The sequence below is a fragment of the Falco biarmicus genome, chromosome 5, assembly GCF_023638135.1.
Source record: "Falco biarmicus isolate bFalBia1 chromosome 5, bFalBia1.pri, whole genome shotgun sequence".
NCBI classification, from domain to species: domain Eukaryota; kingdom Metazoa; phylum Chordata; class Aves; order Falconiformes; family Falconidae; genus Falco; species Falco biarmicus.
In genome coordinates this window covers 28,877,947-29,163,745 of record NC_079292.1, presented here as the reverse complement: position 1 = coordinate 29,163,745, position 285,799 = coordinate 28,877,947, and the positions used below count along the sequence as shown (strand labels likewise).

The 285,799-nt window shown below is 44.4% G+C and overlaps 3 protein-coding genes and 1 long non-coding RNA gene across 14 annotated transcripts in view; 3 read left to right on the top strand and 1 right to left on the bottom strand.

Moving 5' to 3' along the window:
* The first annotated feature begins 63,394 nt into the window (after positions 1-63,394).
* On the top strand, positions 63,395-193,969 carry LOC130149981 (uncharacterized). 5 transcript variants are annotated; one of them, XR_008822079.1, is made up of 13 exons: positions 63,395-63,583; positions 100,936-101,191; positions 122,747-122,806; positions 125,497-125,634; positions 126,039-126,088; positions 141,059-141,219; positions 160,205-160,386; positions 160,593-161,580; positions 183,955-184,149; positions 184,362-184,469; positions 185,711-185,795; positions 186,424-187,042; positions 192,577-193,969. It is a non-coding gene; the product is annotated as an uncharacterized LOC130149981 (long non-coding RNA). The 5 variants fall into 5 exon arrangements; XR_008822078.1 differs by lacking the exons at positions 122,747-122,806; positions 125,497-125,634; positions 183,955-184,149; positions 184,362-184,469 and adding an exon at positions 182,005-182,139 and having other exon boundaries at positions 63,399-63,583; positions 192,577-193,966; XR_008822077.1 differs by lacking the exons at positions 122,747-122,806; positions 125,497-125,634; positions 183,955-184,149; positions 184,362-184,469 and adding an exon at positions 165,274-165,395 and having other exon boundaries at positions 63,399-63,583; positions 192,577-193,966.
* A 31,489-nt stretch (positions 193,970-225,458) lies between these two features.
* Positions 225,459-232,350, top strand: LOC130150387 (endonuclease domain-containing 1 protein-like). Of its 2 annotated transcripts, XM_056341310.1 has the most exons (3): positions 225,459-225,677; positions 228,944-229,263; positions 231,443-232,350. In XM_056341310.1, the coding sequence occupies exons 2-3, from the start codon at positions 228,979-228,981 to the stop codon at positions 231,986-231,988; spliced, it is 831 nt and encodes a 276-aa protein (XP_056197285.1). In that variant the 5' UTR covers positions 225,459-225,677; positions 228,944-228,978; the 3' UTR covers positions 231,989-232,350. The 2 variants fall into 2 exon arrangements, with proteins under 2 accessions (XP_056197285.1, XP_056197286.1); XM_056341311.1 differs by lacking the exon at positions 225,459-225,677 and having other exon boundaries at positions 228,942-229,263.
* Positions 232,351-232,503: 153 nt separating this feature from the next.
* LOC130150388 (uncharacterized) lies at positions 232,504-257,855 on the bottom strand. Of its 3 annotated transcripts, none has more exons than XM_056341314.1 (8): positions 257,500-257,855; positions 247,323-247,508; positions 246,979-247,101; positions 246,447-246,674; positions 244,451-244,492; positions 243,408-243,455; positions 242,445-242,508; positions 232,504-235,889 (listed from the first exon to the last, which is right to left on the bottom strand). In XM_056341314.1, the coding sequence occupies exons 1-7, from the start codon at positions 257,558-257,560 to the stop codon at positions 242,465-242,467; spliced, it is 732 nt and encodes a 243-aa protein (XP_056197289.1). In that variant the 5' UTR covers positions 257,561-257,855; the 3' UTR covers positions 232,504-235,889; positions 242,445-242,464. The 3 variants fall into 3 exon arrangements, with proteins under 3 accessions (XP_056197289.1, XP_056197288.1, XP_056197287.1); XM_056341313.1 differs by lacking the exon at positions 232,504-235,889 and adding an exon at positions 239,147-240,527 and having other exon boundaries at positions 257,500-257,854; XM_056341312.1 differs by lacking the exon at positions 232,504-235,889 and having other exon boundaries at positions 239,147-242,508.
* Positions 257,856-281,221: 23,366 nt separating this feature from the next.
* RBM17 (RNA binding motif protein 17) overlaps positions 281,222-285,799 on the top strand; it is a 13,989-nt gene continuing 9,411 nt past the window's right edge. For 2 of the 4 annotated variants that reach the window (XM_056340771.1, XM_056340769.1), the window contains exons 1-4: positions 281,222-281,314; positions 283,060-283,200; positions 284,694-284,810; positions 285,724-285,799. The exon at positions 285,724-285,799 is cut by the window's right edge and continues 91 nt beyond it. In XM_056340771.1, the coding sequence (XP_056196746.1) occupies positions 283,078-283,200; positions 284,694-284,810; positions 285,724-285,799 (316 nt within the window). In that variant the 5' untranslated portion in view covers positions 281,222-281,314; positions 283,060-283,077. Of the gene's footprint in view, positions 281,315-281,798; positions 281,820-283,059; positions 283,201-284,693; positions 284,811-285,723 lie in introns of those variants that run through there. The other 2 variants (XM_056340768.1, XM_056340770.1) reach the window with 2 other exon arrangements.

Genomic DNA, 285,799 nt, shown 5'->3' with positions numbered 1-285,799 from the left:
CTAAGGGGTTGGGCAGCCAACAAAGAGAGAGCAGCCAAGGAAGAGAGAGGGGGAGGAAGAAGAAGAAGAAGGAGAGTGAGAGTGAGTGAGTGAGAGAGTGTGTGTGTCTGTGTGTGTCTGTGTGTGTCTGTGTGTGTCTGTGTGTGTCTGTGTGTCTGTGTCTGTGTCCTGGGTGAGGAGGGACAAGGAGAAGGCAGCAGAGGGACTGGCGTGAAGAGTATGTTGGTATGAGATGGTAAAAAGGCCTTGTTGCAGCTGGCTAGTTTGGAGAGTGCTGTGACACATATCCATACTGAAAAGGGATAAGAGCAAGCCTCAAAGGCAGGTTACCTTTTTTTTTTGGCCCCCATTTAAGGAGAGCTATCATCTGTGCCTCCTTACAACATACTGAAACAATACCTCCTTCAACGTAATAAGATACCTCCTCTGCTCTAGGCCATCATCCAAGCATCTGCTCCTAAGCTATGCACTTAAATACCTGCTTGAGTCCTCTTCACCACCTCTCGAAGCATCCGTCCTTTGGTTAAAGGCTGAAATCACTGAAAGGGTTCACTGGCAATCCAGTAGCTTGAAAAGGGCCTGAAATACCAGTGCCTCCATAAGCACGTTGGCATAACTCTTCACATAAAAGCCAGCTTTAAAAGACTTGTTGTACAAAGCACAAGTGTGCATTTTTTTCGAATCAAGGTCAGTAACTCAGCTTCATTCACCAGTCTCCAGCTGCAAAACAACATGCCCCAGACAATGGGGGAGAGTGTATCTGAGTCAGAAGATGCCTTTTAAGGGATGCAAGTGGCTCTGAGCCATGCTGAGGAAAGATGTCCTTGGTACCCTTGCGTGCTCAGCCCCGTCTGAACTGAAATGGGGCACCCAAGGGTAGGAAAAGCTGGTGAGATGGGAACAGCGACGCAAATTGTACTCAAACCCTCCATGCTGTGGTAAATTGCGCTTTTCCAATGTCAGCCCCATACCACCCTCTCTGTGCCCACCAGTGTGACATGCCCCCGTGCTAGGCTCCACTCCACAATTCAGCAAGCTCTCGTAGGAAGAAGATGAGATGCTTGCAGCTGTGCCACAGGCTAAAAATATTTGTTCATCGCTTCCCTCCAGGCAGGTGCATCCATCCTGGGCAGGGCTGCTCCCGTCTCAGGGGTGCGCTTGCACGCCAGGCACACGCTGCTCAGTACACACTGTGGTTCAGTGCTTCTCCCTTTTCTACGTGGAGCGCTTGGGTGTTGTGATTATTTCTCTGAATCACCCAAAGAGGATGCTCTGTCCTGTGTTTCAGATGTAAAATGTGCCTTGGAATTCAATAGTTGCTATAGTGCCATAATTACACTTTTTATGGAGTACTTAGTCACAATTGCTAGAGCTCTTGTTATTAGGTTTGGACTCCTTCTGTTGCTTTATTTTAAAGACCTTTCTGCTAAATGTGTTCACTTTGCATTGAAAATAGTTTATTTCAGCATTTGCTCCCTCCAAAGATAGCCCAAATTCATAGCTGCAATGGAGCACTAGTCACCAAATTGATAGTAGGAAGGGATGCGGTTTGCAACCTGCTTTCTGTTGCAGTGCTCCAAGATGCACATCAAAGGCACCAGCAAAACATTTCCCAGGATCCAGGAGTGCTTGGGCACAGATCCTGGCAACGTTGCTGTTTGCACTTTGGAGATGACTCGCACTGTCTGCCTGGGGCATCCGCACCTTCTCAGGTGCTTCCCTTCCCCTTGGCAGTATGGAGAAGGTGGACTCCTTGAGTGCTTGTCCTAGACAATGATTCAGCCCATTGCAATGGGACATGGCTTGGACAAGGCTGAGTCATGCTCCACAAGTGCTGGTCTTTTTATGCCTGCTCTAGGAGTTCAGCTTTAATGCAGACAGCTGAAGTGGGTAAAACAAGCCCCATGCCCAATGTTGCTCCTTCAAATGGCAGGGATGCTGTCTACCCTACACAGTAGCACTGGTCTTTCCCCTATTAACCTTTTTTGTGCCCAGGTTTCCCCATCAGGAGAATGGAGCTAAATACTTAATTGCCTACTTTCTAAGGAGTCAGGCAGGATAATGAGCTAATGTTTGGGTAATGCGTCATAGGGTAGGAGTGCTAAGTAGTATTGCTGTCAGCAGCACAGTGGGAAGTGAAGGACTCAATCTTGGTTTTCAATCAGGAATGTCACTGTCTCCCCCAAGTTCATTGTTCCCATTGACTAGTCTGCTGAGGGCAGCGGACTTGTGGGAAGTGTTTAAAGGAAGAGGATGCCAGGGACAGCAGAGAGCTGTTTGCGATCCAGGAGAAGAGCGGTGAGAATAACTGTGTGGATTATGGAAAGAGAAAACTGCCAATAAAGACAAAAGCAGGAAACATGCCTGGGACTGCACAGAAGGCACTTATGTCTGTAACTGTAGCATAGATATTCAATAGCAACATTCTCTGAGTACGAGAGTGCATCAGGTAAACTTTTCTGGCACTGCATTTATTGGTGTGCATGCAGCACAGCGGGAAGCACGATACAGAGACCCATCTAACTCACCCTGGGAACTGAAGTAGACTCAACCTAAAAGTGATTTCACATCTTCAATTTTTATTATTCTGCAAATTATGTTATGGATGAACTTCAAGCCTTTCTCATGTCCATTGATCATAATTGATGAGATTTCAATTGTACCTCCTTGAAGTTAAACATCTGAGAGACACTTTGGTTAATAATTTGCCTTTCAGAGCAGCGCATTAGCTCTCTTGTGCTCCTGTCTGCTTAATTTAGAGCGAGTGGCCAAGAGTGGTGCAATTAAGGAAGGAATCTTGGGCTGAAGCTCTCAACGCTTTCAAATGACCAGCAGACCCTTCAGCGCTGGCTTGTTTTTACAGTAGCTGGAACAACACTTTCCATGACTCACTACTAATTATGTTCTGGATTTGCAAACAAAGGTTTTTTAACCTCTTCTTGTTGTATATGAAAATTATTAAACTGTCAGTGCTGTCCCAGTCCCCCCTGGTAGCGTCGCTGCAATCTGCTGTCCCGCCTCTGCAAGCCTGGCTCTTTCACTTTCCTGCCCATCCAGGGAAGGACATTCTCCCTCTGCCTCTTTTCTAAATTATTTTTTCATCCTCGAGACAGTCTCGTGCTTTGATCTGGGCAAAAGATGACTTTTCCAGTGAGGCTGCTGGGCTCTCCATGTTTCCTGTTGAGTGTCCAGCCACAGGCCACGTGGAGATGATGCCAGCTCCCATCCCTTTTCCCCAGCAGTGGTTAGCCAACCGCAGAACATCTCAGCAGCTTCTGCCAACTGTTCTGCACCCTTTATGCCTGGGTGGACATCTCGCTTGGGATCTTCATGGCCAGGAGTAGGGAGGGGAGAAACCATGGATACCCTGGAACCGATCCTCTCTGCCACTTGCATTCCACAATCTTTGCAGAGAGGTCCGTAAGGAGGAGTAATACTTGACCTCTGGAAAAGGACAGCAGCCTTTCCCTTACCAGGCCTGACAAAATGCAAACCTGTGGACACGCTGTCGTGGTGCATTGCCCACCGTAAGGCAGCCATGTGCCAATCCCACTGCCCCATCCCAGTGCTCTCCAGGAGAGGTTTTGCCCAATCTCTGAAAGTCTCAGAAAGGCTGCTTTATTCTAGAGAATTGCTTCCTGTTGTGTCTATTCCTGGTTTTGTACTAAGTAGATGGAAATACTGGCAGCAGTTCTGGGAAGGGCAGGGCTTGGGGAAGGATATACCCATTCATCAAGATCACCCTCCAGGCCATGGCTAGGTGCTCCACTTAGGACTCTCTTCAGCACTCAGGCTCAAGTGGAAAATAAGGGGAACACACTGCTCCCATGAAGAGGGACAAATTTTCCTTCCACTAAAGAGAGAAAAAATATTATGTGAAGGAATAAGCACCATCTCTCAGTGCAAATCGTGCAGGGGGTATTTGCATTTTTTTCTCCAGAGGTTGTCCCAGCAGCAAATCCACCCAAATACCCTCCTCTGTACAGTCCAGAGCCCAGCTCTGAGGGCTACCCCCTTGGAGTAATTTTGAGGGGGGTAACACATGGGATGGGGCTGTTTTTTTCTGTAGATCCAGAAGTTTTCGGTCCATTGGAGGACAGACAATGTTTCCATCTTCTGGGGAGGCAGGAGAGCTGTGTACCCAGCAGGAGGCTTTGTTTCTTACCAAGATCAGCTTGTCTCACCCTGTAGGAAGCAATTTCCCAGGAGCCACAGATGGGCATGGAATGATGCCTGAGCCCATTCAGACACTGCTAGTCTCTGCGGTTACACAGTTTTGCAATCTGCTTCCTGGGAAGAGGGGGGAGATAATGGTCCTGTGACTGTTGAAGGCTTGGGATGGACTTGTGCTTAGGGGCAGTCATCTGTGTGAGCCTGGCAACTAGAGCTCAGAGGTTTGTGGGCTGCATGAGTACCATCAATGCTGCTTTCCCAACCTGCTCCTACATCCATGGATTGGCTGTGGGGCTCAGGGGCCTCCCCACATATCTGAGAGAGAGGACGCCCACTCCAGATGTTCCAGAGGAGGAGGATACCTTACCCAAAGCCAGAGGAGAAGAGAGGAAAACGACCCAAGTCACCATGTCCTTCAACATGGGCACCTGGAGAAGCATGGACCAGAGAATATCAGCCCAACACATGCTGGAATAAAACAAGCTCCCTCCTAACCCAATCCAGCACAGGTTATTCCCTTGCTACTTCAGACTGGGACACAGGACAACTTCCAGATTGTGTCCTGAAGTGGTGATGCATGCCACAAGCCAAGCAGATCCCAGTTTCTCCTGGTCCTGGGTGTAACAGGATGGACACCTGCAAAAGGCAGCTTGCCCTTCTCCAGTCTGGACACCTAGCAGGGGACTTGTGGTCCTGCACAGGTCATCCTGCATTACCTCCTGATGTATTCATGTTTGTCCAGACTTATGTGCAGGAAATTCAAGGTCCTTGGTCACTGCAGGGCAAGAAAGAGTTTGCTTTGCCTAAGCCCCAGGGTAAAAGCCTTTATGCCGGCACGTTGTTCCTGGGATTTGTCTCAACGGGGCCTAAGGCTGCTTGTGCCCTTCTGCAAGGTGAGGCTCTGAGCCCATGGGAGCCCTCCAGTTCACCCTATCTTTTCTGAGACCCTTATTTCTGCCCTTTGCCATGAATCCAGTCATCTTTGTCAAAGATAGGGAATCTGGCTCCATGCAAAACTGAAGAAGCTCCAATATATGCCTACATGTACCCCAAAGCTACAGATTTGCTCACAATTCCTAACTCCCTGCTTGCCCTGAATGTCTGGGGAGCACTCACCACCCATGCCTGCTGCAGAGCCCTAACAATGAGCCCAGGGATGGCAGAAGAGCTCTGCCTCCTCTGGCAGGACAGCAGCAGCAGGCATGGCTCCCCCTGGGAATACACAGCTCCAAGGATAAAAATAACTTGTTCTGGAAATGGAAAAGGGCAAAGAACAAAGCATGAGTCAAGCCAGGTTTGCACGGGAAAAGGGAAGGTGAGGGAAAGAGCAAAAACAAAATACCGAGCCAGGGAATCAATGCTACAGAGCAGTTAGAGGGGAGCGAAGGGTTTGCCAAAATGCCAGCCCAAGAAGTACCAGAGAGACAGGTCTGTCTTTGGGGGATAAGGGCTAGGAGATGCATACCTGCTCTGCCTGACATGGCCTGGGCAGTGCTGGAGGGGATGGCCACAAACAGCACATCTGCAGGGATGCTCTGGGCCCTGTGCGAGGCTTTCCCCTCACAGCACAGGCCCCACCAAGCTCCTCCACCCCAAGCACCTCCACCTTGGCTCCCTGTGCAGCTCCTTCGCTGCCAACCCCATGGCCATGAAGGAAAGGTTCCTCCTCCTAAGCCGGCTGAGTTGCCAAGATCCAGCCAACGGAGAAAGTGGCATTGGGTAATGTCATGACGGAGATCACGGCCACAGGCAGGATGGAGGTGCCAAACCTGCCCACGGCTGCTGGTGGGGTGGCTCATGTCAAGAGTGATTCAAGCCACCCACTGCTCCTGCCTGCTTAGACCTTGGCTTCTCCTGCTGCCAGCAAGAAGCAGTCACATCTCGCTGTGTAGGCATCTAGAGTACATGCCTGCCTGGAAAACCAGACAGCGATTAAGAAGAAGGTAATCCCAAGAAAACGCTTGCATGTATTAGGCAAGGACAGCACGTACTCCAGACTGCTGAGAGAGGAAAAGAAGCAACAGTGGTGACCTTTTTTAAGTGATGGAAAACCAGGGAGATAGCTGGGAACTTGGAAAGGAGGTCAGGAAAGAAGAGCAATCTCGGAAATTTTTACCTGGCAATTCTGACTTCAGTCCTGAATACAGCAAGGGGAAAAGCAGGGTGCAACATCAATCTCTGACCATCTAAAAGATGATGGAATAACGAAAGTTAAGCCGTGGGGCTATCAAGAACATGAAGATGGAAAGATTTCTTTTCATTCTGTAAAATGAGTGGATGTGGGAACACTGCAAGGCAATATATCAGCTCAGTTGTGACGAAGTTGATGTAGTGTCTAACAAAGTCCCTTTTTTAAAAATTACTTTCTCTTGAGTGGGATCTGAACATCACCACACCGGCTGAGCATTGCAATTTAAAGGTCCTCTTAGATGACCACGCAGTATCTTGATTCCTCCCAGATAAAGTTTAAGCGTTTCCATCAGCGACCCTATCCCTCTACTGAAGCTGTCGCTCTGCAGACATGAAACCACTGCATTCATCTACTTCCTTCAACCTCAGTGCAGATAAGACTTGACAAAACACTGCATCCTCCAGGGTGGAGGCGGGAAAGTGAGAAAGCCAGCAAATGAGTCATCCCAGCCTTACGGGTAAGATTTGCCTGGGATCTGTGCCATGCAGGAGGAGAAAAGCCATGAGAGGGGCTTGCAGGAAGCTGATGCTGGTCCTACAGGGACCCTGCACCCTGCACAAGGACCACCCTCTACTATCATCATCATCATCATCAAGACCTTAGTGAAAGTGTGCACCAACCCCTGACACGTCCTTGTCTCCCTCCTTGCAGGTCCAGGAGCCATCTCTGCTGGCTTTCCATCGGTGAAGAAGTGCCTTCTGAAAGGATGCAGCAGTGGTTTGTGGCCAAAATCTGAAGGAGTGTAAATGTAGGCCACAATGCAAGAGAAAATGGCTTTCCAACTGTGCATGGCAAGAATGGACCCTCATTAAGGAACCAAAATGCGATCCATCAAGGCTGTCTCTTGCAACATGCCGAAGACCTGATTATGGTCATTTTCCTCCCTGCTTCCACTGCATGCCTGGGAAAGGGACGCAGTAATTAAAGTTTGAATCTCATTAAAACCCAGAAAGTGCTTGGCTTTCTGAGAATCCAATTATCACAAATGCTACGTAATGCCAGTCAGGGCATGGCTTGTTTTTGGTGTTTGGAATTATTTTTGTTAAACATACAAATATGGTGTGAAATCAAATTTTCCAGAGGATGTTGAAGATCCAAAGAGGGCACAGATACAAAAAGCAAATCAAGGCCTGGAGAAAACATCTTGGAGAGGGAGGGAGAGCCTGCAAGGACTCTGCTCATCAGAGAGAGGAATGGGGGAAACACAGTGATGCTCCAAAAGATGGACAGAGCAGGGGTACCTGGGCAGCAAGGATGACTCGCATCCTGCCCAAAGCCCTCTGGGCCCAATCTGCCCAGGTGTGGACCAACATTCCATGGGTGTGGCAAATCCCAGCTGTTGGCTGGTGACCTTAGGCACAGAGCAGTGACCTTCTGTGGCTCAACCACATCTCAGCCTGTGCTGGCTCACTGCATGGCTCCTTGGGTGTCTCAGGTGGAAAGCCTTCAGGTTAATGATTATCTTGATCCAGTGCCTATCCATGGGATGGGCATGAGCTAGGGTATAATGTGAGCCCAGCAGCAAGAGATGAAGCTGCTCTTCCTCTGCCTCCTCAACATAGCAAGCCCTACAAAAATGCATGTCTGGAAGCAGAAGCCTGCCACCTTCAAAAGAAATTGATCTTTCTAACAACCAGTTGACTGTGGAGAGGGAAGAGGTGGGGTTTCCATCCTTTTCTAGGATAGGAACCTTTCTGAGGACACAAGCCACTCATCTCAGCACACTCACAACCAGCTCCCAGGCCGTGCACCAACCCAGTGGTCCTTCCTCAATGCACTGGTGAGCCGCAACATCTGCAGAGCCCATCTGAAACACCCTCCCCCTCTGCTCCCAGCTTGTCCCCGGGCTGTGACCCTAGGGTTTTGCTGGCAGTGAGCATGGCAGCATCCATGCAGCCAGGGGTTACTGAGCATCACCCCTAACAGCAGCCGGCAGCGGGACTCAAGATGCCCGACGCTGCTGTGACACTCAGCTGCTGACTCACCAGAGGAACGGGGACAAGGCACTTAACTGCTCTTTGCCTCACTTTTCTCAGCTGTAAACGCATATTAAAACAATAACCTAATTTTCCGGGGTGCTGACAGCCTCCAGCAGCGATGGTGAGGAGCTCTGCCAACCTGGGGTAAAAGGTGCTATAGTTAAGTGTGAAACAGTATTATGCTTTTTGTGGCACAGTGTGTCTGCCATACATTACACTTATGTAACATTACTTAGCACTTAGTCGGCACTTCACATCTTTAACTAATTACACACAATTGAGCCATTTACCAGCGTGAACAGAAAAACATCCAATAATGACTGATCTGGAAGTGTTGGACTCCTCTAAGAGTGAGAATTGCAGAAGATGGGAAAGAGGATTTTGAAAAAGAAAGGCCAAACAAACAAACAGATGTATTCAAAGGGAAAAAAAAAATCAAACCGTGTGTTTGTATTGAAGGACTTGCAGGGTGAGAAAGCCCACTGCATTTTTCTCACAGAAACAACCAGCCAGGGCTCAGACTGCAGCATCTCCAAAGTACATTTAAAATTCACCTCCTCCTCCTTTTTGCAATTAAACACATATTCTTATGCACCTCGACTTTTAAAATAAATAATGACAATTTTTAGTGCAAGCAATTAAAAGCGACGCTCTTTACATTTTAATTATCTCCTTCAGTGTGACTAGCTCAGCTTCTTTCAATCAGAAATGGATGTATTTAGAAACAAGGCATCTTTAAATGCTCTTCGGTTTTCTGTAAACAGTAGCCCAGCTCTGCTTTCAGGTTCTCAGGGTAGAGGGAACAGAGAGGCAATCTGCTGGATAGAAAACTGCACAGCTTTTCTTCCCGATGGCGATTCTCTGTGGGAGTGCAGAAAAGGAAGTTTATTTTGGAAGTGAGAAAAATAAAGCAAGGTTTTATTCCAGGAGAACACAAAGATAAGTAGCATCTGTGCAGCTGGAAGTACTGTATGTGGCTGTGAAGACCATATTTACAGCTGCAAAATGCCAGGTACATTTTCACATCCTGATAAGACTTCAGAAGGAATCAAAGTGCTACCAAGCCGGTTTCCAAGATGCATTTTCCACCCACCTTTGGCTTGCGCTTGCAAAATCATCAATCACATTTCGGCTCAGTGCCATCTGTAGGCCCTGATTCAGCGTAGTGAGAGTCGATGAAAACTTTACCACGGATTTCAGTACAAATAACAGTGTTGTTACAGCTTGGAGAATACAGGTGGGGTACATTGGGCCCTAGGGCTCTACATATCAAAACTGTTTCTCTGAACCTCCTTCGACAATTCAGCATCTGCAGGCAGCAGTTCGTAGCCGGCACATCTGCATCTCAGACGTGTACCTCTTGGAGAAGAGGCAGATGTCAAAACACCACTAGGAAAGCTTTTGCTGCTAAATAATTCTATCAAATAAACAGCAACTGCGAACATGTTGATAAAGCACGTGGGGGAGAAGCAGGTTCAGAAATCCACGGTTAACAGGAGCATGGTAGGGATTTAGCACTGCTAAGCAATATTCTCCTCTCCGCAGCCTCACGCTGCTGCGTGCAGAGGTATCATTATTCCTGATTCACAAATAAACTCGGTGGCTCGCCTGGGGCAGCGGAGGGTGGGGTGGGACGGGGGACAGCAGGTGGGGGCGGGGGGGGTGGGGTGGGGAAGCCTCTGCAGGTAGGATGAGGATTGTTTGGGGAAAGTTCTGCCCAAAAGTCATGCAGGTACGGTGCTTAGGGACATGGTTTAGTGGGGGACTTGGGAGTGCTGTGTTAATGGTTGGACTCGATGATCTTCAAGGTCTTTTCCAACCTAAATGATTCTAAATGATTCTTCTAATTCTATAAATATCTGTTTTCTGTTTCCCAGCAATTTCAGCCCTGGGAGGCTGGTAGAGAAGAAGGTCCAGAAGAGCCACAACTGAGAGCTGTATCACTGAAAATGTATTTACCTTGTCTCTGCTTGAGTTTCCCTCTGTATAAACCACTACAAACAGAGCTCCCTGGCATGGGATAAAGGTAGGGAAAATACCCTCTGAAGACCATCTATTGTTACAGAGTTAGAAGAGGAAAGGCAAATCTCTTTAATTTGAAAGATAATATTGCATCCCTGCCATGGCAGAGTTTGTAAGGAGAAGAAATGAGGTGTTTGGAGTTGGTCTGGGGTATTTCCATGGGAAATGACTTCTTTGTTCAGGAGCAAAAGGCTGTAGAGATCCTCTTGAGTGATTTCTCCCCAGTGATGGGTTCTGCAGAGCTGCAGCTAGGGTGGTGGTGAAAGAACATCGATGCTTGTCTCTGCCAGCCCCAGGATCCCCTAAGTCTATGGCCTTTCCTCACTGCTTAGTCTCCTCTAGCTATATAATAAGCAGATAAAATAGTAAGACCTTCAATAGCTTTGCATTAGCTCATACACGTCGTGAACCAGGATCTGCTGGGTGCACGCAGCCAAAATCACACCCAGTTTCTGAGTTGCTTTCAGAGAAATCCACTCAACAGCCTGGTGTGGGGGAAGAAGAAAGACCTGAAAGCTAAAATACACGAGAGCCATCCTATAGGGGAATGCATGCCCGCAGGCTGGCATCGCCACTCCTGTTTGTCCTGCGAGGCAATGACCACCGAGTCGGTGTGATTTAGTGACTATTCTTGATGGCAGGGCTGCGATCTGATACTAAATCACAGTGGGTTCTCAGTTTAATCATTATAGTGATTAAACTGGAATCGTTTTTCCATTTCTTGTGCTTTCTGTGTAGCAGGGGTGTGCTTTGCGCATGAGCCAAGGCCCCCCAAAATGCTTCTGCACTTGAAACACTCCTCCCTTCCCCCTCCCACAGATGCACATCTGGATGGTGAGCGCAGAAATGCCAGCACAAAGTGTGTCCCTCATACCAAGGCCAGTGCAGGAAGGGGACATCTGACCCAAAGCCAGGAGCCTCACTGCTATTTTGGGAGCAGCCCTCACCAGTGGCTTCTCAGGGCATGGAGCTACAGGCAGCCCAAGGTGACAAAGCTGTCAGCAAGGGCTGGTTCCTCGGGGTAGCATAGCAGAGTCTGGAGGCGGCCTGGCAAGCGCAGGTGAAATCAAAGCTATCACAGCTGGTGACGGCTGCATGGCGTGAGGTTGAGTCGCCAGCTCCTTGGAGCCAGGGAATGGCACAATGCTTTGAAAAGGAGCCCGTGGCTATCCAGCACCATCCATCGAAGCGACAGCGCAAGGCAGCTCCATCCTGCTGTGAGGCTGAAGGACCACCCCAGCCTCCCTAAAACTACTGGGCTGTGCTGCCTCGCTGCTTCAAGACTGCGCTGAGATTTTATATGTTTTCCAGCAAATCCTCCACCCCCGTCTCCTCTCCAACTCAACTGCTTATCCCAATGCAAGAGTCTGCCACACGCACTCATGCAACGAGTTACACTTTTGAAGACCTTCCTAAACTTGCTTCTTGCAGACTGGGAATGGATGGGAAGCCTTGGACATGAAGTTCGTGAATGGAGTTCATTCAGCAGGGCCATGGAGAGGATCGCATAGGGCTAGAAAGCAAAACAGGGATTTGGGGTGTTCTAAATCTATGCTTGCAGGGACAGTAAAAGCCGGTGGTGAAGGAGAAGGCTGGAAAATCCAAGCAAGGCTCAACTGAGGGCTGAAGGCCAGGAGATTGTCCAACATAAAAGTTCGCCAAGACTGAGTCTCAAGAGGCTCCTCAAGGATAAGGAGCCATGGACAGATGTGCACTTCTGGATCCAGCTGTGCCACTGGACATGCTCCCCCTCCAGCCACTCCTCCCCACCCACCAGCTGCTCTAGCCCATTTAATATGAAGCAGCATCGCTTGTTGGAGCAGACGCAATGGATTTGGGGTCAGAATGATACTTGCTGTTGACAGAGTGGTGCAGACTGTCCTTTCCAGCTGAGCACAGTAACAATTAGCTGGGGCACGGTGACATTTCCAGCTGGCACAGTCCTCTGTGGGGTGAACATCTGCCCGTGGCTGGAGAATAGAGGGAGGTAACCAAGCGGGAGCCTTTTGAGACAGTTAAGGATTACTGGGAGGAGGACAGTGAGCCAGGCAGCATAACTACTTGGACTTCATTGAAGGATTAAGAAGGGCTTTTACACCTGAAAATGTAGCAGGAAGGTAGGTGAGTGAGGAGAAAGACAACACTATTGACAAGCCAAAAGGGCCAGTACGCCAAGTGCTCCTTAAAATTTTGCCTTCTGAGTGCAGGGAGAAAGGAAAGAAGAATGATAAAAAAGAAAAAATAGGTTCTTGAGAAGTTTTATATTTAAGAAATCGGTCTGTACAGGTTGCAGACATCATCCCTGCAGACAGGTATTAATTCTCGGGTGCTTATAACAGGGTTAGTTAATGAACATACTGATCCTTGGGTGACTATATTTTAAAATCTTTGGACAATATGATCCTGAGAGGCAGAAGAAAGTAAATACGGTGGTGATTTAAAAAAAAAAAAAAAAAAAGGAGAGAATATAATTTTGGCAATCACCAGCCTATAAAAATAATAAAAACAAATATTTAAGAAAAAATCATGATGAAATATTTAGAGCTTTGTTCTGTCCACACATAGTGTCAATGGGGAGAAACTTTGCAGAGCCAGCTGCTGAATAAAATTACCATGAGACAAGAGTCAGACTCAAGGGATGATGGGCACAGAAAACTGCCAGGTTTTCTTCTTTTCCAACTCCTCTTGGTGCGAAGAGGAATGCTGTTAGAGAATGGCACAGTCAGAGGATAAAGGCAGCACAGCTTTTATGAACATGTGTTTTTATTTTGACTAATATATTTTGCTTCTTTGTCTTAGGAAATAAAAAAAATAGAAAAAAATGCACCGATCTGCAATGTGGTTTGTACAAACTGAAAACACATTGAAATGCAGTAAGTAGTCCTAAAGAAGAGTGTGCTACACTTAGCAAGGCACATTTATCAGGGTAGAACAAGAATCAGGGCTAAAGATCAAGTTCCATTAACATCTTTGCTAATGATCTGGAAGGACGATGCCTTCCAGTACAAAATGAGATACACAGAGGGTAGTAAATTTGAAGCAGTTTGGTAAACAAAGAAGAGTTTTCTCTGGTTTTGTTCCAAACACCTGGAAATTTCCATCCAATATAAAAGCGGTGTTGAATACACTGAAACATCTCATATTATTGAGTGACATCTTCATTACTCACCGCTTAGCCCACTCAGAGTCTCTTTTTAACCCTCTGAATAGACTTACAGGCGTCTTTCACAGGTCTTTCTGCAGATCCAGCCCTCCTCATCCTTAGCTGGTTTGATATTTAGGGATATGTTGGAGCCCCAGCGCACACAGCCGCCTTCTCCAGGTGTACTGCCTGCCTCCTTTCCCCACCTGCAACGAAAGGCTGGCAATGAGCATTGTGCCTTCAGACGTGTGGCCCGTCTCCGCATGGCCCTCAGTGCAAAACCTCCCAGGTCTGTGTTTGCCTACACGCTCCTCTGACCGCCTTCTCTTTACGCTACTTGGGCGATTCACGGCTGTTGCTCAAGACCTTTCCATCCGTGAGGTCTTGAGCAACAGCCGTGAATCGCTCAAGTAGCATAAGCCATGTCCCTGAAGCACCAAGCCGAACTCTCCTGGCTGTCAGGAGAGAGGGAGCGGCGGAGGGCGGAGACCTGGGAACATTCGTGTCTTCTCTAAGCAGGCTAAAAGGACACAGGCTGTTGCTGGGGCGGGTTTCATGACTTCTTGTCTTTTCTCGCAGATGCAGCTCAATGGTGCAAGGAGATCAGGCTGGTGATGGGAAAAACGCTACCCTCAGTGAGGGAACCAGGAGCCACGATGGGAGGGGACACCTTCATCTGTCAGCCTTCTCAGGATCTGCTGGGGATGGAGGGCGGAGGGAGAGGAGGAGGAGGTGGAGGTGGCAGGAGGTGTGCTGTTTTCAGCTGTGGTTTCTAGGGCAAGTCCCATCACACTATCCTCTCTCCTGACTGTGTCTGCCTGTAGCAGATGCCCTGGTCAGAGCATCACCAGTTGTCCTTGGGCCTGCAGCACTGTGATGCTGGTGTCTATGACACCAGCACCACACCAGGAACAGGAGGCCTGAGGAGGGGAGGTAAATAAAAGAGTGGTGACACACAAGAGGCCTGGAGATCTGGTGGGATCTTTTCCTCAAGCAACATATTTTGCAATTCTAGAGCTTTTCTAAAGCCTTAAATGAGGGGTGGGGTTTGGAAACTGTAGGACCCTCCATCATCACCCACTGGAAGTCCTTCCCAGGAGGTCTAGAGTGCCCCTGAGATGGAGCAGGAAGAAACCTGGAGGGATCAGAAATAATGAATACAGCAGCTAATGAGGGGACCAGGAGCAAATTACCAGGGATGGGGTCTGGGTGGGTCAGCCATGGAGGCCATACTCTGTGAGGGGCAGGAGCAGGAGGCGTGGGGTAAAGCCTTCAGGAAAGACAATATTTATCCGGTTTGGTTTGCGGCTGCTTGAAGCCTGCTGGAGAATTTTCTCCCAAACAACCAAACAAACAGAAGAAAAAGAAATGCATGTGAATGGATCCAAATGTCTCCTTATGGTGGGTTTTGCTGGGTGGTGTTTTTTTTTTTTTTTTTTTCCTTAATGAAATGTGTTGATTTTGCATTTGCAGCCTGTCAGAGCTAATTTTAGGAACATGCAATTATTTTCTGTAAAAAAAACCAAGGGGCTGCAAAAACCCTGCAGAAGATAATACGTGGTCTTCAGCTCCAAAGGCTGAACCTTTTTCTTTCCTGCCAGAGAAGCAGCAGTCCCTGGGGTGGAAGGGCAGGCTGCCTGCAAGGCATTTCAACCAAACCATGATCCTCGAGCAGGGCAGGAGACCAAAGAAAACGGCTGCCTCCCAGCACGGGAAGCAAACGCAGGGTGGCCTGCCCAGGGAAAGCAGCTCCAGGACCGACAGGAGCTGGCAGGACCTGCTGTCCGATACCTCCTCATCCCTCCTAGCCTCCAAGGGACCTCCCGGGTTAGGAGGGAACAGCACGAGCCACAGCTGACCCTGTCCCCTCCCTTTGAGCTGCTCTTCCAGGCCATGCTGGCATTGGCTGTGGTCGCCTTGTTCTCTGACTCAGCTGTTATATCTGGGGAATTTATGGCCTTTCCTTCCTGCCAGCCTTAGTAAATAACTCTGTCATCTGACTGGGTTTTGGGAACTGACCAGGAGCTGGAGCCTCACGGGCAGGCTGAGACAAGGACCTGCATCCAAGCAGCAAGCAGCATTGCCGGCGCAGGGGAGTCCCCACTGGGACCCTCGCCTGCAGCATTACCATCCCCAGCAAGACTCTTGTCCATGGCATCGTTGTCCCCAGCAAGACCCTTGCCCGAAGCATCACTTTCCCTGGCAGGAAGCTCACCTGCAGCATCACCACTCCAAGTGGGACCTGGAGCCAGGACCAGGGGGTCTAACCCGATGTGTGTCCCCACTCAGGAAAGTGAACACTGGGCGCAGCGGTGCTCCCAGACCTGCAGTGCCTGGCTGGGATCTGGCTTTTTTTATTGGAAGAGCACCCATGCAACTGGGAGGAGGGCAGGAGGGAGCAGGGAGACTGAGGCCACCAAAACCCCAGGTCTCCATCAGCAACGTGCTTCGGCACTGCCGGTACCTCCTTGACTTGCTTATTTCCCCAGCAGGAGGTGCCCAGGCAGAAAGATGCTTTCACCCAGGGCACCCCACAGAGCCGGGGGCTCCAGTGGGCTGAGCAGAGCAGGGAGACTCGGTCTCTGCCAGGGATACCTCACTGCTCCTGGACAGACTGAAGTCACCTGTACAGGTTCCCTATAGCTGATGTAGGCATCCTGGCTTGCCCCCTGGAGGCAGCCCCATGCACCGTTGATGGAGGTAATAAAACCGATGCTAGCAGCAAGAAGTGTGAGGACGAGTTGATGGAGAAGTTTAAGCTCGTCTGAAGGGCTGCAGGGAGAAATCTGACCTTCTGGGATGTTGAAGCAGATCTTTTGGGTAGATGGGACCGTGCTGGACTGGGAATGAGCTGAGGCAGAGCCTAAATCCAGTGTCTAAGCTAAGGCTTAGTCCCAGTCTTCCTGTGCTCATCGATCCTGTGAGCGCTTTCTCCGGTTAGGCACCACTTGGGTACCACAAGAATAATGGGCTTCACCAGCAGGTAGATTAGAAAGGTATTTTAGTTCCCCATGGTTAGGGAGGTCAGGCTGGGCCTCAATGACTGCCGTGGGAACTGCAACCTCCATGCCAGGAATTGTGTGCTGCATACTCCTGGCCTGGGCACAGGGAAGTGCCTCTTCCTTCTTGGCTTTCCTCTTCCCCATCATCACCTCTTCAGGCTTTGAGGACTGCTCCAAAACAGGGTCCTCACCCTTTGTGGTGTTTCTAGAGTCTGGATGCCCATGAAACACCATCAGGTTTCAAGTGCCATCTCTGTGGTGGAGAAGAGGCTCCAGGACCGTACCCTTATAGAGTATCTTCCAAGAAGCCCCTCCTCACAAGAAGACTTTTCCCTGATGCCTCCTGCATCAGCCAGTGACCCCAAGCCCCATCCTCACATTACCTGTTGCTAAGGCTGCCATTCCCTATTTAACAGCCCCATAGCCCCCAAATCCCTCACCTCACTGCTGTGGGACTGTGCATTGATCTGAGCTGGGGAACTGATCCAGCACAAAATAACTTTGCAGAGAAAAACTCTCCCCAGGCCATGCTTGGATGGTACAGCTGCCAGAGAAATGCTCCCAGAGCCATAACAAGTGGGGTCGGTTTGGTGACCAGGCACATCCCTGCATCCATGTGTTGCTCCTAGAAGGCTTCAGCATGCGATGAATTGGAGAAGCACTGAGGAATAGCATTAAACCTCACAAGAGCCAATCTCCAGACCATGGAGTACCTGCATGTACGTGTACTCTTGAGAGTTGGGCTGCAAAAGGTGTGAAGTATCCCCTGTCTCTTCCGAGCATTAATGTACCTCCTCGTGAATGAACGGCTGGCTGCAGATAGTATGTAATTAGTTTTGTGTCCAGCCTGCGCTTATCTTGTCCGTGTGTTCGGCGCAATTGGTGGCAAGTTCATAAATCAAAAGCTCTCAAGAAGTCTTCTGCCCCAAAGTGTTTTCATGGGCAAGCAACCCCCAAGCGGCCCCACAGCAGTGATTAATAACACCCATCTCTCCGTTTGGGCTGCTTTAGGGCAGCAAGAATTACCATCCTTTCTGGATCACCGAGAAATTTGTAGGTTGGCACAACTGCTCATCCTGAGAAAGTGCAAGGCGATAAATACAAACACTGTGAAACACCAGAGTAAAAAATAAATGAATAAGTAAAAAGGGCTGCTGGAAGCCTGGCAAAGACCCCACAAGACAAAAACCGTAAAGACAATCAGTAAATTGCCACTCCGGACAAAGATATGGAGGCAGTCTCTAATCACTGTCCTGATGTAGGGCTGCCTTAGTCATGCTTTATTGATTCCCTTTTCTGGGGACGTGAATCATCAGCTCCTCATGGGGAAGAGCTCTCCAGCTCCCCAGCTCGGAGAGACACAAATTACCAGTGTGCACGTAAGCAGGCACAGGAGAGCTGAGATGCTGAAGGAGACGCTTTTGATCATGTGCCCAGCCATTTGGAAAGGTGATTAGCGCTGCGAAATGATGAGACCAGAAAAAAATAATTGGTGGCAAAAGGAGCTGGCCAAGAGGCAGTGGGGACATGAAGGAGGCTAGTGGTCTTCTCCAGGAGATAGTCATCTCCTGTTCACTTTCAAGGGAGCAGTGGGGAAGGGGTTTCTCCCTCTGACCGAGCACCCTCCACTCTGATCTGATCAGGTGAGAGGCTCCTCCAGTCTTCACCCACACTGAAGCAGCCAGGAGCACATCACGAGCACTGATTTGAGGTCACCTACATTGCTCTGACCTGCTTTAAACCCTTTAAATCACCCATGCCCTTTCATACCTGACCCACATCTTTTCCTCCTCTCCCCCTGAGTGTCCATTCAGCCACAAGAACTGAATTTCCTCTCCTGGCCACGCAGCCAGCCCTGCTCTCCTGGGAGGTCTGTGCATGGAGCAAGGGGGGAAAAGCAGAGAAGGCAGCTAAGGAAGGGTTTGGACCTTCTGGAGAGGACCACTGTGAGACTGGTCCTTGAGGCACTCTTGCCAGGCTCCACTGGCAGCCAGCTCTGAGCACAACCGGCTTTGAGAGCGGCTGCAGAGCGTCCTTGTCGCTTTGCAAACACAAACTGCAGCAATAATAGAGGCGGTGGGTGGAAGAACGGGGGTGCCAGCCAAAAATCTGGGGGGCTTCCTAAACGGCCAGAGCTGCTGCTAACAATTTAACCCCTGGGGCACGAGAAGGCACGCACAGGCTGAAAGCCATCCCCGCTCCCCTCTGATTTTATTAGCGTGCCTTTGCTGCGGAGACAGATGCCGCTGCAAGAGCAATGCAGGCGGTTTCTCTGCAATCCAGAGCAGAGTGAAGGCAAGCAGGCGCTTCCGCTGCCAGGGAACGAGCTTGAAAGGGATCCAGCGGATAAAGAGATATTCAAAGTTCAGCTAATGAGTGAGATGACTCACAGGCTCAACTAGACAAAGGTTAGGCTGGAAAATAAAAATCCTCGCTGCAAGGAGCAGGGTTGGTGGGGTTGCAGAAGGCAGAGGATGAGGAGTAATGGAAGGCAGCCAGTGCTGTTAGGGGCAGAGGGGCCAAGCAGTGGCTGTGGCTTGGACGTGACCCCAGGTTTGCCCCAGATGTGTCCCAGGGTGGGTACATGGGGGTTGCGATGACAGCCATGGATGTTCGGGCACATGGCAGCCATACCTGCCTGCTCCCTCCAGCAGGCTGCCAGCCCTTCTGCTGCCCCAGCAGCCCCTCTCCTGGGTAAAGCACGTTTATCTGGAGGCCCAAGGAGATGCCGCTTGCAAACAAAGCACAGCAGCCCTTGCTTCACCTCCTTTGCCGACCAGCGCCGCTGAGAAGAGACAGAGGATGGTCAGACCTCAAAAAACATATTAATTAGTCAACAGGAAATATCAACCTACTTCCAGCGCTCTCGTTGTTAGCACTGTGCCCAAGGAAAAGAGTGATACTGTGGTAGACGAGGGTCCTGCTCCAAAGCATCCTGAAAATGAGGGCTGGAAAGCTGTCACCTTCCTGCTCTTTGGGGATGCTTGCTGGCTTGTGGGTACCCAAAACCTCTGTTAGAGCATCCCTGTGTCAATCCTGAGCAAAACAGGGAAAGACCTCTCCCCAGGTTCTTGTAGTCCAGAAAACAAGGAGCTGCAGCCTGGGAGCCTATAGACAGCACAGCATGGGCATGCATGGCATGGAGCAGGTGCAGTGCTGGTGGGGGCTTTACTAGTGATCTTGGGATTTCGTGTTTGGATGTGCTTTTATTTCCTTCACTACTGGGGTCAGCTGGGGCCAACCAAGGTGCCATCTGAACTGCTAAACTGAGAAAACCTTCCCCTCCTCCCTGAGAAGCTGAGAAAAAGAGACATGGGGAGGGATGAAGTGGCTTTCAGAGAAAGCAGGGCAGGAGGTCAAAAAGGAAAGTGGGGCATGGGTGGGGGAAAGGAGGGATGCAGCAGGGCATCGCTGCACACAGGGCTAAGGGAGCTCAGAAATACAGATGCAGGAGCCAGCCAGGTCTGCCTGGGTGACCAAGGTGGATGCTACCATCCCTCAGCGCCCCGTGGCAGCTGCCCATGCAGTTGCTGGGGATGCTATAGCAGAGCAGACGATGTCTCATCACCCACACTCAGCCCAGGGTTTTAGCAGCTTTGCTCCACACAGGTTGGAAATACTCTGCAGCACTGTATGCTTCTGGGTGATGGTGGGAACATGCAAAGCAGGGGCACTGAGACAAGGAAGAAGTGAGGTAGAGGTGGAGACGTGGGGCTGGAGGACAAAAACCACTTCCCCCTCTTTCATCGGCAGATATTTCCCCCCATCTTTGCAGCCTTCTCCATGCAGTTTTATAAGAAGTGAGGTCTGTCAGTGCTGGGAGACCTGCCAGGGAACTGGAGCTTCTCTTCTGAGCAAAGTGCAGGCAAGGAGGCAGCTCGGCTCAAGGGAGCAGCGGGCGGGATGCTCGCCCTCTCCCACAGCCTCCTTCTTCTCTCCAGCTGCCTTTAATTTCCACAGCTGAGGGTCGGCTCCCCAGGTGCAGGGATGAAAACCAAAGGCAGCACGATCAGCTGGAGATGCCGATAGAAGATCAAGAGACTATCCGTTTCTCCTTTCCTACGTCCACCTTTGCATCTCCATGTAGGGAAGCAGGCTTGATTATAGTCCCCAAAATCCTTGTGCTACACCTAAATGAATATTTTTTTTTTTAGAAGCTGCACTGGAAAATGAACAGCACAGGAAGGAAGAGAGAGGCATAGCAGATCCCAACCTGCTCCAGCTCCTCTCCTCCCAGGGGAACCATAGCACAGCCCAGGCTTTCCTGAGCTGGCTACACCAAACCCCTGGAGCTCAGGAGCTTGGGTACAGCACCCTAGAAAGGATATTTCTAGAGTGGGCAGGGTGTGCTGGGTCCCACGACTGCACCCTGTGTGCCTGCTCTTTATTTGGGTGCTAATGTCACCGTCCTCGTGGGGATGAGGCAACAAGCGCATTCCTAAAAGCGTGAGGTTGCTTGTAGCTTATTGCAGCATGAGATGGAGATTTATTCCAAAGGGAGCAGAATACCATGCACATGGTAAATTGGCCGCACTTACAGACTTTTATGGTCTTCAACATGCTTTGCAAGTCTTAATTAATCAAATACTAGTTTTGCACATTCACACCAGCTCTGCTGTTACAGGTAGCTCTGCCAGCCCACTGGCCATCTGCCCACTGAGACCTATAGGACAGGCTATAAACAGGGAGATGTACATACAAATCCTTCATCCTGGGAAGTGGTCAGCCAAGACCAGACTCAGGGGACAGGATGTGACCCAGAAAGATCTTGAGTGCTCATGGCAAGGGACGTTGCTTTGTCCTGCTTTTGTGCTGCCTCTTTACATAAACCAGAATAAAATGGCACACAGGATAGCAAGGGAGGCTTTGGATGACAGAGCAGATTGCCAAGCCTGTCTTCTTCATTGAGTTGGGCTTCTGTACTGCTAATTGCTGATGCTCGGAGCTGGAGCATTAGTGAGACTCCAGGATCCCTCCTGCCCTTTGCGTTCAGTGCTCAGGACAAATTGATACAAGAGCACATGCTCTTCAAAAGCAACTGACTGCAAAAATTATGCAGCAAAGAAACACAGCTCGGGTTTAATGAAGCAACCTTAAACAGCAGCAGCCACCATCAGCTCAACCGACAGACTGAACGTTGCTTCAGACAGAGGAACAGAGCAAACAGCCATGCCAGTCTGTGGAATGTCTTTCTACTTGGCTTGTGTGGCCGCAGACGAGGGCCAAAATCATTTTGGACTTGCAAAAGGGCAGCTTTTGGTGAAGGCAGGAGAAGTTGCATGGTTGAATTGAATGTAGCGCTTGGCCAAAGAGTGTAATTTCAGAGGTAAATGTGCAACTGGGGAATGAATGCCTGAGCTGGGCTTCCCAAAATGCAGTGCCTGCATTGGCAGTGTTAGAAAAGCCAGCTCAAAGAGGTCTGCAGCCTCATCGAGAGCCAGATGCTGTCATTGCCGGGAGCTGGACCTGCTGCTGTCACCAGAGGTGATGGAAATGCCTCACAAGATGTAAGGGAATGGGTGGGTTGAATAGAGGCAAATGGATCAAGTCATCGTTGAGTTCTAAGATAATGATGGCAAGTCAAATTGTTTTCAAAAATTGTTTCCATTTTAGCGGTCGAAGACTGCCACAGACTTATCTCACAAGCCCTACTGAAGAAGAGTGACTCAGAATAACGCTTTCTGTTATTAAAAGCACTGGCATTTCTACAGCTGCACAGAGAGGTCCAGCCTGCCATGAGAAGGTTTTGGTTAAAATAAAACAAACCCTATGACTGATTGATGTTTACAAAATAGAAACATGGCTAAAAGGGAGTGGCAGGAACAGAATTAGGCTCCTCACACCAAAAATCCTCGGAGCACCTTCACCCCTTCAAACATCACGGAGTGGCACACAGCAGAATCCAGCCTAGGGCATGGAGCAAGCCATGTCACACCAGGCTCAGATCCTGCCTCACCTCCAGCCCTGCTCCCCGTGAGTGCAATCAAAGCCCCTCTAACAGCTGCAGGCTGCAGTGGTTTGGCTGTTTTGGTAACAGACCTACCCAGGGCTTAAACAAAGTAGTAACTGGCAGAAACACGTGTGCAGGTGGGATTTGGAGAAGGGTTTCTTTGCAACAAAAAGTTTTTCCCGTGCATATATTCTTGTGCATCTTGAGCTAATGCTTTCCCAGGGTGGTGCTAAGGAGCTTATTAATTTTACAGGAGTGAAAAGCTACCGAAATATCCTATTTGCTTTCATCTATTGGTCTGAGATGCATGTCATTAAAGTGAAAATAAAAGATCTTCTGCATAAAAGCAATGCAGCAAAGTCCTCAGCAGCTCATGGTACTTGAACAGCATCATCTCAACTGTCGAAGCCAGAAGCCCCCCAGAGACACCATGAACAAAAAACACCTTATGAAAGCTTTGAATAAAACGCCACTTGTAAAGACGTGAAATACAAATGGGCTTGTGTCTGTACAGTCGGAGTAAAAATGAGACGAGAAGGCAAATGAGAATAAACAGATTGAGTTTAAGAGCAATTTATGCCCAAGGGACCTGGGCGCTGAGGTGAGGGCTTAACTGTGAGAGCACTGTGTTTTTGCCGTGGGCTTCTGGGCAGCAAGTGTTTCAGCAAACATTTACCCTTTGCACACATTTATCACACTTTTTCCACCTCTGAGCGTAACCCGGAGGAGATTGGCCTCATCCAATGATAGATGAAAACCCTACACACGTGCCCTGGCCAAGCAGAGAGGTGTGAAAAAGGAGGGGACCTTGCAAGGAATCCGCTCTGTATCAGCTCAGGCACCTGGGAACATGTAATTTACCCAGGCGATGCTCGCAGGGCAAACAGATGCATTAGCAGAGTCATCCCTTTAACATGACATTATCTCATTGCTGCTGTAACTCCCCGGTTAACTAGCTTGGAAACAAGCTTTATGATGGGTTACTGGTTTTGGCTGGGCTAGAGTTAATTTTCTTCTTATTAGCTGGTATGGGGCTCTGTTTTGGATGTGTGCTGGAAACAGCGTTGATAACAACAGGGATGTTTTCCTTATTGCTGAGCAGTGCTGGCACAGAGTCCAGGACTTTTCTGCCCCTCACCAGGGGATATCCCATGCCCTACGACATCATGATCATCATATAAAGCTGGGAGAAGAAGAAGGAAGGGGGGACGTTCGGAGTGATGGCGTTTGCCTTCCCAACTCGCCACCACACGTGATGGAGCCCTGCTCTCCTGGGGATGGCTGAGCACCTGCCTGCCCATGGGAAGTGGTGAATGAACTCCTTGCTTTGCTTTGCTTGTGTGTGTGGCTTGTGCTTTGCCTATTAAACTGCCTTCATCTCAACCCACGAGTTTTCTCACTTTTACCCTCCTGATTCTCTCTCCCATCCCACCGGAGGGAGCAAGTGGCTGCGTGGGGCTGAGCTGCCGGCTGGGGTTAAACCACCACAATTGCCAAGAGGGATAAATGGGAATAAAGGGGTGAAATGAGGAGAGCAAGTGTTTAGGTTAAATGCTGAATTTTCTCCTGGTGGGAGCACTGGAAGATGCTCACAGCAAGCACACTTTGACAAGGCTGAAGACTGGTAAATACACAAAGCAACCCTACGCTGGCAGGGATGAGGTCTGGGTGACCCATAGTATCTTTCCTATCTCAACATGCAGAGCAAAGATTTATCTTTAACTGGCTTTAAACCATCTATTTAAGCCACCTCTGTGGCTCTCAGTACTCTAGAACCTGAACAATTTCCAACCTTTTAATATACTTATTCTCATTCTGTTCTGCAGGGGTAGGAAAATACTGAGACCTCTTTTGCACATGGGAAATTGAGGCAAAGAGAGGCCAAGGGCCTTAGCCACAGCGTGCAAGATGGGACTGCTTTGCCATTGAGTGGGATACAGTGTCGCCTCCAGAGAAATGGCAAAAAAAGTTGTATATCCCTTGGGAGGTGGGGAAAGTGGGCTGGGAACAGCCACCGACTGTGGCCAACTTGAGAGAGGTGCTGGACCACCATGTAGCTGGCAGGAGAGGCACACAGAGGAGGGTGTTACATCCCCAACCATCCTTGGGATAGAAAACCAGGCAGCCTGGTGCGTTACAAAGGCAAGGCATGAAGGCACCTAACTCTGCAGGAGGGCTGGGCCTGTGAACATGGACTGAGCAAAGCCCTCCTTCAGCTTGGACCTTTCTAAGATACTTTGCTTTTCCCTGTTATGACAACGGGCTCTGAAGCGTATCTGTCAGGCTTGGAAGAACCACTGTGGGCCCAAGAGCTGTGACAAAGCTCAGCTTTGCAGGACTGCTTCCCAGAGGGCACCCAGGTGGCCTGAAGCAGAGGAGGGAACTGAACCTGCATATTCTCAAAGTATGGACACACGTACCAGCCACCCACCCAGCAGCCTCCCTCTGACCGTGACTTAGCCCTGAAACAACCCTCTGCTGGGGCTATGGGCATGTTGCTTAAGTGGTCTATACCTCAGGTTCTTTATGCACCAATGAAGCGTGCCATGTACGCCCTTGTTGCTGAGGTCTGGCTGTGGTGGCCAGATCCATGGTGCAACCTCCATATCGGCCTTGGCTCAGATCTCTGGCCAGGAGAGGTGACGTCTTGGTGACCTCCTTTTTTTCAAATCCAGCACACGCAAGGCTGAGAACAGTTCCTTGACTAAGTTGGGTCTGGCCTTACCAGATTTCAGTGGTGAATTTTAAGGTGTTGTCTTCACCCAAACATGCCACATATACAAAGGTGTGAATCATTGCTCCAGCATCTGCATAACGGTTCCTTCTTCCAAACCCTGAAAGGTACCTGACATCACACAGTTAGCTAATCATGTTCCAGCACAGCAGAAAAATAATGTTGGCAACTCCTATGAAATACCTTGAGCACCTGTGAGTCACTTCAGGAGCATCTCTCGCTTGGAGATATATAGTAGCACGGTTGGATACAGGTCTATTACTGCTGGATTTCATGTCAAGTTACAGTTTGTACTATCCCCGTACCCTCCTCAGCAAGCCCATCAAGGACATGGCTCTACGGCACAACCAGCAAACACCTGCCTGGAGAGCCCTGCTCCAAGCTGAGATAAATACATTCTTCAGCTCCCTCAACAGAACAGCTATTCACTGGGATGTTCTGCATGACTTGTCCAGCTGCCAGATTTTGAGCTTTGGTCTTCATCCAGGAAGAACAGAGACCAAGTTTGGCGGCTTTTGCCTCAAAGACTCCAAGCACAGATTCCAGGTGTTGTGCTGACTAACGGACGGGAGCCACATCATCCACAGAGCCAAGGTCAGCGAAGGTCACTCCGCTGCCGACGGCGACTCCTGAGTGATGCATCAGCTCTTCTTGAGCCAACGGCACAGCACAGTGGCGGGGGGGATGCCAGTTTTACAGGCGCCTGCTGTATTGCAGAGCCGCTGCCCCTTGTCCCCAGTGGCCTCTTCCCTTGTAGTCGCATGAAGGCAACTTCTCGGTGAGATCCCAAGGCGATGGAGTCACACCAAGGGGGTGGACCTTACTCCTGCCCTGTCTTTGCAACTAGTCCAGGACAAGGTTCAGTGTCCAGACGTGACTGATTGGCAACGAAACAGGATTGTTCTGGGCAGTCTTTACAAGTCAGCAGTAGCTGAGTTATGGCAAAGACACCAGGGGCGAAGCCTGGCGCAGGAGCAGCTGGTGATGCGGTTGGTCAGTATCTGCTGCAGCCCGACAGTTGACCTTTCCCTTTGCACAATGAGGAAGCAATATCCTTCCTCCATCCCAGGAAGACTACACAGACCCTAGGCAAAGGTTCAGCACTCGTCTCCCCTAACTTCAGGTGCCAACAGCTGGCATCTGCTGTGCTCATCACCCTCAGCTCCCTTTAGCCATCTGCTAATGGAGAGATGCAGGTGCATCTAGAGATCGGTCTGTCGTTTTTGACATCAACCTTAAAACGAAGCAAATCAAGCCCTGCTACTGCGATTGACATTTGCAATGCTATCATCTTTGTTTCTTGTGAATTATAAAGGTGCTTCAGTGAGACACTCCACAGCCCACCCATGAAACCTGACCTTTTCCATAAATGGTCCTACTTGTCCTATAAACACATCCAGGTCTTTTCATGTGTCAAAGCCTGACATCCATTTAAGGGGTACCATGTACCTGTCAAGCTCAAGGGATAGCACAAAGTTAGTCCCTACAACAGCTTTTAATTGGTGCGGAAAGTACCTCCACTTATATATTGTGGCAATGGCCCGTTCAAAACCTGTTGGTATGGTACCTTAAACCAGAAGGTCCATGAGCCAGTCCTGTCCTGGCTCGCCAGAGAGCTCTGTGCAAAGCAAAGCTCATGGCCTCACTTATGTTTCACCCCAAATGCTTCGTAGGGATCTTAAACACCTTTCAGGGCTTTGGTCTTTGCCTCTGGCACAGTGGACAAGGTGTTGATCAGCTTCCACTGTGCAATGGGGGATCACAAAAAGAGACGGTTTCGTTGGCAGATGTTCTACTGGCATCTCTTAATTTGGCCAAGGCACCTTCTGTTTTGCAGTGATGTGGGTCCTGCATTTCCACATAGCGTAGGGGAGGAACGAGGTTGTGTTGAACAAGGAAGCCCAAAAGGACTCTCATGGGCCACATCCCACGTGCTGGCAAGTGCACAAAGTTGATGGTTTGTATTATCAAGTTTTAGAGTCATGGTAGGATCTAACGGCTTTAGTCAGGTGAGATGTAATACATCAGTTGTCCTTTTCATCCATTTTTATTTTTCTTAGCTAATACATTGATGAAAGCCTCTTCCTCTGAACTAAGACCCTACACAGGTGGAATCGTAAGGGATATGGAAAGACACAAAGTGTTTCTGTGCTTGTAGTAGGTATTTCTGATATCAGTATTGCCTCATCCCTCATCTCAGCGGGCTGAGGTCATGATTTATTGATAATTTTGCAGTTATTTTTGTCTCCTGAACTCTTCAGAGACCCTAAAGAAACTAAATGCTATGATTTCCTAGTATCTTTGATGTCTTGTTTGTTTAAAAGAACTTTTGGGGAAGAACAAGGGAAACATTCCTGAGCCTAATCTGGAAATTGGATCTTTTGAAGTGTACCCCTCTGTTTGGCAGTGAGCTGAGCTGAGCTGCTCTCCCCTTTGGAGAAGTTAATACTATCGAGTGATGGAGATGGATGGGTTTTAACTTCTAGGTAGCACTTCAGGATGGGTTAGTAAATCACCCAAAACTTCCCACTAGAAGATGTATCGTCTTGCTTTTAACATTGTGAACTCTGAAATATGCAGGCAGAATTTTTCTACACTGAGTGTTTTGTACACTTAACCTTCAGCCAAAATCGTGCTGCCATTTCTAAGAACAGGGGTAGGGAAGCATAAGTTGTTTCTCCCTTTTAAGAAATTACCTGTGGATCTGAGCTCTGGGGTAGGATTGTCCTTTGGATTCCTTGTGAATATCTGCCTGAATGCAATCATTTTCAAAATTGGCCACTGGCAAGCATTCAGGTGAGATGTCTTCAATGACAGCAGCCAAACTCCCAGCAGACCCAAAGCACACCAGGTGCCCTCCTTCCACCTGGAGACAGAGCAGGACTAGCTCAGCACTGTCAGGACTGTCAGGTCCATCGGCCAGCTCTGGGGGTTGGCAGCAAGCAGCCAAAGAGCAACACTGATTAGCTGGTCATTAACTGAGCATGGCACATCCTGGGCACTGAACGAGGCAGCAGCTCAGTGCAAAAAATAACATGGGAGTGTGTAATTAAGGGCTATCAGCACTCATCCACACAGGATGGATCACTACAGGTTGCAAGGATATTTTCAAGTCAGGGTCTTCCCAGCTTGTGTTTGCTCATCTTTGCTTGGCTAGGGTGCTCCACTGCAAACATGCCTGTATGTGAGCTTGAGTTTATCAGCTGAGTTTTTCATATAATTTTGGAAAAAAGTACTGAAATGAAGGGAACATAGGTGTCTGTTATTAGTAAGTATCAACGGCAGCGATTTCTTCTTCCCTGTGCTCCAAAAGGACCTTGCATTACCCAAACACACCATGCAGAGCATGGCAAGGCAGAAGTTTCGTGCTGTCAACCCAAGAACAGCCACACTCCTTACTCCCAGTCTGCAGCAAGACAGAGCAGATGTCCCAGCAGCACATCCCACTCGCCTGCCCCATCCCACCAAATATTTGCCACAGGTTTATCCATGGTGGCAGGAGTAATGTGACCCTGCCCTCACTCCCCAGGGCCCCCTGTGTCACCTCATGCCAAGCCACCACTGCAGTTCTGGGGTGGCCACACTGTGCTTACTCAGAGGGGATGCGGTAACATGCCTGTCAGCAGTGACGCCATCACCTTCCCTGCAAAGCACCCGTCTTATCGCCCTCTCAGTCATGTTTTCCTGGCAGGCAGCCCAGCTGAGGGATATGGTAATCTCCCAAATGGTATCAGACAGGGCAATCAGCTGAGGCTGGAATATCTTACTGCAGCGTTTAGGGTGATAGCGTCCATCCACATGGAGAGATGAAAGCCAGCAAGACAAGATAAACATTTCTCTCTCCCTCTCCCCTCTCCCTCTCCCCTCCCCTCATTCCCTGCCTGCTGTCCTCATGGCTCTGTCCCTGGCCAGCGGGCTCTGTCCCTGCCTGGCTTTCAGTCCCTGCCTTAGGTACAGCCCTGCCAGGCAGCAAGCCCTTCCTGAGCCCTTCACTTCTGAGGACTTCAGGAATTCCTGAGTCTTTCTTTGGATGGCTTTTGGTCTTGTGGTATTTAGAAGCAATAAAATATTGGACAGCAAGAGGATAGTAGGAGAAAATTTTGGGGTTGCCTTGACCAAGCCTGGATCTGATGTGGCTGCTGATGCGGACCAACAGCACATGCTGGCTCCTTGCTCTTAGACCTTTTGGAGTTCATGGGATCAGCCTGGTGCTCTCTGCTGGCCCTTGCAGGGTGATACAGCATACAGTGGTCCCCATGGGGTCCTTCATCTGGAAAGGGACTGCGATCCTAGGTAGCAAGTGTGGACGCAACATGGGGACACTGGGAGAGCAAAAAATCAACCCAAAAGTCCTGACGAGAGACCAGAGGGATCAGCAGGCCTTGGTGGGCTCCTTGACTTTCTCTGGGCCCAGGCAGGAGACGGATCCTCTCTTGAAATGCAGAAGACACCAGCATTGTGCCAGTGCCTCTGCACCTGAGATCACTGCCCCATCGTGAAGACCTCTGTGGTGAAATCATGGTTTGGGTGAAATCAGCTCCCACAGAGCAGCCAGCTACAGGGAGGTAGCACCCACCCACGCCACCGGCAGATCAACCCCATCCTCCCAATGCAGCAGTGGGATGGAGAAGAGGATGTGGTCTGCAGCCCACTGGGCTGCCGTGGCAGAGACCCTCCTCGCCCAGGTGGGAAGGATGGTGAGAGCAGACGCCTTGCAGATGAACCCATTTCCTCCCAACACACAGCAGAACAGCACTGGGTTGTCCTAAGGTGCAGCCCAGCACGGCTTTTAAAAATCAAGCTTGTTTTCTTCTCTGGGTGGCATACTTATTTCTCATGGTAGGTTTCGGCATTGTTGACTTGTGTAATTTTATTATAATTCTTGTGATATTTCATGCCATCTTTGATGCAAGGGTGCCCAGAGTCACGTGGCTCTATGGCAAGGAGCTTTTATCAGAGGCAAAAAGAGACTGGTGTATTTGTGGTCCACACACTAGGAGGAAAGCAGGAAAATATGCCCCCTAAAGATTCAGAAAGCAGGCACAGAAAGAAAAAAAAACCAAAACACAACCCAAATCTGCATGATTGTTTTATAAAATCCCATGATTTTTAACCTGCTGTGATTTTTCCTGATGCTGGTTCACAGCTCCTGCTCTCCCAAGGGCAGCCGCTGCAGCAGCTTCCAAGCTGTTCCCTGAAACGTGGAAATCCCCCTTACACAAACAATGGCACTGTTAGTCTGGTTGATTTTCTGGAAGCACAAAACCGTGTTTGTTTTCAGCCATGATCCACTGAGGGAATTTCCTCGCTGATTTGGAGTTGGGGAATTTTTATATTCCTCTGAAAGCCATTTTGCCAGTTTCCAAGAACCTTAATAAACTACAATTACCAAGATTAAGAGCATTATGTGGTTGGCATCCAACACAGAAACAGACCCTGAATTGCGCTCACTTTGGTGGAAACTGGCAGAAATAGCTGAGTGAAATGACCCCTTTTCCTGCACAGTCTGGCAGTGTGAAACCAAGGCGCTCCTGTCTGGGGTAACAGGTTGCCTTTGGCATGAGCTTTGTGTCAATGGAAGCACCGGCAGCCACCCAGAGCGCTGTGTCGTGGCTGATGGGCAGGGAGACCTGCTCACACCATGAGAAGGTACTGCTGGGGGGTTAGCAGGTTCATGGGAAGGAGATTTAAGGGCATTTCCCAGTAGATCGATACACTGAGCCCTTGAGCACCAGCAGGTAGAATGGCTGAGCCTCCATTGGTCCAGCATCTCATTTATCAAGGGGGTAAGCATGTTGTCTCCACCCCATGTGCCCCAGATGTTGCTGCTGGCCATCACATCCGATGTGCCCTCTCCCCACTGCAACACTGTGCACTGCTCTCAGCATGAAGTTGATGGAGAGATGGGTGAAGAGGAGAGCAAAGGACTCAGGTCACCACCTGGGTGGATGATGGGGAGGAACACAATGGCCTCATGAGGAGCATGGGAGCGTCACTCCTGGAGCTGGTGCTGGGTTTAAGGGCATGGAGTTTGGGAGTCATCTGAAAAACCATCTATCCTGGCATGTGAGTGCTGGAGGAAGAGCTGCTCCATGGGAAGAGCATTCTCAACTGCATCGCTGGCAAATTGTCTTGTGGTTCCTGGAGCATCCTTGCTGTTCTTGCTCCAGCTGCTTATGTGCCCCTGTCCAGAGATGTATGGGCAATATCGACTCATGCCCAGACCTAGCGGGGATGGTGGTGTGCCACCAGGGGATAGCAAATACTGACCCATCTCACTGAGACTTCTTGGAGCCAGTGGAGCTGGAGCACTTGGAGCTCCCAGTGCCGCCCTTCCTTCCTTTCATGTTTCACTGACAACTGCAGCCACGCTCCCTCCCTGCGCCCGCAGTCTCGATGGCAGATTGAACTCTTTGTTCCCTGCCACATAACCGAACAGTGTCCGCATGCACAGCATGCCATCCAAGCCACGCAGGCACAAAGCAGGCAGCAAGTCAGTTTGGGGAGAGTGCTGGGTACCTCAGCAGAGGAATCTTTGCAGTGTGGAAGATCTGAGGTGAGGTCTGATCCTCCCAGGAGCTGCAGAGTACCACGAAGGCTTCACACTCATCTCTCCCATGGGAGGAAGAAGCTCCTCTGCCAGTTATACATACAGATCTTCCCAGCAGGGAAGACGGCAGCTATTCAAGAAGGAAGTCTTTGAAACCATACTCTGCTGCGAGTAACTCAGACATCCTCAGTGACCCCAGGATGAATACATGAGCTGGTTTTCTTTTCCTAGAACAGGTTGAAGGATATGTGGAAATTCCTAAAGCCCTCAGCAAGGAACACATTCATATTTATTTGTGTGACCACATGGCTTTGACACCTCAGCCACCAGGCATGCTAGCAGCTCAGCACACCCGCTGGAGGACAGCATTTGCTGTGGAGCACAATGGGACTTTCCACTCCAGATACTCAGCGGAGACCCAGAAGATGCCAAAAACTGAGCAGCATCCATTCTTGTTCAGGCACCCACAACGGGGCAGCTTTACAGCAACATCCACATGTGCCCTAAATATTGTCCCAAGCACAGTCTTCCCCTTTGGCTCCTGAGCTCCAGTCACACCTGCAGCTCGATGGTGGGACTGCAGCCAGCACAGGAAGACGAGGAGCCCTCACCCCCTTCCTGGCTGTCTGGGCTGACCCTAGGTGTCCAGCACCCAGCTACATCTAGATGGGCTCAAGAGAGCATCCCACAAACGGACACATTGCTTTTCCCACGGCGGATTTCCTGCAATGCTCCACCAGCCTGACAATTGCTTCACCTGCAAGGGAGGCAGGACTCAATTAGAGGAATCTGGAGAAAGACAGATTTTGTCATGTAAATGATTCCTGTCATAGGACATGTTCTAAATTTGGATTCTGAGGCTGGGGCTGAGCAGAAGAATATCTGCTGTAACACGGCAGCTGTCAAAGGTAGGGAGAAGCTTTGAATGCCTACAGGAGTGATGGCTGGTGCCTTTTGTTCCACTGCGGGGTACATTTCATCCTCTGAGCACATCAAGTGATTATATATTGCTGGACAAGAATGATTCTGTGACACAGGCTCTATTATCCCCACTTCTTTTAGCTAAGGTAGCCAAAACCCCAAGTGCTTGTAGGTAATAAAAGGAGTTGTTATCAGGGACATGATTCAATCCTGGGATTTCCAGCCCCCCAAGGCCTGTGCTCAGGCCATGAGCCAATATCACAGCCTGCCTCTGTTTAATATTTTCTTTCTCTGTTGCTCATTACTGCACAGCAACACAACAGGAGGCAGTGCTTTCTGCTCAGCTCCACCTGGTAATGGTGTCTCTCGCTCTGTTTTCCTTCTGATACTGCACCACAAGGTACCTATCCCTTTAAAATACCAATTTCTAAATAAATTTAAAAAATAAACCAAAACAGTAGTTCTGGTAGCCATAAATAAAGTCCTTGATAAGGATGCATTTTGTGTGTGGATTCTCTGGTGGCTCATATGGTGGAGGCTTAGGCCAGGCTTGCTTGCAGGTGAAGGTCTTAAAAGGCTTCATCTCTGTCTGGATTCCCAGGGGAGTTAGTTGCGGTCAGTCTGCAATCTTTCTCTTCCTTGCTGCTCCCCTTTGTCTGCTTGCTTTCATTAAACTTCCAGGAAGTTTGCGCTTCTGGGTTCTCCATCTCTGAAATTCAGCTGAAGATGCCCAACAGGCTCACCAGCTGTGAGAGGTGTTGGAGAGACAGGTACATAAGCGTGAACCCAAACGCACAGTGCTTGAATGCATAAGTCTTGCTTCCTTGGGAAGCCAGGCTAACAGGGAACAGTGAAAATTCACTTTGGAAAAGGTCTGGAACAAATCCTGTCGAATGTATAATGTGGCTAATCTTCCAGCAGCTGGGAGAAGTGCTAAGATAACCGGAGCGGAGCGATAAAGTGCATCATTCATAAGCACCGGCTTCCTTAACAAATGTGGCTCCTTATTATGTTCATGAAATATACATGGAGAAATCACAATTTCTGATGGTGTTCAGCATTTGCAGTTGCTCGAATCAGCTGTTTAACTCTGCACGGACCAGGCACCGGCACCGCACTGGAGCTGATCCCATTTGGATTTGTTTTGGGTTTATTTTGGCTGGCCAGAAAGTATGGCTGCTCCTTTACTGACTGATTATTTAAACAGCTTCAGCCTCGATGTAAATCCCTCAGCTGTGAATATTCCGGTTATAAATTTGACATACAGTTTCAATATGCCAGTAAAACTTTACCTAGACCAGTAAAACTCTTAATGAGCTAAAAAAATCCACCCACCCAAACACAAATCTAGCAAATCTCTTGGAATGTGGAAGGAAATATGGGCAAAATACTGTTGGCAGCATTTGCTGAAGGTCTTTCATCAGCTTTCACTTTTGTGACCCATATAGCACTTCCATGGCATATTAAATCAAACAGACCATCCTAATAAATCATTTTCGGGAATAAAACCAACTGAGGAAGAGGTCCAAAAGTCATACTGCTTGCTACACCATCACATATACCAGCGATCTGCCCTCCCTCTGCCCTCTCCATCTGCAGTGCGCAACAAGTAGTGACGGGCCAGCCTGTGGGAGTGCTCCCTGCTTGGGCTGAGCGACACCCCGAGCCCAAACAATTCAGGTGTGAGCCCCAGTTCATAGGAAACCTGGCTTGGCTTCAGCCAGCCAGCGGTGAATTGAACTCTGAGGTCAAATTGAGTTTGCAAAGCAGAGAAACCTGGCGAGCAGCAGCCTGAAACCATGTTCCCAGTGCCCTGATCTTGGAGTGGTGTCTGAGCCACACACTGGGCTCCAGGACACCAGGTCCTGGGCTTTGGCTCATCTCCCACTCAAAGACGTGGTCCTGATTTTGGAGACCTGATCCTGAGCTTGGCTCACCTCCAGGATGGAGGAAATTACTCAAGTGACTCTTTGGCAGCAGTGGTGGAGAGGAAATAATAAAGAAATCCTTGAAAATAAAAAAAGACACTATCGTTAGCAAAGGACAGTGAAAGCCCAGCAGAAGTTTATGGGGTTTGTATAAGGTCCCTATCCCGGCTGAACAATCAGGCTCAGAGGGAAGCAGCACATAGGCCATGTTCTCCCTGTACCTGGGGACTGTGCATATGGACCAGGACTCACTGTGCAAGGAGCTGTACAAATCCAGAGCAGAAGGACTGACCTTACCCCAACGATGGTTTTTACCTTCTGTGTTTAACACAAGAGACAGCAGATGGACTCAGATTTAAGGACAGATAAGTGAATATGAGATTTCAGTGACAAAGCCATCTGTCTAGCCAAAGTCACCCACTTCTGTAGTCTGTGAGGCTCGGATCCACTCACTTGTGTTGTAGAGCCAGACTCTAAGCTCAGTAATTTTACTTATGGTTGAGTGTGATGTCTGCTTTATAGGAAGATGAATTGTGCCCTAGGGGTATGTACTTCTCTGCATCAATTGCAAATGCAGAGCAGAATTTGTCATCTACAGTCAACCTTTCCCAGGCAGATGCTCAACAATTTAGCTCTTTCCCTGTTAGACATAACTCAGTTTGGTGTCTTGGTTCATTGGTATTTAGGGCTTAAGTGATGGACAGGCAAAGGGGATCTTCAGGATATTCTCAGGAGTTGACCAAACAGCAAAAGGGCTGGTGCCCAGAAGGACCAGTCCTACCTCTTCTTACCCTCTGCCACCTAACCAGTGTCTTGTCCTAGTTTAAAACGCCCTGTAGGAGCACAGTTAAATAAGGCCTTTGATATTTTGGCACAATGCGCTCTTCTAGCTGGAAGGTTCCTCACTGTGCCACAAGTTGGTTTTTTTTTTTGTGTGCTTGGACATGAAGAACGAACTGGTTCCCCACCTATTCATCCCAGTTCTGTGTCTCCTTTTTGCTCCTGCATGCTGGGAACTGGCTGGGACCCTGAATGCACTTGGGGCAGGTGGCCAAAGGGAGAAAATGCCTTTTGGGGCATTAGGAACCAGGCAGACAACAATCTCCCATTGCCTTTGGGTTAAGCTGGCTTTGTGGAGGTGCTTGTGTCTGTGCATTGACCCCACAAGCACACCGCGGACCAAAAACCGAGCCCCTGGTGTGGGTCAGGCTGTCTCACTTCCTCCCCATCCTTGCCACTCGCAAGGAGCTGGCTGACCAAATGAAGTTGCAATGGCTCCGCTTCCATGAGTCCCTAATTTACGCTTCTGTGAATAAATGCTCCAGTAGGTGATAAGACCAACCACTCCTACTGGCTTATCCCTCTGGCTGGAGGGAGCTTTGCACGCCGAGGGATCTTAGGTTTTGGTGAGGCTTTGTTTTCACACCGTTGTTTTGAAGTGTCAAGACCACCTTGCGTGTTGATGCTAGGTGTCGGCAGAGGCAGCTGCGCTGTCTGTATGTGACAGGATGTGGCACGTGCAAGGAGCTGGGTCCAGTTCTGGCAAAGCCTCAGAGCCTGCAGCCTGGGAGAGGTTTGCAGAAGCCAAGCAGGAGCCCGTGCAGTGTCTTGGTGTTACATTCAGGAAAGGCGGTAGCTCTGCTTCCAATGTGTTTCCTCTGCTGTCCTCCCACCCTCGCTCCTACGAGCTCCTCATCCTAATCTGTACAGCACAGCTGACAATTCCCTCCTGTGTTTTCTGTCCCTGAGAACTCCCTGCATAAAGCGCCAGCAAGGACTGCCAGGTATTTAGGCTGAAGGCTCACACAGGTACCTAAGAGCTGTTTTTTCCGCTATTTACTTGCTTTTTGTGTGGTCTGTGAAGTATTTGAATGGGCAAAGGCATATTCACCCTCTGGGCTCCTGGGCTTTTTATGGAAAGAGCATCAAAAGCTCCAACCTTTCAAAGCTGTGCTGCAGAGCTTCTTGCGGAGTCATCGCTGTCCTCTGCCACGTCGCTGGCAGCTATCATCTAGTTAAAATACAGGTTCCCATTATCTCTGACTTGGCCAGGAGTGTTACAGGTGCCTTGCTAGTCCTGCACGTGTTTCCCCTGCAAATGCATTACTTTCCTGTGGTCTGGCTGATTTTTTCAACCCTTGCCACAGTCACTCATTGATTCTTTTAAGCAAATTGCAAAGCAAACAAACAAACAGAAACAAACCGAACCACAACCCCCAAACACAACACAAAACACAAAATAAACACCCCAAGCCTCATCAACCTGAATACTTTAAAGCTGGAGAACATATTAAAAATTTCCATCATGGAAATTTCCTAGCTCAGCATGGAGATTTCCCAGTATATTAGACTCTTCTGTTTTTCAAGGCTGCAAGCAAAGAATGGAAATTTCCAATTACTGCATCAAAGGCTGCTGCTCTCCTGACAGTCTGCTTAGCAGGGGTCATCTGCTCCTGTAGGACATTAAATAATTTAAAGGGAGGGACAGGGAGGATTTGCTCAGCTGCACCGTTTCCTGCATGAGGCTTGAGCATTTCCTCCAGTCCTCGGTGGAAGGGAAGGAGCCCAGTGGCCTGAGCAGGAGCTTGGGGGTCAGGACTTGGAGGGGATGCTTCTCCCTCATCCCGGTAGACTTGGTGTGCAAAGGTGGGACCCAGGGGGTCCTGGGCACCTCTGCCTTCACCTGAGCTGTTCAGCCCTCAACCCATTGCACGGTTGACTTCCCACCACTGAGATCCACACGAACAAAGCTCCTCTCTAGCAATGGATCATCATTTTTTATTCCTTCCAGTGCACTAGACTGGGAGGAGAGGGGAGGAGTGGGTATGCCAAAGCAGGGAGGAATCATACCGCTCCCCTCATTTTGTAGTTGCCCCCCATTCAGTACGCTTAAACTGCAAAATGAGCTCTGCTGCCCACTTCTAGCCAGGTTGTGCAGGGAGGGAGTCAGAAAGGCAGGAGAACCAGTCCCTGCTTTCATCTCCTGACACCACCATGGGTTTGCAGCATGGGGTGAGCAAAGTGGGCCCAGCCTCTGCGTGGTGGATGGCAAAGGTAGGTGATAGCTGCTACCAGGCAGCGCTCTGTGGGGCTTAATCAATTTGTGCTTGTAGATGGCGTTGGAGTTCCCAGCTGAAAGGTGCTGTATAAAAGTGCAAAGTAATGCCATTACATGGTGATTTTCTTTAACAAGTCTCGGTGCTGCAACATGAGAAATGTTCAGGATGATGCCATTAACAGTAGCCAGCTCATCTACTTTGGCAAAAGCAATAGGGAAGGAGGAAAGGGAGAGAGGGAGGAGAAATGAATACATATGAGTCCTGGGAGAATTCAGATTTGGACTTGATGTCTGATTTTTTACAGGCCATGTCTTATCTGTATTTGTAAATCTGGCTCTCGGGCATTTATGGGAACTCTCTTGTACTGATACTTCTGAACTCTGGAAGTTACAGCATGGTTTTTGCGGGTCCCAGCTCATTACAGAGGTAATCATGTGAGCCAGTTTATTTAAAGGGGGAACTAGATCTGAATGTTTTCCAAGCTGAAAACATCTCTTCTGAGCATGAGTCTGCAGCGATTACTGTCTGTACTCTTGCAACTTCCAGCATCCAAGAAATTCAGAACTTTTTGCAAAGCAGAATGGATGCTGTTTCCCTTATACCGATGGGGAGGCTGAGAGAGAAAAAGTGGTTTGCCTCGCGATTTCTTTGTGAGTAATTGATGAAACATGATTAGAGGCTTGGTCTTGAGGTATGTTGGCCCATATACCTTCTATATCCTCTTGGTTTTGAAAACAAGTCAGGCTGATTGCAATCAAGCCCAGCAGCAAGTGTTTGTGGTACATGAGAATCAACATGGGGTACGCAGTAATAGAACAGAGTAAAGCGAGCTTTTCTGTGAGTCCATCTTCATAATACGCTTCAGAAAATACAGCTGTTGTTAAGGAGAATATCAGTGCGAGTCAGGTATCTGACAAGTTCCAGGCAACCAGCGGAAAAAACATCCACAAGCCTTCTAAAAATCAAAGGAGATAATTTCTGACATAAGTGGCCTTGCACCAAATATGATCCAACTGGTTCAGACCTCGTTATGACAGACAAAATTGTATTTATCACTGGAATGGAAGCTGGTGGCTGTTCACAGACTTGCGAGCATCACCTGTGACAGCATTTGGTATGAGCTAAGAGATAACAGACTCAGAGATACAGCAGCTGGCAGCACAGTAGGTTTCCCAAAGCTGTGGAGAGAAATGGGATAAAACATTGAGATTAAACCCCCTGGATGGAAATGGGAAAGTGCAAAGATGAGGTTTTTTTGGATGTCCAAAAAACTACAGCATTCAGCATGGTGCTTGCCTTGAGTGAAGAGCAAGATGAAAGCAGCAAGAAGAAAAAAAGCAGTATACAATGGGGAAAAAAAGCAGTATACAATTGGGGGGAAAAGCAGTATATAATGGGGGAAAAAAGCAGTATACAATGGGGGGAAAAAAGCAGGGGAAAGAGGGGATACGGATACCAGGTAGAATGTGTAATGTAGCAGATAATTAGGGAAACTGTAGCTGTGAAAGGCGACATGGTGGTGGTTGGGCTGAGGAGGATAAGAAAGATGAAGAGAAGTAGTTAATGTATCTAAGGAGCAAAAGGAGTCCTTGCAATGGAGATGTTAAATGATTATTAAAAGAGAAGAGGGCTATCAAGCTCTAGTGTCCGATCCAGCTAGCTGTTTTGCCTTTCTGAGCAGCTGATGGAGAAAGACAGCTCTTCTGGAGGGTGATTCAGTCGCTCCAGAGATGGGTGGGATGAGTCGCTTTCTAAAAGCACTTCCCTCCATTGACTGGAGAGGGGGAGGCTAGACACTCGGCTCACACCGAGGACCTCACTTTCGGCAGCTAAAATTAGGTGAAATGAATCTCATCTGGTGGTAGAACCAAGGAGAATATTGTACAGGGCATATATACAAGGCCTGTAGCGATAAGACAAGGGGCAATGGTTTTAAACTAAAAGAGGGTAGATTTATATTAAGTACAAGGAAGAAATTCTTCCCTGTGAGGGCAGTGAGGCGCTGGCAGAGGCTGCCCAGAGCAGCTGTGGCTGCCCCATCCCTGGCAGGGCTCAAGGCCAGGCTGGATGGGGCTGGGAGCAACCTGGGCTGGTGGGAGGTGTCCCTGCCCAGGGCAGAGGGCTGGAACTAGATGATCTTTAAGGTCCCTTCCAACCCAAACCATTCTGTGATTCTATGGTATCTACTACAGACACATATTTTTAGATCAGTCAGCTAGGAAATTTGCACCAAGGGGTCTTCCATAGGCTTGTGGACTGCTCATGTTAATATTACTGCAAGCGTTGGCGTATGGAGAAGCTCCTGAAGTCCAGGAGAAGGATAATTGGTTAATGGAAAGGCAAGCACGACAGCACAGGTAGCTATAGGCATAACAACAGTCCCATGCAAAACAGTGGAAACACTGACATACAACTCAATCCATATGGAATTAAAGATTATAATCAATGTCACTCAGGTTGGTTTGGATAGAAAAACAGTATTTTCAAATGAGGCTGGCTTATGGTTCTTGAATGAGATTACAGATTTGTTTGATAGAGGTATAATTACCTTTGTATTTACTGTGCAATAGTCAGACTTTTGTCCTCATACCCTATATTCCATACTTACTTGTTGGGGATACATTTCCATTTAAAAAACTGGCACTCTAAATTATCACAGGAACATTTGTAAAATGGATTAAAAACTGGCTGCCTGGCAGACCTCAAAGACCAGCCTCAGCTGGGAATTAGCACCAAATGTAATTTTGAAGGTGAAGTGTCACAGGGATCAGAAGGACATCAGACGGTAAATACAAAGTCACTGCCAGTGATGTGCTGCTTTCAGATGACACATGGTTGGATGAATAGTCTGACTCCGGCTCCCCATGCAAACTGTGCTCATTCAAACACTCACCAACAGCAAGTTCTCCACCTAGGGAGAAGGACAGCAGGTCATCCCTGTCTACTGAATGATTATACTCTAAAAAGATTAACTGTGAAAATCATTCAGGAGACAAGAAATTCAATATGATCTCCCAGTGTGAGGCTGGTTAAAATGGCTAATGCAAACCTTCTGTAGGAAGCCCATCCTCCTCTCTGCGTGTGGTGGGGAGCTCTGCCCAGCTCGTGGTTGTGAAAGGATGTTGCAAAAGGGCTAAAAAGAACAGAAGAGAAACATTGCATCCAGAGAAGAGCAATGCAGCTGAGGTCTGGAGCACAAGGCTGGTGGGGGGCGGTGGGGGGGAGCTGGGGGGTTTCAGCCTGGAGAGCAGGGGCTTAGGGGGGACCTTCTCAATCTCTAAAAGTACCTGAGAGGAGGTTGTAGCGAGGTGGGGGTTGGTCTCTTGTCCCAAGTAACAAGTGACAAGACAAGACGAAATAGCCTCAGGTTGCACCAGAGGAGGTTTAGATGGGATATTAGGGAAAATTTCTTCACAGAAAGGGTGGCCAAGCATTGGAACAGGCTGCCTGGGGAAGTGATAGAGTGACCATCCCTGGAGGTGTTTAAAAGATGTGTAGATGCAGTGCTTAGGGCCATGGTTTAGTGATGGGCTTGGCAGTACTGGGTTAATGGTTGAATTTGATGTTCTTAAAGGTCTTTTCCAACCTAAATGATTCTACAGTTCTGTGATCAGTGTTGCTCAGGGGCTGCAGACAAAGCTTTGGAGGGAGGGGTGTAGAAAGTTCTGGCTTTTTAGCTAGTTGGGAGCTAGGCAGAAGAAGATTGCTCTTCACATGTACTTCCACAGGATGTGGGATACTAGGCTCTCATGGGCTCTTTAAACATCAAAACAGTCATAGCAAGAACTGATGACTCAGAACAGAAGCCAGACAAACTCAAATCAGCGAAAAGCTTCAAGACCGTAGCGGGAAACCTGATCTACCACTGGAACGAGTGGCGAAGGGAATGGTGGCCCCTTCCCTGCGTGATGCTTTTCTGAGCTGGAGCACGTGCTTCTGCTGGGCATGCCTATGGGCCCCCATGCCGGGTGAACCAGGGAAATGCATCAGCTCATCAGCTCAGAAATGTCCAACCAGATGATCTCATGCACCATGCATGACTCCAAATTTGAACTCCTCAAATGCTTTCCCAGGCCAGGGCACTTGCCAAGCTGTCTCCCCTCAAAGGGGAGCTCTGTGTCAGCAGAATGAGCCACACAGAGCCAGCAATGCCTCCTGTAAGCCAACTGTGTGCCACTCGCTTTTGGGATTTGCTCCAGTACTTTGGGCTTTTTAGCATTTTCCTGCCCCCGGTCACGCGCTTCTGACAAGGACCTGACTCATGAAGGGATGCACCTCATGTGCATAACTCCATCTGCCTCCCTGACCCGTTCCTCATGTGTATCTAATGACTACTCAGTGATTTCAGGGTTTGGATGCTTTCCTTGCACCAGCTCTGGCGCCTATAACTTCAGCCGTCACATTTCCCTGAATCCCGCCGGCTCCTTTTGCCAGCGGCTGCTGCAGACACTTCAACACCAGCAGCTGTTTGGCAACGTGTTGCGCTGCTGCGGTTGCGATGAAGGATGCCGACAACACCGGCAGCACCCGAACTGGTGCTGCCAGCCCCTGTCTTGTTGCCAGCCAGATGACTCCTCATGACTGCTCAGCTCAGCAGGGAATGAGCTGTGCCACCCCCAGGCTGAGCACAGGCTGAGGAGGGAGGATGCTCTTCAAAGTGACCTGCCTCAAAAAGCACCTTCCCCCCAGGACTCTCTGGTGTGAAGAACTGGATAGCTCAGGAGCTGGTGGCATCACCAAGTCCATCTTACATCTTGGACAGGAGAAAGCAGGTGCTTTGGGAAGTGTTGTGTATAAACTAGTGGGTGATGCTTCTTGCCTGGTGTGCGAGGGATCTTTTGGAGCAGGGGAGGGAGATGGCATGAGGTGTCACAGCCAGGTGGAGGGAACATGCTCCGTTCTTGTTACGCCCAACTTGTTGGGTATAGCAAATCTGTCTGCTTGTCCCCTTGTGCATGCCTCAGTTTCCCTTCCTATAAAATCTGGTGCCATAATCTGAGCAGTACGGCGATCCCCAGGAAGCAACACTAGATATACTGCATCTTTCAGGTGGGGTAGGGAAGAAATATGCTGTCCATGGACTGCAGAAGGTCCTGTTCTTCCAAATCTTTTCTTGGCCAGACCTGCTCATCTCTTCAGGCATGCTTTGGATACATTGCCACCCGGGTGCAATGTGTCTGCAGCCTCCATGAGGAAAGTAAGGGGATTTTCTGCCTGCCCCATACAGGCAGGTTGTGTGTTGTCCCATTGGAGGCACGACCCAGCATAGTGGAGGGTGGAGGCATCACCCATCATTGTGAATCATCATCACATCATTATGCATCAATCTAATCCCATAATTAACCACTCTAAATAAAGAAAAGATAGTTGGATAGTTCACTCTAACCTTTCACACTGGAAGCATAATGTTTTATGGGCTGTAACACATTTTCTACCTGGGCCCTACTGCTCTCCTGGTACCACTTTGAACTTCCAGGGACTAATGTAATATAATGTGATATAATATAAAATGCCTTCATACCAGCCAGCTATACTTTTAAAACAAAGTAAGGGATGTGCCACTTCAGATGGCAAAAATTGCCCCAGTAGCACAGGAGATGCGTTGCACAAGGCTTTTTTCATGTGATGCCCAAACGACGATGCAATCTGATGCCTCTTGCAGCTTCACTATATCACATAGAGACAGCAAGAGAGCTGCACAGAATGCATCCAAAAGTCCTGGGCTGAAATCCCAGTAAAGCCAGTGGCAGGATTTCCATCCATTTCAGTAGAGCCAGGACATTTCCCCCGAGAATCCCTGCTGGCTCTGCTGGGTTGTGTGTCTGTCTCCAACTTCTTCTTCTGTGTTATTCATAAAAAGGACACGGGAACACCTGTTTTACTCATAGGGCTGTTTAACTTACCCACATTTGCATGGTGCATGGGAATTTGCTGTTGGAAGAGCCAAAATAACCTCGTTGTTGTCTTTGTTGCCTGAATATCTGCTCATGCTATAAAGGCTAGCAGCAGATTCACGCTCCCAGTCTGTGCTGTGCCATCAGATGTGACATTTGTTGATGGTGTCCTGTATGTCTCTCACCATCCTTGTGCCTCATCTGTCACTACAGTATCTAAACACCTTCTGTGGTCGATTAATAGCAGTAATGAAATTGGTGGTGGCTTTTCCTGGAGGCTCTGGTATTTCCTCTTTCCTGCCTGGGGCACAGGTGTAGCCTAGACCGGTGGGATGCCTGGGCTGGAAGGGATGTGATGTGCCGTTCTCACGCAGGGGTCCATCTGCCCACCCGTTAGACCTCTGGGCAACTCACAGGTTCTACTGCTCTACATTTTCTGGTCCAAAGAAAAGCAAAATATAAACACCTGGGGTTTGGTGGTTTTTTTAGACGCTTTCACCATGCAAGTCCCTATTGCTCTATGTTCCTCCAGGACCTTGGCTTTATACCCTTGAAGAAGCAACAAAACCAGGACTCAGACAGTGCTGGGGGTGGGTTTCTCTGGGAAAGCTTCACAGATCTTCACTGCCAACAGGCTGAGCTGAACTGTCTGGAAACATTTCCAGATGGTTCCCTATTGAAACGCAAGATGGTTGAAAATCCCCTCAAATCTAAGGATGCTGGGAGTCTCCTGCACTCTCTCAACCAGAGAAGCAAGGGAGACCCACTGTCCGAACAGCATGCCTATGTTTTCCTGAAAAGGCCGGAGACTTTTGTGTTTAAAGCCTGAAATAACTTTTCCCAAGAGAAAGAGAACTGCTGATGTAGTGTCCCTGTGACAGAGCCAGTGGGAGAGAGGTTGAAGTTCAGAGACAGAAGTGGGGGAGAGAATTTTGCCATCGTACGTGTCCTGGGCACCGAGCTGGGTGGTCAAAGCGAAGAAAAAGGTGGCATCACAGGTGCATCGCCCTGCAATACAAGCCATGGCTGGGAGGGGAAACAAAGGGATGAGTCACAGCCAGCTGCAGGAGGAGGAGAAAACACTAGTGTGCTTTGTGCTGGGTCTACATCTCTTCTGCTATCTAAAGCAGAGGATTCCCTTGCTTGGGTTTATAGCTAGCTCAGTGTAACCACCTACTGATGTCCTGAAATCCTCTTTCTGAGGGTATGGACTCGAGTATTTGGAGCAGGAGGCTGCAATTCAGCCCTGGTGGGATCTGTCCCAGCTTTAGCTCTGGCATCTGGTGTGTCCTCCTGGGTCCCACGTTCGACTCTCTGAGAGCTTCATTGCCCCGGTTGAAGCATGGGTGCTATTCCACATCCTCTGCTCGTGCCGGAGCAGCATCCCGGCGCTCACACTGCAAGCCTGGAGGCCGTGGCCAGGGGTCTGTATGGAAGCAGCAACAAAAGGCAACCCCGGAGAGCTTGTGCGCGGGTTCACTGCAAATATTACCTGGAGAGCATTTTAAAGGCTTCATTAATAGCCACGTGCCAGGCAAATCCTGGGCTGGAAAGTGCTCAGGTAAGATGCTGCAACTCTGCCTGCTGGCTTGTTGCATGTGGTAATTCAGATCCTGGTATTATTTTAGCCTGACCGCTCCATCTTTGTGCAGCGTGGAGGTAAATGCTGCCAGGAGTTTGTAAGTTTGAATATTACTATCTAACAGGAGCCAAGGGTTTAGACGTTCGGCATTCAGGAGTGTTAGAGGAGCCCTAAATGGCCGAATTGTTACTTGAGCTGAAAGAAGTAGGCATGGTGTTTCCAATTATTCTTCATTTCAGACAACAGCTAGCTGTTTTGGTTTATTGGAGCAGTAGCTGGGTAGGGAAACAATATTGAGTAAACGGTGCTGAAAAAGGCTCAGTGTAAGGCAACAAATTTTTCTGACATAGACCCAACCTTACTTTGGGATACTAGTGGCAAGTCAATAATAGGTACAGCAGAAATCAATCGGTAATAATGTTGCAAATGAGGCAGGGAGCACAAAAAGTCCTTTCAGCACCGTAAATAAATCTGTTTGTTCAAACAAGTAGCATTTATGACATGATATGGAGCTTCCGAAAGCAGACATTTAGGCAAACAGAGAAAGGCGTTGAGTTTATTAAGCAGAGTAACTGAAAAAAAAGAAATAGGCAACCTCTTCTTTCTTTTCCTCCCCAACAAGGTAGAGATAAGATACTGGAAACAAAATGCAAGCAAAGGATGTGAAGCTAAGGCATCTTGTGGAGAGATGCAGCTGGGGGGAGGCAGTCTCCTGCTCAGAGAAGATGCTCTCTTGGACATAAAATTATTTTTAGGATACAAACCTACAGTATGGTCCTGTAGAATTTAGCAGGAAATTATACCTTTCTGTTGAGGTCTTAGATGATATTAAATCAATGCAATAGAATTTTAGAGGTTATTAAAAACTCTGCAAAAATTAAGTTTTTCTCTGTTTAACTCTACAGTGTTTTAAAATAACTTCCATAAAGCTGAGCTAAATTTCTATTGACTCCCACTGCTTTCTTTCCTTACATAGTTCTACGAGATTTCTCCCATAAAGGTGTATTACATAACATTAAAATTGCAGCTGATTTTCATTTGTAAGTGGACTATCAGCTATTTTAGTCTTTATTAAAATATAAAACTCAATAGTACTAAAAGATTAGTAGCCCAACAGATGCAAATTGAAAGGAAGGCATCTTTAAAATCACTTACAATCTTTTGAAATTGTAGGGTTTGAGGGTCTGGTACAAGCTGTATATTGAAAAACCTAAGGGAGAATTCAAAGTGCAAACAGGAAAGGGCATTAGAACAAATAGGAAATTTTTTAATGTATGACACAGTAAAGTAACCTCCTAGGAAACTGACAACCTTACAGCCCATCAGAGAGTAAAAGGAGCAATTAGGATGTTGCAGAGAAGAGAAGTTATTTCTTTGTATCCATTTCCAATCCAGAGATTGTCCCTGAAATACTTGTTCTGTGCCTGCTCATTGCATGTAATAAATCTGGGAATATTGTCAAAGAATTAGGCTAAGCCAGCAAAAAGTCAGCATAATGCAAAAGAGAGCTTATTCTGCTAGAGGAAGCTTGTTTACCCAAAATTGACGAAAACTGAAGTGTCAACAAAAGATAAGTGTGTGTAATATCTCCATTAAGGCTGCACAGCCCCAGGCTTCCAGGATGGGTCACGGAAGACCTACAGGGCTGAGCAGCTCCTTCCCCACGGGTGGCTTTTGAGTCTGCCCTGCAGACAGGCTGGGGAGCTGACTGAGCTGGTGCGAGCCCTGAGGGATGTCCCTTGGTAGCCTTTGACTCAAGGGCACGTAAAGAGCGCGGAGCTAGCCTGGGAGTCACAGGAGGAGCCCATGGTGAGAGCACAGGTAAAGGTGTCCGTGCTGGTGCTGCCTGGTGGGGCTTGCTGTGGTATGCCTGGTCCTCTTGCTTCAGGGCTTCCTGGGGTATGGTCCTGGTCCTCTCCTAGCACACTGTGGCTTGGGTGTCCTTTGCACAGAGGACAGGCTGGTGCATATGTCGGTCTTTCTTGAATGCAGATTTAGGATATGGCCAGATCTTGATTGTCTTCTGGGAGTTGGGGAGCTGGTTTCTCAGTGTGGGCACTGCTACTGTCCGTTTTAGGCACCAGAGCATCCAGGGCTGAACTTCATTCCTTATGGTGGATGGAGAGAGGCAGGCATCAGTTCAGAGTGTACGCCCATAATGCCTAGCCTTGATACAGAAGGGATATTTTTGGATGTTCTCATGCAAACCACACCAACAATCCCCCCAAAACAGCAGGCAAATGCCCTTCACTACACCTGAGCCATGGCTTCTACATGCTGGCTGTGTTGCCGGGTGCTATGCTTTGGGACAACCCCAGCTACCGAGCATTTTCTAACACTTCTCTCTCAGTGCTGGCAACCCCTGCCTACCTAGAGAAGTCACATGAGAGCAGAGAAATAGATGCTAGAAAAAAGGATTAAAGAAATTAAAGAACAAGAGGTCTTTAGAACTCGTTAATGTACCTCCATGTATTTTGGGGGAAAATAAGTATGAAGCATTAAGCCACCCGGAAACACATGCCTTCTTCACATAAAGATCTGTGACGAGTCAAAGGACTGGAGTACACCTGGGTAATGCTTCTTGACAGCAACAATTGTGGAAGAACAACCAAGTTAACAGCCCTACTAGCTGTGCTCCCTGGCCCCGAGTCCAACGGGCAGCACCTGGCCACCAGGATCAACTCTTCTACTCTCCAAAACAGGGACCTTATAGCCAGACTGCCCCCATCAGAGTGCTCAGGACCATGCCCAGACATGGTCTTGGAGAGCATTTGTTAGCCTTGGCCAAAACTGCACAGGGAACACACTAAAAATTTAACAGTGTGGGCAACATGTGACCCTGTGCCCTGGTTCTTAGTCACTAGTGTGGACGTAGCTGTTGGATCAGACTGAGGTCCAACCGGCCCTGCAGACGACCTCCAGTGATGCTCCTATGCATGTCCCCACACCCAGGGGCTGTTTGCAATAAGCAGGTCTCCACCCGGGAGAAATTAGTGACTGTGGGATCTGTCTCACGTCCTCCAACATTGCGCAAACACAGGAAAGCCGTGCAGTCACTGTGGCTAAAAGTAAATTCACAATTAGCTAATATGTTTTGCTGTAATAGTAACGTAGTGATGTCTGGTGCTAGCTCAATAGCCAAAAATGTCTGATGATAGTTACACCCTGTGCTTTGCACAGAACAATAAATAAATGATCCAACAAAAATGCCTCACTGGGCTTGTCCCATTGCCTTGCTAAGGTGCAGGCAGAAGTGCCAGTCCCAAGCTCTTAGGGGCAGGAATTGTCATGTTTTAGGCTGAGACTTCCATCATCCTCCATTCATCACCATCCTCAGTGGCTTTCAAAAATCTCAGCCGTGAAGCAACTGTCCCAAGTGAGTGCAACACCAGTAGTTGTGCTGGTAAAGGTTCAGCTTGTGCCGCTGTCGACAGCAAAAGAAGCTGCAGGGGCATGCAAAGGAGACTTTTCCCAGGTGCATCATATGCCACATCTCATGCTAAGGACAGCTAATGTCCCCCAGCACTGCTGCCGAGTGGCCTGGTGGGGTAGAGACATGGCCTTGAACTCCTTCAAGGTGCACCATGTCCCTCCACCAAGAACAGCATGATGGGATCCCAACTCTCCACAAAGCAGAGTCTATAAAGGAGAAAAGCAGCAAGGACCCGCTAAACCTTTTCCCCTCCGGTTCCCAGACACAGAACACTTCCCAAAGGAGCCAGGCAGAATGTGGCCCAACATGAATGATGTGGCTTTTGGCTAGCCCTTCTCACCTGTGACTCTCAAAGCATTTGGCAGGGTGCTCTCTTCACTTTCCTGCAGTTGCAATAATTAAGCAATGTGCATAACGATTCAGAGTTTTTATGATTACATACCTTTGTCCAAAGGACATGGTACAAACCCATCTATCTGCAACACGAAGTAATTTCCCCTTGTTAAGGCTGCAGTCATCAGTTAATTGCGTGGAAAGAAAATGCAGAAGACTTCAGATGCTATCCCAAGAAATTGTTGCTGTCATTCATCCAGCTGGTCAGGATGTGATGATCGGTATCAGTTACTCAGCAATGATCTGGCATTGGTCTCCTTTGATTTAAGGTCCCATAGACTCACTTGAACTTGCACACAGAAATAAGTTCTCCTAAGGACAGACAATCTCCTCTTGGAAATGTAGTATTTCTTGTGAATCCTGGAATTCCTCTGAATTGGAGAGAGGAGAGGTTTTTTTTTCACTGGGGAGCTGGCTGCTCGTGAGTCAGCCTTCTGCAGAAAAATTAAATTTGGTGGTAATTTAAGGTTTATCTAATGCACAGGACGATCTTTTGGCAACACTGTGATGCAAGCTTGACGTTTTCAGGTTATAAACCTCAAGCAAATAAAAGGAGAAAGAAGAATGACTTCGGAAAAGTTCCGTCAGGCTATAAGTCAGAGGCTGTTCCACAACATTTTATCTCGGAAATGTCATGCTGTACTGGCCTCAAAGCAAGAGGAACAGACGGTTCATCTAATACAATTATTTTAGGATCCTTTCATCATAAACAGTGTGCATGCCAAAATGAAAACGTATCATGGGAAAGCATTTCTCATTGAAGCCTGAATCTCCTCCCTAATGTTTATTCTATGTCATGGAGAACACTAGGGGCCAAATACACTCTGGGTTAAAAACACTGGCACCAGTTCTTGCAACAGAAATCTGGCAGGGGTTCAGGATGGGACAGCCGAAGCAGGCTGCGATCTCCCTCATACCAACAAACCAGTTGATGCCTCGTGCCGGCAAGCAAGGAAAGGGGATGATGAAGAGGAATACGAAGCATGTCATGGAGGCTCGCTCCCTTCTGCAGCTGCTGGCTGGCATCCTGCATCCCAGCCACGGCACTGCTTCAGTGTCCCAAGCGCCTGCAAGGTGCAGAGTAGGTGGGTGCCAGCAATACCCTACTCTTGTATTGATACAAATCCCTGTGTAGTGGTGATTTGTACCCACTTGCAATGACTCTTTGAATGCCATTCTGGGTGGCAAATCAATCTCTTCGCCATCTTTAAGAACATCGTGATGTCTTCGTCCTGCAAAAAAAAAAAAAGCTTTCAGACTCTTTAGTTGAGATGGGGTTGCTGTAAAATTCTCTTTATTCTCAGCATGTTCCCATTTAGTGGATTATTTGGGCTGTTTCACTGCTCCCACATTCTGGGCCATTGTCTGCTGTCTTGCAAATGCAACCTATACTTTAAACAGTGACGCGGCAATTTTTGTATGTAAATTCATCTTATTTCCTTGCCATGGTAGGACTACCATGGGTCTGGTACAACTGACTTTCACGTCATCTGCAAGTTTATCAGTAATGATTTTTATCATTTCCTCTGGGTCAGTCCTAAAGACACTGAACAATCCAGGATCCAAAATAAATAAATGGAAGACTTCAATATCTCTAGTATAATTGAATTACAAATTACATTATAAGATCTCTTGCTGAAATAGTTTTTAATCCATTTAGTATACCAGATTAAGTTTTGTATCATTTTTCTTTAATTGGGACTGTGTTCAGGAACTGTTCAATAACTTGCAGAACTCTAAATAATTTACAACAGCCTTATCTTTATTAACCAAACTTACATTCTCATTAAAAAAACATTCATTTGTTTGACATGACAGGCTTTCCATAAAACTGCTCAGGCATATCAATCAGGTTAGCATCCTTTAATTCATTACTAATCATAGCCTATATCAGATTTTCTTTGATATTGTTTGGGATCAGTGTTAAACCAGTGAATTCACAATTACCTGGGATTTTCCTATTACGTGAAATACAGTCTTCTGGATTCTGCAGAAAGTATCCTTACCAATTGATGCACACAGGACCAACACACTTGGATGGTCCAGCAATTTTGTTGGCAACCAGCTGGCACGAGCAGGACAGCAATACAACCACGCCAGACCCATCTGCACAAGATCCCAGCATCACACAATAGTCTGGGGAAGGAAAGGCTTCCAGGGATCTCCAGGCTCCCCTCTCACAGCAGGGCTAACTTCACCCTTCACTCAGGCTTCTCAGAGCCTTGCCCAGTTGAGTTTTGCAAGGACAGAGATCCCAAAAGCTCTCTGGACTCCTGTTCTGAGGGTTGGCCACCTTCTCTGTATTTTTTTTCTCCTTAATATCTACTGTAACGCACTTTGCTGCTACTTGGGTTGATTGCCTCTTGTTCTATCACCATGCACCTTCAAGAAAAATCTGGTGCTGTCTTTTCAATAATCTCCTATGGGTGGTTCAAGACAGCAGTAAGCCTTATCATCCTAAGCCTCAATAACCTCTACCTTGCTGGGTCCCACCAAGTGCTCTCCATGGGCTCAGCGCTGTGGCCACATGCTGACTCCAATGTGGCAAAACACTCAGCTTCATCACTAGCCCCACCAATGAGGGGCAGACTGCCCAGATACTGAGAGCTACTAATGTATGGTTCTCTGCTGACACAGAAGTTGGCAGCTATACCTGTCTGGGTTAAATGCTACCTAAACCCTTGCACCTGCTCGGTGGGGAGTGCTATCAAGCCTGGGGAGCCTAATGAAAGCCTTGAGGAAGAGTCACCTGTGTCTGGTTAACGAGAAAGGCGAAGAAGGTGCAGGTCTGCTGTTTATGTGACCTTGCAGGTTTATGTTTTTCCTTGTTTAGAGACGTAATCATTTTACAAAGAACAGTGACCTGAAGAGCTGGGAACTTAATTTAATACATTTCATACGGGCCTGGGCTTGTTGTCTGATTTACTAAAAGATATCAATACAAGTTTTGGTGGGAAAAAAAATACCAGCTGTGTGCTGGATGCTATAAATCTCAAAGGGTAAAGGGATGTTTCAATGCCCGGTACGCTCAGACCTCTTAATTGGCTTTCCTAAATGCCTACTTGGTCTCCCACTGAGCTGGAGAGGGGTGCCTCAGCGTGCGGGTGACCTCTGTGATGCTTACAGGAAACACTGTATTATTCCATCACCCTAAAAAGAGTTTTAATAAAGCCTCCTAGCTGCTCTCTAAATCTAGGCACTAGGAAGAAGAGGGAAGGAGATGAGGGGATGAGAAATGTCCTCTTTCACCCTTCCGGCTGGAAGAAAAAGTCAGGGCAAGGACTGGCATATTGCACAGGTGAGGATGGGTTTAAGAGACAAATTGATTAATATTTAGATCTGCAATAATAGAACAAAATAAATAATGGTCTCCTGCCCGGCGAATGAGCCAAGGGTGCTCTGCAAAGAAGGGACTGCACAATAACTGCCCTGCAAGCCCAGCAGAAGGGCTTCGAACCGTGTTTGGAGGAGGCTGGCCACAGAAGTTGAAATGAGGGAGCGAAGTTCCTGTGGGATGGGGAAACTGTAGCTGTCTGAGATCAGGTTCTGACTAATGGGGAGGAGATCGCTGAGAATAGGAAGGTGGAGGTTAATTAAGTTGAAAGAGGTAACAAAATTATGGAGAGTCTTCCTCTGAAGAAAGGAAGGAGTGAAGGAAGCAGAAAAAGGAGAATGGACATTAAGCTGTACGAAGACTGGAAACACGACTAGGAAAATGATGTCTGTAAAGGAATAGCATGACTACAGAGGAGTAAAATGAGAAGTACCAGGGACAAAATCAGTTTCACTTAGGGAAGGATATAGAGTGTGATAGAAGAATGGTCTGTAAAGGTATCAGAAATAAGAGGAAGGCAATGGAAATTATACATAATTGAATTAACAGAAAATGAAAGAACAGAAATAACAACAGAGAAAAGGCTGGACCATTCATTATTTTTTATGCTTTATCCATGGAGGGGAAAGAAGAAAATAAAAAATAATAAAAGAGATGATGAACTGATATTTATCAGAACCACTTTTACCAAGGGCGTAAGACAATCCAAAACAGCAAAAGAAACACTTCAAATTATTCAGAGAAGTTAGACAAATTCAAGTCAGCAGAACTGGATGAAGTTCCCCCTAGAGCACTTCAGGCACTAGCCAGAGCAATCTCTGACTCATTAGTAATTATCTGGGAGAGCTCATGGAGAACGAGGGAGATCCCAGAGGAGGGGAGAAGGGCAAACACAGTGCCTGTCTTTAAAGCGGGGGAAGAAGGACTTAGGGAATTATACAGCAATCAGTTTAGCATGTAATGCAGAAAAATAATACAATAACCTGTTAAACAATCAGGCATTAAGCACTTGTCTGATAATAGAAAAACATACAATCAACCAGACTGGATTTGCCATAAATAAGCGATGTTAAAACCATCTAATTTCCACCTTCAAACCCGACAACTGTGTTGTAGAATAAAGCAGAGGGAGTATATGTCATCTATTTTGAGATAAGTGGGGTCTTTAACACCGTTTCACATGACATTCCCATAAGCTGACCCGGAGCTATGATCTCTGTGAAATTATCTTACGACATACTTGACAGAAAAGAACTGTGTCCACACAAGAATTACTAATGCGTTTCCTTCAAATTTAGAGGGCTTTCCAAATACACTCCTGCGGGGTTCACTCATGGACCTGAATCTAATATTTTCATTAGTTATTTGGATGATGAAATAGAGAATATAGAATTGCTCCAAAGGATGCGTTCCAAAACGTGTCTGGGAAATGGGAGTAATAGTGTAAAATCAACCGGATTTGGTTCAGTAAGGTCATAAGCAACAAAATGTGTCAATGCAAAGCCGTAAATCACTGGTCAAGCATCCCATTGAAACGAACAGGAGCCGTGAACGAGACACTGAACAGTACACAGCTGCTGCAGAAAAAGGCAGGTCTTATTTTGGAGTGTATGAACAAGAGTGTAATAGATGAAACATCAGAAGCAATTATTGCACTGTAATGAGGGCTTGGTTGGAATACCAGGTTTAGGTTTGGATGCTGTGCTAGGAGAGAGTAGGAGAAAGAAGCAGACAAATTGTAGAGAGGCTAGAGGAAAGCAACAAGGATTATAAATGGTTCAAAAACTTGTAGGTTTTTCTTTGCTTTTTGCGGAAGGGGAAAAAATGAATGAGAAGATAAAACTATCTTCTAAGACAGAGGAGACTAATAAAAAGGATATTGACAATTGTTTTGGGTACAACACAACTAAATTGGCTTGATTTCCTGCAAAGATTGTTGTTGCTGGATATTTGGGAAAGAAGAAAAACCCATGAATCAAACCCAAAAGCTTTCTGATTCAAAGCAACTTTCTTAGAATTAAAATAGAAATGTCTAAATTAATTCATAAGTCTTCCTCTCTGGAAGCCAATTAGCCTGTCTCAGGGATGGTTGGGTTCTGCTCAGAGCACCGAGGAGGATTCAGAGTCTCTCTCCATCTCTCCTTTCTTACGACTGTCTTTTCTAGGTGTGCCAATGCTTCCATCTTCCCTCTGCCCACCCAGAAAGCAAAATATTGATGCAAATCTCGTCTTTGCACTTTAGCATAGCTTCAATCACACTGTTGGTGTTAATTAATTATCCAACAACAGAAGGAAGCCAGCAATACCAAATGAAGCATGGCGCTTTCCCTGACCAATAACAAAATCAGTCCTTCCTCCCGTGTGTTGCATAGTTTCACCGATTTTCTTTCCTAATGCAGAAGGAAGAGCCTCCTTTACTGTATATCTCCCCTAGACAGTGTGTGGTTGGCAGGGGGGCGAATGGGGTGCTGCGGTCCTCATTTCCAAGGGCTAGATAAATTAGCGAGTGTACTGGAGTGCAAAGCAGTCGTGCAAAACCACACATTGCAAGGCATGGGAACAGAGTGTTTCTCACTTTTTCACTAATGAGGAACTCTTAATTTGCAAAATACAGGAATAACATATTGATGTTTGCCAGGACTGTTGTTCAAGAAGAGCAGGTGATAAGGAAAAAGAAGGAGGGAGTTCACAGACTATCTGGAAGGAATATACTTTCTCTGAACTCTAGGAAGATTATGAAACAATCTGCTGGATGTCTCTGGGTAGAGATAAAAGAAGAGAGAAATCAAAATCAGAAGCAGTCTCATGGTAGAGTATATTGTATATGAACTAATGAAAAAAAGAGATGGAGGAAGGCTTTTTTAAAAAAAAATAAAGGGGTCATGCAATGAACAAGTGCTGAAGGAAAGTGATACACCATGGTGAAGGACACTGTGAATTTTAAAGTGAGAAGGAAGAGGGAAAAAAAAGGAGAAGATGAAGGAATTTAGGGTTTTGACTGTTGCTCAGCATCGCCCTTAGGGTCTTTGGGAATTTTCTGGTAGTCTGAAGGTGTTACCTTCTCCCTTCTTAGAGTAGCACCAAGCTCTGAAAGATCAGACAGCGTGAACAGGTTTCTGTGGGCATCTTTATTCTTGTAAAACACTTTGTTTATTCCTTATACGTAATGTGACTGTAGATTGAAATTCTCAATGTAGATCTGCAGCATGGTTTTGAGGGGGAAACGACATCTGTCCGTGCTTTCGGAGAGGGAGCAACTGAGCACTAGTCAGGGCTAAATGATCTTGACGGGGAGCATGGAGGAGAGTCAGTAGTACCTATGAATTTGTTGCTGTATTTTAACTTGAATATCTATCAAAGGCATGATACCAAAGGTTTTCAACTTAAAAATCACTTCATGGACCTTGTATGGTGCTCATATCATCCCCATTCAGCAAATAATTCCCATTCTCCAAAGGATGAAACAGAGACAAGAGTTCAGTAATTTATATTTGGCAAACTTTGTTAAGTCTTAAAGGTGAGACCCCTTCGTTCACTGGAGAAATGGGGTGTGAAATCAATGTTCGTACGGTCTCTGCACCTCTCTGCTTGGTCGCCTGCGGGACGCTGGGGTGGCTGTAGCTAGCATACTTCATGTCTTGCTGAAAAGGTGCATGAGGAAATGATCAGAGAGGGTAGGATGTGGTTAAAGCCTCAGCTTGCTGACTGGAGCTAATGTGAGGGAAGCATATTATGTCTCACATCCATTAAAGCCTCCAGCACTCACCTCCCACTAAGATGAAGGAGCAGCAGAGAAGGAATTGTGACTTCCCGAGTCCCAGTAGCTCCTGGAGCTTTTCCTGTTAATATGCAATTATGTGCTGCCCTGAACTTGGAGCGCTGAACTCCAGCCCTGAGGCTCAGCTGCAACAAACACAGCTGCAGGAGGCCGAGCCACAGAGAGAAGCAAGCCCCAGAACAGGGTTATCACACCTCCAGCCACCTGTGCGGAACCAGCACGTAGGAGGAACCATGCTCTCCACCTCCTGCCTTCTCCCTCTCTCCTCTCCTGCCTGCATAGCTTTGGGGAAGTGGCTACAGGTAGGAGCGGTTATAATGTGAGGTGTGGGCAGGGTCACCAGACTCTTTCCCCGCCCCCCCTTCTTTTCACCCTGGATGTGACAATTGACCATATAATGCTCTGCATGGGCTTCCTCTCCATCTCATAACATAGCAGCTTCTGCTATGGCTTTTCCTTCATCTCACCCCCCCAACCCCAAGCATCTGCGGTCCCTGTTGACCCATCCACCCTCTGATAAACCCCTTCCACTTCCAGATCATGGTATTAACTTGACATTTGCAAAAGGTCACCGTGTTTGCTCTGCCTGAGGGTTATATTGCTCACTCTTTTGTCTTTTTGCTTTGTAAGCTCTTCAAGGCAGAGGTTATCTCCTAGGGTAGGACTATATGGTGTCCAGGAAAACGATGTCCCTGATCTCAGTTGGTGTTTAGCAGCTGTAACGTGGATAATAATGTGCTCCTCAATAGAGAGGCTGGCTCCAATTTTATAGATTAATCATGAGAGGTTAATGAATCTTAGCTTATATGTAGAAGTTTTCCTTCCAGAAGAGGTCCATATGCAGCATATCATGGTAGAACAACTAATGCCTTAGTTTCAAAGAGCACCAGTGCCAGATCACTCCTACCTTCCCAGGAGTCCATTCGGACTGTGCGGTATCGCTGGAGCATATGCCGTTCGTGACTGCTGCAGGAACAAATATGGGACATAAGGGAGGTGACACACAATACATATTTTGTGCATCCAGTTTATGCATATGAAGGCACGGCTTTTTTTAGCTTGCAGTTTGTCACGCTGAAACCGTTTGTTGCATCAAACTAATTGCAATTGAGATGAGAGCGTATGTTATGCATAGTGTTAGGATATCTGTCCTGCAGTGGCTGGTCCAAGCAAGGTGCAGCTGGTAAGAAAGGATGTATAAATTCAGCCTTTGCTCTTAGGTAGGAATGGGTTTGATCCTGTCCTTCTGTCCTGACTTGACCGTCATCCCTGTGTTTGCCTCCCTGAGGTGGAGGTGCAGGGCTAGAGCTCCGTCATGCCATAGTCTCAGTTAGGCAGCCGGGAGGGCTCCAGCCTGGGTAGGAACTCAGCGTGTTGCCTTTTTGCCCACGAGGAGACACCCCAGGCTTGGCTTTTCCCAAGCATAAGCTGTCTCCGAGCCTCAGCGGCAGCGAGGCTACACCAGAAAGGTGGCTAGAAAAGTGTGGCTGTAGGACTCAAGCCTGTGGTTGAGACTGCTGTTGGTGATGCGCATCTCAGTGGCAATGCATCTACTGACCACGTTTGGAAGAGGTGGGGATGAGGAATCTTTGCCTATAGCTTTAGTGCCACAACCAACAGAGCACTAGACTGACGAGCCATGCTAGCCCTAAGAACAGCCCGACCTGGCTCCTCTGCCATGGTTTGCTTTGGGAGTGACGCAAAAGCTAGATTGTTCCCCAAACCTACATAGAGGCATTCCGAGGTGCTAACTTTTCCCTTGCACATAGTGATATTCCTTACACTCCTCCGCTGTTTTGCTTTGAAAACAACTTATTCCCTGAACTATGCTGGTTCTTCTGCTTCTCCACGATACCTCTTGCCTGCCAGTGAAAACCTGACTAGGCAGGATACGGCAGCACGGCGGCTTGGCTTAGCTACATAGAGATTAACTGGCTGGTACTTATGGCTTGGGTGGCTGGAAGGTGGCTGCCAGTCCTGATGCATTATGGCTAAGTTCTGCTCCAGGTCTCTCTCTCCTGCCCGTGTGCAACTCGCAGGAATATAACTGTCTTTGAAATATCTGCTTTCTCCCAAATTCATCTGAAATTCATTAATGGGTTCAGAAGCTTTTGGGAGAGGGGGATAGACACATCCGTGAACAGAGAAGCAGCACAGCAGAACCTTTATTTCCTTAGGGAGGCAACTGAGGAGATATAAGCATTTATTCTCATCTGTTGCTGAGCTTACGACCCACACAAATAACGGGGAAAACCAAGCAAGCAGCCGACTGCAGAATGGGAACAGGGAAAATGACTCAGCAAGCTTGGCACCGATCTGGAGAAAATGCAGGTACATTATAACCTTGCTCGAGCATCAGTCCTGTCCCTGACATGATATAGAAACAGCAGCTAGTGTAGGTATTTGCATCCGATGGAAACATTCCTTCTGATAAATGATTTAGCCCTGCTCTTGCAAATAGTTGTATACAGGAGCAGAGCAGGTGAGGGGCTGCCTTTCCCTTTGCCAGCAAGGGAGAGAAAAAGTTCAATGAAAACCTCTCGCTGTTTTTTAAATATCCTTTTTTTTTTTCTATCAACAGTTGACAAATATCTGCTAAATTACAGTTTCATGCTTTGTTCATGTCATTTTTCCTAAGATCGGTATTTCCTGCTACATCACCTTAGAAACTTGATCAACAAACACTCTGCTCTACATGTAAACAAAGCTTTATTTTACCCTATTTTTGACAGCAGCCAGTATATTAGAAACCAGAACACTTCAGGTTCTCTGGGCTATTTGCCTCAATTTCACAATTTGGTTTTGGTTTTGAGGGCCTGTCAGCATTGTTTATACCTAGATCTGTTTGTGTAGTAAGGTTTTCATGTGAGTGGTAAAGAAAATATATTACTGCAAATCGCTTTCTGGAATCAGGCTTTCTTCCGTCAAGAGTCTAAATGAAACTGTACTTTCTAACACATGGGAACTAAAGAGTGAAAAGAATTAGAAAGAGAAGTGAAACGAGAAGGTTCAGTTTCAGTGACAAAAACGAACAAAAAAGAAGCAAAGACAACGTTGACAAGTAAGCAGGACCATCTCCAAAGCTCAAGCTCTAGTGAGACCCATGAGCATTACCTCTAATGGAGGAACTGAAGAACTCTGCCGGGCCCTTTAACCATTACCCTGCAGACCAGCATTGAACCTTGTCCTGACCCCATGACAAGTGTCTTTTTATATTATTATTATTTTTTATTGTGGGAAGCTAGGACTGGAGCCCTATAAAGTTTTTTTCTTACTTGCTTTCACAAGGCAAGCATTTCGCAGGTAGCTGCTGTGAAAACACAAATTTAATCCAACAGCAAAGGGGGAATTTTATTTGGCAGTTTTAAAAGCCTGCACGGGAACCCCAGCTATCGAGCCTCCTGTGATCTGCCACAACACGAAGACAGACTCCATCGGTTAGGGATTAATTTTAAGGCAGATATTAAAGCCTACCACATGATGAAGGATTTTCCTATATGTGCACTCATATGGGATGCTTTAAATCCTTCGTGTGTGCATGTATATGCATATGTGTGTGAATGCTGGTGTTTATTCAAACCTTTTTCATTCACAGGCAGACATAGCCTTAGGCTTCTTCAGGCCTTTCCAAAGAACATAAACTTGGGAGGGGGGAGAGAGAGAGGGAGAGAGAGGAGTCATCTTTAAACCTCACATTTGTGAAAGTAAGTTTTTGAAGGAAGCAGGCTCAGGTGGAAGGAGCCAAGACTGTAAAGATTTTATAACAACATTTTTTAAGAGGAGGTAGAATCCCTGCTCTTTCTTAGAGCAAGACCTCCTTGCAAGAATGTAAAGTAAATTTGGGAAAAAAGCAGCCTTTTTACAGAAATGCATCATTTTGCTTTTCTGCCCAGCTGTAACCTAAAGCGTCTTGGCTTGACAAAACAAAATAAAGCTGCATGAGGATGCGCTGTCACTGCTGCTGCTGCCACTGCCTCCTGCAAACGTCCCAACGCTGTGCACCGATCTCCCTGTCAGAGCCCAGAACAGGAGTGATGCCTTCTCCTTCCAGCCTAAATCCTGCGCCAGACAAACTTACCCTTCAGCTTTGTGAAACACGGCTCGGTTTGCAGCAAGCAGCTCTGCCTGAGGTGCCGTTTCCGAGCTGGCGTGCCTAGGTAACTCTCTTCCCATGACACAGCAGAACAGCAACGGCAGCAGCGGCAGCAGAGTAAAACAGATCAGTTCTGGCAGTACTCCTAGAAGACTACTTTATATCCCAGCTCCAGCCTTTTTTCTCCTTTAAGGATGATCTGAGGAAGGAAATATGGAATAAAAAGAGCCTTAGTAAGGTAGGGAAATAAGGCCCGGGGAGATGGAAAGTGAGGCACACTGGAGCTAGACTCCACGGCTGTGGAGCAACCTGGATAAAATGGCAGGAAGGAATTCAGAGGTAGAAATCCCCCCAAAATTGGATGGGAAAGGACAGATAAACAGAGATGAAAAGTGGGGTGGATAGAGGAAAGACTCTGAGAAGGAGGATGAACTGTTGCTCACTCGATTAACTCTTTTCAGCTAAAATCATTAATAAATTCTACAGAAGTCCCAAAAAATGTGAAAGTGGGGGTATCGGAAGCACAGATCTGTTACCTATACAAAACAAAAAATCAAAACATTTGAAAGTAGAGGTATCTGAAACACGGATCTGTTACATGTAAGGCTCGTTGCACGTGCCCTCTGGAATGAGTGGGGCAGAGCACAGGTACTTCAAAAGCATTAGTGGGAGGGCAAAAGGAGGTGACCTGCCATCAGTGCCAGGACTGGGCCCGCGCCGTTCAGCGGGGGGATCCGGTCCCCTGCCATGGCTGCCAGTACCTGCAACGGGCATCGGCCTCAACCCCACAGACGGTAAAAAAGTCATTTATATGATTGCCTTCTAGAAAGCTCGGTGGGACGCTGAAGAAATTAAATTCCAAACTTAAAACTCATTGCATCCGTAGGTCGTGCTTTCACCTGCTGAGGGGCTGAGATTTCCAGTGGAAGCCGTAAGGAATACGGCAGGCTTTTCCTCCTCCCGTTTTTCATGGCAAATCCATCCCCTGCTACGAGCTAGCCCCTTGGATCTTGCACTTGGCCGCCAATACCTATGTGATGCCACCAGTTTGGGAGCAAAACTTGGGGAGCTCCCATGGGAACTGTGTGCTGCCCTCCATGCAGAAAACCCCGGGAGCCCCCTGTGCACCCCCGGCCTGGCGGAGGTTTGCACCGTGGTGCAGGTGGGTTTTAGCTCTTTCATCCCAAATCCTGGGGGCAGGAGGAAAGCTGGGAGAGAGAGGGAAAAAAAAAAAAATAATTCCAAGCAAAACCCGCTTCAGCACCGCGGGCAGAACAGCAGCCGGAGGAGCGGCGCGCTGCCGCCCGGCCTGCCCGCACCCCCGGCGGCGGGAGGGCGGCGGGACGGGGGTGCCGGGGGGCCCGGCGCTTCGGGGCGATGGAAAACATCTTGGCCGGTGCTTTTCCCTTCTCCAGGGGGTGGCTGTTTGGATAGGCGGCTGGTGTTACCGCACTGGGAAGCAGGAACGGCTCCTTCCAGCGCCTCGGTGCTGCGACCCGCTGCAGGAGACCGGCGGCATCCCAGGTGGGAGCGGGGGATGGTTCCCTTCCCGGCTTGGCAGGGTGAAAAGCGGCGTTCGCGACCACCGCACCGACCCCGCACAGCCGCACCGACAGCACCGCTCATATCTCCAGCCTCCTCAGTCTGTCACAAACAAGTCTGGGTTTTTTTTCCTCCTTTGTGGTTTCTTTTTTTGTTTGGGTTTTGTTGTTGTTGTTGTTTGTTTTTGTTTTGGGGGGTTTTTTGCTGCCGCTCCCAGCACCGGAGACCCACCGTGGCCGCGGCCGAGCCGCGCACCCTCCCGCAGCGGCTCCGTCCCGGCTCTGCACCGTGCGCGGCCGGTCGGGGAGTGCAGGCACCGGCAGCGCAGGCGGTGCGAAGGAGGGAGGGGAAAAGGACTGAACAAACCTACCACACAACAAACCCCAAACCACCAACCCTAATTAATAATAATAATAGAAGGAAGCGCAGCGACTTGCTGCGACCGGCGGAGCGGAGGGCGGTAGGTGCGAGGCGGGCGGCCCCCGGGAGGGCCGGCGGGGCGGCGGGTGGCGGCAGCGGGGCTCGCAGCCCCCCGGGGCGGCCGGGGGTACCGGCGGGTCCGGCGTCGTCGTCGTGTGAAAGTCCCCTTTAAGTTTCCATAGAGAGGCCCTCCGGCTGTCACATGATGGACATGATATAATGAAACAACATCGTGGGGAGGGAAGCACTCGGGGAGCCCGGGGCGGCGGGAGGCGGCGGTGCCCCCCGCCCCGGGCCCGCCCTGCCCCGTGCCTGCACCTGTCTCCGCGCCCGGGAGCGCGGCAGCGCCGGCAGCCCCGCCGGTGGGCTGCGTGTGGCACCCTCCCGCGGGGAGGGCAGGGGGAGGGGAGCCGGCGGAGCGGCCGCTCGGAGGTAAGTTACCGGCGGGACGTGGCCGGGGGCTGCCCGCCCGCCCGGGGGGCGCGGGGTGCCGGCGGGGCAGGCGGTCGCGGCGGTCGCGCCATGTTTGCGCGGCGGCGGAGTGAGGGGGGGGCGCGCGGTGGGGGGGGCCGGGGGCGCCGCGTGTCCCCGCGGAGCGGCGGGCGTGTGCGCGCCCTCCCGCCCTCCATGTCCGCATTCCAGCTCATGTTGCGCAGATAAAATTCAAACTTGAGGTAAACACAAGCGGCGGGGGGAGGGGGGGGGGCGGCTGGGGGGGGGATAGGCGAGGGAGGGAGGCTCGCTCCATCCCGGCTCGCAGCGCCCGCCGCCCGCCCCCGCGCAGCCCACCCGCGGATCCCCCGCACCTGGCCGCCAGCGGCGAGCCCGGCCGGCCGCTTCGCAAGGGGCTGCGGGCGCAGCGCTGCTCCTGTCCCCCCGCTGCGGGGGAGGCAGCGGCGGGCGTGCCCCCCCCCACCCGCACCGCGCACCCCGGGAGGAAACGGCAAGTGGGGGGCACGGTGCGCGGCAGGTGCGCGGGCCGCTGTCGCGACATTGGGGGGAGTTTGCCTCTCGCGACGTGGGGGAAGGAGCCAAGTGACAGCCGAGCTGCGGCGGGGGGGGGGGGAGGGGGGGGGGAAGGACGGGACTGCGCCGTGTTGTTTTCATCGCTGCGTGGGTATCCCGAATCGAGCAGAAATAACAACAATCCCCCCCCCAAATCACCCACCCCCAGCGCCGGCCGGGGGGGCCGGGCCGCATTTCCAAGTGCGTATGGAGAAAACAAGATGCGTCCGCGGGGGGGGGGGGGGGGGGGGCGGGGAGGGCCGGGCCGCGCCGCCGCTCGCCAGCCCGGGTCCGTGACACAGGCGGTGCCGCCGGCAGCGGGTATATTTAGCAGTTCCCCCCCCCCCCCCCCCCAGCCCTCCGCATGCTCCGCGCCCGGTGCGAGCGGGCGAGCGAGCTGAGCGCCGGTTGATGAGGCGGGCCGGCGAGCGGCCGAGGCACGGCCTGCTGCCCCACAGGTGGGTGCCTGAGGAGAGGGAGGCCCGCGGCCAGGCGCCTGCCCTGCGGGGAGCGTTGGAGTGGTCTGCCGCCCCCCACCCGGGAAGGCGGCGGGAGGCTGCTGAGGGGGCGCGGCGAGGCGAGGCGGGTTGGGGGGCCGAGGGGCGGGCGGGGGGGGAAGCGGGGTCCGGGGCAGAGCGGCCGTGCGGGGAGCGGAGTCGGCTGCTGCGGGCGAGGCGCTTCCTGCGTGGCGCAACTCGGGGCTGTTGCGGGAGGGCGGGCGGCCTGCGGAGCTCCGGGTGGGGTGCGTGTGCCCGGGGAAGGGGGGGCGGCCGGCTGCGGAGCCGTGGCTGCTGCGGGCGCGCGGCGGGTGTGAGGGCGCGGGGCGGCGGGGGTGGGGGGTGGGCTTCGGGCGAGCGGCCTCGCTGAGGGCGGGAAGCGCGCGCGACCCCTCGACGCGCGGCAGCGGCCCCCGCCTGGCGCCTCCTCAGCACTGCACCACCGAGGCGGCGGCGGCGGGACCGGCGGCCACGCCCACCGCTCCCGGCAGACCAATGGCCGCGCCGCTGGCGGCCGACCCCCCCCCCCCCCCCCCCCCATCATCTTCCCCCCCGCCCCCCCCCACCTTCCCTCCGCCCGCCTTTGGCAGGGCGCGAGCGCGGCCCGCGCCCGCCCACCCGCCTGTTTGTTATGGTCGGGGCCACGTGCCGCCGGCTCAGCCCGTCACGCGGCCCGGCCTCGCGCCGCCGCCGCCGGGGCACCCGCGGGGCGAGGGCCCGGCCCGGGGCGGGGCTGGCGGGGACCGGGACTGGGGCCGACCTCGGGGGGGGGCCTGAAGGCCTCGGGGCCGCGGCTGCCCGGCTGCCGCCCCCCGGGCCTTGCCTGCCGTGCCGGTGAGGGGAGCGGTGCTCGCGGCCTGCCCCGTGACGCCCCCTGAGGGGCCTCTCCCTGGGCCAGCGGGTCGGGCCCTGGCCGAGCCCTGAGGGCCGATCTGCGGCTGGCTCTAGCCTCCGTAGGGGGAGGCTCCTCTGCCCGGGAGAGAGCTGTGAGAGCTGTTTATGCCCAGCGATACGTGGTTGGGGGTTTTCGTATTTTTTTTTCCTCTGCCATCCCTCCGTGCTGTCCTGCATTAGCCAGGGCAGTAGCTGCGTATCTGCCTAGCCCGGTGGTGGTGTGGCGTGCAGCTTTATGTAGGTAACACAGGGGAACGCTGTGAGGATCGTGTTTAGCTATCAGTCTCCTGAGCCTGGAGCTTTGAGCCTATTTATAGGTAGGTTGGGCAGTCTTCAGCGTGAAGGACTTGAGCTGCGTCCCAGTCTGTGGCAGAGTGAGGCACCTTAAGTGATGGTGTTCTGTTTTCGGCAGGTCGTTGTTTCTGGAAACAGGATTTTACGGAAAGCTCCAGAGTCATGGTTGTTAATAGGCTATATGGAGAAAGACTAGTCAGTTTGGAGTTGAGGAACGTAATGCCATTTTAATGTAACTTCTCGGATAGCAGAGCAAACAGTAAGAGGATACTCGGTTCTAGATTGGTGGCTTTCGGCTTGCAGGCAGTGGACCCTGGCCGTCTGTGAACAGCTTATCTGGGGTCAGTAGGAAGCAACAGAGGAAAGGACATTTGTGTTCTGTAGGCTTACATTCATTATACAGGTACCTGCACCACTAGAGATTCTGGGTCTGACGAGCTGTTAAAAAAAAGGACAAAAAAAAGACTGCTATTCTAGGTCATTAGGATACTTTGGTTTCGAATAAGTAGAGGAGGGGTGAGAAAAAAACCTGTATCTGTTTTGTTGTGTATGTCCCTGTTGTACTGTTCAGAAGTTTAAAATTCAATATCTTTTTAAGAATTACATAACCATTAATAACATCGTGACTCTCAGGAAGCTTTAAAGAGTTAAATAACAGCAGATGAACGAGAACAGGTCAAGAAGAGGAGAGATGGTTTTATAACTAATGGTGAGGACCGTACACGGATATTTAAAACTGCTTTGGAGTTGCACTGGAAAGGATTATTTGTTAGTAGTAGTATTATTTTAACGCCCTATAAAAAGAGGATACAAGGAGGAGGATGGAAATCCATAAGTTAGCAGTTCTGTGCTGGTCTAGTCCAGTAAATGAATCGGGGACAGTTTATGGTGCTTCTTGTGCTTTCACTTCTCTTCCATCCGAACTTTATCAGTACGATTTTGAGCATCTGAAATGATGTGTTTCCAGACCTTGACTGGTGTTGATGAGGAGGGAATATGGCCTTAAGATAGCAAGAATGGTAATGGCTCAGAAACAACTGAGGATCATGGTAGTGGTGAAAGGAGTGGTGTGGTAATAGGCTGTACTTGGCATATGTTGTAGAGAGCTGATGTCCTGCGTTGGTTGCAGGAGTCGTTTGAAACGGTGTTACCTGTGGGAATAGGTTTATTCAACCCAGGTAGTATACTTGATTTGTAAGAGCATATCTGCATATGTTTGCATTTTTTTGGGGGGGGAACCCCCAAACCTACCTTAAAATAGGAAGTTAATAGGGAGCACTTGGTTTGTTAGATATTTGAGAATACCAGGAGGTGCTCTGTAACAGCATGCCAGTGTCTCAGATTATTTATTTTTTTTTGAGCGTACATGGAGTTGCTGGTGGAATTGATGCACCAGGAAATTGCTTTCTCTATTTTTGTTGGTGAAATGCAGTTAACATAAAATGAGCCCTTTGGATCCTGTATCCCATTTCTCTTTAATATAACTAAGATCGTTTATCTTCTTGACAGCTAGAGGAAAAAATACTTCATTTTGTAACTTGGTTCACCTTCTCTTCAATTGCTGTCAGCTCATGACGAGGCACAATGTGTGCTGTACACTGTGTTCTACAGAGCTGTTTTGGTGACGAATACAATGTATATGGAAAAAGTGCTATGAAAAATATTGTGCCAGTTCTCTCCACTTTTTATATAAACAATACCAATTTATCTCTTAAAAGAGGTACTCAGAGTTTCATTTTAGGACCTAATGCCTTGCCTAATTCTGGTGGCAAAAAGGTCGCTATTTTACTCTTCGTAAGTACTTCAAAAGCATCTGAAAAGATTTAAACTAGTGTTCGTATTGGTTTTGCAATAGGAAGTAGTGAAACCTTTTTTTTTTTCTCCCTGTTGTAATAAAAAGGGAAATTTTGAACTTACATTAACAGTGTGTTTGTTTATGCTGCTGTAACCTGTTACAATTAAAATTAAGAGGATCTCTTTAATCCAGGCTAGGTTTTTTCAATTGCTGTAATCGCGTGTTTACTATATTTCTTTTATAATTAAAAATGAAAACATGGAGTTGTGTTTTTTGTCGTCTTGTGTAGTCTGACTAGCTGTAGTTGATTCTGCCATTTTTGCACAGTGTTTTTCCATAAACGTCGTGCTCCTGGAATTATTGGTAGTACCAGAGTATGAGCTTGAAGTGCTGTAACATCAAGGGCTGAGAGTACTTGCAAACATGAACGCTGAACTGCAAAGTTTAAAAAAAATAATCTCCCCAGCAGTTCTTTGAAGCCATTTTTAGAGAGTCAGGATTGAAAATTTTTGTCAGTGACTGGAGATGGAATTAATTGGGCTGCAACTGTTTGTCACGAATTTAAGCATAAACAGGGTTTTCTTTTGGCTTTGCATTTCGTAAAAATGCAGCATAAAATCCGCCATCCTTTCACAGTCCTTCAGGATGCTGTACCTCAGCCAGCAGATAACAGCGTTGTTGTCTAACAGCATGGCTGGAAATCGGAGTTTTTTGTTCTGAGTCTTGCCCTTACCAAGGTCGGAGATCTCATCCTCCCCTACATTCCTGATCTGGGTACTTAACGCTTGCAGAGGGTCCTGATCCATGAATTTTGATGAATTGCCTTGAGCTCTAGGAGGGATGCGTTAAATGTCCCCAGTATCGTGCTGCTTTACAGACCTAAGTTTGGAGATCTCTGAAGGACTGACATCTATATAGCAAAAATATTAATTATGGTAGTAAAGCAGTCAAGTGGAATTTTTTTTATCTAAGTTTCTTAAATAAAAGTAATGTATTTGGCAGGACAATAAAAATGTGATAATTGTCATAATACTCTTGTTTTAAATAGTTTTAATCAATATGGTTTACTTTATGAATTCTGTAGTCTAAATGTGGGAAGTTTTGTGGATGAGGGGAGATGGTACTACTGTCAAATTGGGTTTCACAGTAATCTGAATTTTGGTGTACTATTACTCAGGAATTATTTTTTCATAATTGTTATGTTACGAAGCATTAATAAGGCAGTGCTGATGGTGAGTTGGTGGGGTTTTTTGTACTCTTGCTAGGCTAGAAATTTGTTACTGAAGCATAAACAAAAGAAATTGAGAAACAAATGGTTTAAAGGGCATTTATAACACCATTTGTAAGCCACGGTTTTACAAACACTTCTCTGAATGTCTTGTTTAAGGACTAGGTCTTATTGAAGAACATAAACTGTGCAGTTACGTAGAAAGTAAAGAGTTGGTAAATATATTGTGACTGCTTTAGTATCTTTGGGTGGTTTTTTCCTATATTTCAAATTTTTACTCTGGCAACCAGACCCACGATGTGCTTACGTGTACAGAATGCTGTGCAGTAGTCTCAACAGAAATCTTGTGAAGTTTGTGTGCTGGTAATATTGAGATTTTATTTATTTTTATTTTTTTCCTTTGTGCCATCTTGCAGGTGGTCAGAAGCAGCAGTTAGTTGCCTGGGTGGGAAGACAGGGAGAGTGGAATGGGGAGAGGGAAACCTGGGTAAGCATTGTGCTGGGCTATTACAAAGTTTAGATATTTCTGCCCTCTTCTTTGCATACAGGAACATACTGATTTGCCTGTATGCTACACCAAAATGTAGCAATTTGAATACAACTACTGTCCTGCTGAGCCTTAAGGAAGGATTAGGTTTTTGGTAGTGTTTATGAGCTCGGGTTGAACTTCGTCTGTGTTGGGAGAAGTTCTGTGGACAGAGTTTGGATCTCTGGAAATATCCCTTGAATCGGGGCTAATTTTTTCATCTGTGTTTTCATCTGGTATAATTTTGGTAGCACATAAATTTCCAGAAAATGAAATATTTTTTTTATTATTCATGTAGTAACATTATGTATGAAATACCCAGAAGATGTGCTATTTTGAGTAATACCTATATTATCTTCTGGTTCCTGAATTTTAGCATAACTGTAGTAGCTACTGTTGGAGCTTCTGCCAAAATATGAGTTGTAAAATGAAGGCAGATACTGGCTTCATAAATTAACAGCATGCAGAGGAAATCAAATGGAATCGAACTGATGTTCGAATTTCAGCCTATTTGGAAAGTAAGCAAGCGTTTGCTGGGTTTTACCTGTATTACTGTTTATATCAGCGAAGCGCGGTGTCTCCCAGCGGCCGGGTGCAGGGTGGCGGGTGGTGGCTCACCCAGGAGAGCACCTTGCTCGGGTCACTGGGACTTGGGACATCTCCTGCCGCCCAGCTGCGGTGCGAGCAGCTGTGCAGTCCCCGGGGAGGGAGAAGCCGCATCTAGCCACCGTGTTTACTTTGAGCAGGAGGAGAAACAGGACGTTCCCGGCTGTTGTCTGGATGTGTTTTGTAAACTGCAAGCGCTGGGAAGGCTTTTAACAAGGTGTAGTTTCGCTGTATCGCCGTGAGTTCTACCGTTTGGCATTTCTAGTGTCGTGTTGTTTCCCCCCCGCCCCCTTCGCCCCCTTTTTTTTTTTTTTTTTAGCACAACTTCAGACGTTAATTTGTTGACGTTTGTATATTGCTGTGTCATCTGTAGTTCTTGGGAGGTGTTTATATTCTGATTTCTGCGGCTTGACAGCCGTGCCCCGGGGTGCTGGAGCAATCCGGATTCTGTTTACCCTGTTGAGAACAGGATTCCAAACCTATGAAAAGCGATAGGTTTGGGGGCTTTTTTGTTGGGTGTTCCCCCCCCTACCCCCGTGTGTGTGGTTTTGTTTGGTTTTGGGTTTGCCTCCGCTCGGTGCGGCCGCGGGGGAGGGCTGCGGGCCCGGAGCGCAGCGGCCCGCCCCGCGGGGGGGGGGGGGGCGCGGTGCCGCGGGGCGGGGGGGGGCGGTGCTGGGATGGCGGCGTCGCGCCTGGGGCGCCGCGGGGCTGCCGTCGCCCCCTGCCGGCCGAGAGCGGCAGCGCAGCGCTGTGCGCGGCCGCCGCAGCGCCCAGCAGCAACCTGCGGGCGCTGGGACGGAGCTCCCTGCCTCGCTTGGCTCCCTTCGGCTTCCTTCTGAGCCCAAGCTCAAAGATACCGTCTTTCTTCTAGAGCTGTAGCAGCGTTCCCTTTTCAAGCCAGATCGTCCCATTCTTCCTCCTCTTATCTGTGTCCGTGGGCATCTGTCTGTGAAGCCTGTGGTTCTGTGTATAAACAGAAAGCCGAATGGTGCATCCAGCATTGTGGGATCTGCTGCTTCCCCAAAGAGTATTGTCCTGGAACCACAACTCATTCTGGTAGCTTTGGCAGAGAATTGTGCACCCTTACCATAAAAAAAGGAAGTAAAATGGCTTTAATCTTTAGATTGTTAGCCCTGTTGGATTTTGGTAATCCAGAGATGCCCATAAAACAATATTGACCTAGAAATCAGTAATTTAAATGTGAAAGACACTTCAAATGTGAATAATGTTCACACAACATGGAACAGGAGTGAGGTCGGACCAACTTAATACATGTGGTTTCACTAACACCAAATGTATCTCCTGTTTCAATAAGCAAATAGCGTAGCACAACTGTTTGGTGTTTTTGTTTTGGGTTTGGTGGGGTTTTTTTGTTGTTGGTTTTTTTTCTTGGGGGTGTGTGTGTGTTTGTTTTTTGTGGCTTAGGGAAATGCTGCTGCCTTGGTTTTAAAGAAACTGCAGTTTTCATCTATTACTGATGTTGAGGATAAAGGGAGTTAACAAGGGCAGAGTTCAGCTATACTCTGCAGTGGGAGTTCAGGGGGAACCTCTGTTCTCCCAGTTCTTCTTGTAATGAAATTGTTGACGTTTGTGAGGAAATCCTTACCGAATATTGGAGAGAAAAAAAGTCAGTGGTAGTGACCAGGAAAAAGTAACCATGACTTGTGAATTAACATGTTACTGAGTAAAGCTGAATTACTCAGAAGCAGTATTACTTCAGTAATGAATGAGTGATATCTATAAGCAGTAATAATTTGTAATGGAGACCAAAGTCACATAATACAGAGGGGGAAAACACTGGTAGACATGTTTGATAGGTTAACCCAGGCTCCTAGCATTGTGATGGGAAAGAAGCATCTTTTTAGTGTGCTCTTTCAATTACAGAAGGATGGAAAAAAAATTCTCAATGGGGCAGCCTGGATGGCAGGTTGTAGTCCTACACTTCTGCAAGCAAATGTGCAGTATGATTGATTCCTGCAACAGTTCCCAGGCTCTAAATTGAAACCCTCATTGCTTCTCTCCAAAGGTGGTTCTACTGTCAGGTTTCACTTGATTTTTTTTTTTTTTTAGAAAGCTGGTTCTCGGTTTTAGCGCAGGTGTAGTTGACACCCAGCTTACATTAATTTATTGTACAAATACTGTCCTTCAGCACAAATGCCTCTTTCTCTCACTTGTGTTTTGCACATGCTGCATCTGCAGCTAGCAGTTACGTTCATTTATAGCCCTTATTTTGTTCTAGAGCAGCAGTTCTTTGCTTCATCGTGCCCTTCCCCCTTTTCAGCATGTATTGCATGCCCCTGTAGTTTAAAGACCACTGGTTTGAAAAACAAGCTCTTCTTTCCTGTAAAGCAAACTTCATGTGCCTGTGGGTGAAGTTACTTTTTCAGAAGGTTTATGTAAGATTACCTGATCCAGTAATTAGGAGAATAAATATTATAAATACAGTTTGTCCTGTCTAATGTTATCCTGGTCATAGTCTCTGTAGGATATACCTGGTTGTATTTTTCCTTTCTGTTGATGTTTTTCTTTGAAACTACAGATACTCCTGTTATCATGAACAGGTTTGATTCTGTTCCAGATGCTATTGGTTGATAAAGTAGTAATGGGTCTTCTGGCAGCTTCTTCCAAGATCAGTTACCGTGAAAAAACTGTATTTACCCAAAGTATATGAGATGTGCTTTGAAGAACAGGCTTGTGATGTGCATATGATTCCTAATAGACAAGGACTGTAATTTATTTTTTTCTTATTCTGGTACTTAAGAAAAATCTTCCTGGCTAGGTTGAAACTGGAAGTCGGCTCTGAGACTTTCAGATGCAGTCTCTTTGGTGGCTATGTCAACATTAATTATTGTATATCTCTAATGTTACCATATAAACCTCCATTTCTTTTGGCCTACAAAGTTTGTGTTGGGTAAACTATACTCAGCTTATTTAATTTTCATACTTGTGTAAGTCTTTGCAAAGCCCTTAACCATTGTTATTAACTGTTCATTGTTCTCTTTAGTAGTGTGGGCAGAAATGCTTAAAGTTTTTGAAAGACCTTGCAGTGATTCTTCCTCACTTCAGGATATTTCCATTCATCCCATTTTTGAGAATGTTCCTTTATGGTTGTGCCTGCCATCGGTATCCGTACTAGGTTTTACTTTCAGTCTGCTGCTGCCTTGAGGGAAATAAAAATTGGGGTGAAAAGTCCATCCTGTTCCTGCAGGTGACATTCATGATTTCTGTTTTCTTCAGTTGTTTTTCTGCCTTTTCCTGCAGGAAAAGGCAGGAGACATTGTCTGTTTGCTGAATGCCAGGTTATCTTTGTGGTTTGGTGGTCCTAGAAATGTAAAACAAGAATCTACAAGAGAGTAGATGTACAAGCAAGGGAGGGCAGCAATAGGTAGATCCTCTTCATCCACTCTGTCCTTGCTGTGAGTGGTGGGCCTTACGTGGCATCCTGTTCTGTCAGTATTACAGCCCTGAGTTGTGGTCAGACTCTATTGCAACATGCATTTTCTGCTCTTCCTGCCCCTCGCTGCCACCAGATCTCCAAAGCATGAAGATGGGTGCAGAATACATCTTGCACTTTTGGTAGTGCCTAAGATAATTCTCACATGGATTGCAGCTGTATGGCTCATAGCTTGAACGTATCGTGAGTGAGGAGTGGGATAGTCATACCTGTTTTTTTTCTGTAGACCAGGGCCTCTGAGTAAGTGACTTCACATGTTGTGGTTGTAGGCTGTGTGTTTCCCTGGTATCTCCACTGTGTGTACTAGATAGATGGAGGTTCTCAGGATACTTACTTTTAAGACAGTGCCTCCTGGAGAGGTGACTTCGGAATCCATTTTTTCCTGCTACCGTTATTTTAGTTTAAAATGGATGAAGGCTATAAAATGTCTGGTTTTCAGCTAGTGGCTATTCAGCTGACCCCTCTACCTCTACATTCTGTGCCTCTCAAGGGTTCTGTTAAATAATATTTACATTAATAGTACTATGTACTGCTGAGTCCCTCCTGTGGTTTATAAGAGCTTAAGTATGGCATTATGTTAACCAGCTTCACTGGTAGCTCAGGATTAGAGTTGTTTGTATTTGCAATTTTGCTGCTAAGTTCTTCATCTCTGGTGAGTGTTATAAATAACAGAGGCTGGGACTGCAGCGAAGGAGTCTTCTAATAACCTGGGCAACAGGGACTGTCATTCCCTGGCTCTACAGGAGAAGGGGCTAGCTCCAGCTGCCTTGAGATACATCCGCAGCCAACTTCCCTGGCTGGGGTATAGGGTGCATGTGCATCAGCGTCACCAGCAAAGAGGGCACAGCAGAGGAGGCAGCAAGGAAGCAGAGTGCTGCATGTGGGCAGTAGTTCCCGAAAAAAGACTGAAAGCATAGAAGCACAGAAGCCTGGACTAGATAAGATTAAAAATCAGGGGCTGTGAAAAAGAGACAGGTGACCAACAGAGAGAGACCAAAACGGCCAAGGTTCTAGTTTCCTCTGTACATAAAAATCAAATTTGAACAATTCATAGAACTCTCCTAGATTTCATCTAGTTATTAGTAATGGTCCTGGTACGTATTCTTCCTTGCTAACTTAAGAGGCCTATTGATTGAATTTTATAAGCTCTTTGTTATATTACCTCCTCCTTGGGTGGGGAATGTAGCAGTGACCCACACAGGAAGGTGTGCCTTCCCATACTCAGCTACGCCACCAGACAGCAGTATCTGAGGCTCTCACCTTTGCTAGCCCATTTTCCTACATGTTGAATTTCTACTTGGATCTTCCACAACCCGAGTGACTGGGCATGCTTCCTGTTTTATCTGCTAATTGCCCTTTCTTACCAGCACTGGTGGTTGATCTGCTCATGTAAATAGAGAAGGGTCGGTGCTTCTTTTTGAAAGAACCATTCAATTGTTAGAGGAATTAGCTTCAGAGATCCCAAGCACCTGAAGTGCTGGGGCAGAAGTTCATTCAGGAATAAAGCAGGGATCTTAAATTTAGATTTCATGGTAAGATATGGCATTGTGCTACTACTAGATTAATGTTTTGGCCCAGGATAATGCTGGCTTTTGAAGAGCTTATCTTCAAATGTTTAAAAATCTGTTCTTGTGTTTTACCATAAACTGATGTGGTCCAGCAGTCATCTGGCTCACATAACTGGAAATATTTTGTTTTTCTTTTTACATGACTCATTACCATGCATTTGTAACTATGGTTATTTTCTCTTAAAGGATTTGTTCAGCCCTTTAATTATCATGATTTGGGGTATTCAGGTTTGACTTAATACCAATGTAGAAATTCCTCCAGGACTGCTAGCTACTAAATAAATCCTTTAGGCTGTATGCCCATAAAATTACCAGGCATCTTAATACTTCTGCATTAATCTAGATTAGGACTTCAGTGAGGTTACATCGCCCTACTGCATGTGTGAATCTTAAAACTTATTTTAGGTGTCAGTGTTGATTACAGTGTGTTTGGAGTTCAGCTGCTAGAGGTGCTCTGACTTGCTCAGTAGCAGTGGTGTGTACTTGGAGTGATGAAGTAACAAGTGAACTGCCATAGCAAATGTTACTGATAATTCAGACTTGAAAAAGTCATAAAGAAACATTCCTCATGCATGCTTTTCCTCATAAGGTATTCCATTAATAGGTAGTGATAATTTCTCTTCTTGCATTATTAAGTATGTTCTTCTGTTTTCTGTGAGACATTTCTTTACAATCAGAAAACTAGAGTTAGCTGTTTAGGAGAAGGTGTAACATCCTTTCTGAAGGATGGTGCTACAGTTGTCTATTGTTTTATTGCTGAAGGGGTCATTTCAGATAGCAGAATTTTTCAGTTGGGTCAGTTCATTATTTCTTCAGTATTTGATAATTCTTCTTTATTTCATGGTCTAAGGTATTTACTGCTGATGGTGTTTGTGATACTACTGCAGAATTTATTAGTTTTTTTATCTATTACAGTAGAATACTACTGATAACTTTAAGGAAAAATATGGAACTGGGAATGGCTTCCTGGGTTTCTCAGTCTTCGTCACTTGGTACACGAAGCCTGATGTTGTATAATTGCTATGTAATTTGTCCTTAATCTTAAGGACAGGTTGTTATACTTAGGAGAGAAGAAAGATTGTAACTGTCAGAGCATCCAGAGTCTAGAAAGTCTTTGAATTGCCAGCCTGACATTTTGAAGGGCTATTTCATACACACTTTTAAAAATTATAATTGCAAGCTCTTCCTTACGCAGTTCTCTTTGCTTATGTTTATTCCTCTCTAGTACTTTTATGACCAGGAATTATATCACTCGGTATTCTTTCAGTCAAGTAAGCAAACAAAACTTCTAGTCTATGTTCATAGTATTGATTTTTCCATTCTTCTGATCATCCTAAGCTGTGCTTGCTCTGCAGACTCTGCTTAGGTCTGAGCTGGATTTGCACCTTAGTTTGCCTGCTGCCCACACTGTTAAAACAGCATGGGACACTGTGTCCCTTAGCATCTCTTAATAGCCTCCAGAACATCTGAAGTCTGTGGTGAGTTAGCTTGCTGTGCTGTGCTTTGATGTGGGGTGCAGTTGGAATCATTCATCAAAGCAGAAACATGGTTTAAGAAACTATTCTTAATCATCTTGCTGTTGTTAGCTACTTCTCCGCAGCTGAGACTGCATGAAATGACTGCTTGAATTGTCGTCCATTTCCTGCCTCAGAAACTTCATGGTCCTGCCTTTCATTTTGGAACTGGTGCTGTTGTCTGATTTCCCAGCTGAGACTAGTGTGGAGGCTGAGGTGCTTCTTCTCTTTGCTTCGTTCAGCTGGCTCCTGCAGTTGAACAGTTTAACATAAACCACTGGTGGAGCAGAGAATAACAAAGCAGGAGCTCATGCAGGCAGGCATCCATCGTTGCTGGGAGGCAGCACGAACAAGCTTTGTCTCCATTTATACCCGTGCTCCTCTTCTGCTCTTTTCTACTCATGGTCTAGAGTGAATCCTTTGACTGCTGTCACTGGTCTTGCCTGAGAGGTCACAATTCTTGGTCTATGATCACTGCTACTGGTCAGACTATGTACTTATTTCTTTTTTCTTCCTTGCCCCCCCTGCCCCCCCCCCCTTTTTTTTTTTTAAACTTACGGTGAAGTGGACCAGGTCTGTGCACTCTGGCTACTGAACTCTCAGTTGAAAGGTAGAAGTTGCAATCTGTTGCCATTTCTGCTACCTGAAAGCACCTTTCTTCTCATACTCAAGTCTGAATCCATCATTCTTAAACAAGGCATGCGCAATAATTGGATGAATTTTCCAGGCAGCTGTAAATTGAGGTCACAGTTGCTTTATTTCACTGGTATGTCACTCTGACCCATGGCCATTTTGTGATGGGCTAGGCTTTTTCTTCCTTCATAGTTAAGGAGCCATTTACCTGGTGGCAATATGTATTATACTCAGGTATGTGACTGTACATCTTCTGCTGTTGAAATTCACCCCACTTCTATTCAAGACTATGAGGTTATCTAGTTCTTTATGAACAGTGTCCCGGTTCTCCTTTCCTAACTCCTTTTTATCAAAAGCTGTCAACAAAAGCCAGGATTACTAATGAAAAAAAACCCACCAAAACTAATCCCCAAACCTAACTGATAACTTGATAATTCTAAGCATCTATACCTTTATCCATCAACAAAGATCAGGAATAGTTACTTGTGGAGGTCTTGGTGCAGTTCATGTATTGAAAAAAGTTGGATTTTTGTGTGTTCTCTTTTACTGATGTTTAAAACACATCCCAGAATATATTGGTGGATTTAAAAAGCTGATGGTGAGGTCCAGTTCTTCCTGAAGGCATTTCAGTTGACTCAGAGGTAGTCAACTTGGTAAAGTAAACCAGACAGAACCTGCAGATAGGAGCAGAGTAAGAGGTGGGAGTTCCTTTCAATCAGTGCTGTAAGAGCAGATATAAGAGTGGTTAGACCTTTGTATTAGCTGGGTAGAAATAGTGAGGGCTTCAGATGCAAATGTTTGGATAAGTACATTACAGAAGAAACAATACAAAGAAAGGAGAAAGGACTGAGTCTGCTTTAGAAGATGGGAAGATAAACAAAACCTACAAGCCACATTAAGCTGTGTCAAACAGTGATTAATAAATATCACAAGATTCTTCAGTCATTTGGATAAAAAAACAGCATGGGGAAGCAGAGCTGTCATTGCAGGTGATAGAATGTTGACATTTGGTTCAGTCTTTTCTAGGGATGTGGGGAAAAAGCAGGATGATGAATGGATATGATGGTTTAGAAACTGAGGCAAATGACGCTAAAGCACTGAAGTCCAGGTGAACTGATAAGCTCTAAAAGAGACTTGAGTTGATACATGCTCTTAGTATGGCTTCAGTAGACTTCTGAAATTTTAGGAGAGAGTGAGACACTTGAGTACATGAAAAAGAAAATGAAATACAGTTAGTTTATCAAAAATAAATTATGCTGGAGTAACCTGACACCTTCTCTGTTGAAAAGTACGTATTTCTTGGTCTTTTGTAAGGTGCTTGGTAGGAAGCACCTATTTCCATACATGGAAAATCTTATAAACCACATCTTTCTTGTATAGCTTAAACAAGAACAGTTGTAATGCTGGTGATCAGATGAAGAAGTAGTAGTGACAAGAGGTTTTGGAAATGGAAGGAAAAAGGTGGGGACAGTGGTTAGAGAATACAGGGTTTTTTTTGGTGATTGGCTTAGATATGAGGGGTGAGTAATCATCTGCCTGTTAGGGTTCACACAATAGACTTAAGATTAAAAATATATATATTTAAAAAAACAACCAAAAACAATTATTGAAGGGTTATGACACTGAAGATGTGCTACTCCAAGCAGTGAAAGACCATTACAAGTGTTGCATTGATGTGTATTTTAAACCTGTAAAAACCCTATTCCTTTTGTCTGCAGTTTGACTTTCATAATTAGGAAGCATTGAGTTAATTGTTAACGTGAATGCTAAAAGAAAGTGGGAGCAAGAAATACTGCTCTCTTTCATTTTGTAATTGTGTGGTATTTATAAGAAGCTGTGAGGTCATTGGCTTCCGGTATGAGCCACTTCCTGAAAACCTTGCTCTACATGGTAAATCTAAAAATGTCTTTCTTCGAAAAACTCAGCTGTTTGTTGTTTTCTCTTCTCTTGCTTCTGTCCACCTTTTGTTTCTACTCCAGAACTTGCGTACCACCGCAGAATAGTGGTATGTTGTGATGGAGGGTGACGCTACAGAGGGCACAAGCTGTGTTGGAGAAGGTACAGCAGAGAAGTACAGTTCACAACCAAGTGCAGGCAGTGGTAGCATGGAAACAGCTTAAACACGCAGCCTGACATGTAGGAAGTATTGACAATCTAAAGCTGTAGTAAATTGTGAGTGATACATTGGCAAGTGATCGAGTTGTTTAAGATGAGGTAAAACCAGCATCAGCAGAACTATTTTGTGTTCTTATGTTCCTGTTGAGTTCCAAGTATGTAAAAGGCAATTAGTTTCTTGTAGAAATGGTTAATTTTTTTTTTTAAGTTCTTGTACTGTCAGCAGCTTCTAAACTTGTAGGTTGTAGAAGTAGCCATCAGATTTTCTAAGACATCAAGGTTTTGGCAGTAGAAAGAAGTAAGCCTATTTGTGTGTGTGAATGAAGAAACTAACAGCCCATAGTTCATTATTAATTTGATGAACATAGAACATACATTTGATTGTGTAACATTTACATTTATAATGTAAAAGAGATTATTTAAACTCAGCTGTGTTCTTTAAAATGTGGATATATAATTGTAATAGAGCAATATAAATTAATTCAACTGTGGCAGGTCAGTGTGCATGGGAACTGGGAAAGATGAAGAGCATGTCTGACAGAAAAATTAGAATTCTGAGGTAGTTTAAAAGTGTTGTGTCTGTTTCGCGTGTTTGGGTTTGGGTTTTTTGGTTTTGTTTGGGTTTTTTGTAACTAAGTTGGACAAACTCAAATAACTAAAAAATGTATGTATGTTTTTTTAAGTAAGTGTAATCCAGAAATGTATGGATAACATTTTTGGGTTGAGTTTTTTGAGTGGCTTTTGGTTGTTTGTTTATTGGGTTTTTTCCTTGTAATTTCTTTGTATTAATTGAATAAAGTACTAGTTAGGGCTAATATCTAGGCTAGCAGAGTAAAAGCTAACTAGAACAGCTTTGTAAAGGAATATTTTGATTTATAAATTACAGAAGTTTTGCAGTATATGAAGATACAGAGCTGCTGTGAAAATGGGTGTTAGAACATCATGTGCCAGTTTGAAGATAAACATGAATATTTGGCATTAATAATAACACACTTTGAAATTAATTAGTATATTTGATTTGACTGTGGAAGATATATTAAAGCTTGCTAGACTTCACAGAAGGAATAACAATGGGAAATTCTTAAAAACAGTTCTTAAATTTGCAAGCAGTTTTATAATAATGTGGTTTTAGCCAGTCAGCATGCTGTTTCGTAAGAGCTTTAAACTCTGTCTCCAGAAAAACATGCTGCCTGTCAACCTGGCAACATTCCTATAAATTTCCATGGCAATTTTATTGGTAATTAGCATTTGTCAATAGCTTGTCGTCTATTATAACCTTTCTGTGTCTCAGACTTCTCTTGCCCATACAGCAATTGGTTTGCAAATTTCTAAAATTACAATTCAGACCTCAGCTTACTGGCTTTTATCATGTTGGTATGAAGAATACAGTTTTTAAACTTACTGGAGATGCCTGTGTTCACTGTTCTGTTGATACAGGTTTTTTATGTCCTTGTTTTCTAGTCCAAGTTTCAAACTTGTAACTGTGGAACACACATCCTCATCAGTGTGCTATTACTTTTGGTGTTTATTATTTAAAAAATTGTCTTTATGAGTCTGAAAAAAAGCTCAAACTATGTCCTAAAGTTGCTGTGAGTGTGCATTTGTTTGGGATCAGGCTCAAACTTTATGGTAGCAGGTTCAGCTCATGTGCCTTAATAGGAGCTGTACCAGTATTATGTACCTGTACCAGGTACTGTAACACAGGTGCTGTGTTGTCATGGCTGCCGCAGTGTGATTTTATTTTAGCTACGTGTGCTTTGATCTGTTAGTTTTGAAGTTATACTAACTGATAAAAGGACCACTTTACAGCACTTGCAGCTTTGGGACTTCAAGGGGAAAAAACCCTAAACCTGATAGCAGTTTTTGCTCTAATGCTTTACTTCCTGATGTTCACAGTACATGTTTGAGGATCTTGAGATAATTGGTTAAATCAAACACTGTGCTTCTCGTGTCTGAGCCTCTTCTAGTGCCATGGCAAGCTACCTAAACATTATATGTGTAATGACAGCTCTGTGTGTATTTCCTTCTAGCACAGGTTTTGAGGAGAATACAGTATGGCAATAGGAATTGTAGGTACTCATTCAGACAGTACTTAGTGCTGGAAAGTTGTACGGTGATTGTCAGATTTGAGGTCTGGATGGACTTTCAGCTCAGTTTGGTAGAGCCCTTGATTTTTACATTCCTGTGTAGCTTGGTATCGTTGGTAAACTGAGGTGAAATAGCAATACTTAACTGCATCAGTTTTCACCAGTTGTCTGGTACATGGTCTAGTCACCTTACAGGTGTGTGTGTGGGAAATAATCAGGAAAAGCTCTTCTGAAGGAGCGTGAAGATTAACTACAATAATGTGTGATAGAAAAGGATTTAGATGAAGTTACCTAAAGCCTTTGGACTACAGAATTGTAGTACAGCTGCGCTGTAGAAGTGGACTTGGGGTTGAAGTTCATGATTCTTGGGTATTTATCACATAGAAAGAACATTGTGTTTATTCATATTTAAAGAATCTCATCTTTGGGTGAAACTTTGGCGCACACACTGGAAAATTGTGTTGGAATCTCTTAGTTTTCTACGTTGCCTAAAAACGTAAACCTTGAAGTGCTTTGCAAAAGGCTATTTAGCCTTTTTGTGCTCTTCTGAAATGTTATGTTGCTTGCTTGGTTTTACATTTAGTGTACGATAGTTACTGGCCATCTTTACATCTTCATTATATTCCCAACTGTTTACCTAGTGTTGAGCTTGTGGAGATTTTAGTTAGGTGGGTAAAGATGAGCAATCTATGGTTTGACAGCTGCAATTTCCCTAAGTAAAAGTAAAATGAAGTAAATAAAGAGTTAAATGAAGAACAGGAGCTCTGAACAGCATATCGCTGCAGTTTCAGATAGTTATCACTAGGAGGACACATAGACCATGATATTAAGGAACTAATTGTTTACCTTTTCATATTAACTGGTGTGGTACTGGAAAATTACGTGTTGAAAGGTTGCCATATAATAATGTGTTAATTAAGATGTTTTATTTTACTTGAAATTAAAAGGATTTGTGTAATGGACTAAAAATGAGTATGATAACATTTGGAAATCTCATGGTGATTACTTTGTCGGTGAATCAGAAGAATGCATGTTCTCAAGGGCGTATACCAGCCAGTAATCGATGACATGCAGGTAGAAGTGATTTTTTTAAATAACTTATTTTACAATTTTGTATTGCAGGAGTTCCTTTCTCCTTTTTCTGAAATGTTTATGGTGGCTTCTGCTGGTCAGGACACTATGTAAGATGGATCACTGGCTGGCATTTGATATGGTATTTGCTGCCACCATCATTTATGTTTAATCTGTTTGTGATCTTCTACAGTGTTTGAAAATAGTTTTTCTTTTAGTTGTCTATAAGTGTTTACTCTAGGTTCTGATATACAGTTATGTATCGGGTTGAGTAATATGGAAATTTGTCTAATTGATCTAAATAGTTTGTAGACTGCCCATGTTGCTGAGGCAAGCTGTTACCTAATAAAGATTTCAGAATCTGACTTTCTGTATAGAATCATTATTGATATCACACATGCAGACAAAGATAACTGAAGCATATGCTTTAAATAAAATGACACGAGAAAATGAAAAATGGTTTGAAATTTAAAGTTAGTGAAGGATGCATGAAAATAACACCAGATGGAGAGAAAGAGAAACTTAAGACCTAGATTATTAATAAGTATAATATGTTACTGTTGTATAGAATAGAATCTTAACAGGCTTCCAGTGTGTAAAATGCATTGCAACTTCTCTTAAGAGTTTCTGTGTTGCATAGAAGTGAAAATGCATTATCTGACTCTTCCAGAGTAATGTTCCCTGAGACTACCAAAAAAAGAGTATAACACAGTATGAAGTGATTTTTGGAAACTTAGTAATGGTTTTGCCCTGGTAGAACTGGGGAAGATTGAATTATTTTTTTTCATTAAGACATTTGTGAAATTAATATGGTTTTACATCTCTAGGTTCATAAATTTCTTTCACTGGGAGACATTTTCCTCAATGTTGAAGCTTGTTTGTGGAGTTTCATTTTGTTAGACTGAACAACAAACCACTGAACATCCCTTTGATAAAACTTGTGGTCTGGAATGGTTGCATAGTTGTTTTATTGAAATTTCTATGATTGAACACAGTTGTTCATTTTCCCCCTCATTAGCTGTGTCTAATACAGTTTAATTTTTCACACATTTGCTGGTGCTTACTGTGTTGCTTTTATCCTTACAGCAAAACCTGATTTTTAATTTTCTTGCAGATTATAGTTCCTGTCCATCCATTTGTATTCACTCAGCTCAGTCCTTTATTGTTACTTTTCATGGGAATCGACCTCTGCTTTATAACAAAAACTTGGGTGTTCTGCATGAGGCCCTTAATTGAAAAATGAGGACCCAGTCTGGTTCCAGACTCTGGCAATTGAGTATCTGCGCTGACTCGGTGGACAAGACCAAGCATTCTGCAGATCTTGGGCTTTAGCCCCCTGGATCATTTAATTGTTCGTAATTTGAGTTGAATTGCAAGTTTGTCAAGGCAACCTTTTTTTTCTGAAATGTTACTGCTAGGGATTTGGTAGAGATTTTCTGTATTTTTGCAGAAGTCTGGAGTAGGACCTGACTCAGCAAAGTAATTAAAGTTCTTTTTTTTTCTTTCCTTTTTTTTTTTTTACTACTTAAATTCAATGACTGAGGCTTCTCAGTCTGTCTTTATGACTTTTTTTTTAAAGACCTAGTTAATTGCTAATCCTAAAACTTGCCTAGAAATAACTTCAATTGTTCTTTGAAGTAGAGCAGAAACACTATATAATACTACTTGTTGCATTAGTAGAGGTCTGTACTGTTTTTGTAAACAATCTAGTTAAAATTTTGGAAAGTTTGAGCATAGAAAGGAAAGGTGAGACCCCCTGTTATTACCTGGAGAAGAGACTATGATCCTTTTTACTTCAATGGGGAACAATGAGCATGAGACTGTAACACTTCATGTTAATTGTGGAATGTTCAGTGGTGGGGGTTTTTGTTGTGGTCTTTTTGGGGACACCCCTCCCCTCCCCCCCCAAGTTGGATGAAATGCTGTGTACCGAGGAGTTGACTGACAGAATGAGACAAGCTGCTGTCAGGATGAATAAATGCTGAAGTACAGCTCTTGTTCATACTATAGAATGTTTGGTGGCACTGTCAGAATATTAAAACAGAGAGTAATTACAGTATCAGAATATTTGCAGTGCTCTTAAAAGGAAGTACAGTGGTGGTAGTGAAGTAAGTTTTTGATTATTTAGACCCCTTAAATTAGAAGATTGCTTGCTACATTGTAATGAATTATACAAATTTATTTGATTAGGTTTTTGTTTTACAATGTAGAAATTTTTAACCTTTGACTAAAAGTCCTTCGGAAGTCATTCAAGGTGTCACATTAAGATAACGTTTTGGTAACTCTCAAATTCTGAATCAGATCAATACTGAGATCTTGTGGGTAAAATCTGATTAAATAATGTCATAAATTCAGTTGTGAGGCTCACAGATTGACAGCTGGTACAGGCTTAGAAGAATGATAGGGCAGAGGAAGATGTGGGAAGGCAGGAGGTTAAAGCAGGCAACCATCTGATGGGCAGACACTTTGCAAGGCAGCAGTACAGATGGCAGTACTACTGTAAGTATTAGTATTTGTAGTGTAGCACATTAGCAGACTGTATGCATTTACCACTAGGAGTGTAGTCATATGTGAAATTCTAACTTTCGCAACATTTAGACTCCATTACAACAGATTTGCTAGACTTGCATTTTGCAGCCTATGAAGTGTTACAAAGAGCAAATGAAGTATGAAGCAGCCTTCTTCCTTCAGCTTCAGAGTCATATAACAGGAACTGGAGAAAAGGATTCTTGGTTGAAACGAGGCATGGGCTAAGGAAGTTTAGATGTGCTGCAACAGAAGGTTGTTATATATCAGCTTTTCTCAGCTGGTTGCCAAAACTGAAATGCTTCTCCAAAGTAGTTGCAGGTTTACTTCCTGAATATGCTGAGGACGAAACATCTGTTCTTCTCTAGTCAGGAAACAAACAAAAACCCAAACCACCAAACCCCCCAAACAAACCAAAAAGTGGCAGGCTTTCTTTGTCTCCATTAACATAAGGATTTTTATGCTATCATTTCAGTGAGTAATCAGTTAGATTTGGTACTTGTTTGCCTAGATGTAGAACTACAGAATTCTTACCTGCACTGATGGAAAACACTGACTTTGCAGCAGTGTGTTGCTGAAGTCAGCGTCATTGATGTGGGTAAAGGGGAGCAGAATCGGATCGCGATATTGTAGAGTGGTGTGGGGTTGATGCAGCTTCTCTCCTACGGCCCATTTCTGCTAGTACAACGCTAAAAGAAACTAGTTCTGCGTAATTCTAACAGAATTTCTAAGACAGTCTTCATCTATCTCTTTTAAAGGCTCTAAGGATAAAGCAGAAATCCTACAATTTCTTTTTACAGTCACAACAGACACTTAATTCAAGGGTTATTTCAGCTATTTTCCAGAATTAAATCTCTCTTCATATTGCTGTACTCAGTAGTTGATGACTTTTTTCCCCTTTTACTTTACCTTAAAGCCTTTTTTGTCCTTTCTGTCTGCTTTACTCTTTTTTACATAAAAAAAAGGTTTTTGTTGCTAAATGGATTTTCTGTTTTTGTGCTGCAAATGGTAGCAGCATTGGGATAATGAAAGAGCTTGGGAATGACAGCTGTATGTTGAGGTGTTGTCAATGTTGGAATGTAATCTTCTGCTTTGACCAAAAATGTTTGTTACACAAACATGACAGACACACATGGAAATTGCTTTCCTGTTGTAAGTCACGTAAATAGTTGTGAGAGCTGAAGTGAAGAAGTTACTGTTCTGCCCTAGGACACAAGCTTTAGCTGATTCAGTCTGACGTTCAATTTTAAGAGATTCAGGGTACAGAAATCACACAGAGCCCCTTGGGTTACAGAGGAGTATTTTTTTATGCTTAGTTTTTAAATGTCTTACAGGAAGCAGACGCTGTAGACCAGTGTGGTTGGCTTATTGAAGATGCAAGGTAATTGAACCAACATGGGATTAAAGGCAGCTTTCCTGTGTAGTCATGTGACCTGTTTTAACAGTTTTAAGCAAACAGTGGAAAAGTACGTGAGTGTGTCTGTAGACTTTTGGCAGCTGGTATCTCCAGAAGCCATTTCCAGGGCCTTCATTTGTTTCTGTTAATTTGCATTAGCTGGTATCAGTTTCTTGACTTTGATAACAGTCTTGACATCTTCCTTAATTTTAAATTGAAATGGAGAGTGGTAGAAGAGTGGGAGAATGAAGGAATATTCATCCCTGTATATTGTGAATAGAATGGAATTATAGAATCATTGAGGTTGGGAAAGACCTTTAAGATCGTGGAGTCCAACTGTTAATATAGAATGCTTGTGTAGAAAGAAATAGAATACTTTTATGTTTAGAAATGGGTCTGGAGTCTGCTCAGTACATGAAGGTTGGTCAGATGTGTCTTCCAACAGAAACAGAGCAAATTGATGTACAGAGGGAGTTTTCAAACCCCATTTATTATGGGTTGTCCTGGAGCTGTTGGCCACTAAGGGTGAAGTTTGCACAGCTTGCTTCTAAGCACAGGACTGATAAGTTCTAATGGAATTATGTCTCCATATTTCAAAAGATGTCTTGAAATTTCTTGGAAGAGGAAGTTGACTGACATAAATTACCCAAACAGGAAAGGAAGGATGTTATTCCAGGTATTGTTCAGGGTATTTTTTAATTCTGCAGAATACTTGAGAAGCAGTTGAATCATTAACAGGAGTGACAAGCTAGGAAGTTTTGAAGGGAGTACAGGGCTCAGACTTGATAGTGCATACTTAAAAAGTCAAACCCTTTGCTGATACCAGATCAAAGTCAGTGAAGTGCATGTTAAAACAGCACAGGAGCTTTTCTGTATCTTCATGTTTTAAATACTCAGTAATACATAATTTTCACATTTGTTTGGTTAAGAAAACTTTGGAGTTGATTTATGTTTGGGTTCTTTTTTACTAAAGCATTGCTCTGGCTGGGGATTTTTGGGTTGTTTCATTTGTGTGTTTTTTTTAACTGAATGCTGGTAGAGTATTTGGAAATTGATCATAAGTAGTAAAAATATTTACAAGAGTAGTATTAGGTGTGTTAATCTTGTCATGTGGGTAATGCTGTAGTCTTAATTATAAGAAGAAAAATCTAAAAAGGTCAAAATGATCTGAGCAGGTAAAATTTTGGACTAATCTAGAATATAATTCCCTATTTTTAAATATGTGCCTTTAAAATTCCAGAGTGCTTTAGGCTGACCTTCCCCAGCCACCCACCTATACTGTAGTGTGAGAGGTCACAGACAGCTTGGGTTTGAACCCCTGCCATACTGTTACACTGTCCGTACAGTTTCGCTGGTGATTGGTCACTGAGCTGTCATGCAGGTAAAGATTAAATGAGGCAAACTGCTGTATCTCACGCATAAGAGAAATTGTACTTTTCTACCTGTGTTTCATTAGTTCTAAGGTTCTTGCCTGTCTATTGTTTCCTGGTTAGGTATAAAAGACTCAGCAGTTTCAGAAAATAAAATCACATGTGATGGCTCATTTATCTTATGGTATTACAAAATACCATCTTTTCAACAGAGGGAGGTTGTGGTCAGACTAGGAGGGCAGAATGTCTTTGTTCTCGGCGTCAGTTCCTTGGCTGACGACCATGGGGTCATTGTGTCTTTAATTAATATTCTGGGCCTGCGTATAGTAATTTTGATACCAGAAGCACAAATCAAATCTTCCTTTTGCCAAGGTTTTCATTTTTTGGACAGGAATGTAGCCTTCAGAGTGCCTTGAAAACTTCCCAGGAGAAGACTTGAGTTGCTGTTGAGATGAATAGCAGTACAGGCAAATGACTGAGCAGGTCATTGTAGACTCTTTACTGTCAGTGGAGGGCTACCTTAAGAAGTTCAGGGTGTGATTCCTCATTTTTCTCATGGAGAGACTGGATTTAGTGACATGAATCATGCTAAAGGCTCCGGTATTTTAACTAGTTCTCCTTTACCTGCAATGTGGGTACCTAGACAGCTAATTTAATGTGGACACCTGTGTTATAGAAGTCAAATGAGGTAAATGTCAATCCCAGTATTGTGTGATTTGATTACTTTGTTTTGTAAGAAATCTGGTGGAAATCTGTAGAGCCCAGGGGTTTTGTCTTCCAAAATGAAATTGGTATATGCCAAAAATAGGCTTTTGCAGCCAGAGTGGAGACTGCACTTATCTCTGCCCCCCTGCCTTGATCTAGAATCTATCTTCCTTTGTATGAATTGAGCAGTTACAGGGGAATGTGCTAAGCTAGAATAAAATCGGTCTGTACTGTTAAACTCTACATAATGGCACAGTGCTACCTTGGTCACTCTGCCATTAAAATTCCAAAGATAATCTTGTTGAGTTTTATTCTGTTCTTGCAGTCAAACTCTGCAATGCAGTTGACGGCTAGTCTTAAAATAATCTTACAGATTGATTAAAGAGATGCTGAATTACAGCGCTGTGTTCTGATGTTCCCAAATGACTTGGCCACTTGAAAATGTCACCTGCTCTTGAAATAATAGGGGGGAAAAGTTGAGTCATAGTGGTGAAATTAGTGTATGTCTAAACTTTTCAATAAAATCCCTTTAAGTGCCCTGCTGAAATGATTAAGTAGGATCTTTCCCACTTAGTGCTTGCACCTAGATGTGAATGTTAGAACAGAACAGAATAATTTCAGTTGGAAGAACAGTCTCGTCCAACTGCATGACCATTTCAGGCTGACCAAAGGTTAAAGCATGTTAAGGGCATTGTCCAAATGACTTTTAAACACTGGCAGGATTGGGGCACGACCACCTCTCTAGAAAGCCTGTTGCAGTGTTTGATCACTCTCTCGGTAAAGAAATGCTTTCTGATGTTCACTCTAAACCTCCCCTGGCGCAGCTTTGAACCATTTACTTGTGTCTTATCACTGTATACCAGGGAGAAGAGCTCAGCGCCTCCCACTTCACGTCCCCTCCTCGGGAAGCTGTAGACAGCAATGCAGTCACCCCTCAGCCTCCTTTTTCTCCAAACTAGACAAACACAGAGTCCTTAGCTGCTCCTCATAGGACATGCCTTCCAGCCCTTTCACCAGCTTTGCCCTCCTCTGGCTGCATTCAAGGACCTTCACCTCCTTGTGAAGTTGTGGGCCCCAGACCTGCGCACAGTACTCAAGGTGAGACCTGAACACAGTGGGATAATCCCCACTTTTGAGAGGCTGGTTACGCTGTGTGTGATGCGCTGCAGGATGTGGTTCACCCTCACTGTTGACTCATACTGAGCCTGCTGTCAGCCAGCACCCCCACATCCCTTTATGCAGGGCTGCTCTCCAGCCATTCCTCTCCCAGTTTGTACTTGGGCCTGGTGTTACTCTGTCTCACGTAGAGAATCCAGTGTTTGGTCATGTTAAATTTCATCCTGTTAATCATAGCCCGGTTCTCCAGTCTATCTAGATCCCTCTGCAAGGCCTCCTGTCCCTCAAGAGAGTCAACAGCACCTCGCAGTTTGTATTATCAGCGAACATGCTAACAGTGTGTTCAACTCCTGCATTGAGATAGTTGATAAATTTAAGGGAACACAACTGGCTGTAGGATCGAGCCCTGGGGAACACCACTGGTGACTAGTTGCCAGCCAGATGTAGCCCCATTTCACCATAACCCTTTGAGCTCTGCCCTTCAGCCAGTTCTTTGTCCAGTGCTCCCTTAACCCACTTGTCCCACCGTTGGACAGCTGGTCCAGAAGGATGCTGTAAGAGACAGCCTAAAATCCAGAAAAACTACATCTACCACTTGCCATTCATCCAGTGGCTGGGGACCTTATCATAGAAGGAGATCAGATTAGTTAAACGGGACATTCTTTTGCTGAGCCTGTGTTGGCTGAGCTTGGTGACTGCGTTGTTCTTCATGTGCCTTTCAGTAGCAGCCTGTATAATCCTCTCCATCATTTTTCCAGGAACGGTTATTAGACTAACAGGTCTGTAGTTCGCTGAGTCTTCCCTCGTGACCTTCTTGTAAATTAGAATAACGTTGGCTAGTTCCCAGAGACCTTTGGTAGGTGATCTGGAGGGGTTTATGCAGCTATACAGTACAGGGTGTGATTCCTTCTACCTTTTCACAGCAGAGTCGGCGTGCTTCTGCTGGCGTGGTGGTGGGACTTGTGCAAAGGGTCTGCTTCAGTTCTTCACAAGAAGTGAGTGCCTCCTCGCTGGATGGTGCATCTCTGACTCATGCTGTTATTTTCCTGGTTTCCGCTGGGAGAAAGTTATTCTTCTCTGTGGCTGGTACAGTGCTGTGTTTTGGATTTGGAATGAGAATAGTGTTGATAACACACTGATGTTGTAGTTGTTGCTGAGTAGTGCTTACTCTAAATCAAGGACTTTTCAGTTTCCCTTGCTCTGCCAGTGAGCAGGTGCACAAAGAGCCGGGCCAGGACAGCTGACCTGAACTAGCCAAAGGGATGGTCCCTACCCTGGAATGTCATGCCCAGTGATGTGAACTGGGGGGGAGTTGGCCAGGACCTGCCGATCACTGCTGGGGACTGGCTGGGCATCAGTCAGCAGGTGGTGAGCAATCATTGAATCATGTATCAAGCATCACTTGGGTTTTTTTATTCTGTTTTATTCCTGTAATTGTTACCTTTCTTTTCATTGCTAGAACTATTACATTTTACTTAAGAACAGTTTAGTAACTGAAATTACCTCAACCCATGGGTTTTGCCTTTTTCTGGTTCTCCCCGTCTCACTGCAGGGGGACTGTGTGAGCGGCTGCCTGCCGACTGGGGTTAAACTACGGCAGTTACTGGTATTGGTACTTCTAGAGTTATTTTCTGCACAAGTAGACGTCTCTTGCAGATAGCTTAATTACTGTAGATTATTTTAGGTATCATATTGATGACATGGGTGAGCAGAAGGAAATGGAATGGGGTTGTCATAGCTACTGTGACTTACTTTTTTTCTGATTTTTGTACTTCCATTTAAAAATATTTTTATCTCTAAATTTTCAGGGATAAAAAATGTGCTTTGCTGATTGTAAATTACCGGTCATACTTCAGACAGTCCCAGTTTGAGCAGAGATGTTTTTTGAAGACTTGTTTTCTAGAAATCACAAAGAGTGAAATGAAGGAACATTTTCTTAGCAATTTATATAAAGGAAAATTGGGTTAGTTTAATAGTCATGGTTGAGTACAGTTTATTTAGGCCCTTACATAAGGGCATGGTTTATTTTGGATCAGGTGGTTTTTCATAGAATTTCTGTAGAAATTTTTTTACATGCTGATAGTTTTTGCTTGAACTAGTAAATTTCTGTAAGCTTGCAGCTACTACTAACAATTCCATTGTTTTATTTAGCTCAATATATTTTTTTTTTTCCACGAGTAGATCTTAGAATACTCATGTGTTGTGGTTAGAAATGAGTTTCTCGTGCGGAACTGATTCAGGCCTGTAATTGTATAGCAAAGGGAAGACTGAAATTTAAGGTATTTTCAGTCATCGAGGGGGCAAATTAACTTCTTTATGACTAATTGAGTAAACATATTACTCTGATGCATAAGAGTGGGTGTCTTTTGTTTTTTGGGTACATTCATTCTTGACCTTTCGATTACTTGGACCATAAACACGGTAGTGCAGGGACGGATATGGTTCAGAATTCCTGTACCATCAGTAGGTTGTCAGTACTGACCAAACAGAAATCCTTTTACAGTGAGCAACTCAGGTCTGGCTTTTAAAACAGAAGAGGAATGTTCTATTTTTTAAGATAAGTCTGTTTAAAAAGAATATCTTATTTAGTTTATCTCTAAACATAAATATTTGTGATTAGTACCTACATAGTTGCCTTCTGGATTTAAGTTGGTTTATGCCTCTGGCCTTTTCTATTATACGCTTACTCGGCAGTGACAGCGGTGTCTGCAGCACTCTGCGTTGAGATTCCCGAGCTAGTTTTAGCTTGTGTTGATGCCAAGACCAAATTAGCCCAAGCTGAAAATGGTTTAATTTGTCCTGTTTCTCAGCCTAACAAATTAGCCCTTGCTGAATTGCCTCTTTACATGAGTAGACGGCCACTTGTCCCCTAGCTACTTCAATCTTGTTCTTAAACTGTCTGGCAATCAGTGTTGCAACTACACAGTAGAAAAATAATTTCTCTAGCATCCTTTGAGTGCTGGTGTCTCTCTAGTATTTTCTGTACATTTACTGGGGGCTGATATTTTCAGGTATGCGTTTTCTAAGAGCAACATGTCTTGTGGGTTATTAGAAACAACACTGAAATAACTAACTAGGTTACACAAAGGAAAATATTGAACAATGTAAACAATAGGATAAGGAGTCTTGTGCAGCATTGGGTTGTCATGCTGTATTTTCGTGTTTCCCTCCAGTGTAAGCTATATGCAGTTTGTTCTGCTGAGGACCTTGTGTCTGAAGTCCCACAACTGAGCCACTTGAAAGAGCAAACCTACAACAAAGGATGTATGTTTGTGGAAAGTGTAATAGGACTTTAAAGACTCCTGATGGTTAAGATGTTTCTGTGTGGTGTCTTCATTTACAGTACATGTATTGCATACCTTGAAAACCAATATAAACTGAACTGCGGTTAGGTGTGGTAAGTAATGATCTTGTATCTCCCAGCGCTTCTTTCACATCCTGTATATTGATGACTGTTCTCCTCACTGCCTGACCACGCTTCTTCAGTCCATATTCTGTCCCTGCATGTTGGATTTAGAAGTAACAGTTTGCCAGCGCTGTTGATTACCTCAGCTTTGCTGAGAGGCACTGGTCATGCTGAGAGCAGGAGAGAATTTAGAAGTGTCCCAGTTCCCTGCTTGCTCTGTTTCTACTGCTCTGACAGGTGTTGCTATGTAAGTTAACTATCTTGTGGTTGAATAAGTGTAATGTTCATTTTAAAATGAAAAGAGAATTTTGGCAGAAGTTGGCAGCACTAGAAAAATGGTCCTGCTTGCCCAAAGTGGACTGATTGTTTTTCCAGGGGCTGTGTGTATATGTCAGAGGCTGAAAAAGAGAGAATAAGTATGTGTGGGCCCTGGCAGCAGGCCACCCTCTTCAAGCCATGCACTGTATCATCTCTTCCTCTTCTATAAGTTTTGCAAGGCAATGAAAGAAAGGCTTAGCTATATAAAATAACGTATTTATTTCAAAATTGTGTTAAATGAGCTCATCTTAGTCACTCGGCAGTTACGAAATGCTGCCAAGTGCTACACATCTTCTAAATGTATAGATACATTTGTTGGGTTTTTTTTGCAAAGGATGAAATACTATACTGTTACTGAGGCAGAGAGAAAGCATCTTCTTTCACCCATAACAGTGAAGCATGAAGAAAGATGCTGAAAGCCAAGATTTCTTGTTTGACCCTCCTCCTTAGTGCTTCTGAACGTGAAGATTCCTACTCACTGAGGCTGTCTGCTTGTGGCAGGCAAAATTATCATTCACTGTGTTCACAGCTGAGAGTTTTGACAAGGTCGGTAACCAGTTCTAGCACAGCATGGCTCCTTCTCCATCACTGCCAGCTTAGTAGCATGAACAAGTGAGACTTCTGCTGCTTCCCTTCTAACGAGGTATGAATTCCAGATCAAATGTTAGAGATTCATGTTTCTGCATGAAGAAATCGGATTCAACCCCTGGACATGTTCCAAGCAGGGGTATCATTAAATTTGACTCTGTTGCTTCCAACTGTTAAAGCATACTGATCTGACACAACCAGGGAGGGAACTAAAATACATATATATGTTTCAAAGTTACAAGGCAGAAGGAAGTGTTAAATAATGTAGTCTGACATTTAGGGTATTGCAGGTCATTATGGGTAACTGTTACTCCTGGTTTTGAGCTCAGTAGCTCATGTTTGACTGAAAAATTAACAGGCATTTGTTGAAAATCCTTTTCAGAAAGGCACGCTGCCTGATTTTGAAGTTCCTTAGAAATGAGGATTTTGGCATCTCTTAGTAATTTGTTCTATTAGTTAAACGGTCTGTGGATTCTTCTTTTTCATAGTGTTTTGCTGCATTTCTAACTTGATTATGTCTAGTTGCTAGTTTTCCGTAGTTTTCTGGGAATTTTAAGCTGGCATAAACTGGCAGAGCTGCTGACAGAAGCAGTCAGCTTTGCCCAGTCACTTGTTCCTGCTTTGATGCCAGCTGGGTGGCCGGAGAGCCAGCCCCTAGTCCTGGCCTGATCTTTCCGCAGCTGTACAGTGAACTCACTGCAGAACTAGCAACAACAGCAACAAAATTGGATTTGTCCAGGGTCAGTACCAAGATCTAGTTCATAGCACAGCTGCATGAAGGGTGCTGTTACAAACAAGGAGGTAGAACAGGGACGGGAACGAACAGTTGGGGATGAGAAATGGGTGAAGGTGGCTGTCCCAACAGCAGATGGTGAAACCGCAGAGTTACTTTCCGCTGTGGGTTCTTGGCCACTTTCTGCTAGGAATAATAGTGTCCTAATGGTGGCTTGTGTTGCTCTGCAGCTAGCAGCATGTCTCTGCATCTGTGGGTTGATCCTCATGGTGTTAACACGACTTCACAACCAAGTGCACATCAGAACACTGGAATAAAAAATGCAGTTACTTGATACAGCAAAAGCTGTTCAGAAGCAAGTATTGTCATTAACACTTAATTTTGTTGATAAATTTTTAGTGTCTGTGTTGTAGTAATTTGCAACTAGTACTCAAGGGAAAAAGGCTTTGGACTGTTTTACTAGAGGGCTGGTATGAAGCAAATTGGTCTTGGTATTAGCAGGTTGAAAGTGGCTATTACCCCTGTGAGGACTGTGCTTAGTAAACATCCTTTTTTGAAAAGTAAACTCAATTGAAAATACAAATTCATATGTATTAGGTAATGGGATGTCTTAAGGTCTAGCTGTTAAAAAGTATATAGTACTAAACCATGTGAACATCAAAAAGTTTTTTTCTCCACTGGATGCTTGTTTCTATTGTGAGAGTGTTTGTAGGAAATCTCTGTGCCAGTTCTCATGTTTTCAATACTTTGTCATGCTTTTTAGTAAGAGAAGAGCATCATCAACCTTTGCGAATCCGAGAAGTGTACGCTAAGCTAGTTATCTGTGTTGCCTCTGTAGTCTGAGATGGGGTACAGTTTTGTGAAGTACAGAAGGAAAAAGATGGAGCTCTGAAGAGTGAGGTCGCACCCAGCAGTGGAGGAGTCCCGCCCAGCAGTGCAGTCTGGCAGGCTCCAAACTGTGCTGTCATCGCAGAACACAGTGAAGCTTGTCCTGTGCATGCATGTGTGGCTGTGAACTAGAAAGCCAGAATATGTTCATGTACCAGTGTTCTGGGGCATCACATACTGATGCTGTTCTCTACATAAGGAAAAAAAATCTCTTCCAGAGACTGCTGAAGGTGACTGTTGGTTTTTTGTGTTTTTGGTTTTTTTTAAGTGCTGTCAAAATACATTTGTTTACACTTCAACTTCCACTGCAGTAAGTCACTGGTAAACTGTTCTATAAAACCGTACTGTCTTTTCTTCCCAAAAGATTACAGTATTCTTTAGGCAACAGTGCTGAAGGGATGAAGCATATATTCACTTTTTCTTACTAATTCAGCCTGCTGATGGCATGTCTCTTCAGCAGCATAGTACAAAACCTACATTGACTTAAGACTAAAAAGTATTCCCTCTCCTTTAGAGTTGGATATAGTTTGGGGTAATCTGATGGTGTATTATTTCATCAAGAGTTCATTTTCACAGTTCCAGCTGGTACAGGATCTCATTTTACACGTGGGAACTGATGAACACGGTTGTAGAGGCTGTTTTGCAAGAGGAGTCTGTTCTTTATCCTTCCCTTCTTGCTTAGGAGCTGCTAACAGCCCACTTAATCAGAGCTGTTGCCACCATTTAGGCAGAGAGTGAGGAAACCGCTTCACTGGAGTTCTGACCGAGGGCCACTGGAGTTTCTGCTCATAAACTTCTTTAAAGTGACCATTGATTTTGGGGATCTTTATTTAAGATAGCCCCAAGCTGCACAGCTGCAGCTGTCCTAAGTGTGTTTTACACCTGCATCTCTTCCTCCATCACCTTCATTTCCACTTGACTGAGCCTCCCACCTTGGCTACCCGTTTTCTTGTTTCCCTTCATTCTGAGCAGTCATGTCCCAGCCTAAGTGTCTTATGCCCCGATCACTCTTTTTACATCCGTTTTGTGTAATCTTTTTGTTGACTCTGTGGAAAACTTGCTTGGGTGAACATTTCCTGGCCACCTGTGACTTCATAGGAGAATTTCCCATATTCCTCCTTTAAAACTCTCACTTTAGGTTTTTATTGAAGGCAGAAAACAGTGTCTCTTCTGTTCTTTTTCATCTTTGATATTTATTGTGCAGATATGTATTAGCCTGGTAAAGCTGTAAAATTGCAAAGTTGTGATGTTCTTCAACTGGTGGTGTAATAGTTTAGAGAAGGCTTTGCTGTCTGATAAAAATTACTTTGAAGTACAACCATTTAAGAGAAAGATGCCTTTTTATTTACCAAACACTTGAAAGCAAACCTTAAAAAACCCCACCACAGTAAAGAGCAAATAATTTTCTTCACAACATAGTGTCTTTCCTTTCTATGTGGAAAGATGGGATTCTTGCCAATCATAACATTTTTCAGAAGATTGCTGCTGTTTTCCCCTTAATATATTTCAAAGTAGTAAAATATATAAAAAATATTGATGAGCTTTCTCAAAAAATGTATCCAGTTTTGGTACATCTTGCTAAAATACCATTTAACTTCTTTTAAGGTGGAAAAGAAAGGATGTAAGAGAGAAGGAAAATCAGTAAACAGTACTGAAATAGGCTTTTTTGTTTGTTACTTCTCTGCTAGAAAGACCTCCCAATGATGCATGGCTTTTGGAACCTTAGTTAGCTTCCTTTGGAGTAAATGGGAGCCTTTAACTTTTATTTTCCCAAGAGGGCAGTGAGGCTCACTCTCACTACAGTACCTCTCTGCTATTGTGTATATGATCTACAATACATGTATTTTTAAAACGTGCAAAATATTAAATGAAAAGTCTTGTAGATGGTAAAATCTATGTGCTTGCTTCAGATGCTAAAGGTACAATTAGCAAGAAGAGGTCAGCTTTCTAGTTTACTAAGGGATGTGGTTGTGGCTGTGTATGAAACTTGTTCGTAGCAAATTTTGAAGGCTTTTTTTTTTTTAAGAGAAAAGAAATCGTAACTAGAGAAACTACAATTTAAATATTAATGGTCGTTATGTTTTCCAAACCTTTTAATTCAGTTTTGGGTGAAAGAACAGAACAAAAACCTTCACACAAGAAGCATGGTCGTAGTTTGAATGTACCTTACTGACATAAACTAAACAGGAATTTCTACAGAGAAAAAGGACTTAAGAACTCGGATTTTTGTTAATTAAGGTTTTGGCAATCTGACCTTCCTTGGTCCTTTTTGAAAACCCCAATGCAGGCTGCATCATGAATGGCGTTTAAATTACTTGCATCTGTGACTGTAATGGGAGGAAGGTTCCCTGTTGTGCTGTGCTAGTTGCTGTATTCTCTGTCAGGTGCGTGTCCCTGGTCGGAGGGATTTTACATTCCCGAGAGCATCTGAGAAAATTTCCGGGGAGGGCAGCTTTTTAGAGGATGGGGTAGAGACTAGTCAGAGAGGAGCCTGCATTGGGAATGGAGGCTGAGGAGCAGAAAACAGTCTCAGTAAATGCTCAAACACAGAAACACAGACTTTCCTTCAGGGATGCATAGAGATTATGCAGAATCGGGTTGTTAATGGATTGAGAACAAACCTGAAAAAAAACCGAATCCACAGTGGACTAGAGGAGTTACTTAAGTCTTTTATTCATCTTGCTTTTAGTTTTACTGTTCAAGAGTTCCATGTTTTATGTATTTTTCTAATAACACTGAGCTTTGGAGTTTACAGTGCTTTCAGTGATTTTGATGATGCTTGTTTGGACGGAGGAATGCAGGCAACTCCTCCAAGCACTTGGTGACTCAGGGTCTCCTAGCAGTGGTGTTACAGGCAAGATGGGAATCTGAAGGCAGCCCTGGGTTTGGGGGCTGAAGCTGGAAGCAAGCAAAGACATATGTCCTCTGGAGACAGAGGCAGAAGATTTTATTTTACTTACAATTTGAAGAGAGAGTAGCACAGAATCACCCCCTCAAGTCTGCAAAGGAGCTGTGACATATCTTCAAAGAGCTGGCCAGCAGCATGGCTAACAGAGCTCCTTGTAGATCCAGGTGTCTTTGTAGCATCTGAGAGGGACAAATGTTAAAGAACCTAAAAAGAAATCTAAGTCAGGCATTGGGTTCATCTCAAGGCTCTGATGCATGACCTTTATCTACAGGGAGCAGCAAGATGGTCTGGGAGCCCAAGAACCAAGTCAGATCACTAGATGGGCAGAAACTGAACTGGGATTAAGAAACTTGAGCAGGAGGGATGTGGCAAAGGTAAGCCACTGCACAGGTGGAGTTGCTCACAAAAACAGAGTATCTGAAAAGTATGTGTTAAAATGAGTATGTTTAACAAATATATTTTACAAAGGTTTCCAAAATACATAAAAAAAATAAAAAAGCTGGCCAAGACCTCTCTTACAGCTGTTGAAATTATTTACTTGCTATGGGACGATGAGGTCAGGGAAAAGATGCTGTGGCTCCATCACCTCCTACAGGTGAAAACTCTAGAAGTCACCTTACTGAGAGATGTCTTTAGAAGGGTGTAGGATTTAAATCAAGGTAGAAGGAGCCTTGGAACACAACTTTTGAAATAATCTCGGGATGTTACTGCTCTGAGAATAAGGCAGATGAAAATGGGAGGCATTAGTGCTTGTTGAGAACAAGATGTCCTGTTTTTGGAAACAGTGGGTTAAAAGGACTAACACTGGGGAGTTGGTCACGTACCGGTTTTGGTCTGGAACAATGACAGATGAACACTGAGTTGCCATTGTACATAAAGTTCTGTCTGCACTGTGAAAAGCAACAAAATGAGAGGATGAATACAGAGCGAGGTGTGCTTGAGAGTGGCGTCAAGATACCTGAGACAAGGAAGAAAAATCTACATTTTCTCGAAAGAAGCGTAGCCATTTGTGATAAAAGGGCTGTTTTGAAGCTTTGGAGACTCAGCCTGCCAGAGACTTTTTGAGAGAACTGGTAAAGTGTTTTCTTCTGCCTTGAAAGGACATGCAGGAGATCACGTAGGTAATTGTAAAGAGGAGGAACAGAGAAAATGCTGTCAATATTCTGCAGCATTTTGGCATGCTACTTCTTCAGCGAGAATCCCTTCAAGATGGAAAGCAAATTAAACCTGATGGGACTTGAAAGGGAGGCAGGTTGTCTCTCCCAGAGGATGGAGGCAGATGGCAAGTTGTCCTGGTTTTGGCTGGGATAGAGTTCATTTTCTTTCTAGTAGCTGGTACAGTGCTGTGTTTTGGATTTAGTAAGTGATTTAGTGATGTTGTAGTTGTTGCTGAGTAGTGCTTACTCTAAATCAAGGACTTTTTAGTTCCCTTGCTCTGCCAGTGAGCAGGTGTACAAGGAGCAGGGAGGGAGCAGGGCCAGGACAGCTGACCCAAACTGGCCAAAGGGCTGGTTGCTACCCTGGGATGTCATGCCCAGTAGATAAACTGGGGGAGTTGGCCAGGACCAGTATCACTGCTTGGGAACTGGCTGGGCATCAGTCAGCAGGTGGTGAGCAATTTTTGTTGTGCATCGCTTATTTTTGGTGTTTGTTTGGGGTTTCTTTCTTCCCTTGGATTTTATTCTTCCCTTCTTTATTACAGTAGTTATTTTTACTTCATTTCAGTTATTAAACTCTTCTTATCTCAACCCATGAGTTTTACCTCTTTCTGATTCTCTTCCCCATCCCACAGTGGGGGGGAATGAGCGAGCAGATGCCTGGTGCTTAGTTGCTGGCTGGGGTTAAACCATGACACACAAGTGTACCCTGCGCTGGTGGGATGAGGGAGCTGGGAGAACTCGTGTTCACCTTAAGTTGCATCCAGAAAGGATGAAACAGGACCTACTCATGGAACTGCTGGGGAAAAAAGTACGCCTGTTACTGTCATCTCATCTTTCAGAAACCTTGCTCATAAAGGGTTGAGTTATGTGACTGAAAAGGATGTGCAGGAGGAAGCAAGGAGAAACTACAGAGCCCACCAAAAAGGAGGTGACCTGTGTAGGACTACTTAAATGTGCTTTGCCCTTGGTGGGATAGGATGAGAGAGGGAAGAGAAGGAAAATTGTTTCATATTCTAATTTTCAATCAAGCGAACAATTCAAGAAGGCAAGGAAGAGGCAAAGCGGCAGGCAATTTGGTGGCTATTCAGTAAGTTTGAAAGATGGGTTTTAAGCATTTCTGAGGTTTGCTGTGACTTTGGAAGTGCTGATCGGGAGCAGAGTGGTAGAAGGGAGGACTGTGAAATGGGTAGGGATGGACATGTGAGCAGTCTTTTTCCCTTGGGACCAAGCAGGCTACGTGGTGTTTTCTACAAGTGGGAAAGGTTACTGAGTTGCGAAGCTGAGAGCATGCTTGAAGGAGACGACCTGCCCTGGAAGGACAAAGTGGGTTACTGGGGAGATTGTTCATAAACCCTTACAATTCTGTTACCCCACTTCAATTTTTATTTCCCATGAGATAAATACATATTTACTTCAGTTTGTTCTGGTAAAAGTCTGCTCTAGAATTAACAGATCCATTCTTGTGGCTTTTAGGTGTCTTGTCATGAAAGGGTGCAGGCAAATGCACCTCCATGGTCTTACTTGAGGTCCTGCCAGGCAATTTGTTAATACTATACATCAAAATACTTACATACGAGTGAGATCTTGAGAAATCATGGTGAGCTTGGACATTTTAATAGATCCTGCCTATCTTTCATGGGACAGCCTCCCTTGGGTGCAGGAGTGACCATTTGCATGATTGATAGTTCTAATGAAAATTATTTTTTTAAGGCTTACTGTTAACCTATTCTTTGGTAACAAAGCAAACATGAGGAAACAAAACAAGGTTTTTTGAAAAATTGCAATTCATAACTGCAGTTACAGAAAACGTAATGTGGTTTTGGTTTGGTTTTATGGTGGTTTTGTTTTGTTTTTTCTTTTTAAGTGCAAATGGTCAGTTTTTGAAATAATGAGAAATTAGAGAGGGGAAAGGAAAATTGTCTGTACTTTCAGACAAGCTCTATGAATGCAGTATTAGATGCTTGCTGAGCTTTTAATTGTTCTAAGCGAACAAAACTTCCCTAGTTTTAAAGGATAAATGAAGTTTGAAGCAATTTGCTGTATGATACAAAATACAGTGATTCAGCATTCGTGATGAGAGCTATTTATAGTTACCCTATTTTTATTCATAGAAAAACAATAGCACTGAATTTCAGGCAGTTTGACCAGATGCTTAGGAAGGTCTCTACTGAAGCTGAGGAAAATATCATACTGCTTGATCTTGAAAGCTGAACTCCTGAGCTCCTTCGGCATCATTTTAGTGCTGTCCTCCTGAAGGTGAAAAAGCAGTGCTGTGCTGGAAAGCTGCATAAGCAGTGTTTCTCTGAAGCCTAATCTGTATCCACTGTTAAGGGACTGTCAACATTCATTGTACTTGTATTTTTGAAGAATTGAGCAATATTAATTAATCTCTTAATTCTAACCATCTCTTTCAGATTTTCATGACGTTCTGTTACCCGGTTGCTGCAGCCAATGTGGATCTGAATGCCGTGGCTACAGAGGCTTCTTACTTTCTCATGCTGGATCCCTCAAATCCAAGAGCTACTTGGCAGTTTCCAAGGCAACCACCTGTGGAATAATTAAAAAGGATGAAGTGTTAGTGTGCCAGATATAAGGAATTCTTGCCTGGAGAGAGCACTTCATTTTCATCTGTCTTGAAGAATCAAATGTCTTTCTGCCAGCAAAGTTAAGGTAGTACAATTAAAAAGTACTCATTTATTTTCTGGAGGTAATGGAAGTTTGACTAGGAGCAACAATCCTAGTATGACTGTGTACTTTTCATTTAAGAAAATAACTTGGGATCCTTCTATGTTAAGTTGTTGGGTATACTTAAACAGAAAATCCAGGAGAAAGATGATGATGGAAAGGCAATGTGGGTGAACAGTATTTCGTATCAGTAAAACAGTTGCATGAACTGTTTTGCACTTTATGCCATCTTTCCTTGCAGATGATTTTAAGCTGGTAAGGACTAAAATGGAGCATACATTAGTGGGAGCATAAATATAGGAAGTGCAGCCTTCATGCCAAGTACACTGAGATTTCTTTGGCATTCAGTGAAGTGATAGATATAAAAGGAATGTAGGAGTGGGCTTACTGCAAAATGACAGTCAGAATCAAAGATCGATCTTTATCCCATAGCTTAAAGGATATGTGGCAATTAAGTTGATGTTGAAACTGAACTAATAATCAGGTTTAGCTTCCTTGGTAAAGCAGCAGCTAAAACAATTTTGAAGACCACATTCTTAGATTCAGAACTGAAATTACATAGTGGGGAAACCAAAACGTAAGCAAAAGAACTCTTGTTAGAGTAACAAATAACAAAAATAGCAAATTCAGTTCTGCAAGTTTGAAATGTTGCTGCAAAAGTTTATGATAAAGCTGTTAAGCTTTAGATAGCTGGAAAAGTTTTTCTCAAAGTATAGTATGTTACTGAATATATCTGCTTATTGTATCTTCCTTCTCTGCCAGTCATTCAAATACATTTGAATAGGAAAATATTATTCATTTCTGACAATGAAGTTAAATGGAGAAAGCCACATTCACGTTCTTCCCATAGTTCAAATAACTGTTCAGTTAAGTCTGGTTACCTAGCTTGATGCTTTTGTGTAGTTAATTTCAGGCGTGATGCTTTTGTGTAGTTTATTTTAAGCAAAAAAATGATTTCTAAATTTTGAAGTAGAAATATTTGGGATGCCATCTGGGCTTTACATAATAAATTTTTGCTGCCAAAATGTTTGTGGGATTCTGTTGGGATGTGGATGGGATTTCACATTCCATCCCTTCCACAGCACAAGAGGATCATTGTTTTTACATACGGTAGGTCCAAGAAGCAGTAGGAATTGTGTGGTGGCAGCTTTGTGATTTGAGGGAGTACAAACAGAACCTATCCGGTAACCACCGTTACCTTTTACAACTGTTACAGAATTTCAGAGGCTAATACTTGTGGGTACCAACTGAGTCCAACTGCAATTTTCAATGCTAGTACTTGATTTCCAGTTTATTGGTTCCTTGTCACGATGGCTTAAATGCCGAACTGACTTTCTTTTTGAAGTAATTCTTGGCTGTTCAGTTCCTTTCAGTATGGAGCTGAGGAAAATGTTCTTGGAGACAAATACCATTTTCACATGTGGAAGCAGTAGGCTGGCAAAGTATCTGCATCAAGCACAGTGAAGATGCTACAAAATAGGGACACAGCACAAGTAGAGTAAGGGTAGTCGGTGTGTGAATCCAGATCTTTTGCTTTCCAGGAAGCATAAGTAACTCTAAAAGGAGGAGTGGATAGTTTTGAAAGAGTGTACGTGTGTTATTTGCGTAAGAATAACGTAATGGCTAGGGAGCAATCACGTGAAGTAGTGCAGGATTCCCAAGAGTGTACGTGGAGGAGAAGTGTCATCTTGGACACCCCTAGAAAGCATACTAAACACATGCAAGTACCTCAGGTACCTCTGCTTTTCTATTTTTAACTCAAATACTGGGGGTGAGATTCTTCTCATGAAACTTAGATCTTCAGGTACTGCTGAAGCAGGTGGTGAAGAGCAGGTAGGATGAACATCTCCTTGAAGGTACCTGTCCTAGACCCCCTTGAAGGGGATGGCTGGCCTCTTAGAAGGTTCCTCTAGAAAGGCACCTCTCTCTTCATAGTTCAGCCTGGACCACTAATGCAGCCTGGATGTCTTAACATTTCAGAAACTTCTAAGTGGGTGATTAGATGTATTTGTATGTGAAACTAATTATGCTTTTTTTTTACCATATTTCATTTGCAGTCCAGAGCTTCTCATGCTAAGTGGAGTTGCACTGGATTACTGTTATGACTCACTTAGTCATCCTCCTTTTCCCAACTGGGACATTTGACCCTGGCAATTTTTCCAGGCTTCATATACAAGGCTGTGGTTCGGTATCAAGGGTAGTGGAGAGCCACATGGAGTTTGTTAACATAGTTACTAATAGAAATAAAGCCATACGTGCTAAATTTAGGCAGTTGGAATGTGTGAGAGAAAACACAGTGGCTAGGCAAAATTGATATCTAATGTTCTGTATATAGGTTATGTTTTAATAATCTTTATCCCTGAGAAGTTTTACAGGACTGAGGGGGAGTAGTGATTTGCTCGATAATTTGCATTTCTTAAAGTGATTAAGTACATGTCAACATAGAAGTTGTTTTTGTAGCCTTGGCTATTCAGAGTTAGTACTGTATGCACCCATTACAAGTAAAAATTTTCTTTGTATTCCTCTTTTTGTAACAGAAGATCTATGTTATGCTTCATGTTGGGAGTAACTGATGACCTTTTGAAAAAAGGGAAAGAAAAGAAATAGTGATAGAGTAATTCTTTTAAAGGTTAGCTAGATAGAATGATTTGATTTTTTCCCCACTTACAGCTGTTCTGACAGTATAGCATCATAAGTGTCTCCACTACAGTGTTGTAGTCTAAACGTATCATTAAAATACTTAATTAAAAAAAATAATGAATAGGACTGTTTCCTAGAGTAGATAACACTTTTCTCTTGTTGCTTGGAAATCCAGGTAATTTTTCAGGTTGGAATTTTTCAAAGGGGTGTTTTCCTTTGGGCTAGAGGAACCTAGAGTAAAAATGTAGAGGAAATGTAGGGGAAGAGTGGTAAGCCGCAAGTCCCTTCCAGTTAGTGGAAGAGGGAGCTCAAATAACAAATGGACTTCTTTGCCTAGGCTTTATTTTGGAGACCTGATCTGTGTATCGCTGGAGATTCAGAGTATATTGGTCTGGGCAGACACATCAAGCATCTCATCAAGATGTAGAAAAGATTTTTCACCTTTCCAGAGAACAAGAATAATCTTTGGGTATATCAGTCACCAGGATGCTGTGTAGAGTTGTGTATTTTAAGGTCTTTAAAACCATCTCTTTGCTCTCTGGCTGCTTGGACATCAGAAGAGGGTTAAAATCACCTGCCCAAAAGTGATAATGAATGTTTCCCAGATGCATCAATACAGGATGCTATTTTTGCCTATCAGTACCACTATAAAATGAGAAACTCAGTAAAATGCATTGTACTCAGTTGTATTGGGCACAGCATTCCAAGTGAATAGCCACTACTCTAAGAGCAGTTACAGTGACAGCAATCACAACACCCTTTCAAAATGAGAAAACTGTTTTGCTGTGCTAGGTGGGTGAATGGTTTATGGGGATCAAATCAGCATAGCAATTTTAATGGTTTTGCAAATAGAATTATCTGCTAGATGATGGGCCTTATGCTCAGTCATGAGATCCCTTTCTCCCTGCCAGCTATTAACTGCTGTGCATTTTGGATATGTGTTTTCAGTGTAGGTCAGAGGACTTTCCCTGATAAATTATGCAGAAAGTCCAGAATAGAATGAAAATGTCAGTCCGCTTTATTATCATTCTAAGACCAGTTTAGCCCTTTTTGGAATCAATGACATAAGCAGTTTTTTAGTTATAGCAGTAGAGTTGTTTGTATTAATCTGTGTACAAATCCCCGTTTGTGATCTGAATTTTTTGTTAGGTTATATAGCTCTTTCCTCTTCTGTTATTAAAAAAATTAAAAGACTTGGGAATTACAGAATCTTACTTGGTTGAGAGGTGGAATGTGGCTTTAAATTGCTATCCACGGTGAATGTTTGGATATTTGTAACAGGCAAGGAAGAGGCTAACAGTTGACAGTTCTTTGGGATATTGTACTGGAGCTAGACAAAATGATGTACAGAGAGATAGTTAAAGTAAGACTAGAAGGGCAGCTGTTTTTGTACACCCATCTAGAGCAGTAGTTTATCTCTACCAAGCACCAAAGTTGGGTAACTGAGAAGCACGGGAACAGAATGAGAATACAGGACCATCCTTCTGCATGCTTTTCAATCTCCAGACATCTGTAGTACAGGGATTTACTGAGCTGCATGTCTGGGTTTTTTTAGATGTTTACTGGACTTATCTTAGGAATTTTTTAATCTCTTTTTCAAGCAGTGAGAAGTACTGGGAAGTGTAAGTCTGGATTCGCAGCTTAACTAACACAGCAGCCTGTTGGCTGAGGAACCATATTCTTTTGTTAAGTTTTGAACCTGAACTCCATTTAAAATGCAGTTCCTGTAATGGAAGAGATGCAAATAATCCATCCCTGTCTGCTATCTCGAGGACAATGATAATTTTATCTTGGCTTGTTCCAAGTGTTAAGAATCAGTTCAGAGCCTCTTGACTTACAAAGTTAAGACCACTTTCCCCACCCCCAGTTACCCTACTTCACGCTTCCTTTCATTGAGATACTTTACGAGTTCAATACTGAATTTCATTGATGTGTTTTATTGTCCAGTCAGTAATCTGCATGCAGTTGTTTTTCAGTTTTTTCTACTCATTTACTGTCTTTGCTACTGTGAATAACTTGGTATCATCAACAGATGTTGTCATCTCACTGTTGAGCCCTTTTCATGTCACTTATGAATTCACTGAGCAGTGCTGGGAACAGATCCCAGCATGGATCCCTGTGGAAAAAAGAGCTGAAATTGCACCAAGTCCTGCCAAACGCAAAAGTGGCTATGCCCACTGTTGCCTGTGGCCCAGTTGAATTTGTAGTAATTTCACTGTTGTTTTGGTACATTTGTAAATGTGGAGTCACTGTAAAAAATTTTTGTAGCAGTGGATAATTTTGTATATAAGGCATAATGTCATTCTTTGACATGTTTGTAATTTCACATTTGAAAAAGATATGGCAGGGAAGGGATTCACCTTTTTGGATGACTGAGGATGGTTGCCTTAATGTTTACAAGGGCTAGACCTACTTTGTTCACAGGATAGCTTTTCTGAGTTTTTATTCATGAAACTGCTTGCCTGGAACTTACTGGTTTATTGCTCCCTGCATTGCTGCTGCTTAGAGAATAATGTTGAATAAGGGAAATTAAGCAAATGAAAAAAATGTCACAGTCATGGTGACACACTGGTTTTAGATGATTTAAGTATAGGAAGTTACCTTAGCAGTAGAACTGTTACTTGTTCTTGTTTTCTGATGTTAACATAGCAAACAGGTAATGCAGTATTAAGAAAACTGGATCAGATCAAAAAGACTGGTAGCATAAAATTATTGTTCTGATGGTAGCCTGTAGCTGCAGTTGAGGGAAGTGTGTGAGAACAGGATACGTAGTTCTGCTTGCCACTGCATTGCCACGTATCCTTCCAGCAGCCTGCAGTCTGGGAGCCCTGAGCTGCAGGCTGTATCATAACTCCATGGTAGCTTCCATGAATTGGTCCAGTGTGAACCCCTTTTGTTCATCCTGATGACCTTAGAGCTGTGAATGACAGTTTATGAATCCACTTTGTGAAAAAGGCTGCTGCTGCTTTGAATGTGTCAGTGTGATACATCTATCCGGTCTCTCTTCAGTTTTTATATTTCGCGAGCTGAGGAATCTTGCTCTGTTTCATCTCTCCTCGTGTGCAAGCTGCTCCCGAAGTCTTGTCTTGGCTGTTCTGCACGCTGGTGTGTTACCCCCTTTCTACGATGGTGGGACCGAAACACCACGCAGAGTTGGGGATACAAACATGCTGCAGCCAAATGCAGTGTCATGCTGCTGCTTCCTGTTACCGTCTCTGTTCTCTTCCTAATTACTCCTGAAATGCTGTTTATTTTTTTCACTGCTGCTGTTACGATCCTGTATGAAAATTGTATTTTCATAAAGTATCCACAGTGACTTCAAGGCCTCTCCTAATTAGGAAAAACTAATTTAGAACCTGTCATTTTCAATGCGTAGTTAGCTATTTTTTCCCAAATGCAGGGCCTTGCATTAATCTACTTGAATTTCACCTTCCCCATTTCCCTCCCAGTCATGCTGTATAATAACTAGTTGGAAGAAAGGACTGAGGATCACTGCTTTGATGCACTTGGTGTTTTATCTTCAGTAGACCTGTGACCTCACACTGTATCCTTTGCAGCATAATTTATTGCTAAATTTAAATGAGAGGTCTAACTACAGATCTGTATAGGAGTCTACTTTTTTCTGCGTGTACATGGATATGTTCTTAGCATGTTAATTAACTGTTGGAATAATAAGACCTTCCTCCTTACTGCACTACAGCTGAGTTTTCTTCAAGAGCTTTCAGAGAAGTTGGTAATTTTCGGGGACTTGCAATATCCCATTAATCAGAGCTCCTTCAGCGCCCTTGTGTGTGTGACCTGCATATAGCAGTCTATCAGCTGGCGGTTTTAGTACCCTGTTTTCCTTTGAAATCTGGCTGAGTAAATGTGCTCCTGGCTATTTTATTACTAGTAGACTTTATCAGTTAACAGTTCTCAACTAACTGGTGAGGATCCTTTTTCCTTTTCTGCTTTGCAGGCAGGCTCCAGTGTTGGAAGTTCCCTAAACTGTTACGTACTGAATGGTGAATTCATACGGGTTTTCATGTGGCAAAGAAGTATTTTTGAGGGTTTTTTTCTCCCCTCCCCATGGCTTTCTCTTGTTGAGCATGCCTTATACCTTTTTATCACCTATTAGCCCAGCAGACTTAGTAATGAGCTTCATCTTTCTGGTGTCCTTGATAAAATCTTCTCCTAGCACATCACTTCTGAATATTATTTTTTGTATAAATATGTATTTATATATATATTATATGTATATATGTAAATGTAGCTTGAAATGCAACAGTTCTGCATTTAGTTTGCTAAAGTTTTTAGGTTTTCCTGGCACCTTAGTACGACTTGGCTCTTGGAAGGGCGTGCTTTTTTTAATGGGTGGTGGTGGTGGTGGAGTATTGTTGTTGGGTTTTTTGGGTGTGTGTGTGTGTGGTTTTGTTATACTTACCCTGTTCTTTCATATGCAATATTGAGTCTTTGGCCAGCTGTCAATCCCTAAAAATCCTTACCTTTTCGCCTATTCTTTTTAGTTTTCTTTAAAGAAGCTTCCTTTTTTTCTTAATCACAGAATGCTTGAGGTTGGAAGGGACCTAATAAAGGTCATCTGGTCCAACCCTCCTGCTCCACCAGGGTTGGGTTTCTTTTTAGTTGCATAACTAAAAATAGAGAAAACTAATGTTTCAAATAGTGAACTTGAGTGCATTGTAATCATTTATACAGTCCCTCTTCAGCATTGAAGATCCTGTACACAGTTCAGGACTGGGTCAAGTCTTCTGTTAAGTGTTTTCGGAATTGTTTGAAGAAGTGGTAATTGATGGTCTTAAAAATGCAGTGTTTACAACATATTGACAATACTGAGGATTTATCTGTCTCTGAAATCCTACAGTTTGGCCGCCTTACTTTCAAGAGGTGATGTTTGTCACTGGTAACTGTCAGCTGCCTTCATGGGGCCATGATATTACCTTCCACTTCAGGCTGGAATTTGGAAGCCTCTCTGTTCTGCTGAACTTGGTTTTGCTTTTCTTACTGTGCTTTTGTTGGAGGGAGGAGGGTTTGAGCTTCATGAACTTTCATGCACTTCAAGATACTCAGGTCAGTCAGACGGTGTGACATGGGTCCTACCAGAAAATTTCTTCATATGGGGTTGTGGCTTTCATCCTGCTGGAATATTCTGTGTTATCCAAAATCGCACCAGGCTTGTGTTTAACAGCAGATGCCGCACCCAGCCAGTGAAGTTGGAAGAGCAGTTTGGTTCATCCTACTGTAAACATCTCCATGTGGTCAGATGAGTTGCTCTCTGCATTCCTCCAGGTCAGTAGCTCTCCAGCGTTGTGGGTGTGTGTGTGTGGGGTGTTTGACACCCAAATAGCTTATAGACACTTCGTAGACATTGAAAATTGAGTGAATTGAATCCCACCCTGGTGTTTGTCTTCTGAACTGGTGAGTGTTTTAATTTGTAGAGACTTTTTTGTCAGTCATTGTGGTGCTTAAGGAAAAGCAATCCAGATCACTATGGGATGGTGAAAAGCAAGGAGAAGGCTTGCAGTGTCTCTTTGGGTAAAATGAAGGGGTAGTCTTGTGGGTAACCCAAAAGGGTAAAATGACAGTAGAATTTAAAATTAGTTTGTAAAGATAACCTAAAGGTAATGTTGGTTGCAAGGAACAGCTTGGTGTGACTTGGATGGTTGGTAGTTTTGCTTGATTTCTTCACTCTCTTAAATAAGTGAAAAGTCTGCAGCCTAGAGATGTAACCAGATACATGTGCATTTCTACCCATACATACTCCATTTCAGTAATGACGCTGCAAGGTCTCTGGGAGGTATGGAGAAAATAGGAATAGTGATACTTTTTGAGTTTGAATTCCATGGCTGAGGCATGAGATGGCAGTGCTGCCCACAGCTGTCAAATCCATTGATGACCAGCCTGTGCTCTGTATAAAGTAGGATTTTTGCAGTGCTTAACCATAGCTTTCTCTTAATGAGATTTTTGAAGTTGTGGAGAGAGAAGCGTTGCCAGAAAGATAGCCATGACAGTGTGGGCTCAGCGGGTTCAGTTTTGGAAGTGTCTATCACCACAGTGGTTGTAGAAAGAGCTTGAATGAATGAGGAAAACCCCGATACTTTCAACAGAGGAAACTGGGTGAGATGAATCTATTCTTAAAGGTCAGATTTAATTTGTGTGTTACCACTTTTTGTTCACTGTGGTCAGCGTCAATATACGTTGAGCTGTTTATGAATTTTTAAGATGAGTTTGTGTCAGTTTGGAGGTATTAATACACTACCAAAAAAAAAAGTCAAAAGAACAACACAAAAAAAACCCATAAAAAACAAAGCCACACCAAACCCTTTTGAGTGTGTCTTTTAGCATATGTTATTAGTGACTGTTCATCGAAGTGACTGATCTGACTTGCTGGAAATTTTGTGGTGCTTTACCCTCAGCATTATGAGACTGCATGCTCGAGCTCAGATTAGTGTGGGTGAATGGACAGTACTGCATAAGTGTGTAAATACAGACTCCTAAGCAGCCTTTGGGCTGAGGTTCATGAACTTTTTCTGTTCCCTTTTGTTCTGTCTGTAGCTTCCTCGGTTTTGGGCTCTGCGAGAATGCAAACTGGTCTAAAAAATATGTAGATTATATAATGTAGTACTGGGTTTTATTTCAGCTGAATCATAGCTGAACTCGGTTTGTAGCAGGTTTGAAATGTTCTTCTGTCCACCAGACAATGCCAAGGCTGGGGCTGAAAGCAGGTGTTTGCTTCAACAGTGATGTTCACCTATCTCTTGTTATGTTAATTTGGGGAAAGGTGATATTTTCTGGAGGACTGAAAGATGCTGCGAGCACACTGTTAATTTGTTCCCATCAAATAAGCATAGATTGAATACAAATGCCCGGGAATGGTGTCAGGACAGAAAAGATGAGGGGTGTTTTCAGTTAATGCCTGCCAAGAATTAAGGAAAGTAACATAAAATTTTTGTGGTTTGGGAGAATATTCACTCGGCATTGTCTGTTCCACAGGTGAGGGCTCTCTATTCAGAGTACCTCACTTAACTGTTGTGAAACGAGGGTTCGCATACAATTTGCAGGGGGATGTTTCAAGTTCTCAGGGATATAGTAACTTGTTGTTCAGTTGTGGAGCATTTCTCAGCATTCTCAAGGAAATGACCCCATAGTCCTTGCTCGGGCAGGGGTCTCGATGAAATCAGTGGTAAGGATTTGTGGTTGTTACTGAGGCCTGGATAAAAAAAAGGTTTACTCTGTGCTGTCGTAAGTGTGAGGCAGAACTACTCAGCAATCAGTGAATAATCAGGTTTGTGTTTATTCAGAGAGTTTGTTTCCTTTAGATTGTCTATTTTCACCTTCTGTGGGGTCCTAAGGTTATTTCAGGGAACGATATTTCTAGTATTTTCTGTTTTAGACACGATGCAGGATTTCAAATTCTGCTGAGGTGTTGGCAGTGATAAATATGTGGCTTGTTTACAGTAACTTCTTTTCAGATTTGTAATGGAAACTACCATCTTTACAGATCTTCAGAGCTCTGGTTACTCTGGAATTGAGGGTTTCATCTCACCTAACTTGTGTCATGAAAAGTGGCATCCATCTAATCCAACTGAGTTAAGTTTACTTTCATCTGGATATCTGATTTTCAGAGAACTAAAGTGAGATGACATTTATCCAGAGTGTCTTAATTGCTGGAGTAATTTCAAACAACAAGTAGTAAGATCTACTCCTTTCTGTCATCGTCATTCTAAACAGAGAACTTGGGCTTCCTTCATAGTTATGTCTTGGTGTTCTGCCATAAAAAGCAGTCTAAAGATAATCATGCAAAGGAAACTTTGTGCTCAGTGTGTAGGGTATTTGTGTTGATAGAAGAGGATTAGCATCTGAAAGACTTAGGTGTAACTCACTTGAAAAAAAGCTTGCTTTGGTATATAAGCAGTTTTTCCAGAATGATACTGCTTCTCTTCCTTGAAGCTCTTCCAACTTAAACCCATATGCTACTGTAATACCAGCGCACAAACTGTATTAAAATATAAATGAACAGAACTGCAAGTTGAGGTTTTAATTCTGCAGAGGGATCCATTTTGGGTCCCTCTTTCACTCTACAAAAGACCTAAAGTTAGTTTCGACACGTGCCTATGCAAAATATTTTGGAGACTTTGGGTCTGAAATCAGGATGAAGAAGGTGAGAAGGAGAGAAAAGTAACTTCTGCAGTTTCAGTGCCTGGGAGAGTATTTGGTAAGTAGACAATGAAATTGCTATTACAGAAGACACTTCGCTGAGGTTTAAAGGCTGCCGATATGCCATCCAGTCCACTGTGGGTATCATTTTGGACTTCATGGTAGACTCTGCCTCTCTTGGATCGTTTAACCCTTTTTGTTAGGTTGTAGGTTGCCGCTAGGTCACTGGTGCTCGATGTGGAAATGAGCTGTGCCTGTACTGGTAAGCTAGGCAGAATTTAGTGGGTTTGAAGTGGCCTGTGCTCATCCACACCATCAATCTTCAGCACGCTTGTTGACATTGCTTGGCCAACTAACGTTATCCTAAGCAACATGCAGTTTGAGGATGGTGGGATGCCAGGTCTGTGGTGGGACTGTAACACCCTGTGCTGCAGGCAAAAGCAGCTCAGCTCTGTGGATGCAGGTTATTCAATGAGACTTGTCCTCAGTGCCAGAAGTGGGTCCTTCTACAGTTTGTTTTTTTTTTGCCCAAATACAGGGGTAGGCACAGGTGGCTTGGTGCCCAGTGTTTCACCTACAGCAAGTAGAGTCAATAAGGCAGACTTTTTGTAAGCAGCTCAAGAACCTTGGATACTGAATCGGACATCCAGCTTATCTGGTAACTTTCAAGATGGTAGTGGTAGGTTCACAGTGGTCTTTACTTCTGCTGTTTACTTACAATAACTTTACTGCACAAATATTTGTGTTATGTAGGATTTGGACTTTCAGAGATGGGTGTTAATCTTCTAAAATCTGCTTGTGTATTTGAACAAAATTCGTGGACCATGTAAACATGTTCTTTAATTGTGAACAGATAGGTAAGATGCCTCCTTTTTTTGTTTTACATAGACATTTGCCAAGGACAAACATTAAGTTTCCCAGCTACTTCTGTCCTGAAAGTCACATAGGGCCCGAGTCATAACAAACTCTTTGACAGAGCTGTAGGTTGTTGTCATTCATGGGGAAGTGCTCCTGCTGATTTTATGCGTGCTGATCTGATAGTGGTTGATGCATTGATCTCAGAAGGAAACAGGTTAGTTCAATTATTGTGTTTAATTCATTAAAACCATAGACAGTTATTTTAGAAATAAAATTGGTTACTTGTAATGTTTAAAAGGTTGGAAAACTGGGATGCTGAGCAGTACTGCCCCCTCCCCAAGTAAAGACCTGACAAGAATGCGTGGAAACTGTTGATAACATTCCTGACCAAGTATTCAGACATGATTAGGCCGTAGTATTTCAATAACTGATAATTAATGAGACATTTATAAATAACACTTTGAGTTCTTTTTACGTGCGTTCGGGGTTTGTTATTTAGGAGCGGGGAGGAATGTCAGACAAATTTCAGGCATTTCTGTGCTACCTTGGAGACTAGGAAATGTTTCATTATTGGCATCTGAGATTCTTACATAACCTGGTAATTCTGGGAACAAGAATTTTAAGGAAAATGCTGAGCAGTGTGAGTCTTCCCATAAAATTACAGGATTCAGAAACACTGTGCTGAATATTTCTGTGATAATTTCCCAGGAAATACTGGTATTCCAGGCTCCTGGAATGCATTTATTTTGCTAGGATTGCATCATTAGGGAGTTAAACTCTAGTCCCATGGAGTAAATTACATGCTGGCAGTTATTACATAAACCCAATGTTTTTGGTTTTGCAGAATATTAAAACAGAATAAAATGGAAGTGTAAGAGTAAGGAGAAGGTGGTGAGTTTACCTCTTGGCATCAGGAGCAGAAACAGTACATATTTAAGATGTGGTTTGTATATTGTTGTGCGTGCAGCCCCCAGCACAGGCCTGTGTGAAGGAGTTTGCCCTAATCTCTTACTGCTGTCAAGGGGACTTTTGTTTTCTCCAGGTTCAAGATACGTAGTTCTAATGGGACAAGCCAGGAAGGGACTTTCCTTGCTTTTATCTCATGGGAAACAGTGTGACTTATCTTACCTGCTCTGTTTGCTCAAAACTGTTAGAATATTTAATTAGAGGGGTTGATTAATTTTTTCAGTTACTGTTGTCCGCTTTGTGAGTTTTGCGATTCTTAAGTTGGTTAGAAATTGCAATGTTCTGATACCTTCTTGAGAGTACAGATAGTCTGACACAGGAATCCACAGATTCAGGATGACTCAGAATTAAAAATGAGTCAGTTATGCCTTACTCGGTTTAATTTTTAAAAAAATACAGAATTAAAAGTAAGTAAAACAGAATCTTACGGTGCCTTGTCCAGTACTGTGTAAATTGACTTGCTGTATGTGGTAGGGAAGAGTGACACCTTTAGAGGTGTATGATTTAATACCGCTGTAGCAAGGGCAGTAGAGTGACAGAGTGAGTAAAACAGAGGAGTGGCCTGCACTCCTGAGCTGTCTTGAGTATCAGAGAAAGCTGAATCTGGTTTTGTAGAAGAGATTTTGAAGATTTAGGACCTAGCATGAGATAAAAAATAATATTTTTTTAAGATTGAATACCTACAAGACACTATCTTTAGTTCCTGAAGAACTACTTGTGAGTCTTCAATAAATACTGTTGGACATCCTGTTCACAGCTCAGCTTCTAGAATAGTATTTTTCAGTATAGAAAACGTAGAGGGGTTGGAACTAGATGATTTTTAAGGTCCTTTCCAGCCCAAACCATTCTGTGATAACTGTCAAATGTAAACTAGTGCTTGCTTTTCATTTTGATTGACTTCAGAATCTATATCCTTTATTTTCTTCAGTGTCAAGAAACAATCTTCCTCTCATACGGTGTTTCTTACAGTGTTAATTAATTTATCAGGACATGTTTGTTCTACTTGTTCAAACCACTTTCCTCTTGGTATGCTCCATGCAAGGTGTTACTGATGGGCTCTGTGCACGCTGGCACAGCCAGCCATGGAGGTGGGGTATGTGCTTCTAAAAGTCTTCTCCTGAATCACTGAACTGTGTGTACTGTCCACTTGCATTCCTCCAAGCACTATGTCAGCTTCAGTCAAAACCTGAGGTTCTGATATGACAGAAGGGATGGCAATAAAAAGTGTTTGGATGATAGGAGGGTTGGAAAGAGGGAGCTGTGTCATGAAAGCAGCAAGCATGTCTTTATTCACTTCTGTTAATTGCTTTTTTGGCTAAACTAATGTCCTCTTTTTACATAAATTGTCATCATAATCTAATAATACACAATTTAATTTACCACTTTTTCTCCTCTAAATTAAAGTCTTGTGTTTTCTTTCTTTTTGTGTCTTTAGCTTCTATGTTACTTTTTGAAGTAATGAGGCAAAAGAAAAATAGTAGGTATTTTCCATGCTTGGTTTTTTTTTCCAGGTAAGTCTACCAAGGCGAGAACCATCTTTATAATGCTTCTGTCAAGTCAAAAGAGCACAGTTCATTTTTAGGTGGCATACAGCAGTAAGGATTACATAGCAGTAACAATAAAATGAAACATTAAAATTAACTTGAATACTAGTTTTAGGATTTCATAGCTACTTTTTAATAAACTTTGAGATTCATGTCTCTATACCAAGCTGGTAATCTAGTCTGACTCTGTGCAAGAAGATGAGAATTTCTCCATGGAAGTGGGTCTTAGGACTAAAGAGCTTTCTCATGGCATTCTAACACACCAAATAGTGATAAATAGTTAACAATACTATTGCTAAAAAGTGACAGGTTACTTCAAATTTGAGCTTCTTTGGCTTCCAGCTGTAGTATCTTACTGTGCTTTTCTCTCCAAGGATTTCAGGGTTGTTTACTTTGTGAATATGACAAATTAACACCTATAAAACCAAGGTTACCTACTCATCTTCTCCTTGGATGAGGGAGATGTTTGACCCGGAGTCATGAAGTCTGTGTCCCTGCTGGACCAACTGTTTTCTGAGGTCTTCCTTTGAATGCTTGCCAGTACTTCTGCATCCTTGCAGTGTGGATATCAGAACTGGACATGAAGTTCTAGCTTGAATTTTAGCTTGATTTGTTTCATAAACACTGAAAGGTGATGTCATCAGCCAAGCCCTTCATACAGCTTTGCCCTGCACTGGCAGTCCATACCGGGGTGATTTAGTACAGTTGCTTCAGAGCCCTTTTCTGGGTAGAAAGTGTCCAAGTCACAAAGGAGTAGCCTGTGTTCCTTCTTCAAATGTGTGTGACTTTGATTTGTTAGGATTGCAATCAGTAGTTATCTTCAACCACCAGGTCATGATGGAGTGCTACTGTTTCTGCTGCCAATACTTCAGTTATCTACAAACATTCTCTCAAGTATTCTTAGATTATTTATAAAATTACCTGGTCCCAGTCCTGTATCTATTGTTCCTTCATGTCACCCATGCCGTAATAGGTAACCCTGCCATCCACTTGCTTTGTGTAACAAAGCAGGTACTAGCTTTGGAAAAGATGAGGAGACTTTGGTATCCCAGGTGATTATTCTTACGGACGGAATGAGTCATTTTTGTGTGGACTTCTAATGTGTGGGTGAGTGAATCATCAGGTGTTGAACAGATCAATCTTTTTAATGGGACACGCAGAAGATAATATTTTTCTCACTGAGATAACTTGTACCTGTCTAAAGAAAATACTACAGAGGCTGAAATACAGTGACGTCGTGTGCCTTCGAACATTTTACCTTGAGAGATGATCCATGAAACAGCCCAGTGTTGCTTTTCATGTTTCTTGGTATGTATGGGGGGGCAGTGACCTTTAAAGTATTGTTAAGAGTAGAAGATACTTCTTGGGGGGGGGGGGGGGGGGGGGGAAGTACAGAAGTTGCCCAATAGTTGCATAAGAAACAGCGCACAAATTTGACTTTCTCGTGTACTTGTGTTACAAAACAGTTGTAGGTGGGCTGTGGTGGTCTCTTCTCCCAAGTGACAAGCAATGGGACGAGAGGAAATGGCCTCAAGTTGCACCAGGAGAGTTTTAGGTGGGATATGTGAAGAAATTTCTTCACGGAAAGGGTGGCCAAGCACTGGAACAGGCTGCCCAGGGAAGTGGCGGAGTCACCATCCCTGGAGGTATTGCAAAGACGTGTTGATGTGATGCTTTGACACATGGTTTAGTGGTGGGCTTGGCAGTGCTGGGTTAGTGCTTAGCCTCGATGCTGTTAAAGGTCTTTTCCAACCTAAATGATTCTGTGTAAATCTGCGTGCTACACGGTGGCAATCCAACATGTATCAGAAACAGGTGAACTGATAAAATGTGACTGCATGCGTTTGTCTTTGGCCTGATGAAGGGCTGTGCCCAGTGCCCATTTAGGTAGTAGAAGCGGACTAAATTCTGTAGATAGTCTCAGTGGTGGTTTTGGTGGTGTTTGGTTTTTGTTTTTTCAGTCCACAGCCAAGTTCCACCATCCCAGATTATGCTAAGTGTTGGGTTTCACTGAGATCTGAAAGCTCCAGAGCAAAATCATCTTGCTGTTATGACTGATTTGGGGTAGGAAGTGAAGTATGAAATGTAGACATGGGTCAGTAGGGCTGAGGGCTTCAGTCAAAACTCTCCACAGGTTTACGTGAAAAACTGATAGTCCTTTCCTAGAACTTAAGGTTTAATTCTGTAATAGCAGTGTGAGCTCAGGGAATTTTCTTTATAGGTTTCATTATAAACCATTTCTCAGTAGGTGTCTTTTAAAGGGTTTTGAAGAGGGGAAAAGTTATTACGGAGAGACTTAAATGGAGAAAACATTATTTTTTTTTGAAGCAGCACAACTTTTTATCTTACTCGGGGCTACGGGCTGGAGTTAGATACTTTTTTTGTCACCAAAGTAAATTTGAAGGGAGATGAATTCATTCATTGCAAGTGAGGGTGCAGATGCTTTTAGAATCTGACCAAGTATCTGTAAGTGTCTTCATCCTTACTGACTTCTGAATATGGCTTTTGTAGAGTAGAAGGGTTGAACACCAGAAGTGCAATAATAATAAAAAAACCCAACACCACCCCCACTCTTCACACCCACCCCTTCCCAGCTGTCTAGCTTAGTAAATTTCACACCATGGTTGCAAGGCCAGAATGATTACAAATTAGGGTTAGCACAAAATCTAGCTATTTGAAAATTTTATAGAATTTTACTGTAATGTAGAAGGGTAGAATTTCTCAAAAAAACAAATCTGAAAAATTACACAAGGGACAGGGAGGTCACGTTTTCAAAACCCAATTCACTGCAACAGAAAATGGGATTTCTTAACCTTGTCTTTCAGACTGAACCATGTGTTGCCCCCTTGAACTTTGCTGTTTCGATTGTCATCTATTATGTGCTCCTTCATGCTAAGGTCTGCATCCCTTTCTGCCTGATACTCCATAGGCTGCAGTACATTAAAACTGTTCCGTGTAATCAATATTTTGGACTACTGGATAATTTTTTGACCTTTATTCTCAGTGTCCTTGGGCAAGGCCCCAGGTAGTCATGCCCAAATTCACAGGAGGCACAGAATACGGTGAACTTTTTTTAAATCTTTTGCTGTGTGGGGACTGTCTGAGGGAGTGTATTTATTATGGTGAAAGTTAACATGCCTAGGTTTTCTGCTGATTCTAACTTCAACACAAAGAACTCTAATTTAATTACCCCAAGGCTGTAACATTGTGCTTTTTAGGATTGTAGAGTAGCCATTAATGGAAATTTGTTAAAGAGTGGGCATGTATGCGTGATGAAAAGTGTGCATAAAAAAGTCTCTTGCGTATGACGTACTTCATATGTACTGTTGTCCTTGATTTGACTTAACTAGGTGGTACAGGCGAGAGCTGCACAGCAGTTTGCTTAAGTAAGAGTTACTTCAGCCTTGAAGTCTGTATTTAATAAGCTTTCGTTGGCCTCAGTAGTGTGCAACTGATTCTTACAAATGAGTTCTCATCTGTATATTCAGTAATTTACAGCTTTGTGTATGGATCGGTGCCTGTGCTTTAAGGATGCCAGAAGATAGGTGGCTTTCAAATATGCTTACAGACAGGTAGTATTTGATTACAGGCTTTACAGTAATTGGTGATAAAGATAACAGTGTAATTCCAAGTCCCTAATGCCTGACCCCAGACTCTGGCCAGTGTCCCCTTTGCTTATATTTGCAACTTTCTTTTCCTATGGAATATTGAATAATAATTTAAGACCATTGTTCTTTATGGCAGTATTAAGAGGTCTTGTATCAAAGAACAAATTCTATAATTGCTACGAAGGAATAGTTATAGAAGTAAGCTACATACCAGTCGCAGCCTCCCTGCTTGCTGCCCTGTTTTAGAGGAGGTGTGAGAGCTGTGAATGCATCCTTCAGGATTTCAGTAAAGCATTGATACTTCACTTGTCTGTGCCAGAACACCACAGTGTATATTAAGATTTAGTAACACCCCCTAGAGACAAGTCATAGTTCCCCAAGAAATGCCAAATTGGAAATCAAAACCAGCATACAGGCAGAAGAAATCAATGATGATTGCCATCATAGAACTAACAATCTACCTTAATTTTCCCAAGGAAAGTGTAGTGAGGTGGCTTAATGGCTTTTCTTCTTCCTACTTCTTTTGGCACAGCATGTGCATGCGGGATCATGGGAGAGGAAAACTAGTGTTCTGCACAGCACTTCCACTCAGGGCTCTTTTATCCTGCTCTAATTGTGCTCGGTGTGGCAGCTACTACTAAGAACATACTGCATTCACAGTATATAAAACCCCCTAAAATCCAGCTTTTAATTTATTTGTGTTCTCCTTTGGAGAGAACAACTAATGTGATTTCATGTAATAAAAGCAACTATGTTAGAACGCACAGAGGTGATTTTCTAAATTTAAGACTTCCTTTGAATTTGGTTTTATCACAAATAGATCAGATTACTGTAGGCTGTGTCAGAGTCACTCACTTATAAGTGCCTGTTAATCCAATAAACCTGAGTGGTTTCTTATGGAAATACTGTTTTCTGATTTCTATTTATATGATGATCCTGGCTTTGTTGAATCCCCACTGACTTCACTGGAAATACCTCTTTGGAAAAATATGGTATGATTTCATGCGGTAATGGACATTACAGTGAACTGGTAGAATGAAAAATAGCCTCCAGTAATTAGTAAATGTTTTAGAAGTTCTTAACATCAGTTTTATTAGGTATTTTGTAGCGTTACCAACTGAGAATAAAAATAATCATTGGAGGGGTTTGTTTTGTGTGTTTTTCTGGTTTGTGTAGAGGTAGGATAGCATTATTATGTTTTCACACTGTCCTGCAAGTTTTATAGGTGTTTTTTCTTCTGTTGTTGCTACTGCCGTACTTTGAGGCACAGAGTAATGCAACTACCACCACAATTTCCCACCTTTAACATACTCTGCTCTAATGAAAACTAAAAATCATGGATAAAATGAAGCAGCTGTTTTAAAACCATGGCTTCAGCCTTTTTCTGTTTTACTTGTGCAGCAGCTGGTATCAGTGGCAACAGAATGCAAGAACTTTGCTATGGTTTGGAATTTTTGCCTGAAATGAGAAAAAAATCTGGAGAACAAATGTCTATCCAGCCTGAGATACCCTGCATTTCCGAGCAGAGCAGAGGGAGGGTCTAAAAACTCTTAGAAGATGGCTGGTAAACCTGGTCCTGTTTCAAACTAGGAAGTGCAGTATATAAAGATTTATGTTATATATAGGGAATTTCTAGTGCTGGGAGGAGAAAACCCCCCCCATGTTTACTGGAAATAGTTTGACATAATTCAGTGTTTGTAACACATACAACACTGCTGCTACTGTAAGGCACCACAATTTTCATAATCTTAAATTTACATGCATGTACTGAGTTTCCAAATACCTTCCTCCTCTCTGTCTCCAGCATTGAATTTATTGTGTGTGGTATGAGGGATAGGATGCTTGAAACTCCTGAATTTTTGATGCATGAAGGCAGACTTTTGTCTATGTTGACCGCCTACTTGCTGACACGTACTTGTAATGATTGTTGAGCCTGTGCAGTAAGTGCTGCTGAGGGAATTGGATCCTGAGTGCAGATGAGAAGTCATAGTCCTTATTGTGTGATAGTTCCGTGGGTAAATGTTCCATGGCATTTTGCAGAGGGGCTGTTCCAAGATTGTGAGGTTGAGATTTTTAGATCTGTTAGTGGTGGTAGTTTATTGGTAGCAACTCCAGATCCTAGTTTATGGGGTTTCAGCTAATTTTACCCACTAAACGTATCATCTCTTGAGCAGATACGCAAAGGAATAAGAGGTTATGTGGAGACCTGAGGGTTAACGAAACATCTAGAATAAAAGCACAAGAGAAAAGGAAAGACAAAGCAGATGGCTGTGCCGTGTTGATACGCTAAATAAGTCAGTTGAACAGCAGAAACAGGGACACGATTCAGACTTACTAGAACAGCATATCAAATAAAGTTTATATCAAATCTAAGGTACTAAAAGACCGGTAACTTGCAGTAACAGGTAACATGAAAAGACCTTGTAAATACATTGGAAGCTGGAAGAAGTCAAGGGAAAATGCGGGCAGTCTTCTTACCTGAGTGATGATAATAAATAAAAGAGATGTCATGCTGAATAAACAGCTGAGCATAATTCTATTTAATCATGGGTCTTTTGAAGGACCAAAACCACTTTGGACTTGCTGGAGGAATAATTTTGGTAATGAACAGCTCTTGTTTGGAAATGGAGTGTATTGTGATTTTTCCCATCTGAGAGCAATGTGGACTCTGGCATTCTACTTGAAAACAGTATGCATGGGCAGGCTAAATGAGAGAGGATCAGAGGCAGAATTTACTCAAAACATTGATAATTTTTAGAAGTAAGAATTTACAAGGGTTTAACTATGCTTATGTTTATTGCAATGGGTTGAACCAATTTAGGAAGGGCCAAATTGCTGCATCTGATACAAATGGGGCTGTGTAGCAAAAAGGTCTATGTACAGGCAAATGTGAAGGGTTGTAGTCTGCAACAAACTTGCTAGGTTTTTCCTAGGTAAAAGCTGGTTTTAGAAATTAATTTATTTCATATGAAAGTTAAAATATGTATGAAAGTTTTCTTTTCTAGTAGAAGCACAGAGTGAACAGTTTCAAAAAGAGCAATTCTGACCTAAGAAGGGAAGGGCATGAATGGCTCCAGGTACTGCGACACTAATTCAAACTGGTAACACAGTCTGTGGCATGGCTTTAGTGTATGCTGACCAGCACCCTTCCAGACAGCGCTTCAGCATAGTCCAGAGGATTAGCATGGTGCACTTAGTGTTCCTGGCAGACAGCTGGGATGTGGCTACTTTCTTCTGGGGCTGGGATAGCTTGCCTAACCATATGGGTACCAGCCCTGCTGCCACGCTGGCCTTTGTGCCAGAGGACAGTTCTAACCTGGTTTGTGCATTAGGTGGCTGTTGCTCTGAAGTCAGCAGTTGCAAAGATTTCTGATCCCAGATGGGTTACTCCAGCTTATTGTACAGAGCTTTCTTCTGGGAACGAGAGACAAAGTTCTGCTCTCAAGACTGGTTTTTTTGTTTTGTTGGGGTTTTTTTTGTAATTATTATTATTTTTGTTTGTTTGTGGCCAGCAATACGATACACATTGCCAAGAACTGGGTTTGAAAGTTCTGTTCCCTTCCAAACACGTAACACTAACCTTAAAGCCAGAAACAAGGAATGTTTTTGTGGTTTATGACCTTTTTGCACTCCCACAGAGGTATACAGTAGCAAGAGAGGACTCTCACCCCAGGTACTTGGGTACATGAGTAAGGCAGGCTGAATTCACTCTGTAGGTTTGCTGGTTTATATTCATTCTTCAGCAAAAGTATTTGTCCTGCTTTTTCTAGGCATCAGTCTGTATGGAGTCCTTCCCGAAGCTGAAAAAAGGAATTCGGTCACATTCAACAGTAAGAGCATGTGGAATGGTGTGGCTGTCAGTCACGCTCGGTGTTTGTCCTGTATGTGTGGATAAGCTGTCCTGTGGGCAGGGATGGAGTTAACCTTTCCAGCTTCTAGAAAAATGAGGTGAGGGGGATGCTAAAGCTGACTTCTGTGAGAGCTGAACAGTGTTTGGAGAAGCAGTAAAAGTTCCATTAATGGAGTATTTGGGAATATTAATTACATTGAGGGTAGAGCTGGGTCCTTGATTTCATTTTTCTGGGTGAATTCAATGAAAGGAAGAATTCCTGGTAGGTCAGGTCAAGAGAGGAAGCCATACAGCAAACCTTTTTATGTACAGGGATCCAGTTTGTGTATGTTTGGGGCTGTTTACCACCTACAAGTGAGGGCTGCACTGCTCTGACAGAGCATGCTGTGCATTTTTGTATCTGTGGATTGTAGTCTTGAGATTTCTTACTCTGCTCCCTTAGAAAAATGTGCTGCTATCAAGTTGGCAATTACCTTTTACCAGCACTATATATTCCTAAAATGAAAGGTTCAGTTATTAGGTCATTTTAACAACAACAACAAAAGGCTTTATGCAAAGCTGATGTTCCCGTAAATGCTACATACTCAGGTGAAACGATACCATTTTCTTCTGAGAGCAAGAGATCCAATTTCTGTGCCATTTTATGAGAAAGGTTTGTTACTGGCTGTTCATCAAACATAGAGAGCACTGCAGAGAAGGGGCGGGGGGGAGAAGGAAAAAAAAAAGGTAGCAGAAGATGTTTTAATAGTTAAGTACTACTTCTCTTGTAGAACAGTTGTTTCCAGGACAACAAGGTTGATGATGGAGTTGTAAAGCATGTGTTTCCTTTCCCCTGTATTTGTTATTAATCAGGAAGGTAGGAAGACCTCTCTTAGTACTTGAGTTCTTCTTGGAGATCTGTGTTGCATCACTTATTTTTAGTTTACACCAGGTTGTCCATGTGGCTCTTTTTAGGAGATAGTTGGTATGTGAGAAACCATATTTGTGTTATTTTTTGTTAAGATCACGTGGTACCTAAACAAATTACTAGCTGCCGTACTAACAGCTCTGGGGACTTTTGTTGTTTTGTTTTTTTTTTAAAGAAACAAAACAGGTTTGTGCTTCTAAGTTTCAAGGTCATCTCACTGGTGGGTTATGACTTTCTTTAACTGTTTGTTACAGAATTTTTCTTCTGTTGGAATAATATTTTTTTGTATACACTAACAATATACTGTCATGCAAATGAATTTGGAATAAATTAAGGGAAATCATTTTCCTGTAGAGTATATTCAGCTGTAGGACTCCATTGTGAGATCTATTTTCAACTGCAGTTCAGAATTTGGAATAAGGCGGCACTGAATTAAATGTTGTTGCCAATTTTGAAGGGGCATAGCTAGCATAAAATCACACCCATCTCCAGAATATGTTAATCTATTTAAAATCTGGAGGAGTATGATGAAATCTGTGCTTGTGTGGTTTTCCTTTGTATATTTGATTGTACTCTGAGTTTAATTTTTTTTGGATTGTTTTTTTTTCCTTCACGACAACATTTTGAGAAAAGTCATTTTTTTAAAACCACAAATATTGGCTGTGCATTTTAGAGGCAAGTATAACAACAACAGTGGCCAGGTCATTAGTGAAAAACACGCTGCTTAAAGCTCTATTGTTGTTTTGCTAAATTAAATAGCCTGAAGTTTAATGATGTCCCTTTTAAGAGTTGGATGACTCCATGCCCCCTAATAATATATGTATTTGTTTTGTATTGAGATTTTAGAACTTCAGTTGATGAAGATTCATAAAATATTTCTTCTCATGCATAGTTGTCTGATGAATTAATGAGATACTCAGTTTCCTTCTGAATGCATTGGTTTTTTTTCCTGGTGCTAAAGGTTGGATACCACATGCTAAGATCGATGTGTGGGCACTGTTGTGAACAATTAATATTTTTATTCTTTGCATATGTTTTTCCATACAATTCTGCGGCATGTTTAAGACAACCATATTTCCTTTTATTTTTTTAGAAGAAAACTGTGACATGGCATGAAAACTAACATGCTTGGGTGACTGTGATAATAAATGCACCTTCTCTGTATCCCACAACTCTCAAACTTGTTGGAAAGGGAAGTTAAGCAGGTTGACAAATCCATGTTGGCATTTACTTGTTGCTTTGTTTTCCCCTTCTGGCTGCAACCGTAGCCAGAGTCAGGGTTCTTTATGCCTGGTGTCCTCTTTTTTTTTTTCCCATCTCTTTTGCTTTTTTTGCTTTTTTTTCTTTTCTTTTTTTTTTTAATTTGCCATTCTCAGCAGAACAAGAACAGTGCTTAACCTTGAGTGATGAGATGTCTCTGTACTTCATTTTCCAGTACATCCTCTGTTACTTAATTATTCCATTATCTGGAGCATACCAGTTCTTTATGGAGGTTTGAGTGACTTCCAGGTCACTACTTGGCATAATAAGGGAATGAGGAATTTCTTGCTGTTTCTGCTAAAGGTTTACTAATTTTGTGGCTAAATCGAGAATGTAGCATTAGAGCATTCTTTTTAAGGACAATACTCCCATAACTCTACTTAGTAGATTTTTGGGTTTTTTTCTTTTGGTTGCATGCTTTTTCTTGTTTTAATCTTCAAAATGCTTTACAAATGCTAAGGAATTCCCGGTAAGGTATGGACATGCTTCCTTTGTCTTTACAGATTTGAATCCAAAGCACAGAGCAGGACATAACGGCCAACCCATTCCTATGCAACACCCATTGAAGTGTCTTAGGGTGCCTGAAACTTCAGGCTAGCAGATCTGACCCGAGAGCAAGGGAAAGTCATCGCCTTTCTGAAGTAGGTGCTGGAGACCAGCAATGAACCATCACAGCCTAACAAGATGCTCCATAGCTATCTTTGAGCAATGAAGTCCTCCTTTACATGTCTTCATTTTCTCTATGGCTATAAGGAATTTCTCTGGTAAACTCTGCAATAGCATTTGGAATTTATTTCTGGCTCTTCAGTGTTAAGCTTAAATCACGAGGCAGTCTCCCGAGTTCATCTTGATAGAGCAGTTTCATGTAACAGAAATATTCTGGCAGTCAAACTCAGAGAAACAGAAATGAATGATGGCAATATTTTTCCAGTCCTGACTAAAAGCAAACAGTAAGTTTCAAGCATTAATTAACAATATAATGAGATACTTAACTTCAAGCAAATACTTTTTCTTTAACAGAATTTGTCTTGTCTTTTTATTGCAGAAGAAGAAACAGTAACTGAGTTGTACTTGCAAACCAGGACAGTCCAAAAAGTAAGTCAAAGAATGATCATTTTCCTCTTCAATAAGACTATATGCTAGTTCTGTAAGACATCCATTTAATTAAAAAGGCAGTTGGTTTTCCTCACTTCTTTGGCTGTGAATGTAGTTTATGCAGTTTGTAGAGCTGTTTGAGTTACCTGGTTTCAAGCCATGTGGTTCAGGGTGAGTTGTATTAGGGTAGTTCATTTCTCTCCCTTTCTCATCACTGTGTCAAGGCATAAAGTAGTTCAAGATTATGTCACATAATGGCATTATTACTGCTGTTAGCAGTGATGTTCCAGGGATGGGGAGAGGAGAGGTTTGTAGGAGAAGCCTTTGTCTGTTCTTAGACTGTTTCTGATAAAATTTGAAGAACCGCTCAACCTTCAGGAACACAAAAGGTCTGGAAATGGATTTTAGGTTCCAAAGGTTGTTAGTATTCTCTGTAATATCAGTTGGTGTATTAAAAAAAAAAAAAAAAAAAAAAAAAAAAAGCTTTAACCTTACTTTAAGGCTGCTGTATTTCCAATTTAGTATTTTTGAATATATTAAAGCCATTTACTTGAGAGTACTGTATATGCTTATGGTTTAGTGCAGGAGTTTTTTCCATTTTGGTCAAAAAAGCAGAATGTTTTTCAATGGTATTCTAGATAGGAAGCCTTACAGATCGTATTTCTGATTCACTTGTAGTCAATGGCACATGTTAAAGCTGGATGCTTTTAACTGTCTTGAATAAAGCATGTGCTATGTGATAACATCTACATTGCAATTTTAATAACAAAACCTAAGTTTATTCTGAATTTGGTTGCACACCAGCTAACAAATGGATTCACTAAAAGGTTGCGTGAGGTTTTCTGTAAGTCTAGAAATTGTCTCAGACTTCTTACAAAGGGATGAGTATGTTTTTAATGCATAGGTTTTGAAATCGTTGATGACTCTGGTTGTTAAACAGCCTTTGTATGGTGCTTTATTTATATTTTTTCTATAACTTGTATGAATATCACTTTAATTTACACCTGTGTGTGTCCTTTTTGTCTGAGAAGTTTAAGCAATTCTACAGACTTGCTTTTTATAGACACTATTTGGAAAAAAAAAAGTGGTAGAACATGTGTCAGGCATATGCAATTCCTTCAGCATCATGTTTTCCACACTGATTTAATAGCTATTGAGTCTCCTCAAACAGTCTTGTTTCCAAGACCTGTTTTATGGTAATAAATCTACTTGGCTGTAAAATTCTTGAAATGATTCAGTAGGACAATTGTTTCTTTAGCACATTCTCTGAGAGATCATAGTTAGAAATGGAAAAGTTCTTAACCAGGTCAGCTTTTTTACTGCAAGACATGTAGTCAGTGCTGGAAGTGATAATTAATGAAATAACCAATATTTGCTCTGGCAAGCTGCTGTTGTCCAGTGCTCCCTGCTGTCCTGATTTCTCTCTTGCTAATTTACAGTAAGTTTTCTACTAGTGTCATGCTAAATTACCTTGGGAAATGCCTAACCAGGTAAAGAACAAAAGCTGTGGTGTGATGTGATACAACTCTTCTTTTTTTTAAAAAAAGAAATTATCTCAAAATTCATACTGAAACCATTAATGAAGTTACCAAAGACTTCTGTAGTTTGCTAATCAGTTGTGCATGAGGCTAGGGGATGGTGTGTGCATAGTAGGCTTTTTGGTATAAAGGGTGGTACAGCAAGAAAAGATTAATCCAGGGTAGCTATTAAGAGCTTGCTTCTATACCTTAAGTGCCATTTGTGGTGGTTGGGTTCTTATGACATATGTAAACTGTAGCAACAGTGAGCTAGTTCAGTATGTGGACTGTTGTGGTGCCAGCTTGTACTCCTTCGGGTTTGTCATCAGAGTACCTCTCAAACTGCAGGACCGCATGCGGGACAAATCCAAAATGAGTGGTGCAGTCCTTGAGGTAGATCATAATTTAATAAATGGGCAGGCATGCAAGGATGATTAAGTTGTGATACCTGGTGTGTTGATCTATATAATGTGTGTCCACTCTCCAGAACCTGCATGGCTTTCTGACAACTGGAAAATTGAGCATTACTTAGTGGGAGCAGGTAAGAAAGGAATTCTGCCAAGAGCCTGTAAGGAGTTCTGCGTATTGGGTTTCCAAGGCAGTCCATTAGGTAGCTCATCTGGAACATCATGTATGTGAAGAAAAGGGAGGTGTGTTTTTGCCAAAACACTGCACAATTGGAGCTCTAGCTAAAAACACCAGGTTACACCAGGAGAGACAGAATCCCTTGATCTTAACATTTGTAAGGTTCTGAAATACTGTTGGGTTTTTTTCTTTGATGTTTTCCTAGTTGGACATCAGGTAATGAAATAGTCCTTTACATTGTCCTGTACTGATGGAAGCAGTAAATTCTGTGCTTAGTTCCCCCATGGATATTTCCTTAAAATAGACAGTCTTTGGGATCTGGGACTCTTGATCCTCTTTCCTACCTCAGGATAAGGAAAAAGCTTTGCAGTTCCCCCAAGACTTACAGCAGATCAGTATATAAAATCTGTGCTTACCTTTTGCTTTGGAAAAAGGAACCTTGTATTCTTACTGGCCTCACCTGCCAAAGAGAGGTATTTCCATTTCAACTGTGCATTTTAATCAGATGCTTTTACTTCAAGGCATAAACTGTAGGGTTTTCAACATTGTACTTTAAAATGATCTAGAATAGCTTTTGTCATATTCATAGATAACTGCCTGTCATGATACAGAAGAATGCTAGGAAACTAACGCTGTCCTAGCCAAAACCAGCACACCTCTGCACTTAAAAGGTGGGGTAAAAGACTAGTACTCTGTGGGCTCTTGATAAGAGCACATTGTGCCATGTCAGCATATTCATTCCAGTTAGTGTCTTACAGAAGAAATGGTAATACTGGGCATCATTTTCTGTATGTGTTGTGTGTACGCACACAGATGTTTTCAGGGTTGGTTAGAAGGATTTGCTCCCATAGTCCTGTTTGAATTGCTGGTTGGTTGCATGAAGAGGGAGGGTGGTCTGATAAATGGACCAGATGATGAGAAGCTTTTTATCAGCAGCTGGAAGTTCTCCTGACTCATGTATTGTCCACAAAGTCACTTTGTCAGTTGTGTTTGTCAGTTGTACATTCGAAGTCAGGGTACCATATCTACTTAAAATTTCAGACACAATGATACATCTTAATATTTGGGCTCTTCAGCAATAAAAGCCTAATATCTGACCTTGCGAGACAACCTGTTCCTTGCACGTGCGTGAGCAAAGAGGCATCGTGGAGCATACTGCCATTCAGCCAGACAGTTGAGGGAGGTGAATGACAAGCAAGATTTGAAGAGAGAAGTACAGGCAGCAACCATAAAGAAAGCCATTTTCTTCTTCAGGTGTCTCCCTTCTTCTAAGAGGGTCCATTAGCATTATGGCATAAGAGGAGACAAACCACAAAGAGGTCAGTGTAACTAAATGTGTGTGAAGTAGCCATTAACACAGGCAGTGGGTATTCAAAAAGAAACTCTCCATTTGACAGTGCTGTCTTCTAGATGACTTAGAAACATAAAAACATAACTTGATTTTAGAAGAACACTTTTAATTTTTGTCAGATATGAAAGTACCTGTAAGTTTAGTGTGTGCTTTGCAAAGAGAGGCGTGTGCTAAGACTGATTTTCAGATTTCTATTTTATGAGTTGTATTTGTGGTATGATGGTTTCATATGTGGAATTCTGGCACCACCATTAACACTTGAAGTTTTTATGTGCACTTTGTAGGAGCGCTCCTCCTGTGCCACATGAATAGGACCTGTGTCCTGGGATGATCTGTGTTGCTCATGGCGCTTCGCTGGGCTCAAGGATAGGTTATCAGTAAGGCTTGGATTCTCTGTCTGCAACCATATTCTAGGGTACAGGAACCCCCAGGGAGCGGGACCCATAGTAACACAACTGCTTAAACAACAACTCTGCAACTGCGGGGGGGGGGGGGGGGGGGAAGAGGTGATGTATCAAGCTGGAATATATACAAGAGCTGGCTTATACATTGCTCAGCTAAGTGGTAAATAGCGTGTGTTCTTGCCTTCCTCACCTGTGCTCTCTCTGTTAATCTGAGTCTGGTGCTCCAAAACTGCAGTTCTTGGAAGACTTCTGATGCTTGAAACTGGAAGATGCCCAGCAGCAAAACTTTTTTCTTCTCACTCTTCTCCCTCTTAATTTCTTGCTCAAAAAGCAAGACAAAAGCACTTGCTTTTTCTGATCTTTTTAGATACCTAAGGTCCAAGTTTACCTAGAAATTCACAGATCTTGCAAACTGAAAATGTAAATTCAGTGATCAGTTAGGTGTCCGACTGGCAGTGGTGCTTACTCTGTCTTGCTTAGCTCTCTCAGGCAGATACAAGGTTCCTTTTTCCAAAGCAAAAGGTAAGCATGCAGTATGATGGAGGAATGCAGGATCTTAAATACACAGTTGCTACCTGTATAAGCTGCAGCTGTGTTTGTCTCTTGGTGCTGGAAGGGGTGAGCATCAGGTAGAGGATAGGTACTGGTCTTTTTAAACCTCTTTCTGTGCAAATGCTAGGTAAAAAAAAAAATCACCTTGATTATATAAATATTTCTGTATTGATAATACATTTTCTTAATATGAAACTTGGAGACTAACAAATCATTGTTAAACTTCACTTAGATTTTATTTTCCCCTAACTGAGGCTAGTTTCTGTAGCTCAGGGGTGAGAACCTATATCCTAAAGGCTATGTATGACTCACAACTCTTTCATATAGCCTACTATCACATTACTTTTTCACATTAGTTATTCACATGAATACAGAACAGTACTGACATGTTTATTAACACATGAACGTGGCTTGTTAAATATGGTTAAAAGCCCTGGCCCTTAGCTAGAAAAAAATATTGCTGATGTTGCTGTGAACTGTTCCATCACAAGCCATTTTCACTTGCAGAGACTCCAGTTGTTTGTGAGTAGCCTTAATCATTGAGTGCCACCTGTGTTTAAGCAAGCATGGGATGCAGAGATAAATCAGCACTCCTAACTTTTACTTTCTGAGGGATGGACACCTTACTACCTGTTCACTTCCAGCTCAGAAATCACTGGTTCAGCTTGCAGTTTTATGTATCATACTTATATCACACAGTTTAATTTGCTTTGGGCTTTGAGTCTTGCATGGAGGTAGTGGGGAAAACTTCAAATAAAAAGAAAAACTGTTTTTTATTTAAAACATGAAATCATTATAGATATGTGATGAATGTATCCAAAATCCACTCCTCCTTAGTCTTTCAGCACCTCTTTCGTGATGGCAGAAGTATGTCTCATTTTCTGTAGAAGAAATGGTTCTTCCCTTTTTCCCCTTCATCCTGGCTGCTGTGTTGTCATGAGACATGCCCTTTCTTTAATAAACATCCTTCTTAGCTCACTAGCTTGGAGGACTGGACTCACTGCTCAGGCCAAAAAATGACAACCAGCTCTGTCAGCCTTCCAGGACAAGAGCTGGTGTGCTTTTTAGTAGGGTGTTCGCTAAATGGATGGTCAGTGTGGGTGGTCCTCTGCATTTCTTCCACTGTCTGCAGTGTTTTACAGTCCTTCTGGAAGGGGCAAGCTCTAGATGAGACTGGGTTTGTCTGAGGCAGTTGGTTTCTCATCAGCCTTCTGGTGACAGGACAAGGTGGAACAGAGGCTGGAGAGAGGAAGTTCATGTCTTTGTGGATATATCTGTCACATGTAATCAGAGACTTCCAGTCTCCCTTACGAGTTTAGTTGTATATTGGTACCCTCAGTGTAATGTAAGAGTTCAAATACCCAGATGACTTGGAAAACAAAGTACTTAACGTATACTACCTTGTGCAGAAACAACTATTCCATTAAAGCTTGCTTTAAGAAATTTTGGAGATCATTACTCTAACAGGGGAGATTAGCTTTAGGGAGAGCATTTACAGTATAAAGGGACCATGACAGATACAGAGCAGAGCAGGGCCCAGAACTCAAGGATGTTTTCAAAAGCTCTGTAGCCAACAAAGGCACCACAAGCCATATTGCACGCTCCATCATGATAGGCTCTGCCCAAGCTGTTTAGTGTCGTTGGAAAGCCAGGTACAATCGTCTGAGCAAAGCACAGTGCAGATGGCACATGTACTACTTCTGATACCCAATCTAGCTCATTTACAACTAGCTGATATCTCTGGGTGCTACTGTATTAAGCTATGTAAATTCTCAAGAGGCCTGCCACCCACTGCTCTACTTGTAAGTGCAAAACTGTCTGCGTATATGCTACAGTATGCCATGTGTAAGAAAAGTAAATTTGTTATTAAAGGGATGCTCTTAAAAATTGCCTTCATCCTTATAGCTCCCTCCAAAAATGTAACATTATGTGGTGGGTTTGTCAGTGTTCTGGATATTTGTTTCATCTTTGCTTGCAGTGAAGTGTATATACAGCTGAACAGAAAATACTTAAAATACACTATACATCATATTAATTCAGGAAATTGGAACATCTTAAATAATACATTTAGTAGCATCTTGGCACTTTAAATTTTCTCACAGTTTCCAGATAGTGTTTTCTCTCCTTGTAAGATTGAGGGCCAGTTCAAACCTGTATTCAGTATGCCCATGTGAAAAAGAATTTGCCTTTATATTAAAATTTAAGACTTCCTTTTTTTTTTCCCCCTTTTCGTGCTTCTGAAATACTAAATCTCTTACATTGTATGTGTATAGAGGAGAAGATAATGGGTGAGAATACTGCATCAGGAAAAAAGATCAGTGGAGATAAGACTTAACACTTAAAACTATGTGGGAAAACTTGCTGCAGTGTGAAATAAGATTTAGGGGTTTTAAACTAAAAGGGTAATAAGACACAGACATGGAGCCTGGGGAGGGATCTGTGTTGTGTTTGTATTTCTCATCTGTTGCATAAGCTTGGACAAGTTGCTTGGCCTTTCCCTGCTTAATTTCCCCTGTCAGAGATAGGCATGTTTTACTTGCTATCAGTAAAGCACTTAAAAATCTTGACCTAGTATTATTGTGGACTTAAATCTTACTTGAACTTACTTAAAATGTTTTTCCTCCTCACTCTTGCTTTCCCAAAGACAAGAATAAATAGAAATATTTTTTTTTAAATGGTATTGATTGACTGATACTCTGCAGCTGCTTAAGGTAGGGTTTAACTAACCCTTTCTGTTGTCCAAACATCTACTGAACAGCTTCCCATCCAGATTACTGTTGGATACCTTGCATTTCTAATTCTGTTAGGGGCATGGTCTGTCAAGAGGTGTTTCCTTGTTTATTTGACTTAGCAGGCTGGAGTTTCAAAACCTGGTGTAGCAGGACTTTGTAGACTGCTTTACATTAATAATGGCTAATCTTACACATCAGTCAGAGCTTGGGGCATCACGGATGGGTGGCTGACAAATAGCCTGATGATGATGGAAACGTAGTGTGTATCACCAGAAAGCCCACTGTCAGGCTATTAATGTGCTCTGCATCGTCATCAGGTCCTGCGGCACAGTGCTTCAACAGCATTCTGGCCCTCGATATGAAGGGCTGACGTACTCGTACCAAACTGCTCCTACCCAGCAGCAGTGGGTGGTTTGCTTGGGTGTTGTGCGGCACAGCAAGCATGAATTCTGTGCAGAGAGGAGTTCTTGCCCTGTGATGCTGCTACTGTTGTGAATGCAAGAAGTGAATTCAAGCAGGCATTAAACTATGTGGATGCAGTGGTTAACCAGGAAAATGCATTGATCTTGCCACAGCCAAGTCTTGCAGAAATAGTTTCGTCCAATGGAGTTAAATCGCTGCACTTCAGGAGAAAGAGCTATCCAGTGAAACATCCTTGCTGAGAAGCAGCCTGACACCCTGATGTGCAGCTTTGCATTCTCTGTTAATGTTACCAATGTCCTGGCAAGAATCCCATGTACAGAGCTGAGGAAGTAGATGGTATAAAAGCCGAACTCTTTGGGCTTTTTGTTCTGCGTTGATCCATTGGCCTTGCTGCAACTGTACTGTCACAGAGCATCTGTATTCCACATCTAGAAACACAGAGTGTACTCCTGAAGGATGACTCCTGAGCGTTGCACTGTTTCACTTCAGGGGTGTTGAAAACCCTGCAGTATGTATACAAGCTAGCTGTATTTTAATTAAATGTAGTAGCTGTGTACATACTGCAGAAGGGATAAGATGGGGATACCTCACATCCAATTTGTCATTTTGCTGTTTGGATTTCTTTGCTATTGTCTTCCCTCTTGCGGATTTGTGCCGTAACATCTCATTCTCTTCCTCCTGTGCTGTTAGCAATGGCATCTGTTTTTTGAAATAAAAGCAAATTTTCTTAAAACTTTTTCTGTTGTTGAGAAGCCATTCTTGCTGTATGATGGCAGAGGCATCCCTGTCCTTCCTGATACATGCATCTGTACAGGATTTATTTTAATTAGAGAGCTACAGGAAGCAGAATCCCCATCCCGTGGGAGCCTTCTCATATCTGATCCTTATTTTTTGAATGGGGGAGCTTGGAGTACCCACCCTAGGGCTGGCAGGCAGCCTGGCAGGAAGCTGGACAGACTGGCCTGCCGGCCAATCTTGTTGTCTTTTATTGAGAATTTTGGTGAAGTCAGCACATTTCCATGCAATCGGTGTTCTGCAGTGTGAAAATTGTGTTTGGGAGTTTTTTCAGCGGCTCTAGTTTTAGACTGCAACTTGTGGGAAATTGTTGACTAATTTTAGTAATTCCTGTAGATGATTTTGTGAGTAGAGAAGTGGTTTCTGTGGAAGAAAATCCTCTTGGAAGGATGTTCTTCAGCTAATGTGAAGGATTGCGTGTTTCCATGTCATGGTTCAGGTAGGTGAGTTATCTGGCAGGGACCTGATGTACCCTATCCACAGGTCTCGCGTAACAGCAGCTGTTTCTGATCAGATTGCTGCCAGATGTTGTTCTGTTTTCTTAGAATGGCTTACCTGCAGGAAATCCAGATAGTGTAGGACCCAGATCTTCCACCTTTATTGGTAGGGCAAAGTGCGAAGGTAGTAGCAGTCTGTGGGGAAATAAAGCCTGGGAAAAGCAACAGAAGACATCCAGGTCTGGAGGATTGCGGGTGGCCCAGGCCAGGCATAGCTGTGCTGCTGGTCCACAGGTGCCTTGCAAGTAGAGCATTGTGCTGTAGCACATGTGTTTGAAGCAGGCTGCATTGCCTCATTACATCACGTCAGTGCTAAACTGGGTTTGACTCTTCAGGTGGTCCAGTTTGACCTCCTGCTCAAAGTAGGGCTGACTTGGAAGTTAGGTCGAGCAACTAAGGGCCTTTACTAATTGCAGATCTCCATGAACAGAGAGTCGATAACCTTTCTGTTCCTGTCTTCCAGTGTTTTCATAATGAAGACTTTAAATTTTTTTTATCTCTTGGGTCTAATCAGAATTTGCCTTATTGCAGCTCATGACTGTTACTGCTTGCTGTTCGTCTGTGTGCTCATGAGAGGAGTCTGTGTTTTCTTAGTAGCCCTTGTAGGTAACTAGAAGGCTGATGAAGGGGTTTGTCTAATGACAGGTGTTCTGTGTGAGTTTGCAAGCTGGATCCAGGAATCTTCTTTGGATCACTCTTCCTCTCTTGGCCCATGGACATGCAAGAAGGAAGCTGAACTTGCATTCTCAACATACAGTACTGCTATTGAACAATGTTGATGCTTTCTGGGTTTCTTCAGCATCTGATGTAAACCCCTTCAAATCCACAGGCACAATAGAACCAGGTGTCTAGCAGTTCAGACAGACAAGACTGATCTTGAACATATTTTTTTCTTTTGGTTCTCTTCAATAAAAAAATATATCTCCTTGGAAGATTCTTTGCATTATGAAATATTTTGAGGTGAGTTTACAATGAATCACCCATTAGCAGTTCAGTGAAAATAATTTCAAGGAAAACAGTACTTAGTTTTAAGTAGTTGCTGCTTTCAGAGGAAACACAAATGTAACTTTGAACCTCAGAAGCAGCTCGTGTTGTGGTGGCCTTTGAGTATGTCCTTAGAATGGATCTGAAGATTACACAGACATTACAAATAATCTGTATTATTTTGAATGAGCAGCTCTTAAATGGAATGCAGTCCATTAGGGAAGTATGTATTGGAAAATGCAGAAGACTTTTTATGGTTGTTTTTTTGTTGGCTGCTGGAGCCCAGTATTTGCACAGCCACTGTGTAAAAGCTGCATGTGTAAATCCCATCGGAGGGGAACCCAATCAGTAACCAAGAGCACCAGTAAAAAGAGTAAAGAGGGGAACTTTTCCCCAGCATGTAGTTAGTTTGAGCAGGTTTAATGCTTGTGTACACGCAGTGTAACTTCACAGGAGTCCATCCAGACTCACAACAGGTTAATAGTTCCTTCAAAATCAAAGGAGGTATAATCTTATAAAACTTGCATAATAGGAAAGTTTGGCCTTTATATCCAGAAGCTAAACTGGCCAAGCAAACACCTAATATTGACTTGAATTCTTAATCTAACTTTGAGTGTGAAACTTATCTCTAGCAAAACAAACCATACCTTTTTTAAAAACATATTTAGCTTCTTCCTCAAAGAAGCATGTATGCCATGTGCTCCTGCCTTAGCAAAAGGTAACTGTTTTGACTCACTTCATGCTTACTGTTTTCTCCCTGTTTTCTGCTCCAGTGCTCAAGATGCATAGGGAACCAGAAGTCTGGTAGCATAGCTGTTGCTTAAATAGAATTGCAGCAAGGTTCAAGAGTTGCAGCCTACAGGAGTCAACTCTGCAACTGTTTTTTCCATACCCAAGAAGCATGAGTCAGATTTTGCTAAGTGAGTCAAATCTATCCTCAGATTCATTTGAAGACACCGTAATGGATATATAATTTGCAACAGTGCTATGCATAGAAAGAGTTTAATAAACTAATTTAGTTTGCAGTATTCCCTCTGAGTGGGAAGAGGGACAGGGTAGACGGAAGTGGTCAGAAAGTGCGGAAGGAATGGCAATTCAGGTGTACCTCCGTCCCCAGGAACCGCACATAGTCATGTGGCGTGGAGGGTATAGAAAGATTATCTTTAATTCACTGCTCCTGTGGGAGTTTGCTGGGGCCTGAGAGGTGGTTAATGCAAGTACGCCTACCCTTGGTGATGCTGCTGAACTGTGGTCTTCAGCCTGACAGCACCGCTTAAGTGAAAATGAGGGTTGTTGCTGGACTTTGAAAAGGCTGACAAAGGCTACTCGGCTCATCCTCTGGTATGCATGTTGGGGACCCAGACACAAGCCGCCCTCTCCCACAAGAAGGGCAGTACTTTCATAATACCTTCCTGGAAATCGGTCCCTATTCCTTTGCTTTGCATTCCTTCCATTTATCTTCACCTGGCCAGTGCTGCTATGCATGAAGCTGGCCTCCAAGGTCAGATGTACTAGAGCTGCAGCCGTTTACCAGGATGTGACTCTTGCATGTTTTGCTGGCTGTGTCATGCAAAAACACTCCCTTTCCTCTGGAGGAATGACCAAATGATAATTAAACTTTTGAGGCCCAGTCACCTTCCAAGTCTTTCTTCTCCTCTGTTGCCATGTTTAACCCTCCCTCTGAGAAACCTCTGTTGATTGTGAATTTTGACCAGGAAACGAATTTGATGGCTCCATTCTCAAGCATCGGCCGTTGACTGGTTGCAGTCAACATCCTAATATTGTGCTCAGAAGAGTGACTAATACCTCCTGTCTGGCATAAGTCTTGAATGAACTAGTAGACAGGCATGCATTTATTTTTCCTATTCCCATGTGCAGTCAACCTAGAAAGAATTTTTTAGATTTGCTTTTCTTCCGCAGTTTTTGGTGGGGACCCTGAGGAAATGAATGATGGAATTCAAATGCAGCGGTTCAAAGAACATCTTTGCCATTCCTTATTTGTGGTACAGAGATGAGTTGGCAGCGTCAGATACATGGTTCCCTGACTGACACGCACAATCCCTTGTAGGTCCGTGGCTGCTTTTAATTCTTTTGTAACTCAAAACAGCTTTGAGTTGTCTTCACTCTGAATGAAGAACGTTATGTATTTAAAAATGTCTTGGGTTTAGATCATTCAGATCTTTATTACCTGTTCTAAATGGTTTTGATTTGTAAGAAGTTGATTGTAGAAGACTGGGATTCAGGAGTTCAGCAGCAATCATGTCACTCACTTGTTGGTTGTTTTTCTTTTCTCTGGTTTAAGCTTTGCCAAAGCTTCCTGAAACATATGTTGTTTGAAAGGTGCTGAAGCAAAAACAAAACCCACAAAGGAAACAAACCCAAACAAAACATCAAAAACTTTTAATAACCCACAAGCATTAGTGTACTTGTGTGGAATGAGATGGTTGGTTACCTTGTGTATGCCGCTGCTGTTTGTCCCATGTTTTGCTGGCGTGGTCGGGGGTGACCTGGAGCAGGCTGTGTGTCCCCAGTGAGTGTTCTGACTGCTGCTGGTAACACGTGATGCTGCAGAGATCCGCTGTGCTACTTACCTGCAGCCACGCTGTTCAGGAGCATGGCACCTTTGCATACAACTTGCGTTCTTCAGAACTGCTTCTCTTAGGTTTTTACTTCATGCTCTTTTTGCACCTTTTCTGTCTAGTTCCTCACTTCAATTCCATTTATTTGAGTACGTGACTCCATTACCCTTCTTTATCTCCAATCCACCAGTAATGCCTGCGTTAATTAGAAAGGAATTGAGAGCAACAGGTTTGAGATTGTTGCATGCTGAGATCTCTTTTTGGGAAACTGCATTCCAGTTGGAGAAAGTAGCTTTTGCCTAAGGGAATTCAGAAGTTTGCTTCAACTGTCATGCTGACCTGCAAAGCTGCTTCCCTCTCAGATGTTCATGTAAATTTTTATTCCTAAGGAATTTAACAAGGCTCACCAGTGGTACTCGCCTCTTTTTGACAGCTCCTCAAGAATATAGTTTCAAGTAAGTCTGTAAATTTTGGCACCTGTAGCTGAGTAAGATAAACGTAATCCTGATAGCAGCTAACTCACCAGTCATCTAGTCACTATTGCATGAATGCAGTCTCCCAGAAGGTGTTTTGTATACATGAGTGCTGTATTGTTTGCTGCACATGGTTAAGGATGCTTGAGTTACTCCAGTGAGGACAGGTTTATAAATCAGCACTCACTTTTGTGCAGGATTTTTCAAACAGAACCACTTCCTGGACAGTATGATAAACAGTTACCTTTTTTTTTTTTCCTTCAATTATTTTTATCTTGTTTTGAATCTTTTCTTGGGGTTGCTGCTACACATGCTGGAGACAGATCTGACAGTTTTGAAGTACAGGAAAATACCTGAGGGGCTGGTATTTAAAGACTTATCAAAAAGCACTTTGTGGACCGCCAGCCCTATTTTCAACTACATACATTATTGCTCAGATATTTACGTGAAGCTTGCCCTGTGTTCTCTTCATACTGTGCCTTGCTCTTCAGACAACACAGAGAAATCTGCGATAATTGGCTATTTAACATTTTATTATTTAGGTGCTAGTGTCATAATAGGATCTGCAGGTTATTTTTAAACATAACAATGAAGTTAGATTGTACTGAAACAATATCACCAAAAAAATGTATAAAATTCACCCAGTTGATTCATAGTTTGCTACTACAGAGTGAAATACAGATGAGGTTTCTGAATTCAGCCTAATAGAACCATAATGGCAATTCATTTTACTGTCTGCACACATCACGTGTGTGTGTTACCAAGTGTTTGTTAAAAGGGAGTAGAGCCCTTCAGTATTTAAAAGAGGGCATCATGTTAAAAGTGAGCTTGTACCAGAGTCATGGTTTTTTTGTTTGGGGTTTTTTTTCCTCTCTCTTTTCCATTTTTAGGTCAGATGATTCAGGTTTTCCTCAGTGCTTTTAACCTTTTGCCATCTGAACAAGCTGCTCAAGGGACAGCAGTGCTTTGAGGCCGTTGCTGAAAAAAACACTGCCTCTGCTAGGATAACTCTGTTTTGCTGTCATCCTTGATGTTTGCTCTTAGTTTCTTAACCCTTTGTTACTTTCTATTTTTCCTTAGCACTACAGGTAGCATCCTAGTAAATGTTCATCTTTACTTTTCCTTTCACCTCTGACACCTTCCCCTCTAAGTATAAAAAGTCCATGTGTGGGGGGTGGGTGGGGGGAATGGCCTGTAGCTCATCTAATCTATCAGCTTTTCATGGAAATGTAGATTTAATTGCTGGCAACGGAGCAAAAAACAGAGCATTATCATTTCTCACTTTCATTTGAACAAAAATGTACGTGCCTTGCTGGACGTTACATCCCCTTATTTTGTTCCCCAAATAATAAAGTGAGTATACGCTTGCATTTCATAAAGGAATTTAATGAAAGAGTGCTTCCAGTGCATTTGCAGACTGTCCTGCCTTTTAAGTTTTTACAGTAAATTTTGAAATGTTCATAGGAGTCTGTAAGTGTACAAGAGTGTGTTGATCAGCAGCGGGTAGCTGGATTGTTTGGAGACAGCATGGTAGAGGAGAGGTGGCAGAAATGTATTTTAAAATACCCTACAGGTAAATTTTGTGGTTCTTGTCCAGTACAGAAATTCTGCATTGAACAGACCTGAAACAACTGCTCTGTTTGAAAAGCGTGGGTTAAATTCTGATTTTAAAATGGCTTTATGTCTTTTTAATGGAGATCAAATATTTTTATTCCATTTTGAACATTATATCTGTCAAAGGCAACAAAGTTCATTTACATCGATGTGCATCTCTTGTAAAGCTGAATTTGGCCCTTCTTGTTCTGTGCTTCTTAGTCATGTGATAATCTTTCCATAAATCATGCACTCTTGCTTCCTGCTTTTACCAATCTGATCGTATAAAATGCAGATGAACCGAGCTTTTGGCTTATTAAGCATAAGCAGAACACCCCATCTAAACCTACCCTTTTGTCACACCAGCCCTGTTTCCCCCATTTGAAAACAATATAGCAAGAATGACAAACTTTGACTAATATAGTAGAGGTTTTTTGGTCTCCTCCCTTTCTTATTCTGACCTGTACTTTGCTTTCGTTATAAAGTGAACATAGAAATTACCCTGTGGGAGTGGTGAAACTGCAGCAGAGAAACAAAAACTATTTGGATTCATCCGAAAGCTATTCATTCGCTTGCTCTTCTTATTAACGGCTCGAAGCATGCAGTTTGTCCTGTTCTGACTACGTATTTTTCAGCAGGAATGAAGGTAATTCTTTGTGTGTCTCTTTCCTTTTAATAGTGCTTTCATTTTATCAGAACAGGCATTTATATTTTTATCATAATTATTATTTTGACTACTTTTAAATGTATATACAGCTGCCTTATGGGCATGTTCGGTTGATCTCAGTGAGCTCCTTTTCCAGTAACATTTTTTTTTTTTTTGGTAGAGTAGTGGGGTTATAGATTCAGATCCGGGTTACACAGGTAAAAATCACAGCGCTCTCCACAGGAGGTTGCAAAGCTTCTTCCAGAAGACATCGGCATATTTGCAGCCAAAATTTAGTCTATAATGGGTTTTTGTTTTAATCATCTGCATATACAAAGGTGAACATCTCTCTGTACTGTTGGTATCGCCAGCACTTTTTGTGTTGGGGAAAATACGTTACTGTAAACCCATGAGCAAGTCCTTGTTGCTGTCCTCTCTGGCGGGATAAGATATTTTTAGTAAGTCATTTCAGAAACGTAGGACTTCCTGATACTTTTATTGTTAATTCGCTGCAAACTGAAAACGCAGGATTGGCAGCATTTAATTCAGAGAGGATTGTTCTTGCAACACACAAGAAGTGTTACTGGTCCCTGGCTGCAAGTGCAGGTTATTACAGTTATGAGACGAGTGGTATGTTTATGATGAAAGAAAAGTTTTGTTTGGTTGGTGGCTGAAGCAGCAGTATTAAGAATGTCTCTTAAATATTGCAAAGTAATTTTATGCTCCCTAATGCCTTTGCAAGGTTTTTTGGATGGGGGGTAGGAAGGAAGGACAAAGGGAAACCCTTTAGATTTTGCAAATATTACCCTAGATAGCCACTGCTGGAACCCTTCAAGAAATCTCTTACTGGGTGTATTTCTGTATTCTTCACATGGAATATTCCCAGAGTGTTAATCCTGGCAAATCTTCGGTCGTCTTGCTTGCACAGCGCCTGCAAACAGGCTGTGTGTGTCTGCAAGGGGCAAGAGGAAGTGGTGGCTGTATGGGAAAGGGCAAGGTAACGAGTTTCAAAGAGACGCCAGGAAAAAGGACCCTCTGCTTATGTGTCCTGGTTTTAAAAAATACTGCTAGATCCTTAATAGTATGTGTATGGCTTCTAATGTTTGTGTTAGTTTTTATGATTGAGATATAGGTCAGTTTGCCTCTGAAAATGTAGATTTTCTGGAGCGCTCGGTGAGATCTGTGATTGTCAGTCCTGAGTACTTTCAAGAACAGCAGTCAACTGCATTGAGCAGGGAAAACTTAGCTTAAAACCTTTTAAGTTGAAGTTAGCATTCTCTGCCTGTGATCTTGGGCATGTCATCGTATTCTTCTGGGCTGCAGTTTCCCATCTGGAAAATTAGAATTAATAATATGTACTTACCTTGTTTTCCTCATGCTATGTGAATGAGGAGGTTGAATTCATTCATTGCTACTGTTGTATTAAATATACTCTGAAAGAACTGAGAGTTGCTGCAGCTCGGAGTGCTTCCAAGTGACTGTAAAGATTTTATAACCAATACCTGATAAGCTACAATTGATAGTTGAACTGTATTCCTGTAGCAGCTCATGCCAGTCCTCGGTTGCTTCTGTTGCATTGTGAGATGTTCAGAGCCTAAAACTGGGTTGGATGAAGAACAAGAAGAGTTTGCACGTAGGACAGTCATTGCCATTGGCTAAATAAGAGTATTACCCCCCCACTCCCCCAATTAAAATCATGCAGTAATACATTGCTTTGTAATTTTGAAGCTCTGGTATTATATTACTTCAGAAAATTCAGTGAAATGAGCAACCAGTTGTCCAATGCCAGTAGGACTCTGACACCTTCAGTGACCAACCCAAGACGTAAAAAAAATCACACAGATGGATTTGTTGTCATGGCACTTGTGTTCAGTGATTAACTGCGTGTATTTTTATTTTTTTTTTTTTCTAATGAGTATTTCTCTGGACTTAACAAATAACTCAGCAGTTTAAAGGTGGGATTTCAGCTTCTTTGCTCAAAAGTTTAAAATGTGCTAACATTTACTAGATGTAAGAAGCTGACTAAGTGGAGATGCAGTGTACTGTAGGTAAACAGGGTCATATTGCCTCCTCTTACTCTGTTTCAGTTGGTTTTTTAAGTGGTAAGTCAATGGATTGTTTTTCAGATATTTGCGTTGTGTTTTCACCATCAGTTTCCAAGTGATTAAGGGAGGAAGGATTGTCCTTGCATGTGCCAAAAAAGTGGACGCGCAAAGATCAAGAGTTTTCTACTACAGTCTTTCTCCCTGGCTTGCTAGGTCATGCCTGGCGCATAGTTTCTGTGCCTTTGTCAGTAAAATGAGGTTACTATTTGGAATTGTTCACAGGATCAGAAATTCTGTAGTGATTCTAAACCCCTGTGAAAACATGAGATGGAAACTTCTGTAAAAATTTGTGCCAGTGTTTTAGATAAGCTTTTATACCTGAACTAAAATTATGCAATAATGAGTTTGCACATACATGCATCTAAAGAACCTACCTCTTTGTCCTTTCTTTCAACTCTCTCTTTAACCACAGCACACATCAAATATAAATTCCTCCACTCAGTCTTTTGGTAATACTTTGGAGAGCTTTATCCATAGATGACTTCATGTTTGTTCCAGTCCTCCCTATTTTCAGGTTCTGAAGTGCTTTTGTAACTTTTTGCATTCACATTCCTGGTTTGAATCAAAGCCATTTTGAAAAAGAAAATTACTCTGAATTCTTTAGTGAAAACTTCCAAAATATACCTCCAGCTTTAACGGAACTGTAGTGCTGCAGCCCTTTTTTCCTAAACTCCAGAACACAGCAAATGAAAATAAATAGAAGCTGGCATGTTTCTTCTTGTGCAGTTTTACTGGTGTGCATGTTCGTTCATTTGTCTGTTAACTTGTAGAATTCCATGATCTTACAAAGTGGTTTGCGGTTTGGTTTGAATTGGTGAGACTTTTCCTATTTTTCACATTTTAACCATTACTGACATTTTAATGCAATAGAAACAATGCAGCAGAGGAGCCAAAGTTTTTTTTAAAAATAGCCGTTAGATATTACAGTGCCCTGTGTCACTGCTTTTAGATTTTAATTTAGAAAGAGTTTCTGGATGTTTTCTTAAGCATATTTTAATTAAGCATTGCATTCATTACATTAATTTGCATTTGCATGCCCAGTTGCCAAAAGCTTGCTAACAAATGGGGTGACAGACATATCCCAAAATGTGTATTTTAATTACAGTTCTGGTAAGTGTGACTGCAGCACTTCCTCACTTTCATGTATAATATCTGGGTTGCTGCTTTCAAGAGTTTACCCCACACCTGCAGTTGCCCAGTTACACGTTGTGTCTTCTTCATGCCTTGCATTAAAATGGAGGAGAGTTTGGCTGGTATCCTAAGCATGGGGTTGAGCAGCAACACATTGAACTTGATTTGATCAGACCTGTGTGACTGCTGGAACATCAATTTGAGCATGGTGGCATGTAGACAGCTGTATTTTCTTTTAAAAAGCAGCATTGCATGCTGTACATGCTGTAACAATACCACCCTGAAGCAAGAGGTCACACTGGTCTGCGCTTGAGTTCAGCGGTACTGAGACTTCTACCGAGGTCAGTAATGAACTGAAACCACCTTTCTAGCGTTTGCTTTTCCTATTAATGGTGCCAGTGGAGGAGCTGGGAACGGCCTCCTGGAGTTTTCAGGGAAACTCATTGTTCACGTAAACACTGAGAAGGAGTTTCCCTTCCTTCTTGGCCTGCTAGGTGTGCAGTGAACCATACCGTTTGCTTTAGCTACATACCATCTGCATTTTATTTTTGTTTTGTTTGCTGACTTTCACCCATTTATGTACTACAGAGTATCGGTATATTGTTGTATATTCCACCTTTGTCAACAGCCTGGCTTTTGCTGCTCTGAGCAGTCTTGTGTTATGCAAGTTACGGTGTTTGGAACAGAGCTGGTCATGGAAAAAAATTACATTGGTGGAAATTCTACTTGTATTGTGTCTTCAGGAGAATGGGCATTGAGTGCTTTGATTGTTTTAGGGCTGCTGCTGTTTGTCCTGCATACATGCAGTTGTGTACTCTGTACTCGCGTAGCACTGTGTACTAAGACCTGCAGTCCTTGGAGTGCATTGCTGTTGTGAGGATGCAAGTGGCTTCTTTATCAGCATCTACTTTTTTTTTTCCTCTTTTTTTTTTTTCTTTCCTTCTCCCTATTTCTTTCAACGGCCAATTTCTTGCTGGAAGAATTATTTCTTCCTGAGATATCTTCCCCTCAAACCCCACTGTTCCGTTAAAGATCTAAAGCTGATCACCCTGCAAGAATAACCCTCAGCCCAGGATGCCAACAGGAGCGTGCTGCAGTCTGAGCTGAAGTGGTCTGGTGTGTATAGTCAGATCTGTGACATCTGTAAGCAGACTGTTCGGGTGGTGACTTTATTGTGGCCAAATACCAGAACAGTGATACTAACTCTGGACTAAACAACCCTGATGTTGGAGGCTTCGTTAAGTGTTGTGCAAAGGCTCATAAACTACTCTGTACAAACCCTCGAGGCTGAGGTGCTGTGTTAGAAGAACATGACCATGTTGCTTTGGGACCCAGGCTGGATCTGTGCCTTCCTGCAGTGCCAGGGCCAAGCTAATAAAACCACCTGAAGATGCCAGGAGTTAGCTTTGCAAAGAAGGTATTGTTATTGATGGTTTTTCATTAACCAGGTTACCCCAGCTTCCTGTTATTGGGCTATTTGAGAGTTGACTATGTTATATTGTATCAGAGTTCCTTTCTTCTGCTTCATGGTCCAGAAATTTGACTGGCTTTTCTTTCCAGATAGCATTAAGCTGTGTATTCAATGTTGCTTGCCGTCCAAACATTGCCAGATTGTGTTGAGAGACAAGCCTTTAGTATCATTGCACCCAAAACCTAAGTCACCATATTAACTTCTTCAAAGCTAGGTGAGATTGAACAATTGGTTAATGTTCAGGGAGCAAAATCTCCTTTTTCTGTACAGAATTTGCATCCAACAGCAATGTGATGATAGGTCTGGATGATCACATACAGTAAAACAGTCTGCTACCCAGAGTTCTTGCTGTTAGGTAAATCAAAACATGTTACTCAGAGTGTGACTTACAGAAAACTAAGTCAAAGTTTTGTAATTGGATCCTCCGCAAATGCTAAATAGCACATCACAATAAAATCGTTAGTCTCCTTATATAAACTGTTTATATGCTGCTAATCCTTTTTTACGATGAAAAGAGCATTCAGTGGGTTTTTAGTACAGGAAATTTATGGGATCTTTTAGTCACTGATGCATTTGACTTCCCGTGGCTTGGATGAATTTGAATCTACTGCCTGATTTCAAATCCTACCCAAACCCAGCTGGAAGTTTCTCGTGCAGAATGCTTCTCAAATCTTCTGTCACGGCAGCAGAATAATCTAGATTATGCTGACTCTGCAAAGGAAAGAGATTAAACAAAATACATTTTGCTGTCAGTCCTTCCGGAGTGAAATTCTGCCCTTCCTTGCAATACCTTTGTCCCCAAAATTACACTAATGAGCCTTTGCAGCCTTTCCTCTTTCATTTGCACACCTTATAAGTCCTGACTCTTCAGCAGTTGCAACAATGCTTGTTGAAACCTGGGAGAGACCTTCGGTAAGCTAAAACTTCACTTGCTGTGGAGGACAGCTGACACATGCCAAAGGACTGGTGGAGAGTTCTGGATGAGAGCACCACCGTGCTCACCGAACCGGGAATGAAATCCCTGGACTCAGCTGGAAAAATTTAACCGAAGAGTTTAAGATCTGTCTCCTTTCATGTGGAGTAAGATGTGAAAGGAGACTAGTTTTCAAAGGATTGACAGCTTTAGGAGACATAAAGCGGATTCATGGAGTTCCATGTGCGATGCAATAACCTTTACCAAGTGAACTGTACATGTAAGTGTGTGGGCTGGGGGAGTCTGGAACAGAGGGTAAGTTGAAGTTGGGTGAAAACAGAATTAGGGCTGACCAAAAGTCTGCGCTGTAACTCTGGGGAATATAATGACTTAAGAGCAGTGCGGTTCGGAGGAAGTACACAGTCAAATTTTCCCTCATACTTAAACACTCAAATATGGATAGTAAATAAAGAACAAACTGCCTTTTTGGGGTGACTGACTTCTCTGTTTGCTCTATAGACTTAATTCTTCTAAAAGAGGAATTCATGGGGAAATAAAAAAAAGGTATCACTGACTGTGCCAGAGTGAATTTGCTTATAGACATGTGAGCATAAATGGTACTGTGAAATGGAACAAGTAGGGCGTAGAGAATTTTCAGATCCCGAGAGGAAAATAATTTCAGAGAAGTATAGACAAGTTTGAAGCGTTACCAGTATAGATGAAAGTTGCTAGGCCCTTTTTTGCTGCCACCCAATGCTGTACCTTTTGGCAGCAGAGATATTTAATTTTTTTTCTATTTTCTTCTTTTCTATCCTGAGACCCAAGAAACATGAACAAGCCTGCATGGATTTTTATAACATGATACTTGCATCATGGGATCATACAATAATTTAGGTTGGAAGGGACTTCAGGATGTCTTCAGTCCAATTTCCTACTCAGAGTAGGATCAGCTGTGTCTGGCATTTACCTCATAACATTCACTGCCTGAAATAAAATTTTAAAAGTAGTTTTGATTATTTAATCATTGTAGTGGAAAAAATGCCTGGCAGAGTAAAGGCTACCAGGCAATGCTATGAAAATTGTTTAGTCACACTTGTCATTAAAAGTAATAAATACTTCCCAAAAGCAGGTGTGTGGTTTTGAGTGATAGAGGCAAAGAGGATAAAGGGAACATCAGATACACCAATAATGAACTTCTAACTGATGATCTCTGTGTTGATTTTTCATGACTTACTAAGTATGCTTTAAACTAATTTGTAAGTTATTTCAGTATTGTGACCCCTTGCTGAGACTGGTCAGTTCACTGCAGTTCAAGGAGCCTGATGGTGTGAGACTGATGGGATTTGAATGATGGTTTTAAGCTTGATGTGCGTTCTGCCTATTTGTTTTCAAAGCCAGCAGGTATCATTAAAGAACCTTGCATAGAAAAATCTATACTTCATCATATTTTAATGGTCCTTTTTCTTTTTTATATTTTTTTATGTAATGGTGATACAGAGTACTCTGTCCAGGCAAGGTTGCATGTTCTGTTGTGGCCTGGTGGCTGTAGGATAAACTTGCTTTCTGTCACTGCCCTCCTCCAGACACACTGCAGCTCATCTGGTCACATCTGTATTTCTGTTCCCTTCATAACCTTTCTCTTTTTGGTGCTTAGGCTGGATTTCCACTGTCCATGCTGCCATCCCCCCGTCTTTATCTTTAACCCAGGCTTGGACCCTGCGCAGGGGGTAGGATTTGTGCAGTCAGGTTCTGCAAGTTGAGTGCTGGAGTTGCTGCAGAGGTGGGAGAGTGTGAGCAGCAGGAGGGCGTGCAAGCTCCCCCCTTGAGCAGAGGTGAGGTTTTTACTGGACTCAGCGGAACTGCACTGGAATTGCTGGAAGCATTAGAGATCTCCCGATAGGTCCTTATCTGGCAAAGCATTTTAGACATGTCAGTAATCCACAGGAAATTAAAATGTTGTCCATTGGGGCCTTAATTTTTAGTGACACTTATTTTTTAAATTCCTCTATGAACTGACTTCTTTTTAGGTATGGATTTATATATAAAACTATGACTGTTTAGACACAGTGACTTCAAAAAGTCTGAGTATTTCCAGTGAAGACTGAGGCTTGAAATGAAAATGATGTGACACAAGTGATGGACTTGAGAAAGAAGTGGGAGACTGAATATTTGATGTAACTGTGGAAGGTGGGGAAAAAGTAGTTCCTGGGAATCGGCTGAAGCCAGTGGAGGGGCATGGGTATACTTACTGAAGGAAAGAAACACATGACAAATCTCAGAAATATCCAGCAAATTTGGAAGAAGAGGAATTCAGATAAGCCCCTTGAAAAGCAGGAAGTTGTGCTTATTAAAATTGGTCCTTGCTGCGAGCTGCAGTTCTCGGCACTACTTGGCACCGCGGCTCAGCCGAGCAGTATCTTGGCACACGCTGGGCTGGAGCAGGAAATGGTTTTCTCTGCAGCTCGGTGCTGAGGGGAAGCAGCTTCGCCTCTGTTTGAAGGCACGCCTGGGGAAGGTGATATTAAAAATGATTCTGCTTGAGCAAGTCAATAAAAATGGGTTGGGGTGACAATAAATATGTTCCAGCTTTGCACTGAGCAGCCTCTTCCTTTTGAAATTACTGTAGCTTCATTATATGATGTTTCCGTTACTGGGAGAAGAATCTCAAAGACATACATTTATAGGGCAACTTCTGTGTTACAGAAAGCTCTTGGGGTGATACACAAACTTTCATATAAAAATGAGGACCTGCTCCCAAAACCAAATTTACAAGATTAAATCTCATTTATCCTGATGGGTTCAGTCTGTATTCTGCTGTGCAATATCAGTCATTTTCCAATTTTAATAAAGTCTTTCTCCCTCCTAATTCAGGCTCAACCTGCAGAGGAGTTTTGCTTCTCATTCCATCCTCCTATCACTGGAGTGGGGAGAAAGAGATACCTAAAGGTCTAGTTTATTACTTTGTTGTGGTGTCAGGCAGAGGTGAAAGGGTTCAGCTGAGAGAATGTAAAGTTTTAACCTTAGACTAGTTGCAGTGGTAGCTAGTAAAAATGGGCTGTGAATCAAGGCTTCGTTTAAAAAAATACTCTTGTATTAAGTTGGACCTCTCATGTGTAGCAAAACTGATGGGAGGGATGAACGGTGTAGAAGAAAAGAAGAAACTTAACATTCTAGTGTCTGAGACTTCTCATAGCCAGCAGAAATACAGAGAAGGTTTTGGTAGTGGCTTTTCTTCCTTGATTATCAACCCCCCCACTTTTTTTTTTTTTTTTTTTCCCCTTTTAACTGTATCTCTTTGCCAGTCCTCCTACTCAGGGAAATGTGTCCTATCATTGAGTTGCATCTGCAGGACAGTGGGGTTTACATTTGCTGAAGGTTTCAGCAGGTAGTACTTCTGTTCATCTGTGGGCAGTTGATCACAGCAGCTGAACCCTTGTTATTTGGCACATAGGTACAGCAGCAACAGGGCTGGCTAAAGGAAGCCTTGTTGCAATGTGGTGGTGTTAACAAGGCCCTTGGCAATTAAAAGGCAAATACCCCTGTAAACCTCCACTCCTGCTGTGGGACAGCTATTGCTGTTAAGCAGAGGGGGGGTGGGGCACAGACAGTTTATGGGAATAGTCTGTGACGTCCAAATAAATACACAGACTGGGTGTAGTGGCACTGAGTGGATCAGGTGGAAAGCCAGAGCCCTGGTGACGTGCAGCCTGCTGTTATCTGGGGGTCATTCGGTTATTTCAGCACACCACTTAATGTTCTTCGTGTGTTAGCCTCTTACTTTTTTTTTTTTTTTTTAAATTGCAAAATAAATCTGAGGGCTTCAGTGTATAAATGTGACTGAGGTAAAACAGCACAGGGATGTCTGGATGGGTAAGGTGGGTTCAGCTGACTCCTGTGTTACTCTTAAATAAAAGAGTAGCATGAAGGATCACTCTCAGGTACAACAGATGCTGAGGAGTCCACCAAGTCTATGCGGCTGTTGGAGATGAGAATAAAACACAGCTCCTTCAAGCAGCTTTGACTCTAAAAAAAGGAATTTGCCAGAGAGATAACAGAATTGAATGAACACTTTGCTTTCGCCCGCATTTGTGCGAAGGGAGATGGGATACAGTCGTAGCTGGCTGCCGTGGGGAATGGGAAATTAGAGTTGCAGGTAGGTAGGTGGATGAACAGGGACGAAAGCTGTAATTACTGACTGCTGTTTGGAAAGCACCCTCGTGCTCTCCAGGCCTCCTGGTGTAGCGGTGTGATGCCAACCAACTGCAGAGGAGCCACAGTTGGGTGCCAGCAATTCATACCCATTTTGCAGAGTAGCTTTGAGATCTGCAGATGATATAACTGCTAAGTGTTGTTATGAATGATTCAGAGCTTCTGGCTCCTATTTCCATACATGGATCATCAGACTGTCTTTCTCTGCCATTTTAAAATAATTGTCTGGATGACCTGAATATCTTCGAAGTAGTTTGAGTTTTTGTTCAGGTGCTGGCTTTAGAAATCAAATCTTTCATCTGATACACTTAACGTTAATTTTGCTTCTTTAATGGGATTCTCTTTACCCAAATTTACATGATTCAGCTTGCAGTCTGTTGTCTATGTGCTTCTTTTCCAGCGATAAATTTGCCCAAGCGTCTCCCAGTATGTGTTGAGAAACACGTAGGTAGCTGTTTGTGTGCCATCCACTTCCACAGGCGGGTAAACAATGAGGGGTTTGTCAGATTGTGGCTCGAACAATACTTGAGGGAAGCTCCGTCCCACCTGGCTGTCAGTTCTGTTGTTGTACTTTGCTCTTGGTGACATCATTGGTGGCAGCTAAATGAAGTATATTAATTGTTAGATGCTCTTTGACCAAGGATGTTGACTTTTCCTGGTGGCCAATCGTATACCGCTGGTTTTGCAGAAGAAGCTGCTACTCTACTGTAATGTAGCAATCAGTTAGAAACAAAGGTGAGAGTGGAGTGAGTCTGTTTATGTAGATGGGAGATAAATAATTAAGAGACCTAAAAAGCCGTATGAATTACTTCTACATTTTCAAGGTCTGAGTGTGCATCAGCAGTCTAGAGCTTTGAAATGAAAAACTCTGCTGTGTTAAAAGTTACTGTGATGCTTCTGAGGTTAGTCTCGTCATGGGGAGCAGTGCTGTATTACAGCATCACCTCTTCTTACAGGTGGAGGGCCATCTCAGCCAGATCTCAGCTGAGCATAGCCAGGCCTGTACCACTGCCCCAGGATAGGCACTCGAGTGTTAAGAGTTCATGTTACTTCCACAGAAGTGATCCCTTTTGTTTCTTTGGTTTCTTCAGAAAGCTGTTTATATACGTGCAGTCTCTGCTGAGTAGATTGGCAAGGGCGAGGAGGTTAATGAAATGCTTGGCTGCTGACTCCACTACGCTGAGAACAAGGCTGACTGACCAGGGAGTTCCCGAGTAAGATAGGTCAAATGAAGCAGTGCTGCAGAGGGCAGAGCAACATCACAAGTTTCAACTCTACTCATTAATAGCTATGTGCTTGTAATTGTCCTTGGGATTTCTCCTCTTCGCAGTCAGCTTTTCTGTACATGAAGAGTTTAGCCCATGATGCTGTGCTCTAAGAGAAACTGCTTCAGGAGCGCCCATTTCGTCATCTCCCCAAGAAGATCTCCTTTCATGACCATGCCCTCTCCAGAAACGTAAATCTGAGGCAATAAACGTGGTGTGTCTGGTACTGAGGTGGACTTACTGGTGAATGTAAGTGAGAAGTACAGTCCAGAGCTAGTAGTGCACTTTGAACATCTTGCCCTTAACTGTAAGATTCATCCTTCCTCATAAGCATCCTTTTATTAAAGGAGAAGGATATTGTATGATAAAATCCACTTTCTGCTCTTCCTGTTACTGTGTTTGCTTTCAAATTAGTTTAAGAGTGAAAATGAATCAGTTAAATTCACACATTGCCCCAGATTCTTTGTCCACCTCTTGTATACTAGGCCAGTGCTGCAAAATGCAGTTTGCAAATTTGAGCAAGGGAATTGTCAAACAAAAACTGTTAAGAGGCAGCTTGTGATTTTGTACTTAAATAAGTAGATAGAGAAGAGTTTGTACTGTAAGTAATTATCAAAAAGCTCCCATTTTCCGTGTCGCTTTTTACAGTAGCTTAAAGCAGCATTTGAGAATTGGTACCACTGTTACTCATCTGACAGGGCTGCGAAGTTCCCAGCTTCCCTTCTGTGAGGGAAAACATCCCAAGTAACTGTCTGGACTGAGTCAGATGAATCATGTCATGGAAGTGACAGTTTCTTCACACTGACTATAAAGGGGTTCCCTGTGACTAACTCGGATACCAACATCTACGCTGCAGGTATTTAAATAGAAGTGAGATAAATCCCACTTGTCAAGTCTTCTCCTTGCTTCCAGTTGGGACACAGTGCATTGGGGGTTTCATTGGCTTAGGAGAAAAATCTGGAACAGAATTCCAAGGATTTAACTTCATAGGTATCTGCCTCCCCCCCCCCCCCCCCCCCGACACAGAATTTTGCGGTTCAGTTTGTAATTATGCTGAGAAATGAACCTGACTGTCTAGCGTACCTGCAGGTCTCATTTAAAAGCAGTCAAAATAAATGGTAGATGCTTATTTGGAAGAGGTTCAGCATCATCCAGTGCAAACCTGCATTTTGGGACAGCCTATACCTGTTCCTTTTGGTAGCTCTGAAAATTGAGCTCAAACTGCAGTAAGTGCTGTAGTCCCCCCAAACTGCTGCTGGCATCTCTGCATTGGCATGTCCTCGTAGGAGTAGGAGCTGCATCCACACTGCAGGCCGGGGGGGACTGGAAGGATTCAGGTGAGGTTGTTGCATGATTATTTATGAAATTAGTTTCTCTTGAGTGGTTTTGTACATTGAAAGTAGAGGCCTTGCTGGAATATTTCTACAGGGTACTACGGCCGTGTGTTGATGTCTGCAGACTCTTTGTTGGCAGAGTCTGTAGGCATCTGCACCAAAAGGTACTCTGGAGTATTTGCCCAGCAGGTTGATACTATGTAAACATGCATATTTCAATACACAAATAGTGTCAAAATGATGGATTGTAAAAGAGCAAACTTCCCAAAGAGCAGTCTGGGATGGATGGTGCTAGTGCTGGCTTTCCTGGTGTATCTTGGTCCCTCAGTGAAGCTGCTGATGGTGGGGGCAGTTTGTGTCTCTGCCAGTTAGTTCAGGGCATCTTTACAGAGCTAAACCCTACATAAAGGAAGGAAAACGTCCACCCCCACCACCACCCCCTGCCGTGCTGGGGCTGAGCTGTACTTTCTTGGAAGGGGGAAGATGATATTTCTTTTTCCACCTGGACAAGAAGCAGTCTTTGCCATTGCCCTTGGGCATCTTGCCAACAGGATTTATTTCCTTCTCCAGTTTAAATAGACAGTTATTTTTGCATTGATACGAGTTACCAGTTCCAAGGACTGAGTCAGGTGTTGAAGCGCTTATAGTAAATTGTTAATCCTTGTCTATTGAAATCACACACACAGGGAATGTGGGGTGCGATGCCGTGACAAGTACTGTCTCTGGGTGCCCACAATCGTTACATTGGTGCTGAACTGACTTGTTCTTTTTTGAGGGAATGTTAGTTGAGGCAGATATGTGCTTGTGCTAATGCACCTTTAAAGTAGGTTGAGTTAAATTAAGGAACTGGCAGTGAGAACAAGCAAAAAGCCTAAAGGAAGCGGTGCTGCCAAACGCTGGCATCCCTGCCAAGGCCAGTACACCGGGCACAGCTAGGAATACTCCAAAACGTGTCCAGCACAAGAGGTGACTTGCCCATGATGCTGAGTCAGTGGGTCGTGGGCTGCTGCGTGTTTATCTGCCATGGAGTGTTTAGGTCCGTGGGACACGAACTGCTTGACCCTTTTGGAAAGCTGCGGCTTGCATTGGCAAAATGCGATGCTGGAGGTTGGCTAAATCTTCTTCCTCTGCTCTTTGGTTGTGCCCTGGATGCTCTCCCTCCCACCAGTTCATGCCAGTGATGCATTGGAGAGGTCACAAATGGTTTTTGCATCTGTATAGTTCTCGGGGATGTGCAGAGAACGACGTGTTGCTCAGCTCACAGTGGAAGGCAGTCTTGTGCCTCCAGAGGTTCAGCTCTCGCCCTCCTTTCCCATTTTCCTCTTGTCTCAACTCTCTCCAGCACACAGGTTCAGATGCTCTCCCAGGACAGTGGTTTACTAATGCCACACCAGGGTCAGTTAGAAGTGCTGGAGCACCGGGCTCCCCAGCAGCCTGCTCCCAGCTCGCTGGCTGATGGTACCTCCTGTGCGGGCACATTCTTACATGCTGTTGGCCATGTCTCTTGGTTCTTTGGCTCTTGAGATGCCATTTTACCTGTACTTTTCCATCCCAGGCGAGGCTAGCAGGGTAAGCTCGTACGTTGCAGAGCAAAAGGCTTCGCTGTGATTTCACCGAGATGCCAAGAGCTGCAATCGTGCCATCTAGTGGTATAAGCCAAGAGTATCAAAATAAAGGAAATACTCCCCCCCCTCCCCCCCATCCATCCTCCTCCCAGTACTCGTTAATTCTGAAATGCTCCATTGTTTTGGGCAGAAAATGGGTATTTATGCCCTCTGCTACCCTGTCAGGTTTTCTGGGTGCTGGGGGGCTGAGCTCTTCAAGGATTTGCTAATCAGGAGGAGGAAGGGGAATTTTTTAGTCTTATTATATAAAGCCGATGCTAAACGTAAGCAGACTGCAACTTCATACCAAGAAAATGGAGTTCGAGCTGGTATTGCCTCCCCTTTGAGGAACTGAATCAACTCTGCAAACAAAATCAATCCGAGGTTAAAACACCCTTGCTTTAGGGAGGAGGGGAGAGGGAGGTAACAATGATTTGCTTGTCTGTAGCCACGCAACAATTCATCAACAGAGCTTGTGGTGAGATGCCCTGCATGTGTAGATCAGTACCAGAACAGATTCCACCCCAGCTAGTAACACGGAGTACTTCCAGCTTCCTCTCTGCTAAAGAAGGCTGCACCAAAATCGCAAAAGGCTCAGTAAACCTTTCTAGAAACCTACATTCATCACCAAGATAAGAATAGGCCTCGCAATGAGGAGTATTAAAAGGCACGCGGTTTATACCACAATTTGGCATGTGTATGCAGTGAATTACAGTCTGAATTAAATCTGTCTTGGGTGTTTGTCTTTACTGTTATCTTCAGTTCAAGCTCTGGCGCAGAATTGAAGTTGCTCAGGTTGATGTTTATGTGTGCTTGCTGTTCCCAGGATTTTTACCTAGAGGTCATCGCGTCCTTTTCTCCTATTACCAAGAAGCTTGCTGTTTGGATAGGATTATGTGATCCATCTGTTGTAGCTACCACAGTAAGTCAGGAGGGCCATTCTGTACTGCCTCACATGCCCCTGAAGTATCCTTTTTGTGCCAGGGTCAGAATTCAGACATTCCTGTTGGCTCAGGACTTTGTTTTGTGCACGCTGCTAAGTGTGCAAGACCATGATACAGAAATCCCTGAAACTGTCAACACTGGAATTACAAACTTAAAATAATATGGAAGATGCCTGTAGAAGGAGGAAGAAGAGTTAAACATCTAAGAATTGCCAGCAAGCAAAGCGAGGAGAAAAAAGGTGTGATGGTATTAAATGCTAGAAGTGCGGCTGTCCTAGCTTGAGGTCTGCTTATACAGCTTTGGTAAAATGCAGAATGAGGGTTAAGAAAAGAAATCAAAACCTAGACTTCCAAATGCCCAGAGAAGTCCTTTTCTCTGTAGGGTAAGGGTCAAGCTGCTCTTGCATATTCTCTCATTCGGAATCTTTTGTGTATTTTGTGAGCAGTGGCATGATTCAGAAAGGGGGGTGAGAGGTCACCACTCAGCTCGCAAATGTGTAGTATCAAAATTGCAGCATACTGCTAGGCTGTAGACATGGGAGGAGAAAGTGGAACGTAAGTCTCCTACTTCCCAGGTAAGAGAATTGGCAATGGGAAGGTACAGGAGGATGAGTAGCATCTTTGACCATATCGTACTAAGAAAATTGTAGTGTGCTTTGTGCTGAACCTGGGTGCTGTATTGTTGGCTCCTGTGAAAGGTTAGGCTGAGGTGTCTACAAGGTCAGTCCTATGACATTTCAGTCTTATGCAAGAGGATGTTTAGGTTGCATCTTGTTTAGTCCTTAAGCTGCCTCTGCGTGGTAACAGAAAATGGGACATGGCCGAGAGGAGAAACCTGGCATTATCAGTGAAGCGCTCTGGAAAGTGCATATACTAATCAGGTGGAGACTTACTTATTTGGATGTAGGCACTTCAGTGACACTGCAGTGGGTGCTTCAGTCTCACTGGCTGCGTGTGTGTCTGTGGGTCTGTGTGTGTGCGTGTGCGCACTAACTGCACCCACCCAGGAAGCCGTGCTGTCCTCCCGGTCCGTGAAGACATGGATGTTTTAGTCCAGGCAGGTTCCCCACATCGTGCCTGGACCAGGTCTCCTCTGTGCAGCATGAAGACTACCGTAAGATGTTGTTCACAAAGCTCTCATTTTTTGGTTTAGTGAGGATTTTTTTGTTGGTTTGTTGTTTGGTTGAGGTTTTTTTTGGTTTGGGTGTTTGGTGGGGTTTTTTTCTTTTCATTTTAAAGCCCCTGATGCTACCGTCTACCCATTTGTTGGTTTTATTCTGAGAACTAGAGCTTCAGTTTTAAGACCTAAAAAAACAAATATCTTTTGGCCTTAGTAAAGACTGAGTTTGAGTTTGTGGCTTGACTGGCTGGTGGTCCTGGGAAGTGTAGATCTTACTGGAGCAGTGGCAGAAGCCTGTGTGAACCCAACCTGGTACGGGCATACCTGGGCTGCATCCTCAGGAAGGTTTCTGGAGTGAGCCATCCCTGTGGGCACATGTGGGAGTGCTTCCACCAAACAGAAGCCACAGGAATCATCTAACACTGATATATTGTGGACCACAGTTCAGAAAGCTATTATTATTTATTAGATGAAATCTAATTAGAAGATCAAAAATGCCAACAACTTAATTTCAGCAAACAGCATTGAAAAAGTTTGCCTCATGCATTTGAAAAGGGTTGTCTTTTGAATGAATTTGGTTGGATGGTTTTGGTATGGTTGTGGTTTTTTAACCAAAGATAAATCAGACTTGGGCAAGCAGTGAAGGTGAGCCATTCCAGCTACTGCATGGGTTTTATTTTAAGGCACGTGATTTTTTTTAGACCAAAAAAAGCAGATGCTTTTTACCTGTTGTCTGTCCTTTGGCTGAGTAGGTTTTGATTTTTATGGCAGGAAATATTTGACTGTTTGTACTAATGGGATGCAACACTTGACTTTTATGACTGCAATGCAGGCCTTTTATTAATAAAACTTAATGTGTAACAGGATAATTCCGTTGCAGCTAGTACTATACTGGCTTGATTTTGTACAAAATAAGTTTCTACTTCCTTGAAGGCCTTATATAAGCCTTAACTGGGAACGAATCCAGCATGTTCGATCACAATAAAGGAGCTGCTTCAGAACGGGCTCTTCTTTAGAAATAGTCGTAAACAGGTTTATATATAGGCATTGCATTTATACACAAAACTTGCTGAAGAAATGTTTCCCGAGGACTAGTGGTTCTTATGTATGCCATGGGGACTCTGTTACACTAATTGGTGAGCAGACCTGTTGTAGTAATTCAAGGCAAGGTTTAAAACACAAGAACATCTCTCAAATCTGTATCTGCTGAAAGGGCTGGGTATTGAATGGCTCTTTGCTGTAAAAAAGGCATTTGATAAAAAGGCTCGGAAACTTCGGCTGGCATCCTACATATGCAAATGCAGGTGCCGTACACGTTATATTTGGATTTCAGGGTTTTTCAGATCCATTTCAAGTCTGTTGGTAGCAGCCTTATGTGGTTTGATCGCTCGCTTTCATCACCCGTGCCCAATTATTATACATGAGATCCATCAGCCCCCTCTCACCGATAGTGCCTGCAGCTGAGCATCAGCACGTTTGGGAACAATAAAGGGCTGTCATTTGGGAGTTCCTTTTCCTTCCTAATCGGACGGGACTCAAAATTACTCCTTCGCAGAGCTCACCAGTCGGGCTTGTGTCTTGAACAGGTAATGCTTGCATCTGAGCAGCATGAGGATTGGGTTTAGGAAGCTTTGTTGCTGATTTACGTTCAGCATCGTTGGTTGTGTGCTCTGGTAGAGTTTCGGATAGGTACAGGACAAAAACATGGAGAGACTTCTGCCTTTGTAATTGATTTTTAAGGATAATTTGCCATTTTGTTCCTCGCCTCCTTCCTAATGAGCTGAATTGTTAAAATATGTTAATGTAAGGAGACACATGAGAAAGGGTGAAGCAATATACTGACACGTTGAATAATTAGATCATCTCCTGCGCAGGAAAAAAAGTCAAGTATGAAACAGGAACAAGAAGTGCCTCCCTCCCCCACTGTAGAGGCACCAGGTCGGGCTCTTTCTGCATGCAGAAGCAGGTTAGAGAATTAGATCTTTAGTATTGATTAATTTTTGTGAAATTCCTGAAGATTCAAAGTGTTATGTATAGTAACTGTCTTGTATTCGTCTGCTGTTCTGGGGAGAAGTTGGGAGTTGTGTCAGAGGGCTGAATTCGTGAGCTGCGTAATTTGTGATTAAACAAAAAACTGACTGTTGCTGGATTGAATTTGTAAATGCTGTAGCGGTTAAATCAGGTTTTCTCAGCAAAATCCTTGCAAATTTTGTCCTGAATAGGAGTTAGATCAAGGGAATTCCGTAAAGAGGCACAGGACGTTGTGGCTGCCTTTCTCACAGCATTTGGTGTTTCACGAGGCAGTGCTTCGTATTTCTTAAAAGGTTTATTTCTTTGAAATAATAACTGCTTAATAATTGATAAGATCTCAGCCCTGTGTGAACCCATGCCTGTGGGGAGGGCTGTAACAGTACTCCATCTTTACTTACATGAGTAAGCACTCTGGTGTGTTAAGTTCACTTGTTTGATAAACATAACACTTTGCTTTTGTTCTCTTAATCACTTCCTTCGAAGAGTTAACTTCCTAAGCAGCCACAGATTAGTTCTCTCAGTTGTTTTAATTATTTTTCTTGTCACGCACAGTGAAGGTCTAGTGTTTGTGAAATGTCTTCTTTTTTTTTTTATTTCGTCCCCCCTTCCATGGCAGCTTCAGTGATGCTGGCATTGAAAACCCAGCCAAAACGCTGTCTGTCTGCGGTCCTGCCATTTATTTTTTATTTATATTTTTTTAACTAAGTTTCAGCTTAATGCTACAGAATGTAATACTTTTCCTTCAGGGTGATTTGAATGCTCCAGAATTTTGTATTGCTCTGAGGGGTACGCGAGAGGCTGTAGCACTGGGCTTCCACGTGCTTGCTGCTGAGTAATTTCCTTTTGTATTGCTGACAGGTGACTCAAAGCAGGAGCTAGCAGATGGCTGCGTCGTTAGCTGGTGGCCACAGCCTTACGAGATGAGTTTTGGAATTTCCATCAAAGTCTGGATTAGGCTCAGGATGTGCCAGTGGCACAGAGCACTCCGGGGGAGTGTGGAAGAAGAGGAAATCATTCATAGCGACTCATCTTGTGGTTGGGTGAGTCAGGGGTCTGCTGTTGGTGGTCAGAAAGGCACGTGGCTGACTACACCGTCTTTGTGTGCTCTGCAGGATGCAAACTGTCTCTAAAAATTAATTCTGCCCTTTTGATTTTTGTCCAATGAGTTATTTCCAGAAAGAAGTTACTGTATTTTCTGGAATGAGTATTGTGAAATATTTATTTTTTTTATTTTTTTTTTTTACAGTGGGCAAGTTTTCATCTGGTGATTTATCAACTAAATATTTTACAGGATCATAGTTAAAAGCTGCTCTTAAAAAAAAAAAAAAAAAAAAAAAAAAATCCACCCGGTGCAATAGGGAAAGTAAAAGCATCTCAGTTTCCAAATGATGAAGGAATAACCGAAAGAGCTCGTTCTTGGAATAGTAGCTCCATTGGCACTCGTTGGTGATTTCCTGTGCATTTGCTGCAAGAATCACTCTGTGATGTGAGTAGGTGGTACTAAAGGGTTATTATGAAACCAATTTTCAACCAGACGTTTTGAGTCATGGATCGGGAAGAGGGATAGCAGCTTCAGAGCTTTCTCTTTGTTTGAGCAGTGCGCCTGAAATGCACACGCAGGATATTTTGTGCTTGCATGGTATAAGGCAGACTGGGGATAGGTCTGGTATCACGTGAAGTGCTCTTCTTCATGCCGCTCCATCTCAGGGATGAGAAACGAGGACGTGGGCTGAGAGCCGGCAGCAGCGTGCAAGGTGCACAAGGAGCAGTTTCCTGACTGTCTTTCAGTTGTAAGTATTTTCTCGTGGTTTTTCCCAGACGTGAGAGACAAAATGGAGTTGCGTCAGGACGGATGTCTGCGCCAAAACGAGGTGGTGGTTTGGAGCAGTTTGGTTCTGTTCTGGAAGCAGATGGGCTGCCACTGGCAAGAGACAGTTGGCTTCTCCATCAGAAAAAAAATGGGGTGTTTAAGGGAATTGGTCTGGCTCCTAAACCGAAGGAATTGTTGACCTACTGACTCAGTTACAAAGCATTAGGGAAGCAGTCTTATTGTGGTTTCTTTTGTTGGTGGCAGATTCAGATGTCTGTGAGCGTTACGGGTATGACTAGCAAAGGAGAGACTGTTCTGGTACCTGCTGCCTGTGGGATTTATTTTGTGCCAGGAAGGAGCTGAGGTGCTGATGGCTGAATAACACCTAAACTTTATTTCTGATGCTTCTCCTGATAATGCATTGGTAAGTTTATGTACTTTTAATTTTCAATGCTAAGATGGTATCTTGCTAAATGTGATTGAAAGAAAGCTCTTTGAACATAGCAAGGTGTATTCATTTTTTCACTGGAGCAGCTTTGTCAGAGAACAGTAGCTGGCCTGCTGCAGTTCAGGAATCTGGACATAAGGGGGGGAATTTAATCAGGTTGACAGAAACAATTTGAAATTACTGTTCCTTCCCACCTTTAACCTACAGACCTCTGCTAACGTTGGTATTAAGCAAAGGGGATGGGCCAGCCCTCCAGCTTTGGGATAGTATCATCCCGGAGTCACTGCTAAGCTATTGTTCATTCAGTGAAATGTAATAGGAGAATAAGGCTTTGGTCATCTTGAATTTCACATGAAAATCAGTTGTCCGTCCCTGGAATTAAATCTAGTGATACTTCTCCCAAAATATGCCTAGGATAGAAATTACGTTATTTTTAAGTGGCTCTGTAAATCCCAAGAAAAAAGCTATCAATTAGTGGCTCCTCAAAAGACCCAGATCATTAACATACCATTGGCTAGAAGGAATCATGTTGGCTGGCTGAGCTAGGTCTGGATCTTGTGCTCCCTGAATCTGCTCTCAACGCTGCCACTGGTTTTGGGAGGGATTTTTTGGAGAGGGGGGCTGCTTGAACAAGTCATTATTTATGTTGTCGATGAAGTAAGGGTAGTAATATTTAACTTCTCTTCAGTGCTTTACCAGCATTATCACTACATTTTCTGTTTAGAGAGGATGCTGATACATGATGCTGCAGCTCTTGGATTTCCAGAACGTTGTTTTGAATAGTTAGATTATTAGAAGGTGGGGAAGGCAAGATGGTGTTTACTGAGTTTATCATGCTCTGTGGTGGGTCTCCTCCAGACACCTGCTGTACAAAATGCTGGTGCTGCATCCTAACCGTCCGCCACGAAGGGAGGAATTCACTGTTGCTGTACTTGACTGGGTGGGTGACACTGGGACACCTTGCATTCCCAAACCCACTTGAGTCAGTAGTTGTAGTGAGCCACTTGCGGATATTTATTTCCCCCTCTTCTCCAAAACAGCAACAGAGGAGGCAGTCCATACACCACACATCCCTGTGGAGCTGCAAATAAACCCAGCAGTTTTTATTTAAAAAAAAAAAAAGCAGGGAAAAAAAAAAAGGAAGGTTTAGCATTGTACTGGATTTCCTTTCCTTAAGTGCTTCCTTTGGATCTTGGGAGAAGAGCTGAAGCGCAGGGCGACTTTCTAGCGAGCAGTCGTACCAAAAGGCGTGGGAGGCAGGGTCAGGGAAGAGTCACTTGGTTGTTATGTGGGTGTGAAAAGCCTATGAAAAGGAAAGGGCGGAGGAAAATACTTGAATTAAACAAATAAAGGAGAATTTTACACAAATTAGATATTCCAGAGTAGATTTTTGCCAAGTATTTTTGTGAATTAACTGCCTATCTTGTGAAAATCATTTATTTAAGTGTAAGCTTATCAAAATGTTCTCAGGAGGGACTTCGTGTTTTGTTGTTTGTTTTTTTTTAAAAGCAACAACAAATCAAAAAAGTCATTGTGTCCTTACTTTTTCAGATGAAAAGAAAGGAAGTTGCAAATATTTATAGCTTCTGAATTGTTAACTGTTAAACCTACATTGAAGTGGTGGATCAGATTTCCTTAGGCTTACAGTGGAGCGGTTTCATTTACTAAGAAATTACAAGCAGACCCTATTTGAGGAGAAGGAGCCTTATATCTTCAGTTGATCGTTTTGTACCCACCTGTGGGACAGGGAAACGGCTGCTCTTGAAAGTCACCTCTGTTGGGGAGCAGGCCATTAGCACTGATGCGGTGCACGGGGATGTTTCACACCCAAAATAATTGAAAACATTCGTATTTTGAAATGTGCAGGATTTTTTTATGTATGTTTGAAGTAGCTCCATCTCCTTGCAGTTTAAAATGTCACCTAATACGATTGAGAGAAAATAAAATACATGTGTAGAGAGAACATTTTTCCATGCCTTTTGTGATTGTCTTGACCAAAAATAAAGGCAGTGCATGGAGGAAAAAGGTGTAACAGCACTTTCTCCCTGAAGCAGAATACTGAGTATTACATCCTTTAGTGAAAATCTGGATTTTTGTAAAAAAAAAAAAAAAAAAAAAAAAAAAAAGGCACAGACAAAGAAAACCCAACCAAAAAACCCCCACCCTATATCATAAATAGTAGCTTTTTAAATACAAGCCATAAATTGTATATCAGGAAAACACTGATACTGTCTGAAATTAGATGCACAGCTGTGTAGTGTGGTGTCTTCTACTAAACCAACACAATGCTTGATGGTTTAGGTCTGTGCAGTGTCTTCATAGCATTCATGTGTACTGATTGCTGAGGGATTCCCATACAAAAGTTCATAGGCGAGGTGTAGAGAATTTGTTGGCTTTTCCTTATTGTTTGTTTTGTAAATCTGTCCAGTTAAGTTCTTCATGGCCCGTAGCTATCCAAATGCAGAGTTTGCAGCTGAAGTTTGCATACAAAATGGTGAGCTCAACATTGGACCTGGAAAAGAGGAGTGCTTCCTTTTCCATTGCTCTGCTAGAATGATAATAGCAATATTTAAGAAAAAATTAATTCCTTGAGCCAAATAAATATGCGAGTTTTCCAGCAACATAAGGTATGACTAGAATCCACTCTCACCTGTGCGTTTTCAGGGTAGAGTTGTGTGCGATGATCTCTGGTGTCTTAATTCCCTCCCTTGTTTCCCTTCTGTCTGTGGGCAAACTGGGCCACCTCTGGGCAGTGCTGCCATGCTGTGCTGTGACTTTAGGGGTTCATCAGTGCAGTAAATGGAAGCTAGCAGGCATTTGTAACTTCTAATCAAAGTTTGCGCACCTGAATTGCAACTTTAAGGACCGAAGCGGCTACCAAAATTCCCCATATGACCTGTTATTACAGGCTCCTGTGAGAGTGTATATGCAGTTTTATTGCCAAAACATGCGGTTGGCAGAAGTGAGTCATAACTCTGAAGATCTCAGCTTTGCTCTTTGATTCACTTTTATCCACCAAAAATAAAAATATTTCCAAGAATACAGGTAGGTATATGCTATTCTCCTGTTAGGGCAGAGCTCTCACTGGCTTTTAATGGTATTTACGTAGCTCATAAGATGTATTTTTCAAGCTTTAGTATAAAAGAAGCCATGTATACATTTTATCTAATCTTTAGTGCAGTAGGCATGAGCAGTTCCTGGAGAAGGGACCAGAATGTAGGGCTCTACCCCTTCTTCTGGGAGTCTGTTTCTCGTAGTCATTCTTGCCCTCCAGTGCTTTCTCTTTAGGGCTCTGTGAATTTTGCATTCCTCTCAGAGCTGACCCAGCTCCAGTGGGAGGGCAGAAGCAGCCTCAGCCCAAGCTCTGCTTGAAGTCTGCTGGTTTGAGGACTTTGTAGGAGGTAGGTTCTACAGGGGGGAAAGTGCCTAGTTTCCCAGGTGAGCTCGTAACTACTGGGTTACTATTTGAAGGTGACAGTGTTATCTTCTGTGGACATGTTTTTGGATTACTGTGGTTGTTACGTGTTGTCTTGTACTTGATGTTGTTTTAGTGTGGCCACGTTGTACCTGTGATGACCGTGCGGCCTTGGGGTGAACCAGCTCAGTTTGCTGATCTAACTGAAAACTAGATCTTTTTCTTCTCCCTTTCTTTTCTTTTGGGAGAATTAGAACTGGTCCAACTCACTGTATAGCTGCACGACTGCTGGTGCTGATGGGGAAGCAGCAGGACTTCAAGGCCAGAGCAGAGAAGATGAGACTGTCCCTTTCAGTGACATCTTCATAAAGTTCAGGTCAGCCTGGTCAGGAAACTGTACCTCCCCTGTCTCTTAATCACTACGGTGCTAAAGCAAGAGCTAACTTAACCTTGCTCTCCAAAACAAGCAATCTGTTAGATTTTAGTCTTCCCTGTTTTCCTTTGGCATCTGGATTTCAGGTGTCTATATTTAACTTAAGCATCTGTGTACAATGAGTAGTCAAACGTATTCCTTTTAATATTTCCATTTTCTGCTTAGAGTCTAAATAGTTAAGAGTAGGATTCATAATACTGTATGGTGGTAAAGAGAAGTCCATCCCTTCATAAAATTTCCAGTTATCAATGTAAATAAATAGGATAGAAATGGTATTTATAGAGCCTGATGGGCTCCTGACATTTACCAAATTGGCATTTTTTCAAATAGCATCACAAATTGTTCTCCTGCAACACTTTTCACAACATTGGCCTTTGTCTATAATCTCACAAATTACTCCCCATCCTAATTGGGGTCAAGATAGAATTTCCATTGACCAGGAAAAAAACAGCCAAACACCCCGAAATCCAGCTTCTGCAAAGCAGGTTTCAGGGCAGCGATACTTCAAACAGTTGGCTTCCAGCAAACCCTGCACAGTCCCATGTTGTGAAGGATGATCTTCCTATATGCCTTTCTTTTTTTCTCCTACCCTTCTGCTTTGGAGGTTCTTTTTGCTTCTTTTGCATTTTTCTCTTGATCTTCCTGATTTTTAAGCTTACTGTTCCTGTAATCCATTTTTCTCAAAAATATGCTTTAAACATAAAAGGTGTGCTTGTGCCATACGTCCTTTTGCTCTTTCTGCATGTGCGCTTACCTAATAACTTGAAAATAGCAAACAGAGCACGTGATCTGAGAAACAATCTGGTGTGTTACCCTAAGGGAGGATTTTCTCAGTGCACAAATGGAGTAAATAGTTAAAAATGCTGTATAGTACGGATCCAGCCACACTAACACTAAACTTGTGTGTATGAGTAGTTATTTGCATGCATGAATGTTGACAGAGTTGAACTCTGTATTATCAAATCTGCTGTCAAAAGTTGACCCCAGGCATTTTGCAGGAATGATTATGATTGTCTCTTTAATTACTTAAATTCTGTTTTGCCTGTTCAGGAGAGCTACCCACAACTCTGTAATTACCACACGCCTGCCGTTCAGATAGGCTTTCTACTGGCAACGTAATGCACAACTTTGAAAGAGAGCAGCGTGGCATCTAGCTACAAGGACCTCCTTTTAATTGAACACTTTGATTATCACACAATAATGAGACGATTGAGTTGCTGCAAATGTTTGCCAGCCCTCTGCTAAGTGCTTCTACGGAATTACAGAATCATAGATGTTAGAGATGGAAAGTGCATTAGATCACCCAGACCGTCGTCTTGCCAGTACATGTTTTCTGCTGCGTGGTTGGTTTTTTTTGTTGGTTTTTTTTTTTTTTTTTGGTTGGGTTTTCCCCCCTCCCCCCCGTGGTTTATGGCTAAAGATACTCTAAGAACTTGGCCTTCCACTTTGATCTTGTGGAGTCTTTTCCACAAAGTTTGATTTTTCTTTGCCTGATATTTGGCCTAAATTTTTCCATTTCTTTGTTTTGCCATATTATTTCCAGTCTACATTCTCATCTTTCAGTAATTCTCTCTGTGGTGTTTAACAACCTGTAAATAGGAGCGGAATAGTATTACGTGTGCTCTTGAATATTAGATGTATCACCTGAAGTGCTGCATGTTCAGTTCTTCAGGATTTGGGAAAATTACACTGATTGAAGATAGGTTTTTAAACTGAACTGCTAATAGTATGATTTTTCAGATGAGTATTTAATTCCAGTATAAGAATGGTCTTTTCTGGTGTCACTTGAGAAATTGTTGAAAATTACCTGAAAAGGCCAATTTTACTCAGAAATGGAATGGTTTTTATATGGAAGGGTTATGCCAGTATAACTGAAGTGATTTTTAACTCTGTTGTGGCATTTAAACTGTGGGGAAGCAATGTGTGCAGGCAAATCTGCAGAGGGCATTACAGGGAAAATGAAAAAAAAATTACCATTTTCCATTAGTGACAGAAATATTGGAAGTTGTAATGTAGTTGAATCTCTCTTTTTTTTTTTTTTTTTTTTTTTTTTTCTCTCCAGCTTTCCATTTTCCTGTCTTTTTCTCAAAGTTTCTTCACTTTATAACCATTATTTCCTTTTACAGTTTCACTTGTTTTGGTGGGATTTGGGGGTTGCTTCTTAGTTGTTTCTTTTTCTGGGCTTGGTCTTCACTGCCAGAAGCCTCAGGTGCAGGCAGGGTCACCTGAAGTTTTCCCCTGTCTTGCCCACAAAGAGCAGAACAGTATCCCCCCAAAGCAAGCACTTGGTGGTGATGAAGAGGACAAATGGGCATTGTTTTTGCTGACATCCCATGAGAGATGGGCTGGTTGGTGTGAGCTGGTGCATGGCCACGCTGGCCTGAGCCAGTGCCTTTGGAGCTGCCTGCAGTCATGATCCAGTGCCTTTACCCCAGAGTTTCTCTGGCTTCCGAAGCATTACTGCTGGTTTTCCTTTCAGAGCACCCCAAAGGATGTGAGGGTTGTGGTACAAGCCTCCAAATACAGATTTTCTTAGTAGAGTGGGGCAAGGGTGTGCATTGCATGCCCGCTGGAGCTTCTGGAAGCTGACACAGGCAGGGCCAGCACCGTGCAGTCCTCATCCCCGCTCCATCCACACTGTGTTGGAAAAAAGCATTTGACTCATTCAGAAGGGATCCCACGAGTGGTTTAGCATTGGTGTAGTGTGGAGAGCTTGACCTCATGTAGCCTCGCAGACGTTGGGGGCTTGGGGCGGTAAGCAGTCTTCCTTCAAGCCACCAGGAATTGTGATGCAGGGTAGGGATGCTGATGGAGAGATGCAAGAATGGGCGTATCATAGGAGGTAAAATTACTCTTAGTGAGTGGATTGAAGGTGTTTGAGGATCAGGTTGTGTAACTGAATGGGGAGATGAATGAAAAACATGTAAATGGGTGGGTTACTGAGTGAGTAAGAGAAAATGTGAGTGGGCGGGTAATTAGACTGGCAAGTGAGAGAGGAGGTAGGAGTGGGTGAGTAGATGGGTAGGTATGTAGCAAAAAAGTCGGAACAGTGTTAAGGGACGACTGTGATGATACCTGAAAGACTGGTAACAGCCACCCTCCTTGAGACGCGCAGAGAGGACCGACTGCCAGCGCTGTTACCGTGGGGCGTGCAGGTGAGCAGGCAGACTCCTGAGACCTCCGTTGCTTCCCGTTGATCTGCGTCCAGCTCGTTTGGATGGCACAACATTTACTCTGCCTGAACCTCACTACGTCTGTGTGTGCAGTAGCCATAATCTTCACTCTGGTTGCATTTTACTGGTGTTCCTGCAGAAATATGTAAGACCTTAATTATTATTTGGGGGGGGTTGGGCTCTAACAAAGTCGCAGAGAAAGCGGGTGAAGCACAACAGAGACTTTCAAGTCTGACCTGGAGCACTGCAATTTGCAGCGGGTATTCCCAAGAGCTGAAATGACCCAAGAGCTGCACATGGGAAGGAGCTACCTGACAAGTAAAAGGTACAAAGATGAGGGATACGCTGGAATTACAAATGCGCAACACATCAGCATAAAGGCATCTCCCAAATGTGAACATCCTTTCATTTTAATGAATTGAGATAGGAAGGTAAAGTAACTTTAAATCATTATCAAACCTTGACTGACGGGGCTTTTATTAGAATCTTACTGTAAGTGCTGTAAGGCTGGATATAGTTCACCATGACTAATACATAACTGTTTTTAATTTCCTATGGCAGAGTTACAACCCTACCTATGACCTCTCTGTATTCAGGTACAGTGAGGCTATTGTTAAGGTAATGGCTCTACTGGACGGTTCAGTTATATTAAGTTGTGCACGGTGCACTTTCAATATTTATTGTAATAGAGCAAGTCCTTTTGAAGCCCAAATAGAGGTGAATGACTACTGCAGGAAGTCACGGGCTTCATCTTAGCTGCCAAAAAGGTGTGTATTTGCTGAGGAATAACTTAAGAAGTGGTGTTGTACTGAAAAATGTTACTAGAGATCAGTCCCTGCAGGTTTTCATCCAGTAACTAGGTAAGAGTGAGAGTTTTCCCTTGCTGGACCTACTTCGTGATGAAAACTGTGTTGCTTTGTCTGCACATGGATTTGACAGCAGGATGAAGACCTGTTACACGGAGCAGCCCGCTGTGAGGATGTCCTGGTTTTAGCTAGGATAGAGTTAATTTTCTTTTTTAACCCCATGCTTGCCATGGGGTTGTACATGGGTTGGGTTTGGGGCAGGTTGTGTTGCTCAGGGTGGCTGCATCCACATTGTGCTGTGGAAGCCGTTCTGGGAAAGAGATGCCAGCCCGCTGTTATGCCATGTTTAGTAACTCCTACCAGCTCTGTGGTGTTCGCTGTGCTTTTTACTGCCAGGCTGAAGTCTGTAATGCTGGCTTACACAGGTGTCTGGAAAATCTGTCAGGGTATTTGGTAACTTACAAAAGTATCCTGAAGCGGTGAGTGAAATCTCTCCCATCTTGAACATGGTCACCTGTCACAAACTAGATGTCCTATAAAGCTTGGGACTGTAGCTGAGCCAGCTCCTACAGGAGTCGGTGTTTACTCATTTATTTATTTTTTTTATCTGAGTCCAATCCAGAAATCATTTGCTGTACTTAAGCAGATGTTTCTTACCGTTAAAACAGAGCAAATCTCTTGCTGATGTTCAAATGCTGGAGTAACTGTGAAGTAAGATACAGAAGAGCGTGTGGGTATGTGTGTGGGTATGTTTAATACAAGCCTGTTGGGTTGTAGATCTGTCAAAGCCCCAAATTTGCATTCCTTACATAAGCAGAAATCCTGGTAGTGTTTACACGTGCTTTGTCTGTGCTTTAGGAACTGCAGGAATTGAATTGCTGTGTCAAAAACACTGCTCTTAGTTGCCATCTGTGGGATTGCACAGACACTGTTAAAATATTTACAATTCCAATCCTAACTAGAAGTTTGTTTGCTGTTACGCTTGATATTGAAACTTATCACAACAATCATAAGAGCAGCATGTGACCGCGATGGAAGTGTGGACAGTTGTAAGATTCTGAGAATACACTGGAATGAAAACCTTGGAAGTTTCCCTTCTGTTTAATTAATTGTTTGGGGTTTTTCAGTGACAAGGTTACAAAGCATGTGTAATGAGCATGCTTCATCTTTTGCCATTTTTTTCCACATGGGTGTGTGCTTCCTTTTCATTATGTTGTTTTTCTTTCCTTTTTTTTTTTTTTTTTTAAACACAGCCACTCCTTTCATTTTAAGATTAAGAAATTAGCAGCTTGCGGAGCAGGAAAAAAAAAAAAAGTTTCATCAACATTGCAGTTCTGATCCTTCTAAGCCTTTATTACCTGTAGGGGCAGGTGCAGGAAGCTACTACAGGAGAGAAGGTTTACTAACTTTTTCAAGGCTTGGGCTTGCGCAGAGGAGCGGTATATTTTAGATGCTACGGAGAAAGTTCAGAGCAACACGGTCAAAAGGTGCGTTGCTTAGAAATATATCCCTTTTGCTTGGCTTGTTTCACTTCAGTTCTGTACCATAAGAGTTCTGAGCCCTCCAGCTGGTGTTTTAAACACAAAATTGAAATAGGCTGTCTGAAGTCTATACCTATTATCTTACTTGTTTCCTGCTGTTGTAAAATAGATTTTCTTTCTTGAGATAGTATCTTCCAAGACTTTCACTACCTGGAGTTTTTTTCTCTTTGTTTCTTTGCTCAAGAGAAAGTGAAGGGAACCACTTGCTTGATCTGGGTAGAAAAGAAAGCAATGAATGCCCTTAGCTGTACTGACTGGGTAACGCTGAGATAGCGTCTGTAGGGTAACAACCAGGCAGCTTAAAGAAGAAGTAAGATATTTCTTTCTTTATTTGTTTGTTTAATTTAGCATGCTGAAACAGTTTAAAACACTGAAATGGGGGTAGGGCAAGGAAGGTGGTAAAAAAAATACATCACCCATCCCTTGTGATTCTGTGGTTTTGTCTGAATCTTCCCTCCACATCAGCTGTGTGTTTCAGTTGTGATCAGTGCCCTAAGATTGTAGCTGCATGCAAGATGTCTCATTTGCCTAATATTAAAAATATGTGTGTGTAATGACATTTTTGTAATGCTTCCCATCTGGAAGATATGTCACACACCTTTTGCAGTAAGATTCACGGCACCCTCTTAAGATATTCCTGTGTTTTATGGATGGAGTCTCCTATGCATGGGAGCTACTGTATAGTTCTGGCCTGAAAAATAGTTCAAAACAACATATTATTTATTGCCAGGAAAAAGTTTTTGCTATTAGTCCGTCTTGCTCAGTCTAGTAGAACCAATCGATTTTTGAGAGAGTAATTCATCTGCTTAAAAACGTAACGGTTCATTTAGTAGAAGAAATGCTAACCACCTAACACATAGTAAGGGATCTGAAGGCCACCTTCATCCAGTCATTCGGGAGTTGCCTTGGAAGCGTTAAGGTTTTAGTCTGAAATTGTATGTGCAGACCAAATCATAGCCATATCATAGGGTGGGAATTCACGTCAAACATGGTCTCAAAATGGTATGTCCATTAGAAGTTATGTACAAGTAATTGGCAGACTGCCACTTGTATTAGCAAGGCTACATTCTTTCTTGAATGAAGGTAATAAAATTGTGTCAAAGAAGGGGATAACTGTCATGTGAAATAAGCAGAGGTTAACCTTTTCATCCTCAAAATTCGTAACAGAGGTATTGCTGCATAGGCAGTATTAAAAAAAAAAAAAAAAGGGAGGAAAAGAGCAGCTTTCTCTGTTAGCATGACTGTGGAAAAGGGACAGTGAATTTCTGGTTTTTACAGTATGTAGGAAAGCGAGCTTCTGAGCTGTTGATGTACTTCAGATAAATTTGTTTAAACCGCTTATATTTGTGGATACATACTGATAAATAAATTTCCAGTTTAAGTGTAGAACCATCCTTTAAAAAAACAGATTTTCAAAGTGCCAGGCAGCAGACAGCACCGAATTCCAGCTGGTTGGTGACACCTTCTGGATGCTGAGCACTTGGAAAATTTCACCTGTCATTTGGGTAATTGATGAAAAGTTGAGTTTTTCCCAGAGCCTGGCATGATCCACAGTCAGTGGCGTAGCAGTAGGAGAAAAAGGTCCAAATCTGCTGTCTCCCAGGCTTGTTCTCTGAGCTGTTATAAAAATGTTTTATACTCAGATTGCTTTTAAAACACGATGATGCAAATTTGAACACTCTGCAAATTTGACCTGTATTTATATCTGCATGTTTGGAAGAAACCCATAAAATTATTTCCATATTGTTTTCAATATATTTCCAGTTTATTATTCTGAGAAAATTTGATGCATCTGCAGTGTGCATGATCTGGCTTTCTGAAATGCAGATGCACAGCCTTGCATATCTAGTCGAATCAGTGTAGCAACTGCTTTTACAAACTACGTGACAATGTACAGCCTCCTATCTGAGAACCAGATCAGACTAAAATTGGGACTCAGTCCAAAAAATAAAATACTGCAATCAGTCTACTTACTGTGTCAGCATTCAGATTTGTTGCTGTTATATACACTGCAGGGAAAGGAAGTGGAAAATACACGCTAGCATCCAGAAACAGATTCCTGAGTCATGGAGGATGGCTGAGATGGGTGTTAATAGGAGCTGCTTAAAGGTTCCCGGTTTTGCACATACCGTATGGGCTAACAGATGTTAAAAACTATGTTCTAAGCCTCTGTGACACTAAGGAAGTCACTGCGTGACACTACAGATGCCATGTGACTTCCCTGTTTACACTCAGCCCAGCTGTAAACATCTATGAAATAGCAGCGATGGAATGATCTGCTTTTGTGTCACAACATCCTTGGGCTGTGGTTCTCAGCCTTTAGAGCTGCCCGTTGGCACCGGTGGGGGTTTGCGGAGTTCAGCGCCCTGGAAAGCTGTACTCTGAAAGCCGGTGTGTTCGGACTGGGTTGACCTCTTGCTTCAGACCGTATGTTTCCTTCCCTTCGCCTGTCCCGCTGCTATTCTCGGCTGCTGGCTGGCACCTCTCATCTGTTGGGGACATGGTGGGCCAGTGGGCATCCTGCTGCTGCACCTACCCTGCTTCATGACTCACCCCTCCAGTCCTGCATGCATGCCACTTAACCCTCTCATTTCCAGGTCCCTAGACTTAACCCTTCTGTCCTAAAATTTGCTCAGTCTGTGCTACTGGGAGAGAAGGACCCGTGCTCCTGTGTGATGCTTCTCGGATCACTGTAGGCAGCACTCAAGTGCATAGCGTGCACTGCGCAGCAGCAGGGTCACTTTGGGGTTATAACAGTAAATCTTCTAAAAGTAATCACACTTTAGAAGTGATTTAAGTGCTCAGGTTTCTGGGTGAAAGCCAATTGTCAAGGTTTAATCTGCACCCTAAAGCTCTGCTGGTAAATCTGATCTGGCAGTTCTGCCTATGTATGGGTAGAGAACCACTATTAAAATATCTTTCCTGTTACAGAACAGTGGGACCTTTAATCTCCACAACAAAAATAAAAACTTTCTAAAGGTTTTATAAAATTATTATTACACTGTAATGTGCAGCAGAATACATGGGTGGGATTTGGCTCTGATACAAAGACCAGACAGCATAACCTATGTGCACGTACGTGTCTGCAGGGGCACGAGGCTAGGATTCAGTTGCCTGCATGTTGGTGCCTTGGAGACGCCTTCGGTTACGTGGGCCATACCCATAGGGGTGGCAGGTACAACACTAGTTTTATGGGAGTTTTATGTGGGCCAGCAGGATGCTGTACGTCACCTCAAATGACAGGAGGCATAGGTGTTGTGTTTAGGCAACTAAATCTTTGCATATGTGTCCTAAGTTCCTGTTGTAATTGCTGGAGATGCAGTTTGTTGCTGACACCTAGAGATTCTGCTTGCCCAGTGGCAGACATTTATATTTGGTGGGCTGACGTGCTATCCAAATACTACTGGATCTCTAGTGATTAGACCATTGTGGTTTTTTTCTTCTTATGATGCGTAAAATCAAACAAATATGAATAATAAATAGTGTGAAATACAAGCTAGTTCACATTTTTGCAGTGAACTTCGCAGAATTTGTAATAGTAAATTGGATGCAAAGAAACTTAGTATTTTTTTATGCAGCTGGACCCCCATGCAGAAGAAAATCGTTAGACCCAAAGACAGTAACTTTTCATGAGTGTGATTAGAGCTTATTGCTTACACTTCCTGTAAAGTTTCAGTGTCATGAGCACATTTATTTATCCATTAAGCATTTTTTTTTTTTTTTTGTAAATAAGAATTTTTGTTATGTTTTGCCATGGCTGACTAGTACATAGTGAGTTACTCTTTTAGGGAAGAAGGCGACAATATGTATTTTGTGCCAAAATACTGCAGCACCTAAGAAAATAGGGTTTCTGTTCTTAATTGCCGGTTTCTTTCTGTCTTTTATCCTATCTTGGTTTAAAAAAAAAAAATAATAATCAACAAGCTCATTGTGATGCTCTTGATTAGGCTTCAACAGAGATAATGAAAGTATAGTGTCCCTTTGTGAAAGGAGTTTTTAATTATTGTTAGTTGTACTTGCTAGCTTCATTTCTGAAGGGAAACGGAGGTGACCTCATCCTGAAACTTGTCAGTCTCATGCTAGTGTCATTCACTGCCTGGAAAAGAGGTTGTTTTTTTGTTTCTTGTTGCTTTTTTTTTAATGAGGAGCTATCAGCAGGCCTGATGGGCCCTGCAGTTTGGGAAATGCTGTCCAGACTCTGTTTCAGAGGCGTGCTTGTTTCTGAAATGTTAACGCTACAGAGCTGAGTTGTATCTTAGGAGCAGGGGACTGGCAAGAGTCTCAGACCTGTCATCTGTCCGTTCCAGTAAGGTCTCTAACAGCAGCCAGTACTAACGACTTTGGAGACTGGTGATGGAGTCCTCATAGGGGACAATTGCTGAAGGTTTGAGGGCTTATTCCTGCTCTTTCATACTAACTAATAATCTTGGAGTAAATCTAAGACTTTATTTCATAACCCTTCGCTTGGCTCTGGCATATTCTTGAGGTCCACACTTCATCTGCGCTCAGATGCAAAGAGAGGATTCCCTCACCCTTCGGCTGCAAACCATGCAGGGCAGCGGTGGTGTCACATGTCCTTGTGCGGGTGCCAATCAATTGGGACTGGTCAGTATTCCCTTGTGACCATAATGTGAATGCCTAAATATTTATAATTCTTTTAGTTCATTTAACCTCTCCGTATGTTAGGAGGAGGATGAATTAGAGTAGGTTTTTTGTCTCTCGTCACTATTCTGTATTTCTTAAGCTGTTGCCTTGTTTCATCTCAAATGAACCTGCTCTAAAATATCCTGAACTTCAAATTCCATTTTAGTTCATCCAGTGCCATCTGCCACAGTGTCTGCTACGTATTTCAGTCCTGACGAAAATCCACATTTCTCCTCCGTACGTCCGCACTCTTTTGTAAGGATGATGAGACAAGCTAAGCTGGCAAGTTGTTCCCACCTTTGTTACCAATTATACAGCAATGTAAAGAGGCAAATTCTAACAACTTGTGTCCTTAGAGGCATTTGGATACCTAACTTGCAGTGAAATTGTTAGCAGTAAGGCTCTTGAACATCCTTGAGGCTCTGGGATGGGGTCTGTGCTCAGCTTTTGCTCAAGCAGCCTCTGGCTGACTTCTAATCATGCTACTTTTTTGTCGGTCTCAGATGTGTATTTAAAGCTGCTGATTCTTCCTCAGCATCAAAACCATTGATTGGGAGACAGCCAGCCAGCAGGGTGCCAGCCCTCCCCTCCACAAGGGAATAAGCATTCAGCTGTTTTGTTTTCTAGCCCTGGCCTGGAGAAACCGGGAAGGTCAGTGAGCTTGGTACGTTTTATGGGTGTCCTCACCACTTCGCCAGACGGGTTGGGAACCATGGGCTGGAGCTCCCAGATTGTCTCATTCTGTTGCTTTCTGCTGCTCATTAAAAGACAGAATTAAAATCTCAGTGGTGTGAGAGGTTAGGACTGTCTGAAATGGTTTTCATTCTGTAGCTCCCAGATGTTTAGGCAAAAGGAGTGTAAGTTTTCCTAAAGTAAGCCACATTTTCCAGTAAAAACACTGAACTTTGTCACCTTACAGTGACTTCGTTCAGTCCTTCCTTTGCTGTCTGTAATGTGGGGATTACGCGTGTACCTTAAAAAGATTGTTCTGAAAACTGTGGTAGTTTGTTAGCGTTTCTGCAAGCTTACCAAAATATATGTTAAATACAAGTATTCTGAAACCTGTTCATCTCCCAGGGTTGAATTTGGTGTCTTCTGCTTTGTTGGCTTTTTTTCCTTCTGTTTTTCAAAACGTGGGACTGTTCTCATTTTTTCTGTTTACATTCTTCAAACCTGAGCTACTGCACAAAGATACTGTGCATGCTGGAGGTGGGTACAGAAAGACACTCATAGGGTGTAGTTTCTGAAATGGTGGGTACCGTGTTGGGTAGGAAGGTATGTCTGGATCAGTGCTGAATAAACGCTGCTTCATGCTGGACAGAACTGCAGGAGACTCAGTCTTGTCTCTCATTTTCACAAACTACCGTAGAAATTGTGGCCTTTCAAAGTATTCCTTGAATCGTTGGACTATGTAGTTTGACTGCCAGATTTCAAAATAGGATGAAGAACCTGTTACCTGCCATCGTCAAAGGCACTCCAGAAACACAGCTACCCCCCCTCTGTTCAGGAGAGGTACAGAGTGGTTTCTTACCGCAAGCCTGCCCCACGGCAAACATAAAGCAAAGCTGTATTCCAGGTTCGGGCTGAGTACCGTTTCCCTATGGAGGACCATTTTTCAAGCGCAGGAGGAACAGCAATCATGGCTGCTGTGGCAGGAGATGCAGAAGCCCTGCCGTGGGAGAGCAGGGTTTGTTCTCTCGTCTTTCACATCTCTACGGCTCCCCGCACTGCACCACCCTGCTTGTCAGCTGTGGGCATGGAGAGCGTTTGGCATGAAGACAAGAGACGTACCGAGGGCTGCCAGGCAGCAGCAAACGTAGTGCAGCTCCTTCTCTCGCGCCAGACAAGCTTTTGATGGCGGACTTCAGAGGCATACATTTCACGTGGGCACAACTAGTTCTTGATTTAAAAAAACTAACAAAAAAACAAAAAAAACCCCCAACCAAGCCTTGAAACTACCCTGGGGCAAAAATAAATGAGTGCAAGAATACCAGAAGATTGAGCAACATGCTATGGACATGTTGTTTCCTTTAAGTATTCTGACTATAAATGACGTCACTTAGATAGTTTGGATGTTTGTGAGCACTACAGGGCTTGGAAAGGGAAAGCAAATTGGAAAAACACTGGGAAGCTGAACAATTTGTTTTGTTTTATGACTCTCTGGTAGTTTAATGAGGGAGCTATTACTCATGCACTGTCACTGCACATCTAGAAAATTCCTTTGGGTTTAAAAACTGGCAGGAAAAGGTAGTTTCCTAAAAACCACTGAATTAATGAGATAAAGCCCATTGCTCAGGAGTCCCTAACAGGAAGGGTCGGAGGCAGAGTTGTGCAGGACTCACAGTGTGCTGGAAATCTTCTCCACGGGGTATTTCAAAGAGCAGATAGTGCTGGCAGGGACCCAGAGCAGCAGTGCAGCAGACATGCTCAGCACCTCTCTTTTAGGACGCAGTACGATGGATTTGGGGAGGAAGAAGTTTGGTTTGACTGGGGCATTGTAGCCAATCCTTCCCCTCCATTCCCTTGTATCTGCAAATACCTGGGACTAGGGTACCGGACCCCTCCTGAAGAGACCAGGAAGGTTGTTGTACTCATGGGTGATGGTACAATATATTAGTAATATCAACGCTTGAAGCAAGGGAGCTACACTTGTGGATAAGAAAAATAATTATTTGTTGTGTGGGCTTAATTATACAGCTTGAAATGAATTTTCACAAGTTTAATAATACCTATTCCCGTGTCTTGTCTGACTTGGGACTTGCTGCTTTGTGTCTGGATTATTTTATAGGTCTGTACAGTGCAGCGTGCATGTTCAATTATTTTAGCTGTTTGTCACATCCATACAGGACGTACATTATCCTCATCTGAACTGGAAACCTAATATAACTTTTCTGACCCTGGAAAGCAGAATGAGTGCTGTTTCAGTTCAATGTTTTAGAGAATACAGTGAAGAGAGGACTGCTCCAGTCTGGAAATGAAAGTGCCTATATTCCTCACCAGCCCCCTGACACGATTACTCCCTCATAGGTTAAGTTACTGTAATTTCTTCTGCAAAAACTGCAGATAAAGCAGGGGCTGTTAGGAGGGAATTCCACAAGGAGTCTGTGAAGTGTGATGTAATGATTAGCAATAGAATTAATGAGCCACTGTAACAGTTCTGCTACAGTTCGTCTTAAATTACAGTACCTCAGACGTAATCATAGTCATTCCTTATCTTATTTCAGTGCTGTACTGTAGTCTGAATCAACTTTGTCTTTCCTCTGTGTCACTAGCCTCTCAAGCACTTCCAAAATCTTCTAATTACTCATTTTCTTTCCTCATACACAAACTTTAATCCAGACTGTTACCAAATTTCCATGGAAATACAGGAGTAACACAGGCAACGCGTATTTTAAGCTTCAGATTTATCTGTGTCCCTTGTACATGCGACATACACTCTCTTTTGAAATACCCAGTACTGAGCTGAGACTGAAGTTTTTTACATTTGTTTCTTAAAGCGCATAGATGCCCAGTTTACATCTCTGTGCTGGATTTTTGCCCTTGGGTGTGGAACTCGCTGCCTGGGCCAGAATTAGGAAATGCTTCCCACATCTGCTGTGCGAAAGTGTTGGATCACAGTGGAGAGCTCAGTTTTCAGCAGAACAGGAACGGGACAGAATGAGATGGAGAGAAGCTGGGGGAACGCTTGCTGTTATGAAGATGGCAGGGGTGCGACATGATATAATTCTCATTATTTTGGAATAATATCAGAATAACCAGGATATAATCAGAATAACCAGCATATAAAGGGAGACACTTCAGAGGGACTTTGTTTTGTAATGTGTTAGACCAGGATTTGGGCATCAGTCGTTCTGAGGGCAGGTGCACATGGCAGTGAGTACGGGGAGCTCAGGTGGGCTCCAAAAAAAGCTTGTTCAGGTACCAGGAGTGGCATGACCATTGCAAAGAGGTGTTCAGCCTCGCATGTTGGATCTGTAGTGCTTCGATTTTCCAGGGTAGTGTGAAACCGCAGGTTGAGAAGACACAAAAAGGGGCTCTTCTGCTTTCTGGGTGGCCAGACACCAGTGAAGGTGGTGAGCACCAGTGCTGCTGTGTAGCCATGTTCTGGAAAGAGCTCTGTTGCTGGCATGGATTTAGGTGGGTTTGGGGCCTTTTCAGGGGGCTTGCATGGTGTTTAGGCTGCTCTTTGCCTAAATGGATTGCAGCAGAGTGTAGGTGAGAAGCAGGTTCCCTCACTCCAAGTGGGTCACCTTGGATTGCGAACAGCAGGTAATACCAGGCTGTAATAGGGCATGTGCTGATGCCCAAGCAGCTGCTGAGTAGAGAGGTTTTATCACTCCAGGCACCTCAATTCTGCCACAATTCAGGCAGAACAAAGATGGGCCATGTGGCTGATGCCTGCAGCCTCCCTGTCTCATGGCAAGGGGCATTTGTTGGGCAGCCGTCTGCAGGGGCAGCAGCATCTTACTGCTGAGTGCTGCGTCAGCCGTTCAGTAGAAAAGCTGGGCTTCCCTGGAACTCCAGACATGTGTGTGTTGCACTGATGCAAGAAAAAAAATTTTGGCTTGTTATTGATAGAAGCCTAACTTAGTTTTCCTGTTAATAAGGGCTTAATAGTAATCTACTAACGTGATCATGGTTCAGCTGATTTCTTTTCTTGGCTAGTGAGCATCCTTTGCTGTTTTCTCTCTGTGCTGAAAGAAAGCTGCTAAAAAGAGGCAGGCGTTGCTGAGCGGCAGATCGTACCTAACAGGGTGCTGCGCCCATCTTTGTGCTGATGCATGTGCAGTTCTGCACACTCTGCCTGATGCCACCATCCCACGCCAGTTCAGAGTTCTTGTGGCTTCTGCTTTATCCTCGGACTTCAGTATGCGGATGTATGTACATACATTCAAATAATTATTAGGTTTTACATTTAAAGACTCTTTTTTTTTTTAAACCTTACTTTGTCAAGACCTTTGCAGCTGGTGTTACACAGCACATGCTTTATTATCCCAGTCATCACTTTGACTGTTTTAACCCTTTTAAATCTTTGCAGTTGCTACAGTAGACAGTTGTGAGGGTAATCTTGAGTGGATTTCCTTGGCCGGTATTAAACCCACAAAGAAATCCAAAGTAGTTCCGTGAAAAAGGAATCTCTGGATGAAAGTGTTTATTTGCAAGGGACTGAAAGGGAGAATGTAAAATGAAAATGCAGTCCACCTGCAGAGAAATGGTTGTGGGGGAACCATGGCAGGCTGGCAGCTGCCACGTTCCTGCACCCATCGTCTCGGACCTCTTAATCACAGAACAGTTAATGCAGAATGGTCAGCCCTGCCAAGCAGGGAGCGTGCCTTGCTGGCACATGCTCGCTGCGATATGTTGTGCATTAATCGCAGTAAGGTTTGCATCCGTCTTGGTTACGATTTTGTTTTCTGCTTTCAAGTTCCCCTTTTCTCATTGTGTCTAATAAATGAAATTGAACTCACAAAATGCTCCAAAGCGACATTAGGATGTGCCTGTTAACAGAGTAGAATAAATTAATTACACGCCATGAACTAACTGAACTCATTTACTAATTGATGAATTAATTTAATCATGTCTGTTAAAGATAGGAGAACTCGAATGCTGGCAGAATAAAGAGCTAACTCTCCTCTTCACTAAATGATTAGAGTCTCTTTGGGTTTAGTTTTTCTTAGTCTAGTAATGGCCGCATTTTTAGAAGTAGGAAGTTACACCAGTCGTTTGGGGTTCTCTGTGATTCTGTCCAACAGCACTTCCAGGCTGACATCTGCTTCTTGAATTCATTTCAAATTTTGACGTTTCTAGTTGTTTTTTTCTTAGACAAACAGTAGTGCTAGTTCTTCATCCTTTTTTTTTCACTGATCAAACATTGAACACTGTCAGTCGTGTTGTCCAGCTAGAGATTCCATGCTGACTGGACGTCTATAATTGGGGAGTGTGTGTGTGATCTTTCTTAATCATATTCTTAGTGTACACAATAATATTCTTTCTGTGCACATTCCGCATCTTCTGTCTTCCAGGTTTCATCTGCAGGCATTTATTCCACTACAGTCTTTGTGCAGTCAAGGTCCAGATCTGCACTTCTGTGCATCATTTTATTTCTCTTCTGAGATGTTTGCCCGACCTGTGCACGTGGGAATTGATAGCAATCGGCTGCACCTCAGTACAGTTTGAACAGCCAAGGAGCTTTCTCCCATGCCAACTGGCTGTAAACACCACAAAACCAGCTTTTTATTTAAGCCTCTGTTTTAAAGCTATACCTTCGTATGATGCTTAGGGTAGACAGGCCATCAGGCTGTTAATCTGCCTTTATATCAGGTTTTAGTGTCTCATTATTCCTTATGCTTCATCTTCTTTTATGTTTCTTCTGTCTTGCTTGTCTCAGGCAGTAAACTGGAAACCAAACTGCTTTTACTCTTGTTTCATACGAAGTTCCTGGGTCAGTGTGTCTTGGTCGGTGACAGGGACCCTGCCCTGCTGCAACAGCTTTACTGTGCCCCCCTTGGAAATCACTGCAAAGGTAAATACTTACATAGATTCAAAATCTACACAGTTGCTCAGGTCCCAAAGAAAACCAAGACTAGAAACAGAACTTCATCCTTTTGTGGTTTAATGCTCAAATTATGAGATGCTGACCTCATTCTGTAGCTTCAAAAGATGGAGCCAGTGATGGGGAGGAGACTAGGAAGATGACAAGTAAGTTGCAGCAAAAGGGATATATGTATGTTAGGTTTTTCTGATAGATAGGGACATATGTTTCTAATGCAACTAAAGTTGTTCAGTAGCTGTAGTAGGTTAAAGCAAAAATTATTTGCAAAATAAAATTACTTTAAAAATCCACCTTCTCCCCATCTCTTGCTTGGCTGTGTTTTAATACATGGAGCATTATGTTGTGATCATCTAATTAGTTCTGTAATTTTCATGGCATATGCCAGCATCAGTGTTTATTATTGAAACACGATGTCTGTTTTTATCTTGATGATGTGTTTTGTCCTGTAACAGTAGTCAGATGCATGAACTGAGTAGTAAAAGGGGTTGAGGAGTAAGGATCAGTAAATACTCGAAGCTGTGCACGGCCGGGCGGGTGTAATCAGTTCCAGCGCTGCCAGATGCTTGCCAGTTGATCTGGATGACCCTTGCTCAGCGTGCAGTGAAGATCCCCCTCCTAGCTCTTCCAGTGTCTAGCACAACTTGGAGGGCATTGATCAAGCCTGAAAACCTTGAGGTAAATCTGCCAACCCTCTCTCTTCAAAGCCAGAAGAAACAAACTCCTTTCTTAGGTGGCGTAGCCTGGCCTAACCGAAAAGATGAAGAAACGGAGGGGCTGTGTGACTGCCAGGTGGTTGTGCTGCTTCTGCCAGTTGTGGAGGTGGGCAGTTCTGGAGGGTCTGCACAGCTCTGGGACCCTGACCCTGGCAGTAGCCCAGGGGAGCTGCTTGGTGGCCTCCTCTGCCACGATGGCCAGTGTCAACTGGCTGTGTTCCTGTAACACTTTTTCATTCTGTAGTAATACAGCATGATCCAAAATGGAACCAAACAGGTGAAAACGTACCATAGCTGTGTGACCTTCTTCTGCCTTTATGAGGGGAAGCTAAAGTGGAAATGCAAACATGCATTGAAATAAATCATTTTATAAATGCCAGGTGCTAATCTCATGAGCACGCCTTGCATATGCCAACGGAGGAACAGGTTGGTTGAGGGAAAACCCACTTATAAATATGTGCAAATGGAATGGTAAATAGTTTCGAGTTTCAGTAAATTCATGGAATATGCTCTTTGCATTGGTTATGTTTCCTGCTATGAAGTATGGAGTGTAAATATATCTGGCATATATTGTTTGTCACTGTGCAGCGCCAGTATGTAGGAAATGGGTATCTTGAAAAATATGATTTCTGATTGCTTTTTCAATCTAACAAAGAAGGTTCAAAGGTTTTTTGTTCAGGTCTGAAAATATTCCTGGGTTGGGGTTTGGTGGGAGTTTGAGGGGGGGGGTTGTTGGTTGGGTTTTGGCTGTTGGTGGGTTTTTCTCAGTCTCATACATGATGGGAAGAGTAAAGGATATTTGTCTTGAGCTAAAAGATGCTCTGCAGCCTGTTTGTCAGGTGTGGGAATTCACTTGGGATTAAAAACAATCACATTTGAAGTGGTCTGATCGAATTTCCTATCCCTTTTAATTGCTATCTTTTTTTTTTTCTAAGTGACAATTTTGCTTTCACTTCCTCTTCATTAATCGTGGAGTCTTTCAAAGTACTAAGAATCTGAGTTTGTGTTACACCAGAAAAAAAAATACAGGCTAAGAAATGCTTTCATGTATGTTTATTGTTATTTTTAAAAGATACCTGACAGCAGTCTCTCCAGGTCACATTTCATCCTTCGATAAACTACCACAGTCGTTTATGTAGCAATGTAAATGAATCCACTGCTGAAGATAAATAGAGGGGCAGAGAAGTTGCAGGCGCCTGGTTTTAAGAGCTCACTTTGTAGAGACATAAGTGGCTGCGATACAATGCACGGCACAAGAATATAAACAGTAGGTGTAGTTTTTGAGTGCTTCATGACAGGGGCATTTCTGTTCAGCACTGGGATTAGCACTTCTATTGAAACTTACATAACAGCTACGTTGCCAGGGTGGTTTCTAAAAATGATGCTCATCGCTTTTCAGATTCCAAAAGCTTTTAAGTCAGAAGAAGTATTTTAAGCTAAAGAAATATAATTTTTTTTCCCTCCCCTAATGATCTTCAGTTTTCTCCTGGACCCCAGCGAGATACTTCTGCACATGTGAGACAGCAGTGGGAATGAAAAGATGGTTTTGCAATATAAAGACACAGACAAGCAACAGTGAACTTTGTGGTGGGTGGCTACTTCATTAACGTACCTTTGTTAACATACCTTAGAAAACAACAGGAAATTATGTTGTTACAGTTGTCCTGTGTGATTTCTAAAGTATAGCGTTTGCTGCTGTTATCCAGTAAATCATGAATCCCCTTGGGCAAAAGCCCCCTATATTCCTGCCTATGCTGCCCCAAAGATTGCTGTTTAACAGAAGAGCAGTCAGCTGCTATGGTGATGGGCACAGGGTGGGAACAGGGACAGAAATAGAGATGAGGCTGAAGCCAGACTATTCCTGCTTCCTTATGGTTTCAGTAGCCCTTTCTGAATGTGATGATGACTGATTTCGAGGAGTTAGCAGGTTATTTCGCTGTTTTCCTGCCTCAGATTCTCACAAATAACACAAAATAATACTCGGGCAAAAAGGCCAATGGGATAACTCAAATGGATAATGTTTGTACAGGACTTCATTTAATTCCCTGCGGTGCCAGCTTGTGCCCGTTGTGCTTGAATTTGGATGCACAGAAATCTGCCTCCTCCCATATGATTTTAAGTCAGTTTTTGGTGATGCATAATTCATATGCTGAAGCCTTTGTCACAGAAACATCTTACTGTTTTTCCCCCCAGCTTGATAAGCCTGCTTTTGTATTTTTAGGATTTCTGTTACCTAATAATCCTCCAAATCAGCCAGAAGAGGTTTCAAAAGAGAGCTGGGAGTAAATCTGAGACAACTTGTACGTCAAGGGTATTGCAGTATGCAGTAGGTGATTCTCTGGCACCTGCTATTTGCAGATCCCTCACCCACAAAGAAACACTCCCTGGTGGCACAGGGGCCTGCCACGGCCACGGAGGTGGTGTGTAGGTGGACTGCGCCTCAAGGCACTCTGCTGGGAAGTTTGTAGACCAATTTGGGTATATCTTGCCTGGAATGTCTACACATACACTTCTGCACAAAACAGAGAGAGCAGTTTCTTCCGATGAATTTTGCAGCTCTAATTGAAAATTACTCCATCCATAGAGAACGTGGTGCCCGCGTTCTAGTGCTGGGCTTAGTGGTAAGCCTGGATTGTTTTGACTGGGAATGCACTCACTTAAGTTCAGATCGTGAGGAGCTGTACCTTGGCTGGGAGCCTGTATATGAGGCTGGAGGGAGAGAGAAGTGATTATAAAGTTGCGTTTTAATTTACCTCTTTGAAGACCAGCACAAAGAGGGGACTAATTCAAACGGCTTTTGGTATTATTCTTTTTTTTTTTTTTTTCAGATTCTGAGGACCAACCTGTCAATAATGAATTGTTCCAGAAATACACGGAGAAAAATTGTACATGGTGGAGGCTGTTTTTATTGAGGTATAGCACATCTGCTGTGTCCCTCCTTGGCATCGGCTGGGATTGTGAATATATTGTAGCCATCAGACCTTTCCTGTTAGAAGCTTTGAGAAGCTTCTAAAATTGAAAAGATAAATGTATTGTGCATACATAAAGGATAAATTTGACATTGCACTAGTGGGAATACCAGTCTGTTGGAGGGCTGTTCGCTTGTTCCCGAGGAATGTTCCCCAGGTTGCTTACTTGGTAGCTCTTTTCAGTACGGCTCAACAAAGCCTAGGAAGGAAGGTGAGGTATGTGAAGTACTGTCATCAGTGTAGGAAATCTTGACAGTAATAGTTTTGCCATGTCATTAATTTCCTCCCAAGTGACCTAGATACTTTCTCTTCTTCCCTGTTTATGTCAAGCTAGCACAGACCTTCTGATCATACTAAATTCCAGCTGTGGAGGCTTTGATTGTTTCTTGCACATTCCCAGTTTTAAGATAAAAAAATTGTTCAGCAAGAAAAATTTAAATGGGAAAATTCAAGCAGCAGTCCTACATGGAAAGTTGGACCTTTTACAAAAACCTAGTAAAACTTGAGTAAGAATCTTAATGTTTGGTGTATTGATTTTCTTGTGAAAGTTCAAGAACTGTGTTTCGTTGCAGGCTGAAGCTCATCTCAACTTCTTATGACCAGCTGCGCAGGGGAGATGGGATTTGATGCTATCCAAGGTGTAATTCCACAGTTCATGTCTTTTGTTAGTGCCAGCTTAATAAGTTTCTGCCTACTCTCAGCCGTTCATTTCCAGCTCAGCAGCAAGGCAGTACCATCTCTTTTCCTGACTGGAAACCAGATGACTGAAAATAACCTCAGTCAAGAAAAGAAACACTTTTTTTTTTTTCTTTCTTCTCTTAGAATTAGAATCATTTGAATGAACTCGTCTATAGCATGGCCCGCAGGCAGTTGTACCAGGGCAACTGAAGGTGACATGAACTGCAGCATCAGGGGCAGCAGTGGGTGGTGGACAGTTTCCCATTGTTAAGTGATCTTGCCGTCATCAAATATCTGCTCTGGGACCATATCCTGGATGAAGGGGTTTCCACAGTATTATTTATTAAACTGCTGCATTTTATTTTATTATTTTTTTTCATTTCATTTTATTAAGAAAGTGTAACATCTTCTTGCTTGGGCAGGTTTTTTTTCTCAAGGAGATAAACCATGTCTGTGAGAAGTCAGTCAGATTTGTGGACAGCCATGAATGTCAATAAAGTCTTGGCAAACACAGTACGTATTTATTCAGCCTTGCAAATTAAAAACATTTTTCCTGCTTGTTTAGTGAAGGGAACAAAAAAAGACAAATTACATAGTGGGTGAGCTCTCTTGATAGTTGGAATTCATTAAGCTGGTGGCAAAAACGCTAGGGGATTGATGGTGCAGAAAAATAAGAGATGAAGCAGCTTTTCCCCCATAGCTGTGTGGTTTAAGTTCAAGTTGAAAATGACTGAAAAAAAATCCCTTAAAGACATGTGTAACTGACTTCACAGTCTCAGTTTCTATCTTGGTAGGCAGATCTTCCTCACTGCCGTTAGTATTAATTGGTTTTTCATCTGACAGACAATTTCTCAATGGTTCCTCGATCTTCATCATGCCATAGGGTGTCTGCAGCAGCTCATAAATGAGATACATGGCCAAGCATTAAGTGGGAAGTTTGCACAATCACTTCCTGTGCTATAGCCGTTCTGTGAACAGAGGCTTTCTGCAGAGTTGTCAAGCTGTCACCTTTCCTTGGTTCCACGTTTTATTTAAAAAAAAAAAAAAACTAAAAAGTTACAATAAGTTGAGCAGTTTGTCAGATGTAACATACTTGCAGGCTATTGTCTGCAAATTACAGGCTGATTCGGTCTTTGAGCCTGTCATAGATAGATCATAAAGCTGTCATAAATAAAGCTTTAACAAAATCCATTTGCTCGGCTCCTGTTACGGCAGAGCCTGGAAAGGAAGCAATGAGACTTACTTTTCACAAATTTCCTGTACAGGATCAGTAGTGCAGTTGGAAGTCTTTCCAAGTCGCACCCAGTAGATGTTCTGATTATCCCTGATTAATGTGAAAAAATGCCCACAATTGTCATCTGCAGCCAAAGATGGGATCACAGTTCACATATTATTCCGAGTGCTTAACTGCAGGAATTCAGCACTGGGAGAGAGAGGGTTACCTGGTAGGTGTTTGAATGCAGCTAAACCACCTGTAAATTATTCAACAGCAAAACAAAGCCATTGTAAACTCTTAATCTTGCAGTGGTTTAATTGCAGACAAAACTTTTACTTACGTAAGTAATCCCATCAACATCAAATAAAAATATGTGAATTAGGAAGTATTTAAGATGAGGGCTTGAGTCAATGACATGTCATTCCCGTAATTTTCCCTGGAGGATTACAGAACAGTGTTAGTTTGTATCTACAGAAACAAAAATGTAATCAGAAACTCATCCGTCTAAAATTTTTATCTAAGTCTGTGAATTGTGGGTTTGCTTTTCCTATTTCCCAAGCTCTTGCTTTTCTGCAAAGTAGGTGGGTAAATGTAAAGATTTTATCTCATCTGTTCCTCCTCTTCCTTTCCAGTTAAATGAGAAAATTGCTGTCAGCTTTTCTCATCATTAAATCTAGGAAGGACAGAACAGTTCAAGATTTGAAAACGTTCTAAAACTTACAGGACCTAATTAGGAAGGAGACATCTTGGAGAAGTACAATAGCGCTCTAGCTGTGGTTCATTGTTTTTCCAATTTAGGAATGACAGTTTACAGCCCTAATACAAGAGTGTTTCTCATTATCTGTTTTCTAGAAACATTCAGAGTTATTACAAGTTTTGAAAGATGCTTTCTTCAAAAGTGCAAATGATAATAAATGGAAGAATTTGCTCCCTGGATAGTCAGATGGAGATGCTGTGGTCTGCACCCATTCTAGGGCTGTGGTCAAGACAGAGCCGCAGCTGGACCTCAGCTTCAAATCCCATGTACATCACGAATGCAGCTGTACAGGAAAAGATTCTGTAGTATGATTTAGCGTTGCCTTGTCCAAGGAAAATCATGGTTGTGAGGTGTCGTGGCTTTCCTTGTTTCACAGATGGCTTTCAGGTTTCTTGGACTTGCTCATTAAGATTTTCTTGGAGAGCAGTGTGTTCGCGATGCTGTTGACAGATACCCTCGTGGGAACTGTCCACACTGCTTTTGAGATTTCTCTCCTCTATCTTCAGCCATCTAGAAGTTCAGTTTCTAGTCTAAGCTAGTTGGTTTTGTTGTCATTGTGGTCAATGAAGAACGAGATGCATCTCCGGAGATGATGAAACCTTAGAGACACGTAATTGGGTAGGTGTTCTACATGGTTTCCAGCCCCCTTCGGAGCAGGAGTTGGAGAATATTTGGCTGTCTTCAGGAGACCACAGATGGGTTCATTTTGGGCGATAGTTGTAGTCAGCTAAAATCAGCTTTCACAGGACTTGCAGAGGCAGGTACAGTGCACCCGAGTGTGTTAAATTGCAGGAGGGGACAAGTAAGATGCTTTGCTGTGCTTGAATATGCTACAGCAAGGCAAAGTCTGAGGCTTTTGCATGGCTTGGGGGAACAGTTCAATCCTGCCCTCACTTACAGCTGGTTTATGTTAACCATGCTAAAGCCGTTGGCATTTCTTGTGCCCGCATGGATGATTCCCAGCCAGCTGTATGCTTGGGGCAGAGCCTGAGGATATGTGCACGAGCACAGCTCTGTCCTGCTGCTCCTGCCCGAGCTGCTTCCTGACTGCTGTGCTCCACACAGACACTTTCTGGACAGCAAACCTGCATAATGAATCCAACACTGATGTGGCCTGGCATAGTTAGAGCTCTCCCAGTAACTGCCCGCTTTCAGAGGCCCAGCCTACTCCGTTTGGTTGTTTTCCTTAAAACAAAGTTGTCTTACACCCACGTCAGGCACGCTGTCTCATTGTGCCTCCCCTCTGCCCTGCCACTGAAAGACGCTGCTTCTTGTGCTGGTGCTGTTGCTTGAGGGCATCCGTCCCGTGCTGCCAGGCTGTGCTGTCCCTATGGAGTACTTCCCAGGACACATCACCGTGGCCCTGGCTGAGCCGGGTAGCCTGCACGGACATTCACACTTGACATTGTTCGGCAGATGTGATTGGGATATGTTTGTCCTGCCAGATGAGATGAGAAAGGTACAGAGAGGTTCCAGAAAAAAAATAGATCTTTTCGAAGGGAGTAAATTGCCTAGAACACACTCCAGTAGCAGACTTCCAGGAAAAAAGCCTGTGTCAGACTTCCAAGAAGTAGTGCTGAGCCCAGGTGGTAAGTGCTAGATCAGAGTAGTCCGTAATTGATGCAGCCCTTCACGTGGGGTTCAGGCACACGCTGCTTCTCTAATACTGCAAATACCCCCTCCGCGAGAGCTAGCAGAGGGGTGAGCTGCTTTTCAGGCTATCCACGTGACCTGCTGAATGAATATTCAACATCTAGGCATTAATAAGTAGCTTCTGTCACATGCTAGTATCTGCTGCAGCAGTTAAAAATAAGGTGTGTGAACATCTTGCAGGAGACCTTTCCCACCTTGTTTTGCTGTCACTAGAGGGAGTTCGCAGCAGTGCTTCCCTTACTGATTCATTTGGTGGTAGTCATGCTGTGGGCAGACGTCAGCAGACACAATGTGTTAACAGAAGACAGTAACAAAAGTAGGATGAAGATGCTTCTTCCTGCTTAAACCCTTGTACTTGTTGTCCAATCTCGACTAACAATATTCTTCAGAGTGACGCTGCTGTAAGCACTTCTCTTTCTGTTGGTAGCACTGTAATAGAAAACAGAAATGACCGTTTGGTGACTCAAACCAAAATCGAGGGTAAGAATAAGAAAAGAGCATCAGCTATGTATTAGGAAAAATAAAAACCCGACATGGATAGGTATTCTTCTGTGGCATTTCCAATTTATTGTTACAGGAATATCATCCCAGCTAGAAACAAGCTCCCTCAGGAAGCTGGTTTCATATGGTGGTTTAGATTTAACTATTCATTGTCTAGCACCATTTGAAATCAGTGTTCTTGGAGGAAGAATGCCTGCCTTCGTCAGTGAAACAGATCCTCGACAGCCTCGGTGGAAAAGAAGGTCAAGATCTTCCTTGCGTGCTTCTGCTGGCACGGTTAGCTCCGCCAGCCAACGAAGTCCCTTGGTTGGCTTGGACTGCAAGGTCTGTGGCAGAGATGGCCCTGGGGAGAGCAATGCCATTTGTGGTTTTAAAGGCAGAAATTCTGCTGTAATACTGCTGGGCAACGGCATGTTTATAGTATTTGTAGGTGGTGAACCAAAACTTTGGAAAGAGAGGACTTACAAGACAAACAGTGCAAAAAAGTGTAATACTTGGTGCTTGTTGTTCATGCACCAACTAGTAAATCTAGTACAAACAACTACTTTGTACAACACAGTGAGGAATAAAGGCAAGAACTTCATTTGCTCCACTTGTATTTTCAGCTCCAAGCCTGTTGCAGCCTTACATAGATAACATTTTTGTTAGTTCTTTACCACCCTTTTATGTACCTTGTACATGTGTCACACAAGACACACACGAGAATGTAAAGCAGATAATTACAGATTTAAGCACTGGAAGTTCTGGATGCTCTTTGCATCCTTGGTGCGTGTTTGCTTTTTCACTGTGATATGTTTGGCAGATACGAGCATGCTTATTTGTTTTGTGTGACTTAACTTGCCGGTGTTCAGGTTGCAGGTTGATGGCTGGATACGCTTGTTGTAGTTAATGGAAATGACCAGCACCAGCATCTGTGAGAACTGGACTATACATGGTTAGTCCGGTTGTCCAAGGCTATTGAAATTTGGATAAATATTAAGTCTTTTACCATATTAAAATATGTGTGTAGCTGGTGATTGTTTTTTCAAAAGGTTTCACTTTCTAAACCCTTGTTTTCTCATCAGTGTTTTAATAATTATAGTATTTTTTTAGTGAGTAATGCCACAGAGGTAATTAATTAACACTTTTCAAGTATTTGGGGATCCTCCAATGTAAAATACTACCCAATACTATCCAGCACTCACCTCTTCATCCTTGCAGATCTCAGTAGCCCCTTTAGAGGATGACTGATTTCTTTTGGTGTTCAGAGTCAATAATATTTTCTAGCACCATTTGAAATCGGTTATAGTGATTGGGGAATTGCTCCTTGTGAATTTTATACAAGAGGCTCCAAAGAGAATCTTTAATGCTGTTATCTAGGACTGAAAACAGGAAAGTGTGTTATTTTAGTGAACAGAGTTGCCGAATGCAGAAAAACACTACACGCTACGACTCTAGTGTTGTTAGGTGCTTTTATGTAGCTGGAGATATTTTCCTAGAAGAAAATACGGTCTCCAGTAGATAAGAATATGTAAAATATGTAACATGAGGTCTTGATTTAGGTTATCTGCATAAAGATGATGACTTGGAATGGTTTGGAAAGCCATACAGTACTGAGAGTGAAGATAAAGAGGGATGATTTTCCCAATGAGAATAATCAGCGTGGACTTAAAATGAAAGAAAAAACTCCCGCCCTGTTGGTTTAATGATCTGTCTGTGAGGTATGAGGAAATAAAAAGTCAGCAGCAGCAATCCTTCCAATCTGCAGTTACCGTACTCCGGACATGCTGAAAGCGAGATCTTGTGAAAGATTTCGTTGCCAGCCTGAGAGCTTTTTGCATTCTCCTCTCTTACACTCTCTTAACAGTGTAAGCCACAAAAAAACCTGAGTCATCTTCCCAAGGATGTTAAAATACCTTTTTGTTTTCTCCAAAAATCCAGCTCTTCAGAGGAGCAGAACTGGCCAGAGAAGGAGAGTCGAAGTGTGGGTCTTGTCCCCACTTGCAGCAGGATCTCGGTAACTGTTAATTTCTGAAAATCATCCTTCAACCAGCTTGTCATGCTGCATCCAGCTTCAGGGGAGCTATTAACGCAGACCCACCTACAGCCACAGCCAGCCGTCCCTCGCAGAGGATGTGTTCCTGGATGGACCGGTGAGAACAGCATATGTGCTGCCTCTCCCCATCGCTCCACACGGGGAAACTAAAAACCAGCTACAGACTGCAAACAACCGGAGCAGCTTCTGAGTAGTCAGGGGCATTTCTAAGCTTGTGACTGGTTGTTAGCAGCAAATTTGATTTTCCTGTTCCCACCACCACCCTCTGACTTTTTATCAGTGTATACTCCTGTTACTCTTTAGTTCTGTTTAACTAAGAAGGGATCAGATAATGACAAGCCAAAGGAGACTCTATGTGAAAGGTACTTGGCCTCTTTCTTGTCTCTCGCATCTATTTGTGAAATCCACCCTCGTGATTTGTTTGTCTTTTTTTATAGATGAAACTTGCAGAAGTGAGTAGTACTGTGTTCAGTACAAAAGACTCTAGGTTAGCCCTTAAATTAATACAAAAATGATTAAAATATTGAAAATGCAGAATGGCTAGTAGCATTTGTTTTGTTTGTTTTGGTTTTTTTTCAGTATGATGCAGAGAGCTGACACCTGCCCCCATACATATTTTAGTGGGTTTTGACAGATGTTCTTGTCGAGGTTAAAAGCTGTACAGAATTAAGTGCTGTGTTCTGGAAATGTGGCTTACAAATAATGGTCGTGTTTTAAGTACATCCACTGCTTGGGTAGCTCCTGTAGAGACCACTGCTTAAATGATTTCATGTGTGAAGACCTTGAAAGAGCAGATGGATTCATTTGGAGTTTAGCTGCTTGTACCCTGTCAAGGTAGGAACTAAATGTCTAGACTTCTTTAAGTTACAGCAGCTTGTTAGCACAGAAACTGATCTTAAGGTAAGAATTGATTACAAGGTAATACAAAGTGATCGCACAAAAACAGCTGATGGAGATTACTGAAGTTTTTATTATTTCTATTGAAAAGTAAGAGGGTTTTAAGCTGTAGCAATGTTCTCTGCATCATATAACAAGAAAAGGGAGCTGCCAAGTGCTTGGATCTCGTGAAAGGCTTTTCAGACACGAGTACTGTTGCTCGTGTGCCCATGTGCTTACAGGGCTGTGTCCTGTTTCAGGTTGGATCTTTGATACAGCAGCAAGGAAAGAAACGATGAAAGAAGGTGAGAAGGAAGGAAAATGCTTCATGAAAACAAACATTTAAGTGTAAAATACACGTATGAGGAAGTGAGAACCATGTGTAATGTGTGTGTCTTTTTTTTTTTTTTTTTTTTTTAATAGTCTTTGCTCTCAGCTCTTGGCCTTCTTAAAAAGTGAAGCTACTAGACCAGAGTCTTCCCTGTCACACAGCCAGGATTAGATGCAAAACGGTGCTTACAAAAATGGCACCAGTCTCAAAACGCTGATCAGGTACCAGCATATGTAGCGTGTATCTGCACTTGTTTGCAAGTCTGCTCCGTCCTCCTGCTTGGTACCCTGCAGCAATTGCGAAATGTAATGTGCAGGGAGATTGCTTCTTGGTCAGCAAGGTTTGCCTAGTTGCTGGTCTTCTGGAACAGTGTTAAAATGAACTAAACACTTGGACTAAGCCTAAAACAGGGCTGGAAGTCAGCTACTGCTCTTCCCCCAAACTCACTTCTGGACTAACAAAAGGTGCTTGATGGTGGGCTGAGAGGGAGAGAAGGGTAATTTATATCAGGAAATTTTTAATACAAACGTATTTTGGAAATGACTTGCAGTGCACCCTTTTTGGGTCAGTGAGGCATTAATCTGATCCATTTTACTACACCAATCCTAAATTTAAATTGTTACATTAATTTGAATATTCTGTGATCTTGAATCAGTCTCAAAATGTCTGGCTTCTGTGTAAGGGAGTTCTGTGAAATCCGTTTGGGAATCTGGGGGGCAAATACCCTGATGATGTTGAATAGGAGCTTGGGATGATGGGCGTGGAGAATGGCAAATAAATTGAGGGTCAGAACTGTAATTTGCAGCAGCTTAATCCTTCTGTTAATTGATGACACGTGCAGGCATAAAATGCTTATAAAAGAGTGGATCAGGAATAAGACAAAACTGTGATACTCTAACAAGATGCTTTGTGATTTCTTCAAGGCAGTTTCAGACTTGGTAGCCAAAGATGACCTGCTTGTGAGGGGACAGTCACGTCCTAGGCACACACACGTAATGGACAGTGGAGGTACAAGTGGAGTAAAGCCAGGGAGTGTGGCGTTTGCTGCAGCCTGGTTGAGGCCTGCTGAGACCTTGCAAAGTACGAAACAGCAGAGGCTTATGTTGGCAGAGCTTTGCTACGCTGTAAAACAGGCTGTTAAAGCTCACAGCAATTTAAAGATGCCAGGAGAGCAAATTCTTACTTGTTTGGGTAATCCTAACAAAAATAGCGTTAAAATTTCTGGATCTCTTATCTGGTAGAGCGGATCCAGTGAGGACACAAGAGGTTTTCACTTCACGTGTGTTGTTCCAGATGCTGTACTCTTGTAGAGAGCTGTCCTGTTTTCTGACCAGTTCAGCAGACTGGCGGCTTCTGTGCTCCAGCAGTGCACATCAGATGCTGCAGGTGCACGTGCCCTCAAAATGTCCAGAGCTTTTGGGTTCCAGGCACAAAAGCTGGACCAGCTATGTGCCCCCACCTCTGCCGCTGAGCAGCAAGAGGACGTTGTAAATGTTCAAACCGGTCAGTGTAGCGCTTACAGACATTTGCTCGGAAGCTGTTCCTATTCAGCTCCTTGAAATCAGTGGCAATAATTTTTTTCCTGTAACTTTCTCACCCTTCTCGTTTTGCTCTCCTGCGACAGCCCACGGCGAGATGTGTGGCTGCCTGTCCTGCTGCCCGGATTGCTGTGTGTTTGAGTCATGTTACGTGCAGCTCCTGTTTGTGCTGCCATCTCAGCATCATGGTGTCACTTCTCAGGGTTCCCTCTTTGGAGAACTTTCTACGGCAGCAGATGACTTGGCTTCAGCCCTGGCCAGTTTCTCCTTGTGTCAAAACACAGTTTTTAAGGGCTGCTTGCCATAAAAAGGAGAGGTGAGCCTTGGAATCGTAAGGATTTACATTTAATATTTTGGTGCTAGCAGTGTTCCATGATTGCTGCAGAGGAGAGATTTTCTTGGCTTTTAGTTTCCACAGCAATTAACATATCAAGCCCTGCACATCTCTGGCTGGATGCCAGCACAGCATGGGATGAAGCAGTTGGGAAAGGGGCATCTGAGCACGGGCTGGAGGAGCCAGCTGTGGTACAGCTTCCAGAGTGATGCGTGGCAGTGCAGAGCAGGGGCATCTCCAAGGGGCACAAGGCATTTCTTTTTTATTTCCTCGTTTCTTCAGATGCCATTACTTTTTGTACTGCCATTTACATCACGCGGAGGCATGAATTAAAACCCAGTAGGATTTATTTATAATTAATGATTTCATTTGGAAGATGCTCAAATGCCACCATGCAGGATAAATTTCTAAAACAGGTTGGCAGTTGTAGAAGCCGTAAGCACGGGCGATTTAGCCAATCTTTTAACAGCCTCCAGAAGACCACAAAGTGATTTTCTCCATTAGATTTTGCCATTGGTTAGTTAATCTTTAGAATTGCCTTGTTCTGGGGAACAGACTGGAAGGGGAGCGGCTTGACGGTCTCCTAAATAGTTTTGTCATTACTAGAAATGCCTTGAGCTGATGGGGTTGCCTGCTGAAATCCTCAGAACCTGTTCAAAAATCACGTCTGGGAAAACTCAGATTTCTCAGGAAATTCCAGGAAATTACCACAGATTCCCAGGCTTTCAAATGAGTTGTCATGTAACAACTCTTCGTTACATTTCAGCATGAGAAATGAAGTCCCAGCTGAAGCGTTGACGAAGAGAAGAGAAATTACCTTCAGTTGCAAGTAAATTTGCAGATTTCACTGTGCAGATCAAAATTCCAGTTGGAGAACTTTTGCGTGAAACGACAGTCTAAGACACTGCTTTTTAGTTGAGATTAGCCTGGAAATTTTAAGGCACTCATGTATAATTTATAAAGCAGCCTTCCCACAAATGAGCGGCAGTACCGGAGCATGGCTGTGTTTGTCACTGTATTGAGATGTTTTCTGGCAGTGGTGGAATTTTTGTGGTGTTCTTGTTCATAATGGAGTTGTTACTTAGATTTTAATTTCCCAAATGTAAACAGATCTGAGAAAGCAGATCGCTAAAAACGTTTGGAATGAGTGAGTGAAAAAGTGAAGCACTTGCTCGCTGCGTTTTCAGTAAAGCGTGTAAATCACCACTGGCATTAGGATTGGGCTGCCAGCCCAGAAATGGCATTGGGAGGAACAGTCAGAAGATTGATTTTTGAAAACATGGCAAATCGGAAGGAGCAGAGGGAAGAACTCAAGAGGTTCAAGAGCCTGCCCTGTGTTCTATTTTCGGTTTTAATGCTCTGTTCTAACACATACAATTTCAAAATCCGAATCAAATCCGCTTTTCAGTGTGCTGTTGAGCTCTGCAGTCTCAGAAGCTGTGGGACCCATTGGCTTCACTGTCTGATCTACGTCAGCAAGAGCTGGGAGTGCTTAAATTCATGCGAAGGTTTTTTTGAGTAGGAGTAACACTTTAAAAGGCCAGTTTTCATTTGGTATTGGATCCACAAAGCTATTTTCTATACAAAGTTTGGTCTTGCGGTGTCCTTTAATCTTTCAAAGGTCACTTCGATGGGCCGTCGCACTCTCCTGGGAGGAAAGCCGGGGGATCATAAGGGTGCGTAGGGAGGGTGGAGGTGCCTGCTGCTGGGATGTGCTAGGACAAGGGGATAGGTGGGGGGCTCGTACCCTCCGTGGGGTGCTCCTTGGCTCCCCTTGCTCTTCCGGAGCCAGCCCTCCAGATGTGAGATGCCGCCTTTGGCCCAGGAAGCAGCAGGAGCTGCGTGGTTTGCTTCAACGGGAGAGGCCGTGGGTGGAGAGAAGCTGGCAGGGATCCCAGAAGCCGTTGTGAAGAGGCTGCTCGCGGGGGAGAGTGAACTCACCACCCACTTCGGATGAAATCATGGAATGGGCAAATTCAAGTAAAGGCTGGTGAGGCGAAGAAGGTGTTAGATCTAAAAAAAGGGGGAGAGAGAGGAAGGATGCTGGGCCGGCCAGAAGGGCAGTTCCTGTGCTGGTGGGTTCAAGGAGGATCTGGTTTTCTCCTGTAACAGATACAAAGCTGGTATAAAGGGAGGAATTTGTCACAGGAAGGTTTGCTTTAGCAGCCTAGAACTTTGATACACGACCCGTTTGATGGAGATTTATTAATGTGTGTCTGAATGGAGGAATGATTGCTCCCAGACAAGCTGCTGCCTTCCCAGTCTGACCTCTAACCAAACTTGGACCAAGGAAGATGCATTCCTGGAGCAGGGAGAGAGGGAAAAGATCTCTGGCGCTGGCTTGTTTGAAGCAGTGTTGCTGAGGGCTGCTGGCAAAGGGAGGTTGCGTTGCCATTTTTCTTACCCAGGCGGTGGGTGACCTTGCTTGTTACCAGCTGGATGGGTGCATTGGCTCCCCGAGAGGACTCCTGGTCCTTACAGTACAAACCAACAAATTAAAACCCTGGCGTGGCTTCTTGTTGCACTCTGCTCTGAGACTAAACATCACCCTGTGTGAACTCTTAGGATTTTTTTTTCCCCGTATTATTACCTAATTTACGATAAAATACACCACTTATGAGAGCAGCTGTTTAATCCCAGTGAGAAGACCTCCAGTGTCAGCAATTTTCACCTGGATTTCTTTCCAAGCCGCCTCGCTGCCGTTCATCTCGCATTATTTCTGGAGAGCTCAGGCAGGCAGAGAGCCAGCTGAAGGAGTGGATGTGGTCCCCGAGGTGCATAAGCTTTGTCCAGCGCACCCGCTGGAGGTGACTGACTCTTCTGCTGGGTTCTGTTAGATCCTTTTTGCTCTTGGAAACACAGTTAAGGACATCACCATCACGGTCTGGCTTTGAGGAATGGGCTTCTCAGCGCGCCTGTCTGCTACAGTAAGCGAGAAATGATGTGCAAAACTCCTTCCCCTCTGTCAGCTCCAGCGGGTGCAAAGTTGTAATCATTCGAGGAGAGAGCGAGCCAAAAAAAAAAAAAATTAAAAAAAATTGGAAAAACATTTCCCTAGCTCATTTTCTTTTCCCAGAAAACCAGATGGATGAATCATTATAACAGCAGCTATGACAAGGGACCAGACAACAGACGAGCCCAAAGCCCAGCCCAGTCGAGGCAAGATGAAAAACTGTCCAAGGATTTACCAGTCCTCCCTCCCACATGTGTTTAAAGGAGCAAAGCTCCACAAATAGGGCATGTGGCTCTCGTGCGGATTTTAACCTTCCTCTTAGGTCCTAGCGTAGCAGCAAGGCCAGCTATTGCAGAGACCACAATGCAGTCAATCCAGCAGTCCATCAGCAGTGAGGTCCATGTAACGTGATGATGTGGTTGGTGACGATCACCAAAAACTGAAGCTCCTTACGCCAGAGCTAATGGCATCACTGCTTTGTGAAGATGTGCCAGGCTTCCCTCTGCTAGGAGAGAGTTACTTGCAAAATACAGAGACGCGCTGTTAATATTGTAGAGCAGTACTATGCGTAAAACACTTCAAAATAACATCAGAAGTGACAAGGTTGGAAAAGCATGTAGAAGTTTGGAGACGCCTGTCTTCAGGCTGCCCACATAACCTCTGTGGGTGCATGCACTGTGGTACAGACCTTAATTACATGAGTAATTTTTTCACGCTTTTTTTTTTCCCCACAGGACACTGCTCCACTCCATGCACGCCTTGGTAGTACTCCTCGGTGAACAACCATATAGCAGATTTATGGTTTTTTTCCTCCTTCATGCTCATCTGTGCAGCATCCACATGCTTTGGCTGAAGTAGTTGCTTTGATGACATCTTTTTTGTAGGTGAGGCTCTGTTGTCATTGCCGCTTTGCAAACAAGGAACCGGAGCACAGAGAAACGAAGGTCAGAGAATCTATTAATTTTGGGTGCCTGATGTGAAGTAGCCGGTGCAAGATATTCAGGGCTGTTGAAAGCACAGATTCCTCTCATGCTTTGCTTTGTTTTCTTCCAGCCCCCTGCTTCGTTCATTGCCCTCTTCCAGCTTCTGCCTGTCGGGCACTCTAATTACGCTTTTTAAATTCAGATGCTGCTCTTGGGTTTCAAGTGTTTTGATCACTGGCAGAAAAGCTATTGCCGAATTCCCCTCTGCACAGTAAGTGTTCCCTTTTCCTGCAAGGTAAACAAGGAGTCAGGGAAGTTCACTGCAGGTAAAAAGCCACAGGTCTGGGAGGAAACAGCCGCTCAGCATTAAAACCACAGTACACGTGAGCGATGTGAAGACCTTTTCACCTCTCCTACCCTCTGTGACTTCCACAGACCCCATCACAGAGTGAGAGTGCCACAAAGAAGCTGCATCTCTAATAGAAGAACCTGCTTTTTACCTCCACTTGCGTCCACCGTTGCTTTCGCAGGGTGGATATGGAAGGATTGTGTGTAGAGGAGAGAGCAGACCGCGGGCGGGATGGGAGGCAGAGGGAAGCTGGCTGCACTGGGCGTGTGTGTTCATTGTGTTTGGAATAGCTTGTACTAGTGGGACTTGGTTAAATGCCAGGAAAACCCTGAGGGTGAGGCTACACTGCTCCTCATGAGACGTTACCAAGCCCCTGGAGCCTTCAGGGACCAGCAGTACTGAACACTCTGTGCTGTCAGCTGCCCCGAGCACAGCCGTATCCATTCTCAAAAGGACATGAGATGTCCTGGGCTCTTTTCAAGCAAGAGCTCCAGCACATCCGCCTCTATTTCTGCCTGCAGAGTCCTCTCTCCAGGCAGGCTTTGGGTGACGGTGTCCTGTGTTCCACATCTGAAAATACCCTCTGGCCTCAGGACCTCACATGTGGCTTTGGCAGAGGAAAGCAATGGGGTGGTGATGCCCCAGGCTGGCACCAGGGAGGATTTGTTTGGCTCCGTTATCCAGTGGCTTGTGAACATGCAAAGGATAAATGCCAAGTGCAGGACAGGAGCAGAGGAGCTGAGCACGGCACCCGTGAGCTGAGACCTGGGAAGGCCCCAGGGGTGTGGGTTTGGGCAGGGGGAAGCTGAGGAGTCGGGGGCAGGAGGAATGCTGAGTCACCATGGAGCAATGCCTGGCTGGCTCCCAAGGGGACCTTGTGCACATCTGTCCGGGCTGTTCCCGCTTCCACAGGGAGTTCCTGCACTCCTCTTTGCTGCTTCCTTCACCTCTGGAGCTCTGCATCGCTGTTGCTGTTGGAAACACTGGTATTTCATAAGCAGGCATGCAGGAGAGCTCGGGTCTGCAGAGACAACACAAAAGCAGTTTGAGGATACTCGGAAGCAGGAAAACCAATTATTTTTAATCCAACTCATAGAAATGTCGGGTCAAAGGAACATCTTGAATCCAGCCTCCCACTCAGAGCAGGACTGTAGCCAGGCTGTCAGCTGTGACTTGGTCTAGCCAAGCCCTAAAACCCACAAGGATGGAGGGTGCACCGGCCAGGGATCTCTGTCCCAGGGCAGTGGTACGTGGCTGCAAGAGTCTTTTCTACATCCAGCCTGAGCCTCCCAGTCCCCAATGTACAGCTCATGCCTTTTGTTACAGTCTGGCATGATGGAGAGGAGTTGGGATGTGTCCCTGCAACCACCTTTTGCGTATTTGTAGCCAGGTCTTAGCTCACCCGTCGGCCTCCTTGGGGCTTTCTCTCCGCTATTAGCACCACTGGCTTGTGGCAGGAGCACAGAAACCCGCCTTTCAAACCCCACTTTGCTTTCCCAAAGCCAGGGCAGCAGCCAGAGAATCCGTGGGCAGACCTGGGGGTGGATCACCCACCCCACCACGAGCATCTCCCGTGGCACTCAGCCCCGTCTCCCGTGCTGGTGGCTTGCTGCACTTGAGGAGTCCAGACGGCTTCTTCCACCAGACTGGAGAGCTCCAGACTGCTGAACTGGGGTGACATGGATGGGGCATCTGTAGCTCAGGTGCCCTGGTAGACCTGATCTGGGTCTCATCCAGAAGAGTGTCCAGAGCATCACGTCCTGCCCTCGCAGCAGGGCTCATGGGGGGTGGGGGTGGCACCAGGGGTGGGGCAGGAAGAGGAGTTGGAACCACCACTCCCGTTTTTTCCTCTTTCTAGAATCCATCCTACATCCCAGTTCATTCACAGGCAGTTTTGCAGGGGTGCATCTGATCCAGACAGTCTCCAGCCTGGGTTCAACCCACCGGCACGTTCGTGGCCAAGCAGTGACAGAACACAAGTAACTTCCCACTGACGTGCCAGGTGTGACACCGTATGTAGCATAAAGCCCCCAGTATCACTGTGGCCTTTTTTTGCCCAAGTTTGACGCAACCTTAATAAGATCTGTGAAGCATCAGGTTGGAGAATGAGTATGAAGCTGTAAATCAGCAGCAACTTCACAGTAATTGCCATTGACACCAGGGGAAAAGAGCTTTCTGGAAGGAGAGGTGGAAGGGAGTCATTGGTGGTCCTTCATCTGAGCCCTTCCTCCGCGCTTCATGCTAGCGATGTGATTATTGCTTATTTTTTTCGCTTTTGATTTCACAATGAATATGAACAGGGCCAGCCTAAATGCAAATAGGAGCACTTGGAACTTCTGCAGGGACCCCAGGGGAGGCTCCGACTGCCCCAAACTGAGTCACCACCAGCCCCATGCAGGGGCAGGGAGGGCACAGGGTGGGGGGTGACAAGGCAGAGCTGCCTGTTCAAAAAAGGCCTCAGTTTCTTGGCTTGGTAAGGATAGAAGAATAAAAGTTGATGCTGCAACCTAGTGGAGAAAAGCCAGCCACGCAGATTTACAGCAGAGCTCGTCCAGGCTTGGGGAAAGCAGAAGGTGATGTAATTTGTGCCTTGTAGCACTGGCTGGTGCAGACTGGACCGCTGCAAGCTGAGTTCCCCTCATTTTTATGAGATTCCAAATCTGAGAGCATGTTCTGTAACATATTCAAGTTTTCTAGAAAGTGTTTGGCTTATCACTAAATGACACTCTCGTGAAAAGGCTGTGTACATCCCCATGGCCCACGTTCACCTAGCGCAGTGCCAGCATGACTGCAAACGGGGTGTCAAAGGGTCTGCTGAGAGCAGTGAACCTGTGGGATCCAGTCTGTGCTCGTAGCTATTTCATACAGCCCCAGGAGGAACTGGGATCGCAGCAGAACCTGCTTGCTGGGTGAAATGGGGGGGGAAGGGCCACCGGCAGGGGTGAGATGAATTGCCTCCTGCCTGGAGCTAGGTAAACCTGAGCTGCAAACTTAATGTGGTAGCATAGTCTAAAACTAGCTCTGAGGCTGGAGCAGCCAGACCTGGGGACTGGAAAATCCCCAAAACACATAGGCTTTAGGTCGATAATCATCCAAAACGGAGACACAAGCACTACCCAAGCTAAGGGCTGGTGTGAGTGGGTGCCAAACTAGGGCAGGGAGAGTGTGGTCTGAGAGGCACAGGGATGCTGTGCTCAGGCTTGGGGTCCACGCTGCAAAAAGGAGTCTGGAAAATGGGAAGGATTTCAGAGGAGACCTTCAAGAGTGAGGAAAAGTTGGATAAACTACTCTGAGGGGCAAACGTGAGCTCAGTGTGTCACCCAAGTGAGGAGGATCGATCTCTGCCCACAAGTGCCATGTCCAAGGGACCCCAGTCCTGGGCTTGGTTCCTGTGGGTGGGTGGCCTGGAGAGCACCTAGTGACCAAACCCCTCTGCTGGGTCCCTGCGTGGGTTTGTACGCCAGGAAGGCTTGACACGGGAAGGATGAGGGGGAGCTCCCTAGCTCTGCCTGGAGCATGGCCTTCTGCCTGGCCGGCATCCCTCTCACGCCGAGGGCTTTGGCAGAACTGAGACACCTCTGGGATTAAGGAACAGCTGAGCTGGGGGTTTACGGACCGGTGTTTTGGCTTTAGGCACCGCAGTTGGCATCAAGCTGCCTAAATCCCCCACACACCACATCTCCGAGACTGCACTGGTTTTATCGACTCACAGACGGCTCCTTTGGATCACCTGAGCCCCATGGCCAAAGCCACCCTGGCACTCGGGAGACCTTGTGCACAAGCGACGGGTCAGTTAAATCACAGCTACTGGCTTGTACCCCTTCCAAACAGAGAGGAGACAAGGGAGAGACAAAAACGGGAAGGGAGGCCGCTGAGTGCTAACCCATCGGTGGATACTTGCAGCTGGTCCTGTGTGCTCAGCCGGGATCAGGGAGCCAGCAGCAGCCCTTAAGCCTGGTACAGGGATGCTGGCCCCGCGTCCCTGCTCACCCCACGTGTCCTGCCTCCTGACTTTCCCCGTGCAAAACCTCCCCCATATTGCTGCTGCCTCTGGCCTGTGTGTATCATCCGTGGGGCTCATTTTGGCTCATTAAAAATAGCGGAGCATTGTACGGGGGAGAAGGCAGGGAAAGAGGATGAAGGAGTATGGCCAAGAGTAGCAGCAGGAGGAAAATGAGGAGGAGGAGTGACGCAGTGCTGGGGGGGCAGAGAGGAGCACAGCAGCTCGAGGCAGCTGCACAGAGCCCGGCAGCTGGACGCCAAAAATAAACCTCAACGGTGAATCAATTTGCTCTGAGGAATGGGTAAATCGGGGGAAGCAGCAACGAAAGGAAGCGGACAGGGTAGCTGATGAACTGAATATGCAGGAAAATCCACAGAGCAATGAATCACCTCCCCAAAAAGCCCCTTTTCCCGAAACAAGGCAGTGATGAAGCAGAAAATTGAGCAGAGACAGAAACAATCAATTATGTGGCAAAGAGAAGTTGTCTCCTGTTGAGTAAATATTCAGGAGTGGCCAACAAAAGGCAGGGAGTCAATGTGAGCACGCAGATAAATCACTGGTCAGCAACCCACGGCTGTGGGGCCCAGCGACAAGAGGCACTGGGAGCAATGATTCGTGAATGTGCCCACCCAGCAAAGGAGCTGCAGGGCTGCCACTGGGACACGGAGCGTGTGGAGATGCTCCCTCCAGATCTGCGTGCCTGTCCCCAGTGATGGGAGGACAGGGAGTTTCGGGCAAGGAAAAGTGGGCTGCAAACGTTGAGCTACACTGGGCAGAGGAAATGATGCTGGGCACTGCCATGTGATGGGTGAGGGGTCCCAGGGACTAGGTTACAAAGCCCTCTAAGCTCCAAAAAACATTTTTTGGGGATGGGATGAGGCACGCTTGGGGCATCACAGAGCCAATAGACATTGGGATCATTGTTTGGATCATCGAGCATCCGTGGAGGATGATGAAAATTTAACAGAATGCACAGCCGAAGCTCCTTGAGGAGCTGTCTAGATGTTACGGCTATGAATGCATAATGTACAGTGATGAGGAGAGCTCAGAAACATTGTGGAGAGAAACAGGTTTCTTGAAGAAAATGCTTAATGCACAAGAAACTTTGGGGTAAAAAAATCTGTAGAGACAACTGGAGAGATTGCCTCTTGCAGAAAGCAAGGATTTGTTATTAGGACATGGCTGCTTTTGGCCACTGTAGGACAGACCTTATGTAGAGAAGCCAAAAGAGCTATTAGCCATGATTTGGAAATGTGTTTTGGGTGTTTCATCAAAAAAAGAAGGAATTTAGAAATGCTTTTTCCCAGCTGAGTGCTCCAGCCACTAGACTGGAGTCCAGCTCTGTCCCTGCCTTGTCCTAAGCCATCTCCTCATAGCTGCTCCATGATGCTGTTTTAGGAGAGGGACTGTGGGCATGAATGGTTGAAGGAGTTTGGAGGTGGGCTCATACGTGTGTGTGAAGGGGTCACATCTCCCCTGTGCAGCTCCTCTCAAAATCGGTGTTTCTCAGCTGACCCTCTGCAAGGGCCACAGGCATCCCAGCACTGTGCTGGGGCAGAGACGGCCCATGGACGGGCACAGGCAGAGGGCATGGATGGAGAAATGAAGATTATTCATGTGGACGCAGAATCCTTCATGCCAAACTCTGTGCAACTCAGTGGGGATGGAGGTGCTCCCACCCCCATCCTTGGGGGACCTCCAAGCCCAAGGGCCACATCTCCACAGCCCGAAGGGCAGAGCAGACCTCTGTGCAGGTGCAGGAGCTGTGCCACAGCCTACGCTTCTGCTGATGTGAAGCCACGTTGTCACTAGAGGGAAGCAGAACCATGTGCACGGCGCTGTTATGGCACTGCTGGCATCACCAGAGCTGCTCTGGGCCGGCAGCGTGGGGACACTGGGCAGAAGCACCCACCCAGCGCATCTTTGCTGGAGCAAGGCGACGCCTTCCTCACCTCGGGCTGCGCAGAGCCCCGGGAAGGGTGGTGGAAGGAAGCCACAGGGAAAGGGGGCGGCTGAAGGGATGCTGGGCCACGTTGACTAGTTACTACTCTTCAGGGGCATGTCTGGGTCCCACGTCCCCTGCCTGCAGTGCTGCTCACTGGTGGTGAGCTGGCATTGGCACTGGGGGCTGCAGCGGGGTTCAAGGACACCCCATAGTGCAAGATCATGGCCAGCAGGGTTGGCTGGGGGCTTGGAGCACGGTTGGCTCTGCAGGGGAGATGCACAGTGCTCCTGGAGACAGTGTGCTCGTCAGGCTGAGCATCACTGGGCCACCACCCTGCCTGAAGCACAGCCCTCCTGGGACGGGTAACCAGAGGGACCAGGGTAGGAAGCAGGGGAGGCACGAGGTGGCGAGAGGGGGACAGGGTCCCGAATTGCCCTTGTCTGTGCTCAGCGCTGGCGGTGCTGCTGGTCACTGCACCCCAGGGAACGCGCAGGACACGCACATGGGAACCACATCATCCACAGAGGAGGCGGGTCTCCAAGCCAGCTGCTCTGGAACCTGGGCATTTTCTTCTCTATGAAGACAAGCAACCAAGAAAGTCATTTCCCCCTTCAGCCCTGGAGACGTGGAGAATTCCTCTCCTCTCCTGGTGTACTGGGCTTGTCTCCACTTACACCCTGAGCTCTCCGTGGGGCTGGCATGGCCACAGCCCACCTTAAAGCCCGTCCACATCTCCGGGGAAGGTTCACGTGAGTGTTCATCAGCTGCAGATCAGGATCATTTCCTGGCACGTTTGGAAATAAATGCATCTTGCACGTCTCCCTTTGTCTACTGCTCCTGAGAGGTTTTTGACACAAAGTCAGCCTATTCACCAGCAGGTGCCAGGAGTTTAGTTCAATAACAGATTTTGCTGCCAGAGCTCTGCCCTTATCAGTACAAGCCTCGATCGTTGCAGTTCTCCCACAACAGGTCGTGCAGCCAGGAGATGCCGGGGCTTCCTGCTTTGGGCAGCACGAGACTGTAGCTGTCTGCCAGCCTGACAGAACAGAGGTGAATTTGGTGTTTTCCTCAACCCCACCTCTCCTGCAGAGAAATTTCAGGGCATCTGATTAGCTAGACCCTGCCAGAGGAGCTCGGTGACAGGAAACCAGTGATCCCTTTGCAGGAGATGAGGCAGAAGGATGCACGTGGTGCCTCTAGGAGAAGGCAGGATGTCAGCAGAAAACACAAACTGACAATATCAGCTTGAATGATCAGAAATTGTGTTTCTCAGTTAGTGGAAGGAGCACACTCCCTCTGGTCCCACCAGCATGTTGCTCAACAGCCATTGCCCAGGGCTGTATCTTCAGGGCATCTCCATGGGCAGCCACCAGCAAGATTATTCCCATTCACCAACGTGCCTGTTGGGTTGAATACTTGATGGAAACCTTCTAATGACAGAAACCTTAATGGTGTCATGCTGTGAAAGAAATAACTGTGGCTTGGGGTTTTATACCTCCAGATCTTTCTCTTGCTTGTTAGCGTCAGAGCCACGCTGCTAGTGTTTGCTCAGCTCGTTCCTGGGTGCAAAGAACGAAGCGGAGAGGTGCAGCACTGGGGTCGGGGCTCGGTGGTTATTTGCTGGGCTGAAGGTGGTGACGCCACAGGTGAGGAAGGCTGGAAGAGAGCCCAGGCACTTTAAGCCCAAGGTGAGGAATTTACATCGGAGATACCCCTACTGGCCCTTTCTGGTGGCAATTTCCAATGTGTGGCCAAAGGAGACAGTTGGGAGAGCAGCTAAGCGTGGGGGGGAAGGAGTATCACTAGGAAAGGGGGTGTTACAGTGGGTTTGTGGTATATAAAAAATCATTACAATTAGGAAATAGGCTTGTTTGTCTGCTATTAATTGCTGTATTGGAAACAGGAGGTGAAATACTAGCTGTTGTTAGGCCTTTAGCTCAACAGCTAAAAATTACTGCCAGCAGTAGTAATTTGGGTGAGGATGGAGAGGCAGCTGGGCAACATGGCTTGCCCAGGAGGACAGAGAAGAGGCAAAAAGGCAACTGCAGGACAAAAACCAGTGTTGTATTTTGTTTCTGAGAATTGGAGGTCCCTGTAACCCCAGAGGGTATTATTGTCCACTGGAGCAGCAGCAGACCAGGTGACAGGCACAAAGAAGGATGTGATATTGCGGTGGTTCCAATGGTGACGGCAAAGCAAAGAAAAAGAAGTACTAATGAATGCCTTGTTTTTAAAAGGAACTTTCTTTCTCCCCATTAGTGAGAACTTCCTGCAGCAAAAACAAGTGCAGCTGCTTTTTTTTTTTCCTCTCTCTCCTTTCTTTTTTTTTTTTTTTTTCTCAGAAAGAGGCGTCTGAACCCTTTTGCTCTTTGAGAACGAGCACATTGAAAACTGGTTCTGTGGTACTGCGCTGACCAACTCCTGTACAACAACTCCTGTACAACGCAAGGGCCACTTCATCCTGGCTAACAGATCCAAGTCACCAGCCAAACCAAACCCCTGAAGCCTCTTGGTCCCCATGCTGAGTGGCCGCCGCAGCCTGGGACAGCAGGCAGGACGGCTGTTGGAAAGACTTCTGCTCCTCTGGTTCCTACCAGAGAAGATTTAAGGACACAAATGTCCGTCAGAGAACGCCCTTGCTTTCTACTCCAATGTAACAGCCCTCTTGGTCCACCTCAGTATGGGGGGTGGGGTGGGGGGTGTTAGCTGCAAGTAACCAAGGGACAAAGCAGGGAGAAAGACCTGCTGAACAGGTAGCTCTGTGCCTTGCTAAATTCAGGAAAGACCACGTGGGTGTGATTTAACTGCCAATCCAGGAAGGCTGGAGCCCAAATCTGCTTACACTGGCCCACTACAAAGAGGGGCAAGCCATGGTCTGCTTGTCCCATAGACCTTCCACCTCTGGAAGAATGAATGCTGAGGCTCAAAGGAGAATAAAGTGTGAATAAATTCTGCTGGTCTATCAAGGTAGCTGTTTCAGATTCATGAGCTACTCATAAACTGGATGTCACCTGGAGTGCTGCTTTGAACCACAAGGTCTGTGTTGAAGGGGGTCATTTCTGGCAAGACAGACAGCTGGATGGGGCAGGAATAACATCTGGGCTTCTGACATGGAGACAAGTCAAACCCCTAAACACAGCCCTGAAAGTCAGCTGAGGGAGATGGGGTGAATGACCCAGGCTGGAGCCCAAGGCTGACCCACGGTGCCCGTGACCTTGCCTCTGCCCAGTGACAAATGGGGCTCAGAGAAACGGCCTTGGATGTCCTGTTCAGGGGAAAGCCAAAAATCACTTTGATTGCAGTAGAGGTTTTGTTCAGAGAGAAGAGCCTTCATTCCCCTTCCACCTTACGGTACAAAGCTATGCCCCATAGGAAGCAGGGGATCTGCTACTTAAAAAATTGCTGTTGACACAAGGAAGAGCTGAGAGCAGACAGGACGACAAGTACCAGGAAAATAACGATCATGCAGCTAATCATGGGTTTGAACTTTCTGAAACTGTAGATGAGCTGTTTGGTGAAGTCTCAGCTATCTGCCTATAATGTATCTGATGAATACATACCATGTAGAAGCATCTCTATAGTCTCTGCTATATATATAGATACATGATACATGAATAAATATATTTATATTAATAGTATATCTAATATATGAGTAAATGTATGGTGAGGTTAAAGGTAGGGAAACTGAAGCCAAGGTTGTAGGGGACTGGGAGGGATGAAGGAAGGGAGGAAGACATCGCTGTGAGGTCCAGGGGGGACAAGGAGGAGAAGAGAGGCAGACTAAGAAGATTCAAAGGGAAGAAGAAAAGGCTGGATGGAGACCACAGGGGATTTTATAGACAGATGAATGTTTGTGTCTCATGTTGCTCCTGTGGCTCCCAGACCTTCTGAAGAGCCTCAACCTCAGATGACAATGGAGGTGAGGGCTCTCTTCCTGCGCTCCTCTCTAGTGCTACTCTGGGCACGTCACTGGGGGATGCTGGGCTGGGCTTAGATGCAGATGACACAAGTGTCCAGATTCCCACATCCTAAGACCTAAAGTCCCCCAGGTGCCTCCCGCCTTGTGCTGGTCTGGAATCTGCTGCGAGTTTGACTCTTGGATCATGGATCCCTTTTCAGGGTGGCTGTGAGTGTTGCCACTTCAACACAGAGCTACTGAAGGAGGTTGTTTGTCTGCTGACAGCTGCCTAAAAATGACCAGCGTCCTTTCCTTGGATCCCATTTGTTTTCCTCTCGCCCTCTGAAACAAAGGGAACCCACTGGAGGCCTCTGTGACAGAAGGGTAGTTTTTCCAGAAACTGTCTCTGCTGCCTCCAGTTATGGATGCATTTTTTTAGGTGTCCAAGCCGAATTTTGATGACCCCTGAACTGGTGATTGAAAAGGAGGACTTTGCAGGGAGGCATCTACCCACAAGTGAGAGTGTCTTGCTCACCCACCGTGGTCTACAGTCTTACACGTTCAAAGAAAAGAGTTGTGAAAGTGGCACCAAGGACTGGTGTCTCTGGCAGATCCAGACAGCTAAAACATGGGGTGAAGTGAAAGAAGAAAGGAGCTCTGACTCAGAACTGCCCTTCATTGCTGAGCGTTTCCCAGAGGCCTCAGGGACAGCAAAAAATGTCTTCATCACGGCTGTCGGGAGAGATGCAAGTGAGCTGAAGGACTTTGGGGAAGATTTGTCTTCATTTCCCTCATCTAAAGACCAAATCTATGGGGGAATTACAGCAGCTGCAAAGACATTAAACTGAAAGAAACTGGCAGGGATTAATCGTGGTCTTTTAAACATTTCGGGAGGATGTTGGTCAGAAGCGTATCAGATGTTGTTTAATCGGGCAGCTGTGGAGTCTTTCACACCTTCAGGGCACATTTTCCCTAGTTACTAATTTTCAGGGTAGCTGAACAAGATTCAGTTTTATGACTTGGTGGTGGGAGGAAAACATCTCCAAAAAACTGAGTCATTGGAGCTCAGGCACACAGTAAATCAGTGGGGAACTCGAGCACAGTCATAAGATCAGTGATAGAGACCTCAAAGGTCATCACATGCATTTCCCAACCAAACCCAGAAGTCATTATGCTTGTGTTGTACCCGAAGGTTGTCCCATAATGGAGACCCTACTGCCTTCCCAGAGAGCCAGTTCCAGTGCCTGGAAAATTAGAGAAACCTTCCTAGTGTCTAACCCAAATTGCACTGAGTCTTGCTTAGCTTAATCCGTGGCTGTCTCATCCAACATGGGCAAGGAGAGCTGGAGCCAGGTGTGTGCCTGATGGCTGCTGCCAACCCTCCAGAGTCTCCTTTTAAAAAGTAATATATTTTTTCAGCTGTGCATCACGAGTTGTGTTTTTCAGAACGGCGATCTCTCACTCCTGGATTCCTCCTGGCTGACTCATTTTGTTGATGGAGGTGTCCAAAACTCAGCCTGCCGCTCTAGCTGGGGCCTTGCTGGTGTTGATTTTGGGATGGCATTTGCATCTTTGCAGAAGCTCATGTCAAAAGGTCATATCATGATGCCATTGCATACTGTACCATGGCGGACTATAGGATTCACTACCATCACAGCCAGCATCACATCCCCACCAGATACCAACAGCTTTAGGCACCATAACTTTCAGATTAGCACTGATACCTACAATTACTGGTCCTGTGTTCTGCCCTCCAACAGCTGCCCAGGTTGATCTGACCCTATGGTACCTCTGTCTCTATCCGATCCATTGCACTTCTCAGATCTTTGTTAACTCTAATTGTGGGTGTAGGGTGGGAATAACAGTGCAGGATGGCGTGGAACAATTACTTGATGTGTCTTGAAGGCTCTCTTACCAGGCATATGAATTTCAAGATGGGTTCCCCCCCTGAATATTTCTGTTATTTGTTTTGATCACTTTAAGTAATAGTCTCACTCCCTCACATCTTTGGACTCCTTTCCTGCTTGGAACAGTCTGTGAATTTAATAAGGATATGGTCTCCTCCATCAGCTGAACTACCAGTGAAGGCACTGAACAGGACCTTGGACAGACTTGGTCGAGACCCATGTCTATGTTCTTCCAGTCTGGTGTGGACCATGAAAGGCAGCTCCCTGGGAGCATTCTGCAGCACTTCCCACATGTATCCCGGCACACTGCGTCAGCCTTCAGTCTCTCAAATAATGCCACAGGAGACATGATCCGATGTCTTTGTAAAGAGAAGTGACGTGAAATCATGTGCATCGCCCTCACCCGCAATGTCTGTTACCAGATCACAAGAGGAAATCACAGTGGTTTGAGAAAGCCTGGTGTTGACAAACCTCTCTCTCCTGTTACTTTCCAGGTGCTTGCAGAAATTTGGTCTCAGCAGTGTTTCTGGAATGAAATGAAATTCATCCTCTGAGTCCATAGGTTCCAGGATCCATCTTTTCCTCCCAATCCTTTTTTTTTTTTTTTTTTTTGGGGGGGGGGGATAAGCATGACTTCTTCCCTTTCTTAATCTGAAAGCATCGCCTTACCCTGCTCAGGTTCTCCAAGACAACTTCTAGCAGCTCTTTGTAAGTATCTCACAAGGGTCCCTTGAGACCCAGGCAAGCTGAAAGCATCTGCTGCTTCTGGACACTTTCAGCTTGTAGGTATCACCTGTCCATAACCTCCCCCCTGCACCAAGCAGCAGATCAGGGCACCTCCTGGTCATATTATGAGGGTCAGAGCACATAAGAAAGGATTTCTCCTTGCCCCAGATAAGCTTTGTGTTATGTTTTGGCCTTTCTGATTTAGTCCCAGCATGCTCAATACAAGGATGCTCGGGTTTTGGAGCTGACCTAGTTTCTACTTTCTATATGCCACCCCCTGATGCTGAGGTCGATGAAGAGCCTGAGATTTACTGTGCCTGTAACGATGCTCCTTTCCTTCACTTTAGAGAACTTTCCACTTGAGATGCCATTATTGTTTATTTTAAATTGAGTCAAGCAATTTTGCTTCTCCTAAAATCAAAGTCAAGCACTCAGGCACACTTGTGTTCAGCTACAAGTAGTTGTAAATCTGAATTTCAAAACTCTTCCAAAGCAGACACTTGTAAAGAACAAAAATAATGGTTAGTTGTAAAATCATTCACTAAGGGAAAAAGCAGATTCGGGGACCTAAAATAAAGAGTGAATTTGTGTGTGTTATTTCCTCTGTTGCCTGTCTCATGTAAAAAAAAAATAATAATCTTTTCAGTTATGAAATTACGGAGCTGTCCTGAATCGCAGCTTGTAGCACAAGAAGGCTGACCACCTCCTCTTTGAAGTGCCGATGCGCTGAACATTAAATCAATCTTCAGCTATTTCAGTAACAAACACATATAGGATTTACAATAGGAACAAAACAAAATGAAAAAAATCCAGCAGCAAGGGCAGCCAGTGCAGTTAGGTAATGCAGGTAGGCATGCATTGCCCAGGCTTGCGGCTGCGTCTACAATAATGAGGCTGTTGTGAATAGATGGGACAGGCAGCTGCCAGCAATGGGATACGCTGGGTTGAACTTTTCTGGAGGCTGGCAATGGACTAAATGTCCTTTCCAGGTCCATCTGCTGTGCAGTTTGGGATGCTTACAAGCTCCCAAGTGTTCTGTGTCGGTCATATCGAGGGAGGGAGGCTGAGGCAGAGGATTTGTGAGTTCACAATGGTCCTTCGGCAAGTCCCCGTCAAAGCTGAGGTCCGAGCTCAGGAAATCCTGGCTCTTGTTCCTGCAGCTGGCGAGGTGTTTTTCATAACAGCAGAGACAAGTCAAAGGAGGGCCAGGTCTGACATCTCTCATAAAGAATTTCCCCTGTGTTTGCAAGTTAAGCGAACACCACGGTGTTTTGCCAGTGGAACCCAGTTGCAGTTCAGCTCTTTCTGACTTGGGTAGCTTGGCTCAAAGATAAAGAGCATTTCTGCTTTGGGGTGGGGATCCAAGACGGCTGGCTTGTTGTGCTCGTGTGAGTCCCCAGCCGAAACCCAGGCGCTGCGGTTTCAGTAACCGCTGCGTACGTGGAAGCGCCGCATCACTTCCTACGTGCGACGGCCCAGCACTATCTGGCACACGCCGCACACAACCACCTTCCTGTGCCGGGGTTGCTGATGCTCAGCAGGGCAGCTTTGCTGCTCCTGCGATCAAAATAACTGAAAAATGGCCCAGCTCTGCTTTCCCATTCTCAAAGCACCGCAGAGAGGTGGTGGCTCCTGGGGAAAAGCCCCTTCCCCGCGAGGCACCACGGCGCCGTGCAGAGTGCGGGGTGCTGGGCAGGCTGCTTGCCTCCTCCTGTGCGATGTCTTTGGAGTGCCCTGGATGGCATGAATTGAAATCCACGTATTAAAAATAGCCGGTTTTTTGGAAAGTAAAACCTGGTTGCTTTGTGTTTGGTTGTTGATGTACATTGTTGAGAGCCTGGCAGCTTTTGGGCTAGGAAGGTGGGACTTTCAGGATGGGTTTGGTTCAAATAACACAGTCAGGAAGCAAAAAAGTCCAGAGTTTTTGCTACCTTGTGTCTGTGTGTGTTTTGCCCTTGAACATCACTGGGCAGAAAGTAGATAAAGAAATTCTCCATACTGTCATTTTTTTTTTCCCCTTTCAGTTTATCAGTAATGATATCTAACCTTATTGCAATTAATTGCAATAGTGAAACTGAAAAATATTAACTGTGATGTTTGTAACTTGCACTGAAATTTATGTCTTCCACTAGAAAGTCCGTCCATGACTGCTAGAAGAACCAATAAAGCTACAAGCTTTTACCTGCCATTAGTGAATGTTATTTACTATATTCAGGGACAGATTGTTCCTGCAGGCCAATTTGTTTGGATGACTGAGAATAAACAACATGCAGCCTTTTAAAGGCTACCTAGATGAGATGCCTGAATGGATGCTAAATGAAAATAATTTGAAGCACGAAGGAGTCATTTGAAAGTAAATAACAACTTTAAGTCTGCTCCTCTGTTTTCTCTTCCAAACACTTGAGTGTTTTCCAAGAGCAAAAATAAAAGTTCAATGTACAGCATGACATGCAGAGAAAGAATCTCAGATGAGCAGAAGACTTCATGTTGTAATCACTGACGAATAGTACCCAAATAGCTGGAAGGCATCTGTGATCTTTAGGAGAGATGAGCTCTGTAATGGAATAATGTGGCCGAGTGTTGCCTTAGGTTACAATAAAGAGGGGTGTTACCTGTTTTAATCCTGCAGAAGAATTATGTTTTGAAAGGCTGATATTAAATAAACACAGGGATTTAAATGGCAGGTTTGTGCCGCTAACCCCAACATGCTTTCCAAATAAAGCATCCACAGGGGATATCCAGAAGGGTGAGAGTGGTACAGAAAGAGTTGTGTTCTCAGTGCCGTGTCCTGTGGCACACCTCCCAGGATACCGTGTTGGGGCTGATGGTAGTGGCTCTGCATTTAGCAGAAACTTTTGTTACCTCCAAAAAAACCTGGAGAGTATCAGCCAATGCATTTTGTGCCTATTTCTGTGATTTAGGTCTGCGGCAGTCTTCAAAACAAGAACCAGGACATAGAAACCGAGCTCTAAACCTGGTGTTTTCTACCTTCTTCTTGCTCCAGCCTTACCCACGTTGATCTGTATTTTGGTCTTATTTGGAATAACTCTCCAGATTTCTTTCATAATGCCCATGGGTTTATAAAGATCTGCCTTTTGACATTTGAGGTTGGACTTGACTCCACGCAGACTCCCTCCACCCCACCTCCTTTGTAACCATAGGAAGGTGGTTTCTTTAACAGACACTTCTAGTTTTTTTGCAGATACAGGAGTGAAAGGAAAAGGGGGGGGGGGGGGGGGGGGGGAAGAGATGTAGGTGGCAAATTCCAGGTCAATCTCATTCATTGCTTCTGTGGAATCAGCACCCACACATCAGAGACACAGAGACCGTTGTGGAAAGGCTGAGGTTGGAAGGGAGCTCTGGAGAGTCCGGACTTTTCCTTGCAGCAGATATAATGTCAATGCTAGATCAGTCTGCTCGAGGTTGACTCCCTCCCGAGTTTTATGATGTCTCCAAGAGCTGACATTGGAGAGTCTGAGCAAGCCCACCCCTTTGCTTCTAGTACCTCCACCATGAGGTTGGCTGCTTCTTGTTTAGGGTTCCCTACTCCCAGCAAATGCAGCTGGCGGCATTCGCTCATGCTTTGCCCAGGCACAACAGCCTGTACTCAGAACTGGTGAATCTGACTGTTTCTACCAAAGCAACCTAGAGATCTGGTGAGGGCAACCAGGTGTGGTCCAGCCCTGAAGATTCAACATGCAGAAACATATAAAAAAACCCTCCAAAAATTTATTACTAATGTGATCTGCCTCTTATCAGCCAGTCTGGACTTCAAATGCATCTCCTGTAAACCAGTTTTGCTGTGCTGGTTTCCTCGCTGGTGTCAGCAAATACTTCTGCTTTTGCTTTTCAAGAGCAAGACAGCCTCTGGTTAGATCCATATGGTGGACTGCAGGTCGACCACCTTGCCCAGACACAAGGGTGCTGCTGCTGCCCAGAACTTCTCTAACCTCATCAGCTGCCTCCTCTGCCATGGCAGATATCCCCTGCTGGGAGATGGGTCCCGGCAGTCAGTCCTTGCTGTGAATTTTGTGTTCTAGGGAAGCACCTTCACCTTCGGAAAGGCATCAAAGAGCCAGCTGAGGTGAGGTCTGGGCTGGTTGCGTGCAGGTTTCTGCATTTCCCTGCTGGATTCCTGTCTGCTTCTGTTTAAGGAAAACCTTTGTTCATCACTGAAGAATTTGCCTGTTGTTATGGTTCATTTCCTCACCTTGCTCGAGTTTGATCTGTAGATCCATCAGCCCTCTGTGTTCCCATTCCTCTGTCTCCTACTTGGAAAGACAGGTGCTGCCCGTATACAACACTTTCAAAACCATGTTGGTGCAGAAGCCCACAAAACAGAGGAAACACTGAATTTAGCTTACCACAGTTCGTGACTCACCACATCTTGTTGACATACCCCTGGAAATACCCATTTCAAATTTCCCCACTTGCTTATTATGGACGCCGGTATATTTTTATAGTAAACGTGTTCTCCACCTGCTGGTAGTGAGAATGAGCACTGAGTTCTGCATCCATCGTCTCAAAACTCTGGATTTTCTCATGCATCCTATTGGCAATGGCCATATTGCAGAAAGTGGTATGTCCAGCAGAAAACCAAGCCACAAGGGAAGTGTCACTAGTCCTCTTGGGTTGTGCTCAGCTCCCTGAGGTCATCTCTTTGGGCTGAGCTACAGGGTAGGGCTGCATCACAAGGGGAGGAGTCAGCCTAGAGCAAGCATAAGCTGACGCTCCACTGCATCCATGAGCTAGCTCTTGGTCTAGCAGGAGGTCTGACTCAGAGCAAGTCACCTGCACAAAGAGCTTTTGACTTCACTTCTCAAGCACCCCAAATCTGCATCTAGCCCATAGCTAGTTTAGCATGAACTTATCTTCACAGTAGGTGTTCTTCTGGCGCTAACAGCTATTTGGGGCTTGGGGAACATGCAGAGCACTACTCTAAACTCAGGCAACCCTGCCAAAAAGTAAAAGAAAAATAACTCTGCCCCTTACGCCCTGTTGGCTTCTTCAACCCCATCAGATTACTGGATCTAAGAACACCAAGACTGAATTGCATGAGGTGCATCCTTCCCTCCTGTTCCTTGCTATGCTGCTTATTTTTCTGTTGTGCTCTCCAGAGAACATCCTGTCATGCAGGAAAGGTGATGCAAGTGCAGCAGGTCCTCCTAGAGGGTTGTGAAACTCCCCTGAAATTCCTGCTGGATTGCCATACCAAGGTCATGAGAGTGAATGAGGAGGGGCTGTTTGCGTCAGAGACATAAGGACAGGGCTTTGGAAAAGGATAGCTTTTGTATCTTTTATGTTAGGCTTTGGCTAAATGATATAAAATAGACATCACGTATGTAGAGATAGCAACACAAAGTGGGACTCATCCCGTGTAATCTTAGAGGTGGAAATCAGAGCTTGTCACCCTGGGATCCCTTATAGTCGTCAGAGAGAAATAAGCACTTTTCTAATATAATACACTTCATCTGCCTGGTGTGAACTGTGCCCTGGAAATGTGGATTCATCGTTTATTGACTCTAAAGGGAGCGCTGAGAAGTAGCTCTTCAGCAGGATGAATCCTGCTTAGCCATCAGCTGAGCTCTAGGAACACATCTGGGAGTCTGAGTCATTTTGACAGGGCGAGCTAGGAGAGGGTTGTTGCAATTGTCTGCCTTAGTCTGGCTTCAAGGGCCAGTTTCTTGTGAATACAGCTTCATCAGGAAATGTTCCAGGATTCGAGTCCTAACTACTTTCTTCACCCACACATCACGATGCAGCAGCGGGCCTCTGTGTCTGAGTGCTGTCTCTTTGTTCCCACTGGTCCTCAGCTTATATGGCAGATGCAAATTTTAAGTAGCAGGTAGTAGAGAGCAGATTTCATTGATTTTAGATTTAATCGAGTCTTTAACATCTACATCCTTGAAAGGCACTTGGAAAACTTTTAAAGTCTCAGGCACTCAAAATGCAAAGGGTTTCACGCTGACCTCCTACCATATGCACTCAAGGTTGGCTCATGCTCCTCGTCCACTGTAAGAAAAAACATCACCCCGTGGCTGGGAAGAGCAGGCCATTTCCTCATGCTCTCTTAAAGACAGATCCTAACTGAAACTTAGTCACTTTGTTGAATGAACTCCTAAGATCAACCTAAGTGGCATTTTAGCACTTAATATCCAGTGGTTTTATCACCTTCCTAAAAGCTAGGTGTTATGTCTGAATCCTTTTATCACAGATATGTTCAGGAATCGATGAGTGTGACCACTAAGCAAGATTTATGAATGAAGGATCTGTTTACTTAGAAGTCTGGATTTTTCAATAATGGCAGAAAAGTCACAAAAATACAAAATGACAAAACACATAGTTAAGAATATACATAACAGGAGTAAGTTTTCCACTAGCAGCTTCAGCATCTCCGAGGGCTTTCTCTTAAATCACAGCTTCTGTCTCTTAACAGAAGATGATGCCTGTGTATCGGCAGGATCTGCCACCCTCCTACGATGCAGCATTATCATGTCTCATGAGCACTGGATGACTGAAGCTGACATCTTCAGAGGTGGCTGGCTCTTCCTGCCCTGCCACATCCCTGGGCTCAGGGGATGCCAAGTCTGGCAGAGAAGTCCCAAGTCACAACCCCTGAGCAAAGGGGATGCTCTGCCTAATGAGCAGTGAGGCTTTTCCTCTGGAGTTTGGTCTGACATAGTTCTGCTCACAATCAACAACCTGATTTCCATGTAGAGTGATCCAGCAGCCTAACTGGAAATCTTCATGTTGACGTAACTGCTAATTACCCTTGGCATAATTAACGTGCAGTAACGCAGCCTGTGTTCATTGCAGAGAGGGCCAACCTGTGGCTCCCGAGTGGCTGAAGCACTGTTCTCTCACCGTGGGGTGATTTTGCACGGCTAGCAGAAGAGCTGGGTTGGTGCAGAGACCGTTGGATATCATCAGTCTCTCCTTGCGGGGGCAGATGAGCTGATGGGGTCTCATCTGTTTGGTGTCTATCCTCCAAATTGGTGTCTATCCTCCAAAGGAGCCTGAACCAGGAATCTGGAAAAGTGCCCTCCTCTTGGCTGTCTGAGGTATGTGGTGTGGGGTTTTGTGGCTTTGGGCTGTAGAAAGGGTTTAACGTACAGCTCTCAGGACCAGGGAATCTGGCTATCTCCTGACTTGTTTGAATTTTCCAGATAATACCTGAGTGTGTTGGGGCAGGGCAGGGCAGCAGGGGGGGGAGATGGGAGGTGCATCTACCATAGGGTCATAGAAATGCTGGTTGGCAACAGCAGCTGGAGGACTCCAACTCACCCCCTGCCTGAAGTGGAAGCCCTGTCAGCTCTAAACTGGCTTAGCCATGGTTCCATCGAGCTCAGCCATGAGTCACCTCCACAACTCACCATTTGTCATTTCCCAACAACCTGTCGCCGCAATGTGCTACCCGCCTAGAGGCATTTTGCGTCCTGCTGTCCAACCTGCACTTCCCAAGCCACAGTCTGTGGCTGGTGCCCTTTGTCATCGTGCCTGGCTCTACCACGAAGAGCCTGGCATCCTTGTCATTAGCAGCTGTTAGGTTGTCCTTCAGCCTCCCCTTTGCCAGGCTCAGCCAGCCTCAATCCCTCAACCTCTTTTCCAAAGATGTGTGCTCCATGCCTCAGGCCGCCTTGGTAGCAGACCTCAGGGCAGCTTCAAGCCAGGTCTCAGCAGGATTTAGGATTCCCACATACATGGTGAAATCCTGGCCCCAATACACAAATGTCTTCCAAGTAGAGAAATCAAAGGAGTCTTAATGAACAGGTTGTATTATTAATTAAAGATATTTCATCCTTTTAAAAATATGTGAAACCACAGCATGGACTAGTTTCTGTATAGAACAGCGTGTTTCTGAAATCAAAGCACAGCTGAGAGTGTTGCCATAGCTTATGAAGAAGTGTGCTGTCATCGCTGCACGGTGGAAGGAAGGAAATCCCACAGGATCAGGCTCCAGATAAAGCTTTAATGTCTCGGGACTTCCATTTTACCTGAGGAACAGCTGCAGCCTGTGAGATACTTTCCAGTCCAGCCTCCTGCCCGTGGATTTCCCTTGCTGTCACCGAGCCCAGCAGCCCGCCAGAGCAGGGTGCTGGTGGTGGCGAGTGACCCGCTGCCCATAAAGGTGAGCAAAGCTCGGAGGAGGGGGGCTGGGACATACCCCAGGCCTGCAGGGAAAGTGCATCTGCTCACAGAATCGCCCTGAGAGGCTGTGCTGAAGGCTGGGGCTGACTGCTTTGGGTACAGCCACAAAGCTGCCATGCTGCTAAGTTGAATGAGGGAGCTCTTCAAGGGAGAAGCAAACTGGAGGGATGGAAGAAAGGGGTCTGACAAGCCCTAGAAAATGCAAAAAGACAGATCCCAGATCTGCCTAGATCTGCCCTTCGGTGCTAATCTTTTGTGACCTAGGCCACGTGCGGGGGCATTGCTAGGAGGATCTAGCCAGGAGTGATCCATGCTTACAGACCTGAATGCGCTTGGTCCCTGCTTTTCCTCCCACAAGCATACACGGCCTCCATCCCTGACCACCCAGCCCTGGCCTCGCTGGCAGGATTCCCCCATCGATTCAACGCTTGCCTTTTTTAGTGCAGCACCATAAAATCAGCCTGAAGCCAGCAGCCCTCCTCGCCCTGAGCCATGGGGTTGAGTTTCTTGCAATCTGAGCAAACAATTATTTTTTTTTTCCTTGAGGAAACCAATCTGTCTGACATAACCTAGAGTGCATCTGCAACCATTCTAGTCCACAAAAGGTGTTAAAATGCAGTAAGTCTTTGCTGATTTTCATACCACAGCACAAGCACTGAGCTTCTTCCTGGGTATGTGGGAAAGAGCTGCTTCAAGACCCAGAGACGTGACCCCAGTGATAGTGTGACTGGGCTTGCAATGCTTTACTGGATATACCCCAAAACCAGAGTCACCAAGAGAGGGGGTGGATTTAATGCACAAAACTTTTAAGTATCTACAAGTCAGACATCTGTAACCAAGCTATCAGCTTTCACTGCCTTTATACTCAGCAGAAACAAACGCTTTAATTTGAACCATTTTACATTTGCTTAATTGAGGCTTACACTAACTCATCTCTGGAGACACCTTTTTCTCTCCATTGACTATAAAGTGCAGGTTTGGAAATCTCTTTTTCAACTGCCTGAGTTAGGATGAATGAATATAGAGGTTTTGGGGATGGGCATGTCTTACAACCTTATGTAAGATTATTTTAAGACTTGCATGTGTCATAGGTACAAACACAGTGCTCTTCTTTTCCTTCTACATCAGTGTTACCGCACTGCTTTTGCTGTCCACATTTTACCTCTGCTCCCAAGCAATTCTCCTGCTTTTTCCTTGCCATTGTCTCTTCACCCATCAACACCCAGCCCACAGAAGCACTGGTGTGCATCTGTGACGAGGGATTTCAGTTATTGCCTAATCCTCCCCAGCGGACACTGTGCTGCTGCACGAGAATCAGAAACTGAAAATAACACATTTTTGGTCTCCAAAGCTGAATGAAACTGAAAGAGTGAAAGTAACCACAGGCAACCAGACAGCTCTCAGCTGGTTAGTGTTTGCAGCAGGGTGGTGCTTCATCGGTGACAAGGGGGAGACCCCACTGTCACTGAAGTGTTACTTGCTCTGCATGCACAGGGACCGTGGCACTCAGTCTGGTGGCGTTAATGTAACTGAAGTTACCCAAAGCACATGCCAGCTCTTTCAGCTGAACCGTACTCTATTAAAACCACTGTTGATCCTTACGGGGAAAGGATGGATTGAACACATTTGTCTCCAAAATGCAAGGATTGCTATAAGCCAGCATTTGGCATGTTGCATGGAAGAACAGCTCAAGGTAAATAGTTTAAAATGGATAATACACACCTGGTCTCCTTGGAGGGATTAGACAACCTAGTAAGTCTTTTATATCTTTCTGTTTTCCCTGCTTTTTCTCCATCAATTTGATAATTTTCACATGCCCCTGGATGAGGGTTGTGGTGTTTGCATGGGAGAGGGGCCACGTTCCTTAATGGAGAGCTGTGTGGCAGAGCTGCTTTGAGACCACGTCTGGGACCCTGGGGAGGGACAGAAGCAGCAGCTGCTGCCTTTGCCAGGCACCTCAAATCTTTGGTCTGATCTAGGTCAGGTTTCGAACCATGACTTGAAGCCTACACTCATCTGAACACCTGGCAAAGGTGAACATAGTTGGCATAGCAGTAGGGTGAGACAGGCATGTCTCAGCATCCTGGTTGCTACAAAAGAGTCCGCTGGCCTTGAGGTGTCTGCATTCCCTCTCTGTCCTCGCTCCCATCAGCAGAGTAACTCCCAGCACCAGAGGTGACTCACAGGTCAGTGAGGATGGCATGTCCAGCATCTGGACATGTTCAAGTCCTGCCTGTGGCCATGGGATGCCAGGGTCTTTGCTGCCCTCTAAGGAGAACGGTCCAGAACAGCATACATCATCTCATTTCACATGCCCAAGCAACATTTCTCTTCCTTACATTTTGTTTTCTCATGCCCATTTGGCTTCTGCTGCTGTGATTTACCCCTTCCTCAAGACCTGCAGTGCTCAATCTACTTAGCATTTCTGTGGCTATTTGCTTGCTTCTTCCATGGGGACCAAAGTCTCAAGAGAAGGCTTTGGTGGCACCTCTTTTTCTGCAGTAGTAGTGCTTTTCTCACTGCTTCTGGTTCAAAATCCTGGCTTTCCTACACTGCAGTCACAAGAGGTATTTTCATTTCCCTGCATTTCAACAGCTATCTCATAGCTTGCCCTGCTTTGAGCAGGAGGTTGGACTGCTTTTTTTAGCATCTGATAGAAAGAAAACTGAGGTAATTCTTAGGAGAACATTGTCATGGAGAAGCCACATCTGGAATTCGATAGATTTTCCCTAGAAAAGTGATGTAAGTCCTGTTTCTTTTCAACCATGACATGGAAAAGTTATTGGAAGTACTTCATCTATGAATGTCCAGGCTTCCAACTAGGAGAAGACTGGAGGGTCCAATAGGATTTTTCCATCTCTGAACTTTACAGGTTGAAGAAATGGAGGTTTGTCTTACAGGACAGACCACATGGGAGCTGGCCTGCAGGAGAGTTCATTCAACATCACTCACATCACTTCTCCACCCAGAAAGTGCACAGCTCTAGACAACGTATGGGCACTGTCTACACTGACATGAAAGGCAGAACCATGCCAGTTAGTAAGCATCAGAGCACAATTTTTATAAAAATCAGTGAAATGCAAAAGCATGACCTCATAGACCTCAGGAGTAGGACGAGAGGTTCATGACTGCTTCGGATTATTTCCCATTATAACAACCAACTCATTGCCACAGTATCCCTGGACTGTTACCTGTATTTTAGACACAATACATTTTTGGGATAAACTCAGGAAAGTTTGCCAAGGTTAATTAAAATTGTGGACAAGTGGAAGAGTTCGGTTCCGTTCCCACTGCTCATTCATTCACAACTAAACTGGACTCATTTTCCTCCACTTCCAAAAGAAATGCCCACATAAGGGTTTAGAACAGTTTCACTTGTCCACCACAAGAGTTAACCCAGGTGAGCTTTTGTTGACACCAATTACATGGAAGAACTTTTTGTTTTCCAAGAATGGCCTGCTGCAAATTGCTCTGCTTGGGATTTTACCATCAGGCCTTTTGAAACCTTGAACTGTGTTTCCATTGCATCCTTGATAGCACAGCTGGGTACTGGTTGTGTTAGCTAAGCTGGTATCTGCTTGGGCTGCTTGCTGTTTCACTGTGGCTATTTTAAGCACTTTTTGAAAAAGGAAGAAACTTGGTGTTGACTGCCTGTCCTCTTCCTTTCTCTGTGCACCCCTCCAACCATGACCTTATGCTTTACCGTATTAAAAACAGAAGGCCAGCAAGGACATCAAGCTCAGCACGTTGCTATTCTTCAGAAATGTCCGTCAAATTATGCTTTAAACTAGAGTCACAGAATCCCATTGCTCCCATTGCTCCAACTCCTCAAGACATGCTTTCAACGAACAAGCCCTTGCACTAACAAAAAGTAGCAGGATCAGACACAGAGGGCAAAGGCAGAGCTCAGGGGGTAAAATCCAGTGCAAGGAACTGCTGCCCACCGATGCTTTTACTGGGCTACAGGAGGGAGCGTCTGCTGAACCCTTGGGGTTCAGAGAGATACAGAGTAAGGCATGCAGCATGTGGCCTGGGACTAGGGGCCTGTATAGAAATGAAAAATCCAAGATAAAATAGTCGTGCTCCCTGCAGCTTTTAATCAAAATGTGCACAGAATATTGCCAGACCCCTTTAACTCTGCTCCAACATGCAGCTCAGGACAAGGGACCCTTCTTAGAGTCCCTGACTTTTGTCAGGCCTTTTTCTGATGATTCTTGGTCATAATCATTAACAGTCTTTAGTCCCATTTCCACCCCACTAATAATGTAGAAGACCAGCATCTTTCCTCCAGCTTTCCTTAAAGAGACCATAGGAACCAACACTGTTCGTTACCTCTGCCCACTGAGGTCAAGAGAGCACAGCCTACCAAACCTTATTCTCTGTGTCCAGCCCCTCAAATCCCTTTTATTCATTCCTAAGGAAAGAAAACAGTCTCCACCGAACCTCCTTTCTGGACAGATTGAGATCCTATTTGAACACCAGCTCAGCCATGGCTGTCCAGCAGCAAGCAGAGACCAAGGTGTGCCTCCAGGGTCTGCAGGATGGCATTAATAAGTGCTATTGCAAAGCCTTCACCGTCTTTGAAGGGAAAATATATAGCCTGACCACATTAATTACATTCTGAGAGGCTGTAGAAGAGCAGACTGTGAACATCTGTGTGTGCTCAGAGGCAGGCTGGTCAGGCGAGTGCCACCAGAGAGGGTCTGCAGGGAACAGGACCTGACGCAGGAGCTGCAGCAGCAGTGGTGCCCCGCGAGGAATGAGGAAATGGAAAGGGAAATCACCAGACACAGTTATCTGCTGCTGACACGTGATGCTGCAAGTCATCAAACTTGGGAGAGATCCTGAGGAAACAGCAAACAGAAACTGTCAACCCATTTCTGGGCAGGCATGAACAAATCTCCCCTGAATAACAGTAGAAATCCTCTCTTTTCCCCGAGTTTCCCTTTTTATGACCAGGTATATATTGCAGTGGGACTCTTGAGGGATCAGACTATTTCTCCAGGGAGAAGAGTGAAGCAACAGCTCAGCTGCCTGTTCTGAGACTGCTTCAAGGTAAGCTCTCGCTCCTTTCTCATCATTGCCTGCAATATTCCAAGTGTTTCCTTAGCTTCAGTTTAAATAAGTGAGACAAAGTGTGGGCTGCAGTTGCTGAGCTCTAATATCCACCCTCCAAGGAGAAAGTGAGAGTTTATGCATGCACCGTATTTTGCAGCTCTTTAACATTTGATGTTAAGGAAGGCAAGGACAGAAGGAATGGTTTGGGAAACTCAAGCACAGAAAAGGAAAGATCTGGAGAATATGAGAGAGACACTTAGAGGCAGCACAGAAAAGGAAAGATCTGGAGAATATGAGAGAGACACTTAGAGGCAGAAGAGATTGGAAGAAGCCTGGAAATTGTCACCACATGAGCTAATCCCTGGTCTTTGAAAAAATAATAAAATCAGGTGGGCTCCAGGAAAGAAAAAAAAATCACTTTTGGTGATGCTTGGATTAAAACCTCAAAGAAGGAATGCTATTCCCAAAGGAAATAAACTACCCCACTATGAACTGGCACTCCCAGAAGCTGATCCCCCAGATATCATTAGATCTGAAGCCCTCGGCAGCTCTGGCAATGTGTCATCCATCTGGAAGTGTCACCCAAACCTGGTGGGATGATCTGAAATAGTGGCAGTGTTCCTGCTGCTCACCTGCTGCCCCAGCCAAATGTTTAACCTGGCAAAGGATGCTTTGAGGAAACTATCAGCATGGGAAGCCTTGAGAACAGATGCACAAGGAGATGCCTGATGCTGAACTGAGATGTCTGATTGTAGGAAAACAGATTCATCCCTGCTTTTTTTAATTATTCATCTTGGTGATTGCAATTTGTCCTGCTTGTCTTGGACATCTCTTTGAGGAAGAATTATTGCCTAGGCTCTGGCAAGGTCTCGGTTAGCTAAGAGCAAACACCAGGCACTGGGTTGCATCTGAATGCCCCTGCCTACAGCACAGGAACCTGACAAAGGTTGCACAAGATGCACTGAAGATGCTGGAGGCAGAGTGCCCTCCTGATCCGAGGGTGGCTGGTGCCGCCAGGCACTCCTTTACACCTGCTCTGGCACCATCACTTACCTTAGAAATACTGCCTGTCGACTACAGCACGCACCAAGCAGATGAGGGGGCTGTAGCCTCTTTCATGTGCAACGCTGGGAAAAGGTAGGTTCAAGGTCTTGTTTTGGCCCACTGACAGAGTTTGGCTCGCAGCTGTAGGGGAGACTTGATTCAAGGTTATCAGAAATGCCATAAAACCCCTTGCATAATTAAGTTCCACTTGCCAAGTCACCTGGAAAATTCACATCAAACTGTTGAATAAGAAGTGGATGGAGCTTATCGAGTACCATAATTCCACCCATGACCTTGCAAAAGACCTCTGGAAAAACACAGGTCCTGGCTCCAGCCCTGGACAAATTTACACTAAACCCTGTTAAAGAATCTATATAAACCACCCTGAGGCCACAGCTGGTTTCAGAATGTACCAGAGACATTTGAAAGTCCTCTACCACTTTGGGGCGAGCAGAGTCCTGTGAGTAAAATATTTATGTGCCGCTCTTTCACACGGTAGGTTGGTTTCTATATATCTGATACCGTTAGATGTATTTTAAGCTGGTTGAGGGGGTGGTGCAAAAGAAAGACTTTTCAGTAACTTTTCTGCCTGGGATGGGGCAGATAGAGTCATGCTCTGCAGAACATTGTGATAAGTCATTTCTTGCGGTTCACTTGTCTCATTTTTCAGCTTACTGGTCACCACGTTTCTGATCCAGCACTAGTAAAGAGATAAAGGACCAGATGACTTAGGTCAGAGCGAGGGTTTATCTAGCTCAATATCTTGAATCCAATGGAAATTAATAGATGAAGGTCAGGGAAAAGACTAAGAAAAGAGCAAATGGGCAAGGTGAGTTTTCAAGCCTCCAGTGGTCCTCAGCTCAGGCACCTCCCCAGCCAAAGTGGGGTTTAAGTTTCAGAGGCCATGGCAGCTTTCTCTCCCATGAATTCTTTTGGTTGCTTCTCATGCCTGCTTTATTTTAAATGCTGATTATTTAAAAACCATTCCATCAAATGTATATCAATGAGATCAGAAATATCACTGCTATCCCAAGGCCTGCGGTGCACCTGAAAGAAGATGATGCTCTCTGCATTGCTGCCAGCATCACAGGGAATTTTTCAGCAATTCTCTGAAAAATTCTCTGAAAAATTCTCTGAAAAAAAAATCTTGCTGACTACTGAAAATCATGTCAACACCTGGGAAAGACAAAATAGCACCTGTTTCTGTTCCAGAAATAGAAAATCCTGCACTGGTGCCTTTTACTTTACAGGAAAAATGATCAGCAAAGCTAAAGATATGCATGGGCAGGAACCCTGCGCAACCGTGGGAAGAGCTGCCCCTCAGTATCTGCATTGCTGCAGCAGCAGCCAGGGTGTTGATAAGATAGAGGCGTCATCCCTCTTGCTTGCTGCTGCCATCTGCTTGGCCCCCTTCTCTTTCTGTATCCATGTGTCCGCAAGTTCATTGCCTGGGGCTGGACACCCTGAAAATGCAAGCTGAGCAGCAGGACACACATTTCCCACCGTCAGCTGAGAGCCAGGACCCCAAGCTGGACCACTTTGGGTTAAACATCTGACCCAACTTTAGGGGAGACTAACCCTGCAGTGAGCACAGAGGAGTTACCGAAGAGCTGCAGGTTGGTGCAAACTTGCATAGGGCCAGAGACGTGTGGGATGCACAGCGTTACTGTTATTCCCCTTCCAAATCCCCAGTGAGACTAAAGCCCAGCTCAGTGCTGTGGGTGGCTGAGCAGAGCACGTGCCCAGCTGCAGGTCCTCTGCTGTGGGAAGGTCTTCAGAGCAGAAAGGAGCGAGATGGTGTTCTGAAATGAGGGACTTCCAGCCCCTGGGTTGCTTCAGGCTTTGTTCTCCAGTGCCAGTGCAAAAGCTGAGCTCTTGGCCAAAACGAGTACGTTGGAAGATATGGCCTTGTCCCCACACCATGCCTCAGTTCCAAGAAAACTTTGCTGTGTGAGCTGATTAGACGTGGGATGGATTTGAATCCCTCCTCAGACGGGCTGATTGCTCCCACTGCTGCCTCGTCTAGGCACCTAAAACCTATTTTAGATTTCACCTTCATTCCACTGTTGATTTTTCCATACCCAGGAGGACAGCAGTTGTCCCCTCCTTGGTCTCTCATAGTCCCCTCCTCTGCCAGCTGTGTCCCACAAGCACAAAAATGACTCCAGGCCATGATGAGCTTTCTCCAAGTTGAGTGTACCTCTGCATTTGCCCTCCAGGTGAGCCAGAGCCTTCACTTGAAACCCTCCCCACGATGCTGTTGCTGCTGCTGCTGCAGGTCTTGGCGAGCTGCCTCTGGCTGGGATGCAGTGAGGTGGTGACATCCTTTGAAAGTTCATGCCCTCAGTTTTTCTTCCGGGCAACTCCCCCAAATGAAGCCCTGGAGCCGGAGAGCCCAGCCTGGATCTGCCAGCTTTACAAGAACCAGTATTACTATGCCACCCTGTACGACAGGAACAGGCGTATTCCCGTATACTCTGCTTACCTCTACCAGCCTGGACCGGGCAAGAGACCTAAAACGTGGCTGGTTGAGCCCCAGGTGAGTGTCCTCTCCTACTGGCATGTCATCCTCCAGTCATTAAAAGATTAGCTACAGCATTTAACCAAACACTTCTTCCGCAACCCCCCCCCACGCAAATGGACCCACGGGACGGGATTCATCTCATCTCACATCAAACACCTTCACCACATTTCCTCTGCTGTGTCTGAGACATCAGCGGGAGGTTGATGCGAGTCATATCCTAAAAATTCCTGGTTTTCCACGTTGGCCTAATAGGAATATTAAGTCAAATTACATTACATTACAGTCAGATGACGCCCCCCTCCCTGTACCATCCTGTGGTGGGGGACAAAATGATGAAGAAAAAACATCTAACAGCAGCTAATTTTGAGGCACCGACAGTGCTGGGCTCTGATCTCCACTTCGTCTGAGCTATTTTGCATCCCTGACGTAGCTTATTTGCTCCCAGTTGTCAATCTAGCTTTGTAAGTAGCACGAGAGAAGTGCAGAGAAACTCAGAACTGGGTGAGACGACCCAGTGAAAACGTCTCGACACAGGCACTCAGCAACAAGAGGGTTAGGTTAGTGCTGGGTGAATTTATTGGTATTTCAGGCAGTGAAAAGCGAGTGGGATCAGGATCAGTCAAGCCAGAAGTGCGCAATCTCCATCCACCGGCAGTTGCCTCTTACTGCCATTGCCTCAGGCTTGGTTCAGAAGGATCCACCAGGCGCACAGCTCTCTGCAAATTGCATAGCCCTCCCAAACGTCCTTCTGACAAGCTTCAGACCTTCAGTAAAAAAGGCCAAGCAAATTATGGAAGAGAAGAAGAGGAAATTGAGGTCATTGCTAAGTATATGGTAGCAATAGGGAATTTAGGTGAAAATCAGCCACAGAAGAAAGCCACATACCTTGTTGCAGAGGAAGGCTGAAAATGTTTCCCTAAATATGAAAAGCAAGGTGTTATAGTTAAGAAAAAAATCATTTGCACTTGTTACTCATAGGAACTCCAGCAACTAATATGGTATTAGCACCACTGCAGCATCCTCATTTAAGGGGGATAAAAATGTCTCTCTCTTTTGCTCCTGGACCACAGACCCAGGTCACCTGCAAAACCTGTGATCTTGTTAACTTTCTTCAGAGGTCTTTTTGTGGTATTTAGGTTCCCCGGGTCTCTTTGGGGATTATAAACTTCTTTAAGAGGCTGATCAATTCTAACTAATTTTCAGTGATGCTGCGGAAGGAACACATCTGTGTTCCCTGGCACAGACATCAGCTCTGAGGCACATTATTAGCAGTGCAGTAGCAGATCCCACTTGCACTGAGGTATTTTTGCTTACTGAACAAAAAAGCTTCATCATCACAATGAACTATAGCTTTTCCAGAGAAACCTCACCTCTAGGACTGGTTTCCAACACATCTCCCTGTGTATGGGGTCAGAGGAGGCAAACACTGGTGCTTCAGGAGTGTGGTACTCCTGCAGCAACCACACATACTTCTTCCTACATGAAGGGCAAAGAAGGAGAAGAGGAGAAGGGACTGAGTCCTTCTCATCTCCTGGGAGTCCTGTGGGCTCCACAGCTCTTCTGCTCAACCTCTTCCCATCCTGTCCACCTTCAAGGACTCCCTAAGACACCCAGCCTTCAAAGAGGATAGCTGTGTGCTTTGTTTTCCCTAAGCCTGTAAAACATCAGGGTGTTGACAGACCGGGTTTAAAAAGGCATGAAAACCTTTCACAGAGACTGAGAGAGTGCTTGTGGAAATGGGGCTGAACGGAGCAAAGGCCAGGGCTGATGAGAGCATGATTAGATGCAGGTGATGAGGGTTGGATGTGATGAATGGGGGTGGGAGGAACTGGGGAAAGCCCTGGGCAGATGTGAAATGTGGAGACAGGGGAAAAGGGAACCTGTTTTGGAGGGCAGATGTCTCACCAAAGTCACCTTTCAAACCTGGGAGTGGAAAATGCTCATTGTCTCATGCATCCACCCACACTCCCAGTGCAGGCTGCAGGATGGATCTCAAAGGTCACGAGTCAAATAGAGAGCTGACAAAGTGTGAATTATTTTTTTTTATTTTAATATCTTGTGTTAGTTGAGGATTTTCATATATCGAGATGACAATAATAGTTGCTTGGAACTCAGAGACTTTTGCTCCAGGGAAACCTGCTCCCTTATTCCCATCCCTAATACTAACACTTCTTCCTCTTCTTTACCTGTCAAGCTGATGGGTCCAACTCATCCCAAAACTATGGAAAGAGAGTGGACCCTCTTAAATTATTTCAGCGTCACCTTAGAGCAACTCAGCAAGAGTCAAGCTATCCTCCAAGACTACAAGAACCTGACAGGTTTGAACCGTGGCCATTTGAACCCCAGTGGCCATCACTCCGACTCCGGCAGCAGGACGGCTACCTTCACCCTCACCAACATAGTGCCCCAGAATGAGAAACTCAACGGTGGTGCTTGGAAGAACTATGAGCAGCAAATGATGATCAGGAGGACCCAGGGCTGTAACACCACCTATGTCATCGTGGGTGCCGTGCCTGGGAACAACTATATCGCCAAGGGGAGGGTGAATAAACCCAGCCACATCTGGTCGAGTGCCTGCTGCGAGGTGGACACCAACCACAGAAAGGCTTGGGCGGTCATTGCCGAGAATGACAAGAATGAGGTCCAGCTCCTCACGCTGGGGGAGCTGGAGGACAGGTTGACCCAGCTCTATGGGAGGGACCAGGTTTCTCTGTTTGACAGTGACTGTCCCCGGGAATAAGCCCTGCTTCACATCCCGGGTGTAAAAGGCTCGGGAGCTTTTGACACGTCCTGTGCAGCATCCTGTGGATAATGGCTAGCTGAAAAGGGTCACATAGACATAGTCCAGCTGGCTGGACAAAAATGCACATCGCTCTCAGCTTATCTGAAGTAAAGCAAAAGTTACACAATAACAGGAAGATCGCGGTGGGAAAGAATGTTACAGGTGGGAACAGATAACTACAGAAGAGAAACTAGGGGCGGGCTTGGTATTTAGGCAACTAACCAATAATGAGCTTAACTTTTGTAATATGTATGAGCTAATTATAAGAAGGCATAAAAGGTGACTGTAAGGCACAATAAACGAAGTCTGCTGGTCACTCATATTGAGCGACTGTGTCTTCCCTCCGTCGCGACAGCATCCGTCCTGCTTCCTTCTCTAGTAGTTTTCCAGGTGTCTCTCAGAGCACCTTCCCCTCTGATTAAAGGAAGAAAGAGGCCAGCAGAACCTCCAGTTGGTTTGCTTTGCTGCCCACCCTTGGAGGGAGCTCTTAGTCAGGAGTTCTTGCCTTGGCCACTCTGGAGGGACAGGGTGGATAACAGCCCATGGGCAAGGAAATCAGAGCTTCTCACTGACGCTACAAAGGCTTTGCTTTTTTTCCTCTCTTTTTTCCCTTTTTTCCATGCTCATATACAGATCATATCCTTTCTCTCCTCATTAGATATCACTGATGGCGTGTTGCTGGCTTGCCCCTCACTTTCTGATAGTTCCTTTCTCTCCTTGTTAGATATCACTGGTAGGGTGTCACTGACTTGTCCCTCACCTCCTTAGGAAGGCTGTGGATCTTGGGTGGCTCAGGTTGCCCACAGAGGTTGTGGAGTCTCCATTGCTGGAGATACCCAGAACCCAACTGTACAGAGTCCTGGACAACCCGCTGTAGCTGACCCTGCTTGAGCAGGGGTCTGGACTGAAGGATCATGAGATGTCCCTCCCAACCTCAACGGGTCTGTGATTCATCCTGGGACAAGGAAAGCAGAGAGCCCAAGGATTGCTGAGAACCTGTAAGGATTATCCTACAAATACATTCTGACCAAAAAAGCCAATGACAACAGCAAAAGATAAAGGGAGAGAGGGAGGTGGAAAGAAGAAATACAACTAAACATAGGAGGAGCATCCTCGCTCTCTTGAGGTCCGTAAATAAATTAAACAAGGAGAAGGAAGGAAGTACCTACATACAACCACTACACTGCCTAACCCTGAGCTTACATGGGGACCGCGTTTATGTCCATTTGCTAGCAGGGTTTTGTTTGCTTGCTTTGGGAACCTGCCCCTTGAGAGCAGAAGCTCAGGTGTCAGACAACCAGGCTCAGGGATCAGACACACAGCAAGCTTTGACCAGTCAAAGATAAATGTCTGTCAAACGCTGCTTGGATAATTTCATTGCCTGCTCTGCTTCTGAGCCTGTTCTGCAGATTCATGTATAACTGATTTTGTGAAATGTATTCCATGGGGGTAAAATATCAACATATGCCATATAATTCAGTTCCTGTGTAGTTTACAATATAAATTATTTGCTCCGGTGCTGAATTGTGGGGTCACCTTATATATAAACCAGAAATTGCTTCCCACTGAAACTGTCACTGCTAGTAATTTCCTAGTACCTACCACATCCTTGCAGGAGGTAGGGTGTCCAAATCCAATCTGAAGTTGCCATAACACCTACAAAAGTGTCACCATCAGACTCCAGTTATTTTTCCTATGAATGTGCATGACCAAAGTGGATTGTGGTACCAACAGCTAATACAAACTGTCTCACAGAGATACCGTCTTGAGCCTGAACCTCTCAGCTCAGGAGCTGTCCATCAGCCTACTGGGTCTCATTGCTCCTCCAGGACAAAACTCTTTGGAGGCTGCACAGAAACGTGGGGTGGGGTTCAGGTGCAGAGTCAGACACCTACATGCAGGTGTCTTCATGTCTGCTGGGTGTCTAAGCTCTGACTGCAGGCAGCAGAGGTCCAGGTGTGGCTCAGCCGCATAAATAAGAGGCATCCTGGGCTACTTCAGATGCCCTGATGTATGCAAGACACCCAGTGACTGATCTGCTGCAGGATCCTGGGGGACACCTGCACCCATCTGGGCCAGCAGCCAGTGGCCAGGCAAGTTTCCCAAGGGTTTCTGCAGTGGCTCTGGACACCTGAGCACAGGCAACCAGATCCCACCGCAGACTGCTAGGCAGTGCCCAGTAGCATCACAGCCTTCTGGTCCTGCCATCTCCAGCTGCCACGGTGAGAACAGCAGAAGCGCTTACTTGTGGCAGCTGTGTTGCTCAGTGAGGTCGTGGAATATTTTGATTTTTAGGAGAACCAGATGGGAACATTACTCACACCCCTACTGCTGGATGGCCCCTATGGTCCCAGATCCCCTGCCCTGACAGACTTCTGCTCCTCAGGTCAAATGCTGACACAGATCATTGATGGGGTGAAACCATCAGTGCTATTTCAGGTTGAGGGACCTCTGCAGATACCTCTGGTGTTTCTCATGGGGCTTCCTCTGACTTGCTCACCCAGCTCCTCACACCCACTGGGGCCTGAAACCACACTCATCCTCACAACTACCTGTCCCATGCCCCACCACCCCTGCTTTCCAGGCTCTGCTGGAATACCCCGTTCCCTGGCCACCCCTGTGAGTCACCCCTCTGTCAGCTCCCCGGGGTCTCCCCAGGACCTTTTTCCCTGGCAGTACCCAGAAACGCCCTCCCCTCCACAGCAAGCATGTGAAATACATGGGAAGCCAAAACCATAAATGAATCGGCTTGCTTCCAGCAGACACCAGGGGTGCTTTGCACAGCACCCCAGCTTGGAGCTGAGTAAAGGGCTGCCCCAGCCCCACCGTCCGCACCTCCAGAAGCATCCTCGTGGGAAGCTTACATCTGTGACTTTCTCTGGTTTCTGCTGTCCCTGGCTATGAATGGGGAATAGGGATACAGCCCTTCGGTGAGCCCAAAGCCAGTCCGCGCATCATAGGTGTGCCCCCAGTGGGGTGGAAGCTCCTCTGTCTGCTGGGAAGATGCAGCTGCACTGAGATGGGAAGGTAATTTCACAGTTTGCTCTGTGTCTGTCTGTCTTTGGGGAGAACTCTGGGCACTTGTGGGTTGCTGGGACTTCAGACACAAAGGAAAGATTATTTGGCCCAGGAGCTGGGAGGAAGGGATGCTGGGAGCTAAACCCCATTAGCCCTGTTGCTCATTGCATCGCCTGCTGGGGTGGGGTGAATGGGCATGCAGCTCGCAGAGGGCCCTACCGCTGTCAAAGCTCACTTCACATGCAGTTTGCTTAGTCCTTTTCCAAAACCACCAACAGTTCAGACTCCTTGAACTGAACAACGTATTGTCACATCCTGTCCCAAAACATAAAGGATATGAGAAAATCAAGAGGGTGGCACCATCTGGCCTCTGCTTGAGAAAGCAGCTGGGAAAAACTCCTTTGATGCATCCAGATTTTGAACGGCTATAACATTTCACAAAAGTAAATACAATACGCTTATTTGTAAAGCTCTCCAGGAGTGTCTCTGGCTGCCATGTGAGGAAGGCAGCCTGAGGGCACCTTACTGGGGCTTTGCCATCTCCTGGACAAAGGAGAAGCCATCCCCGTTTGCTGGGCTGGACACTCTGAAGCTATTGGTTTTGTCTGTCTCTTTCATGCAGGCAGCAAGTATACTGTCTGTGGTTCTGCTTGAAACACGTGCTGTTCATGGCACTAAGCTGGTCTCCTAGCTGGCTGTCCAGGGGGAGTGCAAGTCTTTTAATCTCACCCTGCAGGGACAGGCTTGCTACTAGGAAATGAGGCTCAAAGCCACGAGGGTCCTTCCTGAGTCTCAGAGGAGGGTGCAATTGGGAATTTCCTGTCTTCAGGTAAATGTGAATCTACAAAAAGGAAAAAAAAAATTACATTAACTTCTTCGTCTTGCCAGGAGCTATTAGAAGAGAAAAATGTTCCATTTATTTAAAAAAAAAAAAAAGCATCTCTATTTTCACGTTATGCATTGTTGTGGCAAGGTCACCAAATAAGCGGGAAAGCCTGGAGACTTGAAAAACAGTGCTCCCTCCTGATTCTTCATCCAAACACGTGAAAAGTTATTGTTGGCCAGTTACATGGTGGACCAATGAATCATGGTTCTTTGCATCTCTACAGCATCCTCTGTCTGATCTTTAGTGCCTTTTCTTGATTTAAAGGGCTAAAATGATGGCTGGCGACTCCGAGAGCAAAACCCAGTGTGGCATGAATGGAAGGGCCCTGAATATATGAACTAAAGGCTTGAGACAGCAGGAAAGTCTGTTGAGAGCTTCTAAAAGGGGGATGGCACCACCAGAACAACTGGGTCATTGAACATATCTGCATAGAGGTAGCAAATGAGTAGAAGGGGAAGAGGAAAACTTCTGCCAGAGGAGCTGTAAAATGGGCTTGGAGGAAACCTTCAGCAGGAAGGAAAATGGAGATCTCAGATCTGATATGGAGGAATTAATAACATTTTAAAATTAGTGAGAAAGTTAACATTGCACGTGCTGAGCTGACACTGCAGGTGCCGAAAGCCTTTGTGCCGCGCCTGTACGATTTTACATAACTGTCAGGACATTTGCTGGGAACGCTTCTTGTTCACATGACATAATGATATCAGTGAGATTAATATTTTCAGACCCGAGATGCCAGGTGTCCTACTATGAACTAATGTTTGCTTTCTAAGTATCACATTGGCTTCTGTAAAGTACTTGTAGTTTTGCACTCTTTCTGACAAATTGCACAACCACATGTCTTTCGCCAGTTGTGTTACCTGCATCTCTGGGTAACCTGCTCACATGAAGACTTGTTTTAACAAACGGCTACGTGCAGAAATGGTAAACAGCCGTTTACTCCTGAGGCTCTGAGATCTTAGTCTGAATGCTCAGAGCGTTGGACTGAGACAGACCGGTTTACAAAGTCACCCCAGTGCCACCATTTCCAATCCATAAAACAAAAAATGATCTTCATTTTACTGTGTACTGTGACTTAAGTCTAAGAAGAGTCTAACCCCCTTCAGTTTTATTATTTTCCTCTTACACTGCCCTAAGTAAGAACTTTACCAAGGATTGAGGGAGTTTGAGCAGCCCAAACCCACTAAAAACTGGAGGAGAGAGAAACCTTCGGTTTTGAGCAGAGCGAGCTGGAAAACAGGGCTACTCGTGCACAGGAAATTTTGTCATTTCAAAATACGGTTTCAGTCTGAATCAGAACAAAACCCCATGGGTTTCCAAATTCCCCTTGAAATGGAAATTCTGAGAATTTGGGTCTGGAAATGCTGAAGCAGGGTGTTTCTGATACCGCCTCCCACCGAAGACCTGCTGAGCAAAATCAGCTTTCTCACCAGCTCATGGTGGTGCCGCCACCAGCTTCCCCGAGGAGGCGGGAGGTTTCCTGGGGACACCTGCAGTGACATCTCCCTGGGAGCCTCTCCAAGGAATGCTGGGCTTTGAACATCGACCTGGGAGCCCTCCTCCCTGCTAGACTACTTGAGCATTGCACAGCTGGGTCCTGGTGGTCCATCAGGTGGCTGAAAGGGCTGTGTTAGGAAGAGGGGGGAAGGTGGAGGCTGTTGGCAGGGCAAAAGGACCAGGTTTGCCTCTTGCAAAAATTTACGCAGCAGCACTTTGCCCTGCAGCCATGGACTTCCCCCTCATCCTACATGGACCTCCCCACAGTTGGGATGACACCTCTGGAGTCTCTTGAGAAAAGGATCATATTTGGTATGGGTATGAATGCCACAGCTGTAAAAATGAAATCTAGTTAGGGAACATCTTCCCTGAATTTCTTCTGCAGGAAGGCAGGAGGAGAAACCGATTAGAGAATCAGAGACCTGGAAGGGACTGGTGGAGCTGGTGCTTGCTGGAGTCCTGAAGTCTTTGCTCTCATGCCTTTAAAGTCCACAGGTGAGCACGTATTTGTGCTGCCACACTGTTATTCCTATAGATAAAGTAGAAACAAATCTAGAAAACGTGTGGGTAGCTGCAGTGTTAAGGCTGTGACGGAGAGGCAGGTCTGTACTGTTTCACTGCCTCCTTGCACTCCTTCCTTATATCTACTGTTTAAATTGCCTAAGACACAGGCCATTTTTGGCCACTGAACAGTACTTGTGTGTAAGATCCCCACCTATTACCATTTTTTGTCATTGCAACCAAAAAACTTGCTTAAATTTAAACTTCATAAATCATTTTGTCTCAGTTGCAAGAAATGTTTTTATTAGGTTTCTTTAGCATTTACAGATCTGAGTGACAGATTCTGCAAGTCTTCGTGACTTCTAGGGCTGGGATCTGGCTCATTTATTGGGACATCTCATCACAGGTATTTACACGTGGGGGTAATTCTGCAGGCTGGGCACAAACAAATCATGCTGCTCGGCTTCCAGCGATCAGTGCAGAGAGGAGGACAGGCCTCCCATAGTCCTGTGTTGTAGCTTCTAGCCCTAGACAGATGTCTCTGACATCCCTGGGTGTCTCAGGTCATGGCAGATACCTACCTTCAGGCAACTGGATCAATCTATAGCTGTTTCCATGCAAGCTGCTGTCTGAGCTCCCAGTACAGTCAATGGAGTCAATGGCTGACATGGTCCCTGGGGTCTGGAACACTATTCAACCTGTGTGGACACCTGCATTTGACAGCTGCATGTCTCTAGACTCCTCTTATCTCCACTATGATGGGACCAGCTTGCATGGAGACACCTATATGAAAGCACATGTGATGACGCATTGCAATGTGCAGGCTAATTCTTACCCTGGCCACTTTTGGGAAAACACATTTTCCCACATTCGGGCTCCTGACCATGATACAGAAGAATGTGTATTTCCACCCTTTGGGGAGGGTTAGGGTTAAGGGAGCTCTACAATAGATTGTAAAAATCTAGTAACTGCTTCTGTTCTCTATTTTGGAGACGTTGCCAGAGATCCTCTTGTCCAAATATTTTTAGTTTCCTGCTGCATTTTAAAGGTTAGCTGTGATGGGATATGTGTGAAGTGAGCTTTAGCATAGGTCTTTAGAATAAATCTTCTGAGACACATTCCTGAGCTCATCACACCTTTTGTTAAAACAAGAGGGTAATGGAAAATAAATCATGTATTTTTCAAAGTTTAGATCAATAGCAAGAAGAACAAGCTGCCTTTCAAACATCCACAACAATTTATTCTTACAGTTCATTCGTTGTTCCATGCCGAAAAAAACCAGTTTACAAAATAAAAATATCAACCACCGCATCTCATGTAAAAGAAGTAAGAGCGACCATGGCGAAAGCACAACAGTGACGGTGCCCTTTGGCCACAGCCTCTTCCAGTGATGCCGTTTTGCTCCCAGGCTGGGTCCTATTGATCCTGCTTGCTCTCTGCTTGTCATGTTGAAGGCTGTAGCCTCAGACACAAACATTTCCCCAAGGGCCACCAAGCCTACCGAGAGGTATAGTCCAGCTCAACTGAGAGTTAATAGTTTCCTGATAAAGTACATATACAGCTCCTGTGCTGGAGGTGACCTGGGTTCAGAATCTCTATGTAGGCATTAATAGCTGGGAGAATTAAACCCCATAAAAGTTGTCCAGGCTGTAACCCACTATTACTTACAGGTCCCTTACCAGCAGTGTGTCCCCCTTGATTTCCAAGAAACAAAGATGCAATGTGGAGAAAGAGTCCCTAAGCCAAGCTGGCTAGGGAAAGGCAGAAAAACCACTGGAAAAGTAGGAGCCATGACTCTGCTCTTGTTATCTGTATAAAAATTAAAAATGTGCATGCTAGCAGGAGATGAAATATTAATGTTCTCCAGTGAAATGCCCTGAGCAGGACAAGCCACGCCAGCCTAACTGCAGTGCCTAACAGAGGTGTGTTAGCAACAAGTAATGTGCATTGACTGAATGAAGCAGGAGAGCTTAGTACCACCGCTTGCAGCCTTCCGAGCAGCTGCCAGGTGTGAAAACCTCTCATCTATTGCATAAATACAGATTGTTGTTCGCTCCCATACAAAATAACAGCATGTAATAGACCATTACACATCCATCTTTATAAAGATATGTAGTACAAATAAGTCCTATTCCAACAGGAATAAAAAAAAGCCATGGGAAGTATAAATATCAAGGTTATGGAGTAAGAATAAGTCAACAGGAACACAACCCAGTAAAACAGTAACACATACGCTCTATCACAAAATAGAAAACTACACTCAGGTCTCATGCTTCCTGAATTATAAGGAAGGGATTCATCCCATTTTGCTTTTGTAGCATGCCATATAAGCATCTATAGCTAATCTGGTCATTCTTTAGAATTCTTTAGGCATTGTTTAGAGTCAATGCAGAGAAACAGGTGCCTTTAAATTGTGAGCCATTTGGCCCATATACAGATATCTCTATGTATCTGTGGCACAAATAAATACGCACATACACATATACATAGGCAATAGGGTGAGGTGAACTACTCTCTGAAGGGACTTCTTCCCCTCCATGGTCTGCCTCGGACAGAGTTGCTTGCATTTTGTCAGATGAACCAAGTGGAGCATGGCTAAAAAGAGACAGAAGACTATTCAAAATTCACAAATTCCCGATAATGTCAGTACGTCAAGTATTGCGTATGGTTGAGTCTGTCCTTAAACGGCTTTGCACTAGGTTCTTTGGTGCTCTGCAGCTATGAAAGCAGTTTTCAAACTAATCAGCTGCCGCAACCTCCAGCATCCTTTTCTGAGCTGGAGGAATAATGTAGTAACTGTTGTGGAAGGAGCTAGTCTAAAACAATTGGGAAGAGGGGAACAATGACAAATGCACGTGTATACTGATCCATAAGGGAGTCCAGTAAGATTTTCAGTTTACATGCAGAGGAAAAATTGATTTAATTTCCTTTTCCAAGAAGACCAGCATAAGGAAGAGAAAAATATGTCTGTGTTTGACCCATCTAGTTAGGGAAGGGTTGGGGGAACATCAGGTATCCAGCATTTCTCTTTGTGGGGAAGGTGGTGTGTGGGCTGTAATGACGATGCCATCATCTAAGTGCTTGGGCAAGTGGTCCATATGTACACCTGGTCGCTTGGGAGAGGCTGCAGTTATATCAGCAATACATCTGCTATATGGTAGGAGGAGGAGAAGTGTTTCTAGGAAGCCATTTCAGCCAGGGCTCTTTCCCCATCTATCAGTGATGGGGTGCACCCCTTCCACTCGTGCTCTGTAGGTGGAAAGACACTCTGTCCCCATGAGAATTAAGCCATAATACTTTTTGCATCCTTCACACATTGTATCTGAGTGTCAAAGCTTCCTCCTCATTTGCTACTGCTGATCTTGGAATCACTGGTACAATCTGGTTCCTTCTGTAGCAAGTCATCGATTTCATGAGTTTGGTTCTGAATGCTGCAGTTCCCTGAGAAGCCTTCTCTATAGCAGGCAAAAGACTTTACTACAGCTGGGAAGAGGCAGGTTTTCAATGGCTTCTACTATATTTACTATGGGAAACCACACAGTACTTTTTGCAGAAGACACCGCTTAGGATCTCAGTTGTTACTTCATCTGGTATCAACTGTTTCACAATTTGTTCCACCACAGGGCCAGTGAAATGTAGAACATTCCTGGCAATTTTTCACATATCATTTTCTCAGAAAGCCTACAATGGCCCAGGCAATCTGCACCATGGTTGACCATCTTCACTAGAGCATGTTTCAAAGCATTGTCTTCAACTTCTATGGCTTTATCCTATTTGTGAACTGGCAAAAACACTGCTGATGTGGTTTCACAAGGTCCTCCCCTCCTCCTTTTTGAGAAAAATTCCCATTTAGCAGAGAAGCAGAGCCCATCAGTAGTTGGTAAGGAACACAAAGAGGAATGGGTATGAGGATTAGCAAAGAAAGAGGAGAAAAGGAGAACTCCCAAATATCAGACAGGGACACCCTGGATTAACCAGGCTGGGGAGTCTGTGAACACGAATAGCCTTGGTGCAATTCAGTGTAGTAATAGAAACAGCGAGGAGGACAGACTAAAATAATTCTGAAGTACAAAGTTGTCATGACACGACTGAGAAATCAGGGGGATGAAGGAAGAGTTACGTGGTCATGGTGGCAGATGCTCCACCAGACTTCCCACAGGTTAGCCAGAGAGAAAAAGACTGATTGTGTAATCTATCTGAAACCAACATATTTGCATAATTAACCTTAATTTCCCCACAGGATTCATTTTCCACCCATTATTTGAACTGGTGTTCTCAGTTGCACAATGGCTGGGGCAAAGCATGCTTTTTGATTTCAAAAGCTCTGATTCTTCTTTTTCTTCTGCCAGCTGAACCAGACAACCCAAAATCCACGGTCATTTATTTAATACCAGATAAGGTATTCAGAAACTTAAGCAGTGCAGTAGTGAGATGGTTGATCTGGTTGATAGCTCTTCACTGCTAGGGATTTTTTTTTTAGATGTCACATTTTCCTGGTTCCGTCCCACTTACCATATTCTTTGCTTGGTGAGTCACACAAAGACAGCAGGAATGATAAGCAGAGCAAAAAAGATAGCTGTTAAAACAGAAAATCAACACGGTTAGCACCTGGTGTTATCTTAATTATTGCAATTACTCCAACTGGGAGAAACAGGCAAGACCTGGGATAGGGTCTTATCTTACCCCTATGCCCAGAGGCAAGAGTTCTTCCATGTTGCCCTATTGCTTTGCTCCCTGGGGCAAACAGGACCCAGCCAGAGGAGACCCGGGCAACTAAAGATCGACCACAGCCAAATAACCACAGCATAGTTTACAATACCTTTTGTTCCCTTCCTTTATCTCACTCCATTATTCCTCCTTATTATAACGTGCGCTACAGTTGTCAGCAGACTCCAGCTGGAATCAAAAGCCCCTGTACATACCTTGAGCACAGGCACAGTAAGAGACAAATTCTATGTTAGCAGCTAATGGCTGAATGGCCAAAGGGGAGAAGAAAATATCTTCAGACTGATCTAAATGCATCAGTTTTGCTGTGAGGAAATATTTTATTTGGCCATCTTTTTTTAATCCTTTGAAAATGTGAAAGAAACATATAATTTAAATATTTACATTTTTCCCTGTTTTTTCCAGTTGAAGTTATTCACTGAATTCACAGAAAATCTCAGGGAAAGAGTCTGAAAATTGCTTCATTTAAAAACCAGACTTGCAGTTGATCTGTTTTCTTTTACTTCCCTTATGTAGCTTTGAAAACTTCTTTATAAAAAAATTTAAGTGCTTAAACAGTCTCTGGTTTACACTTTCTTCACCGACTTCTCACCCAATACGTGCACATACAAAAACCAGATGTGTTTTGCAGTATATTTATTAACTCTTACAACACAGAAGGATCTCTTTGGTAGAACAGCAAATTGAAAGGCAAAGCAGCTGCTCTGGGGGATGGAGTGAAGTCTGAACCCAACTAACAAAATGGCATACCTGTCACTGGCAGTACCAAAGATGAGGAAAAGGATGGATGAGCCGAACCTATGAAGAGAGAGAAACTCTTGATTTTTGTATTGATTTGCTTATGTGGTGAAAAGCATCAAAGCAGAGATGAGGACAGAGTTAGGTGAAGAGCCAGCTTGTTCCAGCATTGAAGCAATGATGAGGGTAGAGTCTGACAGCTATCCCTCTGCACAGGAGACTCAGTAATTGCCATGTTCGTTTCCTGGATATCAACATACGTGCTGATCTGATATCTGTTAATGGTGGGCATGAAGTGAGCTGCATCTTCCGGGGAATGGAATCCAGCTAAGACATTTATTTCATATGAGATTGGGATGGATGACTTTCAAGGTGCCAAGCTAGGATTTGGAAACATGGCTTCAAACAGGACCTCTTTTCCCCCAGAAATGTAAGCCAAAGCTTCCCTGGTGCAAGAAATTCATTGAATTTCTCCCTTATCCTGAGAAGGAAGCTCCGAATTTGAGCCAGTGTGAGATATGGACAGGTGTTTAACAAAAGGTCCTGTAAGAATGGTGTCTTGATAAATCTTTTTGTGCTGGATGCTGGGGGGACAATTGAGAAAGGGAAGGATATTCTTTATCCAGCCCCATTAGAGACATCACATCATAACAAAGAGAAATAGCTGGTGTACTAGTTACAAAGACCTGACTTTGCTCAGGTTTAAGTGTACTTTTGCAGGAAACTGGAATTATTTTCTGTTGAATTAAAGGCCATGATAGCCTGTTTCATCATCCAGTCTCATGTTTTTCGTAATCCTAATTTTAAAATTCCAAGTATTTGTAATCTCTGACTATTCAACAGGTTGTATCATTTTCTAGGACTGGTGCGTTGATGGGTTATTTCCATCATAGCAAGAAGTTCCTTCACCCTGATAGTACCAAGTGGAATGATCAAGGGGGGGGGGGGGGGGGGGGGGGTGGAGAAAAAGAAAAATTAAAAAAAAAAAAGAAAAAAAAAAAAAGACTGCCATGAAGGAGGAGGAAAAAACAAACAACAAATTGTGACTGCTGTACCCGAAACACTCTGAACCAGGAACCACAGGGAAACAGACAGATCTATGAAGAAGGGGAGAAAGTCCTGAGTTAATGCTGAAAGCGTGTCCAGTGAGTAAGGTGATTCTTTCTTACAGTCAGAGCAGCAACAGAGGCAACGATGGCCAAGTGTCACCTGAGAGGTTGCTCTGCAGGCAAAAGGACCAGCCCAAACCATCCTGCCCTACCACATGGCCTGGCATGGGTCACAAAGGGCTGGCATTCATCTCACCTACCGTTACATGCAATGTATGAAGGCCCGGACCCCAGGTGAGATCCCCCATTGCGTACACCAGTGCTGGTTATACCCAACCGCTCATCCACCCAGGTTCTGCCCTGGAACGTGCCTACGTGCAGCAAAGCACCTTGGCAGCCAGGTCACACCCCACCGAGCTGTTTACTCCCCCCTGCTCACCTGAGGAGGTCTCTTCTTCCCAGCTCAGGGTTTAAGCTGGGGGGGCTTTGGGCAGCCCCTCGTTGCAGACGGGTGAGCACAGAACTGATGTGCAGGTGAGCTCAGGGAGCCAGATTTAGTGCCAGTTGCTCCCTCACCACATTTTCAGGCAGAATCACCCTGCAGCCCGGCACCCAGGCAATGGGCAAAGCCTTTTCTTTATCTCCACATCCAGGGCTCAGGAGCAAGCAGGAAAAGCCTGCACAGACTTCAGAAACAGCCCTTACAGTTACACAGATGCAGCCTCTGAGATACCCATATGGGCTCTGCTATCATCACTGGGGAGAAACAAGCCTTTAAAAGGTGCAAATCATCTCACCCTAAAATAGACCTGAAATAGGGCAGCTAACACAGCACCATCAACACCTGTTCCCCCCTGTTGGTTATAAAGGCAGTCCAGCTCAGGTATGGGTATCTATGCAGCAGGCACCTACCATTCTGCAAGATTAATTTCCCCTTAAAGGCCCAAGTACTGGTGAAAACCAGTTATTTCCACTCTCTGTTGGTAGGAAAAATCCTCTTGTGTTGACCTTGCATTAGCTTCCACCTCTTTAAAATTCAGACCAGTGCACTCCCCTATCTCAGAGGAGGTTGGAAGGGTAAGGAAAGCCTGAGGACTGTGGAGGTGGTGGACAGCTGCAGCCTTCCACCATCAATAACTCTGCCTGACACCCAGAGAGAGCTCCAGACCCTCAGTGCTATCACAGACCCTTTGAAAAGGGGCTTTGTTTTCTCCCTGCATATTGAACTCCTGCACTGTAGATTTAGGAGAGGTGCCATCAGAAAAGGTAGATAATTTAGGTGGAATGGAGTAGGGGTCATAAAGTGCCTTTTTTGGTGGTTTGGTTTTTTTTTTCCTTTAACACATCTAAAGGCATGAAAGCAAGGTTCAGAGGTTCTGCAGCCTCACTTGGGAGCCCTGCTAGCTCCCTGCACAGTGAAACTCAAGATGCCAGACCACAATGGGGCACATCCTGCTGAATCTGGGTCCAATATTAGTGGGCTTCTTGCCATCTTCTAACAGCATCCTGCATGTTAAATTAAGAACCGAGAGACATTGCTCGGGTTTAGCTATGGACTAGATAAACTCTGGATCCTAAACCCCTGAGCAATCATGAGAAATGCTTAGATATACCTTTTGGAGTACCTTACTGTGAAGTGACAACAGATGACCTGTAACTGCCAGGAGGAAGGAGAAAGAGAAATGCTTGTTCTACTGTTTTCTTCCTAGTATATGACAGTGTGGCTCTATCTGTCACACATTCTCAGAATTTTGCAGTTAGTCTGAAAAGACACCCAAGACAAAGTAGGATACAGCTATCTACAAAGTAGGATACATCCTCCCCCGAGATTTCAACTCCATCAGTCAGAAATCACATCTCCATTGGTGTCAGATACCTGAGGTCCCTGATCTCTCCACCCCCAACCCCAAGCAGGTTGTTCCCTAGGACTGATGTGCTGAGCTGGGGGGTCTGGACCCTGTCAGGTCATGACACCAATGTGATGCTAAAGCAACCATCATACCTGGCTCAACAGTCTGTGGCAGCCACTCACTGCTGTCGTTGGTGCATCGTATGTCAAGGCAGGTCCAGCTGATTTTGCCATTCACCTTCTTGCACGTGCAGGTGCCAGAGGTGGGGGGTCGCTTATCATAACCGCTCTGGCATTTGATATTTAATACTTGTCCCACATAATACTGTTTGTTCAGGCTTATAGAGGCATGTGGAACAGTCTTGGGAGGACCACAAAAATCTGTGGGATCACAAGGCAGCACATGGTTAAAGCAGGTAGATTTTACCTTCTGCTTTTGTTCTTGAAACAACATGATTTGTATTGGTTCAAAGTACAGACAAGCAGGATATACCAAGCCTTCCTAATTCTTTGTTGGGATATAAAATACTCGTTCGCTTACACCACACCGCTTGTTTAGCCAAGATATGATAGCAATTGTTTCTTTTGGTCTGTCAAAATAATCAAAAATTACTCATCAGTCTTACACTGCTTCCATGAAAATCAGCAGAGAAAGTGTTACAGTAATGAATGGGCTCTTACTTACCTTTCTGGTCAAACTTAGAAAAGTTTTCTTGCTTCTGGGGTGCAGGGGTCTGTGTTTTGCTTTCTGGCTTCTGTGTAAAATCTAACTCCATCATGGGAGCCGTTGACAACAAAATTTTCTCGTCTGTGGGAAAAGTTATATTTGCTGAATTACAGCAGGATGAATAGCAGAACAAAGCCAGAGCACCCAAACTTTTAAAGACAAGGTAGAATTGTTCCAAGTTCTAATTTGCAAAGATAAGCACAAAAGATCATTTGTTAGAGCAATGCCCAGATGTGTCTTACACTGACTAACTCATTGGAAAAACACCTCTAGAAGTGTAGAAAAGGACAATAATCACTTACCAATACATTCAAATTCCTTGTAGACCCAAGAAGCAACCTGACCTATACTCTGACACCGAATTCCCATGTACTGGCCACTTCTTCTTGCATAGCCGCTGTCACATTCATAATACAGTTTGGTCCCCACTGGATACATGTCGGCAGTGACATCAGCAAATTCGGTCCTTGGAAGAGCTGGGCACTTTTCTGCAAACAGAACGCCTGAGAATCAGGGCAGCCTGTGCATCTACCTTATTCACTGAGGACTTCCCACATCTTTCTGTCTTATCAGTACCAGATCATGCCCAGAGGGCAGTGAATTAAGCATAATTCTGCTCCCAGCCACAGGGCTAAATTACAGCTGAGAGATGAAACTGGGTGTCATGAAGGGAACAGGAGGGTAGCAAAGCTGTGTTTCTTTGATTGTCTCTAAGCCAAGGAGAGGCTCTGAGTGTCTGGTGAAACTATTAGTTATTTTAAGTGAACATTTTTTATTTTAATATTAGAACCGTCCCACCATCCAAAGCCACCTTCACATTGGAGTCAGCTGTTGCCATTGATTTTATAAGTATAGATTTGTTCAGGATGCAGAAAAATCCCTTGGGAGTGTCTCCACCAAGTGACATAAAGCCTGTATTTGTCTAGATTTTTTTAAGTGTGTGTGTGTGCGTGCTGATTTTATTCGCTTGTGTTTCTTCTGGAGGAGAATGGATGCTGGAACAAGGATGTTCTGCAGCAGCTGGGGGCGGTGGCAGGACGCACCAGACCTATCTGCCTCCCTTGCCCCCCCTGCCTGAAGCAAGCTGTTGAGCCCTTTCTTTCTGCACCCAGCAGATGGGCAACACGAAACGCTACCAACTTTTTCTTAATGAAGCTGTATGCCATCATATTGTAGAGCTGCTGCCTGCAGCAGAGCGTGCAGCCCTGAATCTATGCAGTGAGGCATAATAAGCAAAACGAAGTCATTAAAAGTTGCAATAAGCAAACACTGGAAAGGGGAGTAGACTTTTAGTTCTGTCTGAGCACACCAAGGAGCAGCTCACTGTGAAATAAGTTTGGAAACCTAAATATAACTTGCCCCAAAACAAGGACGTGAAGTACTGTGTCATCAGCAAATCACATCTAAATATACTTCTCAATCAGTTGGAATGAATTAAGTTAGGTCATTTCAGTGCACTTGAAAAGCCCACTGAAGCTGAGCTGGAGACCCGAAAGTTGATAAAGGCACTATTTAATGAATCTTTAAGGCCTAAAGGCTAAGAAATTAAAGGATCAAACAAGCTGGTTGCATCAGGGCTGGCATTCGGGATCTTTGGGTGCATGATCTTTGGCCCTTTATGCTTATGCATAATAGTAACAGCTATTAGGAGCAAAATTTCCTAGTCATCACGTCTACACATTTTCTGCAGCCATAATTAACGCAGCCTTAGCAACCAGCAAGAATGACTGCAAAAGGGCCTTGAATCCCTGAGACTTGATCATTTGGCACCTGCCCTTGACTCCCAACGTGCCTTCTTGAAACAAAGCCATGTCTTGCCGACAGCAACACAATCGGCGACTCCCAGACCCAGTCCCGCAATGCCCTTTTCTTTCAGAGCCACCTGTCATTTTCTCACTTTGATATTTTCTGCCCTTTTTAACTTTTAATTACCTTGCTGCTTAGTAAAAGTCACAAAGTTTGAAGAAGGCAACAATGAAAAGTATTCTGAGTGGCTTAACATCGAAGCTGTGTGAAGGCTGTTTTAACCCCCGTGTATCTTTGTGTTATCAGAGGATTCACCTTGTAAACGACATCAGACTGTGGCTTCAAGAGAAGTGACTGTACCCGAAATAGTTAACCACATGGTTTACCACAGACTGTCAGGGTGATTAAAATTAAAGAGTTATCAGATTAGCAGTAAGTTGAGATCACGTACTCTCACTTTCCCTGAAAGCTAAAAGCATGTTTCCCTCAAGACTTCAAAAGCCTCTTTGAAGCAGACTGTAGATCTGAATCTCAGCACGAGGCACTCAAACCTACAACTCTTTAGTCTCTTCTTAAGAAAACCCACAGTATTTAGCCTACTCATCATATAGGGCAACTGTTGTTTTAATCGATGATCAAAGTTAGAGCTCTGTACTTGCACGTGTCAGATAAGGATTACACAAAAATGGTGCGCTCGGGTGATGGCAAAGCAATACGCATCAGGCCGGTGCTCTTGGATCAACTCACCCACGTTGCAGCTGGATCTCACACAACACTCCGAGCACCCAGCCTTTTCATTACATCCACATCACTCACACCCTTGTCTTCTCACATCTAAACCACTGCGGTATCTACTTCTTTGGCCTTTACACCCATATTCCAGACTCTGATCCAGAAAGCACTTGGAAAGATGAATTTCCTAGGTCTCACAGTGATCTTCTGTTTGCTTCCCTCTGTTGACTTCTAACTGCTTCACTGTCACATCCAATATTTTGCTCCCATTTTCAAGAATGTTCTCCCTATCAACCATCATAACCATTCAAAACGTTGGCTTCTTTTCTCCTGCTAGACCTCCTCACCACCGTGTTTGATATCAAAGTCATCAGCTTTTGGATTTATTGCTATACCAGTCCTCACACTGGGAGGAGGAGCCGTGCATGAATATGGACATTTCAAGATACCTGTTGTCATCATTCCTCTTGATTGTCTTTAAGTATCTTATCTATTTTCAGAGGTGCTTTTCTTTAAGTGGCCTTTTACTCATCTTTCAAGAACAGGCAGGCACGCAACATGCTGATCAGCATTACTTCTGTACTTTCTTGTCTTACATTTGGATCCTAAACTTCCTGTGTTGGTCAGCTATTTGTACCACGCTTATGCAAGCAAGTCCATCAGCCAGGACTCCAGGCATTGTGGCAGTAGATGTGATAATAACTCTTGATAATGACTACACGCTCAGCGAAGTTGGTCTGAGAATGAAAGCTGTAGTTTGACCCAGAGGAGCTCCCCGTGCTTTGATATTTAGCAGCATCACAGGTTCAAGCTAAACGCTGTATTCAAACTCCCATCAGGGAAAAATAAGTATCCCCCAAAGCTGCAGAGGCCGTAGGTGGTGGCGTATAGGTGTGCAGGGGTGTTTCATGGCACTGGACCTCCTGGCATAGTGTGGGGAGACTGTGCAGAGGGCAGGCAGACCTGGTGAGGTCTGGACCATAGTGCCTGCACAGAATGACCTCTTGCTTATCCCTGGAACTTTGTGCCCAAGCGAACTGCATGGTTTTCCCTTAAAAAAACAACATCCCTGCCATGTAGGGGATAGAAAAAACAAGGGATGGGAAGAAACAAGGGAACTATGGAATGGCAGTGCAGATTTACTCCTTGACTAGGTTTCTGACTTTTTTACATTTTTAGGGAAGATTAACTTTGCTTTTTTTGCTGTTTTGCACCTGATTGGGAATTAGTCTGTCAATTCCTTTGAGCCCTTGTGATATGAAAATGTAAATCTTACAAAAGGTCAGTACACCTAGGTGTAACCTGCCTCATAGCCTCTAATGACCCAGTTTTGCATAGCCCAGATTTCCACTGGATTCTGTATCCTTCTACAGTTGCTCCAGGGCTCCACTTCTGCTAGCATTGGTTTAAAAGACTGCCCTCACATCATCTTCGCATTTCTTGGGGTTTTGTTTGCCTCCTCATTTCCCCACCCCCATCCTCCAATTCTCTACCCCCATGACAAGGTGCTCTGTGTCCCTATTTCCTTCCCTTTCAGTCCCAATGTCCTCTGTCCTCCCTTTCCTTCATTCACCAGCTTCATCAGCCCTCACCTACCATTCTTATCTCCTACACCAAAAAAGTGCCCTGTGACTCCATTTCTATGCACTCAGAGGTACTAACACAATGTATTGAAATGGGCTGAACAGAGAGGCTGGTGTAATTACATTCATGAGATTTAGCACTGCTATCAATTGCAGAATTGCTAAACCACATCACTTGCCTAAGGCAGCTGGGAGTCCACATTTCTCCCCATATTAGTGACTCTTTGATGTCTACAGTATTTCTGGAAATTTTGGAACTGGTTTCAAGTCTTACCGTATAGTGGATGGAGACATGCTCTTGGGATTAGGAGACTAGTGAATTTAGATGATAGACATCCATGAAACATAAAAATTAAAAAGTAGTTACTGCATCTTCTGGTGTGCTCCCAAAATTAAGTTTGATAACCTTTCTGAGACCTGCAAACCTTGTCATCTAAGCCACCAGATAGGGGGATTCTGCTATTCCTGCTTAAGCAACAGTGCCTGAGGCCATCAGAGGCATCTTAAGGCATCTGGAACCTCCACATAAGCTGTCAGGTATCACACAGGAGTTATTGGAGGCTGGTGCCAGGCACAATACCCTGCCATGCCCTGTCTTTTGCAAGTTCATTGCTGTGTGCTAAATAAAGCTGAACTGTCTTTGGCTACCCTCAGCATCTAGCTTTTGGCTGCCCTCAGCATCTAGCATCATCATGCAGGCTCAGGGCAAAGAAACCTGCTGGCTAAATCACTATCAGTTCTTTCAGTGCTTGCGTTTCTTCCCTGGGGTTTCCCACTCAAATACAGTCAGTGAGTTAACACAACGCCGCTCAGAGTAGACCTGCTAGCAATATTAGGATTTATGAAGCTCTCCTGCCTACTTCTCTTCCATGCCTGAGTTAGCAGAACAGTGTTAGACAAGGCATCAGAACAATATATTTTATCCAGAAGAAGTGAATGGGGAAAATTCATGATAAGTGTTTTCGGTATTAGATAGACACAGACAGTGAGTCATGCCATGATAACCTAAACTCAGAATTTCCTCTGTCATGCAGCTGTGTGTCACCAGCACTGATATTATTCTGGTGTCAAGTTAAAACATCAAGGTGCAAAAATAGGACAGTTTTCCCCTAAATACAAAAGCAGTAAGGTGGGATTTGTAGGAAACTGGCTGTTCTGAAGATCTCGGTAGAAGCAGTGGAAGAAACCAGGCACTTCATATACTTGCCCAGTTCAGAGATGAAGAGAGTCTCTTCCCAGAGGTACCAAGAAATCAAACCGTGCCCAAATGAAGGCATTTCCCCAGATGTGCCTGAAAAGCTAATTCAGCCCTGGGTGTTCATATGCTGTCTGAAACTATGTGCTCTCTACATAGCGCATGTCTTTGGAAGATGAAACTGTTACGGGTGAAAAGAAGGAACTGGTACTGGCAACTGGAATGAAATGGTAATGAATTTTTCTAACTTCAAAACTTATTCCCAGAGGGTCCATTAAGAAGCTAGCTACAGCTCTGCCTGCTTCTTTCACTTCTGATTAATGTCATTTATTGTCTTTGTGGATTTGTAAGCTGGCAATAGATCCCAGCTGTGGGGCTGGGGTGCAGACCTGAAGTTTATGGTAATTTGCCTGTGAGATTTTGATTAGCTATACTGTAGACTACACAGAGATTATCTTACAAAGTCACACGAATAGCAATGAGTCTGCAATGTAAGTGACAGAAATACAATGCAGATAAATTGCCAGGCACATGATTTAATGCAAACAGGAATGGAGATCAGCCTTATGGGGCAGGACATGGGTTTTATTACTCCTAGCAGTGGAGAAGAGGCATGTCTGATTCTAAGGCAGTTCAACACCTGCTGAGTTTGCTGTACTAGAAGATGCCTCTGTTGGCAAGACAGTGTAAAAGAATATGAACCATCAGGAGCTGTCCATTAACTCTGTAGGACCATAGAACATTAGGTTTGGGAGACATGCACTTCTCTTATCTGTTGGCTTAATCTGCTAACCTGCGGTTTGCCATTGACCTAGTCAGTGGAATGTAGTGCAAAAAAAAAAAAAAAACTTCCATATACAGCAAAGCTAGAGTTGGTTTGACAGTGGACTAAGCTTTCTCATGCTCAGCATAATTTAGCCTTCTCAGTTCCTTCTGTAAAAAGCAGAGATGAGCAGACCTCTCTAGAGGACAGCAGATGCCTAACTTAAGTTCTCCAAAGCAATGCTTAAAGGTGCTTCTCTCTTTTTATCAGCTACAGTGGTGGACGAACGCTCTTACATGCTCACATTAATAATTGTATGGTTTAGCTAATGCATGGAAACCATGTTAAAGCTCACTTTGCTGTGAGCTCCCAGGAAAGCAGCCTGAAGATGTTGTGTTTTCTGCTGACCCAGTTGTTTCTTGATTTGATGTCTGCCTCCCCTCTTCCTAAACACAATTATCCCCCTTCAGCACCATATGACTCCTGTTTTAAGGCATGGACTGAGTGCCACCCAGTCAACAAAATGCAGACATTTCAATTCCCTGCGTAGTCACTAGAAAGACATTTACAGGACATGACTCTGCACCCTTATCTGCAACCCGGAGGTGAACTGTGCCCTGAAAGCACTATGTTCTCTCTCCTGGCTGTGAAGGGGGTCCACATGTCCAGCTTGATGGAGAAGATGGTGCAGAGTTCTGAAGTTAAGAAAGATGAATCTCATGCCTGCCCTGGCAGGGAGGCTGGGCAGGGGACTTGGACTGCAAATGTGGAAGAGGGAGCTTTAGGAAAGAAGGAGAATGTTTCCTAAGGCAGGGAGAGAGAGGAAAACTAGTGTAAGCACGGTGCACCACATAGAAAATACATGAAGTGGAGAATGGAGAACTTTTTTTTTTATTCTTTTGTTTCTGGGTGTTTACAACCTTCTTGGACCTGTGGTAAAGCCACAGAGCTCACACTCTTTAAAGGCAACCACTGCACATGTTATGGTAGCAGAACATAGAGTCTGGTTTTGAAACTACCAGATGTGAAAGCCTTGTTTTGGCGTGTGGCATTTGGGTTTTGAATAGGTTTGGCTGCATTTTAATCTGTGAGTTCAGTAACACCCGCCTCTTCTGTATTTTCATCTAAAGGGAAAAACACATTACTGAGAAAGAAAACCAACTTTTAAAACAGCAGCAGAAATTCAGATTCTTCTCTTTGGCTGGAACTTTCTCAGCCTTGCTTTTTGTTGGGTTGGAAGGGCACAAGAGAATAACCTCTCTGAAAATAATTGAACTGGCTGACAAGCATGTGTCCCAGTCTTGGGTAACAGTGAAAAAAGGTCTGATGAGGGTCTTCTGATTTCAGATGTGGCGTTAGGACTCATCTCGTTTGACTTGTGGCCTTAGCAGTGTCATTGATCTTTTTGCTGGAGCTCTCAGGAGTGGGATGGAAATTATTGGTTAATGTTGATGTTATTTTCTGTAAAGCATTAAACATTTTTCTAAATAAAGAGGGCTCTATATTCTTCATCTGAGGGCTCACACTTTACAAATGGAGAACATAAAGAAAAAGCAGCAGATGAGAGTGCTGCTACCCTGGCAGGGCTGAGGAACAGGGAGTCAAGTGAAGAAAGTAAAGGTGGACTTTGGAAATGTGTTTTGGAGAAGCATTGGAGGAGATGAAGCAAAGAGTCAGTAAGCCAGGTGGTTGAATGATTCAGGACCAGGGTCAGGAGGTGGAAACCATGGGTAGAAAACATCCAAAACCCGGGCTTTGAAGATACAATTAATGCAACAGAAAAAAACAAGAGAGACAAAGCTAAACATCGAGGAAGAAAGCAGGGAGACCGAAATTGCAACACTCTGAAGGCAACAGAGTGAGGTCAAAGGTAGCGGCTTTCTAGCAGTAGCTAAAGAGTGGATTTTTTGCTGTGATAAAATAGAAGGACATAACATCTTATCTCTGATGAGATGGGGAGAAGCTTTCTCCCTCTGAAGGCAGAAGCAGATACTGCAGGATCTCTGTCCATAACATCTGCTTTTTCTCAGCAGGATCACAATTTTTTAACAATTTTTTAAACATTTTTATTTTAATTGTAGCCATGTATTGGACACTTCACTGCTGAGGGCCACTGTAACTGGAAGGTTTATAAAGGTATTTGCTCTCTGGTTGACCTTACAAGAATTACTTGTATGTGTTTGACAACCTTAATTTATTCTGCATTGCGTTTCAAATCCATGCGAGCAAGCACTAATATGCAAGTATAATGGGAAAGAAATTCCTCTCATTTAAATGACTGAGATCTGGTACCCATCTTGTGTGAATGAAATTCAATTGAATAAAATTCTTTCTTTTGTGAGTTTTAATCCTTTCCAGGTTTAACTTGCAAATCTATTCAATGTACTCCTGTAAGATGAATAGCAAGATGGAAAGGTCACAGGAGCACAGAACAGCTTTTATCTTGTGTTTGACGCTCACCTAGCATACTTCCAGCCTCATCCATGCAGCTTCTAGGCACTGCTGCTGTGCAGAGTAAATGAGATAAATGTGATGCTTTTCACAAGAAAATCAGCATTTCTCTTATCCTCTTTAGCACTAAGGTGTAGTTTTATTATTACTAAATGAACGATCATCCCATGCCGTAGTTTTCGCAGATACATATCAGAGGACTTTGCCCTTTCAGAACACATCAGATCTATCAGTGAAACTGTTCTGTAAAACAAAGGGGTTTTATTTTCTTTTTCCCCTAATTATATCTACTCCTGATAGCACATTTTGCCAGAAACCTTCTTGCAAACAACATCTACAGCAGGATCTATTTACAGAACTGAACTTGCAGTGCTGGGACAAGCTGAAAAGACTGAGACAAGATAATATGAAGAGCACTGTGTATACTGAGTCATAGCTGATTTTTCACTAGTTTGACCTAGCCTCTTTCCCTTTTCTTGGCTTATGTCTGTTCCCAGGTCTCTCTGTTGATCCCTCTAATGAGTTAAAAACGGTAGGTCTTACAGCCACAGTACTTCAGGCATTTCTACAATGAAAGACCCTGAATGGTAAAAGGTGGTATTTCTACCTTAGCGTATTATTTGCAGGGAGAAATGAAAAAAAAAAAAAAAAAAAAAAAAGATACTATGTTTAAACATTGGGAGAGACACTGAAAATAAATACAAGAAGCTGAGGAGAGATGAGCTTAGCGATACAGTGAAGAATGCAATGCATTTATTCATTCACCAGAGAATTAAATCACATCAAATAGCATAAAATGCAACTGCTCTAACACCCCTCAATTTTTTCCAAAAACCAGAAAGATTTCTGATAAATGAGGCTTGCCAGCAAGAAATCTCACAATGTGTCCCACCACAGTAATACAGAAAGCATGATATAGGGACCTGACTCATCCCAGAACTGATCCTATTTACATATCGTTGGCTGAATGTCTCGCAGCGATGCTCTTGCACGCAGCACTGAAACACTTGCCGCGGGCACTGGCACTTCACTTGGCAATGAAAACACCCAGTGAAGGAAAAGATACAGCGTTTACTGGCAAAATATTTTAAGGAGAATAAAATCACCTGGGGGTTAAATATTTTGAAGGTCCTTCCTGCATTAATAAATCATAAGCTACGCAATCTTCCCTTGAGATGCCCAGCCCCTAGTAAAATTCACCACCCTACTAGAGACGATCCGTCAGCAGTTACAGTACCAGTGTATCTGAGAACCTGCCTTAGGCTGTATCTGTTCATACCTCTCAATCTGGACATCCTCATCAGATACAGAAGGAAGGAAATACCACATTTAATGGACCACTGAGAATGTAAGATTATTTTTTCCCCCTTTAAACAAAGCAGTTTAAATTCAAATACACTAGTATATCACCAGACCATTTCTGAATGCACACACTTGTCACAATAACTAAGCCCAATATAAGCAGTATCACAATTTATGAATGTGTAAAATTATGCTGAATGAATTAGCTGCCTCTGTTCATGGTTTGTAGGCACTACTGGATGGGAGGCGTGGCTGAAAGAATACTTGGTATCTACATACTCATAGCAAACCTGGATGGCAACTCCGAACTAATAGCATTGCCATCAATTTTACCTACAGAGGTACTGACATTTCAGTGTCTATTTTTATATTTCCTTAAGTTACGGGCAAAATGGAAAAAAAACAAATTCAAAGAGCTACCTAAAGTGCACAAGGCTGCTTTGATCTGCCCACCTTTCCAATGATGGGTTGGAGGATACATACATTACTCAGACAAAAAATATCCTGTAGTGCGCTGGATTGCTTGCAGTTGATGGTTTGTGGGCACAAAACCCATTTCTCTCATTTCCTTAGAATAATAAATTCCTTAAGCTCTTAACATCTTTCCTTACCTGAAAGGAGTCAGGATGTTGCAAACATCCTCCAGCAGCCACCACAAAAAAGCAAATCATATTTTCCCTACCCAAAAGGCAGAAGTAGTCTTTTACCTGGTTTGTTCCCCTTGGCGGATCCTAAAAAGAGCCACATCAAAAGGTACTTGAGCTCCATGGGACTTGTTCACATCTTTTCTCCGTAACACAGGATGGTGAAGCTTCTCAGAACTGATGAGCTGGTGCCAATCAAGCCAAGGAGTCACCTACTGCCTGGCTAGGCTGGTGGGGAGCATCGCCCTGCGTGCGCGGTGAGGTCTTTGCTCTTCGGTCAGCAAATCATTGTTTCACTGGCTGGCTCTGCAAGACAGAATAAAAGCTGCTCTCTCTTCAGGTATTAGTAGCTTTTATCCAGGAAATCAAACTTAATGCTCAGCGTGATGGAGTCTGCCATCGTGTGTAGGAAGTGGTTTGACACATCAGAGCTACTGACTCCAGAGCTGTTCCACTACAGCTGAGGTCAGTAGAAGGGGGAAAGATTCTGGTAGGTTTGTGCAGCCACTTAACCCTGAATTTGTGTCCAGGCAGGTACTTAAGAGGGACCATCACTGTAGCATAGTTGTCTTGTGTATGACAGTGGACCTTAGGCACTATCTGTGGGCTCTGCCTACAAAGAGAAGGTCCCGTGGGGTATCAGTTTGGCTTTTGGGGGGTCGTCTGCTAAGGATGATAAAGCCACACTCCGTTCGTTTCTTGATGTATGCATGTCTGCAGTTTCACTGTGTGAAAGCTGAGCTTCTGAAGGATGGATGGTTTGATCAAATAGAATCTATAAGGATGAGGCTGGCAGGCTGGGAAAGGGTTTCTCTTGTTCCGAAGTTGTCTGGTTTTCCATGCCTCAGTGAAATTTGTTCTTCCAAATGTCAGTGGTAAACTGGAAATGATGAAGGAAGTATCACACTTTATGTAGTTTTCTTGAGCCACTTCCACAGAAATTATTATCTGTTAGTACCTAGAGAATTAGTTGGGATAGATTGTGGAAAACCAGATTTAAACTATATGTGGTATTCGGTCTATTCTATTTACAATCATATATATATATATAATCAAATCAATTACACGCTGGACATTTACTTCTCTCTAAGGAATAAAATCTTCCAAACAGGCATGCTAAGAAATAGATGTGATACATTTTTAAATGCCACTACAGCTGCATCCATCAGTCACAGGCACAGATGCAGAGGATGCTGTGTTAGTAGAGACTCTTCTGTCCTCACACCCTTAAGGGAGATAGTCCTGTGAAAGACAGCTGACACAAGGGAGCTTCTTTTGAGTGAGACCTAAAACAGACCTTTTCTGGGGGCGCGTGATGCCATTATCTATGGGAGGCTGCACAAAGGTGCACCTTCGCCCCAGCATGTGAAAAGATGCAGCAGACAAGAGATGCTACAGTGCCTGCTTGCTCTCTCCTGATAAGTCTCCTTTTGCCCTTTTTCTGAAAGGTTTTGTGCAGCTTCACTGATGCAGGTGACAACTCCTCCTGGGGGGTCTGTTGGCAACAAGGCTTTGGCCAGGAGGTTACTGCCCAAACCCAAATGCAACAGGGCATAGAGAACAAGTAAGACTTCTGGAGCAACTGCTGCAGGTGAAATGCTTTGCTTACCCAGGGCTGCTCTGTGCTCCACAGATATTTACTGCCTTTGCTTTAGTACCAAATAATCTCCCATATTTAATAGCATAATAGGAAATGCTCATGCCAAAGCCCACTGAAGGATTTTGAGGGATTTGTTCTTGAAACATCTGCCCGAAAATCTTAGACCCAGTTCTTCACCTTTTGTCCAGAATACCTGGAGATATGCAACTGCATATGCAGAACCGCAGCCATCTGAGTTGGTAAACCATATTTGCTAGATTTCCCAGAAAGAAATCCCAGTCTTTTTATCACAATTTGTCCTTCCCCTACTAAGCATGGGGTCTGTTCTTTGAGGGTGCGGGGATTTACACCCCACCATCACCTTCTGTTTTCTTGCCTGGTCAAACTATTTAATTTCATAGCTATTTGCATTACGGAGACAGAGAGAGGGCACCTTTTCTGCAGTCCTTCAGCTCAGTCTGCCTCTCTCAGCTGTACAAAATTCTGCCAGTTAATCAAGGATTGCAGGCTGAGCAGGGGGCAGCAGCTTGGACCACAAGCGCAGCTTCTCAACAAGCTGAATTTTTCCTTTTGTTGCAAAAGGTCTTTTTTCGGCAGATGAGCTGAGATCCACTCCCTCTTGCACGCAGCCATTTGCTTTCAAGCAGCAGATCTCAGCGTAGGTGGATAATAGCCACGAAGATTTTACTAGAAACGGTGAGTTCTTATCCTAGCAAGAACACGCTATGTGCAGTCAGTTGTACGGGAAGGAACGGTGACCCCAGGTGGCTAATTGCTACAAGCACAGTTTGCAGGAGAAAGACTCGTAACTCGGCATTTAGGCCTTTTAAAGGTCAGAATAAAAACCGTTACTGCTGGCGAGAGCAATTAGTTAGGTCAGCTTTGTGAAACAGGTCAGCTGGTGGAACGATTCCAGGAAAAACCAGTGCCGCTTCTTGCAAGGAACTGCCCCAAAGCAGAGTGGGGTGGCGACTGGAGGGACCCAGCAAGGGTGAAAGTGATCTAGAGGTAAAAATAAAATAAAAAACAAAAAGTAAAAATAAAACTAGGGGATTGGGGGGGGGGGGGGGGGGCGGGACGGGACGGGACGACACGACAACATAACTAGCATTATAATTTAGATTATTAACATCAGATGTTATCAACAGAGGTGTGTGGCAATAAAGGAGGGGAAGCACTGTGAAAACTTGGTGGGAACCTGGAGAGTGATGGAGGGAAACAGGAGCAGCTTGAACATCCAGGAAGGTGTAGGGGGAAAAGCAGGTGCTGGTGCCTCTGTTGCTTGTTGACTTTCTTCCACTGATCGCCAGATTTTGCTGCTCAGAGTAGTCTTCTCTTTCAGCAGAGAGCTGGGAGGGAAAGGCCTGTCACATGGCCCAGGTCACCACAGACAAGATTATGAAGATTATTTTTACACCATGCCACGTGACCAAGAAAGATGCAGAAATGGAGTTGCCAGGGAGTAAAACACAGACACAGCTCCAGCCTTCTTTAGGTCTAGATTTAGCAAGGGCTTTTCAAAATTCTGCAAGTGCTTTTAAAACTCTTAGTGCACAAACTCATTTGGTCTGGAGGTCTGGAGGTAGCAGAGGCTGTAGGCAGATTCTCCAGTGTATCGGGTGCAGTTTTATCTGATGAACAGAAACCAGGATCATTCAGAAGCTGGGGAGAAAACAGGCATTCATAGAGGTGTGTATCGAGATCTCCTGAGACTTAGGAGACATGTCCCCTTTACATCAACATCTCAAATAAAACCAACGGGTATTGAATTTTCAGTTGGGCATTGATTATTTTATAAATCCAATGATGTTTCAAGGAAAAATCAGCCAGCTTTAAAAAAGGACAACACTAGGATCTTGTTGCAGCCCTTCCCAGTTCAAAGCAGTGATAAATATCCACATAACTCACTAAAATAAGCAAGCTTTGTTGTCTTCCTTTAATTCAGTTATCCTGTTCTGAATCACACTTACATGAGCCCTCTATTCAGGGGAGTAACGCTTCATATGGACCTTGCCAGGAGCATGTGTGGGTGGCTCTAATAGCTAACTAAACTCTGTTAATCAGTAAATTGCTTATACATCCTTGAAATTATGGTAATGGTGGTTGTAAACTCACTTTATTTTTTTTAACTTGGGAGGAACTGTATTGAGAATTTTACCTTAAGCATGGGATATATTACTACTCTGTGAACAGCTGAAGCTCAAATAGCTAGGTTTTGCACTTAAATAGGCCACCCTTGGCTTTGTTTACAGACTACCTAGAGGACTATGTTTAGTATTTCCAAGAAAAGATATTAAAGATGCCATGCACAAGAGCCCTTCCCATCTTCCACAGCAGCACCCAGCTCCGCTGCAAAGCAGAGGTGTGAGGAAGTCCCAGTTATACCATATACTAGAAATGATCATTAGAAATTTTTCACCCAACCTCATTTAGAACAGTCGAACTGTTTTGAACTGCTTTTTATTTCCTATAAAAGTGAGACAGAGCTGACATGAGGCACACAAACTTTGCATCTTAAGTGGAGCATATTTACAAGGTCAACAAGGATTTAGGTTCAAGTCACGAGAGTTGCATGGTCAACATAGTTGTCAAAGTTCCCCCTTGAGTCAATGGAAAAAGTCAACAAGTGCATCTAGAGAGTGATTCACCTCCTCTTCTGGACATCTACCTCTACTGGATGAATCACCCATCTGAGCTTCTCTCCCTCCCTTCCATCTGCAGACAACTGTTAAACCAGCATAACTAGTTTAAACCAAACACAAGTCTTTCAGACAGCTGCAGCTGAATGAGACAAAACCACCCTGCAAAACTGTACTGAATTTGAAAAGAGTATTTAAATTGCTTATTTACTGACTGAGAACAGTCTTCCCTGTCAAACACCCTGAACGTAGTTCATTATACTCTTATTAACTATTCCTTTCACGGATGCAAAGTTCTGTGATAAATATGTGAGGACCATAAAACTGCAAAGGACCTCGAGGGTCCAGTATTCAGTGTTGGGCTAAATCCGTCAAACAAATCACTCTGTGTGCTTTACCATCTCAAAAATTGGAGGGGATGTGTGCATTGAAAGGTTCCTACTCCTCAGCAGGTACCAGAAGGGTTTCATCCTCCAGCCTGAAGTGGAGAGCAAGATTCTACAGCTCTCATTCTTCTGTGTTTATCATACTTCTCACCATAGCTTTCTCCATGAATATTTGTTACGCTAAGGCTCACTTCTATCAAATTAAGAATATGGGCCTTTAGTTCACATCCACAGAGACAAAGGAAATTCCGGGGTTTTCTGAAACACAAAGTGCTTTGAATCAAACTCTCTGTTGGAAAAACAGCTCTGAGATGTGTATGAAAGAACAGACTAGTATGAAGACCTCAGTGCAATGCAGGGATCCTAAAGATCTTTCTGTGTGAAAGAGAAAAACACAAAAAAGAGCCACCCTTACTGGCCAGTAAGAGCAACCTCTTAAACCTGAAGGTTTATACAAATCAGTACAAGAAGCATGAGAACAGCCTTGCTGGATCAGGCCAATGGTGCCTCAAGCCAAGCCTTTTACCTGCAGCAACAGCAGCAGGAGATGCTAGTCTAGGAGGGCACTTGACCTAGGCTGCTTCCAAGCCCCTCATTTCTCCAGGTGTCCATGGTTTTTGCATGAAATGCTGCTTTTCTGCCCATGCCTTTTGGCCCTATTTATGGACCTGCTGTCCATCAGTGGTGTCATTCCCATTTGAACCTGTGTGCTGGTTTTGGCTGGCATAATTGACTTTGTAGCAGCTGGTATGAGGCTGTCTTTTCGATTTGTGCTGGAAACAGTGAATACAGGGATGTTTTTGTTATTGCTGAACAGTGCTGACACGAAGTTGAGGCCTTTTCTGTCCCTCACCCCAACCCACCAGTAAGCAAGCTGGGGGGCACAAGCAGTTGGGAGGGGACACAGCCGGGACAGCCGACCCCCACCGACCAGAGAGACATTCCATACCATATGGTGTCATGCTCAGCATATGAACTAGGGGGGAGGTTGGCAGGGGGCCGCTGCCTGGGGACTGCCTGGGCATCGGTTGGTTGGTGGTGAGCAATGGTTTTCATTTGCATCACTTGTCTTTCTTGGGTTTTATTTCTCTCTCTTTGTTATTTTCCTTTCCATTACATTATTACAATTATGATTATCTTTCAATTATTAGACGTTTTTTATCTCAACCCACAAGTTTTCTCACTTTTACGCTTCCAATTCTCTCCTGCATTCCTCTGCGGGGCAGTGAGTGAGCCGCTGCATGGGGCTGAGCTGCTGGCTGGGGTTAAGCCATGACAACCTGCCAGTGCTCCTGGCCTCCACAGCCTCCTCTGGCAGCAAGCTAAAGGACCCGTCCTGCAAATAAAGGACTCCTTTTATCTGTTTTAAACTGATGTTCTACTGAATGTCTCCAAGTTCTGCTGTTGTGGGATTTGGTGGCTTATGGTCTATATTCACCATATCACCCACCTTCGCAGTACAGTTAACCTACCCACATCCTCCCCTTCTCCATGTTGAACAGCCCTAGACCTTTGCTGCCTCTCCTTGTAAAGCAAATGCTCCAATCCCATGGTTATTTTAGTTGTCTTCCTCTGGACTTTCTCCAGTTCCACTATGTCCTTTTGGAGATGCAGAAAGCACAATGGCTCCGGCTACCCCACATGTAGGCCCACCAAGGTTTTATATGGCAGCAAAATTATCTTCTCTGTCCCACTCCCAGTGACAACACCCAAGATCATGTTGGCTTTTTCGGCCATTGGTGCTATTCTCCAAAATCATCAGGTTAGTATGCAACAACAGCCAAAACATCCCCCCAGTACTTCCCTGTGGGAATCAAACAACAAGCACATTATTATTACAATAAAGTAGTGTTTAATTAGCAGATCTGGAAGAGAATTTGTAAACTTACTCTCCTCAGACTTAGTGTTGGGCTGAGTTTCCAGCTTACGTTGAAAACTCTTGATATGTTTAGTTTCCATGTAGTGAATACTGCCACAATGCCATTAACACAGCGATGCCTAGGTTGGGATGTTTAATACTTCCCCATGCAAATACAGCCGCATAATACAGATAACTTTCTTCTAGAGATATTCTTATTTGCAATCATCATTGCTCTGGTTTGAGCAGAAAAATTTCAGGATCTTAAAATAAACTGATAAGTGAAGTATATTATTGTGTGATCATATTTGTTCCTTCCTTTCTCCTTTTTAGTACCATCAAGTTATAGTTAATCAGGCGTACTCAATCCTACAAAGCGCACAAGCCTTAAGAAAGCCTCTGTAGTGAGCTCCTTCCCCAAGACACCCTGTCTCTTTGCTCGACTTTAGTAAGAATTTTTACACTATCTGTCAATTTAGGGAAAATAACCTAGTTGAATTACAGGGTGAGTAAAAAATTGATTGGAAAAACCCTGAAAAGAAAGTGCCTTAAAATGGTTCAAAAGTGCGTCTAATGGAAGAGCATATTGAGCGGCACCGATTAAATGTCAGACAAGAAGGATGTATTGAAAGATGTTCTCCAGGTTATTATGTGGGTCTGAGGCTTTTCAGGTTTTTTTAACAGTTATCTGAATGATGACTATAGACAATCTTTACTGCATTTGCAGCAGATGCTAAGCCAGGAGAGATCATGCGTATATTAGAGGTCAGGAAAGAAATTCAAAGTTACCTCAGTACACTAGACAAAAAAAGTAGGATGCAATTTAAAGAATAAGTGCAAGCTTTATATGTAGGCAGAATAAAAAAGCCTGTGAAATGGAGTACTGGTGTCACTGGTTAGATAGCTTTTCTGAAAATGAACCAGGGGTTATGTGCAGAAGGCCAACTGGCAATGTCACATGGAAAAAATGTAAATCTAATTCTGAAATATACAACATATGCAAAATAATCCCTTGTTTTATGCTTTGACAATAAAGCCATGGATGGAATGCTGTGCCCAGCTGTGGGCACTACACATTGAGAAAAACTCGGACCAGCAGAAGGCAGTTCAGAGGAAAGCAATGATAATGACAATGACAAGGGGGTCTAGACACATTTCTTAAAAGGAAAGACTGGATAACCTGAGACTGTCTGAGGAACGGTGATGGAGAAGGGGGCAAGATAACAGCCTTCAGCAGTGATAGAGATGGAGCCAATTGTGCCTAGGCATGGACTAGGAGACCCTCAAGTTTCCTTCCAGCACTGCAGTCTTGGGTCTGGTAAAGACTGTGCTCTTCACTCTCACTTTCCAGACTGCCAGCCCAGTGAGCTGCAGCCCGTGCTTTAACCCTATCACTTACAGTCAGAGAAAGTCCTTCTGCATCATCCTTAGCTCTCACTTGCCATCTAACCCATCCCCAAGCAGTCTTAGAACCTGACTGATTTTTGTACCAGTTAAACCTTCTTTAGCCCAGAAAAGAGCTGCACCTTCAGTTTTAAAGGGCTCTGTGCCTGTACTAAATGAACAAATGCACATTTTGCATAACTTAACAGCATTGTCGCCATAAAAGTCAGTCAGAAACTACATACTATCCACCTTGGGTGTTGGCTATGTAATATTTGCCTTTGCCTAACCAAGAAGGCGGCTTTCTTACCTATCTGATATCTAGGTACCAAAGGTGGAGTCCTGCCCGTGGGGCACAGCAGCCCCCGGCAGCTGCGGGCTGGGGGCAGGGGGCTGGGAACTGCCCGGGGGAAAGGGCCGGGGGGGCTGGGCACAGCCGCTGGGCAGGAGCCCCCAGCGTGCCCAGGTGGCCAAGGGGGCCAGCAGCGCCCTGGCCGCTGTCAGAAGCGCTGTGGCCGGCAGGGCCGGGGCAGTGCCCGTCCCCCTGTGCTGGGCACCGGTGCGGCCGCCCCTCGGGGCCTGGGCTCAGGGTCGGGCCCCTCAGGGCAGGGGGGACGCAGAGGGGCTGGAGCGTGTCCAGAGCCGGGCAGGGGCTGGGGCAGGGGCTGGGGCAGGGGCTGGGGGGGGGCGGCGGGGGGAGCTGGGGGGGTCAGCCTGCAGAGGGGGGGCTCAGGGGCACCTGGTGGCTCCCTACAGCTGCCCGGCAGGGGCTGTAGGCAGGGGGGGTCGGTCTCTGCTCCCAGGGAACAAGTGACAGGACACGGGGAACCGGCCTCACGTTGTGCCGGGGGAAGTCTAGATTGGATATTAGGAAAAATGTCTTCACGGAAAGGGTGGCCGAGCGTTGGAACAGGCTGCCCAGGGAGGTGGTGGAGTCACCATCCCTGGAGGTGTTTAAAAAACCTGTAGATGCGGTGCTCAGGGACATGGTTTAGTGATGGGCTTGGCAGTGCTGGGTTAATGGTTGGACTTGATGATCTCAAAGGTCTTTTCCAACCTAAGTGACTCTATGGTTTTATAATTTCTTTGGAGACTCATATGGGGGACAAACACCTGAGCTGGCTCTCTAGACTCCTATTACCATCAATGAAGACAAGAAGACTCAACTAGGGCAGGGCTGTATCTTAAAAAAGATGTTTAAGTAGGTCGGATGGAACGTGCCCTGTAGGTGTTTGGTTTTCCCTATTGAAAATAAAGAGGATCTAGATGGTGAACTGACACACAGATACCCTTTATTACAGGCATCTAAAATCAGAGGAGATGAACCTGACCTCCAGCTAGTTTTAAAACACAGACTGTTACATTATGCTATTGCCATCCCACCTTTGGCCCTTATATTACCAAATGAACTTCCCATGGCTGAAGACTAGCATTAGAAATCTTGCTGCTGCATGTCATAAGGCATCTTTCTACCTCTCTTTAGTTTTATGAGCTGGGTAGATGCTTCTGTTTAGGAAAACAAAGTTCAGTGCCTTCCTCTAGCTCAGTGATGGCACAGTTAATCTCAGCTGTATGAATTTTGTTGAGTCAGCTATGAATTTACCACCTCATAGGAAGCTGTTGTAGATGTTCCAAGAAATGGGGCTAAACACTACCCCACAGAAATAAATGTAAACAGTTGCATTTCAGTTCTTAGATGAATCTTGCACCTTTTCCCTAAGAGGAAAAAAAAACCAAACCAAACTTCTCAACGGTACGGACTTTGAGGACTCCTTACAGAAATGCAAAAAGAACATCTAAATGCAAATAGTAGTGATATGAAAAATTTACAGAAGTTCTTCAGCTAGAGTAACGTGGAGGTTTCTAAATCTAACCACTAACCAAGAAATGTTAGTGTATGAGTGAGAAAATTGGTGTGGTCCTCAGGAAGGAAGTATAGAGTGAGAAAATGAAAAGGTGATTTAGAAAAGGTCAGGATACATTTTTCATCAGCCATGCTAAAGAAACAGAAAACAATACGAGTTTTTCCTCCTTGAGCATAAATTATTAAAGCTGACCCTTTTATTCACTGCAGAATAAGGATTCATTCCATGTGTTTTGCTCTTAATGAGGCTCAGGACTTTTTTACAACATCTTTTTAATGAATCCCCAAGTTCTGACAGTATCAAGAGCAATCCTTCAAATTGCTGCCAGAGTAACTCAGGCTGAGTTTATGCTACAAAAGTCAGACCTCATGTTTCAGGACATTATTTTAGAATCATAATTTCCTGTGGTTGCTCTGGGATTTTCTTTGTAGGATGTTTTTCTAATGCACCTTCAGCTGTTCTCAAATAGTGCAGTGACACCAGCATTCAAGGTGTTGTAGATGAAGGCAATCTAACATGGGGCAAGTAAGCATTGTTCTGGCTAACAATGGAGCACTAATGCTGGTCAACAGAGCTGGACATCTGCAGAGAGAAACTTATGGGTGAAGTATTAAATAAATAGCTAACTGGTGGCTATCCTTTCCATCACATTAGATTTCCATGACCCGTTTTGTTACTGTTACCCTTGTACCGTATTCATGGACCGAGCACTATTTGTGCAGTGGAGAAGGTTGGGGTTGACGTGAAGACGTTGGGATTAGCAAAAGACCATGAGATGATGGATGTCTGAGGTGCAAAGCTCTGAGTAACCCAACAGGCCTGTTGAGGATTTCAAAGCACTCCATCTCTTTCTCTAGAGGGAAGCTTGGCTGCCAGACAAGATAACACTTTGGGATGAACAAGGTTGTTTTCACCTTTTCTCACTTAATATTAGAAGTTGATGTAGATGCAGACTTCTGAGTTAGTCACCTGTTTGCCATTGCAGTCAATGGAGAGCAGCAGATGTAGTTCAGATGATGTATGTTAGATGTTTGCCTTAGGGGGAGATGAACTTCACTGCAGAAGCATATGCTTCTCTGCACCGGCTACTAACAAGCCAAACACCCAAATGCTGCAGATGTCACATTTGGTCTGAGGATATCCACCAAACCTCCCACCTGGTTTTTGAGTGTTACAAACTGCTGAAATTGGCAGCAAATATTGCCCTGTGTTGCCTTGGTGTCTATAACTATCTCCCAGTGCTCTGGGTCCTTGCCAAAAATAACTTCCCTACCGTCAGATTTATACCCTTCACTCAGATGAGCTAGCATGTTTGTCAAATATCCCAGATCCAGACCCTATCACCAACCCCACCATCTCTCTGGCTCTTGTGGTATAGTGCACATGTTATAAATACTGGAGCACATCGGAGTTTGGGGCTGAGCTCTGGGCAACATCGCTCTTCAAGGTGAATACAACTAAAACTGAAAGCAATGAACTGCAGCAAGCGAATCTGTAGTATTGAAAGGTTTGAGATGTCCACACCAGTCCTAACACTTGAGCTGTTCAGGGCTTCCAATGGTGAGTGCCTCTCTGGTGCTTGGAAGAAGGAAGGAGAAAGGTGACCTAGACAGGGTCAAGCTGACTGTAAAGCATGCTAATGAAGTGCAGGAGTTATTTCCATAAAGCAGTTCATATTTCATGCCCTGCAGCTGTTCTTCAAAAAAAACCCTAGCAGCTATTTATCAGGCTGTTCAACAGAAGTATGCTTATCCCACGGAAGTTCTCCTCTGACCTTCATAAATTGAACTGTCCACACTTTATAACCAGACCCTGTTGTATCACCTGCATCCATCCAGCCAAGGGAACTGCCTACCCTGTGGTTGGCTTTGGAGGTTGCAGAGGAGTCACTCGTGTGGGGCAAATGGCCTCAAACTTTCTCCCCAAGGCCAAGACAAAGCTCGTTGTAACCAGAAAGCATTCAGTGCTGAAAAAAGTGTCCTCACCCCAAGACTCTGAGCTCAGACAGCGAGTGCAATGGGCTTTGAATCTGGTTGCATTTCCCAACTGCACAAGAAATGTGCAAACTTTGCGGGAGACCACTTTCATCCAGCAGAATCCCATCACATGTGGGATGGTCTCCAAAGGGTACGGCAACACTGCAGGCAAGAAATGGGATGGAAAATCAACATGTGGGATCTTTTATATCTCTTCTGGGCACAGGGACACTTTCTTCTCTATTGACACCTCTGATTGTCACAGTTCAGCCCTTCTGAAGTCCTATTTTGATCACCACATGTTGATAACCATAGACAGCCCTACAGGAGAACAGGGTCCTAGGAAGAAAGTATTAAACAATCTTACAATTCCAGGCTCTGTCCTAAGGAGCATAGTCCAAGCTCCTAAACTTCTTGATTTCTAATTCCCAGAGATCAACATTTCTTCATCTGGTGAGTTTGACTTGCAACTGTAGCTTTCTTTTAAGATAGGAGATCATTCAAAATACACAATTTTTAAAGCAGAAGAAAGAAGTGTCTGAAAGCAAGTATTTTGGGGATGAGGGAGTTCACATAGCTTCATGTTACGCCGAGTTTCGTGACACTTGTGTTGAAGCAGTGAAAAGAGGACAAGATTTCCCAGAGCTGATTTACTTCCCATCAGTCAGACTGCTCCTCACTCAGATGCCCTCATGAACATCTTCATTACGTCTGTTACTTGCATGATAAAAAGAGTAGCACTCAAAATAAAAAAAAATCTCCATCTGCCGTTTTCATGGTGAGCAAGTGGAAAACATGAAATATTTGACGTGACTAATAAAAGCCAGACGCTGAGCCTCCTCAATTTGGAGTGTTTTATCAGCTCATTTAAAGCTAGAAGAGGAAAGCACTCCAGACACTATGCCAGATACAGCTCAGATGCTATAGAAAGAACAGATAAAGGATAATATGAAAATATAAATTATAGCAGAAGGATAGTATCTACCTGCTTGGCTGTTTAGTGTCCAAACTGTGTCCACCAAGGTGATTGTATCATCTCTCTTAAGTGGAATCAAAAAGATTAAGAAATTAAAGACTTGTATCAAGACATTAAAATGAATGTTCCCTTTCCCAGTTCTTGGCCCAGACGTTGTTATGTATAGCTTGCTCCTTTTTCCACTTTATCAAGTTCTGCAGTGCAGCAAAGGCCAGACTTGGAATCTTCCTGCTATGTCTTCAATGGGCACTGCCCTAGAGCGTGGCTAAATCAGTCAGAGAGGGAAGAGAGAGAAGAAAACACGGAGAAACTGGACAGGTATCAAGGACATGGCTTGCTTCAGCTCAGCACAAAACCAGCACCTCTCACTGTGGCTCAGTGTGGCCAGCAGTGCCAGTCAGCATTAACGTACTGTATAATTCTGAGCTGAAGAAACTCAGAAGAAAAAAACTGTCCTTCAGGTAGGAGGCAACTGCACCTGTTGTAATGCAAATGGTTTTGCGCTGGGGTTGCTGTGGCATTCCAGTGGTCATGCACAGCCAAACCTCAGCTTCTTATGCTCCCTGAAAAATCACATTGTAGAGCAGAGCTGCTGGTACCGATTCACCACCATGAGCGTTGCCACAGGCTCCCCATGGTGGCACAGCCTGGCTCTGCCCTGGGAAGGCTCCATCCCAGCAACATCCAGCTCCAACAGTGGGCTTTAAAATGACAAATTGTAACCAACACATGCAACTGAGAAAGCAGATGTGCTAAGAGAGGGAGAGCTTCATGAGAAAGACTTGCTGTCAAAGGCAACAAGCATCAGAAGGATGAGGCCAGAGGAGACAGCTAATTTTGGCTCTTCCACTAACTCCAAATGTGGCCTGGGGAAGTGACTCCCCTGCCGTCCCCACTGCCTCACACCTGTAGGCTGTTAACAATAAATTGTTGATAACAATCTCTATTGTAACTGCAGCATGTCTCCATGTTCTCCTGCTTAAAGTCATGCACCCTTTGAGAAAAGACAGTACTTTAAAAGTCTTAATTTGGAGCACCACCTCCTAATGCTGAATAGCTAGAAAGCAACTGAGCAGAAGCTCAGTCAAAAGGTTTCCTACTTTATATTAAAAAAGAAAGAGAGAAGAGCTTCATTTGTTTTTGCTTCAGGAAGCTCTCTGCACCAACAGAGAAGAAAGTCCCTTTCTAAAATAACAAGAAATTCATTAGCATTTCTTGTACTTTTTTAAGGTCACCATTATAGATATTTTTGATAACACATCCTTTTACGTGCATGTGGTCTGCTCTGACGGCGGAGGTAATGCTGTTTACAAGGCTGTTACCTGAAGAGTGGGGTTGGTGTTTTTTTCTGATGTCTTCCTTGTTTTTCAGGAACAGAAGGATGGACAGTGCTCACACCTGGCTCATTGCTTGCTTATGGTTAAGGTCTTGGAAAGACACTTGGAAAGAGTGTACGAGGAAAAACAAAAGACATGGCGAACATTGCCATATTTAAAAAGATGAAAGCTCAGTGTTTGGCCTCCTTCATTTGCCTTCCATGATGCTGTAGGACCAGATCATTAAGGACTTCAGGATACTCTACCTCTGCTTACAGTGCTTTTTCTTAGGAAACATAGGAGTTGACAAGCTGGGCTAGATTACCATCAGTGTAGTCCAGTTATGAGGCCCTTTTCCAACAATCAGGATATCTCCAAAGGAAGAGGCAAGAAATCATACCTAGACAAATCAGAATAACCTGGTCCTTAATCCAGTTATGAGTTTGTTTTACAACATACAAAATAAAAGTTTTTTCTCTCTTGCATGAGATGGCATACTCTGAATAAACACATAGCTCTTTGTTTCTTACTACAGGAGTACGTTGCGAATTGTAGAGTTACCAAAAAGTTCAAGGCACACAAACTATTTTATCAAATGAAAACTATGAACAAAAATAACTCCTGGGACATAAGGTAGCATATGGAAACTGTCCCAGTAAACTAAGAAAGTGCTGTTCCATGGACTAGAAATGTCTTATAGAGATGATTCACCACCTGGCCATAGACCATGCTTGAAAACTTCCTAGGCATCTCAGTTTTAGATAGCTAAAATTGGATGAGATTAATTGTAATTGTATGAGACATCTTACCTGATCTTATATGTCCATATATCCAATACACACAGTCTGATTCTGAGATGGGAACTATCATTGCTAAACAGCTGGAAAATGCTGCCTGGAGCTTGCTGAAGGTCTGGATCCTCCAGCAGAATCCCATCATTTAGACCAGACTGGTCCATTCACAACGTCAAGGATGAGGATGTTCCAATATACCCGTCTCTGCATCAAGCACCTCTGTGGCAGAGATGATCTTGAAGGTTGATGTGTAAGTCTTCTAGGACTACTCTAAACCAGCAGATCTTCATTCAACAGATTCTGAATATCAGAAGCTTTATCTTACCTTCAAAAATTCACCTAGAATATCAATGCTATTGGACATACTTCAGGGCCAAGGATACTGTACATTACCCACACAGGAAGAAAGCCACAGAAGAAACAGAAGAGAACATGTCCTAGCACAAAAAGCTGCATGCACAGAAAATAAGTTGAACTTCTGTTAAGCTGGCAATCCTTTGCACGGACTAGGTGAGATTCTGTGGTACCCTTCATAAAAGCAACCTTTTAAGTTATGTGAAATCATCAGCTTGGGTGAAATCATCCCATAACTGGAGACCAGCAATTCCATAAGGAGGTCTGAATCCATCCTAAAGACGATGGACATACTGGAGAGAGTCTAGCAAAGGGCCACAAAGATGATGTAGGGACTGGAGCATCTCTCCTGTGAGGAAAGGCTGAGAGAGCTGGGGCTGTTCAGCCTGAAGAAGAAAAGGCTCAGAGGGGTGTTATCAATGTGTATAAATACCTGAAGGGAGGGCACAAAGACAATGGAGCTGGCTCAGTTCTGCTCAGCGGTGCCCAGGGACAGGACCAGAGGCAATGGGCACAAACTGAAGCAGAGAACGCTCCCTCTGAACATCAGGAAGCATTTTTTTTACTGTGAGGGTGACTGAGCACTGGCACATGTTGCCCAGGGGGGTTGTGGAGTCTCCATCCTCACAAATATTCAAAAGCTGTCTAGACATAGTACTGGGCAACCAAATCTAGGAGACCCTGCTTGAGCAGCTGATTGGAGAAGATGCCCTCCAAAGGTCCCTTCTAGCCTCAATCATTCTGTGATTCTGTGAAATCATAACAGCTGTGTTTGCACTAGAGTGTTGGATTGTGTAAGATCATTATTACTAAGAACCCATATATTACTATGTGGGATGTAGGCTGAGGATCAGAAATGAGAGGACTGTTTAGGTGGCCTGCACCTTTTAGATGTCTGCGTAAGATAATCTGGCAAGATATTTTCAGATAGCCATCTTAAGTGCTCTGGCTCTCCATGTAGTCACAAGCAAGAATACAGGGTTCTCTAGAGTGATTCAAAGAGTTCAAGGAAAATATCTAGCTCTCTCCATTGACCTAACAGGTCTTACATAGACATCTGACATGACGCTCCTCTATGGACAACAAGGTGTCACTTGGAATCAGACAATAGGTAGTTCACTGAGGTGAGGCTGAGCAGACGGCTGATTCAGGGAACATGGCACTATCCACTTGCATTTTACAGTACTCGTGCCATTTCTGAGCTAAACAACTAATGGAGGAGAAGGAGGTGGAGAACTTCTTTTGCATATTTTCCCAGTGCTCAAAGCACTTGGTTAGTAATCCAGAGCAAGCCTGGATGCTAAAGTTCTCTCCTTCACCTCATTTCTGTATAACAAGTAACAAAGCCATAGAAATAAGAGATTCATAGGATAACACAGATTGGAAAGGAGAGGTTCAACCTGCCGCTTAACACAAGGTTGGCTATGGGACCTCACCTGGCTTTATTCAGCTGGGGCTTGAAAACCACCAAGGATGGAGACTGCACAACCTCTCTGGGTATCTTAATGCCCATCAATGTGTTATTAACACCAAAAAAATCTGGTTATGCCAAGAATGTCATGATGGCCATCACGACAGGAGCTCAAAGTATTCTCCTTGAACATTAAGTTCTTGAATTCAGCTGTTTTGGACTGAAAACGGTTGTTCATAAGAATCTGATAAAAATCTGCAGCAAGCGGAAGGGTAACCTTACCTATCTCTAAAACGTCAGTACAGATGCATTTCCAGAGCAAAGTTGTATTGCTCAGTAACAACCCACAGTTCTTAGAATGTAATCTCAAATCCAGAATTATATTTCAGTTCAAAAAATGTACCTGTAAATTTGGAAGGAGCTTTCATTCAGATGTTTCAACTGCTGGTGAAAATTGCTGTCTGAGACTCCTGGTTTTGAGTACTCAACTCGAGATGTTTTCATTTGCCCAGAATCCTTCAAATGGTCCCAAGCTGGGCTCTCAGAATGATAGGAAATGCATTAGTGTCACTATTAAACTGTAGTAGATTGAAGCAATGTTTTAGGATGGAAAATCAGAGGAGCTGAATGATTCTGAAAAGGAGTGAGCTCTTTTACATGGGAAAAGGTTTAGTGAATTTAACCAATGGCCTTTCCTGGCATAAAATCTTCAAACCTGGAGACAAGTCTAACAGCGAGGAATCTCCACTGTAGCACTTAACGTCACTTGATCTTTAAAATGGAGTGGCAGCTATTGAAATTTTGAAAAAAAAAAAAATGGTTTAACCAAGGTTTGGCTCTGATATAAGAGAAAACTAAAGGAAAGATGGGAATGCTGGACCAAAAGCTTTCACCGCAGGCACACAGAGTAATGGTTGGGAAGGCAAGCAAGCCAGCTTGTAAAGCTGATTTTCTCCTTCTCTTGCAAATCCTCCCTTCACTGTTTGCCTTGGCTTCCAAAATCTTTCTCAAAGCTATTAGTTTTAAAGCTGATGACCAATGTAACAGAGGTTTAACTCCCACCCTCCACCCCACCCCACCCCCTGTCTCCTTCATTTTCATAAATGAAGATTCACAGAATCCTAGAATATCTCAAGTTGGAAAGGACCCATAAGGATCATCGAGTCCAACTCCCAGCAAACACAAAACACCTGAAATCCCTCCAATTTATTGATGCCCCAGACAGTGGGATTTTAAGCATGTAAGAAACCTGTATTTTTGGCACAAAGACACTCTTGATGGCTAATGCAGGGTGATCTGAATAACTTTCTACCCAAATCCTTCCTCTAGCAGAGCAGCACAACCATTTTTTTTCTCTCAGTGACAGCAGACGTCCCATCTGTACCAAGTCTAGTCATGTGTAATATTTTCACTGTTACATTTTCAACATGTTTTCTCAGTTCTTCAAACAAACTTGAGACAGTGACGGTAGGACAAAATGGTCACTTCCTCATTTATAGCATTTTTTTCCCCGTTGCTGGCCAAACAAAAATACTCCACTGCAGTGTCAATAGCAACGGAGCTTTCTTTAGTTGTAATCAAAAATATTGAAATATGTGTGTCAGAAACTTCATCTGTGATGAAGTATTTCTGTTTTGAGACACTTTTTACTCATTTTCATTATGGAACTCAGCCAAAATATGAAACTAGGTAGAAATGTGAAATAAGTAAAAACTAGGTAAAAAAAACCCCACAATTTTCTGGGGTTTTGGGTCATTCTATATACAGCAAAAATACACCATTTTCTTTATCATTTTCACAGTCACATTTTCAGCTGTTCCCTTAGTAGAAGAAAAAATATTTCACACGTCTTTCTACCTATTTTCAATTCTTTCAGGTTACTACTCCTTCCAGTTTTGGGGGTTTTTTTCAAGCCACTAAGCCTAAGCCAATTTTCCCAAGGCAGGATAATTTTTTTTCTTGCGCTTTCCCCTTCATATTTCATTTTGCCACATGGGCAACGCCGAAGGAATTCATTGGGCAGACAGCAGTGATAATCAAACAGATATTTTCTGTGCCAGGGTGGGGTGCAGGAGGAAAGAAAAAATGTCCAGAAAGGTTTGAAGGTGCTGCCAGGACCAAGCCAGCAAATGTAGTGTGTGGCAGGGTCAGTTCTCCGCCTGGGACCTCCACCAGTGGCTGGAAACCACCATCTGATGGGATTTAACAACTTTTCAACTTAGAAACCCTTCTCTGAGCAGCCTTGGTGGTTTGCTTTTGCGCCACGTTGTGGTCCCCACCATTTCCCACCTGCGTGGGTGGGAACCGCTCGGCTCTCCTGATGCTCTGCGGTTTTGGGGGGGTTCCTGCAGCCACCGTGGCCACCCAAAGCCCCCAGTTAGCTTGCCGCGCACTGCCCTCTAATGCCATGCTGGCACATTAGCAACCCTCGTCCTCAGCGGAGAGCTGTAATAGGTAGTGCAAATGATCCACATCCCGCTAAAACTGCTATCAATGCTTAAGGGGAATTGTAAGAAATGAGGCATTTATAGGCTGCTTTTTCTCTCCAGCATTGCTTTATTTTACGTCTTCTTAGAAATCGCCATCAGGGAGAAAAATGAGAACTCCCTGTGTACCTTTTCTACACCATTTTGGCTGTCAGATGCATTCAGGATCCCCTTCAGCTGCCTCTTTTCACCCAACATATCTGATTTCTTTAAGTTTTTGTATTGCAGTGCTGCTTCTTGGAAGGGATGGGATGCCCAGGAGTTAGATGGCCACTCAAAGGTGTCCATACATGTTGGATTTATGGGTATGTTTCCTCCCCTTTTTTTTTTTTTTTATTTCAATGCTTCCTAGCAGCCCGTTTGCTTTCTTGCCTCCTTCAGAGCACTGAGTAGGCATTTCTAGAAAATTATCCACAATGAAAGCAGAATCTCTTTCCTTAATGGAAGCAGCTGATTTAGAGCCTGCTGCTGTGTGTGTTTTGTTAGTACTATTTTCTCTTGTGTGCATTGCTTTGCATTCATTAACACTGGGTCCCATCTGCCATCTCATCACCCAGCCAGTGTTCTGCCATCCTTCTGCAACTTTTTGCTTTCAGCTTCTGCCTGGTTACTCTGAATAATTTGGGATCCGCAACAAATGCTATCACCTTGGCTGTTCACCTTTTCCAGGTTGCCTGTCGGTACAACAAGGGCTCACAATCCAGGCTGGTGGCACTTCTTACAGTGTCACGGTGTGAAAATCATGAGTTTATTCACAGCTTTTTGGTCCTGCCTGTAACCCCATCTCCATAATCCCCCTCATCTCCTCTCCCAGGAGTCGAGGAGACCCAACCGCTTCAAACCCATCTCAAACAGCTGAGAAAATTGCTAAGTTGGGAGAAGAAGCTGCAGGAAAAGGTACAGAGCAAAGCCAGATGAGATAAAAAAGGCAGGTACAGAGGCAGAACTGCTGAGACAGTGATCATTAGTGGGATTCAACATTTAAAATCCTAAAGGAAAAAAATATATTTGGAAGATCAAGTTTCAGCATCATCGTGGCTCTGTTGGAGGGCACAGAGCTGGCCAGCGCTTCCCCACCTTTGCAGATATAGCTGAAAAAGAGATTTCAGCCACAGTTACTACCTGTTTCCAAGATGAGTAGTGCTGGGGATGACCCCACAAATTTTTCCTCTTTTTCCAGTCTGTCTGGGATCTCTAGATTTGGCAGCTGGGTGAGATTTCTCGCTCTGCCTGCAGCCTTCCTGAATCCAAAATGAGATGGCTTTTGTTGGCTGCTTTGCTCTTACACAGATGTGTACAAGTATATTGTGGTTATTATTCCAATGATTAACAAATTCTGATCCATGCCTAATGCACTTTCTAGACTCAACCAAGAGTTGCTTCTCTTCTTGTGAATTATCTGATGCATTGCTTTAATAAGTAGTTATTTACAGGTCTAATAATTTAGCCTTTGCCCTCCCTGTTGTGACTTGTTCCTAGGAGGAATTGAAAACTCCTATTGCTATCTTGTTTTCCACCTTTTCAGACTCTAATCTCTTTTTAGTTTTTCCCAGCGACTGTCTTGCTGTGGTGTTCCCCTGTGACATTTCAACCCACAGTGATTTCTCTCAATACCTTTTGATGCAATTAACTATTTGATTCCTTGCTTTAACATAGGATACCAGTTTTCTCAATGGGATTCTGTCACTGTAAAATTAGTATTCAAGTGTCCTGATGATTTTCTTTCTTCCAGAAAGTTACAGATATGTGAATTATAGCAATCCTTCCTTTAAAAATGCAGGCATTGCTAGGGCAAGAAACCAAAGGAATATACTTGGGAGATCCTCCATAAATAAAGTGAAGACAATTTCTTCTTATATTTAAGAAGCTTTTACTGTTATTATGAAAATAGGTCCATCTGTAAATGCACTGCCTAGAAAGACTGCCTTAGTAGAAAGCAGAACAACTAGGAGAACAAGAGTCTAGTATAGTCCAGAAATTGAAATTGGATATCTTAAGTAGTAACTTTACTTACTAGCACCATTTTTTCAGCTAACCATGGAGAAATAAACTGCATAGAAGTGCAGTCAAAACCAATGCTGGAGATAGTCTTTCTTTCTGATTAATATATAGTGTCTGTAGCATTTTGAGGCTGAAGTGACAGTGCTATCTGCTTTGAGGTTGGAGGTTGTGCTTTGCTTTGCAGACAGTGTTGCATGTTTATTTACATTGCTTTATCATGTGGTGCAAGTGGCCATAATTCCTAGAAATCTCAGCTCATCCTATCTGACATGCTTGGTAAGAGCTGGAGATACACCTGTCCATTATAAGCAAAAAAGAAAATCCATTTTTGCTGTTGTCAAAAAGAAGACTCTGAATAATTAGTGCAAGACTTTGAGGTGAGCTACCTGGAAAAGATGGTGTGGTTGGTGTGGCTGGGTGAAATCCAGGCTCAGAGAGATACAGAATTTTAGGGATTGTTTTGGAAAACAAAAATTATTTCTGCAGCTAGGTGATCAGAGAAATCAACCGATCCAGTCCACTTTAGGCCCAAATGTCATAATGCAATAAATACTTCTAAATAGCCAAATAATTTGCAATAACACAATTACGTGGTGACCTCCGTATTAGTGACAGTGATGGCACAGGGAAATGGTAATAAACATGCCTGAATACTAGATGGGGATGTTTGAAATACACTTGATGTGAAATGATGGCAAGTTTTCTTTCCTCCTAACATTTTTGCGACAACTGTGTTGTCAAACTCAGAAGAGTCTCATATTTTCTTCATTTTTTTCCCCCAGAATTAAGGTGTGCTTTGTAAGTAATTGGAAATGCTGAACACCCAAGGAGACAAGCTGCCAGATTACTCGTTCACTAAACTACTCAAAATTCTTAAGGAGTTAGAAATACACTATAGAGTATGGTGATATAACATGCAGGGAACATGCAGTGTTGGGCATAAATGTAGTCCTGTTCTCTGCCAACTGAATTCCTAAATCTGCTTCGAACTCCAGTTTAGCTCCAACTAAATAAGGGTCAACAGCAGCTCATCATATTGCAGGGACACATCTCTACACTCGACTGTTTCCCAAAAAACTCACAATTCAGCTACAACAATTATTTCTTCTCTCCTCAGCAGCGACATGGACTCTTAAACCTGAAAAACCTTGACGATCATTGAAATTCTGAGTGCAGTACTAATATGGGGTTTGGTATTGCTGTTGCCACTGGGATTTGAAGCGGCTTTCTTCATGTGAGCTATGTAAAGCATCTGATAGTGTTTGCTATTTGGTGTTAAACCATCCTGGCAAAATATATTTTACTTTCTGTTTAATGTTGTTTGTCTCTACTCCTGTGTGTTCTTGTTTCAGCTGGGATCAAGTTAATTTTCTTAATAGCTGGTGTGGGGCTGTGTTTTGGATTTGGTGTGAGAACAATGTTGATAACACACTGATGATTTAGTTGTTGCTGGTTAATGTTTATACTAAGTCAAGGACTTTTCAGCTTCCAAAGGGCTGGAGGGGCACAAGGAGTTGGGATGAGATACAGCCAGGACAGCTGACCCAAATTGGCCAAAGGGATATTCCATAACATAGGACGTCATGCACAGCATATATAAACTGGAGGCAGAAGAAGGAAGGAGGAGATGTTTGGTGTTACGGCATTTGTCTTCTCAGGTCACCACCACACGTGATGGAATCCTGCTCTCCTGGGGATGGCTGAGCACTGGCCTCTCCATGGAAAGTGGTGAACAAATTCCTTGTTTGGCTTTGCTTGCATGCCCAGCTTTTGCTTTAGCTGTTAAACTGTCTTTATCTCAACCCACAAGTTCTCTCACTTTTACCCTCCTGATTCTCTCCCCCACTCCACTGGGGAGGAGCGAGTGAGCAGCTGTGTGGGGCTGAGGTTAAACCCTGCCACCATGGTTCCATGCACCTTCTTTAACAGGGTTGTTGCAGGGATCATTAGAGACCGGCCGACCTTCACATGCAGCCCATGAGTTGTATGACCCCACCTCATTCAGCTCAACCGGGAACTTTTTCCAAGTGGGTTTGGGGCACACCACCACAGCACAGGACTCAAAACCCCGGGGCTACCCTGACTGCGGGGGACCCCTGACCTGGCCCAGCGCCGCGGTCTCACCCTGTTGCACATCAGGGGCTGGATTCCCGGCGTGAGGAAGGAAACAAAGCTCAGAGCACCTATTACACTGCACGTGCATCATGAAAACTGAAAAAAATTTGGGCTCCTTTGGGACTGAGGGAGCCAGCAGCCCAGATTTCAGACCCATGATGAAAAATGGCGTGTGCAACCGGCTATCACCCCTCTGCCTTTGCAAAATTCACCCCTGCGCCCCACTCTGCTGCACCCTGCCCTGCCCTGCCTGCCCGACCAATGTGCTACGGACTCGCCAGGGTGCGGGAGGCCGGGCTGCGGGCAGCCAGGCCCAGGCCCGGGCCGCCAGGCCGCTGAGGGGGCTCGCTGCGGGCCTGGCACCCTCACCAGCGCTGCAAGTGCAGGGGAAGGTCTGCAATCCGAACGCCTCCTCCATTCTCTCTTGTAACGGACCACAGCGCCTCATCCCAGCCCGCAGCTCCCTGCGAAGGGCGGGGGCTTCCCTCCCAGTGCCTTACTGGTGCGCACTGGGCGGAGCGGGAGGGAGGCGGGGGCAGAGGCGTGCTGCCGGCCGCCCGCCGCCAGGGGGCGCTACAGCGGCGACGCTGCCGCAGCGCGCTCGGCGCCCATTGGCCGAGCCAGGCGCGCGGGCGGCAGTGCGCAGGCGCGGCCGCGCCCAGGGGTTGCGCTTCCCGGCTGCCTCAGCGGCCGGCTCATGGCGGCGGCGCCGTGACGGGTGAGCGGCGAGCGGCGGGCCCCGGCCGGCCCTGTCTGCCCGGGGAGGCCGCACCGGGCTCCGGGGGGCGGGGGAAGCAGGCAGGGGGGAGTGGGGGGCCGGCGGCTGTCCCCTCTCAGCGGCCTCGGCCGTGCGGCTGCCCCCCTCGGAGGGGTCTAGGCGGGTGCGAGGGGGGGGGTCGGTCGGTCGGTCGGTCGGTCGGTCGGTCGGTCACGGCCCCTCAGTCCCGGCTGCGTCCCAGGTCGCGGGCCCCGCCGACCGCGTGGGGACGGGGATAGCAGCCCACGCTTGCTGCCGGTGCGGTGACAGGCCCTTTGCTCTGCTCCCTTCGGCCCCCCGGCTGTGGTGCGCCCCGGCCCCTGTCGGCGCTGGGCACAAAGTCCCTTTCCCGCCATGGCAGCAGCCTCCCCGCATCCATACGCGTAGCATAACGTACCCCAAGTGCATCGTGTCTCCCTCAGGATAGCAGCATTCCTACTGCGTAAACTTAACTGCCCTGTGGCAGGTGGGATTTCTTGTAGTGCCCTGTCCTCATCCTGTTCCCGTATGCACTATAATGTTCTCCTATATGTTTAATAATGTCCAATGAGTGTAACCTCCTCCGTTTTCCTGTGGTGAACTCTCTTCTGCTGAGCCTCAGTTGTTCATATTCCCCTTCAGGATTAATTGTTGCGTTTTTTAAAAAAAAATTTTGCTGAGCTTGCCACCTTTTGGAGTTGTAATACAGTTGTTCTCTGCTGCATCTGAGACTTTTTCCACAGGTTTAAATGTGTGTAAGTTATATCTGTAGCAAGACTCATTTCCTGTATGTTGAATATGTTGGGCAGGTTCCTTCAAATATATGTATGTATCTGTCAGATCTGTGGGATCAAAATCTTGCTGATGAGTCTGTAAGATTTCACTGCAGACTGTTAATCAGTCGTGTTTGAGCCTGCAGTAAGTTAAGTAGTTACAGTTTTGGGGTGAAAATACTGTAATTCAAGGCTATCAGAATGTAAATAATGAGCTCACGGGTTGTTCCACTGGTGATTGAGCTCTCATTGCATTCAAATTTTGTTTTCTTCTGTTCAGGTGAGATGCAATATCAAAGTGATGCATTTCATGTCATGTTACTGAGGTTGTTACCTAGCTAACTTTGTATGTGTGTGTGTGTTGCATGTACATGCGTATATAAGTTCTGTGTATTTGTATTTTAAATGTTGTGGAAATTGTTACTTAATAATACTCTGGCAAGTTTATTTACTCTAAGAAGGCTATTCCTTTACAGTGATGCAAAAAATAGGAAGATTTAATAAGATGACTGGAATGTTGACATGTTTGTGTGGATAGTTTTTAAGCTCAGAAGAGACAACAATTCCTTTGTGTTTGATTCAGAAATTTTGAGGCTTGTGTGATACATAACATTGAATTTCTTTGTGAACCTCAAAATACCAGTGTGGATTAAGCGTAACCTTTTCAAAGCATGAAGTGATTGATATCTAACGCTACAGACATAATTTTAGGAACTTTCCAGCACTTGTTGACACTTGAACAGTATTCATCACCTTTCAAAAATCCCTTTTATACAGCCTTACTCTAGTTATGTGTATCTTTACTAGCCAGAAAAACATTTTTACTTTGAATTTTCTCTGACTTTGAAAAAAAGCTGTATAAAAATATGGTGTAGTAACATATGCAGACTAGTAGCAAACAAGCCCTGAACATAGATTTGTTATGTCATATGGATTTTTCCTTTTGTCTTTCAGTTTTAAATTGAAGAGAAAATGTCACTTTACGATGACCTGGGAGTTGAGACCAGCGATTCTAAAACAGAAGGCTGGTCCAAAAATTTCAAACTACTACAGTCTCAACTGCAGGTGAAGAAAGCAGCTCTCACACAAGCAAAGGTACAGTCCCTTTCTATTTTTGCTTTCTATTGTTCAAACTTATTTTGTGTTCAGAGCGTTGAGGAAAGCTTGTGACCTTTTAGAATACCAATTTGGGGGAATTTTGCTGGTATTTGTCTATGACTTCGTAGCGAGGAACCTAGCAGAACTGAGGGTGGGGGTAAAGGCAAGGTGCGTGTTTCTTGTAGTCTGTTAGAGGGAGCGTCAGGTCTTTTAAGTAGCAGAATTAAAAGCTGATCTTCACATGTAACTTTAAAGAGAATGAGATTAAGCTTTTCTTCTTTTTTTCTGTTTTGTTTTGTTGGGGTTTTTTGTGTAAGTAAGGGTCATACATACTGTAATAGTTGGCAGTACCAGCTGTTGGGCATTTTGCATCAGTTGTTATTTACATGTTTGCATTGTTTTATGCTTGCTATTTAAAAGGCTTTTGGTGCTAAAGTACAAATTGTTGTGCATTAGAAATTTTTGCAGAAAGTATTTCCAGTATATATAAAGGGAGGAGTAGTGCAGGCTGATTCTTTGAGCTTAAACTGTGACAGAGCCATTTTCCCTTTTCATTGCTACAGAATTTCACCCTTTTTCTTTAAGCACTGTTGATATTTTGGTTCAAGCAGGATACGTGTTCTTTGTGGGTGGTGTGTAGGTTCTACAGTGAGACTAATTAAAAAAGTAGTAGTAGCATAGATACTGAATACTTCAGTAGACACAGCATTTTTTCACTGGAATTACTCCTGGTTTATGCTGCTAAAATTGAGGGCAGGATTTAGTGGATAATTGGAACAACCTTTGTAAATGAAAGTAACTGACTACTGTCTTAGATATATTCTCTGTCTATGTAACTGATAGGCAGTGTATGCATAGACCAATAGAAGAATACAATAGGATTAGAAAACTCAAGAGTTCAGAATAGATTAATGTATTTTATCACTTGATAAAATATGAAGACCAGTAGATCTTTGGGATAAGTCTGAGCCCCTTTTTAAAAAAAAAAACAAACCTGCTCAGTTCACTCTCATCTGAAGAGATCATCTGCATTTTTAATATGTTTCTGGTCCTAATCCTAACTTACCACAATTTGTTCTAGTGCTGCATGCACAAACAAAGTCTGATCTCACTAGCTTATAAAGAGGAAGGTAGGCACTGGTTTCACTGAAACGTTCTTTGAAATACCACATCAGATCTGTATTTGGGTAGCAGCTCTTTAACCATAGTTGCTAAGCATCTGTCTTGGAACCAAGCGGCTTTTGCCACCACTAAATCTTGACATAAACTTGATTATCCACATCAAGGTTCATTAGAAATGTTAAGAATTGTTGTGTGTTGATAAACCGAAGGGTAATGATATATTGAGCTTTGCACAGTGAAGAATTTGATACAGTGGTTTTCATCCTTTAAAAAAAAAGAGGCACCAACTGCAAGTATATAAAACAATCTGCCTTTTAGGAAACTTTTGTTACCTTCTTTAGACATTTTGTGTTTTGGTGATTTTTCAGAGTCAGAGAACAAAACAAACAACAGTCCTTGCTCCAGTGATTGACCTGAAACGAGGGAGCTCTTCTGATGAGAGGCAGATTGTGGACACACCACCTCATGTAGCAGCTGGGTTAAAGGTAAAACCAAGGCAGCTATGAAGTCCAGCTCTTTACAGATGTTTTGGAATTGGAATTCTTTGACTGTAGCCTGTTTGGTGTTTTTTTCCTCATCTTTCCTAGTGGTCAGAGAAGTGATCATTTTCTGAAATTGATTTCCTCTGCTTAGAGGTTCTTTAATTAATGAATGTTTCAACTTTATACAGGCTTCCATGTGATACAACATGGAATTACCAAGGCTAATGTGCAGTTAAAATAAAATAGTCTTCCTAGCATGTTTCTCCTGGACAGTTTCAAAGTATTTTGCAAGACAGCAGTTTGGTCAGGCAAATAATGAATGTAATTGTCATCACACCACTATTGGAACTGGACCTGTATAACAAAAGTAAAAGAAAAGCCACTAACCTTTTAAAATTGATTTCTCATTGTAAGGAATAAAAAGAAACTTTCTCCCTGAAACTTTTCCAGAGGTAATGGTTCTGAAATGGTTCTTTCACATGAGAGAAGAGTATGTGTACCTCTGTTGGTATTCTATTAATAGCAGATGTTGAAAAAGACTGCTGAGATTGTGTGGGAGAAACCTTGCAGATGGTTGCAACAGCAGCGTGCTATAATAGTTCTAATAATGATTTCATGGGTTTTGAAAAATTCTTGTGCCTACTGATTTGTTACTTTGTATTTGGCAGAGGAGTGGGTGGAAGGGATGCTTTCTTCCTGGAAAAACTGGATATAGTGAGAGACTGGGTGAAATACTAGTTTTAAGTAAAGCAAAGATTTCTTCTGGCACCAGTGTGATTAGGATATTACCTGCCATTAGAGAAGTCAGGAACTGAGATTTGTGTTCTTGAGAGTGAGAAGGAAGTGTTAAATTCTTGGTTTCCAACTGGATGGTGTTTTCAAATCTCAGCTGAAAAAACTCCTTATTCTTTTTTAGGATCCTGTACCTAGTGGTTTCTCTGCAGGAGATGTGTTGATTCCTTTGGCAGATGAGTATGATCCCATGTTCCCAA

Bases quoted from the DNA above. Each gene is read 5' to 3' on its own strand.
- LOC130150387 (XM_056341310.1), top strand. From the start codon at position 228,979: ATGCTGTTGCTGCTGCTGCTGCAGGTCTTGGCGAGCTGCCTCTGGCTG. The intron at 229,264-231,442 runs GTGAGTGTCCTC...TTACCTGTCAAG, and splicing joins CGTGGCTGGTTGAGCCCCAG to CTGATGGGTCCAACTCATCC.
- LOC130150388 (XM_056341314.1), bottom strand. From the start codon at position 257,560: ATGGAGCTCAAGTACCTTTTGATGTGGCTCTTTTTAGGATCCGCCAAG. The intron at 246,675-246,978 runs GTAAGTAAGAGC...GTGATCCCACAG, and splicing joins TTCTAAGTTTGACCAGAAAG to ATTTTTGTGGTCCTCCCAAG. The intron at 244,493-246,446 runs GTATGATGGTTG...CCTTCTTCATAG, and splicing joins GCCACAGACTGTTGAGCCAG to ATCTGTCTGTTTCCCTGTGG.